Source organism: Salmo salar, chromosome 21 (assembly GCF_965601325.2).
Source record: "Salmo salar chromosome 21, fSalSal1, whole genome shotgun sequence".
Taxonomy (NCBI): Eukaryota; Metazoa; Chordata; class Actinopteri; order Salmoniformes; family Salmonidae; genus Salmo; species Salmo salar.
In genome coordinates this window covers 23,982,489-24,232,500 of record NC_138311.1, presented here as the reverse complement: position 1 = coordinate 24,232,500, position 250,012 = coordinate 23,982,489, and the positions used below count along the sequence as shown (strand labels likewise).

At 42.8% G+C, this 250,012-nt stretch overlaps 8 protein-coding genes, 2 long non-coding RNA genes and 1 other non-coding gene across 21 annotated transcripts; 7 read left to right on the top strand and 4 right to left on the bottom strand.

Annotated features, from left to right (window-relative positions):
* Positions 1–7,630: 7,630 nt before the first annotated feature.
* Positions 7,631–35,321, top strand: me3 (malic enzyme 3, NADP(+)-dependent, mitochondrial). Of its 2 annotated transcripts, none has more exons than XM_014164545.3 (15): positions 7,631–7,932; positions 8,911–9,131; positions 15,545–15,675; positions 16,287–16,436; positions 16,532–16,607; positions 16,743–16,904; positions 20,047–20,150; positions 20,244–20,353; positions 20,605–20,702; positions 23,005–23,118; positions 23,414–23,519; positions 23,717–23,859; positions 24,067–24,240; positions 32,565–32,663; positions 32,806–35,321. In XM_014164545.3, exons 2-15 carry the CDS (start codon positions 8,916–8,918, stop codon positions 32,965–32,967), a joined length of 1,845 nt encoding a protein of 614 aa, XP_014020020.1. In that variant the 5' UTR covers positions 7,631–7,932; positions 8,911–8,915; the 3' UTR covers positions 32,968–35,321. The 2 variants fall into 2 exon arrangements, with proteins under 2 accessions (XP_014020020.1, XP_014020021.1); XM_014164546.3 differs by having other exon boundaries at positions 7,700–7,918.
* Positions 35,322–36,861, bottom strand: LOC123729557 (uncharacterized). The gene is made up of 4 exons (XR_014382018.1): positions 36,736–36,861; positions 36,490–36,654; positions 36,179–36,390; positions 35,322–35,951 (listed from the first exon to the last, which is right to left on the bottom strand). It is a non-coding gene; the product is annotated as an uncharacterized LOC123729557 (long non-coding RNA).
* Positions 36,862–37,946: 1,085 nt separating this feature from the next.
* On the bottom strand, positions 37,947–41,940 carry LOC145862565 (uncharacterized). The gene is made up of 3 exons (XR_014382017.1): positions 39,941–41,940; positions 39,596–39,776; positions 37,947–38,888 (listed from the first exon to the last, which is right to left on the bottom strand). It is a non-coding gene; the product is annotated as an uncharacterized LOC145862565 (long non-coding RNA).
* Positions 41,941–43,107: 1,167 nt separating this feature from the next.
* cep97 (centrosomal protein 97) lies at positions 43,108–52,407 on the bottom strand. 3 transcript variants are annotated; one of them, XR_014382016.1, is made up of 12 exons: positions 51,678–51,999; positions 51,249–51,391; positions 50,696–50,854; positions 50,502–50,603; positions 50,258–50,371; positions 49,970–50,136; positions 49,402–49,566; positions 48,908–49,068; positions 48,088–48,784; positions 45,113–45,188; positions 44,158–45,029; positions 43,108–43,592 (listed from the first exon to the last, which is right to left on the bottom strand). XR_014382016.1 is itself a non-coding variant. In XM_082967043.1 (11 exons), exons 1-11 carry the CDS (start codon positions 52,113–52,115, stop codon positions 44,571–44,573), a joined length of 2,277 nt encoding a protein of 758 aa, XP_082823169.1. In that variant the 5' UTR covers positions 52,116–52,407; the 3' UTR covers positions 43,108–44,570. The 3 variants fall into 3 exon arrangements, 2 of the variants coding, with proteins under 2 accessions (XP_082823169.1, XP_082823168.1); XM_082967043.1 differs by lacking the exon at positions 51,678–51,999 and adding an exon at positions 52,082–52,407 and having other exon boundaries at positions 43,108–45,029; XM_082967042.1 differs by having other exon boundaries at positions 43,108–45,029.
* Positions 52,408–53,072: 665 nt separating this feature from the next.
* LOC106581959 (large ribosomal subunit protein eL24) lies at positions 53,073–58,404 on the top strand. Its single transcript, XM_014164543.3, has 6 exons — positions 53,073–53,189; positions 53,313–53,388; positions 53,836–53,946; positions 54,492–54,628; positions 54,980–55,043; positions 58,278–58,404. Exons 1-6 carry the CDS (start codon positions 53,185–53,187, stop codon positions 58,356–58,358), a joined length of 474 nt encoding a protein of 157 aa, XP_014020018.3. The 5' UTR covers positions 53,073–53,184; the 3' UTR covers positions 58,359–58,404.
* On the top strand, positions 54,066–54,246 carry LOC123729615 (small nucleolar RNA SNORA23). Its single transcript, XR_006761262.2, has one exon. It is a non-coding gene; the product is annotated as a small nucleolar RNA SNORA23 (small nucleolar RNA).
* A 19,491-nt stretch (positions 58,405–77,895) lies between the features above and the next one.
* LOC106581957 (DDB1- and CUL4-associated factor 6) lies at positions 77,896–148,738 on the top strand. Of its 5 annotated transcripts, none has more exons than XM_014164533.3 (21): positions 77,896–78,330; positions 96,007–96,068; positions 102,844–102,936; positions 109,496–109,681; positions 109,874–109,987; positions 110,246–110,381; positions 111,890–112,101; positions 115,215–115,308; positions 116,012–116,134; positions 116,445–116,786; positions 117,139–117,312; positions 119,753–119,812; positions 125,515–125,740; positions 135,044–135,156; positions 135,400–135,799; positions 135,948–135,989; positions 138,307–138,445; positions 141,903–142,059; positions 147,183–147,271; positions 147,680–147,785; positions 148,227–148,738. In XM_014164533.3, the coding sequence occupies exons 1-21, from the start codon at positions 78,240–78,242 to the stop codon at positions 148,283–148,285; spliced, it is 3,018 nt and encodes a 1,005-aa protein (XP_014020008.1). In that variant the 5' UTR covers positions 77,896–78,239; the 3' UTR covers positions 148,286–148,738. The 5 variants fall into 5 exon arrangements, with proteins under 5 accessions (XP_014020008.1, XP_014020007.1, XP_014020012.1 ...); XM_014164532.3 differs by having other exon boundaries at positions 135,397–135,799; XM_014164537.3 differs by lacking the exon at positions 117,139–117,312 and having other exon boundaries at positions 135,397–135,799.
* A 2,076-nt stretch (positions 148,739–150,814) lies between these two features.
* On the bottom strand, positions 150,815–169,390 carry gpr161b (G protein-coupled receptor 161b). Of its 2 annotated transcripts, none has more exons than XM_014164528.3 (6): positions 169,000–169,390; positions 164,723–165,131; positions 162,059–162,789; positions 159,563–159,670; positions 158,667–158,786; positions 150,815–154,616 (listed from the first exon to the last, which is right to left on the bottom strand). In XM_014164528.3, the coding sequence occupies exons 2-6, from the start codon at positions 165,085–165,087 to the stop codon at positions 154,339–154,341; spliced, it is 1,602 nt and encodes a 533-aa protein (XP_014020003.1). In that variant the 5' UTR covers positions 165,088–165,131; positions 169,000–169,390; the 3' UTR covers positions 150,815–154,338. The 2 variants fall into 2 exon arrangements, with proteins under 2 accessions (XP_014020003.1, XP_014020004.1); XM_014164529.3 differs by lacking the exon at positions 169,000–169,390 and adding an exon at positions 168,865–168,993.
* A 37,419-nt stretch (positions 169,391–206,809) lies between these two features.
* On the top strand, positions 206,810–216,503 carry LOC106581954 (UDP-glucuronosyltransferase). The gene is made up of 5 exons (XM_014164527.3): positions 206,810–209,222; positions 210,621–210,752; positions 212,988–213,075; positions 213,255–213,474; positions 214,748–216,503. The coding sequence occupies exons 1-5, from the start codon at positions 208,302–208,304 to the stop codon at positions 215,034–215,036; spliced, it is 1,650 nt and encodes a 549-aa protein (XP_014020002.3). The 5' UTR covers positions 206,810–208,301; the 3' UTR covers positions 215,037–216,503.
* Positions 216,504–219,151: 2,648 nt separating this feature from the next.
* Positions 219,152–227,287, top strand: LOC106581876 (UDP-glucuronosyltransferase-like). Its single transcript, XM_045704887.2, has 5 exons — positions 219,152–220,003; positions 222,355–222,486; positions 224,713–224,800; positions 224,980–225,199; positions 226,458–227,287. Exons 1-5 carry the CDS (start codon positions 219,236–219,238, stop codon positions 226,747–226,749), a joined length of 1,500 nt encoding a protein of 499 aa, XP_045560843.2. The 5' UTR covers positions 219,152–219,235; the 3' UTR covers positions 226,750–227,287.
* Positions 227,288–232,589: 5,302 nt separating this feature from the next.
* Positions 232,590–242,319, top strand: prmt2 (protein arginine methyltransferase 2). Of its 3 annotated transcripts, XM_082967041.1 has the most exons (9): positions 232,593–232,920; positions 236,479–236,700; positions 236,943–237,104; positions 237,367–237,531; positions 237,811–237,986; positions 238,741–238,870; positions 239,506–239,642; positions 239,769–239,940; positions 241,948–242,319. In XM_082967041.1, the coding sequence occupies exons 1-9, from the start codon at positions 232,837–232,839 to the stop codon at positions 241,978–241,980; spliced, it is 1,281 nt and encodes a 426-aa protein (XP_082823167.1). In that variant the 5' UTR covers positions 232,593–232,836; the 3' UTR covers positions 241,981–242,319. The 3 variants fall into 3 exon arrangements, with proteins under 3 accessions (XP_045560512.2, XP_014020000.3, XP_082823167.1); XM_045704556.2 differs by lacking the exon at positions 241,948–242,319 and having other exon boundaries at positions 232,590–232,920; positions 239,509–239,642; positions 239,769–240,298; XM_014164525.3 differs by lacking the exon at positions 241,948–242,319 and having other exon boundaries at positions 232,592–232,920; positions 239,769–240,292.
* The last annotated feature ends 7,693 nt before the right edge of the window (positions 242,320–250,012 follow it).

Below are 250,012 nucleotides of genomic sequence, written 5' to 3'. Positions count from 1 at the left end.
ATGTCATACAGTGGAGGCACGCGTGAACACACAAATTCAAGTGAGCGGGACAAGGGGAAGGGGTCAGTTTGGGATTCAGCATCCTGCTCTATCCACCACAGTGGTATGTGACCCGTGACCTCTGATCTTTGTCCAGATTGGCTGATGGTGCTGTTCATCTTCGGGGCTTTGCTGCTCATCATGCTGTTCTGCATCGGGTGCTGCCCCCAGAAGTTCTGCTGCTACGTCCGCTGTCCCTGCTGCCCACAGGCCTGCTGCTGCCCAGAGAAAGGTACCACCCGCACACAGTGTATACACACACTTATTCACACCTCTCCTCTCTTCTAAGCGGTGATGCAGCACGAGATGATGCGAGAGGCCCAGAAAGCAATGGCCCCCTGGATGCACAGCCCACCCATCTACGCACCCATCAGCAATCACTCCTCCATGGGCAACCCACTCATGTACTCATGTCAGTCTTATAATAGTCTTGAAAACCAGACTCTATAAAACAACAGTGACTAGGGTCTGGGAATCATGACAGACTCACTTAGAAACTTCCATAAGGGGAAGAAAAGAAAATCATGAGGCAGACATTTGCAGTGGTTTTATGGAAGGTAGTTGATGTAAACTAGCCGCTTGGGAAAGGCACTCATTAAAAATAAACTCGGTGATCTCCATCTTTTTTTGTGACCAACTTTGTATTTATTTATTTTTTCAGAAGGGTGTTACAGGTATAAAAATCATATTAATTCAGATATATTCATACATTCAGTTTAATATTTGCATTTCATACTTTCCTTTATCTGTGAGCTGCCAATCGAAAGAAGACAAAAACTATCGAGAAATCAGAGAAAGAACAGCATCAACAGTTTTGTAATCTGTATGCAAGGAAATTAAACTAAAAAGGCTCCCCCTCCCCAACCCCCTCAGTCCCCACCCACCCACATCCTCTCTCCCCATCCGGAAACCATGTTTCCCACCCAGCCTATCCCCCCCTTCTGCATCTTCATCTGCCGCCCCCCACCCACATCCTCTCTCCCCATCCGGAAACGATGTTTCCCACCCAGCCTATCCCCCCCTTCTGCATCTTCATCTGCCGACTCCCACCCCCTCCTGTCCCAACCAGGAACTGAGGTTGTTTATCAGTTCCCGCTCACCCACCTATCCATCTTTGAGTCTCCCCTTAGTGCTTTCAGAAAGTATTCACTTTTTCCACATTTTGTTGTTACAAAGTGGGATTAAAATGGATTTAATTGATATTTTTGGTCAAGGATCTACTCAAAATACTCTGTCAAAGTGGAAGAAAAATAAAACACTAATATACCTTGATTAAATAAGTATCCACCCATGAGTCAATACATGTTAGAAACACCTTTGGCAGTCTTTCTGGGTAAGTCTCTAAGAGTTTTGCACACTGGGATTGTACACTATTTACCCATTATTCTTCAAGCTCTCAAGTTGGTTGTTGATCATTGCTAGAAAGATATTTTATTGGACTGGGTGTACTGTAACGGCATCCAAAGCCTAATTAATAACTTCACTATGCTCATCTACCAATCTAGCACATCTACCAATCTAGCTCATCTACCAATCGGTGCCCTTCTTTGTGAGGCATTGAAAAACCTTTTTTTTTTGGTGAATCTGCGCTTGAAATTCACTTCTCAATTACAATTATCTGTATGTGTGGCGTACAGAGATGGGGTAGTCATTAAAAAATCATGTTAACCACTATTGATTTCAGAATGAGTCATGCAACTTATGATTTGTTAAGCACATTTTTACTCCTGAACTTATTTAGGGGTTGAATACTTATTGACTCAAGACATTTCAGCTTTTCATTTATGTTTTATTTAGAACATTTTCTACAAACAAAATTCCACTGACATTATGGGTTATTGTCAGTGACACAATCTTAATTTTATCAATTTTAAATTCAGGCTGTAACACAAAATGTGGAAAAAGTCAAGGGGTGTGAATATTTCTGGAGGTACTGTACAAAACTCTTGTCCAGTCCACTTACTGGTCAGATTTTAATCACAGAGATAATTTCGTCTCATCTCGTTTTCGTCAGCCGAAATGAAATATCATTTTTGGTTAGTTATAGTTTTTTTCTGGGTCTATTCAGTCAGTTATCGTCTTGTCAATTGCCACTGAAAAATAGGTGTTTGATGAATATTTTCATCACTATTTTCATTGACAAAATGATCACTGCATGTTGTAAAACTATCTGTTGAACTCAGGTCAGTCTTATAATGGTGCTAATGCTGTGTCATCCATTATGCCTCTAGGCTCGTTCTCTGATGGGTACCCTACCAAGTCCACCTTCGCATGGCCCCGATTGGGCCCTCGCCCCTGTCCCTCCAGCAGCAGCCTCCCCCTATCCCCCAACACCACATGCCCCATCACCACCACGGTAATGGCAGCGTCCACAGGGGGAGCGTGCATTGCACCAACCAGATGTTGGACTTCCTGGAGAGACAGATGAGACGGATGGACGTGTACGGCCAGATGCCTTTCCCTCAACAGCACCTGCCACCCCAGGCCAACCAGCACCAGTCTCAGCCCCAGGGGGTCCCCTTCACACGCCCCCCCAAAGAATGCTGCCTGCCCTGGATGTGAGGGGTGGAGAGGAGAGTGATCACTTTGCCCCCCCATCTTCCAGCTGGTCCCCAGCTTCTTCTCTCGCAGGGGACTGGAGTGGGAGGAGGGACCAGGGGGTGCCCCAGAATATCCAGTCAATCCAGCGGTAGCTCCAACTGGACTGGCGGTGACGGGGGGTGGCTGCGGCAGTGGGCATTACTGTGACAACCTGTGTGACAACCGCCACCCCTCCACGGCGAGGCATTCTGCATAGCTACAGCGATGAGTCGGACTGGGACGACAGGAGAGGGGAGGGGAGGGAGGGGAGAGGTTCGGCCGGTAGGAGGACGGATGGGTCCGGGTCAGCACCACGGTCCCGTAGTCGTGACGACCTGATGGAGGAGCTGCATCGGTCGGCCCCCGCCAGGCGAGACAGGTGCTACTCACCTCCTCCCCTTCTACAAGGACCTTGAGCTCAGAGGAGGACAGCAGGAGAAGGGGAGGGAAAGGGGGAGGCAAGGGGAAGCTGTGGCCAGAGAAACCCCCCAGCTACTCATCTATATCCAGAAAGGCAAAAGGAGGAACTATGACCGCTACTCAGTAAGAAACACACACGAGTGCTGATGTATGACTCAATTTTATAAATAGATTTGCATTTTAATGAGGGAAATAAGTATTTTACCCCCACTCAACAGAAAGATTTCTGGCTCCCGGGTGTCTTTTATACAGGTAATGAGCTGAGATTAGGAGCACACTCTTAAAGGGAGTGCTCCTAACCGCAGCTTGTTACCGATAAAAAAGACACCTGTCCACAGAAGCAATCAATCAATCAGATTCCAAACTCTCCACCATGGCCAAGACCAAAGAGCTCTCCAAGGATGTCAGGGACAAGATTGTAGACCTACACAAGGTTGGAATGGCTACAAGATCATCGCCAAGCAGCTTGGTCAGAAGGTGACAACATTTGGTGTGATTATTAGCAAATGGAAGAAACACAAAAGAACTGTCAATATCCCTCGGCCTGGGGCTCCATGCAAGATGTCACCTCGTGGGGTTGTAATGATCATGAGAACGGTGAGGAATCAGCCCAGAACTACACGGGAGGATCTTGTCAATGATCTCAAGGCAGCTGGGACCATAGTCACCAAGAAAACAATTGGTAACACACTACGCCGTGAAGGACTGAAATCCTGCAGCGCCCGCAAGGTCCCCCTGCTCAAGAATACATATACATGCCCGTCTGAAGTTTGCCAATGAACATCTGAATGACTCAGAGGACAACTGGGTGAAAGTGTTGTGGTCAGATGAGACCAAAATGGAGCTCTTTGGCATCAACTCAACTCGCCGTGTTTGGAGGAGGAGGAATGCTGCCTATGACCCCAAGAACACCATCTCCACCGTCAAACATGGAGGTGGAAACATTATGCGTTGGGGGTGTTTTTCTGCTAAGGGGACAGGACAACTTCACCGCATCAAAGGGACGATGGATGGGGCCATGTACCGTCAAATCTTGGGTGAGAACATCCTTCCCTCAGCCAGGGCATTGAAAATGGTTCGTGGATGGGTATTCCAGCATGACAATGACCCAAAACACACGGCCAAGGCAACAAAGGAGTGGCTCAAGAAGAAGTACATTAAGGTCCTGGAGTGGCCTAGCCAGTCTTCAGACCTTAATCCCATAGAAAATCTGTGGAGGGAGCTGAAGGTTCGAGTTGCCAAACGTCAGCCTTGAAACCTTAATGACTTGGAGAAGATCTGCAAAGAGGAGTGGGACAAAATCCCTCCTGAGATGTGTGCAAACCTGGTGGCCAACTACAAGAAACGTCTGACCTCTGTGATTGCCAACAAGGGTTTTGCCACCAAGTACTAAGTCATGTTTTGCAGAGGGGTCAAATACTTATTTCCCTCATTAAAATGCAAATCATTTTATAACATTTTTGACATGTGTTTTTCTGGATTTTTTGTTGTTGTTATTCTGTCTCTCACAGTTCAAATAAACCTACCATTAAAATTATAGACTGATCATTTCTTTGTAAGTGAGCAAATGTACAAAATCAGCAGGGGATCAAATACTTTTTTCCCCCACTGTATAGCCTCATTATTGTGTTACTTTTTAATATTTTTTACTTTTGTTTATTTAGTAAATATTTTCTTAACTCTTCTTGAACTGCACTGTTGGTTAAGGGCTTATAAGTAAGCATTTCACAGTAAGGTCTACACTTGTTGTACACTTGTGGCTCAGCTGCCTTATACCTGTACAGACTTAGAGCTTTAACAGTACCTACACTCCCCTATGTATTTATTTGGACAGTGAAGCTATAACCTTTAATTTGGCTCTATACTCTAGCAGTTTGGATTTGAGATCAAATGTTTTATGAGGTGACATTACAGAATGTCACCTTTTATTTGAGGGTATTTACATAAATACCTGTATTTGTTTTACTGTTTCGAAATGAATGCCCTTAATGTATCTAGTCTCCCCATTTAAAGGTGTCATAAGTATTTGGACAAATTCACTTAGGGTATAAAATGTTGTCAAATGTTTGTATTTGATCCCATATTCCTACCACACAATGACTACATCAAGTTTGTGACTACACACTTGTTGGATGCATTTGGCAGTTTGTTTTGGTTATGTTTTTGGATTATGTTGTTTCTTAACAGTTCTACTGTTAGCATGATTACGGATAATCCTGAATGAATCGTGAATAATGATGAGTGAGAAAGTTACAGGTGCAAAAAGATCATGCCCCCAAAACATGCTAACCTCTCACCATTACCATTACATTAACAGGGGAGGTTAGCAATTTTTTATATTTATGCCTCTAACTTCCTCACCCATTATTATTCACGTTTTATTTATGATTATCCGAGGGCCTTCCGAGTGGGGCAGTGGTCTAGGGCACTGCATCGCAATGCTATAAGGGACATAGTACGTACGGGAGTTGCAGCGATGAGACAAGACTGCGACAAGACTACCAACTGAGACAAGACTACCAATTGGCTACCATGAAATTGGGGAGAAAAAGGGGTAAAGAATTAAAAAAAATAAAGATTATGGTTGCATCCAACTTAATGTAGAAGTCAGTAAAGAACAAATTCTTATTTACAATGACGGCCTACACCCGGACGACGCTGGGCCAATTGTGCACCGCCCTATGGGACTCCCAATCACGGCCGGTTGCGATACAGCCTGGTTTCCAACCAGGGTGTCTGTAGTGACGCCTCTAGCACTGAGATGCAGTGCCTTAGACCGCGGTGCCACTCGGGAGCCCCCATGGGCAAGGTCTATATGCAAAGACAGAGGGAGGGTGGCTAGAGGAAGAGCTTACAAGTTAGGGAAAGGGGGGTACCTAGTCAGTTGTCCAACTGAATGTATTCAACTGAAATGTGTCTTATGCATTTAACCCAATCCCTCTGATAAATACACTTTGATTTAGAATACTGAAACTGGAAGGCACATATTTTACCTGTTGAAATCATGTTTTTTTTACCCATATAATTTACCTGTAGGACAATGAAGAACTTATAGCACGTTTATCATCAGTTGAAGTTGATATATATATATATATATATATTTTTTACATTTTGTCAAGTGTGTTTCTCTCTTTTCTTACTTTATAGTTTTGTATAGTGTTTTGTTGTAGATTCTGTAGTGTGACTAGCTCTCTGTCTGTTTATACAGTTGTCTGGTGTATGGTGAAAGTGAAGTGAAATCATCATTGGCCATGCTTTGTGTGGCATGTTCGAGCGTACAGTGACAATTGTTATACGTCTATTACATGTCAAACCTGTGAAGTTTTTATAAAATATATTAGATGGAGATCCTTTAGTTAAACAAAGTGCTGTGTGTACATGTGTCTGTTTACTTCTGCCTATGTACAGTATATGTAGGTTTTGCATCAATTAAGTTAGAAAAATATTTTGTATTGGGAATATACTATAAATGTAACACTTATTAAATAAATTGGTAGAGAACTGAGGTGTGCCTTTTTTAAATTCTTAATACCAATGTTTTCATCTACACTGGTTCTCAGATGTTATTAATTAACAATAGCTTGAGACATGCATTAGATTAAAATGCTGATAGAGTGTTATTATATTGGTCCATTGACTTAATGCTGCAGTACAGAACAGTATGTAGTACAGTATGCTCCCGAGAGGCGCAGCGGTCTAAGGCACTGAATCGCAGTGCTAGAGGCGTCACTACAGACCCTGGTTAGATCCTGGGCTGTATCACAACCGGCCGTGATTGGGAGTCCCATAGGGCAGCGCACAATTGGCCCAGTGTCGTCCAGGTTAGGGGAGGGTTTGGCCAGGGTTGGCCATTATTGTAAAATAAGAATGTGTTCTTAACTGACTTGCCTAGTTAAATAAAAATAAATACTTCTCTGCATGGTGGCACACACCTCTGAACATCTGCACTTTTCCCAATGTTTCTGTGGGTATACAGTACATCTGAATCTGGAGGTTCTGGTTGTAACCATTAATAACATCTGGAAGTTGACTCAGCACTGCAGACCGGACAGAGCATCTTGTTTAATTCAGTTGCGTGGATATGACCAAAGACTCCAGCACTAGTACCAAAGATAGTTAATCTGTGTCGTTTACAGTGGGATCAAATTAAGCATAGCGGGTTGAACAAGCAAGGAGGTGGGCAAAGCCAAGCACGAGCTAGCGAGACCCTATTGCCGCGTTGTAGTATGCATATATATATTTGAGGGAAACGCCTCTATGGAGTGCACAAACAACGCTTTTTTTTCTACTTTGGCAAGCCGTCAAGTCTATAAAACTTACTGCACTGTGTTCGTAACAGATTTTACTTTTGGGAACAGAAAATGTATTGAGATCAGATGTTCCATCGATGAGAAAATTGGCAGAACCGGCCCAGTTTCACCTCGTTCCATTTCCCACTACCCGCGACTGGACTTCCTCTCACTACCATATTTGGTTGTGAGAACGTAAACGGATGCTTCAGTTTTATAGCCCCTTTGATGTGTCTGGGTTATCCCTTCTGCCTGTGCTAGTACTCTCTTTGATATCATACAGGAAGAGCTAGAAATTATAACAATGGAAAATACAGTACACAGAAACAGGAGGGGAGGAGCGTAGGCTGGGGGACATGAACCACATTTCGCTTTATCTGATTGGACGGTCTTGACGAAACGGGCGGTTCTTCTACAGATTCATTGGGAAGTGAAAGCCTCAATGTCAAAGAAGCTTGTATCAGCTGTTTCAGACTATTCACCGATAAAAACATCAGCGACGGAGAAAAACAGTCGTCTGCCACTAAACCCTATGAAGATTGACGGATTTTACGGATAGGAACTCAAGGGCAGCGTCAAGCGGTTTTCAGGTAGCGAGCTAAAGGTACTTAGTTTGTTTTGTAAATAACTCAATGTGTGTGCTGCTGCCTATATTTGGAGACCATATATAGCTCACAGTTGCACAACAAAATGCAAAATTAACTTGTCGATTAGGATGGATACTGAAAAACACCGTATTTACAATGCCATCATCATCGTGGCACCTGTTGTTTACCTACTGCGAGTGTTGAATTACTTGTTGAATTAAATGCTAAGCCATACGTGATAGATTCAGGGCCTAGCGTTGTTTAGGCTACTGTATGTGGAGGCCAACTGTATGCTGACATTGGATGGTATGCAGGTTGCGTGCATGAAATTCTAGGTCTTCTGGGTTTTTGAAATAGTATGTAACTGCAGCCCGCAATTCGGGGCATTCCTGCTTGTGCCCTCGGGCCTCCCATTGGTTACTGCATTAACCCCCCCGCTGTGTACAGGAGCCCCTCCTGGACTAGCTAGCTAAGCTAGCACACATTGTCATCGTTCCCGCTTACCAAACCCCAGCCGTCATCATATGAACTGCAGGAAAACAGTGCCCATATAGCTATGTTTTCTCTCTTGTTGTGATGTGTGTTTTGTCCTATATTTATATTGTATTTACTTTAAAAAATGTTATCCCAAGCCCCGTCCCCGCAGGAGGCATTTTGACTTTTGGTAGGCCTTCATTGTAAATCATAATTTGTTCTTAACTGACTTGCCTAGTTAAATAATTAAATAAAAGCTAGCAACTGTTGTTGCCCCCGCGTTTTCTTCTGTGGGGTTTATCAGTGGTTGGCATCCAACTTTGTGGTGCATTACCGCCACCTACTGTACTGAAATTCCCCTGCCTCCCGCCTATATACCAGAGTCATAGCTTAAAAATGGACCAATAGAAGTATTTAGAGGGAACGCCCCGAATTGCAGGCTGCAGTTGCACCCTTCTCTTTTTAAACTGAGGTGATTTAGGAAAAGTCAACACCACCTCTCGTGCCCTCTCTCTTCACAGGAAATATGAACTCCCTACCAGGCAGGAGTGTGTCGCTGTGCAGACGCATGACAGCGGGCGCTATGAGGGTCCTCGCGGGCACAACGGGCCATCCTGATACTGTGGCCCGTGCGACCTGCCTCGAGGCTGTCAGAGTGTGCCACTCAGGCTCGAGCCGCAAGGGCAGCGTCAGCACCAAGAAGCGTGGCTATGACATCACCAGAAACCCCCACCTGAACAAGGTAAATCCCTAGACCACCACAGACAGTGCAGTGCCATCAGATGAAAAGCCACTGCACCCATTTAGACAATTGAGATTATATGTTGCAAAGTTAGTGTGTGTGGCTAGATACTTTGGGATTTTGTAAATTAGGCCCTTTCTGTACTCCCCCAGTGTCAGATGAACTCGTGGATACCATTTTTATGTCTCTGTCTCCAGTATGAAGGAAGTTGGAGGTAGTCTTGCGAACCAATGCTAACCAACGTTCGTGCAATGACTGGATGTCTATGGGTATAGTCATTGCGCAAATGCTAGTTAGCATTGGCTCGCAAAACTACCTGTAAGTATCAGGTCAGTCAAAGTTCCCATTGAGAAGAGAGCTTTAGGTAAAGGGGGTGTGGCTGTCTGGTTTGGAACATTATAGTAACATAGATATAAAGGGTGAAGAGTGAAAGGCAAGTATGGTTCTGATACTGATATTGTTTGCCCCTGCAGATGTAGGTTCAATTGGGCCTTGGGATCTCTGTAGCCTCTCTATAGCCCAGTCCAAAACGGGCCATGTGACACACCTCTTCGGGTTATTCTAGGTCATCGTGTTGACGCCAATGAGACTAAACTGGACAGGAAGTGTCCATTGTTAGAACTGCTGTTCTGCACTTTCTATGTGAGGAAAACATGATTCAAAAACACTATAAAAAAAAATCATTTTTAGACTGCCTTTTTTGTACACCAGACATGTTCATATTATAGGGTATAGGTGTTTTTAGTCTGCTCTTTGCATTACCCAACTCTATCGATCTATGAAGGTGTAATTGCCGTGGCTAGTCAGCTGTGCTTCCTTGATGGGTTTACTTTAGGGCCTCTAACTGCTTATCTATCTCAGAGGTGTGTGTGTGTGTGTGTGTGTGTGTGTGTGTGTGTGTGTGTGTGTGTGTGTGTGTGTGTGTGTGTGTGTGTGTGTGTGTGTGTGTGTGTGTGTGTGTGTGTGTGTGTGTGTGTGTGTGTGTGTGTGTGTGTGTGTGTGTGTGTGTGTGTGTGTGTGTGTGTGTGTCAGATTATGTAAGTGTGCGAATAATGTATTTCCATCTTGTGGTTGAATTACTTATGTCTTTGTTTGCACTTAATTTAAATGTTTGACTGTTTTTTATTTCACCTTTATTTAACTAGGTAGGCCAGTTGAGAACAAGTTCTCATTTACAACTGTGACCTGGCCAAGATGAAGCAAAGCAGTGCGACACAAACAACAACACAGAGTTACACATGGAATAAATAAACATACAGTCAATAACACAATAGAAAAAGTATATATACAGTGTGTGCAAATGAGGTAAGATTAGGGAGGTAAGGCAATAAATAGGCCATAGTGGCGAAATAATTACAATATAGCAATTAAACACTGGAGTGATAGATGTGCAGAAGATGAATGTTAAAGTAGAGATACTGGGGTGCAAAGGGCTATTTACAGATGAGCTATGTACAGGTGCAGTGATCTGTGAGCTGCTCTGACAGCTGGTGCTTAAAGTTAGTGAAGGAGATATGAGTGTCCAGCTTCAGTGATTTTTGCAGTTCGTTCCAGTCATTGGCAGCAGAGAACTGGAAGGAAAGGCGGCCATAGGAGGAATTGGCTTTGGGGGTGACCAGTGAAATATACCTGCTGGAGCGCATGCTATGGGTGGGTGCTGCTATGGTGACCAGTGAGCTGAGATAAGGTGGGGCTTTACCTTGCGGAGACATGTAAGTTGTAGAAAGGGACCAATACATGACCTTTCATCCTCCAGACTACTGTTTCAAAGTCTGCTCTCAATTATGATCATTAATCTCTAACACAGTACAATTCACCCCTCAGCGTATTGAAGGACATTTTATATCACCAGTTATTAAAACATTTTAACAATCACACCATCAAACAGTTCTTAGGTTCTCACGAGTTCATCTGACTTGAGAAAAATCCCCTTTAACATCACATAGTATGAGAAAGCAGTGATTTTTTTTTTCTGCCATTAAAATCCTTGGGCAGGCCACCTAAGCATTTTTTGGGACGCCTAAATCCAAACAGTAAAAATAAAACAACACATAATGTATGTAGAAAAGATAATGGACCTACAGTGCATTCAGAAAGTATTCACACCCCTTGACTTTTTCCACATTTTGGTGTGTTAGTCTGAATTTAAAATGGAGTAAGCGTATATTTTATGTCACTGGCCTACACACAATGCCCAATTAATATCAAAGTGGAATTATGTTTTTCGAGCCTAAATAAGTTCAGGAGAAAAAATGTGCTTAAGAAGTCACATAATAAGTTGCATGGAGTCACTCTGTGCAATAATAATGTTTAACATGATTTTTGAATGACTACCTCATCTCTGTACCCCTCACATACAGATAATTGTAAGGTCCCTCAGTCGAGCAGTACATTTCAAACACAGATTCAACCACAAAGACCAGAGAGGGTTTCCAATGCCTTGCAAAGAAGGGCACCTATTGGTAAAAAAAAAAAAAAGCAGACAATGAATATCCCTTTGAGCATGTTGAAGTTATTAATTACACTTTGGTTGGTGTATCAATACACCCATTCACTACAAAGATACAGGTGTCCTTCCTAACTCAGTTGCCGGTAAGTTAGGAAACCGCAGGCAGAACAGTTGAAATTGGAGCAGCAGCACAACCATGTGGACTAGGGACAGCAAGGAGTCATCAGGCCAGATAGTCCTGAGGCATGGTCCTAGGGCTCAGGTCCTCCGAGAGAGAGAGAAAAAGAGAGAGAGCATACTTAAATTCACACAGGACAAAGGATAAGACGGGAGAAATACTCCAGATATAACAGACTGACCCTAGCTCCCCGACACAAACTATTGCAGCATAAATACTGGAGGCTGAGACGGGAGGGGTCGGGAGACACTGTGGCCCCGTCCGACGATACCCCCGGACAGGGCCAAACCAGGCAGGATATAACCCCACCCACTGCCATAGCACAGCCCTCACACCACTAGAGGGAGATCTTCAACCACTAACTTACCATCCTGAGACAAGACCGAGTATAGCCCATGAAGATCTCCCCCACGGCACAAACCCAAGGGGGGGCACCAACCCGGACAGGAAGATCACGTCAGTGACTCAACCCACTCAAGTGACGCACCCCTCCTAGGGACAGCATGGAAGAGCACCAGTAAGCCAGTGACTCAGCTCCTGTAATAGGGTTAGAGGCAGAGAATCCCAGTGGAGAGAGGGGGACCGGCCAGGCAGAGACGGCAAGGGTGGTTCGTTGCTCCAGTGCCTTTCCGTTCACATTCACACCCCTGGGCCAGACTACACTCAATCATGGGACCTACTGACGAGATGAGTCTTCAATAAAGACTTAAAGGTCGAGACTGAGTCTGCGTCTCTCACATGGATAGGCAGACCATTCCATAAAAATTTAGCTCTATAGGAGAAAGCCCTGCCTCCAGCTGTTTGCTTAGAAATTCTAGGGACAATAAGGAGGCCTGCGTCTTGTGACCGTAGCGTACGTGTAGGTATGTACGGCAGGACCAAATCGGAAAGATAGGTAGGAGCAAGCCCATGTAATGCTTTGTAGGTTAGCAGTAAAACCTTGAAATCAGCCCTAGCCTTAACAGGAAGCCAGTGTAGAGAGACTAGCACTGGAGTAATATGATACAACTTTTTTGTTCTAGTCAAGATTCTAGCATCCGTGTTTAGCACTAACTGAAGTTTATTTAGTGCTTTATCCAGGTAGCCGGAAAGTAGAGCATTGCAGTAGTCTAACCTAGAAGTGACAAGCATGGATACATTTTTCTGCATTTTTGGACAGAAAGTTTCTGATTTTTGCAATGTTATGTAGATGGAAAAAAGCTGTCCTTGAAACAGTCTTGATATGTTCGACAAAAGAGAGATCAGGGTCCAGAGAAATGGAGAGGTCCTTCAGTTTTATTTGAGACGACTGTACATCCATCAAGATTAATTGTCAGATTCAACAGAAGATCTTTGTTTCTTGGGATCTAGAACTAGCATCTCTGTTTTGTCCGAGTTTAAAAGTAGAACATTTGCCACCATCCACTTCCTTACGTCTGAAACACAGGTTTCCAGGGAGGGCAATTTTGGGGCTTCACCATGTTTCATTGAAATGTACAGCTGTGTGTCATCTGCATAGCAGTGAAAGTTAACATTATGTTTCTGAATGACATCAAGAGGTAAAATTTAACAATAGTGGTCCTAAAACGGAGCCTTGAGGAACACCAACATTTACAGTTGATTTGCCAGAGGACAAACCATCCACAGAGACAAACTGATATCTTTCCGACAATGGCTGTGATAGGATAAAACTGAGGATTGTTCAACAACATTGTACTGTAGTTACTCCAAAATACTAACCTAACCTAATTGACAGAGTGAAAAGATGGAAGCTTGAACAGAATACAAATATTCAAAACCATGCATCCTGTTTGCTGAAAGGCACTAAAGTAATACTGCAAAACATGGGGCAAAGCACAAGTAGCCTAGTGGTTAGAGCGTTGAACTTGTAACTGGAAGGTTGCAAGATCGAATCCCAGAGCTGACAAGGTAAAAATCTGTCGTTCTGCCTCTGAACAAGGCATAAGCCACTGTTCCTAGGCCGTCATTGAAAATAAGAATTAAATAAAGGTAAAATAAAAAAGTGTTGCGTTAAGGGCAAATCCAATACAACACATTGCTGAGTACCACTCTCCAGATTTTCAAGCATAGTGGTGTCTGCATCCATGTTATGTGTATGCTTGTAATTGCTAAGGACTGGGGAGTTTTTCAGGATAAGAAAAGGAATGGAGCTAAGCACAGGCAAAATCCTAGAGGAAAACCTAGTTCAGTGTGCTTTCCACCAGACACTGGGAGATGAATTCACCTTTCAGAAGGACAATAACCAAAAACACATGGCCAAATCTACACTGGAGTTGCTTACCAAGAAGACGGTGAATGTTCCTGAGTGGTCGAGTTACAGTTTTGATTTAAATCTATAGTAAGACCTGAAAATGGTTGTCTTACAATGATCAACAACCAATTTGACAGAGCTTGAAGAATTTTGACAAGAATAATGTGCCAATGTTACACAATCCAGGTGTGGAAAGCTGCTAGAGACTTACACAGAAAGACTCACAGCTGTAATCGCTGCTGACGGTGTTTCTACAAAGTTTTGACTCGGGGGTGTGAATACTTATGCAAATGAAATATTTCCGCGTTTTCAATATATTAACAAAAATGTCTAAAACATATTTTCACTTTGTCATTATGGGGTATTGTGTGTAGATGGGTGAGGAAAATATATTTAATACATTTTAAATTAATGCTGTAACACAACAAAATGACGAATAAGTCAAGGGGTATGAATACTTTCTGAAGGCACTGTATATATTTTTTCAGAATATAATCTTTGAGTTCTAACAATCACCAAAATAAAAGCTAGACAGTCAGGGTGATTTGAAAATTCTAAAAAGAACACGCATTAGCCATTGCAAAATGCATGGAATTGCAGGAAATTAACTTTAGAACTACAACATTTTATCTCAGCTCCATGGCAGAATATGTAGACTAGCAGGACATTTGTTTTAAATTGCAACATTTTCTTTCAGCTCCATGTCAAAATGCATAGAATTACAGCAAACCTACTTTAAAACTGCAAAATATTATCTGAACTTTATGGATAAATTAGTAGAATGCATGAAATTGGCGTAAAGTCAACGTTTTCTCTACACCGCCAAGATGGGGGGGCCTCTAAAATGTTCTCTTAAATTCAGCCGCACCGATGGGCCGACCACACAGATTGCAACGCCACGCCCACCAACTAAGCCCCTTTTTGATCCAGAAACCCCTGAGTGTGTCACTGTGATTGACATTAACAGTTGTTTATTATTAATGGACCAAACCCCAGGTTTGGCAAAATGTACTACTATTGTGTTACATTAGACTATCACAACTTTACATAGTGACACTACAATAGTAGTACATTTACAGTAGTAAATTCCTGAAAATGTGATTTATTTCCATGACGAGCCTCTTGCTTTCTGAAGAATTCTTTCCATTTGAAGAAAGAAAGAAGAGCTAGAGCGAGTGTGTGAAAAAGTGGGAACACAAGAACACTGACGTGACAGAGTAGTGGCACTAAGCACAACCAGACCACAAAGTTGGGGTCCGGTCAGCCCAGTGAGCAGCTATATGAATTTCCCTACATGCAATAGGCCTAAAAAAAGGAATGCTCAAGACATGATCAGAACCACAACACAGCTAAAGCTCTAAAGCTTCTCTATTGAAGACAATACTTGTAAAAGCCTGATAACTGGGTGTTTATGTGAACAAGAGCTAGCTAGATCAATGCTAGCTAGACCAATGCTACAACATTGGATGGTGTCTGTTACACAGCGCTATCGTTGACCCTTTATGTTGGATGTGTGCGCCTCCACCCCCCTGCAGGGCATGGCCTTCACCCTGCAGGAGCGCCTGCAGCTGGGCATCCACGGCCTCCTGCCCCCCGTCTACCTCTCCCAGGACGTCCAGGTGCTCCGTATCATGAAGAGCTACGAGGGCCGCAACCCCCTCGACAAGTGAGCACATACACACACACACACACACACACACACACACACACATACTGTATGATGGCTAAAAATACACAGAAATACAGTAGCTTTCCTCCCCCTCGTATCACTTACTGGTCTCTGTTTCACCTTGTTCTGCACTCTCTCTCTCTCCCCCATTTCTCTCTTTCTCTCTCTATTTCTCTTTCCATTTCTCTCTTTCTCCCTTTCCATTTCTCTCAATTTCTCTCTCCATTTCGCTCGCTCTCCCCCATTTCTCTCTCCCCTTTTCTCTATCAATTTCTCTCTTCCCCATTTCTCTCTCATTACTCTCTCTTCCCCCATTTCTCTCTCTATTTCTCCCCCCATTTCTCTCTCCCCCCCATTTTTTTCCTCTTTCTCCCCATTTTTCTCTATTTCTCTCTCTCCATTTCTCTTTCTCCCCATTTTTTCTCTTTCGCTCTCTCCATTTCTCTCTCTCTCTCCATTTCTCTCTCTCCCCATTTCTCTCTTTCCATTTCTCCCCCATTTCTCTCTCTCCATTTCTCTCTCCCCATTTCTCTCTTTCTTTCTCTCTCCCTATATTTCTCTCTCTATTTCTCTCTTTCTCTGTCTCCCCATTTTTCTCTCTCTCTCAGGTACATCTTGCTGATGACTCTGCAGGACAGGAATGAGAAGTTGTTTTACCGCCTGCTGACGTCTGATGTAGAGGAGTTCATGCCCATTGTCTATACCCCCACTGTAGGGCTGGCCTGCCAACAGTACGGACTGGCCTTCAGGAGACCACGGTTGGCATGAAACACACAGATACACGCACACACACACACCCAGTGAATTGTTGTGTGATGATAGTGGTTCTGAAGTGTTAGCATGTATCCCACAGAGGTCTCTTCATCACCATCCATGATAAAGGCCACATCGCCACCATGCTCAACTCCTGGCCTGAGGAGAACATCAAGGTAAGGAGTGCCTAACACACACACACTTTACTCCATGGTACAGGATGTGGACTTAAGGGTGTAAACAGCATAAGGCTCCCATAGGTGGAGACTACAAGTTTCACCATGTGAACCAAACCGTGTGTGTATCCCCAGGCCATTGTGGTGACGGACGGAGAGCGTATCCTGGGTCTGGGCGACCTGGGCAGTTACGGCATGGGCATCCCAGTGGGTAAACTGGCCCTGTACACGGCCTGCGGAGGAGTGCCACCCCAGCAGTGTCTACCAGTGCTGCTGGACGTAGGCACCGACAACCAGGTACTTCTAACAGGACACTCCAAGAAGCGTCCCTTTTTCAGGACCCTGTCTTTCAAAGATAATTCATAAAAATCCAAATAACTTCACAGATCTTCATTGTAAAGGGTTTAACCTCTCTGGGCTAGGCGGGACGAATTCGTCCCACCTACGCAACAGCCAGTCTAATCCAGTGGCGCGATTTTCAAATACCTTAGAAATGCTATTACTTCAATTTCTCAAACATATGACTATTTTACAGCATTTTAAAGACAAGACTCTCGTTAATCTAACCACACTGTCCGATTTCAAAAAGGCTTTACAACGAAAGCAAAACATTTTTCAAGCTAGCATATAATGTCACAAAAACCCAGAAGACAGCTAAATGCAGCACTAACCTTTGATCTTCATCAGATGACAACCCTAGGACATTATGTTATACAATACATGCATGTTTTGTTCAATCAAGTTCATATTTATATCAAAAACCAGCTTTTTTACATTAGCATGTGACGTTCAGAACTAGCATACCCCCCGCAAATCTCCGGTGAATTTACTAAATTACTCACGATAAACGTTCACAAAAAACATACATTATTTTAAGAATTATAGATACAGAACTCCTCTATACACTCGATATGTCCGATTTTAAAATAGCTTTTCGGTGAAAGCACATTTTGCAATATTCTCAGTAGATAGCCCAGCCATCACGGCTAGCCATTTAGACACCGACCAAGTTTAGCCCTGACCAAACTCCGATTTACTATTACAAAAGTTTGATTACCTTTGTTGTCTTCGTCAGAATGCACTCCCAGGACTGCTACTTCAATAACAAATGTTGGTTTGGTCCAAAATAATCCATCGTTATATCCGAATAGCGGCGTTTTGTTCGTGCGTTCCAGACACTATCCGAAATGGTAAATCAGGGTCGCGAGCATGGCGCAATTCGTGACAAAAAAATTCTAAATATTCCATTACCGTACTTCGAAGCATGTCAACCGCTGTTTAAAATCCATTTTTATGCCATTTTTCTCGTAAAAAAGCGATAATATTCCGACCGGGAATCTCCTTTTAGGTAAACAGAGGAAAGAAAACAAAGCTTTCGGTCGACGCGGGCACGAGCCTGAGTCTCACAGTACTGTAACCAGCCACTACCCAAACACGCTACTTTGTTTCAGCCAGAGCCTGCAAAGCCACGATTCAGCTTTTTGCCGCCTTCTGAGAGCCCATGTGAGCCGTAGGAAGTGTCACGTAACAGCAGAGATCCTTTGTAATGGATAGAGATAATCAAGAAGGGGAAGAAATTGTCAGACATGCCACTTCCTGTACAGAATCTTCTCAGGTTTTGACCTGCCATTTGAGTTCTGTTATACTCACAGACACCATTCAAACAGTTTTAGAAACTTTGGAGTGTTTTCTATCCAAAGCCAATAATTATATGCATATTCTAGTTACTGGGCAGGAGTAGTAACCAGATTAAATCGGTTACGTTTTTTATCCAGCCGTGTCAATACTGCCCCCTAGCCCTAACAGGTTAAACACTGTTCCCCATGCTTGTTCAATGAACCATAAACAATTAATGAACTTGCACCTGTGGAATGGTTGTTAAGACATTAAAAGCTTACAGACGGTAGGCAATTAAGGTCACAGCTATGAAAACTTAGGACACTAAAGAGGCCTTTCTACTGACTCTGAAAAACACCAAAAGAAAGATGCCCAGGGTCCCTGCTCATCTGCGTGAACGTGCCTTAGGCATGTTGCAAGGAGGCATGAGGACTGCAGATGTGGCCAGGGCAATAAATTGCAATGTCCATACTGTGAGACGTCTAAGATAGCGAGACAGGAAGGACAGCTGATCGTCCTCGCAGTGGCAGAACACGTGTAACAACACCTGCACAGGATCGGTACATCTGAACATCACACCTGCGGGACAGGTACAGGATGGCAACAACAACTACTCGAGTTACACCAGGAACGCACAATCCCTCCATCAGTGCTCAGGCTGTCCGCAATAGGCTGAGAGAGGCTGGACTGCGGGCTTGTAGGCCTGTTGTCTGGTGAGGACCTGCCTTACATCACCGGCAACAATGTTGCCTATGTGCACAAACCCACCGTCGCTGTACCAGACAGGACAGGCAAAAAGTGCTCTTCACTGACGAGTCACAGTTTTGTCTCACCAGGGGTGATGGTTGGATTTGCGTTTATCAGCGAAGGAATGAGCGTTACACCGAGGCCTATACTCTGGAGCGGGATTGATTTGGAGGTGGTGGGTCCGTCATGGTCTGGGGCGGTGTGTCACAGCATCATCGGACTGAACTTTTTGTCATTGCAAGCAATTTCCGTGCTGTGCGTTACAGGGAAGACATCCTCCTCCCTCATGTGGTACCCTTCCTGCAGGCTCATCCTGACATGACAATGCCACCAGCCTGACAATGCCACCAGCCATACTGCTCGTTCTGTGCGTGAGTTCCTGCAAGACAGAAATGTCAGTGTTCTGCCATGGCCAGCGAAGAGCCCAGATCTCAATCCCATTGAGCATGTCTGGGACCTGTTGGATCAGAGGGTGAGGGCTAGGGACATTTCCCCCCCAGAAATGTCCGGGAACTTGCAGGTACCTTGGTGGAAGAGTGGGGCAACATCTCACAGCAGGAACGGGCAAATCTGGTGCAGTCCGTGAGGAGATGCACTGCGGTACTTAATGCAGCTGGTGGCCACACCAGATACCGACTGTTACTTTTGATTTTGACCCCGCCTTGTTCAGGGACACATTATTCAATTTCTGTTAGTCACATGTCTGTGGAACTTGTTCACTTTGTCTCAGTTGTTGAATCTTGTTATCTTCTTACAGATATTAACACATGTTAAGTTTGCTGAGTTTATATCTTACCTAGTGAACTAAATATGCTGCTGGTAGTTGTATGGCAGTGAGATCTAAGTAGGGTTAAGGTAAGAATACAATAATTTTGGGATTCACCAAGATTGCATAACAGTGTTGTTCAATTCCAAATGGACCCCTAGCCCCTCCCCCCTCTTGTAGCTCTGAAGGGGTTGGACAGGTGCTAGATGTTGTTTTGGAATTCAGGGCTCCACTATCACTTAGTTACTTCCCTTATTTCCTGGAGGCCCTCGTCATAGAGCTTGAGGGTGAAATGTTATTTTTGATCAGGCACTCCTGGAAGACCCCCTGTACATCGGCCTGAAGCATAAGAGGATCAGAGGAAAGGAGTACGATGACCTCATCGATGAGTTCATGCAGGCAGTTACTGACAAGTGGGTAGTGTGTGTGTGTGTGTGTGTGTGTGTGTGTGTGTGTGTGTGTGTGTGTGTGGTTTGACTGACTGTTCACTGCTCCACGGAATGCAGGTATGGAATGAACTGTCTGATCCAGTTTGAGGACTTTGCCAACTCCAACGCCTTCCGCCTCCTCAACAAATACCGCAACCGCTACTGCACCTTCAACGACGACATCCAAGGTAACTCTCTCTTTTTCCCTGTCAAATCTACTCGCACTCCATACACCTTATTTGCTGTGTGGATGACTGAAGCCCTCCTGTGGTATTAGTCAGAGACACATAGAGTTTTGTGTACTGTTGAAGAATGGATGTGCAAAACCATTCTGATTTCTGAGAACAACCGTATAACCCATCCCTTGTGTTTCTCACCCTCTCTCTTATTTCTCCTGTGCTCGTCTCTTTCTCTCCCTGTCTCACTCACTCTCTCCCAGGCACAGCCTCAGTAGCAGTAGCTGGGGTGTTGGCTGCTCTGAAAATCACCAAGAACAAACTGTCAGACCACACCTTTGTGTTCCAGGGGGCCGGGGAGGTAAGAGGACAAACGTGCTGATCTGTGTTCATTATAAACTCCAAAACATGTTGATTTTTGGAAACCTCACTCTCTTTAATCGAGCCTTGAAAGATAACACAAGAATGCAGATGAAATGGCTTGAAAATCATCATGTTGCATGGCAGTGATTGGGTAGATTGCTTAGTAGCAGGATGCATCATGGAACTGTCTTTTTTACAATGATGTCATATTTGAGTAAAAGTAAAGATGCCTTAATAGAAAATGACTCAAAAGTAAATGTAATTGCAAAAATATTTTTGCAAGTATCAAAAGTATGTTATTTCAGATTCCTTAGGTTAAGCAGACCAGATGGCATAATTTTTACAAAAATATTTTTTTTACTAATAGCCAGGGGCACACTCCAACACTCAGACATCATGTACAAACGAAGCGTGTGTTTAGTGAGTCTGCCAGATCAGAGGCTGACCAGGGATTTCTCTTGATAAGTGTGTGAATTTGACAATTTTTTATGTCCTGTTAAGTAGTACAAATGTAAGAAGTACAGTGCCTTGCGAAAGTATTCGGCCCCCTTGAACTTTGACCTTTTGCCACATTTCAGGCTTCAAACATAAAGATATAAAACTGTAATTTTTTGTGAAGAATCAACAACAAGTGGGACACAATTATGAAGTGGAACGAAATTTATTGGATATTTCAAACTTTTTTAACAAATAAAAAGACTGAAAAATTGGCCGTGCACAATTATTCAGCCCCTTTACTTTGTGCAGCAAACTCTCTCCAGAAGTTCAATGAGGATCTCTGAATGATCCAATGTTGACCTAAATGACTAATAGAATCCACCTGTTTGTAATCAAGTCTCCGTATAAATGCACCTGCTCTGTGATAGTCTCAGAGGTCCGTTTAAAGCGCAGAGAGCATTATGAAGAACAAGGAACACACCAGGCAGGTCCGAGATACTGTTGTGGTGAAGTTTAAAGCCGGATTTGGATACAAAAAAAAATCCCAAGCTTTAAACATCCCAAGGAGCACTGTGCAAGCGATAATATTGAAATGGAAGGAGTATCAGACCACTGCAAATCTACGAAGACCCGGCCGTCCCTCTAAACTTTCAGCTCATACAAGGAGAAGACTGATCAGAGATGCAGCCAAGAGGCCCATGATCACTCTGGATGAACTGCAGAGATCTACAGCTGAGGTGGGAGACTCTGTCCATAGGACAACAATCAGTCGTATACTGCACAAATCTGGCCTTTATGGAAGAGTGGCAAGAAGAAAGCCATTTCTTAAAGATATCCATAAAAAGTGTTGTTTAAAGTTTGCCACTAGCCACCTGGGAGACACACCAAACATGTGGAAGAAGGTGCTCTGGTCAGATGAAACCAAAATCGAACTTTTTGGCAACAATGCAAAACGTTATGTTTGGCGTAAAAGCAACACAGCTCATCACCCTGAACACACCATCCCCACTGTCAAACATGGTGGTGGCAGCATCATGGTTTGGGCCTGCTTTTCTTCAGCAGGGGCAGGGAAGATGGTTAAAATTGATGGGAAGATGGATGGAGCCAAATACAGGACCATTCTGGAAGAAACCCTGATGGAGTCTGCAAAAGACCTGAGACTGGGACGGAGATTTGTCTTCCAACAAGACAATGATCCAAAACATAAAGCAAAATCTACAATGGAATGGTTCACAAATAAACATATCCAGGTGTTAGAATGGCCAAGTCAAAGTCCAGACCTGAATCCAATCGAGAATCTGTGGAAAGAACTGAAAACTGCTGTTCACAAACGCTCTCCATCCAACCTCACTGAGCTCGAGCTGTTTTGCAAGGAGGAATGGGCAAAAATTTCAGTCTCTCGATGTGCAAAACTGAGAGACATACCCCAAGCGACTTACAGCTGTAATCGCAGCAAAAGGTGGCGCTACAAAGTATTAACTTAAGGGGGCTGAATAATTTTGCACGCCCAATTTTTCAGTTTATTTGTTCAAAAAGTTTTAAATATCCAATAAATTTCGTTCCACTTCATGATTGTGTCCAACTTGTTGTTGATTCTTCACAAAAAATTACAGTTTTATATCTTTATGTTTGAAGCCTGAAATGTGGCAAAAGTTCAAAGTTCAAGGGGGCCGAATACTTTCGCAAGGCACTGTACTTTTGGGTATCAGGGAAAATGTATGGAGTTAAAAGGACATTATTTTCTTTAGGAATGTAGTGAAGTAAAAGTTGTCAAATATAAATACCCCCAAAATCGACTTAAGGAGAAGTTAAGTATTTTTTATTTAAGGACTTTACCACTGCTTTTTTTTTTTATTACCCAGGCTGCACTGGGCATTGCCCACTTGCTAATCATGGCCATGGCAAAGGAGGGGGTGTCGGCCACGGAAGCCGCAAAGAAGATCTGGATGGTCGACTCCAGGGGCCTCATCGTCAAGGTAACAGAAATACCATATTATCATAGCTAACGTCCTAATACACTTGAATAGCTTCAAAACGCTGATCTAATCAGCCTTCTGAGCTGTCCACCAAGACATTGGTCATGTTCAGTAGGATGCAATGTTACAGAACTTTCAGATAGAAAGATCATGTAGATCAGTTATGCTGCACTGTCATGTAGAATGGGGAATAATATCAGTCAGTTCTATGGGCAACGTTCAGAACGTTACGGCCTCCTGAACTGTATCCAGTTGTATGTCAGACTGACTGACGTTACCATGGTGTGACCCACAGGGCAGAGGAAACCTGAACCATGAGAAGGAGGAGTTTGCCCACGACCACGCCCACATCAAGACCCTGGAGGAGGTGGTGCACACCATCAAGCCCACTGCCCTCATCGGTCAGTCACCATGATCACGTATTGTCTCACCAGTGTAACTAAGGCTCATCTGTCATGTACAGAATGTTTCTTTAGAAACAGACCAGAAATGGACACTGGACAGAAACTCAACATTGCAGAGCATCTCAGGAAGATGTGTGTTTTGTTCTCACACTCAGTACTCTTATTTTTTATTTATTTTTATTTCCTGTGTGCAGGAGTGGCGGCCATCGGAGGGGCGTTTACTGAGAAGATCATCAAGGACATGGCGTCCTTCAACGAGAGGCCCATCATCTTCGCCCTGAGTAACCCCACCAGCAAGGCAGAGTGCACCGCTGAACAGTGCTACCAACTCACCAAGGTACTGAAACTCTGACCCTAACCTTGAGAATAGACATTCACTCACTGTTCCATTGTTTGAGTGCCAATCAATGTACGCTTACTAAATATCCTTGCTGTCATAGAAATGGAATGATCTGAAATAGTTAAGGCTCTCTCATGGTCTTTCTTTTGCTCTCTCTCTCACTTTCTCGCTCGCTCTCTTTCTCATTTTCTCCCTCTCTCCCAGGGGCGGAGCATCTTTGCCAGTGGCAGCCCCTTTAATAAGGTGACCCTGGCTGACGGGCGCTCCTTCATCCCTGGTCAGGGGAACAACGCCTACGTATTCCCTGGCGTGGCATTGGGGGTCATCGCCTGCGGGGTGCGCCAAATCTCTGACGACATCTTCCTCACCACAGCCGAGGTAACTGTTTGTCTTTTAATTTGACATTTTCAACGAAAGACGTACACACAATCTCAAACAGTAGAGGTAAGGAGTGCATGTAATGCTTATCAATCCAATGATCTAATACTATTGTTCAAGTTGAATAATATAATATTAGTTTCACTTTCAACATTTTTCTGTCCACTCGTAAAATAGAACATTTTTAACGGTTTCAATTTCTAATTTTTCTACCTTGTAAAATATATATATTTTATATTATTTTTCCAATTTACTTTGTGTCGTAGGAAAAATGAAAGTAGAAATATTTATGTGGTTACGAAAACTGGGTGATTTCTAAATATGTGGTTAAAGTGCACTATTACAGTGTGCAGGGAGACGCATCCAAAATGCTAAGTGAATGAGAAATCTCTCTTACACACACCACTGCAGACAGTGCAGCGGGTAAAGGCCAGTGCTGTGAGTCACAGACTGTGGCCCTTTGGAGACAAGGTTTGGCGCACATGCACATATAACCGGCGTCACTGTGCACATACACACACACCAAGTTTCCCCCTGGCTACTTCAAACTTATAGGCATATACTTTATTAAAATGGTCATGATGCGTTATGAGCACAACCAAATTAAGAAACTTTTGTCACTGACTGCGAAGAGACCTAGGACTCCCTGTCAATCTGCCCTCCGAATTCACTGCAACGTTCTGCTGCGTAGCCTAGGCGAATACCTTGTATAGCCTACAGTAGCTTAGAAAGTCTAACAGTGAGGCCTAAATGATGAAAGGGACATTCAGAATAGGGGGGAACAAAAATTTGGTGCGTAATTTCAACTAATGACCTTATCCATGGTGCTTAACTAACAGTAGTTCCCCCTCATGGCAACTAACGACTGCATGCTAATTATCTTGGGATCCTGGATCCTGGAGCTATGAGTGTGTTGAGCTGCCCTCCAAATTTGTACAACACCACTATTTTGCAGCCCATACTAAACTTTTAGCAGCCCACTAGATTTAGTAACCCATAACCTGTAGGTTACAGTGGGCAAGTGAAAGTAAATTAGACCATAGTATATTGGCATTATATGCCTATCCAGTGGCTGCGGGAGGAGTGAAGCAGGGATTTTATGGAAACGTGACTGTGGGAGGAAAGGCAACTCAAGGACCACTCCTGCAGCATATAGGCACTCTTTGAATATACAGTGCATTTGGAAAGTATTCAGACCCTTTTTCCATATTTTGTTACGTTACAGCCTTATTTGTCAATCTAAACACTGTCATGACTCTCCTGACAGTGGATCAAAGGACTCATCAGCTAGGCAAATGTCTGAAGATAGCCAGACACCCCTTCCCTCCCACAGAAGAGGGGGAGGGGGTCTGTGCCGGTCTTGACACCTTAACACTGAGTTGTAAATTTAAGCAGAAGGGAACTTTTCCGCTCTGCCTTTCGGTATCCACCAAAGGAATGCTTTGTCTAGAGAGAGTGTGGCCCGCCTAAAAACTGTTAACGTCAAAATATTCATTTCTGATGTCCAAATGTTAAGGTTGGGGGGGGGGGGGGTCTAAAGAATAATCCTGTCACATTGTTTATTATTTTGTGATGTCATTAAGGATGGTATATCAAGGTAACGGTAACTCTGAAAGTGTACACATCCTATGTATCAGGTTTACATCTAAATGTTGTAAATATTATATGATGAAATATGAGAATACTTTTGTGAAGATAGCATTGTGATTTTAGCCATCTAAATGAGAATTGTTTTTAATCTGAACTTGTGCCCAGTCAGTAGCCATTCCCCAGTGAGCTCAGAGTTCGTGCCAGCATGATGGAACGCCCCCTTTGGCTAGATTGCTTAAAAGGACTCGCTAAGAATTAACATACAGACCAGTGTGACAGACAGCATGAACTATATGTTACGAAATGGTTGGAACCTATGAAAACCAGACCAGAAAGTGTGGAGCGTTGGGTACACGTAGTAATGGTTAGAAACTTTATACTCAGACTAGGCAGCGTGGAGCGGTGGCTACGCGGCTGAGCGGCTGAAAAAGGTTTAAACTCTACAGACCAGCCGACGTACAGCGTGAGCGGAACGTTACGAAGTGGTTAGAAGCCCTGAAGCTCTCTATCTCTACAGAAGATGATGACCAGAAACGTTCACTGTCTGCAGCTGTGCATGTAAAAAGTGGTCCTAGAACTTAGACTAAAAGACACGAGGTGGGAAGGAAGACAATCCCCTCTGAGACAACTGTTGGTACGTCTGAAGTATCTATTCTAATGAACACTCCAAGACCTGAGAAGCTCTACAACTAAGAAAGACATTGTGACCTCTGGTGGACAACCAGAGCCTTACATCGAGCCACTACCCATAGACGGATTGATTGGTTTCAACAGAGACGACGACAGAGAGACAGCTACGCGTAAATATATATATTGCATTCCTAATCCGAATGAGCGGGTGTTAGGGTGCTAAGTAATCTGGTTACTGTGAGCGTAGTTTCCAAATGTATCTAGTAAGATGGCGCTGAAGAGGATGGCTGACGTTTTACATGCTCAAAACCAACTGTGCTATTTTGTTCGTTTTTTTGCGTTGTTTGTAACTTATTTTTTTTTACATATTTTGTACATAATGTTGCTGCTACCGTCTCTTATGACCGAAAATAACTTCTGGACATCAGAACAGCAATTACTCACCTCAAACTGGAAGAAGCTTTTTCCTTTAACGAGGTTATACTGCTTTCTCGGGAACAGGCCCAAATCCACATCATTTGCGTGAAGAAAAGACAGAGGAAAAGGGGGCGGAGGTCAGACTGCCTTCTGAGAATTCGTAGGCAAGCGAGTAAACTCCCACTTCAAACCATTTTATTGGCTAATGTGCAATCATTGGAAAATAAATTGATGACCTACGATTTAAGATTATCCTACCAACAGGGCATTCAAATCTGACCATAATTATATCCTCCTGATTCCTGCCTACCTTTACGCCCCCAGGTGGTAAGGCAACAACATATCTGCCACGCTGGTGTGTACTTAGTCCCTTCCTGTACTCCCTGTTCACCCACGACTGTGTGGCCAAATACAACTCCAACACCATTATTAAGTCTGCTGACGACACAACGATGAGACAGCCTATAGGGAGGAAGTCAGAACTGGCAGGGTGGTGCCAGGACAACAATCTCTCCCTCAATGTGAGCAAGACAAAGGAGCTGATCGTGGACTACAGGAAAAGGCAGGCCAAACAGGCCCCCATTAACGTCGACGGGGCTGTAGTGGAGCGGGTCGAGAGTTTCAAGTTCCTTGGTGTCCACATCACCAACGATCTATCATGGTCCAAACACACCAAACAGTCATGAAGAGGGCACGACAAAACCTTTTCCCCCTCAGGAGACTAAAAAGATTTGGCATAGGTCCTCAGATCCTCAAAAAGTTCTACAGCTGCACCATCAAGAGCATCCTGACCGGGTACATCACCGCATGGTATGGCAACTGCTCGGTATCTGACTGCAAGGCGCTACAGAGGGTAGTGCATACGGCCCAGTACATCACTGGGGCCAAGCTTCCTGCCATCCAGGACCTATATAATAGGCGGTGTCAGAGGAAAGCCCATAAAATTGTCAGAGACTCCAGTCACCCTAGTCATAGACTGTTCTACCTGCTACCGCACGGCGAGCGGTACCAGAGTGCCAAGTCTAGGTCCAAAAGGCTCCTTAACAGCTTCTATCCCCAAAACAATTAAACAAATGACCACCGGACTATTTACATTGACACCCCCCCTCCATTTGTTTTGTACATTGCTGCTACTCGCTGTTTATTATCTATGCATAGTCACTTCACCCCCTACCTACATGTACAAATTACCTCAAGTAGAGGTCGATCGATTTTATAATTTTTCAACGCCGATACCGATTAATCGTCCGATTTTTCTTATGACAATAATGACAATTACAACAATACCGAACAGTTTTATTTTAACCTAATATAATACATCAATAAAATCAATTTATGAAACATGTTCAATTTGGTTTAAATAATGCAAAAACAAAGTGTTGGAGAAGAGAGTAAAAGTGCAATATTTTCCATGTAAAAAAGCTAACGTTTAAGTTCCTTGCTGAGAACATGAGAAAGCTGGTGGTTGCTTTTAACATGAGTCTTCAATATTCCCAAGTAAGAAGTTTTAGGTTGTAGTTATTATAGTAATTATAGGACTATTTCTCTCTATACCATTTGTATTTCATATACCTTTGACTATTGGATGTTCTTATAGGCACTTTAGTATTGCCAGCCTAATCTCGGGAGATGATAGGCTTGAAGTCATAAACAGCACAATGCTTGAAGCACAGCGAAGAGCTGCTGGCAAATGCAGGAAAGTGCGGTTTGAATGAATGCTTACGAGCCTGATACTGCCTACCACCGCCCAGTCAGACTGCTCTATCAAATCATAGACTTAATTATAATATAATAACACACAGAAATACTAGCCTTAGTTTCTGGATTTGACCATATTAATGACCTATCATTTCTAAAACAAAATGTTTATTCTTTCAGTGAAATACGGAACCGTTCCGTATTTTATCTAACGGGTGGCATCCCTAAGTCTAAATATTGCTGTTACATTGCACAACCTTCAATGTTATGTCATAATTATGTACAATTCTGGCAAATTAATTATGGTCTTTGTTAGGAAGAAATGGTCTTCACACAGTTCGCAACGAGCCAGGCAGCCCAAACTGCTGCAATACCCTGACTCTGCTTGCACAGAACGCAAGAGATGTGACACAATTTCCCTAGCTAAAAGAAATTCATGTTAGCAGGCAATATTAACTAAATATGCAGGTTTTAAAAAATATATACTTGAGTAATGATTTTATGAAAGGCATTGATGTTTATGGTTAGGTACACATTGGTGCAACGACAGTGCTTTTTTCATGAATGCGCTCGTTAAATCATCACCCGTTTGGCGAAGTAGGCTGTGATTCGATGATAAATTAACAGGCACCGCATCGATTATATGCAACGCAGGACAAGCTAGATAAACAAGTAATATTATCAACCATGTGTAGCTAACTAGTGATTATGTTAAGATTGATTTGTTTTTTATAAGATAAGTTCAATGCTAGCTAGCAACTTACCTTGGCTCCTTGCTGCACACGCGTAATAGGTAGTTAGCCTGCCACGCAGTCTCCTCGTGGAGTGCAATGTAATCGGCCATAATCGGTGTCAAAAAATGCCGATTACCGATAGTTATGAAAACTCGAAATCGGCCCTAATCGGCCATTCCGATTAATCGGTCGACCTCTAACCTCAACTAATCTGTACCACCGCACACTAACTCGGAACCGGTATAGCCTCATTATTGATATTTTTATTGTTACTTTTTATTATTTTTTACTTTAGTTTATTTGGTAAATATTTTAACTCTTCTTGAACTGCACTGTTGGTTAAGGGCTTGTAAGTATGCATTTCACGGTAAGGTCTACACTTGTTGTATTCGGGGCATGTGACATGTACGATAAGTTGACTCTTTGTCTCTCCCCCTCTATCTTTCCCCACCCCCTTTCCATTATGTAACAAGATGTCATATCATGTCAATCCACTATGGACTTTAATCTCATGTAAGTGTGTGTGTATTCTGTTATTATTTAGTCAGTTAGTAAATAAATAATTAAGCCAATTTGTGTATTGCTGATTCATCAATAAGGGCTAGGGTTCTTGGAGATAAACGAGTATGCGACGTTCAGAATGAGACTGAGGTCTTAATAATTGACTCTTATTGATGTAAGAGATATCTTTAGAGTTTAAGTCGGGAGATGGTTCCAAACTTTTACTAAGAAATACTTCCTAGAGCTGGCCACCCGACCAAACTGAGCAATCGGGGGAAAAGGGCCTTGGTCAGGGAGGTGAGCAAGAACATTACATTACATTTTACATTTAAGTCATTTAGCAGACGCTCTTATCCAGAGCGACTTACAAAATGGTGCATTCACCTTATGATATCCAGTGGAACAACCACTTTACAATAGTGCATCTAAATATTTTAAGGGGGGGGGGTTTAGAAGGATTACTTTATCCTATCCTAGGTATTCCTTAAAGAGGTGGGGTTTCAGGTGTCTCCGGAAGGTGGTGATTGACTCCGCTGTCCTGGCGGAGCTTGTTCCACCATTGGGGTGCCAGAGCAGCGAACAGTTTTGACTGGGCTGAGCGGGAACTGTGCTTCCTCAGAGGTAGGGGGGCCAGCAGGCCAGTGGTGGATGAACGCAGTGCCCTTGTTTGGGTGTAGGGCCTGATCAGAGCCTGAAGGTATGGAGGTGCCGTTCCCTTCACAGCTCCGTAGGCAATCACCATGGTCTTGTAGCGGATGCGAGCTTCAACTGGAAGCCAGTGGAGAGAGCGGAGGAGCGGGGTGACGTGAGAGAACTTGGGAAGGTTGAACACCAGACGGGCTGCGGCGTTCTGGATGAGTTGTAGGGGTTTAATGGCACAGGCAGGGAGCCCAGCCAACAGCGAGTTGCAGTAATCCAGACGGGAGATGACAAGTGCCTGGATTAGGACATGCGCCGCTTCCTGTGTGAGGCAGGGTCGTACTCTGCGAATGTTGTAGAGCATGAACCTACAGGATCGGGTCATCGCCTTGATGTTAGTGGAGAACGACAGGGTGTTGTCCAGGATCACGCCAAGGTTCTTAGCACTCTGGGAGGAGGACACAAGGGAGTTGTCAACCGTGATGGCGAGATCATGGAACGGGCAGTCCTTCCCCGGGAGGAAGAGCAGCTCCGTCTTGCCGAGGTTCAGCTTGAGCTGGTGATCCGTCATCCACACTGATATGTCTGACAGACATGTAGAGATGCGATTCGCCGCCTGGTTATCAGAAGGGGGAAAGGAGAAGATTAATTGTGTGTCGTCTGCATAGCAATGATAGGAGAGACCATGTGAGGATATGACAGAGCCAAGTGACTTGGTGTATAGCGAGAATAGGAGAGGGCCTAGAACAGAGCCCTGGGGGACACCAGTGGTGAGAGCGCATGGTGCGGAGACAGATTCTCGCCACGCCACCTGGTAGGAGCGACCTGTCAGGTAGGACGCAATCCAAGCGTGGGCCGCGCCGGAGATGCCCAACTCGGAGAGGGTGGAGAGGAGGATCTGATGGTTCACAGTATTAAAGGCAGCAGATAGGTCTAGAAGTATGAGAGCAGAGGAGAGAGAGTTAGCTTTAGCAGTGTGGAGAGCCTCCGTGACACAGAGAAGAGCAGTCTCAGTTGAATGCCCAGTCTTGAAACCTGACTGATTAGGATCAAGAAGGTCATTCTGAGAGAGATAGCAGGAGAGCTGGCCAAGGACGGCACGTTCAAGAGTTTTGGAGAGAAAAGAAAGAAGGGATACTGGTCTGTAGTTGTTGACATCGGAGGGATCGAGTGTAGGTTTTTTCAGAAGGGGTGCAACTCTTGCTCTCTTGAAGACGGAAGGGACGTAGCCAGCGGTCAAGGATGAGTTGATGAGCGAGGTGAACCCGATGGTCACTCTGACAGAGCTCCAGAGTTCCTCTGTGGAGATGGGAGAAACTTCCAGAAGGACAACCATCTCTGCAGCACTCCACCAATCAGGTCTTGATGGTAGAGTGGCCTGACGGAAGCTCCTCCTCAGTAAAAGGCACTCGACAACCCGCTTGGAGTTTGCCAAAAGGCAAAAAAGGACTCTTAGACCATGAGAAGCAAGATTCTACTAAAGTACACCAATTAGAAGAAGAGTCTTTCTTGGGCCAAGAAACACAAGCAATGGAGAAACCTCAGATTGGGGCAATGGTTCACCTTCCAACAGGACAACGAACCTGTTTTTGCTTTGTCATTATGGGGTATTGTGTGTAGATTGATGAGTGGGAAAAAATACATCAATTTTAGAATAAGACGTAACTTAACAAATTCTTTGCGCAATAGAAATGAATGGTAAATGTTGGAGTCACTTTTATTGTAAATAAGAATGTAATATGTTTCTAAACACTTCTACATTAATGTGGATGCTACGGTGATTACGAATTATTCTGAATGAATCGTGAATAATGATGAATGAGTTGGAGGCATAAATATCATACCCCCCCCCCAAAATGCGAACCTCCCCTGTTATTGTAATGGAAAGAAGTTAGCATCTTGGGGGCATGATATGTGTGTCTAACTTTCTCACTCATGATTATTCATGATTCATTCAGGATTATCCATAATCATGGTAGCATCCACATTAATGTAGAAGTGTTTAGAAACAGTCTGCACTTTAACCTCAGTCATTGTATAATTTCAAATCCAAAGTATTAGAGCATAGAGCCCTCCATTTCTTTACTTCTCTTTTTCATTTCCTGTTTCTCTCAGGCGATAGCTGACATGGTAACAGAGGAGCACCTGGCCGAGGGAAGACTCTACCCTCCACTCAACAGCATCAGAGAAGTGTCCTTTAAGATCGCAGTTAAGGTTAGAGACTGACACCACCCCACAAAACCATCAATACCAGCATTACATCCACACAGATTTGTTACTGCAGAGAAAGACACTTTCTCCATGTCAATACATCAGTGCTCTGTGTAACTAATTGATATTTCTACCCATCTCTCAGGTGGTTGACTATGCGTACAGACACAAAATTGCCTCCCTTTACCCGGAGCCCAAGGACAAGGAGGCGTTTGTGCTCTCCCATGTCTACAGCCCCGACTACGACTCCTTCGTCCAGGACACCTACGACTGGCCCCAGGACGCCATGAAAGTCCAGGATGTGTGAACTCCATCTCCCATCAGCCACCTCTTTCTATCCCCATGTTCGATCCCTCAGTACAGCACAAGGGAGCTACACATATCAGACATGCGCTGCCGCCTCTCCTCTCCAGATTTCGCATTATTTCACCAATCATCACTCAACAGTCGCGTTCCCCAGCTCAGACGTTGCATGCATCAACCAATGGTTCCATTCCACGGCATCGACAGTGCCTTCCGGCACCAGATTGCTATAACATATGAGGTTAACTCATACATAAAATACCTATCCAGGCGTTGTAAGATCTGGCATGTGTCCGCAACGCCTGGGCAGAGGAACGCGCCCAACGCCTTCTGTAGTTAGACACTCCTTTGCCTCTAGACACTCCCCAGTACCCATAGAATGTAATACATAGGATGTACATCTGTAGGAGATTACAAATGGTTAACCAGCAAAAATATAATTTAAGGGGTATTTTTTGAAGGTTCAGTCATTTCATTTGATGTCCCCCTTGACTTTTGTAATTGCTTTGTTTACCATATCTCTATATGCGTCCATATAATCGAATTGCCAGGTTAGTGCCACAACGTTTCATGTGTAACTTGAGGGAACCCTATCTGTTCTATACATTCTATTTCTATGTTTCTATATTCTATTTTGAGATTATTTATTTGTGATTGATACAGAATCTGGAGACAGACTGTTCTGTGTCACCAAACCCCTAATAACACACTCCGTTGAGCATGTTTGGACTAGCTTTAAGAACTTATAGGCTAACTTGGGAAGAAATGGCATATTCCCGAAAGGTCTCTGTCATCTATTGTAGGCATCTCAATAGTTTTACCTTGCTTCCTTCACTTGGAAAAGTGGATGGGTGAATCCCATATCGCCTTTACCTGTCCATTGTTTAAATTAGTCTAGATAAAAGGACATAAAGGCAAACCCTCATAGTGCCGGCCTCTGTTTGACCTCCTGACCTCACATGTAATATCCTGCAGATTCTAGTCTTTAGTTGGAGGATTCTATCAGATATTAGCAAAGAATGATATGTACAAGCTGGTTCACACTGCAGTATCATTGATTTTAAAGCACAACTCAAATATTATTAACTGACAACTTCTTGCTCCCTGTTGTCACTTCATACTTTAGGCTACGCTCCTGCCAAAGCCTGGGTTACAAGAGGACCAGTTCGATAACCTATAGAATTTGCTCATCTTGTATTTTTATTCTAGACTTTGTCACAGATTCCCTGTTGATGCGTGTCAGATTTTTAACGCGATGACTAGCTACATTTTTATCACTGACATCATTACCATTAGGAACGGACTTTTACATTTGAGTAATTTCGCAGACACTCTTATCCAGAGCGACTTACAGTAGTGAGTGCAATTTTATATTTTCTTCGTACTCGTCGGAATTGAACCCACGACCCTAGCGTTGCAAGCGCCGGGCTCTACCAACTGAGCCTCAAGGGACTTCAGGTTTGTGAGGTGCCCGACGTTTGTGTACAGAGGAAGCTTTAATAAGCACTAGTCTATCACTAGCCCATTCATAGATGCTAACTACCTTTAGCATTTATTCATGACGGTAACTTCTGGCCGGGGGAGTTTTGTTAAGAGCTTGTTCTGAACGTTAACACAAATCGCTTGCGGTATGATTTTGGAAACATAAGGAAAGTAGCTTTCATATCAGCAAAAATGTTTTTCTAAAACCAAAAGGTTAAATTACTACGTACCTTTTATAGGGTTGGTGTTCCCACACGGCCATATCTCCATGTTGCAGCGCTTGTTTACAGAAGACTGAGGCGACCTGTGCTTATTAGCTATCTATTGTGCTCGAACACCTGTGTAAGCATAACTGGAGAGGTGTAATTCGTCAACTGTAGTCATACAGTTGTATGGATGTCTGCAACCCTGCTCAGTAAGTTAATGTTTTATTTGAGCGATTCTTACTCGCTAATATGAAAGATAAGTTCCATATGTTTCAAAAACCGTATCGCAACGCTGATTATTGATGTTTCTAAACATTAAAACATAGTTCACATGATCCCACCAATAAGCAGTGCTTATAGCTGAGAATGCCTTGGATTCTCGAGAGCAAGTGTAGCTCCATAATAATTACATATGTGATTGACTCTTTGGGTATGCTTTTTTAATAATGGAGGGGTTGCATCTTATGTGTGTAGTTTTGTATAAAGCGTTGCCTGTTTCTGTTTAGGTGTTTTTGCTAAAGGTAATGACAGATATGGTAAATGTTCTATTTTATTTTCCCCCAGAGAATATTATGCTCTGCTTAAGTGTGATGCACCACAGAAGGAATTCTATTTGGGGTTTTCAAGGAAAAATGTGTTTTTGAAGGGAATAAAAAAGGCACTAAGTGAATATTGTTAGCAAAACTACTGTTTTATTGATGATTAACACATTGTGGACACACTGCTGATGAAGCGAGTCTCCTTCCACATGTTGGTTTCTCCACTGTAGCATCTCTTAAACTGCAGACAGTGCTGCAGCCCCGAGCACTGGTCTATCAGCAGGCAACAGCCAGCCCTGGAACAAGAGGAACAACACTATATAGGCCGTATTCATTGAGAGACAGGAACAGTAACTAGAAGGGCAACTCTTTACATTTATATAGGCCTTATTATTCTAAGATCACTTGAATAACCGTGGCTAAGGGCTGTTCTTACGCGCAATGCAGAGTGCCTGGATACAGCCCTTGGAATACAGCCGTGGAATATTGGCCATATAGCACAAACCCCCGAGGTGCTTTATTGCTATTATAAAACTGGTTACCGATGTAATTAGAGCAGTAAAAAGAAATGTTTTGTCATACCTCTGGTTTACCACTGCTATCAGCATTCAGGGCTTGAACCACCCAGTTTATAATACACATTATATTGCATATATCCTGTTCTGAGTCTCTTCGCTTCCATGCTCTGCCCCCACGCCTCCTCTAGCCCCACCCTCATCATTCTTTGCCTATCTTGGCGAAGGATCCGGCCAGTTATCATCCTAGGGGAGAGAAACAATCATTGGTGCCGCTCTCCATCAACCATAACCATTCTTTAGTATATTGCTATGTCATTCATCTCCAGATCTTGCGTGTGCTTGCCACCTACTCGATTTGGTTCTGGGTTCTGATATTTTCAAAACTGCGTTGAATGGAAGTAGCAGACAAGTACCACCCCCTCTCAAAGCCTCTACCAAAGCCTGTTCCCTTCCCTCCCTCTTTCTCTCACTTTCTGTTGATCCTGTCCGTCTCTCTCCTGTGCTCGGCGGCCCGGTGGAGCTGTGCCTCCCTCCTCCTCTGGTTGGTGCTGTGGAGCTGGTGCAGATACAGCTCCCTGGCCCTCTGCTCCGCCATCGCCTTGGGGGCACAGTCGTACAGGACAAACGGGGTACCCTCCGAGGCCAGCTGCCTGCCAGGTGCTTTCCTACTGAGCTCCTCCAGCTGCAAAGCAAAGAGGATATATAGGCCCTTGCTGAATTCCCTTTCTTTACACCTCTCTCTGAAATTGTGCACTTGCTCCCCCTCACCCACTACACTTACACACACTCACTCGGCTGCTAGCTGGACCTGTCCCAGGCGGTCTATGAGGTCCTGTATCTGTCTGCTCCATCTGCTGTCAGCCTGCTCCAGAAGCTCCTGCAGGTACTGCCTCTGCTTGGGCAGCCGCGGGGTCATCAGCGGGCGGCCCCAGAAGATGAACAAGCCCTGGGGAGGAGGGCGTGAAGTTACTCTAGATCTCAGTGGAGAAACACATCAAATTAAATAGAAGTATTCACGGGGACTCACATAGAACCTGCTGGGTCTTGAGGCAGACCTTTCCCTTGTGGCCTCAGCAACACCCAGGTTAAATGCTGCCACCCTCTGTTCTCCCGGATCAGCTACTGCTCAGCCTGAGAGAGAGCGAGAGAGAAAGAAGGTTCATCACTTGTTCCTGTCCCTCTGTGACTTCCTCAGCTTCCTCACTACTTGACTCAGTAGCTAAAAATAGGGTGAAAAACATCTGTCTATTCTGAACTCTGGAGGTGGTCCCTTTGGGTAATTATTCTACCAGTAATCATGGTTTTGTATTATTGTATTTCTATAATTGTTGAGGACGTGTGTGTGTGTGTGTGTGAGCTTGCCTGTTCCCTCTGCAGGTTTAGCTGATCTCTCCTCTGCTCGTTGTGCAGTAGGATGTTTTCCTCCTGCTCCTCTCTCAGTATCTCCACCCATGTACACAGGTACATTCTGCTGAGCATGGTGCTTGCACGGAAAACACGACTCCTACAGAACACACAACAGCAGTAATGTAACAAGCTTCCCCAAGGATTAGTAACATATTTCAAAGGTAACAGCTGTGCCAGATGACTCTCTCACTCTTCTAGCTCATCTGTTGGACACTGTGGTCCTCGCAGAGTTGATGTCCCTCTACCTGCTCCTCTCTCTCCACATCTTTTCTCAGTGTCCTCTAGTGGTGGTAGGAACACTTTGACCTGGAACAGGTAGTATGTTTATTTTACGCACTTTTAGTTCTAATGGGCACATTAAGCCAGTGTTTCCCCAACTCCAGTCCTTGAGTACCCCCAACAGCACACATGTTTGTTGTAGCCCCAGACAAACATACCTAATTCAACTTGTCAACAAAAATGTGTGCTGTTGGGGGTACTCAAGGACAATTCTGATCTTTTGCCACTAATTGGTCTTTTGACTAATTAGATCAGATCTTTGGCTAATAATTGGGCAAAATATCAGGACTGGGCTGCCTGTGTAAACACAGCCATAGTACCAGGAGTTTTTCCTGATCAGGTCACATCAGCACCTGTCCACAGGTATGGTTGGGATCTCCAGCTCCTCTATAAAGCAGATTCCACTGACTGGCAGGTGTTGGAACGCAGAGAATTCAGGGTATCTGTGGCCCAGGTGGAGGATGCATGATGAAATACAGTTCAACAGTCAGTACTACTTGCCTATCCCTGAAAGACGGATGGGCAACTTTAATGGGAGGGGGGGGGGGGGGGGGGGGGGGCTTGTGGGTCCACACCCACCTTGCAAGCAAAACATGTTAGCGGCCCCCTTCTTGACAGCGTTTAAAAAAATGTTTTGTTAATTTCCTGCAATTCTACACATTGTGCCATGGGACAGAGAGAATATTTTGCAATTGTATGACTAATGTCATGCAATTCTACTAATTCTGATATGGGGCGGAGAGAAATTTGCAGTTTCACAGCTAATTTCCTGCAATTCTACACATTTTACCAAATGGTGGAGAGAGATGTTTTCATTTGCATGTTTTTAATATCATATCTGGGTGAGTGACTAACAAAATCAATGGGGGCCCCTGGTCAGTAATTCGACCATGATTACTACAAGTTTAGATTGGTAAATTAGTCTAGCCAGCAATCTAAAAATGTTTAGCTGACATGGGCTAATTGAGTGATTGTCAGTGACAGACATAACAAGACAACTGCTGATGCACAACCACATTTAGAAATTGCACCGTGTATTCTACTATTCTAACTCTCAACAGGAAGTTGAGACCACGACTGAGTTCCGGAAAAAAATTATAATATAAAAAATGTTGCCCATCCCTGATATAGACTGTACAATGTAGAAAAGCAAAACTTTTACTAAAGTGGGACCCACTTGGTCATCGTCTCATCTGCAAGGCCTTTTTCAAGACAATTCTCATTACTATTCTCAGAATGGCCACAAATACAGAAACAAATAGTGTATCTAGAAAGTTATTATGCAAAAAATCTATTGCTTCAGCAAAGGTTTGAAGCCATTCAATGGTCCTGATGAATGCAGCCCATCCTCTTCAGTTACCTCTCAACTCCTCTGCCACCCTCCCCTGCCACCCCCCCCCCTCCTCTGGTGGGGTTGCTAGGCAACAGAAGGGCCTGTTCTGGCTTGTGTCTCTGCTGGCTGGCAGACACCAGACATTTACTGATGCCCAGCCCCTGGAACCACAAACACACACATTGACACAGATCAGAACATATACACGCCCACCCCCACACATACAGATGCTGAAGGTGCACCAGAAGTTTGCACACAGCGCTCATCTCATAGAATCTTTTACAAGATAAAAAACACATACAATCTCCAAAGTTCTCTCTTATGATATCTGAACCTCTCTAAGGTCGTCTACTGATGTCGCATGACCAGTTGTGTAGTAGTGTTACAACCAACCAGTTACAAAAGGGGTTTATAAGGAGTAAGTAAAGTTACACACATTGGAGAGAGTCCAGAGCACCCTGCATGAGCCATCCATGGCAGTGACAAAGTTCCTTTAGAACTTCATCCTGACCATGGTGATGAGACAAAGACGTTACATTTTCAGATGAACTCTGGACCTCAAACAAATTAAAATCTCTCTCTTCACTTTCAAACTTAACCCATTGCTATAGTCTTGTTGACACCTATACCGCGTCAGTAACTTAGTCTGTGCAGTGTAGTAGACACAAACGCTACTTCAACGAGATCCCAATGGGGATCAAAACATTCCACGCCTTGTGCGTCTCACTAAATAATCACTGTTTTGGGAGCATATCAGAATTGTGGACATCTACTTTTTCCATATGATTTTTGTTTTGCTATCCGGCATCTGAAACAATGGTCCCAAATGTCTATACTGTATAATTTCTAGACTATACCATTAGCCCACCTGGGGTGTTGGAAGGAGAGGAGGCCAATGTTGTGGAAGGAAAAGAGGATGGAGCACTGGGTGGAGATGGCCCGGCGCAAGAGGAGCAGTGTCTCCCTCACATACCCCTCCACCTGGTCGCGGTCAAACGGGCTCTCCAACGATAAGGACGTGTAGTTCAGTTAGACCACCGGAACCTCACCTGTGCAAATAGGACACCCACTCTTCCTTTTATGTTTACACACACACACACACACACACAGTATGTTCCATAAAACACTCTCTCACACACAGGACAGCGGGGAGTTAAGGAAATACATGAGGTGGGGCCAAACAGCATACAGTAGGTGTGAACAACAGACAGACCTGCTGGAAGGGCTTTGGCCTGCTTAAGGCTGTGGGAGTAGGCCAGTCTCTCTGACAGCAGGAAGACGGGTCTCTGGATCAGGATGTGTTTGACCATTTTCTGCTGGGAGAATGTGAAGGTGCCCAGCACAGACTCATGGACCCACTAAATAACACACACACACACACACACACACACACACACACACACTTATTTTCTGATGTGTACTTTGAAAAGATCACTTAAAATAGTCTAGTGTTCACTCTTTATAATACATTTATATTATTGCAAAAAGTGTCAGAACCTATTGACAAATGTTGCAAACTTTTACTGAAACTATTGTAATTTGTTCATCTAGCCCTAATATCATGACACAATCATTAGATTATTACAGGATGTGACCTACTGGAATCAAACAAGGTTCAGAATGTCCACTGACTACCCTTCTATATTGCACACTCTTTGGTTTGTCCATTTTCATCTCAGTCGCTCCGTCACTATCCTTTCGCCACCGTTGGAAGTTTGTTGTGCGGCCCATCTCGGGGGCTTTTGTGCGTGGTCTCGCAAGGAGCTGCGTGCGGGGGTTCATCGGGGTGGTGTCCGATGGCGGACCGGTGAGTGGTTGGGTCCGGCGTGCTGGGCCCTTCTCGCGGATCTCCCCAGCTATGGCGCTCGCCGGCCCCGTTTACGCGGGGTCTCCGGCGGGTTGCCTCGGCCGGCGCCTAGCAGCTGACTTAAAACTGGTGTGGACCAGGGGAATCCGACTGTTTAATTAAAACAAAGCATCGCGAAGGCCCGAGGTGGATGTTGACACGATGTGATTTCTGCCTAGTGCTCAATGTCAAAGTGAAGAAATTCAATGAAGTGCAGGTAAGCGGCGGGAGTAACAATGACTCTCTTAAGTAGTCCTTAGCCTTAGTAAGGGAGATAACGAGGTAGCCCTCTAGCAGGGCTCTTCCAATCCCTCCCTGTATGTCACCTGTTTTCAGTGTCACTAACGATGCAAACCTCGGTACTAGTCCGTACGCAAAGAGAGTCCTGCAGATGGTGACGGCTGTTGATCGTTACCCGAAGGCGGCAATCGGTCCTGGAATATGGGGCTTTCGGTCAAGCATGAAAATGTGAGGGCGGTTCCACCAGACTCAATGATTTGCTGCGGAGCTATTGTAAACGAATCCTGACCTTGACAGGAAGCCAATCAGAGAATGAACACATCCCTGGCTTTGGCTGGAAGGGGGGAGTTAAGTCCTGGGAGACGGCTGATGAAAATGTACTAATGGCATCAGTCTGATCACAGAGCGGCTGTGGTGAAACATTTAAACACGCATCCCCCGTATACTTAGCTAACTCTAAACCGCGAAGGTTTGAATCGAATGCTGGCTTCGGCTGGACCCGCTAACAGTGGAGCACTAAATGGAGATGGAATGTGCTTAGCGGTTATGGACACTGCCAAGTCGCAGGTCCGCCTGGGTGCGGGACTCTACACATTTTATGTGGGAGCTGTCCTCCACACTCCTTGGAGCATGTAGTGGAGATGGCATGTGCCTTACCATTACCTGACACTACCAGGCCTCAGGCTTGCCTGAGTGCGGGACACCACACATTGTAGGTGGGGAGGTCTAGTGAGCGTAGAGGAGACTCGAGGAGGATACTAAACCCATTGGCCCCGCAGTGAAAGGGCATTGCATGGTTCTGGATCATGCCCTACGAAGTGGGGAGAGGTATCTCCAGTTTGTCTGGGGAGGGAGGCCTACATCTGATGTGGGTAGTACCATCGACACCCATTGATTTGGTGCGGACGGATGAAGCCTAGGTTCCCACTGGGCACGGATCACTAAATGTCAACTTGATGAATTTCAAAGGAGCATACCCACCTGTCGCAGTCGCACTCAAATCACCCAAGCACATTTGGTGTATGTGCTTGGCTGAGGAGCCAATGGTGCGAGGCTACCATCTGTGGAATTATGACTGAAGTCAAAATCCCCCCTAAATGTAACGATGCCATGGATCTTCGGTTGTCACGGGATAGCCTGCCTCTTTTGGCAGGTGAGTAGAGCCGTTCGTGATGGGGTTGGGGTGCGGCCGCATGAGTTGTCGCCCCTCTCCTGATGCGCACCGCATGTTTGTGGGGAACCTGCTGCTAAATCACTCGTAGCAGACCTAATTCTGGGTCAGGGTTTCGTATATAGCAGAGCAGCTCACTCGCTGTGATCTATTGAAAGTCAGCCCTCGATCCAAGCTTTTGTCGGGGACGGAAGGCGTCATCCTCCACCATCCTCCTCCTTTACTTACAGGCCAGAGGCCAGACACAGAGTGTGATAGAGCCCAGGCAGGCGGGTAGAAGGCGTAAGACATTGACATGGGGCTCTGGATAGGTAGGGGTCTAGGTGGTGGTTGCCCATCCGCCCGGGCCGTGGTGGTTGCCCATCCGCCCGGGCCGTCCTCTAGTGGGACTGTGTGTCAGGTTTGGACTCACTGTGGAAGCCAAAGGTGCACGAGGAGACCTCCAAGGCGGGGTGCACTCAGAGTCCGAGCAGGGGCAGCCGGACGCGGGGGCCATGGAGGTTGGAGTTGGGACTTTAAATATTAAACATTTTTTTGTAACCTTTTTAACTAGGCAAGTCAGTTAAGAACAAATTCTTATTTACAATGACGGCTCCGGCGCCCAATCACAGCCAGAGGTGATGCAGCCTGGATTTCGAACTAGGTACTGCAGTGACGCCTCTTGCACTGAGATGCAGTGTCTTAGACCGATGCGCCACTGGGAAGCCCCTCGGGAACCCCACTCAGAGACTAAAAAAGTGGGCTGGTCACCAGGTGCACATAGCCTGTTTCAGGTTACCAGGTGCACGTGGTTCCTGACAGTGGAAATATTGACATCTTAGTGGGGTGCTTAAGTGTGGTTGCCCCGGTTCGACCGGTGGGCAAGGTTATGGAGATGGCTGAGCCCTGGCCAGGATGTGGTGATGCGCAGTGAGAGGGGTGTTGACCGGGTAGGGAGAGTAGGTGTGGAGACCTGGAGGTCTGTAGTTCCAGGGAGTTAGCTATACACTGCGCTAAAATTACTAAAAGTGAACTGATAAACACTGACAGCTCTATAAATTATGTATAACGTTACTGACTGCTGGGTTACACTGCCACTGTGTGTTAACGGTGAGAATGCATAATGAACGCCAGAAAGCGAGGGTCCCGTTTTGATATTTATTCATACAGAAAAGGCAGCAAGGAAGGTTTGATGGAGTTTGGGTAATTAAGGTTAAGGATTTGGTGGTTAAGGGGTTTGGAATTGGCTTTAGGAGGGTTGTGGTCTGTGAAAGGGAGAACAAGACATAAGGAAGGACATAACAAATACCATTATGTGATGGATAAATAAATAGGGATAAATACAGGTAACATAAGTACTTTACACCTCTATACTCTTTATATTTTTTACAACTTTACTTCACTGCATTCCTAAAGAAAGTTATGTACATTTTACTCCATACATTTTCCTTGACACCCAAAAGTACTCGTTATATTTTGAATGCTTAGCAGGACAGGAAAATGGTCTAACTCACACACTTATCAAGAGAACATCCCTGGTCATCTCTACAGCCTCTGATCTGGCGGACTCACAAAACACATGCTTCGTTTGTAAAGGATGTCTAAGTGTTGGAGCGTGCCCCTGGCTATCTGTAAAGAGAAAATAAAATGTGGTCTGGTTTGCTTAATATAAGGAATTTGAAATTATTTATACTTGTACTTTTGATACTTAAGTATATTTAAAACCAAATACTTATAGACTTTTACTCAATTAGAATTTTACTCGGCGACTTTCACTTCAGTCATTTTCTATAAAAAGGTATCTACTTTTACTCCAGTATGACAACTGGGTACTTTTTCCACCACTGCATGAGCATGACAGACGGGGAAGTTGCAGATGACTAAAGTTGGAGGGTAGATGGACTTAATACTTAAACTTAAAGGAAGTGTAGATTCAACCAACAGAACAAAAACTTAGGCACAGGGGTCGAAATAAATTAAGGTTAGGTTTAGAAAAGAGGCTTAGGTTAAGGTTATGTATAGTTTCAGTGAGGTCAAGGAAAGGGTTACTGAGTACCGTGGGATGCCTTTCTATCCGATTGTCCTGGAGAATCTTGTCACCGGACGTGCTATCACTTAATGTTGGGGCATGTCATGGATTAACATTTTTAGCACCGGTCTAAATTGCATGTCTGCCGTGTTCGGAAAAACTCACCGATGTGTCGGAAGCTGGGACTATCGTTCCTATGTCTCCCGAATGTAAATCAAGCATTAGCCTAATTGTCCTTGGACTGACAAATCATGGCAACCAACAAAGCATTATTGAATGCAGGAACAGTCAGGTCTCCAGGCTAGCAGCAGTCCAAGAGATTTAAAGTCAAAATGAGAAAAGTCATCCAGGCTATATGAACGTATTCGTGAGTCCACTCGCTATATGGATGTTAGTCAGTAAGTTCTATGAGGCACTGTTAGAGCCAAAAATAACATTCATCAGCACAGATGGACTGAGTTTATGGGTAGTCTCTTAGCCAATCCCAGAAGACTAGGAGCGGGACAGGCACTTCAGATTGGACTTTCCAGTGTGTGTTGCTGCTCTGTGTCTTTGTCTCCTGTGTTCTGAGCGGGGAGTCAGGCTGTGCTGTTTCGGCAGATGAGGGCGGATGAGGGGGGCTGTGGTGTGCCTGTTCTGTCGCTGGCACCCCCCTCTGCCTCCTCCTCTCTCTGTTGCACGGAGGACAGGTACTGCTCCAGCAGACTGCAGTCCTGACTGTTCCCCCCACCACAAGGAGCCAGGGACCTCCCCACGACCAGCGCCCGCACAGTCTCCAGAGAGTCGCCCGTCCCAAAGCTCAGGAAATTGTCTTCCTGCCCCACCTGCAGTTCATCTGTTGACTGGAAGCCCGAGTCTGGGAAGGAAAGGACTGCACAGGCCGGGTTTGCAGTGCTGGAGGCCAGAGGTAGAGGGAGTCGAAGAGCTGGGGGGTCACAGAGCCCGGAGGTCGGGGCTGGAGCAGGAGATGACCCAGCCTGAGTCACGCTGGCCAGCTGCCCCTCTACAGAACGCTGCCACTGCTGCATGGACTGAAGCTGCAGAGAGATGGGGAGAAGGAGTGAGAAAGGGTGTCTGTATGTGCATCTACATTTGATGCATGAGCTTGTTTATCACTGACCTGTCTCCATAGAAACCTCACAGCCTCCTCCTGTACCAGTCTCTGCAACCTCTCCTCTTCATGCTGCTGCCTCACTCTGTACACACAAACAACAAAGTATTCTTTGGAAGAATGACATATTTGCCTGATATGTGATCTTCAACAGAAACAGCTAGATAGCGTCATCCTTTAGACCTATCTGGCTGTACCATCAGAAGTGTTGAAACATCAAGCTAGTTACAGTTGAAGTAGGACGTTTACATACACTTAGGTTGGAGTCATTAAAACTCGTTTTTCATCCACTCCACAAATGTCTTGTTAACAAACTATAGTTTTGGCAAGTCGGTTAGAACATCTACTTTGTGCATGACAAGTCATTTTTACAACAATTGTTTACAGACAGATTATTTCACTTATAATTCACTGTATCACAATTCCAGTGGGTCAGAAGTTTACATACACTAAGTTGACTGTGCCTTTAAACAGCTTGGAAAATTCCAGAAAATGTCATGGCTTTAGAAGTTTCTGATAGGCTAATTTACATAATTTGAGTCAATTGGAGGTGTACCTGTGGATGTATTTCAAGGCCTACCTTCAAACTCAGTGCCTCTTTGCTTGACATCATGGGAAAATTAAAAGAAATAAGCCAAGACCTCAGGAAAAAAATTGTAGACCTCCACAAGTCTGGTTAATCCTTGGGAGCAATTTCCAAACGCCTGAAGGTACCACGTTCATCTGTACAAACAAGAGTGCGCAAGTATAAGCACCATGGGACCACGCAGCCGTCATACCGCTCAGGAAGGAGACACGTTGTCTCTGTCTCCTAGAGATGAACGTACTTTGGTGCGAAAAGTGCAAATCAATCCCAGAACAACAGCAAAGGACCTTGTGAAGATGCTGGGGGAAACAGGAACAAAAGTATCTATATCCACAGTAAAACGAGTCCTATATAGACATGACCTGAAAGGCCGCTCAGCAAGGAAGAAGCCACTTCTCCAAAACCGCCATAAAAAAGCCAGACTACGGTTTGCAACTGCACATGGGGACAAAGATTGTACTTTTTGGAGAAATGTTCTCTGGTCTGATGAAATAGAACTGTTTGGCCATAATGACCATCGTTGTTTGGAGGAAAAAGGAGGCGGCTTGCAAGCCGAAGAACACCATCCCAACCGTGAAGCACGGGGGTGGCAGCATCATGTTGTGTTGGTGCTTTGCTGCAGGAGGGACTGTTGCACTTCACAAAATTGATGGCATCATGAGGGAGGGAAAATTATGTGGATATATTGAAGCAACATCTCAAGACATCAGTCAGGAAGTCAAAACTTGGTTGCAAATGGGTCTTCCAAATGGACAATGACTCCAAGCATACTTCCAAAGTTGTGGCAAAATGGCTTAAGGACAACAAAGTCAAGGTATTGGAGTGGCCATCACAAAGCCCTGACCTCAATCCCATTGAAAATTTGTGGGCAGAACTGAAAAAGCGTGTGCGAGCAAGGAGGCTTACAAACCTGACTCAGTTACACCAGCTCTGTCAAGAGGAATGTGCCAAAATTCACCCAACTTATTGTGGGAAGCTTGTGGAAGGCTACCCAAAACGTTTGACCCAAGTTAAACAATTTAAAGGCAATGCTACCAAATACTAATTGAGTGTATGTAAACTTCTGACCCACTGGGAATGTGATGAATGAAATAAACCTGAAATAAATCACTCTACTATTATTCTGACATTTCACATTCTTAAAATAAAGTGGTGAACCTAACTGACCTAAGACAGGGAATTTTTACGAGGATTAAATGTCAGGAATTGTGAAAAACTGAGTTTAAATGTATTTGGCTAAGGTGTATGTAAACTTCCGACTTCAACTGTACATAAAAAATGTCACTCTGTTGCAGGAGAACAAGGCTTCCAACATACCAATGGCTATAGCTATATTCTGGAGCATGGCCAAAGATAACGCTTTGTGCACTCCTAACAAAAAGCTAAATGGCTGCTATTTTTAATGGGAATTTAAGTTTTGTAAGGAGATATTCTTGCAAGTTTCTAATCTAGCTCACCACCAAGTATATAAACAAATGTGTGACCATGCCTTTTAGGCAACAACACCCAGACATAGTAATGAACCATGCCTTTTAGGCAACAACACCCAGACATAGTAATGAACCATGCCTTTTAGGCAACAACACCCAGACATAGTAATGAACCATGCCTTTTAGGCAACAACACCCAGACATAGTAATGAACCATGCCTTTTAGGCAACAACACCCAGACATAGTAATGAACCATGCCTTTTAGGCAACAACACCCAGACATAGTAATGAACCATGCCTTTTAGGCAACAACACCCAGACATAGTAATGAACCATGCCTTTTAGGCAACAACACCCAGACATAGTAATGAACCATGCCTTTTAGGCAACAACACCCAGACATAGTAATGAACCATGCCTTTTAGGCAACAACACCCAGACATAGTAATGAACCATGCCTTTTAGGCAACAACACCCAGACATAGTAATGAACCATGCACATATGACATTGGTAATACCTCATGCACAATCACCACTTGTCTGGTTGTGTTCAAGCCCAGTGCCAACAGACATGATCCAACTAATTGAGGGCTTGATAACTAGTAGCAGTTTATCTTTAATTCTGAGCTGTGAGATTTGTTTTGTAATTAAAATCAATTTACAAATGTAATACATTATCATTATTACTAGTGGACTGATTGAAACTGGTGAAGTCTGCACACTTTGTGGACCAGGACTGGAGAACAGTGTCTACACTCCAATTCTCTACCCTTCTCCTTAAGTGTGCACTCGTACACTGCCCCTCATGAATTTGAAAGGAATGGACTGGTGAGAGGAATATGGTGGAAACTCCCATCAGCAATCCAATGCTTTTTAATGCATGAGGGGGAGTGAATGAGTTCACCCTTCTGGAAAAGAGTAGAGAATAGGAACGCAGCCCTTGGATTTCTTGGGGTCTGTTCCGTACCTCTCAAACTCTCCAGAAAGGAAGACTATGTGCTCCTGCATCCTGCGCAGGCGGATCTCACACCGCACCTCTTTGGCCAGCGGGTTGCAGCGCCGAGTCCACATTCCCCTCCACCATGCCTGGATCCTGACGGCTGCCCTGTCCGTCTCACAGCGGCCCAGCCTATCACATCTCACCACTGCTTTATCTTCCTGCTTAGACCCCGCCCTCACCTCTACAGCATTGCAGTTTGAGTGTGCTCCCTGGAGCAGAGCGCTGTCATTGGTCTGTGATTGGTTATCTCCCATCATAGGTAGACCAGCAGTTGAGGTTAAGGTGCATGTGAGGTGGCCGTCACCTGACATCCTTTCTCTCTCCATCTCCCTCTCTCTCTCCTTCTGGCTCTCACTCCCTCTCCCCAAGGGTGCCTGTAGGGTCTTTTCAGCAAGGTTTTTTTTGGGATGTTCGGGCACCAGCGAGTCGTGCTCAAACGTCTCTGTCTCATCCTCGCTGTCGGAGCGGGGGGGTTCAGAGGTGACTAGGAGGAAGGTGGACTCGGAGGAGAGCAGGCTGCCGTTGAGTTTGTCCTCATCTGTCTGGCTCTGGACGTCCTCCAGGTAGAGGCGCTCCTCCACACCCCTGAGGCCACGGAGAGGAGGTGCGGCCGCCTGGAAGGGGTCGCAGCCTAGCCAGGTGTTCACCTGCACCGTCGCCAGCTCTGAACACATGCACACACAAAGAAGAGAGGAAGAGATTAGATTTATACACCAGACACACACTGGGATTGATGGGAGTTACAGAATTGAGAGAAACACAAACAGGTAGAGTTCATGTCCTCTACCTGTCTGTCTGGCTGATGGAGCAGTCACAGGCATCGTGGTTCTGTCTTCCTCTATTAGAGGCACATGGCGGGGGCTTTGAGTCTCCACATTCAGTTGGGTGGGGCGGGGAGGGCTGGGGAAGCCCCCCTGGGTCTGCTGCAGGAGCTGCCTCTGGTGGAACCTGTATATATACACACAGGTCCCCTGGTTAACTAATGTGACACAAAGGAGAGAGTAATTAAACAGTTATTTCAATGATTGTGCAAGCTGTCTCATCTGCTTCATATTTCTCATCTGGTTAAAAGATACATTGCGGTACCTTGAAGTTAAATGACCAAAACTAAGCAGAAAAGCCACAGATGGATCCAGTTTAATGTCAAATGGATTCTAACAATGGGTAGGATTTATATTTGGCTCTTTTTCCATGTGATCACAGGGAGAACACATCCACTACCTGTCTGATAGTTTGAACAGCTGTTGGCATCACAGTCCAGTTGTGAATGCATTCTCCTACCTCTGCTTGCTGAGGATCTTCTCCAGCTTGGCATCCTCCGCGGTCTCCAGGGCTGGCGTGGAGGTCAAAGGGCACACGGTGGCCAAGTACTGGACCAGCTGCACGTGCTGACCTGGCCGGTATAATCGACCTTTGCCCTGGCTGTACAGCCACTCTGCCTTCAACCTGAGATCACAGACGTTAGAGACATTAAACACCAGCAATAAGAGTGATCATCACTCAACACTTCGATGGTATAACTGGATAATAGTCCATTTTCCTACTAAGGGATTGACATTATGGTCTGAAAGGCTCTCGCCCTTTGGGCAAGTCAGGAGTATTTTTTGATTGCCCAAAGATTATGATAACTTGCACGAACATTTTAAGTAGCTATTTGCACCTACAAAACAGGGGAGGAACCAGAAAGACCAGACTACTGGAATTCTTTGCATTTTGGTTGTTATCTCAGAGCAGGCTCAAGTCACTTCCTCGGGCAATAGGGAAACCCTTAATCTCAATCCCTGCCTACCCCCCTTCCCATGCCTAGCTGGCATTTGTAACTTCAATGGAGTTCTGGAACTAGTCTCACCCTTCTTTCTGAGACACCACATATCCATCCAGGATCTTGAGCTTCAGACACCAGCTCATGATGTATGGCCGGTAGTCATATCCAGGCAACGAGGGGGTTACCATGACACAGGGGTTAGTCATAATGGTGAGCTGTTCCAGGTCATGGAGGGGTGCCAGGTAGGAGACCTGTGGGAGACAGAGAGAGAGAGAAAGAAAGAGACAAGCAGGTGAGAGAGAAGTAGGAGAGAGATTGTTGTAAAAGCAGAGCGGGTGAGAGTGCAAAGGAACACAAAGGAAGGGTCTTTACCTCATTGAGGTCTCTAATTTCATTCTCTGCCAGGGAGAGGATGGACAGATGGATGGGCAAATGAGCGGGAACGGTCTGCAGCGTCGTAATGCTATTTCCATGGAGGAGAAGGGTCTGCAAGAGAAATGGCAGCCAGTCAATCAACACCACAACCAATCACTTAAAAACTCTCCTACTTACTGCTCCAGAATTCTATCTGAATCCCCATAACTCTGAAAAGCCATGAGGCAAGACCTCTTCTCACCTTTAAGGCTAACAGCTTGGTAACATCACCAATGTTGGAGATGTTGTTATCAGACAGGTCCAAGTGTTGGAGAGCCACACAGTTGTTGAGCTGCTCAATGACCTGAGAGAAATGTGGACATCCAGATCGCATGATCAGGAGACAAAATGTACACAAATATGGAGGGAGTACCTTGTCTACTTTTTTCACCTCACCTTGATGTTGTTGCCTGACAGGTTGAGCCACTTCAGGTGTGGTAGGTCTCTCAGCCCTTCAATATAGCCAATACTGTTATTGGGCAGGTTCAGAACTCTCAGCTCGGTTAGACGACACACACCCATCATCCGCACCAGGCGGTTTCCAACAACAGATAGCTGCACAGCAAAGAAAACAGGAAAGAGATAGGCAGGATGAGACGGCAGAACAATATAGAGGGAACTAATCCAACCCAATGTGGTACATTGCAAGTTTGCAACAACATATAGAAGTAGTAAATTCCCATTTTACAAATTAGATAAGGAATTCAACCATGTTCAACAGTTAAGTTGAACATATTCCATACCACTAAGTGCCTTAGCCAATCCATACTACATACACTGTGTGGTGCTGTTCCGTGCCTGTGCATCTTCAGCATTATTAAACCCCCTCAACTGGAATCTTACCTGTCTGTCATCTGTGTCTTTACCTTCACACGGGAGCAAACACATAAAGTAAAACCTGACCTAAAGAATATACAGACCACCGAGACCTCACTTACAAAGAACCTACCTGTTGGAGGCCTGGGCTTCTCTCCAAATGGTCTAGTTTCATGATGTGGTTCCGGTCCAGGATGAGCGTGTGTGTTTCATCAGAGCAGGTGAAACTGGGCTCCAGCTTCTGCAGACCCTGGGCTGACAAGTCCACCACAGGACCTGAAGGGGAAACCGGGAGAACCATAAACATGGGAGTGGATGGATGTATAACCTATTATGAACATGCTAGTAGTATCACCATGAACATCAACAATATCAGCCTCTCAACAGCAACTAGGGAGGCAAGCCTATAAATCTACTATGCACATGGACACACCTTTAAGCAAGATACAGACAGGGAGCCAACTGAAACAAGCAAGCAGTCTTGGGGAACTTCTGTTGATCACTATTATGCAGTACATTCATACTGGGTCTACTATACTCTGAGGGATGATGATTCATTCACCTTCACTCTGTTGATTGAGTAGCTGATAAAGCAGTGGGATTGGAGACATGATGGTTGTGAAAATCCTGCATGATATTGGGAATCTTGTAAAGACAATGAAAATATATTTTTTCAAATATCCAATGCAGCATAGCTCTACTGAAAACACTAATCACTTAGGCCATTGTGATCTGTTGGCTCTACATTAGTCCTCCAGTCCTGTAAGCATGACTATGGACTATGAGATGACCACATTAGCTGGAATGAGGACAGGATGAGTAGCTACAGACAGTAAGTAGCTCCAGCTAGTTAGCTAGCTAACGTAGGATAGAGCCAATCATTTTGAAAGAACCGTTATAGCTATGTTCGCTAAATCGTTGACCTACAAAGTCGAACATCACACAAGGGAGCTGTCATGCACTCACCAGCTGTGTCAAATGTTACATCTGATATTCCCATTCTGCGAAGAATATACGATAATGAACAAAATTCGCTAGCCTGGTTCCCAGCGCACAACTGTCTTGTCAGTCAGTACAACAGAAAAAACGATTAAGAATTTACCGGAATATGTAGTAAAAAAAAATCCGTTCGCCATAAAGGACCACGATGCCTGGTTTCAAAAAGACTACAAATGGCTTTACCGCAGCGCGCCACTGTTGTCGATTCTCCGGGGGAAATAGACTTCAATTGATTTACAGTTGATAGCAATATGAAAGGACTGAAATCAAGATGCTATTTTCAAAGTGTATACTGATCAAATATATCTCTTCAACTTTAAAATACCTTCATTTTGTTCAGTTTTTGATTGGTTCCTTTGGTTAGCCTTTCTATCAAGGCCATACTTCAAGGGCTAGAGAAACTTACAAATGGCTTTTCTTTTTGTTTTTGATAGTCCAAGATTCTCCCTTAACGAAAAGTATGTGATACACTTGATTATAATTCTTGCTAAATATCACATCCATAAAATGTAATTTCTAAGGAAAAAAACATGGTATTAAATATTTTTTAAATATATAATTACTTTGACACATTAAATGGTATGCTCTGTAAGAATAAGAAGTTACTGAAATCAATTGAAACTCTTAATTAAGCTTTCTCATTTCTTTGAACGTAAAACCCTGTAACGTTATGTGCTTTTGTGTTTATCTGTTTGTGACGTTTTATGTAAAACATTTTTAAGAAGGATTTTTGTATTTGTATCCTTCAAAATGTATGGAATTTCAATAAAACAAACAAAAAATAATAATGCAAATAAAGAAATCAAGGCCATACATCCCGCTTGTGTCAACGCCAATCAACCGATCGAGTTTCTTATTGGTCAACTACTTTGCATGAACAACATTTTCAAATATGTTGTTATATTTGAAAATCCAAATAATGCTTCTGAATGAAATGTAAGGGATAAAATACATGCAGTGTAGAAAAAATACCTGGGGAAAAAAATATAAAGAATGAAGAAATCTTACCTATAACTTCGTTTCCGTTTCCGACATCTCTCTTTCCGGTTTTGTGTCCCCCCTCCACCATCATGAAGTGAGTTTACCGAATAATATCTATTGCCATCAAAGCTTTAAAATAACAGTTTTAGTGCTAAAAACGCGCTATTATACAGAATGACACGTTTATCTTCTAATGGTTTATATTATTCCGCTACAGGGTCGAGCTGTGCAGTTTCAGTGGGTACAAAATATACCCCGGTCATGGTGTCCGATACGCCAGAATAGATGGGAAGGTACGGCACCCTAGGTCTACTCTTTTCCTTCCTCTAATGCCACTTAGTTACGTTTGTTTTATCATGGTTGATTGCAATAAGCCGTGTCTGACATTGTATTGAAATTGTTACAGTAGAACTGTTCATTGAGTGTTTACTTGGTTATTGGCCTGTCGCTTGGACAGAAGCTGCTATGCAATGTATTCATTGTTGTGACAAGGAGTAAAACTACGACCGGAAGTGACCTTTCGTAGTAGGTTGAGTGCATTTTAGGTAACCGTTTTCCTAACGTTAACTTAATTCTCATAACTTACTACGAAAAAGTCACTTCTGGTCGTAGTTGTATACCACCTAGTCAAAACCTTTCTCCACTGCAGTTATAACAATATTACAACTAGTCATGGACATGTCAACATGCCAAATAACTGTCAAATATCTCACTCATGTATAGTTTACGCCCCCACCCAGGTTTTCCAGTTCCTGAATGCTAAGTGTGAGTCTGCCTTCCTGGCCAAGAGGAACCCCAGACAGATCAACTGGACTGTGCTGTACAGGCGCAAGCACAAGAAGGGCCAGTCTGTAAGTACCTCGTGTGCATCATTTCCCCTCAAATGCTGACAAGCAGTGGCTACTGTGAGTGTTTACCTTGTGAAGTCTTGACAAGGTGTGTTTTGGTGTGCCTTTGTTTTTGGCTGCGGGTGGGACGGTGTGCGTGGTTGCCATCTGCGTTATGTGCTGTTGCCAGGCTGTGTCCTACAGCTTGGACGGCAGTGCTCACTCCACATACCTGCGGCCATAGACTCACTGGAGATCATAGTACTGGCTCTGTGATGTCTCTGACTCCTTACCACTGGCCAGCCTCCATACTCTCCTACAAACTTTACAAACCTTATGTGAGAAAGATGTTAGGGGTTTGCAGTAATGCAGTACACCTGCGTGGTTGTTACTGTTTCTTTGGCACAAAACTATAGTGTTGATGAGCATTCTTATTGGACTAGTTCAGCTACATGAGTGCAACTTAAAATGCAATGTTTTCTCCTGTGTTGTGCCTGCTAATAACCTAACACTATCAAACTGCCCATACTGGATCCTGAATATGGCCATGCTGTTTCCTGTCCCAACAGGAAGAGGTGACAAAGAAGCGCACACGCCGTGCCGTGAAGTTCCAGAGGGCCATCACCGGTGCCTCCCTGGCTGAGATCATGGCCAAGAGGAACCAGAAGCCTGAGGTCCGCAAGGCCCAGCGTGAGCAGGCCATCAGGTGAGGACCTCCCAAAACCATGCTTTACCAGAAACTTGGCTTTAGATGTAAAATGTCAATAGCTGACATTTTGGTGCCAAGGAAAGTAAATTATTTAGTGTTGTCAGAGTTGGCTCTGTGAAGAACACACTGTGACACTGATTTTCCTGTGGTACTGCAGTTATTGTATTTGTAAAAATTCAACAGTGAATTGTCAGTCTTGTTTTTTTTAGCCGTGTTAATGCATATGCAATAATGGTGTTTTATTACTCTAGTCAGTTGCGGTGTTATTTCTGCAGTCTGTGGACTCCTGTCTTGTGTTGTTTTTGGGATGTGTGGCATTGGCCTAATTTCTATCATTCTTGTCACTAGAGCTGCCAAGGAGGCCAAGAAGGCAAAGCAGACGACCAAGAAACCCTCTGCTGCCGGTGCTAAGGTAAGATTTCTATAGCCATGTGCAAATTTGATTGGTCAGAAAGTAAAACATTTATGACCTGCGTCTATAAAACACAGTAAGGTATTAATGTGGAAATCTAAATTTTCACACAGATAAAGGTAGACTCAAAGTAAAAATTGGCCGTTTTGGGCCGACTTCAGCAAGCGGTATCCTCAGCAGTTGTCATTCATTCAGCTATAATTTTGCAGGAGAATGACGGGACCACTCACAATTGCATCCTCTTGGATCGCTCTGCAATATCTTTGGTTTACATTGCTGCTCTTAGTCACCTCAGCCTCTGGCAGAAATGTCTCACATGGTTTATTTATGCTTGGAATTGTAATGGCACCAAGTGGTTTATCAAGAGCTGTAAAGAAAAAAACTAGCACTGTGGTAAGGAACTACATTAGATTCCTATTGGCGAGTCCAAAGGTGTGTTACATTCCTTTCATATAGACCGAAATCTCACTATTTTACCATGCCTGCATTTTTATACCATTTTGTTTTATCTAAAAGCAATAGGGGGTAGAGATGTCGGTCGGGTCGATTTATTTTTGGCCGATATTAGCCTTTCCTAGTGTATCGGCCCTTGAGTGTCGGCTTTTCCCCTTAATAGCAAGTGTACTTGCCTCGTGTGAAATTCCTGCAAGCTGACGCCACTCATTATTAGTTAGCCTGTTCTCGAGGAACCCCTGAGCTGCTTGCTGCATATAAATGTAGCACACTAATAATGCCACACGGAATGCAGAAAGAGTTAATTTAATTTCTACAAAACAATGTCCGTACAGGCTGCAGGGCTTAATAAGGCAACATACTGGTAGCTTGCTAGCTAAACACCATTCATAGAGCTAGCTGTGAAGATAACGCCAGGTCACTACCCTAGAACTTTATTTGTGATGGCTAATATGCAATCAATAATGCAAAATATGCTCATTTCAAAGTTGATTGTCACCAAATGTTGGCGAAATCACTTGTCTTTCCATTACCAGAACCTCAAAAATGCTATAACTTCAATTTCTCAAACATATGACTATTTTACACCATTTTAACGACAAGACTCTCGTTAATCTAACCACATTGTCCGATTTCCAAAAGGCTTTACAGCGAAAGCAAAACATTAGATTATGTCAGGAGAGTACCCTGCCAAAAATAATCACACAGCCATTTTCAAAGCAAGCATATATGTCACAAATAACCAAAACCACAGCTAAATGCAGCACTAACCTTTGATGGTCTTCATCAGATGACACTCCTAGGGCATTATGTTATACAATACATGCATGTTTTGTTCAATCAAGTTCATATTTATATCAAAAACCAGCTTTTAACATTAGCATGTGATGTTCAGAACTAGTATACCCATCAAACTTCCGGTGAATTTACTAAATTACTCACGATAAACGTTCACAAAATACATAACAATTATTTTAAGATTTATAGATACAGAACTCCTTTATGCAATCGCTATGTCCGATTTTTAAAATAGCTTTTCGGCGAAAGCACATTTTGCAATATTCTGAGTACATAGCCCGGCCATCACGGCTAGCTATTTTGACACCCACCAAGTTTGGGACAACCTAAACTCAGAATTACTATTAGAAAAATTGGATTACCTTTGCTGTTCTTTGTCAGAATGCACTCCCAGGACTTCTACTTCAACAACAAATGCTGTTTTGGTTCCAAATATTCCATAGTTGTATTCAAATGGCTCCGTTTTGTTGGTGCGTTTTGTTGGTGCGTTAGGTCACTATCCGAATGCGCGTTAGGTCACTATCCGAATGCGAGTGCATTTCGTGACAAAAAAATTCAAAATATTCTATTACCGTACTTCGAAGCATGTCAAACGCTGTTTAAAATTCATTTTTATGCTAATTTTCTCAAAATAGCGATAATATTCCAACCGGGCGATGTTGTATTCATTCAAAGGCTGAAAGAAAAAAATTGATAATTCTCGTGAACGCGCCCCTGTCTCACTGTCCCCAGGCTGACCACTCACAAATTCTCCTGCTGTTCTTCGCCCAGAGACAGCAGACACCCCATTCCACTTTCTGGCGCCTTCTGAGAGCCAATGGAAGCCTTAGAAAATGTCACGTTACAGCACAGATGCTGTATTTTCGATAGAGATGCAACAGAAGGACAACAAATTGTCAGACAGGGCACTTCCTGTATGGAATCTTCTCAGGTTTTGGCCTGCCATATGAGTTCTGTTATACTCAGACACCATTCAAACAGTTTTAGAAACTTTATAGTGTTTTCTATCCAAATCTACTAATTATATGCATATTCTAGTTTCTGGGCAGGAGTAGTAACCAGATTAAATCGGGTACGTTTTTTATCCAGCCGTGAAAATACTGCCCCCTATCCCAAACAGGTTAAAGAGATGGTGCACATTTTTATAAAAGAAAATGGGCTATTTCTATTATTTTTTTTAAATGATAAGTAGGCGTCATGGTCCCAAATTAAAGGGAAACATTTAGTCATCTTTAGTCCCATAAATTAATGAAATCAGCCAAAAATTTGCTCAGTAACTCAATGCATTCAAAGTCCTATTGAATATGAATTCACCTGTATTGTGAGGTCTATGCCAAAATTATTACTGTTTATTAAAAGTCAAATTGATTGTATGGTTGTGTAATTGATTTAATGCATACATAGCGATTTCAGAAAATGTCTCATCAAAATGTTCAAATGTAATAGCCTCCTTGACCCAATTGACATTGGCACTTAAAACCCATGTCGTTCTCTAGTAGGGAGTAAAAAAACAAGGTACATTAAAAGCCACCTAAAGACCTAATGATTCCTGCATTTTCAGACCCTGTAACCAAAATAGTTTAGTTTATTTGGATCCCTATTAGCTGTTGCATAAGCCGCATCTATACATTAAAGCAAAACATAAGACTACAAAGGAAAATAAATACATTAAAATCCAAAACCCAACTATATAATACCTGTAACCAAAATACAGATATCGGGTCTGAATGTTTCTGCTTTTTCAGATAAATTCATTAACACTTCCTTTTGTGTAATAAATTTGAAGTGCAAATAGCCCCCATGGTTTAACACCACTCCTCCAAATTTGCCAGTAACCCAGTATATATAAGGGGTGTACCTGCAAGAAGTGATAAAGGCGGTCATCAACATTACCTTATAGTTTTTACAGGTAATAAATATACCACATCTGTTTTTAAAAGGGTTATAAGTACTTTGTCTAACCTGTACTTTGTCTCCCTCTAGGCCCCTGCCAAGGCTGCACCCAAACCCAAGGTGGCAAAGCAAATGAAGGTCAATGCTCCTCGCGTTGGTGGCAAACGCTAAAGCTTTTGGCTTTGTTGATTGTGAATAAACCTTCTTGGTAATCAAATATGTTTGGTGTTTGTCAGTGCTTTTGTTTTCTGGATTTGTGTAATTGACAATTGTCTGACCTGATTTGGTCATGCACCCTAAACTGTCCTTCCTTGCTAGTGGTCAACAGTCTGGTTAGTTGCTCATAGGACTCCAATCTTTCACCTGGTACAACCAGAAGATGGGCCTTCCCTTGGATTCTGGTTTCTTCCACCTAGGGATTTTTTCCCTTGCCACTGCTTCTACTTGCTCTTTATGGGTCTAGGATGGGTTATTGTAAAGCACGTTGACTTGAATAAAAATGTAGTGTGTGCATACGAAGGTGGACCAATCAATGAAGATTGTGTCAAAACAGTAATTTATTCAGAGGCATGGCCATTTGTTTGTTCCACCCTTGTGCCAAGTTGCACTATCCAAACCTCAATAGTCAATGCCAAGATGGGTCAAAACCATGTTTTGAAATCTGAGCCTGCATACTCCCCCTCCAAGCAATCACCTATTTTAACAATCATATACTATCTGCGCAAGAATAACACTGCAGAATATGCCAAGATTGAATTCAAAAGCATACCAGTTCATGTTCAATATTACAGGTTGTGTGCATTATGGACAATGTAGTCTGCCAGTTATTGCTTAGTCCGAGGATAACTATTTCCAACGTGTAGGATTGATAAAATGTGTTCTCGTCTACACTAGTTACATTTAACACATTATGCATCTCCCAATTACTGAGAACTAACCAATAGGAGACAAGGACCAATAGTGCCTATAGAAAGTCGACACCCCATTGAACATTTTCACAGTTTGTCACAGTGGGCTTGAAATGGCCTTAATTGTAATTTTGTAATTGATCTACACAATACTCATGTCAAAGTGAAAATGAAATTCTACACTTTTTATTAAATATAACATGTTGCATAAGTGTTCAACCCCCTCGAGTTTTAAAGCAGATTACACCAGGGAGCTTTTTGAAAGCCTCAAAGGGCAGTGATTGGTAACAAATCAGACATTGAATATATCTTTAAGCATGGTTGCAGTAAGTTAATTGGGCTGTGGATGATGTCCTCCTGAACTGAGCTGCAGGACACGAAGGAAACTGCTTAGGGGAGCCATTGGTGATTTTAAAAAGGCTGGAGTTCAATGGCTGTGATGGGAGAATGGGTCAACATTGTAGGTGACTCCACAATTACCCTAACATAGCAAAAATACAAATATTCTTAAACATGCATATGTATGCAACAAGGCATTCAAGTAATACTGAAGAAAAACTGCAAAGGAATACACTTTGGCCTAAATGCAAAGCCTTACGTTTGGGGCAAATCCAACATCACTGAGTAACTGCCTCATTATGAAGCATGGTGGTGGCTGCATCATGGTATGCTTGACAGCAAAGACAAGTTTTTCAGGATGAAAACAAACAGGATGAGCTAAGCACAGGCAAAACCGGTTTGCTTTACACCAGACACTGGGAGAGAAATCCACCTTTCAGCAGGACAACCTACAACACAAAGCCAAATCTATACTAGAGTTGCTTACCAAGAAGGTAGTGAATGTTCCAGAGTAGCCATGCCAGTTTTGACTTAAATCTACTTATATCTATGGCAAGACTTGAACATTGCTGTCTAGCCATGATCTCCAACACCTTGACAGAGCTTGAAGAATTTTGAAAAGAATAATGGGCAAATACACAATCCAGGTGTGCAAAGGTCTTAGAGACTTACCCAAGAAGACTCACAGCTGTAATCGCTGCCAAAGGTGATTCTAACATGTATTGACTCAGGGATGAATACTTATCTAATCAAGGTATGTTTTATTTTTCATTCATCTTTAATTGTATGAATTTTTCTTCCACTGTGACATTAGATTGTGTTGATCATTGTCAAAAAAATGACAATTCAATCCATTTGATTGCCATTTTGTAACACAAAATGTGAAGAAATCCTAGGGGAATGTAGACGTTCTATATGCATTGTATCCCTAAAGTTTTCCTTATTGTCTCCAGGTACCACACTAGATTCAGCCCCAAGGACCGCAACACCTAACATTACCCAACGATCAGGGAAAAAAGCTGGTGATTTCATGTTTCTATTGGCAATAAGCAGGGTGCCAATTACACTAGATCTACAGTTAAAAGCTACTATATAGCAGTTACAACACATGGAAGGAACAGTCAGCCACATGGCATGAATGTATGGTTTAATCATCCTTCAGGTACGACTATAGAAATAGTTACCAAAATGATTTAATAAATATTGGAGACATTCCTTTTAACCACATTCAAACACAGATTTAAGATCATCCTTAGGAAACCACACCATGAGGTATGATGACAAAAAAAAGTTCAGAAAAAAGCAACACTTCCAAAAAAATGCATGATAAATATTAATTTAAGAATATACAATTAAACAACTTGTTTCATGAAGTAAAACGTAAAAATAAAACATTGTGCGCAGATGACACCATTTGAGTGTGTTTTGGTAAGGGTTAATATGCCATTATAAACCTGAAGAAATCCAGGTAAATTAAATGATCTCCCAGCATTTTTTGACTGTAAAATGGAGCAAGGGTGGAAGCGGAATGGAGGGGCTGGGTTTCTGCTGGTGATGAGGCTCCCTTTCGGTCCAGGGAGTTGGATTGGTGAAACTCAACACTCAAGACTCTGCAGGGGCAGCCTCCTTTGCTAGTGCTCATATATAGTGTGGGATAAGGCAAAAAGACAAAAATAAAAATGTAGGTTTATGTAAACTTAGTCTTAGCCTTTGGCCGCTTTTCCTTCCAGTTCTCTGCTGCCAATGGCTGGAACGAATTGCAAAAATCACTGAAGCTGGAGACTTACATCTCCCTCTCTAACTTTAAGCATCAGCTGTCAGAACAACCTACCGATCACTGTACCTGTACACAGCCCATCTGTAAATAGCACACCCAACTACCTCATCCCCATAGTGTTATCTTTTTGCACCCCAGTATCTCTACTTGCACATCACCATCTGCACATCTATCACTCCAGTGTTAATGCTAAATTGTAATTATTTCGCCACTATGGCCTATTTATTGCCTTACCTCCCTAATCTTCTACATTTGCACACACTGTAAATAGATTTTTCTATGGTGTTATTGACTGTACGTTTGTTTATTTGTAACTCTGCGTTGTTTATGTCGCACTGCTTTGCTTTATCTTGGCCAGGTCGCAGTTGTAAATGGGAACTTGTTCTCAACTGGCCTACCTGGTCAAATAAATGAGAAATAAAAAAATTAAATAGTCTAATACATTTCCTGTCATAATTCCAAGGAAATAAAGCTAAATATTAAGAAACTAAGAAACTAAAACACAGAACTTTAGTTACAACAGTTTGAGCCTACAGAATGATTCCTAAAGAATAATTTACTGGGGCTGTTTATGGCAATGCCCAATCCGTAGGTCTTCATTCCCTGTGCTCTAAGATAGGTTCACTTACTAGAAGATCCTGTAGAGCTGGGATCTTCCAGCACTACCCACAAATAAGTTGACAAAGAAGTTCCAGTTCTTTGGAATGATGACCAAAGAGTACCTGGACCAGGTCAGACCTGAGAAAGTGGGAAATGGGATTAGTCAAGGAGTGAAGTTGTTTATTTGACTGAAAAATACAGAATTCATTTAAACTGTACCTGTTACTCACTGAAGAATATAGGACCTCCACTATACCTGTGGCTGTCAGTACACCAGACTGGTTGACTCCTATCTGTCAGACCAGCCCCTATAGAGATGAAGATGCATCTGACCTGGAGTTAGTTTCATTAGACAATACCTTCCTACATGTTTACTTTTAGATAAATGCAATAGCTCAAGCTTAGCAAATGCAGCCCTTACCGATTTGAACATTGGGGCCCAGAAGAAAAACAATCCTTGGACCTGGAATGAGAGAAAAGACAATCCATGAAAAAAAATGTTACAGAACAGACAAAATCAGACAATTCTTTGCAACAAAAAAAGTTACTTTGTTGTGACAACAGCTATCACATACTATAATCTTCCATGAAGCACTCTTTTACCACTACCATAGACTTGTTTAAAAGGACAATTCCGCCACTTTTCAACCTCAGCTCTATACCAAATGTTATTGGTCACATACATATTTAGCAGATGTTATTGCGAGTGTAGTGAAATGCTTGGGATACCAGTGTCTACATTTGTGAAAACTGCACGTTTCTATGATCTGTGGTTAAAAAGAAGAATGGTCCCAAAACATTATTCTCTGTGACACACAGGGTAGGATTAAAAGTAAGAAAAACAGTGATTTTCTACATTTGCCACGAGTTTCTAGCCAGAGGGAGGGTATTTTCTTGCTCCCCAAGTCACCGCGAATATCAGTGTTTTAAAAATGTTTAATCTTTTGATGTGGTCGTCGGGCATAATTTTTAAAACTTTATATTTGTTTATACAAAACGTAAAACTGTGCCATTTTCACAAATGAAGACACTGGTATTGTGGCGGAGATCATTAAAATGAGGTTGAAAAGTGGTGGAATTACTCTGACATAACCCCAGTACTTACATCCTGATTAAGAGGTCAGTAAGTGCTCTGTCAGAGGCACACTAAATGAAACATTATTGCACTGACCATTCCTCTGACTTAGTTCAGGGCAGGGAAATCTTAGACACCTAATACTTCATATGATTGATGGTTGTGGATTGGTAGGCTTAGCTATTTTCATTGTTCTGCTATAACCAAAGTAGGCTGAATGACCTCTCCTAAGAAACGTCTCACACTGCATGAATAAGATGCTACATCAGGCCATGGTCATGCCAGGCTGCCAGAATAAGGTCCTGATAATGAGAAATTAATTGAAAATGTATCTATGCAAGGTTTCCCCCTCCGATATACGAAAAGTAGCGTTGCCAGAATGCAACTCTAGTGATAACCACAACAGAGCAGCATGCTGTTCAGCAAAAGATACACAGCAGATACCATCTTATGTAGGACTTTGCAACAGGTTAGACCAGTGTTACCTCTTTGTCCCTTCACAATATTTGTCTGCCGAAAGACACATTCAGGAAACTGACAAAATAGTGGAAACACCAACATAAAATGTCTTAATAGGGTGCTGGGCCACCACAAGCCAGAACAGCTTCAATACGCCTGACATAGATTCTAGTGTCTGGAACTCTATTGGAGGGATGCGACACCATTCTTCCAAGAGAAATTCTATAATTTGGTGTTTTGTTGATGGTGCTGGAAACCGCCGTCTCAGCCAGAATCTCCCATAAGTGTTCGATTGGGTTGAGATCTGGTGACAGATCGCCACGGCATATGGTTTACATCGTTTTCATGCTCATAAAACCATTCATTGACCACTCGTGCCCTGTGGATGGGTACATTGTCATCCACTCCCATCAGGATATAAATTATTTAAATAAACTGAAGGTATTGTATTTATTGGCATTTACCTTGCCCTTGAACATATACCAGATTGTATCACCTGTGCACAATGGTGAGTCTGTCCTCTCCCAAGATATGCACAGGTTATAGAAAGGATATCAGATTTTTTTAAGGACAAAGGTTAGTAACAGCTGTAGCTAAATATATTGGTGTAGGTGAGTGTTCAAAGACTGCTAATGTTGACAAGGAGTTTGCGCTCAACTTTCTTTGTCCTTGAAGGTAGTCACATTGATTTCCTCAAAACATGCAATCACTCATTCTGTGAGGAACCATGACAATTCTGAAAATGAAATTGCTACTCTTGGCAACCAATCTCTTTGGTATTGGGCAATTCCACAGTAACACAGTAACATATTGATGCGGAGACTCAGATATTTTACTTTAAAATGCATTTCAAACAAAAAACAATAACTGCCAAGTTCAACAAACCATACAGCTCTATGCACAAGGACTATAGATTCTAGAAAAACATATACTTGAAAAACACCTGCAAATTCAGTGGAAATTGTTAAAGTAGTCTTTGCATATAGTTGTACGGTTTGTTTAACTTTGTAATCATTGTTTTTTGTTTGACATACATTTTAAAGTGCAACATTTGAGTCTCAGCATCACTCTGTCATAGTGCAGTTGCCCTATTGGATTCCAAAAATCCATCTCACACACACACACAAAGCTCCACGTGACCTGCAACCAACGTCCATGTCTGCACTGCAACCCCACTCATGCAGCCAGCTACTGTGTACCATAGTCTGTGCACACTGGGATAACAAATCTGCAAAACAGTTGGCTGGTGCTACCTAGCTCTATTCAGATTTAGAGGTGCCAAATCTGTATTTTGCCATTTGTTTGGGTTTAAAACACTAAGATAAGCAAGAGTGGCGAGATTAGATAGTAGCTATTGGTTGCATACATCAAAAGATTTAGCAAAGGTTTTTGACTAAGGCCACTTCAGCAACAACCGCGGTCATCAGTGTATACTAGTCTCTCTAGACATCCGTGTTGCCTCCCACAATTTTAAAATATTCTGGCCTAGGGTCTGGTTTCAAAGACTATGGAGGCTACTCAGAGGAGGAGCGGGAGAACAATCCAACTTCGTGAATTTCAGCAAATTACTCATTTATAAACATTAAATATTTAACATTTTTTTTAAATACCTGATTGAAACACTTTTGCAGTGAAGGTCTACAGTAGTCTCAACAGCACCCTCTAGGGTAGCGTCATGGTTTTGCCGGATTAAAGCTATTTTCCGAGACTTAAAAAAAAAAAAAATTATATACGAGGCTCGTGCTTCTCATCCCCTTCCATAAACCCTATTCGATAATATTTACTGGGGGAGTTCAGGTAATATAATCATGTACACGAGCACAAATCGCCACATCCATAATTTGAGTCCTGTCAGATTCTGCCATGTCAGTAATTTTTACTTGGCAGGAAGGTTATTATCCCGGCCCTAAAAACCTACTGTTCTTCAGCAAACTCCCAGGTCCCCTGATAACACTTATCCTGTGCGAATCGCTATCCCTGTGTATTGAGGGATATTACAGCGTTTAAAAACAGGTGCTGCACCCAGTTTGGGTAAGAACATGGAAACAAATTGATGCCTAAAATAATGTGCTATGCACATCGCCTACAGATGAATTAACCGTTTTGTCAAACTTTCCTAATGCCGTTCTTCTCTTTTAAAAAGTGTAAGTGGACAATACTGTGCCAATAAATTGACAGATTGCCAAATACATCAGCTAATTAAATGTCTGCATAGGTTACCGTTCATGGTTCTTATTGATATGCATTATTAAGACTCTTTGAACTGAAGGCCATTAGACCAATATTAGGCTGGACATTTGAAAAATCTTCACACATTGAAGAGCCTACAGGCTTCCGTCATAACAGTACATTTTGAAAGAGGATTAATTTTTTTACAGGGGCAGTTTGGTAAAACTAAATCGTCCACCGTAAATACTGGGGTAATAATTACATAACCGACGTTCTATAGTAATACTAGTCCCATGTGAATAAAGCTATAGACCTACATGGTAATTATGACAACTTCCGGAGGACATCCTCCATCCAATCAAAGCTTTTGCAGTATGAACAGACATGTTGTCCATCCAATCAAAGTGGGCATGTGTGATTTAGAAGCTTGGTGAGTTGGTAAGATTGTTGGATAGATAAAGATTCAGATACTTTAGCATTTTTAGGATTTTATTACTTTCGTCAAACTACAGGAGACAGAGGTAGATTATATTGTTTTCTTGGTTTTAGAACTTTATTTCTGTTGAGTTAGTGCAATTTATTTCAATCCTCCCAACATGATTGGTTTAAAACGTTAATATAACAGTGTATAGAACATTAGGAATGTCTTTCTAATATTGAGTTTCACCCCAGAACAGCCTTCAACTCTACAAGGTGTCGAAAGCGGTTCACAGGGATGCTGGCCCATGTTGACTCCAATGCTTCCCACAGTTGTGTCAATTTGGCTGGATGTCCTTTGGGTGGTGGACCATTCTTGATTCACACAAGTGTCCTGTGTGTAAATCAAATCAAAGTTTGTCACGTGCGCCGAATACAACACGTGTAGACTTTATAGTAAAATGCTTACTTACAGGCTCTAACCAATAGTGCAAAAAAGGTGTTAGGTGAACCCCAGCAGCGTAGCAGCTCTTGACACAAACCTGTGTGCCTGGCACCTACTACTATAGCAAAGGCACTTAGTTAAAGTTTTTGTCTTGCCCATTCACCCTCTGAATGGCACACATACACAATCCATGGTAAGGTTTTGTACAGTGTATAGCTCATTGGTTAAGGTGTACTGGAGTCCGGGGGTTTATTTATTACACCAATTCTGTTTCAAAACATTAGCAAACAAAACGGGGAGGGACCTACCTGAATTGTCCAACTTCCATTTAGCAACTGTTTGGATTAATGAATACACTAGGGCCATGTTAAGTGCGAAAACATTATCGAACTTGGCAGATAGCGTAATAATGGAGCAGTGAGTCGGGAAGCAGGTGCAACGTTTAATAAAACAAAACGAGACAAATCCATGCAACGACAAGCCGGTACACAAGAACAATACCAAATGGTGAGTGAACATAAGCGAGTGACATAAAAAGGGGAGGAAATGAGGGTAATGAAGTCCAGGTGTGAATCATAATGATTAACAGGTGTGCGTAATGATGAATCCAGGACCGGTGGTTACTATTCCGGCGACGTCGCATGCCGGAGGGGAGGAGCAGGAAAAGATGTGACGGCACCCCACCTCTGACACGCGGCTCCAGCCGCAGGACAACACCGACCAGAGGGACAACACAGAGGAGCGGGTCAGTCCGGGCCGCGAAGGTATAAATCACAGATGTTGTTGGGGTCCAGAATGTCCTCCACCGAACCCAACACCGCTCCTCTGGACCATACCCCACCCAGTCCACCAGATACTGGAGCCAACCCCCACGATGTCGGAGTCCAGTAGGGATCTGACGGCGTATGCCAGACTCCCCTCACTGTCCGGGGGTGGGGTGGTGTCGTGGGGGACAGTATCAGCTAGGTGACCAGGAACCACCGGTCTGAGAAGAGACATGAAACGAGGGTGAAATACAATAGTGACTGGGTAGTTGTAACCTGTATGTCACCTCGTTGACCCTCTGGAGAACCTTGAACGGCCCCACAAACAGGGGGCTCAGTTTCTTGCAGGGCAGCTGGAGTGGGAGGTTCCTGGTAGAGAGCCAGATGCTGTCCCCAGGATGGAACATAGGGGTCTCACTGCAGTGGCAGTCTGCCTGTTCCTTCTGACGATGGACGGTGCGCTGGAGTCTCACGTGCGTGTAGCTCCACACCTCCGCCACACGATAGAACCACTCATCAACCCCAGGAGCCGCGCTCTGGCTTGGGGTCCACTGGGCCAGGGCCGGCAGGAAAACCCCAAACACACTGGAAGGGGGTCAACCCAGTGGAGGAATGACCTATGGGGGTTGTGGGCATACTCTGCCCAGGGAAGGAATCGTGCCCACTCACCCTGCCAGTCATGATAGTGACACCTCAGGAACCTCTACACCTGCCCATTGGACTGAGGCCGATACCCGGAATTGAGGCTGACCGTGACAAAGCTTCTCCAATAAGGCCCTCCAAACTCGTGATGTGAATTGGGGGCCACGGTCAGAGACTATGTCCTGCGAAAGGCAATAATGCCGGAAGAGTGCCTCAGCAACCTGGAGAGCAGTGGGGAGACCAGGAACTAAATCAACAGGACTTGGAAAATCTATCCACTACCACCAGAATGGGGGTGAAACCATCAGAGGGAGGAAGATTGACTAACCAATGGATAGATGTGACCAAAGTCCCTAAGGCACAGGAAGTGGCAGGAGCTTCCCTGATGGAGCATTCTGGGGGAATTTGGTTTGAGCACATACGGAACAGGAGTTGACATACCGTGTCACATCCTGCACCAAGGTGGGCCACCAGTACTTCTCAGCGATGGAGTGAATGGTGTGAAAAATACCTGGATGTCCAGCGATAACAGCTGTGTGTGCACAGGTCAGCAGCCGATCCATTATCCCTGTGGGCACGTAGATGTGCTCAGGAAGACAGTGCCGGGGTGCGGGCTCCCTCTAGAGCCTGGCAGATGTCCACATCTAGATCCCAAACCACTGGACCCACGACACGGGAAGATGGGATTATGGGTGCCCTCTGGACAGGAACCTCTCCCGAATTGTAGATACGGGACAGAGCATTGGCCTTTATGTTCTTAGAACCTGGGCGATAGGTCAGCGTGAAGTCAAACCTGGTGAAATAAAAAGTGCCCACCTGGCTTGGTGCGGATTCAGTCTCCTTGTTGTCTGTATGTACTCTAGGTTCCGATGGTCGAAGAGGATGACAAATGGTTCCTTGGCGCCCTCCAGCCAGTGTCTCCACTCCTCTAATACCAACTTCACCACCAGGAGCTACCGATCTACAACGTCATAATTCCTCTCTGCACAAGGATATAATTTCATTGGGTTACCCTGTCTTTGTGACAAAACTGCCCCCACACCCACCTCAGATGCATCTACCTCAACCACAGAAGGTAGCGTGGGATATAGGTGTTTTTTTTTAGCAAGGAGGAGGAGGTGAAATGCTTCTTGAGCAAAGCCTTGTCGGCTGCTGGAGATCACGCCAGCCTACGAGGCGCACACTTGAGGGAGGTGAGAGGGGTGGCGACGGCGCTGAAATTCATGATGAAGAGGCGGTAGAAGTTGTCAAACCCCCAAAACCGTTGTAACCCATTGGTGGTTGGGACTGGCCATGACTACCGCATCCACCTTCCCATCCTCCATCCTCACTCCCTGTGGGCTGATTTGGTAACCCAAGGATACCGCCCTCTGGTGGAATTGGCACTTCGCCTAGATGAACAGGTGATTGTTCAAGAGGCGTTGCAGGACTGCTCGTGGGTGAAGTGATCTTTCAGGTTGGTCGAGAAGATCAGGATGTTGTCGATGTATACAATCACCTGCCGTCTGAGCAGGTCCCTGAACACCTCGTTGACGAATGCCTGGAACACTGACGGAGCATTTGCTAAGCCAAAGGGCATAACCAAAGACTCATAGTGACCAGACATCGTGCTGAAGGCCATCTTCCACTCATCGCCCTCCCAGATGAGATTGTAGTTTGGTGAAGAGCTGGGCCCCGCGGAGCTGCTCAATGGCACCAACGGGAGAGGGTACCGATACTGCTTGGTGATGTCAAGTCCTCGGTAATCGATACACGGGCGTAATCCTCCCTATTTTTTGGCCATGAAGAAGAAACCAGCCGACGCAGGGGACATGGATGAAACCCTGTTGGAGAGCCTTTTGAATGTACACTACTGTTCAAAAGTTTGGGGTCACTTAGAAATGTCCTTGTTTGAAAGAAGAGCATTTTTTTACCATTAACATAAAAAGTGATCAGAAATACAGTGTAGACATTGTTAGTGATGTTGTAAGTGACTATTGTAGCTGGAAATGGCAGATTTGTTATGGAATATCTACATGGACGTACAGAGGCCCATTATAGCAACCATCACTCCTGTGTTCCAATGGCACGTTGTGTTAGCTAATCCAATTTTATCATTTTAAAAGGCTAATAGATCATTAGAAAACCCTTTTGCAATTATGTTAGCACAGCTGAAAATGGTTGTTGATTAAAGAAGCAATACAACTGGCCTTCTTTAGACAAGTTGAGTATCTGGAGCGTCAGCATTTGTAGGTTAGATTCCAGGCTCAAAATGGCTAGAAACAATTAACTTTCTTCTGAAACACAGTCTATTCTTGTTCTGAGAAATGAAGGCTATTCCATGTGAGAAATTGCCAAGAAACTGAACAGCTCATACAACGCTCTGTACTACTCCCGTCACAGAACAGCGCAAACGGGCTCTAACCAGAATGGAAAAGGGAGTGGGGAGGCCCCGGTACATAACTGAGCAAGAGGACAAGTACATTAGAGTGTCTAGTTTGAGAAAGACGCCTCACAAGTCCTCAACTGGCAGCTTCATTAAACAGTAACCGCAAAACACCCACTCCTCTTTCTATTCTGGTTAGAGCCAGTTTGCGCTGTTCTGTGTGACCCCAAACTTTTGAACGGTAGTGTAATCCTCCATGACCTGGGTCTCAGCCACAAACAGAGGGTAGGTGCGTCTAAGCGGAAGTGTAGCACCGAGAAAAAGAAAAAAAATTAATAAATATATAATTTTTTTCTCTCTCATATACATACATACATACATACATACATATAAATAAAACACACAGAGCTCAAAAAAATAAAGGGAACACTTAAACAACACAATGTAAGTCCAAGTCAATAACACTTCTGTGAAATCAAACTGTCCACTTAGGAAGCAACACTGATTGACAATACATTTCACATTCTGTTGTGCACTGGAATAGACAACAGGTGGAAATTATAGGCAATTAGCAAGACACCCCCAATAAAGGAGTGGTTCTGCAGGTGGTGACCACAGACCACTTCTCAGTTCTTATGCTTCCTGGCTGATGTTTTGGTCACTTTTGAATGCTGGCGGTACATCACTCTAGTGGTAGCATGAGACGGAGTCTACAACCCACACAAGTGGCTCAGGTAGTACAGCTCATCCAGGATGGCACATCAATGCGAGCTGTCGCAAAAAGGTTTGCTGTGTCTGTCAGCGTAGTGTCCAGAGCATGGAGGCGCTACCAGTAGACAGGCCAGTACATCAGGAGACGTGGAGGAGGCCGTAGGAGGGCAACAACCCAGCAGCAGGACCGCTACCTCTGCCTTTGTGCAAGGAGGAGCAGGAGGAGCACTGCCAGAGCCCTGCAAAATGACCTCCAGCAGGCCACAAATGTGCATGTGTCTGCTCAAACGGTCAGAAACAGACTCCATGAGGGTGGTATGAGGGCCTGACGTCCACAGGTGGGGGTTGTGCTTACAGCCCAACACCGTGCAGGACGTTTGGCATTTGCCAGAGAACACCAAGATTGGCAAATTCGCCACTGGCGCCCTGTGCTCTTCACAGATGAAAGCAGGTTCACACTGAGCACATGTGACAGAGTCTGGAGATGCCGTGGAGAACGTTCTGCCTGCAACATCCTCCAGCATGACCGGTTTGGCGGTGGGTCAGTCATGGTGTGGGGTGGCATTTCTTTGGGGGGCCGCACAGCCCTCCATGTGCTCGCCAGAGGTAGCCTGACTGCCATTAGGTACCGAGATGAGATCCTCAGACCCCTTGTGAGACCATATGCTGGTGCGGTTGGCCCTGGGTTCCTCCTAATGCAAGACAATGCTAGACCTCATGTGGTTGGAGTGTGTCAGCAGTTCCTGCAAGAAGAAGGCATTGATGCTATGGACTGGCCCGCCCGTTCCCCAGACCTGAATCCAATTGAGCACATCATGTCTCGCTACATCCACCAACGCCACGTTGCACCACAGACTGTCCAGGAGATGGCGGATGCTTTAGTCCAGGTCTGGGAGGAGATCCCTCAGGAGACCATCCGCCACCTCATCAGGAGCATGCCCAGGCGTTGTAGGGAGGTCATACAGGCACGTGGAGGCCACACACACACACTACTGAGCCTCATTTTGACTTGTTTTAAGGACATTACATCATAGTTGGATCAGCCTGTAGTGTGGTTTTCCGCTTTAATTTTGAGTGTGACTCCAAATCCAGACCTCCATGGGTTGATAAATTGGATTTCCATTGATTATTTGTGTGATTTTGTTGTCAGCACATTCAACTATGTAAAGAAAAAAGTATTTAATAAGATTATTTCATTCATTCAGATCTAGGATGTGTCATTTTAGTGTTCACTTTATGTTTTTGAGCAGTAATGTTTATTTATTTTTATTTTTTTTATTTTTTTTAAATAAGTCGATGGCACAGTCCCAGAGCCGATGAGGGAGACAAGTAGCGCGGGTCTTGGAGAATACCTCCATTAGGTCCTGGTATTCGTTCGGGATATTGGGCTGAAGGGCAACCATAGGACTCTCAACCAATGGGGAACAAGGAAGCAGGTCTTCCGGCATACAGGTGACCAGTCTGATTTTCATCCTCGCCCATGAGATGGTAGGGTTATGGCGTTGAAGCTAAGGGAGGCCGAGGATGATTTTGTGAACTGGTGCACTTGTGATGAAGGTGATGCTCTCCTGGTGATTGGATGCCACGTTGAGGGTGAGTGGTTGAGTGATGTATGTGATGGTCCCAGATCCTAGTGGCTGACAGTCAAGACCTTGAACCGGAAAAGGAGAGGAGTAGATGGTAATGTTGAGGGAGGAGGCAAGGGTCTGATCCATCAAGTTTCCCATGGCGCCGGAATCCACTAAAGCTGTAGACACAGTACGAGGGAAAGTCAGCCAGAGTGATGGACCTCAGAAACAGGAAGAGCTGAATCTTGAAAACTCACTCCTGGTCCAGGGGATGAAACATTATGTGACCGTCCCTCTGCTCTAGTGGATCCTGACGTACCGGACACCACTGGAGCCCTCCTTGCCCACAGCACAGACACAGCCCCAGCAGGATCCGTCTGCGTCATTCTGCCACGGAAAGGCGTGTGACCCCTACTTCCATGGGTTCAGGCTCTGATCCCAAGTACTCGCCAGGATGGCCATCGCAATGAGTGCGTCCAGGGTGAGGTTATCGTCCCGATAGGCCAGTTCCATCTGGACCTCCGCGCGCAGACCTCATCGAAATAGCCGGCACTTCGCACACTCATTCCATCCACTGGAAGCTGCTACTGTCCTGAAGGTGAGCGCACACTCAGCAGCTGTCTGATTCCCTTGCTGTAGCTGAAGCTCACCTCTTCCATGGCCATCCCCAGTTGAGCCAGCTGGTCATGATGTTGATGTAGAAGGTACTCTCGTTCGTCGACCGTCTGATATCTGATTTTCCTGCTGCTTCCATATTTTGAGTTAGTATTCTGTAATAATGGAGCGGTGAGTCAGGAAGCAGGTGCAATGTTTAATAAAACAAGACCGAGACAAAGCCATGTGGCTACAAGCCGGTAAACAAGAACAATACCAAATGGTGAGTGAACATAAGCAAGCGACATATAAAGGGGAGGACATGATGAAGGTAATGAAGTCCAGGTGTGAATCATAATGATGAACAGGTGCACGTAATGAGTGCCAGGTGTGATGGATCCCAAGACCAGTAGTTAGAATTCCGGCAACGTCGCACGCTGGAGGGGAGGAGCAGGAGAAGATGTGACAGATAAAAATACCACAAATAGAGCCGACGTGATTCTACATGTCAGAGATGCACGTTTGTTCTACATAGCTTATTTAAAATGACATTTACATTTTTTATTTTACCTTGGCAAGTGAGTTAAGAACAAATTCTTATTTTCAATGACGGCCTAGGAACAGTGGGTTAACTGCCTTGTTCAGGGGCAGAAGGACAGATATTTACCTTGTCAGCTCGGGGATTCAATCTTGCAACCTTTCGGTTACTAGTCCAACGCTCTAACCACTAGGCTACCTGCTAGACTATCTGGTCGCTTAGAAATATTTAGCAGATGATATCGCAGGTGCAGCGAAATGTTTATGTTTCTAGTTACAACAGTGTAGTAATACATAACAATACACACAAATAACCCCCCAAAAAATGTATACATTTCAGAACGAGCAATGTCAGTCATTAATACAGTTGAAGTCGGAAGTTTACATACACTTAGGTTGGAGTCATTAAAACTCATTTTTCAACCACTCTTGTTAAACTCTAGTTTTGACAATTTGGTTAGGACATCTACTTTGTGCATGACAAGTCATTTTTACAACAATTGTTTACAGACAGATTATTTCAATGTATCACAATTCCAGTGGGTCAGAAGTTTACATACACTAAGTTGACTGTGCCTTTAATTAAACAGCTTGTAAAATTCCAGAAAATGTCATGGCTTTAGAAGTTTCTGATAGGCTAATTGACATCATTTGAGTCAAAGAGGTGTCCCTGTGGATGGATTTCAAGGCCTACCTTCAAACTCAGTGCCTCTTTGCTTGACATGAGAAAATTTAAAGAAATCAGCCAAGAAATCTGAAAAAAAGATTGTAGACCTTCACAAGTCTGGTTCATCCTTGGGAGCAATTTCCAAACGCATCAAGGTGCCACGTTCATCTGTACAAACAATAGTACACAAGTATAAACACCATGGGACCACGCAGCCGTCATACCGCTCAGGAAGGAGACACGTTCTGTCTCCTAGAGATGAACGTACTTTGGTGCGAAAAGTGCAAATCAATCCCATAACAGCAAAGGACCTTGAAGATGCTGGAGGAAACAGGTACAAAAGTGTCTATATCCACAGTAAAGCGAGTCCTATATCGACATAACCTGAAAGGCCACTCAGCAAGGAAGAAGCCACTGCTCCAAAACCGTTTGCAACTACACATGGGGACAAAGATCGTACTTTTTGGAGAAATGTCCTCTGGTCTGATGAAATTAAAATAGAACTGTTTGGCCATAATGACCATCATTACGTTTGGAGGAAAAAGGGGGAGGCTTGCAAGCCAAAGAACACCATCCCAACTGTGAAGCACGGGGTTGGCAGCATCATGTTGTGTTGGCGCTTTGCTGCAGGAGGGACTGGTGCACTTCACGAAATAGATGGCATCATGAGGGAGGGAAAATGATGTGGATATATTGAAGCAACATCAATCAGGAAGTTAAAGCTTGGTCGCAAATGGGTCTTCCAAATGGACAATGACCCCAAGCATACTTCCAAAGTTGTGGCTTAAGGACTGGCTTAAGGACAACAAAGTCAAGGTATTGGAGTGGCCATCACAAAGCCCTGACCTCAAACCCATAGACATTTTTTGGGCATAACTGAAAAAGCATGTGCAAGCAAGGAGGCCTACAAACATGACAACTCAGTTACACCAGCTCTGTCAGGAGGAATGGGCCAAACTTCACCCAATTTATTGTGGGAAGCTTGTGGAAGGCTACACCAAACGTTTGACCCACGTTAAAGGCAATGCTACCAAATACTTAGTGTATGTAAACTTCTGACCCACTGGGAATGTGATGAAATAAAAGCTGAAATAAATCACTTATTATTCTGACGTTTCATATTCTTAAAATAAAGTGGTGATCCTAACTGACCTAAAACAGGGAATATTTACTAGGATTAAATGTCAGGAATTGTGAAAAACTGAGTTTACATGCACCTTAGCCGAATACATTTAAACTTCCGACTTCAACTGTATATACATACATACAGTTGAAGTTGGAAGTTTACATACACCTTAGCCATGTACATTTAAACTCAGTTGATCACAATTCCTGACACTTGCGTACTATTGTTTGTACAGATGAATGTGGTACCTTCAGGCGTTCGGAAATTGCTCCCAAGGATGAACCAGACTTGTGGAGGCCTACATTTTCTTTTTTCCTGAGGTCTTGGCTAATTTCTTTTGATTTTCCCATGATGTCAAACAAAGAGGCAATGAGTTTGAAGGTAGGCCTTGAAATACATCCACAGGTACACCTCCAATTGACTCAAATTATGTCAATTAGCCTATCAGAAACTTCTAAAGCCATGACATCATTTTCTGGAAGTTTCCAAGCTGTTTAAAGGCACAGTCAACTTAGTGTATGTAAACTTCTGACCCACTGGAATTGTGATTAAGTGAAATAATCTGTCTGTAAACAATTGTTGGAGAAATTACTTGTGTCATGCACAAAGTAGATGTCCTATCTGACTTGCCAAAACTATAGTTTATTAACAAGACATTTGTGGAGTGGTTGAAAAACAAGTTTTAATGACTCCAACATAAGTGTATGTAAACTTCCAACTTCAACTGTACTCCTCAGCACCCCCCAATTATATTGGCAAAGGAGAAATGCTCACTAATTGGGATGTAAACGAGTTTGTGCTGAAAATTTGAGAGAAATAAGATTTTTGTGTGAATGGAACATTTCTGGGAATTTTCTTATTTCAGCTCATGAAACATGGGACCAACACTTTACATTTTGCGTTTTATATTTTTGTTCAGTATACATATATAAAATGGTGTGTATAGACAGTAGGTGTAGTTAGCAGTAGGTAGGATGAGCCTTGACTAGAATATAGTATGTAAACATAATTAAAGTGACCAGTGTTCAATGACATATATATATATATATATAGGGCAGCAGTCTCTAAGTTGCAATGTAGAGTACCGGGTGGGAGCCGGCTAGTAACAGTGACTAAGTTCAGAGCAGGGTACTGGACGGAGGCTGGAGATAGAAGCTGTTTTTCAGTCTTTCGGTCCCAGCTTTGATGAACCTGTACTGTCTCCTCCTATAGTGAGCGCAAAAAGTATTGGGACAGTGACACATTTTTTGTTGTTTTGGCTCTGTACTCCAGCACTTTGGATTTGAAATTATACATAAATATCATACCTCCCAAAAGTGCTGACCTCCCCAGTTACGCTGACCTCCCCTGTTACGCTGACCTCCTCTGTTACGCTGACCTCCCCTGTTACGCTGACCTCCCCTGTTACGATGACCTCCCCTGTTACGATGACCTCCCCTGTTACGATGACCTCCCCTGTAATAGTGAGAAGTTAGCCTGTCTTGGGGGCATGATATTTGTGCATCTGTAACTTTCTCACTCATCATTAGTCAGGATTCATTTAGGATTATCCATAATCATGGTAGCATCCACATTAATGTAGAAGTGTTTTAGAAACATATTCTATTCTTATTTACAATGAAAGTTACTCCAAAATGACACAATACATTATTTACCATTAATTTCTATTGGCCACAAAATAATCTGAAACAACCAAAACAAACAGCAAATACATCCAACAAGTTTGTAGAGTAACACGCTTGATGTAATCATGTCATGTTAGGAATATGGAACTAAACTTTTGACTACTTTAATATACATAAGTGAATTTGTCCCAATACTTTTGGTCCCATAAAATGGGGGGATTATGAACAGAAAGTACTGTAATTCCTAAATGGTTCACCTGATATGGATAAAAACACCCTCAAATTAAAGCTGACAGTCTGCACTTACCTCATAGTCATTTTATAATTTCAAACCCAAAGTGCTGGAGTACAGAGCCAAAACAACAAAAAATGTGTCACTGTCCCAATAGTTTTGGAGCTCCCTGTAGATGGTAGCAGGGTGAACAGGCGGCTGGCTACCAGGTGCTATAGATGTCCTGGAGGGCAGGCAGAGTGCCCCCGACATGATGCTCTCAATGGTGCATCTGTAGAAGTTTGTGAGGGCCAAGACGAATTTCTTCAGCCTCCTGAGGTTGAAGAGGCACTGTTGCGCCTTCACCACACTGTGTATGGAAGGACAGTTCAATGATGTGTGCGCACCAAGGAACTTGACACTTTTCATCTGAATGCTCCAAAACGTTGTGTCCTGCTGAACAGTCCCCAGAGTCTACCATTTGTTAATCTACCTACACATCCAGTATTAATATGATAACACTTTACTACATAATCGCGCAATTATAACTATATTATATATAATGTCCTCAACTGGATTTTCAACTAATATTGTTAGAGACTAGGGTCTTCTCCTTGAGTGCTTCGTCATACGGCTGCAATGTTGACTGTCTCGATTAATGGTCTCGAACATAGAAATACAACGCATAGAACGGTTCACATACCACTGAGAACCTGCTTTATTGCGTTGTTTCAACCAGGGAGTTCATTGGTTGCATAGGCAGGGGTTGACACAACAAGACAGAGAAGTAGAGAGCCATCCAAATAACAAGCTTCAGAGGAATATAGCGACCAAAGAGAGGCTGCAAAGTGAAGAAGGGCGATAAGGATAAAAGCTTGATATAGCTAGAGTTAGCTTAGCGCCCATGCTGACGTTACTAGCTAGCTACTGTACGTCGCAACGGCCCCAACGACCCCGCAGAGAAAAAGCAAAACAAGATCCAAAGGCGATAGTCAGAAGGCAGGGCTTACAACTGTATTTCAATGCTATTTTTAAGTAAAAGGAGGTTCGAGCATGATGTCCTGCTCTGGTAACCTGGTTTGGGATGTTAACAAGCGCTCTATTGGATATAATGAACCGAATGCTGTCAGGATCAACTACTTAGGTAAGAGCTCTTGACTGGGTCCAAAATAATTTGCTACAGCTAGTGAACGTCGATCAGTTAACTAGCTAGCTAACTATATTTTCGATTAGCTTGCTGACACGTGAAATACAAACTTGCAACAACATTGTCGCTAATTTGTTTCCCAGTTTAGACAACATTAGCGTTGATACTTTGTTTCATTGCAACGATTGCTTGCCTTTCCGCTTGGGCAGCTGGCTATTTGTAACAATACCCCTTCGCTTGCCACATCTAGCTATGCCTTTTTAGGTAGCAACACCTAAGATACACCATTACTTATAGTTCTGTCAATTCCTGTGTTGATATTGATGTTTGATTAACCAATTATTTCCTCACAGAGGTTACACTAGTTGTAGATGGTGTCCAGGGATACATTTCTATATCCATCTGCAGTCTACCTTTTGTCCTTACAAAATAAATAATAATAATAATAATAATAATAATAATAATAATAATGCTGGTCATTTGAAGATTGTATTAAAACAGAATAGAGTATTTGGCTTAGTCATTGGGAATATTGATTATTGTAATTTGCCCAGTTGCTAATCAAATTAGTAACTATCATTATATTATACAGTACCAGTCAGAAGTTTGCACACACCTACTCATTCAAGGGGTTTTCTTAATTTTTTTAAACTATTTTCTACATTTTAGAATAATGGTGAAGAAATCAAAACTATGAAATAACACATGGAATCATGTAGTGACCAAAAAAGTGTTAAACAAATCAAAATATAATTTATATTTGAGATTCTTCAAAGTAGCCACCCTTTGCCTTGATGACAGCTTTGCACACTTGGCATTCTCTCAACCAGCTTCACCTGGAATGTTTTTCCAACAGTCTTGAAAGAGTTCCCACATATGCTGAGCACTTGTTGGCTGCTTTTCCTTCATTCTGCGGTCCAACTCATCTCAAACCATCTCAATTGGGTTGTGGTTGGGTGATTGTGGAGGCCATGTTATCTGACGCAGCACTCCCATCACTCTTTGTCAAATAGCCCTTACACAGCCTGGAGATGTGTTGAGTCATTGTCCTGTTGGAAAACAAATGATAGTCCCACTAAGCGCAAACCAGATGGGATGGCGTATCGCTGCAGATTGCTGTGTTAGCCATCCTGGTTAAGTGTGCCTTGAATTCTAAATAAATCACTGACAGTGTCACCAGCAAAGTACCCGCACAACATCACACCTCCTCCTCCATGCTTCACGGTGGGAACTACACATGCAGAGATCATCCGTTCACCTACTCTGCGTCTCACAAAGACACGGCGGTTGGAACCAAAAATCTCACATTTGGACTCATCAGACCAAAGGACAGATTTCCGCCGGTCTAATGTCCATTGCTCATGTTTCTTGTCCCTCTGCAGCAGAGGTAACTCTGGGTCTTCTTTTCCTGTGGCGGTCCTCATGAGAGCCAGTTTCATCATAGCACTTGATGGTTTTTGCAACAGCACTTTAAAGAAACTTTCAAAGTTCTTGACATTTTCCTTATTGACTGACCTTCATGTCTTAAAGTAATGATTGACTGTCATTTCTCTTTGCTTTTTTGAGCTGTTCTTGCCATAATATGGACTTGGTCTTTTACCAAATAGGGCTATCTTCTGTATACCACCCATTCCTTGTCACAACTCAACTGATTGGCTCAAACGCATGAAGAAGGAAAGAAATTCCACAAATTAACTTTTAACACAGCACACCTGTTAATTAAGATACATTCCAGGTGACTACCTCATCACGCTGGTTGCGAGAATGCCAAGAGTGTGCAAGGCTGTCATCAAGGCAAAGGGTGGCTACCTTTTGAAGAATCTCAAAAATAAAGTCTATTTGGATTTGTTAAACACTTTTTTGGTTATTAAATGATTCCATATGTGTATATTCATAGTTTTGATGTCTTCACTATTATTATAATGCAGAAAATAGTAAAAAAAATAAACCCAGGAATAAGTAGGTGTGTCCAAACTTTTCACTGGTACTGTACATTTTGAGACTGGACTATGAATTGTATCCTGATAGCCAGAAGGGGGAGCCATGGGAAGCATTGATCTACAGAAATTCAGCAGTGGCATTATGTTCATTTTGACAACAGATATTCTGCTGGTTAAAGCAACTGGGATATTATTCCATCTACGAAGGCCAGATTTAACTGATTTTGAGCATTTTGTTAGTTTGTGGCTATGGTTTTATATATATATATATATATATATATATATATATATATATATATATATATATAAAATGACAACTATTGGGGTTCCATAAGTAGAGATGGACTCCTCCATCGGGGTCTTGAGAGGCAGTAGGGATGATTTTGGTTAGGTAAATTCAGCTTAATCTCAAGCTATAAAATGTATCTACGGTCTTCAGTGCGTTTGGGAGCGATTGAGATACATTGTCTAAATATAGTAAAATATTGTCTGCGCATAACGAGATGAAGTGATCAGTAGATTTTAGAGAAGTGTTATTTTCTTCGATTGACGAATTGCTTAGGCCAGTGGTTACATGGATAATAAGAATAGAAAAGGCGAAATTGGATCGACTTGTCTACTGCTTTTAGTGATTCTGAACAGAGCAGAGCATATATGGCCTATTATAACTATGGCTGAGGGTTTGGCATATAGTATTTTAATCATATTAATGAAAATGGAGCCAATTCCCATATCTTACAAGGCAGATTAGAGATTTGACCATTCTAGTCTATCAAAAGCTTTTTCTGCATCGAGAGATGATACAGCCCAAGAAGCTTGTTTCTGATGAAGCATCTAAGATATGTTTATCTTGGCAAGTCAGTTAAGAACAAATTCTTATTTTACAAAGACGGCCTACCCCGGCCAAACCCTCCCCTAACCCGGACGACGCTAGGCCAATTGTGCGCCACCATATGGGACTCCTGGTCATGGCCGGTTGTGATACAGCCCGGGATCGAACCAGGGTCTGTAGTGAATCCTCTAGCACTGAGATGCAGTACTTTAGACTGCTGCGCCACTCGGGAGCCCCTCACAAAAATAAGCTGAACATGTAATAGTCGACAGAGGTTATCCAAGGATAACACTTTTTAACAAACCCGCTTTGGTCCGTGTGGACCAATTTGGGTAAATAAGTCTCAATGATTAAAAATTATGTTAAAAATGTACTCCGAATTAAGATTCAAAGATGTCTGCAGAAAGAATGGGGTATCATGATATACAGTGTCTTCAGAAAGTGTTCACACCCCTGTACCTTTTCAACATTTTGTTGTGTTTTTATTTTATTTATTTTTATTTAACCTTTATTTAACTAGCTAAGTCAGTTAAGAACAAATTCTTATTTACAATGACAGCCTACCAAAAGGCAAAAGGCCTTCTGCGTGGACGGGGGCCTGGAATAAAACATAAATATAGGACAAAAAACACATCACAACAAGAAACACAACACTACATAAAGAGAGACCTAAGACAACAACATAGCAAGGCAGCAACACATGACAACACAGCATGGTAGCAACACAACATGGTAGCAGCACAAAACATGGTACAAACATTATTGGGCACAGACAACAGCACAAAGGGCAAGAAGGTAGAGACAACAATAAATCACACAAAGCAGCCGCAACTGTCAGTAAGTGCCCGTGATTGAGTCTTTGAATGAAGAGATTGAGATAAACTGTTCAGTTTGAGTATTTGTTGCAGCTCGTTCCAGTCGCTAGCTGCAGTGAACTGAAAAGAGGAGCAATCCAGGGATGTGTGTGCTTTTGGGACCTTTAACAGAATGTGACTGGCAGAACGAGTGTTGTATGTGGAGGATGAGTGCTGCAGTAGATTTCTCAGATAGGGGGGAGTGAGGCCTAAGAGGGTTTTATAAATAAGCATCAACCAGTGGGTCTTGCGACAGGTATAGAGAGATGACCAGTTTACAGAGGAGTATAGAGTGCAGTGATGTGTCCTATAAGGAGCATTGGTGGCAAATCTGATGGCCGAATGGTAAAGGACATCTAGCAGCTTGAGAGCACCCTTACCTGCTGATCTATAAATTATGTCTCTGTAATCTAGCATGGGTAGGATGGTCATCTGAATCTGGGTTAGTTTGGCAGCTGGGGTGAAAGAGGAACGATTACGATAGAGGAAACCAAGTCTAGATTTAACTTTAGCCTGCAGCTTTGATATGTGCTGAGAGAAGGACAGTGCACCGTCTAGCCATACTTACAGCCTGAATTTTAAATTGATATTTTGTGCCACTGATCCACACACACTACCCATAATGTCAAAGTGAAATTTTGTTTGAAGACATTTTTCCAAATTAATAAAAAATGAAGAAATGAATTGTCTTGAGTCAAGTATTCAACCCTTTGTTATGGCAAGGCTAAATAAGTTTAACAAATCAAATCACATAAGTTCCATGGACTCATGCTGTGTTCAATAATAGGGGTTAACATGATTTTCAAATGACTACCCCATCTTTGTACCCCACACATATAAATATCTGTAAGGTCCCTCAATCAAGTAGTGAATTTCAAGCACAGATTAAACCACAAAGACCTGGAAGGTTTTTCAATGTCTCTCAAAAAAGGGCACCGATTGGTAGATGTGTTAAAAAAAAAAAAAAAACATGCTGAATATCCCTTTGAGTATGGTGGTTATTAATTTGTTTTTACGCCCAGTATCAATACAAAGATACAGGCGTCCTTCCTAACTCCGTTGCCGTAGAGGAAGGAAACTGCTCAAGAATTTCACCATGAGGCCAATGGTGATTTTAAAACAGTTACTGAGTTTAATGGTTGTGATATGAGACCTAAGGATGGATCAACAACATTGTAGTTACTTCACAATGTTAACCTAAATTACAGAGTGAAAAGAAGGAAGCCTGTACATGCATCCTGTTTGCATCAAGGCACTTAAGTAATGCTGTAAAAAATGTGACGAAGAAATTACCATTATGTCCTGAATACAAAACGTTATGTTTTGGGCAAATCCAACACATCACTGAGTTCCACTCTTCATATTTTCAAGCATGGTAGTGGTTGCATCATGTTATGGTTATTTTTGTCATTGGCAAGGACTAGGGTGTTTTTTAGGCTAAAAAGAAACCGAATACAGCTAAGCACAGGCAAAATCCTAGAGGAAAACCTGGTTCAGTCTGCTTTCCACCAGACACTGGGAAAGAAATTCACCTTTCAGCAGGACATTAACCTTAAACACAAGGCTAAATCTACACTGGAGTTGCTTACTAAGAAGACAGTGAATGTTCCTGAGTGGTCGAGTTAGTTTTGACCTAAATCGGCTTGGAAATCTATGGCAAGACTTGAAAATGTCTTTCTAGCAATGATCAACAACCAACTTCACAGAGCTTGAATAATTAAAAAAATAATAATGGCAAATATTGTACAATCCAGGTGTGCAAAGCTCTTACAGACTTACCTAAAAGGACTCACAGCTGTAATCGCTGCCAAAGGTGTTTCTAACATCAATCAATCAAATGTATTTATAAAGCCATTTTTACATTAGCCGATGTCACAAAGTGCTTTACAGAAACCCAGCCTAAAACCCCAAACAGCAAGCGATGCAGATGTAGAAGCATGGTGGCTAGGAAAAAAACCCTAGAAAGGCTGGAACCTAGGAAGAAACCAAGATAGGAACCAGGCTCTGAGGGGTGGCCAGTCCTCTTCTGGCTGTGCCGGGTGGAGATTGTAACAGTACATGACCAAGATGTTCAAACGTTCATAGATGACCAGCAGGGTCAAATAATAATAATCACAGTGGTTATAGAGGGTGCAACAGGTCAGCACCTCAGGAGTAAATGTCAGTTGGCTTTTCATAGCCGATCATTCAGAGTTAGATACAGCAGGTGCTGTAGAGAGAGAGAGAGAGAGAGTCGAAAACAGCAGGTCCGGGACAAGGTAGCATGTCCGGTGAACAGGTCAGGGTTCCATAGCCACAGGCAGAACAGTTGATACTGGAGCAGCAGCAGGTAGACTAGGGTGGACTGGGGACAGCAAGGAGTCATCAGGCCAGGTAGTCATGAGGCATGGTCCTAGGGTTCAGGTCCTCCGAGAGAAGAGAGAAAGGGAGAGAGTTAGAGGGAGCATACTTAAATGCACACAGGACACTGGATAAGACAGGAGAAATACTCCAGATATAACAGACTGATCCTAGCCCCCCAACACAAACTATTGCAGCATAAATACTGGAGGCTGAGACAGGAGGGATCGGGAGACACTGTGCCCCCGTCCGACGATACCCCCGGAGAGGGCCAATCAATCAATCAAATGTATTTATAAAGCCCTTCTTACATCAGCTGATGTCACAAAGTGCTGTACAGAAACCCAGCCTAAAACCCCAAACAGCAAGCAATGTAGGTGTAGAAGCATGGCCAACCCAGGCAGGATATAACCCCACCCACTTTGCCAAAGCACAGCCCCCACACCATTAGAGGGAGATCTTCAAATCACCAACTTACTACCCTGAGACAAGGCAGAGTATAGCCCACGAAGATCTCCCCCACGGCACGAACCCGAGGGGTGCGCCAACCCAGACAGGAAGATTACGTCAGTGACTCAACCCACTCAACTGATGCACCCTTCCTAGCGACGGCATGGAAGAGCCCCAGTAAGCCAGTGACTCAGCCCCTGTAATAGGGTTAGAGGCAGAAAATCCCAGTGGAGAGAGGGGAACCGGCCAGGCAGAGACAGCGTGGGCGGTTCGTCGCTCCAGTGCCTTTCCGTTCACCTTCACACCCCTGGGCCAGACTACACTCAAGCAAAGGCCCTACTGAAGAGATGAGTCTTCAATAAAGACTTAAAGGTTGAGACTGAGTCTGCGTCTCTCACATGGCTAGGCAGACCATTTCATAAAAATGGAGCTCTATAGGAGAAAGCCCTGCCTCCAGATGTTTGCTTAGAAATTCTAGGGACAATAAGGAGGCCTGCGTCTTGTGACCGTAGCGTACGTGTAGGTATGTACGGCAGGACCACATTGGAAAGATAGGTAGGAGCAAGCCCATGTAATGCTTTGTAGGTTAGCAGTAAAACCTTGAAATCAGCCCTAGCCTTAACAGGAAGCCAGTGTAGAGAGGCTAGCACTGGAGTAATATGATCACATTTTTTTGTTCTAGTCAAGATTCTAGCATCCGTGATTAGCACTAACTGAAGTTTATTTAGTGATTTATCCAGGTAGCCAGAAATTAGGGCATTGCAGTAGTCTAATCTAGAAGTGACAAAAGCATGGATACATTTTTGGACAGGAGGTTTCTGATTTTTGCAATGTTACGTAGATGGAAATAATCTGTCCTTGAAACAGTCTTGATATGTTCGTCAAAAGAGAGATCAGGGTCCATAGTAACGCTGAGGTCCTTCACAGTTTTATTTGAGACAACTGTACAACCATCAAGATTAATTGTCAGATCAAACAGAAGATCTCTTTGCTTCTTGGGACCTAGAACTAGCATCTCTGTTTTGTCCGAGTTTAAAAGTAACACATTTGCCGCCATCCACTTCCTTATGTCTGAAACACAGGCTTCCAGGGAGGGCAATTTTAGGTCTTCACCATGTTTCATCGAAATGTACAGCTGTGTATCGTCCGCTAAGCAGTGAAAGTTAACATTATGTTTCCGAAATGACATCATCGAGAGGTAAAATATATAGTGAAAACAATAGTGGTCCTAAAGCGGAAGCTTGAAGAACATTGAAATTTACAGTTGATTTGTCAAGAGGACAAACCATCCACAGAGACAAACTGATATCTTTCCGACAGATAAGATAAACCAGGCCAGAACTTGTCCGTGTAGACCAATTTGGGTTTCCAATCTCTCCAAAAGAATGTGGTGATCGATGGTATCAAAAGCAGCACTAAGGTCTAGGAGCACGAGGACAGATGCAGAGCTTTGGTATACGCCATTAAAAGGTCATTTACCACCTTTCCGAATGCAGTCTCGGTGCTATGATGAGGTCTAAAACCAGACTGAAGTGTTTTGTATAGATTGTTTGTCTTCAAGAAGGCAGTGAGTTGCATGTATTGTCTCAGGGGGGTGAATACTTATCTAATCAAAATATATTGGTCTTATTTTTCATAAATGTTAGAATTTTTCTTCCACTTTGACGTTAGAGTAAATTGTGTAGATCATTGACCAAAAATGAAAATTCCTTCAGTTTTAATCCCACTTTGTAACACAAGAAAATATAGAAAAAGTGAAGCGGTAACGCCTTCAGTTTGAAAAAAAATCTATTTTGGTTATTGAACTACAGTAAGTAATGCTGAGCGAATAGTGCTTTCTGAGGTCAGTTCAGTTTCCGTTCGATTATTATTTTTTTAAAGTATCTAAGAGAAGGATAGGCTAAGAGAAGGATAGGGTTGATTCAAGAAGGACACAAAGTTCCAAGAGATAATGGGATTAGCTCACTTTGTCTTGTTTGCCAGAAGGCAGTCAATTGTTTTAAGCAAGCAAACTTAGAGTGACATTTCCAGTCACACCATGCACATGTTGACAAAACGTATCCGCCAAAAAGCAACCTCAACAACAAAATAGCTCAACTCAAAGGACAGCTCAATGGATCTAGCACTGTTGCAGAGAAAATGACAGGGGCAACATTTGAGATTGCTTGAATACTCGCGAGAAACAAGAAGGCCTTCACAGACGTGGAGATTGTCAAAGAATGTTTTTTGGCCAAAATATTGTATGCTGATGTAACAAACAAGGAAGCTATTTTAAAGCAAATTAAGGGACTGCAACTCTCAGACTCGACATAACAAGACTCAACCCCAACTACAACATTTTCCTCTAAGATAGAACTGCCAATGGGGGCGGGGTCGCAGTCTACTGCAGAGAGCCTGCAGAGTTCTGTCATGCTATTCAGGTCTGTGCCCAAACAGTTTGAGCTTCTACTTCTAAAAATCCACTTTTCCAGAAATAAGTCTCTCACTGTTGCTGCTTGCTATAGGCCCCCTCAGCCCCCAGTTGTGTCCTGGACTCCATATGCGAATTGATTGCCCCTCATTTATCTTCAGAGTTCGTACTGTTAGGTGACATAAACTGGGATATGCTTAACACCCGGGCCGTCCTACAATTTAAGCAAGAGGCCCCCAATCTCACACAAATGATCAAGGAACCCGCCAGGTACAACCCCAAATCCGTAAACATGAGCACCCTCATAGATATCATCCTGACCAACCTGCCCTCTAAATACACCTCTGCTGTCTTCAACCAGGATCTCAGCGATCACTGCCTCATTGCCTGCATCCGTAATGGGTCCGCGATCAAACGACCACCCCTCATCACTGTCAAAAGCTCCCTAAAAATCTTCAGCGGGCAGGCCTTTCTAATCAATCTGGCCCGGGTATCCTGGAAGGATATTGACCTCATCGTGTCAGTAGAGGATGCCAGGTTATTCTTTTAAAAGTGCTTTCCTCACCATCTTAAATAAGCGTGCCCCATTCAAAAAATGTAGAACTAAGAACAGATATAGCCCCTGGTTCACTCCAGACTTGACTGCTTTTGACCAGCCCAAAAGAATCCTGTGGCGTAGTGCATTAGCATGGAATAGCCCCCGCGATATGCAACTTTTCAGGAAGTTAGGAACCAAAATACACAGTCAGTTAGGATAGCAAAGGCTAGCTTTTTCAAACAGAAATTTGCACCCTGTAGCACAAGTTCTAAAAGGTTTTGGGACACTGTAAAGTCCATGGAAAATAAGAGCACCTCCTTCCAGCTGGCCACTGCACTGAGGCTAGGAAACACTGTCACCACCGATAAATCCACGATAATCGAGAATTTCAATAAGCATTTTTCTACGGCTGGCCTTGCTTTCCACCTGGCTACCCCTACCCCGGCCAACAGCTCTGCACCCTCAACTTGCCCAAGCCCCCCCCCCCCTGCTTCTCCTTCACCCAAATCCAGACAGCTGATGTCCTGAAAGAGCTGTGAAATCTGGACCCCTACAAATCAGCTGGGCTAGACATTCTGGACCCTCTCTTTCTAAAATTATCAGCCACCATTGTTGCAACCCCTATTACTAGACTGTTCAACCTCTCTTTTGTATCGTCTGAGATCCCTAAAGATTAGAAAGCTGCCGCAGTCATCCCCCTCTTCTAGACTCTCTAGACCCAAACTGTTATAGACCTATATCCATCCTGCCCTGCCATTCCAAAGTCTTCGAAAGCCTAGTTAATAAACAGATTACAGATAATTTCGAATCCCACCGTACCTTCTCCGTATACATCAATGATGTCGCTCTTGCTGCTGGTGATTCTCTGATCCACCTCTATGTAGACGACACTATTCTTTATACTTCTGGCCCTTCTTTGGACACTGTGTTAACAAACCTCCAGTCAAGCTTCAATGCCATATAACACTCAATCTGTGGCCTCCAACTGCTCTTAAATGCAAGTAAAACTAAATGCATGCTCTTCTTTTTTTTACCCCCTTTTTCTCCCTAATTTCGTGGTATCCAATTGTTAGTAGTTACTGTCTTGTCTCATCGCTACAACTCCCGCACGGACTCGGGAGAGGCGAAGGTCGAGAGCCATGTGTCCTCCGAAACACAACCCAACCAAGCCGCACTGCTTCTTAACACAGGGCGCATCCAACTCGGAAGCCAGCCACACCAATGTGTCGGAGGAAACACCGTACACCTAGCGACCTGGTCAGCATGCACTGTGCCCGGCCCGCCACAGGAGTCGCTAGTGCGCGATGAGGCAAGGATATCCCTGCCGCCCAAACCCTCCCTAACCCAGACAACGCTAGGCCAATTGTGCGCCGCCCGTAAAAATCCTCGTAAAAATTCCCTGTCTTAGGTCAGTTAGGATCACCACTTTATTTTAAGAATGTGAAATGTCAGAATAATAGTAGAGTGATTTTTTTTCAGCTTTTATTTATTTCATCACATTCCCAGTGGGTCATAAGTTTAAATACTAATTGAGTGTATTTGGTAGCATTGCCTTTAAATTGTTTAACTCGGGTCGAACGTTTCGGGTAGCCTTCCACCACCTTCCCACAATAAGTTGGGTGAATTTTGGCCCATTCCTGCTGACAGAACTGGTGTAACTGAGTCAGGTTTGTAGGCCTCCTTGCTCGCACACGCTTTTTCAGTTCTGCCCACACATTTTTTTATAGGATTGAGGTCAGGGCTTTGTGATGGCCACTCCAATACCTTGATTTTGTTGTCCTTAAGCCATTTTGCCACAACTTTGGAAGTATGCTTGGGGTCATTGTCCATTTGGAAGACCCATTTGCGACCAAGTTTTAACTTCCTGACTGATGTCTTGAGATGTTGCTTCAATATATCCACATAATTTTCCCTTCTCATGATGCCATCTATTTTGTGAAGTGCACCAGTCCCTCCTGCAGCAAAGCATCCCCACAACATGATGCAGCCACCCCCGTGCTTCACGGTTGGGATGGTGTTCTTCGGCTTGCAAGCCTCCCCCTTTTTCCTCCAAACATAACGATGGTCATTATGGCCAAACAGTTCTATTTTTGTTTCATCAGACCAGAGGACATTTCTCCAAAAAGTACGATCTTTGTCCCCATGTGCAGTTGCGAACGGTTTTGGAGCAGTGGCTTCTTCCTTGCTGAGTGGCCTTTCAGGTTATGTCAATATAGGACTCGTTTTACTGTGGATATAGATACTTTTGTACCTGTTTCCTCCAGCATCTTCACAAGGTCCTTTGCTGTTGTTCTGGGATTTATTTTGACTTTTCGTACCAAAGTACGTTAATGTCTAGGAGACAGAACAGTCTATCACAGTGCCATCCGTTTTGTCACCAAAGCCCCATATACTACCCACCACTGTGACCTGTATGCTCTCATTGGCTGGCTCTCGCTTCATATTCGTCGCCAAACTCACTGGCTCCAGGTCATCTATAAGTCTTTGCTAGGTAAAGCCCCACCATATCTCAGCTCACTGGTCACCGTAGCAACACACACCTGTAGCACGCACTCCAGCAGGTATATTTCACTGGTCATCCTCAAAGCCAACTCCTCATTGGCTGCCTTTCCTTCCAGTTCTCTGCTGCCTGTGACTGGAACGAATTGCATAAATCACTGAAGCTGGAGACTCATATCTCCCTCACTAACTTTTAGCATCAGCTGTCAGCAGTTTACCGATCACTGCACCTGTACATAGCCCATCTGTAAATAGCCCACCCAACTACCTCATTCCTCAAATTGTTATTTATTTTTGCTCTTTTTGCACCCCAGTATCTCTACTTGCACATCATCATCTGCACATCAATCACTCCAGTGTTAATGCTAAATTGTAATTATTTCGCCACTGTGGCCTATTTATTGCCTTACCTCCCTAATCTTACTACATTTGCACACACTGTACATAGATATTTCTATTGTGTTATTGACTGTACGTTTGTTTATCCCATGTGTAACTCTGTGGTGTTGGTTTTGTCGCACTGCTTTGCTTTATCTTGGCCAGGTCGCAGTTGTAAATGACAACTTGTTCTCAACTGGCCTACCAGGTTAAATAAAGGTGAGGAGAAAAAACATTGGCGAGGACATCGGTAAGCAACTGATTACTGACACATCCGTGGCGCTGTGTAAGTGACATTGCCCAATTATGTGTTTGGGTCCGCTTCCCTCAAAACGAGTCGTTCAGAATGGAACTTTTATGTTTACTGCCCCTTCAGGGTCAAACACAAGGAGAGGATATTCTGAAAGCCCTTGTTTCATTTTTTGCTGGTAGTAATATTGACTGGTCAAATCTGGCATTTTTGTGCACTGACGGCACCCCAAACATGTGAGGGAAGGAGAAGGGACTCAACAATGAACATTTGACATTTTTGCTTATCCAACTACTGAGGTAACCCTTAATATGGGTCTTACACACATCAAATAGGCTACATCACATGTATATATTTGTGATGTGCTGTACATCAAATCAATTGTATGTGCTCTCTGAATTTGCTATCAATTGATAATTGATAATATTGGAAGAAAAAGTACAACAAATTTAAAGATTTGTGTGGCCCCCCGAATGATTGTCTCAACCTAAAGTGGCCACCTTACAAAACATTGTGAGTGATACTGATGTAGAGTGTGTGTGGGAGATGGGGCCAGGAGTTGAATAATTGATCATAATCCTTGACACCCTGCTGGGCTTCACAGAACGACAGCCCAAACAACATCATCGCTTCCTTCCGCCCAAACACAGGTCTCCATTAATTTCAGTTACTTTTCATGGGGGACAGTTTTAATTGGGACACGACATGAGCACAGATTGGAGGATTCATTTTTTTTAAAAGCCCACAAACAAAGCTTTAAAATCAGAGTACAGTAAGTGTTCAAAGCACTGGCATTAGTGTTTCTTTTCCTCGACACACAAGGAAAGAATCAGTCGATTTGGGGCAAATGGGCTACTCATAATATAACTCCGAGAGACACTGACAGGAATCTGCTTGAGTGGGAAATGCACTGGAATTGAAAGCCTCTCTCTGACCTGGGTCTTAATCTAAAGTCTATGGTCTAGAGAAGAAAGCCCACTTTTTCAACCGCTGCAGTGTCTGCAAGGAACAGAGTCCTATGCGTGTGCTACGCCAGACTACATGATCTTAGATGAAACAGTAGGCGTATGACAGAGGAGGCTACAGTTATGGGATCATCAATGCCAAAATGATCATAACAATCTCCTGTTTCTATAATGAGGACATGTATTGGTTTACTTAATCCTTCTTCCTGCTCATCTTTATTTACTGCCTGCAGCTCTGTAGTGGTTGTTTACTAACCTTCAGCTGTCCCTCCTACAAGCCACTCTTCCTGGGTTTGGCTCTCTAGTACACTGACTGGCATCCCAAGTGGGTGGACCAGGACAACACTGGTGTTTTCTCTCTGGTAGTGTGGGTACTGGGTATGTGCACTCATGTCAGGACCCTGACCTGAAACTGAACCAGGCTTTGCCTTGAGCACCATTCACAAAAATCGATGACGCTCTGATGAAAACACTACGTTTTTATATGCCTAGGCTATTTTCTCAATAGAAAATCATATCCAATGTTTTTGATTTGCTGTGTTATATTTGATTCCTATCTGTTGTGTTGCCCTCTGCTAACATGGATTTCAACAATGTTCTACCACTCCGTCCGTGCCTTTTTAGCCTGTTTCATTGTGTGGATGTTTCACTTGCTGGTGAAAAATAATGATCAAGCTCCATAGAATCATACTGTTATGTGTTGTTCACTTATCAAGAGGATTATGAAACACAGTGCTCATTTGATCCTTGGTGTTGCTATAAACCCAGGTACCACGTCATTTCTCAGGTTGGGTCATGTTGGCCAAACCTTTGTGGTTGACTGACATGTTGAGGAATCAGGGAGTTGTCCCTGTAAGGAATGCACTGCCTCCCTTCAATTACTAATGCTCACAGATTTGTTGATATTGCCTATTGAGACAAAGCTTAAGCTGATTTAGTATGTTACGATAAAAATGCGACTTCAGGCCTATAATAAAGCACTCCGTGCATCATCGCATTTGCAGACTTATTTAGGCTACTATTCCTAATGTGATGAGTGGATTGGATAGTAATAATTTAGGCAAATAATATAACTCAATCATTGTATGCAAACAAAGACTGTTCAATGCATGGCTGGCTATATCAAATTAGTTTCTCATTTTTTTGCAGGGGAAAAATGTTGCCTTTTTATAAATACATTTCATGAAATTCTACACATTATGACATCAGGTGAAACATTTTAATTTATTTTTTGACACAAATGACAGGATAAACTACTCTGCTGACACTGACAAACAGATCAATAAAAACAACGTTGTCTGATCCATATGTAACCTTTATTTAACCAGGCAAGTCAGTTAAGAACAAACTCTTATTTACAATGACTGCCTACCCCGGCCAAACCCGGACGACACTGGGCCAATTGTGCGCCGCCCAGGGACTGTAGTGACGCATCTTGTATTGAGATGCAGTTTCTTAGACCACTGCGCCACCCGGGAGCAATATAAAAGGCCTAAGAGAAGGGGAGACTCATACAATATGATGTCCATGTAACCTGGAGGAGGAAATGGTTGTCCAAAAACACATTTTCAAGTGGCACTGACCCAACAATGATAAAGAGTGAATATGAGCACTCATCAGGGATATGGCCGATGCTCTCCGCTGGTGTCAAAAAGGTAGGCCTAGGCTATACTGTTCGCTCAGTTCAGTTGAGAAGTTTGATAACTTAAAGACATATTAGAATCTTGTCTTCTCTTTACAGCAATAGCCATTTGCTTTCTAAACTGTTTTCCCACCATTGTATTTTAAAATATTGCGGTATGCCTGGCTGGGCCTCTACTTTTCACTGACAGCCTCAACTCAACAATCATCTACTTAGCATTTGCCGCTCGCGCTGCCCAAACTGCGGGCCCTTCCGACTGTAGACAATGTGATTTAAAGCAATCCACAGCTTCGTTTTTTAAAGAAGCTAATGATCCTCTGTGGCCAAATCATGCTTTCTGGTGTAGTAGCCTATTTTTATGTTATTTAATGGAGTAGGCTAATTAGGCTATATCATTTTGGCAATTTACTTTAGGGCAAGCTTAGTATATATATGTATGATTTCAGTGAATCAGTAGTGAGGAAGTGGCTTTGAGAGATGTGATCTTCTGCATGTTTCGCATTCTCTGTTTCCCAAAGATGAATAACAATTACAACATGCTTGAAAAGCTACAGTATCAACCACCGTACACAGTGTGTAGCAACAAAGCTATGGCCATGGCTATGTGATATTGAGTCAAAGACGCCTCTGTTCTCAAACTTTATGGAATTGCCAGACACTGTGTTAACCAGGCCATTCAGGATATCAACCATTTTCAGTCAGAGGCCCAGACAGTTTCAGTCACTGATGGATTGCAAATGTTGACACACATCTCCATCCATACCAGTGGTTTTAGTGTTATCTACCTCAAGATTGAGAAACACTGAAATGAAAGGGGTGTCTTTTTTTCCCCTATGGCTCCTTCAAGCAGAATCAGACCTCTTGGCACATGGTCAATTCACTTCTCTAGGGTTTGGTGACACTGGGATGTGGTGTCACTTTAGCTTGTATAGCATGATGCTATATGTGGCTATGCTGTCTGGAGCTACCTGTATACTAAATGTGTATTTTCTATCTGGGGCCAAGCTAACCTGTGATTGTTTTGAGTGGCGTTTGAGTGAGGATTAGCAGGCCCAGGGGTGGGGCAGGTGGCGTATGGATTTGCCTAGCGCTACATTTAGCTTGACTAGGCTGGCTGTGTTGCTAGAGCTGTCATTGTCAATGGACAGGTAATCATACCAGTTGGAGGCAAAATTTGGCACTGTAAAAGGGCGGCCGCCAGGGGGGCTAGCATAGCATTTGTGGAATCTAAATCCCAACAAAAAGCTAGAAAGATACTTGAAGGGATAGTTAGGCCTAGGCTAATCATAGAACATTTTTAAGGCTATATTTTGCCATGTCTTCCTCACCCATGAGATTTAGCAAGATCAAAGTAGCCTCCATAGTTTCAGCTAAATCAATCATCACGTTACTTTCTCATGACATCAATGCCTATCAGCAAATTAAAGAAGGGTTGGGACATGTTTATCTGGGTCTCATTGTCTTTTTGGGCATTTGACTTTAAATATCTGAAGGTTGAAAGAAAGGAGGGGATATGGAAACAATGGAGACAACACCGTTGTTACTGTTTGATTTAAACAGCAATGAACTAGAACCAAGCTGTAGGACAAAACCTGGCCTACTTTATTTATCACATGACCTATTTATTTACCTTTGCCTCTCTGTTATTGAATGGGACCTTCAAATTTCATCTGGCTAGGCGACAGTATACGTAGTGTCAGTGTTGGTTCGTTTTATATGAGCATTTCAGGACTGGCACGAGGCACGCAAGGTCACAAAGGCGGGCCATAGTGTTAATGACTGTCTGCTGTAATTCTACTTTATTGCCTTTGACATTGGCCTTGTACTGTCAATGCACAGTGGAGTCTGTCATAGTGGATTATGGAACTAAGGCCATCCTTTCCATGCCTTCTACGATTGCAGTATACAAGGAATGGTTTTTAGATTCGAGCCTGTCATCGCTTTACCTGATGGCATGAATTCTCGCCCAATGTTTTTTTTTCTCACTATTCTAAGGCAAGTTGAACAATTTGAGGTGATTTATTTTAAAACCTGAATCTTCTAGCCTGATACAGTGTAAGTTTAGAAGCAAGTTAATTCCTAAAATACTGCCAAACCTGAACCTTCATGACATAAGTCTATTTCACGACAGGATAGGCAGCCTGCTCATTTGGTTCTTCCTCTCCCTGTGATGGTGACAGCAGATGCGAGGGAGGCTTCCTCAAGATGAATAATACATTATAAGCCACAGAAAGACAGAATCATTGCAATCAATGTGACATGTTATGCATCTCCCTGCTCCCTCTGTAAATACTGAGAGCTGAGGCATGAAAACAAACCATGGCAAAAGAAAACAGAGCCTTACAAATGGGTTCCAACACTTCTGATATAGGGTATGGCCATTGCTTTGTCGTCTACCCTAGTCGATGATGGCCGTCTACCCTAGTCGATGATGGCCATCTACCCTAGTCGATGACTTGAATTCACCAGTTATTTTTTTATGCTGACTGAAGTAGTCCAAAAATAAATGAAAGTAACAAGTCGTGGCTAAACAATTGTGATTTGCTAAGAATGTCTTTCTTCTGTATTTGCACAGGCAGAAGAGAATTTGTCCAGCGGCTGAAACTCGAAGCGACACTGAATGTCCACGATGGCTGTGTAAGTACACGTTACCCACCCTTGTGTGTGTCTGTGGTGTACACTGTGCACATCTGTCCTTCCTCTCATCTTTAGAGCACTTCACCATTCACCCTCCCCTCTGTCTGTCTGTCAGTGTGTGAAACCTTGAGTCTGACCGACGGAGTGACGGACAGACAGACAGGGACTGACTGATGGACGAAAAGACAGGGACTGACGGACAGACAGGGACTGACTGACTGACGGACAGATAGGGACCGACGGACGGACAGGGACGAACGGGGACTGACGGACGGACAGAGACGGACAGCGACGGACGGGGACTGACGGACGGACAGACGGACGATAGACGGGGACTGATGGATGGACGGACAGACGGACGGGGACTGATGGACGGACGGGGACAGACGGGGACTGACGGGCGGACGGACGGACAGAAAGGGACTGGCGGACCGACTGACGGACGGACAGGGACTGGCGGACGGACGGAGGGGGACAGACGGACGGACATACAGGGACTGACGGACAGACAGACATACAGTGAGTGACGGACAGACCGACTGTACAATCCAGGTGTGCAAAGCTCTTAGAGACTTACCCAGAAAGACTCACAGCTGTAATCACTGTCAAAGGTGATTCTAAATGTATTGACTCAGGGGTGTGAATATTTATATAAATTAGATATTTCTGTATTTATTTTTCAATAAGAAATTGTCGATATGGGGTGTGTGTGTAGATGGGTGTGAAAAAGATCTATTGAATCCATTTTGAATTCAGGCTGTACCACAAGAAAATGTCAAGTCAATGGGTATGAATACTTTCTGAAGCTACTTTCATTAGGAATATATATACAGTTGAGTCGGAAATTTACGTACAGTTAGGTTGGAGTCATTAAAACTCGTTTTTCAACCACTCCATACATTTCTTGTTAGCAAACTATAGTTTTGGAAAGTCGGTTAGGACATCTACTTTGTACATGACACAAGTCAATTGTCAATTGTTTACAGACAGATTATTTCACTTATAATTCACTGTATCACAATTCCAGTGGGTACACTAAGTTGACTGTGCCTTTAAACTTTAAATTCCAGAAAATGAAATGATGGCTTTAGAAGCTTCTGATAGGCTAATTGACATCATTTGAGTCAATTGGAGGTGTACCCGTGGATGTATTTCAAGGCTTACCTTCAAACTCAGTGCTTCTTGCTTGACATCATGGGAAAATCTAAATAAATCAGCTAAGACCTCAGAAAAACAATTGTAGACCTCCACAAGTCTGGTTCATCCTTGGGAGCAATTTCCAAACGCCTGAAGGTACCACGTTCATCTGTACAAACAATAGTACGCAAGTATAAACATCATGGGACCACGCAGCCATCATACCGCTCAGGAAGGAGACATGTTCTGTCTCCTAGAGATGAACGTACTTTGGTGCGAAAAGTGCAAATCATTCCCAGAACAACAGCAAAGGACCTTGTGAAGATGCTGGAGGAAACGGGTACAAAAGTATCTATATCCACAGTAAATCGAGTCCTATATCGACATAACCTGAAAGGCCGCTCAGCAAGGAAGAAGCCACTGCTCCAAAACCGCCATAAAAAAGCCAGACTACGGTTTTCAAGTGCACATGGGGACAAAGATCGTACTTTTTGGAGAAATGTCCTCTGGTCTGATAGAACTGTTTGGCCATAATGACCATCATTAGGTTTGGAGGAAAAAGGGGGAGGCTTGCAAGCCGAAGAACACCATCCAAACCTTGAAGCACGGGGGTGGCAGCATCATGTTGTGGGGGTGCTTTGCTGCAGGAGGGACTGGTGCACTTCACAAAATAGATGGCATCATGAGGGAGGAAAATGATGTGGATATATTGAAGCAACATCTCAAGACATCAGTCAGGAAGTTGAAGCTTGGTCGCAAATGGGTCTTCCAAATGGACAATGACCCCAAGCATACTTCCAAAGTTGTGGCAAAATGGCTTAAGGACAACAAAGTCAAGGTATTGGAGTGGCCATCACAAAGCCCTGACCTCAATCGTATAGAACATTTGTGGGTAGAACTGAAAAAGCAACTTATTGTGGGACTTATTGTGGGAAGCTTGTGGAAGGCTACCCAAAACATTTGACCCAAGTTAAACAATTTAAAGGCAATGCTACCAAATACTAATTGAGTGTATGTAAACTTCTGACCCACTGGGAATGTGATGAAAGAAATAAAAGCTGAAATAAATCATTCTCTCTACTATTATTCTGACATTTCACATTCTTCAAATAAAGTGGTGATCCTAACTGACCTAAGACAGGGAATGTTTTACGAGGATTAAATGTCAGGAATTGTGAAAAACTGAGTTTAAATGTATTTGGCTAAGGTGTATGTAAACTTCCGACTTCAACTGTATCTTTTTTTTTTAATTAACCAGTTCTCAAGATTTGAAAATACGTTTTCAGTGAATAGCCTATTTATTACACAATCGTTGCCTACATTTGTACAATAATTTTCTGTAACATCAAATGTTGTGCTTTTCTAGGTTGATACCAGTTAACAGCAGTGTAGTATTTAGTAGCGTGGCTGTGTCTTGGCCACGGCTGTGAGTGTTGAGCTCTGAGCAGTCTGCTGATATTTTTGTGAAACCCAAGGCAGCCATACGGCCAGTCAGTCACACACGCTGTCACACTGTCAGCCTGCCAGTCACTCCCTCTACCACTGCACAACCACTGCAAACAGCCTGATGCTGGCTCGGATCAAGGATTCTGTCTTTCTAATCCTGTCCATTCAGTTGGTTGGAGTCTTCTGTTTGGAAAATAAAGAGATAAATCATTTATGAAACTTCTGCGTAGTACAAACAAAATCCTCTCGTACAATTTACTGCAATATTCCCGGATTGTAGGCTATATACACACACATAATTGCCCTAGCGAGTTCTGTCAAATTGGGTTAGCTCTATTCTCTCAAACCAGTAGCTTGGAGTTTATGGCATATCACACCCACCTGCTCAGTCCTTATCATATAAAAGAGGGACAAGAAGACGTAAGGAAGCCATTTTTAAATGTTGCTCCGCTTCCTGTATCACCAGCCCCTGTCTCTCCCTGAGCTCCTGTCTGTCACTAACGTCCTCTCTCTAATTTTGGAGACCTGAAGTCGTGGAAGTAATGGAGGAGGAAGTGCCCTCCAACATGTCACTTGTGCCATTCTATCTCACAACCCCTATTGTGCCTGTACGAGTCACAAGATGTTGTGTTTGGTGCTGGGGGCCATCACTTTTCAGTTTCTCGAATCCCAACACAACCTGTATTGCCAGATGTTGAAAAAGTACGATGGAAGAGATACATTTAGATCTACTCTGTAGATAACATACTGTACACAAGTACTGAATACTTATTTGACTAAAATACCAATTTCTTAAACAGCCCCTTGCCCTTGTTCCTACTCCTTGGTGTAGGCATATGCAGATCTGAATTTCTTAATGGGGTTTAGGGGAGCTTGTGCCGTATTGCTGCTTACACCTTTCTTCTTCCTATAGATCTACAACCTAGAAGGTACTGGGGCTAGGAGAAGAAACCACTGTAGGGTTTGGTTTCAGACTGATTCAGAATTAAGCTAGTCTGACTGAAGGACCAGAGGGGTATACTACAAAGCAGGATCAATGCGTTAGCCATTTAACTTGGATAAATAACCAAAAATAACTATTGGTTTTCTGGTTCATTTAAGAAAGCTAAACTTAGAAATGTGTTTTTGGTTGTTGAGTCAGTTAGACCATGCCTATTTCAAGTTTATCTTTCTAAAAAATAAAAAGTAATTTCAGAATATTTAGGCAAGTTAGCTGGCTAATTCATGGATCCTACTTTGTAGTATAACCCTCTGGTTGAGGCTGGGGAGTGGAGGGAGGTAGGGACCTGGGCAGCCAGGGGCATCTGGGCAGCAGAAGGTGGCACACTGAGGGGTCAGGGCTGACAGACACACTATATTCCTACAGAGTTTGATCAAGTAGTATCAGTATACAACACAACATGCAGAAGAATGTGTAATGCAAGTGATAGGATAGGCCTATATTAAGATCAAGCTACAGTCTGCTTCAACAAAAAAGATGGCTGTTGTGGCAGGGGTTGGAACCAAAATGATTTTCCCATTGTTCTGTTGTGAGCAGAACCCTATTTATTTTTTCTCCGTTCTGACAAGAAAATTAAGTTCTGAGCTGGTTCTAACCAAAGAAAAGTTAGTTCATATATTTCCTTTTCGTTCCTTTTTTAACCAGTGAAATCAACATTTTTATATTTAGCTCATTCATTTACTCCCCCAATTAGCGCCGATAGAGCAGCTTGCTGTGGATCTGGTAAGATCGTTATTTACATGTTTGATTGGTCAGATAAGTGCAGGGCTGAGATGCCACTGAAATTTCACGGGTGTGGGGAGAGCAAGAGAGAGGGGTGGACATGGAGAGTGCTTGGCTTGAAGTACTGAACGTCATTACATGACGCGAATTGGAATGTGTTTAGGCTATTACCAGCATTAGAACTTTACAGGATTACAGTGCCTTCAGAAATTATTCACACCCATTGACTTTTTCCACATTTTGTTGTGTTACAGCCTGAATTTAAATTTTGTGTCACTGGCCTACACACAATATCCCATAATGTCTAAGTGGAATGATATTTTTAGAAATGTTTACAAATTAATAAAAAATGAAAAGCTGGAATGTCAATAAGTTTTCAACCCCTTTGTTATTATGGCAAGTCTAAATAAGTTCAGGAGTAAAAACGTGCTTAACAAGTCACATAATAAGATGCTTGGACTCACTCTGTGTGCAGTAATAGTGTTTAACATGATTTTTTTATGACTACCTCATCTCTGTACCCCACACATAAAATTATCTGTAAGGTCCCTCAGTTGACCAGTGAATTTCAAATAGATTCAAGTACAAAGACCAGGGATGTTTTCCAATGCCTTTCAAAAAAGAAGGGCACCTGTTGGTAGATGGATTAAAAAAAAAAAGCAGACATTGATTATCCCTTTGCGCATGGTGCAGTTATTAATAACATTGTGGATGGTGTATCAGTACACCCAGTCACTACAAAGATGCAGGTGTCCTTCCTAACGTAGTTGCCGGAGAGGAAGGAAACCGCTGGGATTTCACCATGAGGTCAATGGTGACTTTAAATCAGTTACAGAGTTTAATGTCTGTGGTAGGAGAAACTGAGGATGGATCAACAACATTGCACTAAAGTAAAACTTCAAAAAATGTAAAGAAGAAGTTAACTTTATGTCCTGAATACAAATCCAACACATCACATCAGTCTTCATATTTTCAAGCAAGGTTGGTGGCTGCATCATGTAATGGGTATGCTTGTCATCGGCAAAATCCTAGAGGAAAACCAGGTTCAGTTTGCTTTCCAACGGATACTGGGAGATGAATTCACTTTTTAGCAGGAAAATAACCTAAAACACAAGGCCAAATCTACACTGGAGTTGCTTACCAAGACAACATTGAATGTTCCTGAGTGGCCTAGTTAGTTTTGACTTAAACTGGCTTAAATCTATTGCAAGGAATGGCTGTCTAGCAATGATGAACAACCAACTTGACAGAGATAAAATACTTTTAAAAAAGAATATTGTGCAAATATTGAACAATCCAGGTGTGCAAAGCTCTTAGAGACTTACCCAGAAAGACTCACAGCTGTAATCACTGTCAAAGGGGATTTTAACATGTATGACTCAGGGGTGTGAATATTCATATAAATTCGATATTTCTGCATTTAATTTTAAATAAATGTGCAAAAAAAAATGTCATTATGGGGTATTTGTGTGTGTGTGTGTAGATGGGTGTGAAAATGTGAATCCATTTTGAATTCAGGCTGTACCACAACAGGGGTACGAATACTTTCTGAAGCTACTTTAAATTATATATATATATATAATTATTTTTTAATTAACCAGTTCTCGATTTGAAAATAACAGTTTTCAATGAATTGCCTATTTATTACACAATCTAGGCCTACATTTGTACAATCATTTTCTGTAACATAAAATGTTGTGCTTTTCTAAGTTGCTTACAGCAGTGTAGTATTTAGTAGCGTGGCTGTATTGTGTTTTGGCCACCACTGACATACGGTGTTAGCGGAGTGGTGACAACAGGAAAACGTTCTTACCCCCTTTGGAGAGACTTTAGCGTTCTTTATCAGTGAAAGACTATCTGTCTGTTTCCAATGCATGCATGACATCGTCCCCCACATTTAGAATTTGCTCCCTTGTATGTCTGTATAGTGTTGTGTGTGTGTGTGTGTGTCTCTTTCTAATCTAAACCATCAACCATATATCTAGTTACAGCATACGTGGGTTATTTTAGCACATAACACACCACTCTTATTAAGATAATGTATTTTATCAGACAGTGATGTGAGCAGTTTCTCCGAAATTACAGCCGTTCTGTGAAAATGCAATAGCATTTAATGTGTTTTAAATCTGCTCGACAAGGGAGGGAAAATAAAACACGACAAGGGATTAAGTCACCCAGAAAGACTATTTGGGAATTGGGGGGGTGGATGGGGAGGAGGCGTGAAATAATGATCTAAGGACCGAAAGACACAACGCCTAGAGAAGGCGTTCACCGCCTTTAGTTCCATTCTAGTTCCATGTTTCTAATTTGGTGAGCGTTCACCTGGTTACCTATTTGATTTGAGGGACAGTGACACATTCAGATGTTACACCTTAGATTGGTATAGGAACATCCACAGTTGTAGACGTTGTAACAATATTGTTATGTGTGCAGGGAGTGAACTCGCACACTGTATTTTGTCCCAATCAGGTCAATACCATATCCTGGAACGATACAGGGGAGTACATCCTGTCAGGGTCAGACGATACCAACCTGGTCATCACAAACCCATACAACAGAAAGGTAAGGAGAGCTAGAGTCTGATGTACAGTATACCAGACCTGGGTTCAAAGAAGTGTATTTTGAAATAGAATTCGAACCCAGTTCTGTTGTATACAGAACAATCACCAACATCATGTAGCTAACTGTGTTATAACAACAGGATCATCCTGGGTTAAATGATAATGGATTTATAGAGAGAGTGCTTTACTGGTGCTCATTATATTGTGGCGGCAGATAGCCTAGTGGTTAGAGCGTTGGACTAGTAACCGAAAGGTTGCAAGATCGAATCCCCGAGCTGACAAGGTAAAAATCTGTCATTCTGCCCCTGAACAAGGCGGTTAACCCACTGTTCCTAGGCCGTCATTGAAAATAAGAACTTGTTCTTACGGATCAAATCCCTTTAGCGGGATCGATTTGACAAATTCAAAACAGCAAAAATCTCACAATTAAAATTCCTCAAACATACAAGTAATATACACCATTTTAAAGATAAGATTCTCATTAATCCCACCACAGTGTCTGATTTCAAAAAGGCTTTACGGCGAAAGCATAGCATTAGATTATGTTAGGACAGCACTTAGACAAGAAAAACCACACAGCCATTTTCCAAGCGAGGAGAGGCGTCACAAAAAACAGAAATACAGCTACAATTAATCACAAACCTTTGATGATCTTCATCAGATGGCACTCATAGGACTTCATGTTAAACAATACATGTATGTTTTGTTCGATAAAGTTCATATTGATATCCAAAATCTCAGTTTACATTGGCGCGTTATGTTCAGTAATGTTTTGCCTCCAAAACCTCCGGTGTCTTTGCAGAGAGTCACATCAATTTATAGAAATACTTATCATAAACTTTGATAAAATATACAAGTGTTATGCACAGAAAAGATACACTTCTCCTTAATGCAACCGCTGTGTCAGATTTCAAAAAAGCTTCACGGCGAAAGCACACTTTGCAATAATCTGAGTACAGTGCTCAGACACCAAAAGAAGCTATACAGATACCCGCCATGTTGTGCAGTCAACAGAAGCCAGAAAAAACGTTATAAATATACACTTACCTTTGATGATCTTCATCGGATTGCACTCCCAGGAATCCCAGTTCCACAGTAAATGTTCGTTTTGTTCGATAAAGTTCATCTTTATGTCCAAATACCTCCATTTTGTTCGCGCGTTAGGTTCACTATTCCAAATGCAAGGCACGCGCTTACTAAGTCCAGACGAAAAGTCAAAAAAGTTATACTACAGTTTGTAGAAACATGTCAAATGATGTATAGAATCAATCTTTAGGATGTTTTTATCATAAATCTTCAATAAAATTCCAACCGGACAATTCCTTTCTCTTTAGGAATGAAGATGAACTCAGCTTGCTCCCAAGGCTGCGCACGTTACTGAGCTCGTGCCTTTTTTTCAGATACCTAGTTCCATCAGCTCTTATTCTCTCCCCATTCACAGTAGAAGCCTGAAACAATGTTCTAAAGACTGTTGACATCTAGTGGAAGCCTTAGGAAGTGCAATATGACCCCACAGACACTGTATATTGGATAGGGAATCACTTGAAAAACTACACGCCTCAGATTTCCCACTTCCTGGTTGGATGTTTCTCAGATTTTCACCTGCCATATGAGTTCTGTTATACTCACAGACATCATTCAAACAGTTTTAGAAACTTCAGAGTGTTTTCTATCCAAATCTACTAATAATATGCATATCCTAGCTTCTCGTCCTGAATAGCAGGCAGTTTACTCTGGGCACGCTTTTCATCCGGACGTGAAAATACTGCCCCCTATCCATAAGAGCTTTTAACTAACTTGCCTAGGTAATAATCTATTATTATTATTTTTTAAATATGCCTGCTGAAAGATCTGTCTTGCCGATAAATATGGACAAAGAAAAAAGCAGACAGTGGTTAGATGTCTATAAACCTCCTATCACCCTAATCAACAGTCAAATTGGGTGTGGAGGGATTCTTAAAAATCAAAATCAGCGATGTCTGTCTCTTGTGTTGATATGAAACATGAGTAACCTTGGTCAATTAAGCGCTGGCATTTTATTCAGTGCCCGGCCGTGCATTAAGTATACCTTTGTCAGCCCTCTTATATTTTACAATTATTATCCAATCACTTAAAGGTGCAATATGCAGATACAGTGCTGTGAAAAAGTATTTGCCCCCTTCCTGATTTCTTATTTTTTTGCACATTTGTCACAATTAAATCAAACACTCACATCAAACAAATTTAAATTGTACACAAAGATAACCGAAGTAAACACAAAATGCAGTTTTTAATTGATAGTTTTTTCCCCTTAATAAATAAAATCATCTGAACCTTCATGGGCCTATGTGAAAAAGTAATTCCCCCTAAACCTAATAACTGGTTGTGCCACCCACAGCAGCAACAACTTCAATCAAGTGTTTGCGATAATTGGCAATGAGTCTTTCACATCGCTGTGGAGGAATTTTAGCCCACTCTTCTTTGCAGAATTGTTTTAATTCAGCCACATTGGAGGGTTTTGAACCGCCTTTTTAAGGTCACGCCACACATCTCATCTCACTCCAAATTGTTTTGTTTTTTAAGCCATTCAGAGGTGGACTTGCTGGTGTGTTTTGGATCATTGTCCTGCTGCAGAACCCAAGTGCGCTTCAGCTTAAGGTCACAAAGTTATGGCCGGACATTCTCCTTCAGGATTTTTTGGTAGAGAGCAGAATTCATGGTTCCATCAATCACAGCAAGTCATCCAGGTCCTGAAGCAGCAAAGTAGCCCCAGACCATCACACTACCACCACCATATTTGACTGTTGGTATGATGTTCTTTTTCTGGAATGCTGTGTTACTTTTACGCCAGATGTAACGGGACGCAGACCTTCCAAAAAGTCAACTTTTGTCTCGTCAGTCCACAGAATATTTCCCCAAAAGTCTTGGGGATCATCAAGATGTTTTTTTGCCAAAAGTGAGACGAGCCTTTATGTTCTTTTTGGTCAGCAGTGGTTTTTCGCCTTGGAACTCTGCCATGGATGCCATTTTTGCCCAGTCTCTTTCTTATGGTTGAGTCATGAACACTGACCTTAACTGAGTGAGGCCTGCAGTTCTTTAGATGTTGTTGTGGGTTCTTTTGTGACCTCTTGGATGAGTCGTCGCTGCGCTCTTGGGGTAATTTTGGTAGGCCGGCCACTCCTGGGAAGGTTCACCACTGTTCCAAATTTTCTCCATTTGTGGATAATGGCTCTCACCGTGGTTCACTGGAGTCCCAACGTTTTAGAAATGGCTTTGTAACCCTTTCCAGACTGATAGATGTCAATTACTTTGTTTCTCATCTGTTCCTGAATTTCTTTGGATCGCGGCATGTTGTCTTGCTTTTCGAGATCTTTTCGCCTACTTAATTTTGTCAGACAGGTTCTATTTAAGTGATTTCTTGTTTCAACAGGTCTGGCAGTAATCAGGCCTGGGTGTGGCTAATGAAATTGAACTTAACTTTCCAAAAAATGTGATTAACCACAGTAAATTCATGATTACCTTGTCACATAGGGCCATGAAGGTTCGGATAGCTTTTTTCCCTTAATAAATAAAATTATCGCTTAAAAACTGCATTTTGTGTTTACTTGGGTTATCTTTGTGTGATATTACAATTTGTTTGATGATCTGAAACATTTAAGTGTGACAAATGTGCAAAAAAATAAGAAATCAGGAAGGGGGCAAATACTTTTTCACAGCACTGTATCTCTCCTCCATTTCGTCAGTTTGTGACAAAACAAGTAAGTATAGAGTAGAGCATGGGTATTCAATTCTTACCCTACGAGGTCCGGAGCTTGCTGGTTTTCTGTTCTATCTGATAGTTAATTGTAGAGAATCATTGTACCATCTACACTGCTGTGAAATACCTTTTCAATAACCCAAAATATAGTGTTTTCAGCTGTTTGAAGCTGGTGTACAAAACCGAAAGTAAAAGATGCAAAAACTTAAGAACCAGAAGCATAGAAATAGCGCACATAGAACATATCTACCGCTTCTTAGACTTGCTTTCAATTAGAATGATAGATCTATAGCTCACATTTCTAGGTGAATTTGGTCGCCTCGCCCAAAAAGTTACATCTTAAAGCTTTACATTTTATAAGCATCTTAGTCGAGCACAATTCAACTGACCAGAATGTTTTTTGCATGATTGAGTTGACTTCAGTTGATGAAGCATGGGAGAGATATCATCAAGGTTTGCCTTTGAGTCAGAAGACATAGGGAGCAACTCATCCCAGTGGTCTTCAATGGAGATGAAGAGGACACCAGGAGAGGGAGCCACTATTGAGACACTCATACACAGTAAAATTGCAGGAGTTAATCAAACTCCTATGGAGTCAAATGTAACACTATTTTGGGGGTTATATGGTCCCACCCCCACTACTCTGTAGCTCAGTTGGTAGAGCATGGTGTTTGCAACGCCAGGGTTGTGGGTTCGATTCCCACGGGGGGCCAGCAAAAAAAAAAAATGTATGAAATTGTATGAAATGTATGCATTCGCTACTGTAAGTCGCTCTGGATAAGAGCGTCTGCTAAATGACTAAAATGTAAAATGTAAAATGTACTCTGGTCATTGTGTGGATATTTTTTGAGTTAAAAATGACACTAAATGGAGTAAATATCCAACTCTCAGAATTGCTTAAATTTAACAGCCATTTTACTCTTTTCAGTGTTGTTTTTAATCAACTCCCTTGCCATTTTGCACATTTCTTTGTTGTTTTGAATTAACAATCATCTACAGCAGAGTGCATTTCTCCAGTTTAGTTCCTTTGAGTTATAAGTGTAAAGCCTTATTTGAATATTTCTTAATGTGTCACATTATGGTGGTTTGCAATGTCACATTTCTGTGGAAGTCATCTTGCAGGAAAATATCATTCACAACTTGCATATAAATTGCCTGTCAGAGTAGGGAAGAAAATACAATGCACTATATGTACAAAAGTACCCTTTCAAACTTAGTAGATTTGGCTACTTCAGCCACACCCGTTGCTGACAGGTGTATAGACAAACATTGGCAGTAGAATGGCCTTACTGAAGAGCTCAGTGACTTTCAACGTGGCACTGTCGTAGGATGCCACCTTTCCAACAAGTCAGTTCTTCAGATTTCTGACCTGCTAGAGCTGCCCTGGTCAGTTGTAATTGCTGTTATTGTGAAGTGGAAACGTCTAGGAGCAACAACGGCTCAGCCGCGAAGTGGTAGGCCACACAAGCTCACAGAACTTGTGAGTGCTGAAGCGCTTGCAACACTCACTACCAAGTTCCAAACTGCCTCTGGACGCAACGTCAGCACAAGAACTGTTCTTCGGGAGCTTCATGAAATGGGTTTCCATGGCTGAGCAGCCGCACACAAGCCTAAGATCACCATGCACAATGCCAAGCGTTGGCTGGAGTGGTGTAAAAATCGCCGCCATTGGACTCTGGAGCAGTGGAAACACCTTCTCTGGAGTGATGAATCACGCTTCACCATCTTGCAGTCCGACGGCAAATCTGGGTTTGGCGGATGCCAGGAGAATGCTACCTGCTCAAATGCATAGTGCCAAGTTTGTAAAGTTTGGTGGAGGAGGAACAATGGTTTGGGGCTGTTTTTCATGGTTCGGGCTAAGCCCCTTAGTTCCAGTGAAGGGAAATCTTAACGCTACATCATACAATGACATTCTAGACAATTCTGTGCTTCCAACTTTGGCAACAGTTTGGAGAAGTCCCTTTTCTGTTTCAACATTACAATGCCCCCGTGCACAAAGCGAGGTCCATACAGAAATGGTTTGTCGAGATCAGTGTGGAAGAACTTGACTGGCCTGCACAGAGCCCTGACCTTAACCCCATCTAACACCTTTTGGATGAATTAGGATGCCGACTGCAAGCCAGGCCTAATCGCCCAATATCAGTACCCAACTTCACTAATGCTCTTGTGGCTGAATGGAAGCAAGTCCCCACAGCAATGTTCCACATCTAATGGAAAGACTTCCCAGAAGAGTGGAGGCTGTTATAGCAGCAAAGGGGACCAACTTCATATTAATGCCCATGATTTTGGAATGAGATGTTCGACGAGTAGTTGTCCACATACTTTTGGTCAGGTAGGGTACATGAAGTCTACGTATACTCACTATCTCACTAACGGTTGCTATAAATCCAACCAATTACAGATTGGATTAGTTTTGAAAAATTTGTTTTTCTTGTCTTTGTGTAGCATAAGATGTAAAAAAAAATCTATGTACATGCGAAAACACAGATTTTGAAACAAACAATTAATAAAAATCTACCTGCAACAGAGCATGCTGGGAAATATGACAGAGGCCTCTCCCACATCTGTGAATAACTCCATAGATTTAACTCCGTCTCTGGTTACTCTTAATGGAGTTAAAAGTTCTCCGTCCCAATGAACTCCAGTTATCAACTCCAGGGAGTGTATAACTCTGCGTGATAAGATAACTCCCAGTAGAGTCAATTTAACTTAAAAATGTGTAACACCGATGTCATATATCCTTGATTTCCTATGTATACAACAGAGCCAACCACACACACAACTGCAACTTGCTACACACTCTTCTCTCTGAAACTCTCCTCAGGTTAAGGCAACCATACGGTCGGGTCACCGGGCGAACATCTTCAGTGCTAAGTTCATGCCCCAGACCAGTGACCAGCAGATCATCTCGTGCTCTGGGGATGGTATCATCTACTACACCCACACAGAGAAGAGCCCCGACATCAACAGGCAGTGCCAGTTCACCTGCCACTACGGCACAGCCTATGAGGTACTGTACACAAGGGTTTCTCAACTTGTTTTGTACCAGGAAGTTGGAACTAGGATGATTTTTTTGTGTGTGTGTGGCTAATTTAAAATGGGTTGAGGGAGCTATGCAAACATTGTTTATTTTTTCACCTTTCTCTCTCTCTCTCTTTCCCTCCACCTCTTGCTGTGCTCTCTCCTCCTGTTCTGCTGTTAGATTATGACGGTACCCAATGACCCCTACACGTTCCTGTCGTGTGGGGAGGACGGCACCGTGCGCTGGTTCGACTTGCGCATGAAGACCAGCTGCACTAAAGAGGACTGCAAAGACGTAAGGAAGGGAAAAAAATAAATGTGTATTGATTTTGAACATGAAAAAACAAACCAAGAACACCAACAATCAGCATTTATCTCTCGTTCCTTTTTGTTTTGTCTTTATTGGTCTATTATTTGGCCTCTTGTATTTGTCAGCATATCCTTCTTATTTTATCTTCTTATTTGTATATTATATCACACCTTTTTATCTTGCCGGTTTGGCTGATTTTAGCCAACTAGTCTGTTGTTGTTTACGTTCTATTCCTCTCACCAGGACATCTTGATAAACTGTCGGCGGGCGGCAACGTCTATCTCCATCTGTCCGCTAGTGCCCTATTACCTGGCGGTGGGCTGCTCCGACAGCTCAGTACGCATCTACGACAGACGCATGCTGGGCACCAGGGCTACGGGTAACAAACAACTCTGTCCTCTCATTTTAGTTCTATCCAAATGTATCTCTCTCGCTCTGCGTATGTCTGTCTGTCTTTCTTGTACATCTGTCTGACTGAATTTTTATCAGTAGATATTTCATGGACTGGAAGATCAGTTAGTCAACAATCCCTGTCATAATGTATTATTCTATCAGTGTATCTGTGGATATATCTATACTCCTATCCATTCTGCTGTTGGGACAGTGCAATCACCCATACTACTGGACCATAGAGACACCATCTCTCCAGCACCTGCTACTGCTTTTCACTTTGCCCTTATTCCAGAGTGCATCAGTACACTGTGGCAGCCAGGTCTTTGGGTTGACAGATGAGGGCAATGCACTAGAGGCTGTCTTGTCTGTCTGTGTCTGTCTCGGTGCTGCCATCGCCCTGTGGGCTAGAGAAAGATGAATGTCTGTTCCATTAGACGCACTCTAGTGTAGATGGCTGGGCTGTGTCGCTCTGGCATCCTTTGGGATGCGTCTCTGAATGCTCTGTCATTGTGCTAGACAGACAGGATCTAGGATCTAACCTTTAACCATTGGAGCCAACTTCATCGAACGAGTGAAATGCATGTTGTTTTCAAACTCTCGGTTCTCCAATCGAAGGTGTTCCTGCATATAAATACTTAGGCATTAGGATTGACATGGATTTGACGTTTAAAAAAACATAGATGAGCTGGTTAAGATTTAATGTTGGCTTCTTCTACAGAAACAGATTGTGCCTTTCTCTAAGCAGTAGGATGCAGATTATTCAGTGAACCTTTTGGTCTATTCTTGATTATGATGATATTATTTATCAAAGTGCAGCTGCTACTACTCTTAAACCTTTGGATGCCATCTCCCATAGTGCACTTCATTTTGTTACAAGGGCCAGTATTGATACTCATCACTGCATCCTGTATCAAAAGATAGGCTGGACTTCACTAAAGACCCGTAGATCTCGACATTACTCCCTAGTTGTTTACAAGGCCCTACTTCATAAACTTCCGTCTCTCCGTCTTATCTAACTTTGTTGTTGAAGTATAGATACCGGAGTTGCCTAATCCGTTCACAGGATTGGTTAACTCTTGAGGTTCCTACAGTCTCCACCAAGCTAGATAAATCTGCTTTTAGTTTTAATGCACCGTATTGCTGAAACAAAATTCTAAATACATTTCATATTGATGTTTGGGCAAATTAAATGATTGATTGGGGACTGTTTTCTGGGTGATTTGTGATATTTAATTTGTAGTTCCACTGACATTGATTTTGTATTTTAATGTGTATAGATAGATAGATAGATAGATAGATAGGGTCTAATGTGTATATACAGGGCACATTTGTAAAAGAGACCTCAATATGTCTTTCCTGTTAAAATAAAGGTTAAATAATAGAAACATTTGGAGTTACGCTACTACTGACTTCGTTTAGTTTAACTCTGCCCCATGTCGTTCCCCCCTACTTGCCTCTGACTGTCTCACTAAATTCTCCGCCCCCCTCTCTCAGGTAACTACATGGGCCGTGGAACGACGGGCATGTGTGTGCGCTTTGTCCCTGCCCACCTGTCCAACAAGTTATGTCGCGTGACGTCGCTCTGCTACAGCGGGGACGGACAGGAGGTGCTGGTCAGCTACTCTTCAGACTACATCTACCTGTTTGACCCCAAAAATGACCAGGCCCGAGAGCTGAAGGGCCCATCCGAGGAGAGGAGGGAGGAGGTGAGGAGAGGAGGGACGAGACACCACCATTTTAGTTTGTTAAATATGAAAGGTGTATACTTCTCTAAGCACAGTCAGGCTAGGATACACACACACTGTGTTTGCCCCTCTGTGAAAGTGTGTATACGTACTTCAGTATTTTTACATACACTCTCCTTCTGTGTGTTAAAAACATTAAAGAGCAATTACATGAGTCAGTGGAGGATTTTATCAAGGTACCACGTTGTTTATTGTCCATATGGGACTTTGCTGGGAGCATAAACACACACATGGCCAGACAAGACATAGGCTTCTAATGTAAGCAGGGTTGGGGAGTAATGGATTACATGTAAGGGATTACAAAAAAACAGGTAACTGTAATCTGTTATGTTACCAGCAAAAATATTGTAATCAGATTACACATACCTTTGAAAAACTAGATTACTTCGAGGATTACTTTTAAATTCAGAAAGGATGTTTGCGGGAGAAAAACTTTGACACGACATTCAAATCAGCATTAAGAAAAGGCACAAGTTTAAGTTTGTTCCACCTGAGCGAGAACAGAAGTCAGAGACCACTATGATGACACACCAAATGTGTTTGATGGATTGTGGGAAAAGAGCAGGAATATGCTTTGTAGGCTCCAGTCCAAGCTATGTCTTCCAATGGTGTGACTGCTGTCGGCATCCAAAGATGATCCAACTTGAATAAACGCTTGGAGGTAAGGATGACAGCAGTGGTGTAGTCTTCAGCGATACAGATATCACTTATTATTGATATCTAGATAGGGCATTGATGTGAATCAGATTGATGCTCACTCATTTAGCTATTTGCGCCTTACGGATTGTGGTTGTTGTGGATGGATCTTCACAAATCTAAATGTGTATTTGAACCCAATAATGGTTGAATTGAAGAAGTTTAAGCTGCCTATCAATCATTGTTTTTGAAACCAGTGGATAGCCAGTGAAAAATGCGCTCTTGCAACAGCTGCATAGCGCGGATCCCAACCTATGAGCAATAAAAGCCTCACTTTAATTCCAATCTAATATGGTATACACATGCTCAACCTTGCACACTTTTGATAGACTTAAAGGGGCAATCTGTAGTCGCTACATCCATATTTGGATTTATATATATCCATTGATTCTTGAAAAATCTAACTTATGAGCTTAGTTCAACTCACACTCCATGAGAACCCAAAATATAAGCTTGTATTTCGCAAATGTTTGTAGCCATTGTAAATGTAAACAAACACTGTATAGCCTCATAATATGGTTCAAACAATCATTTTGATATTATGGATGGTCAGTCCTTGCATCCATAGCTCTGTCTATTTATCTGAGAGTATTGTATTTCTCCAGGCCCATCCCTCAGCTTTTTACCAAAACAGAAGCAGGGTGACCGTTTTGTTATTGGTTCATCTGTGGATTTGCTCTTTAAACAGGTGAATATTATCAATATTTCAAAGTGTCACCAATAAAAAGGTAAACAATAGGCCTATAGCTAATGCAGCATATGGCATTCATTTTCACATGTAAATAGCACTTTTCAGTAGTGCTCAAAGCATGCCATTCCATGAGCACAGCATTTATTTTTCAACTAGAATCAATGATCCCAATCAGTCCTCCATGACAACAAAATCATTAACAACAGAGTAGGGCTGGCTAATAAATCCTGAGTTTTGGGGTTATGCTCAGGTAAAACAACATGGATAATCTATACTTCCATATTTCCAAGTCCTATTCTTGAAGATCAAGGGGTATAACATTTATTGGAATGACTTGAATTCTGATAGACTTTGGTTTTTAATGTAAAGATATATCATTTAATTGTATTATTATATGTAGTAGAAAGCGATCGGTTAGAAGAAGCCTACATAACCAACCCATAAAGTAAAATTGACCATCCATATATGGCCAGCTATGTAAACTTTAACATTGATTTATCCTGCAATAGATGTCGTTCAGGTGGTAGCATACATTTTTGTCTTCTAATGCCTGTTAAGGGGAATGTCATCTAAAAGTAGTGGAATATAATCAGATTACGGTACTGAGTTTGGGTAATCCAAAAGTTACGGTACTAATTACAATTTTGGACAGGTAACTGTAATGGATTACATTTAGAAAGTAACCTACCCAACTCTGAATGTAAGCTCCCCCTCCACTCTCAAACCAAGGGGATGTTGATTGTAAACAGACATAGCTGGCTTTGTGTTGAGTGACTGAAGTGCTCTCAGGGCATCTCCTGTTAATGTGTTGTGCGGTGGCAGCTGGTGCAATGAGAGGAACAAACAACCCCGACAGGCCTGAGGAAGGACATAAAGAGCCAGGAAGAGGGGAAGGAAGAAAGAGAGGGAACAGGAGGATTAAGAGGGAGAATAAAATTAAAAGAAGACCGAAGGAGCACACACTAGATTCCAGGGGGAAGGAAGACGAGAAAAGATTCTGCTTATAAACTCAGCGGCGCACACATACACTCCCACAAACAAACACAGCCTCTGTAAGGACGTGGGCCAAGTTAAGAGTAAGGGCTTGGGGGGGGGGGACCAGTTTTTCTGGATGTGCTAGATCACGGTGCCAGTCTCCTCAGCTGTCGCAACTGTCACCCGGCTCTGCTCCCGCATGCCTTTCTAAATACAGCTATCGACGCAGGCAATGTTCCACCACTCACCCCACCGAAATAGACCAGAACGGGGACTGTAGGGCCTGCCAAGGAATCTTTTTACCTCTCTCTAATGCTCTCTTCCTCCTCCACCCATAATCTTACTCCTGCAACCCTACTTGTGCAACTCTTTGTCACACCTTCAGCCCTCTCACTATCTCGCCTGTCTTTTTCTCCTCTCTCCTTAGCTCCCCTCAGCTCTTTACCTTCTCTCACCCCCTCTCTCTCGCTCCATTTATTTATCTCTCCACACAGTTGTGATTCTCTGTCTCTCCCACGTTCTCGCTCTCCCTTCATCTCTCTCCACTGAAGTTGGCTGTCCCTCTCTATCTGTCCCCAGGGGAGGAGTTAAGGCACCAGAGTTGGGTGACCAGGTCCCTGGCTCTAGGCCTGTTTTCCTGTGTGGGGGAGTGACTGGGACTGGGCCATGGCTATTTTTAACGATGCTTAATGTTTTGTGTGTGTGTCCACAGCTGCGGCAACCCCCAGTGAAGCGTCTTCGTCTACGAGGTGACTGGTCTGACACTGGACCCCGTGCTCGCCCTGAGAGCGAGAGAGAGCGGGACGGTAAGAGTGCACAATCACTCCCACAACAAACACACAGTCTCCCTCTCTCTCTTCTCTATTACCTCAGTCTCTCCGTTATTCTTAATTGGTATGACTGAACACAGACACACACATTCTACTCTTTCTCTCTCTCTCTCTTTCTCTCTCCCTGACACACACACACACACACACACACACACACACACACACACACACACACACACACACACACAGCCTGATAACTCTCCACGTCTCCTCCAGCTCCTCTGAGAGCCTGAGCTCTAATCTCTCACCCAGAGCCTCTACCTCTCATTGCTAATGAGGCTAACAGGGCCTATCTCTGTCTATGGGGATCTCGTTAGCTTTAGCTTTCACTGACTCACAACTTATTACGGGCCCAGCTGGGACTGTGATAAAGCTGCCTCTCGCTATCACAGACTTTTATAGATCTTAGGGTATTGTAGATGAAGGAGAAGCAAACTTTTTTTCCTAATTAGTCATTGTCTGGATGATGCAGTGGATTGGTACTCCGCTGTTGGCTATTGAGGGACTTATGCATTATAGTACAAGCTATACCCTGATACGAGGATTCCCTAGACCGATGGTGAAGGGGGCAACAACAACAATAACTTTGTGGGATTTCAAGAAAATGTTGTGCTGAGAAATGCTGACCAGTCATGTCCCATGCCAACTCGATCTCTGACCTTTGACCCCCCCCCCCCAGGAGAACAGAGCCAGAACGTATCGCTGATGCAGAGGATGTCAGACATGTTGTCCCGATGGTTTGAGGAGGCCAGCGAGGCCCAGAGCAGCCGGGGGACCACGCGCTCTCAGACACGCCCAAGAGGTGAGACACTGGGACGGTAGTGGTTGGTGGCCAGCTTAAATGGTACTTAGATCTGGTCCGTTGCCACAGATCTAGGATCAGACCTTAGTTGTTCGTTTGGGACACTAATTCTGGAGCTTAGTTTGCACCAGTGTTTTTTTTTTTAAGTGGAAAATAATTTAATACAAAATAATGAAATAGAATACAATATAATACAACTGTTTGAAGATGTAAATTCTACTTGAAGTAACACTGAAAAGACATGCTTCAGAAAAAACCCTCAGAAAATGTAGGACAAAAAAAAACCATCTGTTCCATTTGTCTCCTCCAGGCACTCTTCCCCGTATAGAGGGGACTCTTACAACACCCACCATCCCAACGCTCCCTACAATACCCCCTCCACAACAAGCCAGAGCCCCAGAGGGCTCCATGGAAACAGAGGCCCCAGCCGTCGCCTCTGTACCTGTACCCCTCCCCAAGTCCACCTCAGAGTCATCGTCAACAGTTACAGCACCTCCCGCGTCAACCGGCTCGTCCATGGAGGGCTCGGTGCTCCCCTCCTCCCTCCCCTCCTCCCTCACCTCCTCCCTAGACTTAGAACAGAGGAGTCAGGCAGACATGGCTGTGACCCCCACGCCAACACCCACACCCACCACAGAGACTGCACTGTCTGGTAAGAATTGCGTGGAGAGAACACACACACACTGCGTACTCCCATAAGAGGGGCGAGTCATCATATTTGATTTGAGGGGAGCTAACCGGTGACTCATAGTAGACTCCCACAAGCAGACCAAAACACGTGTGTGTGTGTGTGTGTGTGTGTGTGTGTGTGTGTGTGTGTGTGTGTGTGTGTACCGTGTATGGTGTGTGGGAGCCGTGCCACTCAAGCAGCAGCCTTACCCTCTCCTTTTTCAACCATACTATTTCCTTTTATTTCCCTTTGTCTCCTTTGTTTACTTCTCCTCCTTCTCTTGTCTTCTGCCTCCATTCACTCTATCCCTCTCGTCTCTCTACCTCTCTGTCAGAGTACGGCCCTAACCGGCTGCCGGTAAGTCTAGTGTGTAGGCGTTTGCAGCGGTTGCTCCTGTTGGCCGACCCCCCAGGACAGAGCCAAACCCTTTCCTCCACCGTAGCCACTGAGATCCAATCAAGGGGGGCTGCTGCTGTTGGCGCTGCCACCGAGACGCCCCCCCCTACAGGTTACTTGCCACTCCAACCCGTCTCCTTCCTGCTTCCACTTAATATCCCCATACTTTTGGTCGAACGTTGCCCGCACAGATCCAGGATCATCTTACCCTACTGAATCTGACCTTATATCTGTCTAGGGGTCGTCTTCATCCTACTCCAATCCCCACACCCATACACCCTTTTCTCTCTTCTCCCTAACTCACCACCCCCTCTACCCAAATTCCCTTTCCTAATGTTCATATACACCTCACCCAAACCCCTTCCCACCAAACATGCACAACCCCCCCCCCTCCCTTGCTGCTTGGGTAGTCCCGCCTGTAGCTCCCCTGTACGGTGTGGCATTTGGCACCCTCTGGCTGTGGAACACTGCTTCTGCACCCCCTCGGCATCAAAAGCAATATGAAGTGGTTGTACGCAGCTCCCCCGGGACTGCCATGCAGAATAAATATCAGCTCGCGCAGAGAAGCACGAGATTGAACTTCACTCAACTTTCTAGTTTTTCCCTTTAACAAATCATATTTTATTGGTCACATGCACATGATCAGCAGATGTTATTGCGGGTGTATATTGCCGGTGCGGTATAACCAATCAGAGCTGCAGTATCCCTATATGCAAATAGACCATTGCCATATATGGATCTGTGGCATTCACTTTGAACTGGACTGTGTTTACAGCATGAGTGGTTGATAGTAGATGCGCTTGTTTTGAGATCAAAGCTAGAGCTGCATGTAGCCACATGTGCACATTTGTTCATATTCTTTGCTTGTGGGTTATTAGCCCAGATATAGCTCATTTCTAGTCAGCAATGGGGCAGTGGTTTCTTCCTACAAAACGTGTGCATTTCTAGACATCTTTGAAAAGCAAGTCCAGTTAAGAGCATTTTTTCTGTCTTAAGGGGGCAGTGTTGTATTTTTAGACAGGCTTGAATAAGCTAGGTCTAGGCCTATATTGAACACCACACATTGGCTGCTACTGTAGGCTGAATGATAGAACAGCTATTTCAATGTAAAAAATTTATGGGATGCGTTTTCTCCATTGTGTTTGATGGTAGGCCACTCTGATAAGCATACATTATGATCAAACAGCCACAGTAGCCGACTTGGACACTGTTATAACTATAACTCAAAGCTGGTACAGCCTCAGTGTTCACAGTAAACACGCCAGAAGTTGCACAGAATTTTCACAACGTTCAAGTTTGTGCTCAGCAGACCTGACATCAGTGCCGAAAAATGTTGAGGGAACATTGACTACGACTATGGATGGTTAAGATTAAGATCAGATCTCTCTACAGCCTTTGTCTCAGATCTTCCAGGAGCTGATGTAACGATTGATGCATACACCCCCATGGTCTATTAATGTCATGTTGTACTAAGCTTCTTCACTCCGTCTGGTTCACATCACTTTCCAACTCACTTAACCCCATCCAGACACTCAAAGGGCCTTGGCTTGTGTTATGATTGTAGAATTCTTATAGTGTTGAAATATGAGAATACATACAGTATATAATGTAAGTGGCAACAATGATTTAGTTTTCTTTGTACTTAAACTAAATATGTCCACATTTGGACCTGAACATTTTAGCTTCAGTAATGGCGCAAGGCCTCGTCGGTGCTGTGAAATATCTGGGTTTACTGTAGACACTGATGAAGCTACTTTGTACACACCAATTGGTATTTTCATATTAAGGTGAAATAACATTGTTCATTCTCAATCCTCTACGATTTGCCTAATGCAACGCTGTAATATGTACGTACATAGCTTGAATTGCAGTGGAATGCACTGGCATCAGACCATGTGACATTGGGGTGGGAATCAATCAATATGTACTGGTAGCACATTTTTTGGTGAAGTCTATGAATCTAATTTGAGGTGGAGTTAAAGGTTTACCAATGATGAATCTCTGCATGATGCCTTTTTTGAGATGACTGGCTATTGCTCACGTAAGGTGACAGGTGTTTGGGCGTGACATGGGTTTTGGTCAGTGTGGTTTGACACTGGTATCCACTTAACAGGCATGGAGTGAGTGGATGTCAGTATTACTGTGAGGTCCATCAGACCATGACTTTGTTCTCACTCTGCCCTGTGAGAGTAACTTGAGATGCGTGAATAAGTTAAACTACTGTGTAAATCTTCCATTCAGCTCAAACCTTGAATCGCGCGTGTGATATATTTTTCAGCTCTGCACGTGTGGCACTCTACGGTCTCTGTTGAATCTCCCACAAGCTGTGTCTAGGGCAATTGCTGCTGTTTTATTCCCATATCAATATCAACTTGTCCTTCCTAACTCTTCCCAGCGTTGTTCATGTAGCCGTGTTTGTTAACTCTTCTTCCAGCTTGGCCTTGGTCCACTTTAAGCAGCATTTGAACTTTGACCTGAGCGTGACTATATGACCCCTGGTTTGACCTCCGACCTCTATGCCCGTTGTTTAGTGAGTCTTATTTGTGTTCCAGATTCTCCCTCATCTGTGGTTAACAAACAGCTGGGATCCATGACTCTGGATGAGCAGCAGGGTGCGTCTCCTCTCCTCTCTTTTCCTCCTATCTTTCTCTCGCTGACGCTCTCTCCCTCCCTCCTAAACTCTCTCCTTCTTTCCCTGTATCCCTGTAGTTTCTTCCTCTCTTTCTCTCCTTCTTTTGTATCTCTGTTTTCCTCTGTGCTTTCTGTCTCGTCTGTGTGACATTTAAAAAAATATATTCGCATGAGACTTCCGGCGTGCACCTTGCCCCTCCACCATCTTTACCTGAGAACATTTTCACTAGGCATGCATTCTAGTCACTTTTGGCCAACCCAGTCCCCAGGGCGGAGGCTGGTGTTGGCTATCTTCTCCAAGGCTCTCTTGTTGAACCTATAGCTTGAGATAATGTTTGGTCATTCGCCAGCCCTTGGGCTCCCGGTCTAAGGCACTGCATCTCAGTGCTAGAGGCGTCACTACAGACCCTGGTTTGATCCCGGGCTGTATCATAACCGGCTGTGATTGGGAGTCCCATAGGGCGGCGCACAATTGGCCCAGCGTCGTCTGGGTTAGGGTTTGGCCGGGGTAGGCCATCATTGTAAAATAAGAATTTGTTCTTAACTGACTTGCCTAGTTAAATAAAGGTTAAATTAAATAAAAATAAAGTATTGCTTTTATTTTGGACTCATAACACAATCTTGCTCCTCTTCTTCTGGCTTTTCACTCAGTCAAAGCCGTGCTGTAAATCATCTCACGCTCAGACCATTAACCTCTCAATGCAATCGTCCCTGTATTGGCTTATTTCACAGAACATTAACACAATATACCCGAGGATACAATGACATTCCAAGCCCCATTTTGTGATGAGCTATTGTGTGTGGTGGTAGTTTGAAAGGCTTGCGTTTTGACCCCTGTATATTTGTGTTGTTTCCTACTCACCTGTGTGATGTTGTGGTTCAGATCTGGGTCAAACACTGGCAAATGCTTGAGGTCCACTTGATTTAGCTTCACCGGCGTGCAGGGTGGTCGCTGTCCTATTGCTTCTATTGCTACCATTGTGATGGGCAAGTTAAATCAAGTGCACTTCACGTTTTTGAAAGTATATGATACATTGTATGTATTGCTCCTGTGGTTTGGGATGATTGAAACCATTCCACTCTTTCTCTGTGTATGGAATGCCTTGCACACTGTCAGTGTGAACTGTGTGTAGTAGACCTACACTAAAATGTTATTGTGTAACAAGACAGTCACTAGGAGGTGAGCGTACAGTGCAGCACAGAGGACTGAGTATGCACAGCAAATTTGAGATCAGAATTTTAACACAGTGTTAAATTCAGCACTTTCTTAGTGTGTATACAATAAAATCAAATTTTATGGGTCACATACAAATGGTTAGTTGATGTTAATGCGAGTGTAGCGAAATGCTTGTTCTTCTAGTTCTGACAGTGCAGTAATATCTAACAAGTAATTTAACAAATTCTCCAACAACTACCTAATACACACATCTAAAGGGGTGAATGAGAATGTGTACATATAAGTATGTGGATGAGCGATGACCGAGCGGCATCGTCAAGGTGCAATAGATGGTATAAAATACAGTATATACATGTGATATAAGTAATGTAAGATATGTAAACATTATTAAAGTGGCATTATTTAAAGTGACATTGTTTAAAGTGACTAGTGATCCATTTATTGAAGTGGCCAGTGATTGGGTCTCCATGTAAACAGCAGCCTCTGAGTTAGTGATGGCTGTTTAGCAGACTGATGGCCTTGAAATAGAAGCTGTTTATCAGTCTCTCGGTCCCAGCTTTGATGCACCTGTACTGACCTCGCCTTCTGGATGATAGTGGTGTGAACAGGCAGTGGCTCAGGTGGTTGTTGTCCTTGATGATCTTTATGGACTTCCTGTGACATCGGGTGCTGTAGGTGTCATGGAGGGCAGGTAGTTTGCCCCTGGTGATGCGTTGTGCAGACCGCACTACCCTCTGGAGAGCCTTGCGGTTGAGAGCGGTGCAGTTGCCGTACCAGGCTGTGATACAGCCCGACAGGATACTCTCGATTGTGCATCTGTAAATGCATTCGTATACCCCTTGACTTGACCCCTTGACTTTTCCCACATTTTGTTACATTACAGCCTTATTCTAAAATCTATTATATTAAACATTTTCCTCATCAATCTACACACAATAACCCATAATGACAAAGCGAACGGGGATTTTATGGAAAAGTGTTTGTGGGAGGAAAGGCAACTCAAGGACCACTCCTGCAGCATATAGGCGCTCTTTGAATATACAGTGCATTCAGAATGTATTCAGACCGTTTCCCCTTTTCCACATTTTGTTACAGTACAGCCTTATTCATCAATCTACACACAATACCCCATAATGACAAAGCAAAACAGAATAATTTTTTGATTTATTAAAAATATAAAACAGAAATACCTTATTTATATTAGTATTCAGACCCTTTTGGTATGAGACTTGAAATTGAGCTCAGGTGCATCCTCTTTCCATTGATCATCCTTGAGATGTTTCTACAACTTGATTGGAGTCCACCTGTGGTAAATTCAATTGATTGGACATGGTTTGGAAAGGCACACACCTGTCTGTATAAGGTCCCACAGTTGACAGTGCATGTCAGAGCAAAAACCATGCCATGAGGTCAAAGGAATTGTCTGTAGAGCTCCAACACAGGATTGAGTTGAGGCACAGACCTGGGGAAGGGTACCAAAACATTTCTGCAGCATTGAAGGTCCCTAAGATCACGGTGGCTTCCATCATTCTTAAATGGAAGAAGTTTAGAACCACTAAGACTCTTCCTAGAGCTGGCCACCCGGCCAAACTGAGCAATCGGGGGAGAAGTGCCTTCCAGAAACTTCCAGAAGGACTACCATCTGTGCAGCACTCCACCAATCATGCCTTTATAGTAGAGTGGCCAGACAGAAGCCACTCCTCAGTAAAATGCACATGACAGCCCGCTTGGAGTTTGACAGAAGGCACCTAAAGTATTCTCTGGTCAGATGAACCCAAGATTGAACTCTCTGGCCTGAATGCCTAGCGTCACGTCTGGAGGAAATCTGGCACCATCCCTACGGTGAAGCATGGTGGTGGCAGCATCATGCTGTGGGGATGTTTTTCAGCAGCAGGGACAGGGAGACTAGTCAGGATCGAGGCAAAGATGAATTGAGCAAAGTACAGAGAAATCCTTTTTATTGTATTTTTTTTGTGTGTTGCCCTTTTTCTCCCCAGTTTTGTGGTATCCAATTGGTAGTTAGTCTTGTCTCATCGCTGCAACTCCCGTACGAACTCGGGAGAGGCGAAGGTCGAGAGTCATGCGTCCTCCGAAACACAACGCAACCAAGCCGCACTGCTTCTTGACACAATGCCCACTTAACCCGGAAGCCAGCAGCACCAATGTGTCAGAGGAAACACCGTACAGCTGGTGACCGTGTCAGCGTGCACTCTGCCCGGCCCGCCACAGGAGTCGCTAGTGTGCGATGGGACAAGGATATCCCTGCCGGCCAAATCCTCCCCTAACCCAGACGACACTGGTTCAATTGTGCGCCGCCCCGTGGGTCTCCCAGTTGCGTCCGACTGTGACAGAGCCTGGACTCAAACCCAGACTCTCTAGTGGCACAGCTAGCGCTGCAATGCAGTGCCTTAGACCACTGCGCCACTCGGGAGGCCAGAGTGATCCTTGATGAAGACCTGCTCAGGACTTCAGACTGGGGAAAAGGTTCACCTTCCAACCGGACAACGACCTTGGGTACAGCCAAGACAACACAGGAGTGGCTTCAGGACAAGTCTCAATGTCCTTGAGTGGCCCAGCCAGAGCCCGGACTTGAACCCGATCGAACATCTCTGGAAAGATGTAAAAAATAGCTGTGCCGCGATGCTCCCCATCCAACCTGATAAAGCTTGAGAGGATCTGCAGAGAAGAACGGGAGAAACTCCCCAAATACAGTTGTGCCAAGCTTGTAGCGTCATACCCAAGAAGGCTTGAGGCTGTGATCACTGCCAAAGGTGCTTCAACAAAGTACTGTGTAAAGGTTCTGAATACTTATGTGAATGTGATATTTCAGTTTTAAAGTTTTTAATAAATGTGCTAACATTTCTAGAAACCTGTTTTTGGTTTGTCATTATGGGGTATTGTGTGTAGATTGATGAGGAAGAAAACAAATGTAATCAATTTTAGAATAAGGCTGAAGTGTAAGAAAATGTGGAAAAGTATAGGGGTCTGAATATGTTCCGAATGCACTGTATATGACCCACCGAAATAGTGTTAAACCAACACTTTTCTAAGTGTTGATAAACTAACAGCCCAAGAGTTTTTGGTCTCCTAACATTATGGGTGTTATGAATTCCGACTTAAATTAGCACTTTATTAGAGCTGATGCTGTTACACTTCCTCAGTGTTAGGGAATTAACACCTGTGGTGTTACATAACCATTTTTTTTGTGTTTTAAGACTGTGGGGTGTAAAGCCTTATTCACATATTTATTTCACAGGGTGCCTTTTGAGTGAATTTTTAAGTTACCAGTACCACCCATGTCTGTGTTTGCTATTGACAGAGACATGATTGTTGCATTCGATGGCATTGTCTTGTAGCCTTCAGCAAGTGAATGCCTAAGTGAATATTATATCATAAAAATACAATTCTTTATGACAATACATTACTTTTATCATAAGGAAATACTTTGACAGCCTAGTTTTACCCAAACACAGTGGTCTGAAACTTCTGGTTTGCAGGCAACACATTATGCTGGCTTGCAAAGTGTTATATAATTCCTATTGGAATCCACTCAGATCTAGGATATTAAACAAATGGAACTTTTAATCACCCGCAATATGCAGTTAGAACGTCTGTCAAGGTATAAATGAGACTACCTAAACCATATAAACTGGAACAACCACCTCAATAATGGGTGAAATAAGTCCAACCACTTACAGATTGAATTATTGAAGTAAAATGTGTTATTTATCTTTGTGTATTATAAGATCAATTAATCAATGTGCATGCGGAAACATAGATATTAAACAAACTATTCTAAAAAGCAACCTGCAACAAAGCATCCTGGGAGATATGATCATGAGGGCCCTCCCACGTCTTTTTCACTCAGAGTTGACGCAGCAGAGTAACGATTCCACTGTGATTCAACTAACACTTAATTTATTCACCGCATATGGCGTCAATTTTAATCCCACAGGTTAACCTCACTTGAACAACACTCCGATATAACACTAGCAACACTTTTTTTTTACCTCAACACCAAGATTTTAACACCAGCAAATTTGCTGTGGCTTTTTTTGCATTGCCATTGACCTACCTCAAATAACAATGCTACATGTTGTCATCATATTAAATTGTCCTATATAGTAAAAAACATCAAATATAATCTAGTTGACATGTTTTTAACCAATACAACTACAGACTACATTCTGCAAAGTGCTAACACTGAAATGGAATACAAAGTGGTTTTATCTATTTTCTAAAATATTTTTAGTCTACACACTAGTTCAAAAGCAACCAATGATTATTGTTTTATCACAGTCTCAAATGTACCCAATGTCTTACGATGAATAACTGGGTTGAAAATGTATGGAGGCTAGTAGTGATTTTTACTTTGGTAACCAGGAGCCACTCAAAGACAAAACTATTGTCATATATAAAGCTAATATATTCCACTTTATTAAATAATCTATATTTTTCTACTTCCCTTTCTTGCTCTCGCTCGCTCTCTCTGTCTCTGTCTCTCAGGAGCATCAGAAGCTGTGAGTGTGGAGCGAAGTGCTGGAGCGAGTTCAATCAAGGTGAAAACCCAGTCTGTATCTGCCAGTGTAGCTGGAACCTCGACCGGGGCACCCAGTAGCAGTACTGGACCAGGAGGTAGCCGAACCAGCACAGCAGAACCAGTCCTGAGTTTACACTACAGCACTGAGGGAACCACCACCAGCACCATCAAACTGGACTTCACTGACGAGTGGTGAGCAAGCGACTCTCTGACTCCACAGCTTAAAAGGCCAGAAGCACAACTTTACCCTATTCAAACTTTGAGCTGATTTCACAGACCCAGGTTAAGCCTACTGCTGGAATGAAAAGCACGCTCCATGGAGATGTTTTGTTGTTGTGACTTTGTTTTATTATTGTCATTTTTATAAGACCTTACAAACACAACACAAAAACAAACAAACAAAACGGCCACTATACCAAACATTCTTTAAAGTGATCAACATACACTACATGGCCAAATGTATGTGGACACCTGCTCGTCAAACATGTCATTCCAAAATCATGGGCATTAATATGGAGTTGGTCCCCCCTTTGCTGCTATAACAGCCTCCACTCTTCTGGGAAGGCTTTCCACTAGATGTTGGAACATTACTGCAGGGACTTGCTTTCATTCAGCCACAAGAACATTAGTGAGGTCGGGCACTGATGTTGGACGATTAGGTCTGGCTCGCAGTCGGTGTACAATTCATCTTAAAGGTGTTTGATGGAGTTGAGGTCAGGGCTCTGTGCAGGCCAGTCAAGTTCTTCCACATCGATCTCATCAAACCATTTCTGTATGGAACTCGCTTTTTCCACGGGGGCATTGTCATGCTGAAAAAGTTGGAAGCACAGAATCGTCTAGAATGTCATTGTAAAATACATTTTGATTGGTCACATACACATGGTCAGCAGATGTTATTGCGAGTGTAGCGAAATGCTTGTGCTTCTAGTTCCAACAGTACAGCAATATCTATCAATTAATATCTAACATGTAATCTAACAATTCCACAACAACTACCTAATACACACAAAACTAAGTAAGGGATGGAATAAGAATATATAAATATATAGATGAGCGATGACTGAGCGGCATAGGCAAGATGCAATTGATGGTATAAAATACAGTATATACATATGAGATGAGTAATGCAAGATATGTAAACATTATTAAAGTGGCATTATTAAAGTGACTAGTGATCCATTTATTAAAGTGGCCAATGATTTCAAGGCTGTATGTACAGTTGAAGTTGGAAGTTTACATACACTTAGGTTGGAGTCATTATAACTCGTTTTTCAATCACTCCACAAATTTCTTGTTAACAAACTATAGTTTTGCCAAGTCGGTTAGGACATCTACTTTGTGCATGACACAAGTAACTTTTTCCAACAAATATTTACAGACAGATTATTCCACTTATAATTCACTGTATCACAATTCCAGCGGGTCAGAAGTTTACATACACTAAGTTGACTGTGCCTTTAAACAGCTTGGGAAATTCCAGAAAATTATGTCATGGCTTTAGAAGCTTCTGATAGGCTAATTGACATAATTTGAGTCAATTGGAGGTGTATCTGTGGATGTATTTCAAGGCCTACCTTCAAACTCAGTACGTCTTTGTTTGACATCATGGGAACAACAAAAGAAATCAGCCAAGACCTCAGAAAAACAATTGTAGACCTCCACAAGTCTGGTTCATCCTTGGGAGCAATTTCCAAACACCTGAAGGTACCACGTTCATCTGTACAAACCGCTCAGGAAGGAGATGCGTTCTGTCTCCTAGAGATTGCGAAAAGGGCAAATCATTCCCAGAACAACAGCAAAGGACCTTGTGAAGATGCTGGAGGAAACAGGTAGAAAAGTATCTATATCCACAGTAAAACGAGTCCTATATCGACATAACCTGAAAGGCCGCTCAGCAAAGAAGAAGCCACTGCTCCAAAACCGCCATAAAAAAAACAGACTATGGTTTGCAAATGCACATCGGGACAAAGATTGTACTTTTTGGAGAAATGTCCTCTGGTCTGTTGAAACAAATATAGAACTGTTTGGCCATAATGACCATCATTATGTTTGGAGGAAAAAGGGGGATGCTTGCAAGCCGAAGAACACCATCCCAACCGTGAAGCACAGGGGTGGCAGCATCATGTTGTGGGTGTGCTTTGTTGCAGGAGGGACTGTTGCACTTCACAAAATAGATGGCATCATGAGGGAGGAAAATGATGTGGATATATTGAAGTAACATTTCAAGGCATCAGTCAGGAAGTTAAAGCTTGGTCGCAAATGGGTCTTCCAAATGGACAATGACCGCAAGCATACTTCCAAAGTTGTGGCAAAATGGCTTAAGGACAACAAAGTCAAGGTATTGGAGTGGCCATCACAAAGCCCTGAATCAATCCTATAGAACATTTGTGGGCAGAACTGAAAAACCGTGTGTGAGCAAGGAGGCCTACAAACCTGACTCAGTTACACCAGCTCTGTCAAGAGGAATGGGCCAAAATTCACCCAACTTATTGTGGGAAGTTTGTGGAAGGCTACCCGACATTTGACCCAAGTTAAACAATTTAAAGGCAATACTACCAAATACTAATTGAGTGAATGTAAACTTCTGACCCACTGGGAATGTGATGAAATAAATAAAAGCTTAAATAAATAATTCTCTCTACTATTATTCTGACATTTCACATTCTTAAAATAAAGTGGTGATCCTAACTGACCTAACACAGGGAATTTTTACTTGGATTACATGTCAGGATTTGTGAAAAACAGTTTAAATGTATTTGGCTAAGGTGTATGTAAACTTCCCGCCTTCAACTGTAGGTAGCAGCCTCTTTGTGTTAGTGATGGCTGTTTAACAGTCTAATGGCCTTGAGATAGAAGCTGTTTTTCAGTCTCTCGGTCCCAGTTTTGATGCACCTGTACTGACCTCGCCTTCTGGATGTATGCTGTGGCGTTAAGATTTCCCTTCACTGAAATGAAGAGGCCTAGCCCGAACCATGAAAAACAGCCCCAGACCATTATTCCTCCTCCACCAAACTTTACAGTTGGCACTATGCATTTTGGCAGGTAGCGTTCTACTGGCATTCGCCAAACCCAGATTCGTCCGTCGGACTGCCAGATGATGAAGCTTGATTCATCACTCCAAAGAATGTGTTTCCACTGCTCCAGAGTCTAATGGTGGAGAGCTTTATACCACTCCAGCTGACGCTTGTCATTGTGCATGGTGATCTTAGGCTTGTGTGCGGCTGCTCGGCCATGGAAATCCATTTCATGAAGCTCCCAACTAACAGTTCTTGTGCTGACGCTTCCAGAGGCAGTTTGGAACTCGGTAGTGAGTGATGCAACTGAGGACATACGATTTTCATGCGCTTCAGCACTCAGCTGTCTCGTTCTGTGAGCTTGTGTGGCCTACCACTTCACGGCTAAGCCGTTGTTGCTTCTAGACATTTCCACTTCACGATAACAGCACTTACAGTTGACCAGGGCAGCTCTAGCAGGGCAGTTATTTGGTGAACTGACTTGTTGGGAAGGTGGCATCCTGTGACAATGCCACGTTGAAAGTTACTTATCTCTTCAGTACGGGCCATTCTACTGCCAATGTTTGTGGCAGTGTGCTCGATTTTATACACCTGTCAGCAATGGGTGTAGCTGAAATAGCCAAATCCACTAATTTGAAGAGGTGTCCACATACTTTGGACCATGTAGTTTTTGTCTTCCAAATTCTATAAAATATTTCAGTTTTTTGTTTAACTTTATAATATACAAAATCTAAAGGGATGTAACTGTAGTGCCACGAAAAAGTATTTGGCCCCTTTCTAATTTTCTCTACTTTTGCATATTTTCAATGCTTAATGTTATCAGATCTTCAACCAAAGGGAACCTGAGTGAACAAATAACACAACAATTATATACTTATTTAATTTATTTCATTAACAGATTTATGCAACACCAATGCCCAAGTGAAAAGTAATTGCCCCCTTACACTCAATAACAGGTTGTGCCACCTTTATCTACAATGACTCCAACCAAACGCTTCCTGTAGTTGTTGATCAGTCTCTCACATTGCTGTGGAAGAATTTTGGCCCACTCTAGGTCTGCGCTAGTCAAAGTCCAGCCCTAATCCCAATTGAGATGTTGCGAAAGGACTTGAAACAAGCAGTTCATACTTGAAAACCCACAAATGTCGATGAGTTACAGCAGTTCTGCATGGAAGAGAGGGCCAAAATTCCTCCACAGCGACATGAGACTGATCAACAACGACAAATATAGTTGGAGAGCAGGCCATTTTATTTAAAAAGTTGGATGGAATAGAAACTGTCAGGGCCTGGAATAAATACGTCAACCTTGGTAATATATTCCTTTTGATTATGTTGACCCTAACCCGAGTGGCGCAGCGGTCTAAGGCACTGCATCTCAGTGCAAGAGGCGTCACTACATTCCCTGGTTCGAATCCAGGCTGTTTCACATCCGGCCGTGATTGGGAGTCCCATAGGGAGGAGCACAATTGGCTCAGTGTCGTCCAGGTTTCGCCGGGGTAGCCGTCATTGCAATTAAGAGTTTGTTCTTAACTGACTTGCCTAGTTAAATAAAATAAAAATACCTAACATATAGGGAGAGATCTCAATCTCTGAACATGGAATCCAATCTGTTAAAACAGTTGATTTTGTATGCCTCCTCCAGATTGCTTGGTGTCAGTACACACAGGTATTTCATGATTCTTTGTCCATTTCCCCTTAAATGTACTTTCTACGCTTGAGAAGTCATGATTAGAAATGGGCATTATTTTAGTTTTCCCCCAATTCCCTTTGAATCTGTATACAGAACCATATGTGTCCAATGGTAGTGAAAGAAATGACAGAGAATGTTCAGATGAATAAAGTGAAACGTCATCTGCGTACAATGATATCACATGTTGATCTCCACCAATCTATATGCCCCAGTTTGAGCCATGAGTTCTAATTATTGATGATGTGGCTGAAGAAAATAAATAACTAGACAAAGGGGATCCCTCCCTGGCTTGTCCCTCTTGATAACTTAAATTATTCAAAGATCAGTCCATTTGTTTGTATAGATGCTTTGGGGGGATTTGTACAATAGCTCAATCCAGGAAATAAATACCGGACCAAAACTACTATTTCTATGCGACAAGCCAATACTTTAGCAATGATTTTGTAATCCACATTCAAAAGTGATACTGGGCGGAAGGATCCTTATCTATCTTTTTAAGTAGGGGGATTGTAGCCAAACATAGTGACTGTTTTGCAAACATTTCTACAAACCTGTTTTCGCTTTGTCTTTATGGGGTATTGTGTGTAGATTGAGGATTTTTTATTCATTTAATCCATTTTAGAATAAGGCTGTAGGCTAACCATGTGGGTCTGAATACTTTCCAAATGCACTGTAGACCCATCTCTTTGTTGTTGTGGTTTAATACCTTAGACATATTAGGAAGAGGAGTTTAGTTGATGACTTGTCTAGAGTTGCATCCCGCACACAATTACCCCCCCCCCCCCCCCCCCCCCCAATATAATATTCCCATTACATTGAGGCAATAACAATTCAGTAAAAGTGTATTTTTCTTGTGCCAGATTTTCCTAGGTAGTTTTAAATGGGACTTTTTTTTCATCAATGAGAATTGATGCTCCTTTGGATCCTGAGGAGTAGGTTGAGGAGAATGCCAACCCATCCCAAACTCGTCCAAACCTTTAACTTTCTATTTCTGATATGTGAGTTTCTTGTAAAAAAAAAAACCCTGATGTTTGGCTGGCTGCACAATTCCATTGACATTCCATGTCACACATGTTAATGTATTCATATCTAAAGTATTATCCACAACACGGGATGTTGAGATGAGTCTTTACATATTTTCTGTCTCATTGACTGTACATTATGTAAGGTGTTGATACACTACCGTAATTTCCGGTCTATTGAGAGCACCTCAATATAAGCCGCACCCACTGAATTTAGAAAAAATTATTATTTTGAACATAAATAAGCTGCACATGTCTATAAGCCGCAGGTGCCTACCGGTACATTGAAACAAATGAACTTTACACAGGCTTTAACGAAACACGGCTTGTAATAAAAATAAATAGGCTTTAACGAAACACGGCTTGTAACAAAAATAAATAGGCTTTAACGAAACACGGCTTGTAACAAAAAATAAAAAATTTGCAGTAAACAGTAGCCTACCAAGAAAGTCATTGGTCACTATCTTCCTCCTCCTGTGCACTGAAACCACTGAAGTCATCTCCTTTCAAAAAAAATTTAAAGCGGGAAAAATCCATATATTAACCGCGTCATTGTTTAAGCCGCGAGGTTCAAAGCGTGGGAAAAAAGTTGCGGCTTATAGTCCGGAAATTACGGTACATAAACAGCTACAATAAAAATGGTGTTGATCAATCCTCAAGCTTCTTAGTGGGCATGTATTCACAATACATACAAATCTTAACAAAACAATCAATCCCTCGTGTTCCTAGTTACCCTCTTTCCCTTTGATGCTTCCTACATAAATCTGTCCTGTACTGTTGCACAGGTGAGAAAGCAACCTTTTTGGTGCCTCCGTAGGCAATACAAAGAAATATATATATATATATATATATATATAGTCTTGGCCAGACTTACTTGCTCTATAGTCAGCCACAAATGTCCTATTTTAAGTACGGTGAGTTATGAAGGAGAGAGAAAAAAAAGAATAAATATACAGTTGAAGTCGGAGGTTTACATACACCTCAGCCAAGTACATTTAAACTCCGTTTTTCACAATTCCTGACATTTCATCCTAGTAAAAATTCCCTGTCTTAGGTCAGTTCGGATCACCACTTTTTTTAAAGAATGTGAAATGTCAGAATAATAGTAGAGAGAATGATTTATTTCAGCTTTTATTTCTTTCATCACATTCCCAGTGGGTCAGAAGTTTACATGCACTCAATCAGTATTTGGTAGCATTGCCTTTAAATTGCTTAACTTAGGTCAAATGTTTCGGGTAGCCTTCCACAAGCTTCCCACAATAAGTTGGGGGAATTTTGGCCCATTCCTGCTGACAGAACTGGTGTAACTGAGTCAGGTTTGTAGGCCTCCTTGCTCGCACATGCTTTTTCAGTTCTGCCCACAAATTTTCTATAGGATTGAGGTCAGGGCTTTGTGATGGCCACTCCAATACCTTGACTTTGTTGTCCTTAAGCCATTTTGCCACAACTTTGGAAGTATGCTTGGGGTCATTGTCCATTTGGAAGACCCATTTGCCACCAAGATTTAACTTCCTGACTGATGTCTTCAATATATCCACATAATTTTCCCTTCTCATGATGCCATCTATTTTGTGAAGTGCACCAGTCCCTCCTGCAGCAAAGCACCCCCACAACATGATGCTGCCACCCCCGTGCTTCAAGGTTGGGATGGTATTCTTCGGCTTGCGAGCCTCCCCCTTTTTCCTCCAAACCTAATGATGGTCATTATGGCCAAACAGTTCTATTTTTGTTTCATCAGACCAGAAGACTTTTCTCCAAAAAGTACGATCTTTGTTCCCAGGTGCAGTTGCAAACCGTAGTCTGGCTTTTTTATGGCGGTTTTGGAGCAGTGGCTTCTTCCTTGCTGAGCGGCCTTTCAGGTTATGTAGATATAGGACTCGTTTTACTGTGGATATAGATACTTTTGTACCTGTTTCCTCCAGCATCTACACAAGGTCCTTTGCTGTTGTTCTGGGATTGATTTGCACTTTTCGCACCAAAGTACGTTCATCTCTAGGAGACAGAACGCGTCTCCTTCCTGAGCGGTATGACGGCTGCGTGGTCCCATGGTGTTTATAATTGCGTACTATTGTTTGTACAGATGAACGTGGTACCTTCAGGCGTTTGGAAATTGTTCCCAAGGATGAATCAGACTTGTGGAGGTCTACAATTGTTTTTCTGAGGTCTTGGCTGATTTATTTTGATGTTCCCATGATGTCAAGCAAAGAGGCACTGAGTTTGAAGGCAGGCCTTGAAATGCATCCACAGGTACATCTCTAATTGACTCAAATGATGTCAATTAGCCTATCAGAAGCTTTTCTTGAATTTTCCAAGCTGTTTAAAGGCACAGTCAACTTAGTGTATGTAAACGTCTGACCCACTAGAATTGTGATACAGTGAAATAATCTGTCTGTAAACAATTTTTGGAAAAATTACTTGTGTCATGCACAAAGTAGATGTCCTAACCGACTATAGTTTCTTAACAATCATTTTTTTTGTGGTTGAAAAATGAGTTTTAATGACTCCAACCTAAGTGTATGTGAACTTCTGACTTCAACTGTTTATATATATGTATGTATGTATGTATGTATGTATGTATGTATGTATGTATGTATGTATGTGTGTGTGTGTGTGTGTGTGTGTGTGTGTGTGTGTTTATATATATATGTATGTGTGTTTATATATATATATATATATATATATATATATATATATATATATATATATATATATATATATTTTCTCTCCTTCATAACTATATGTAATAAATATACACTGAATAAAAATATGCAACAATTCAAAATATTTGACTGAGTTACAATTCATATAAGGAAATTAGTAATTTGAAATAAATTAATTAGGCCCTAATTTATGGATTTCACTTAACTGGGAAGGTGAGCATTTGCCCACTGCAGTCAGGTCAAGCACCTGGTCTAGACGACGACCATGCAGATGAGCTTCCTTGAGACGGTTTCTGACAGTTTTTGCAGAAATATTTTGGTTGTGCAAACCCACAGTTTCATCAGCTGGCCAGGTGGCTGGTCTCAGACGATCCCGCAGGTGAAGAAGCCGGATGTGGAGGTCCTGGGCTGGTTACACATGGTCTGCAGTTGTGAGGCCGGTTGGAAGTACTTCCAAATTCTCTAAAACGATGGATGCGGCTTATGGTAGAGAAATTAACATTCAATTCTCTGGCAACCGCTCTGGTGGACAGTCCTGCAGTCAGCATGCCAATTGCACGCTCCCTCAAAACATGTGTTGTGTGACAAAATTGCACATTTTAGTTGCCTTTTATTTTCCCCAGCACAAGGTGCACCTGTGTAATGATCATGTTGTTTAATCAGCTTCTTGATATGCTACACCTGTCAGGTGGATGTATTATCCTGGCAAAGGATGAATGCTCATTAACAGGAATGTAAACAAATTTGTGCACAAAATTTAAGAGAAATAAGCTTTTTGTGCGTATGGAAATTTTCAGGGATCTTTTATTTCAGCTCATGAAACATGGGACCAACACTTTACATGTTGCATTTTATATTTTTGTTCAGTGTGTGATTCCATTGCCCAACTAGGACTAAATTACACTTTATTTTATTAATTACAATTATTATTATTTTATATATACAATTCTTAATGAAATACCGAACATACCAAACATTGAGGGAAACTGACCCTTGATGTTCTGACTTTTTTTCTCATCAAATAAATCCACAATCTCATTTTGGTGACCATGTTTCTCAGGTGTTCTTTAAGAAAGACTCATCCCCCCCCCCCCCCACACACACTTTAGGAGCAGCAGAGCCTCCAGTTCCAGGGGCAGTGGAGGGCCCAAACAGTCAGTGGCAGCAGGGGCCATCCAGACCAGAGAGGGACCCTCGGCAGAGAGCTCTGCTTCAGCACAGGGTGAGGACTAGAGCGGCCTAGTGGCCATGATTGTTACTGTACTCTATGGGATGCCATGTGTAGCACTGATCTGGTGGGCATGACTTCATACATTGGAGGGTTTTATTCAGTTGGTCACACGAAAACGGCATTAGGTCCACTTAGTTTGTGACATTTTCCCCTGACCTAGACAACTGTTGAGTTATTGAGCCTCATAATGACCACATCTCTCTCCCTTTCTCTCTCCTCCTTCAATACCAGCAGCTGCGGCTGGTTTAGAGCCTTCAAGCCAGAGCAGGGTTGCTGCTCCCCACACAGACCCAGTGTGTGAGGCTGGGGGTGCCTCCGCTGCCTCTTCCAGCACCCAGGGATACATGCCCACCCAGGCCCCAGCACAAGTCTCCTCTGTGGGGGAGAGTTTGACTGCCTCGCCCCTGGAGAGGAACCAGGGTGTGGGTGCGGAGGACACCTCTGGGGGGTGCAGGAGAGAGCAGCCTGCTGGGGAGGGGGGGCATGTGGGTCCAACAGGACCAGGGGGGCAGGGGGTTCCAACAGGACCGGGTGGGCAGAGCCAACCATCCCGTAGCAACCAGGATTCAGACGACAGTGATGATGACCCAATTCTTATCCCCTCAGCGAGGTACAGAGGAGGACAGGGACAGAGGTACGACTACAGCACAGCAGTTCATATATATACACACACACATACACACACACACACTATTTTGATGTATATTTTCTCCTTGTTGTGAGGACTCATTTTCTCTTCTTCTGTGTGGTTTATTACGATGATGATTCTGCTATACACATAGATCAAATTTCAGAGGATCAGCAGTAGGCGATAGGATGATCAGGTAACATCTGTGTGTTGACAACTAAAACATCTAACCTGCAAGGAGTGCAGTGCTCACAGAAAAATGTGTAACTTCCAAAACTACAGCTACCATGAGTCCAAGCAACCCCCTGAGACTACTGTACGTCTATACCTAGAAGGCGTGGTGTTTGTAGTTTTCACCAGCATTATTAAGCCTTGTGTGTGTGAGGGCACTGTTGCGGAACACTAATCGTGTGAGCATGCATATGCATGTGTGTATCACCACCACCATTTGCTAAGAGGAGAGCTATTAGCTTCATCATCCCTGGCAGGTACCTAGTGATATCACCAGGGTAACAGGCAACACCAGTGATGCAACACTGAATGAATGAATGAAAGAAGCCCTACAATCCCTGGAGAATATGTTGATAATGCCTATTGGTGTAGTACTTAGCTTACTCATTGTTTGCACATAACAAGATTGATTGGATAAAGATGTGTACATACTGTGTATACAGTGCATTCGGAAAGTATTCAGACCCCTTGACTTTTCCCACATTTGTTACATTACAGCCTTATTCTAAAATTGTTGAACTAGTTTTTCCCCCACAATCTACACACAATACCCCATAATGACAAAGCAAAATTTTTTACAAATTTATAAAAAATGTATAAAATGGAAATATCACATTTACATAAGTATTCAGACCCTTTACTCAGTACTTTGTTGAAGCACCTTTGGCAGCGATTACAGCCTCTAGTCTTCTTGGGTATGACACTACAAGCTTAGCACACCTGTATTTGGAGAGTTTCTCCCGTTCTTCTGTGAAGATCCTCTCAAGCTCTGTCAGGTTGGATGGGGAGCGTCGCTGCTCAGCTATTTTCTGGTCTCTCCAGAGATGTTCTATCGGGTTCAAGTCCAGGTTCTGGCTGCGTTGTCTTGGCTGTGTGCTTAGGGTCATTGTCCTGTTGGAAGGTGAACCTTCACCCCAGTTGAGGTCCTGAGCGCTCTGGAGCAGGTTTTTATCAAGGATCTCGCTGTACTTTGCTCTGTTCATCTTTCCCTCGATCCTGACTAGTCTCCCAGTCACTGCCGCTGAAAAAACATCCACACAGCATGATGCTGCCACCACCATGCTTCACCGTAGGGATGGTGCCAGGTTTCCTCCAGACGTTACACTTTCTTCGACCTCATGGCTTGGTTTTTGCTCTGACATGCACTGTCAACTGTGGGACCTTATGTAGACAGGTGTGTACCTTTCCAAATCATGTCCACTCAAATGAATTTACCACAGGTGGACTCCAATCAAGTTGTAGAAACATCAAGGGTGATCAATGGAAACAGAATGCACCTGGGCTCAATTTCGAGTCTGTATTTCTGTTTTTTATTTTTAATTAATTTGCAAACATTTCTAAAAACCTGTTTTTGCTTTGTCAATATGGGGTATTGTGTGTAGATGAGGGGGGAAAAAAGATTTAATTAATTTTAAAATAAGGCTGTAACGTAACAAAATGTGGAAGAAGTCAAGGTGTCTGAATACTTTCTGAATGCATTGTACAAAACAATAAGAACACCTGTTCCTTCCATGACATAGACTGACCAGCTGAATCCAGGTGAAAGCTATGATTCCTTATTGATGCCACTTGGTAAATCCACTTCAATCAGTGTAGGTGAAGGGTAGGAGACCAGTTAAAGAAGGATTTTTAAGCCTTGAGACATGGATTGTGTATGTGTGCCATTCAAAGGGTGAATGGGCAAGGCAAAAGATTTAAGTGCCCTTGAACGGGGTATGGTAGAAGGTGCCAGGCACACTGGTTTGTGTCAAGAACTGCAATGCAGCTGTGTTTTTCACCCTCAACAGTTTTCTGTGTGTATCAAGAATGGTCCACCACCCAAAGGACATCCAGCCAACTTGACACAACAGTGGAACGCTTTCAACACCTTGTAGAGTCCATGCCCCCACGAATTGAAGCTGTTCTGAGAGCAAAAAGGGGGGTGGGGGTGCAACTCAATACTAGGAAGGTGTTCTTAATGTTTTGTACACTGTGTAGATAGATACATAGATAGGCTACAGTGAGAAGTCAAATAAGCACATTGCCCTTTCTACAGTAGGTGTAGGGTTGTATAAGACAGATGACGACGGTCAGTTAGCTTGGCATGTGGAGTATTTGCAGCTTGAAGCTGATTCTTTTCCCATGTGATGTTTTGGTCGCTTCAGTATCATCGAGGGGTGAATCAGCATGATGCTTAGTATTCACTTCCCTCTGCAGATATAGAGTGAAAGATATGAACTGTCAATACTGTATATAACTTGTGTGTGTCTCTTTGTGCCTCTGCGTCTGTCGGCGTGTCACAGACGCTCTGCTGCGGCCCGTATCCAGGAGTTGTTTCGTCGGAGGAAGGAGAGGAGAGAGATGGAGGAGAGCGAGACCCAGAGTATCAGGAGACCTTCAGTCAAAATGGTCTACAAGGGTCACCGCAACTCCAGGACTATGGTACGCTAATATTCACTTCCGACTTCGGTTACTTCTGGTCCCTCTTTTAGAGCTGATTCTAGATCAGCTCACTTCTACCTGAGCCCCTACTGAAAACATCATGCGAAGAGCACAAACTCACCATGGGCCAGATATAGAGAGAGATTCTATTAGGACTCTCTGAAGAACTGTGACAATTGTTGCTGAGTGAGTGTCGTCCTTGTTTAATACAGTAAGAAAGATATACACATAGGCATCAGAGGCCTGTTATCAGCAACCATCACTCCTGTGTTCCAATGGCACGTTGTGTTAGCTAATCCAAGTTTATAATTTTAAAAGGCTACTTGATCATTAGAAAACCCTTTTGCAATTATGTTAGACAGCTGAAAACTGTTGTTCTGATTAAAGAAGCAATAAAACTTCTTTAGACTAGTTGAGTATCTGGAGCATCAGCATTTGTGGGTTCGATTACAGACTCAAAATGGCCAGAAACAAAGAACTTTCTCCTGAAACTCGTCAGTCTATTCTTGTTCTGAGAAATGAAGGCTATTCCATGCGAGAAATTGCCAAGAAACTGAAGATCTCGTACAACGCTGTATACTACTCCTTTCACAGAACAGCGCAAACTGTCTCTAACCAGAATAGAAAGAGGAGTGGGAGGCCTCGGTGCACAACTGAGCAAGAGGACAAGTACTTTAGTGTCTAGTTTGAGAAACAACTGGCAGCTTCATTAAATAGTACCTGCAAAACACCAGTCTCAACGTCAACAGTGAAGAGGCGACCCCCGTGATGCTGGCCTTCTAGGCAGAATTTCAAAGAAAAAGCCATATCTCAGACTGGCCAATAAAAATTAAAGATTAAGATGGACAAAAGAACAGACACTGGACAGAGGAACTCTGCCTAGAAGGTCAGCATCCCGGAGTCGCCTACATTGTAGAATAATAATTGGCCCAGCATCGTTGGGTTTTGGCCAGGGTAGGCTGTCATTGTAAATAAGAACTTGTTCTTAACTGACTTGCTTGGTTAAATAAAAAAATGTAACACATGGAATCATGTCGTTACCAAAAAACTGTTAAACAAATCAAAATATATGTTATATTTGAGTTTCTTCAAAGTAGCCACCCTTTGCCTTGATGACAGATTTGCACACTCTTGGCATTCTCTCAACCAGCATCATGAGGTAGTCACCTGGAATGCATTTCAATTAACAGGTGTGCCTTGTTAAAAGGTAATTTGTGGAATTTCTTTCCTTAATGCGTTTGAGCCAATCAGTTGTGTTGTGACAAGGTAGGGGTGGTATACAGAAGATAGCCCTATTTCGTAAAAGACCAAGTCCATATTATGGCAAGAACAGCTCAAATAAGCAAAGAGAAACGACAGTCCACCGTTACTTTAAGACATGGTCAGTCAATGCGGAAAATGTCAATAACTTTGAAAGTTTCTTCAAGTGCAGTTGAAAAAACCATCAAGCGCTATGATGAAACTGGCTCTCATGAGGACCGCCACAGGAAAGGAAGACCCAGAGTTACCTCTGCTGCAGAGGATAAGTTCATTAGAGTTACCAGCCTCAGAAATTGCAGCCCAAATAAATGCTTCACAGAGTTCAAGTAACAGACACATCTCAACAGCAGCTGTTAGGAGAATGCGAGAATAAGGCCTTCATGGTCGAATTGCTGCAAAGAAACCACTACTAAAGGACACCAATAATAAGAAGAGACTTGTTAAGGCCAAGAAACATGAGCAATGGACATTAGACCAGTGGAATTCTGTCCTTTGGTCTGAGGGATCCAAATTAGAAATTTTGGATTCCAACCACTGTCTTTGTGAGTAGGTGAATGGATGATCTCCGCATGTGTGGTTCCCGCCGTGAAGCATGGAGGAGGAGGTGTGATGGTGCTTTGCTAGTGATACTACCAGTGATTCATTTACAATTCAAGGCACACTTAACCAGCATGGCTACCACAGCATTCTGCAGCGATACGCCGCCCCATCTGGTTTGCGCTTAGTGGGACTATCATTTGTTTTTCAACAGGACAATGGCCCAAAATACACCTCCAGGCTGTGTAAGGGCTATTTGACCAAGGAGAGTGATGGAGTGCTGCATTAGATGACCTGGCCTCCACAATCACCTGACTTCAACCCAATTGAGATGGTTTGGGATGAGTTGGACCGCAGAGTGAAGGAAAAGCAGCCAACAAGTGCTCAGCATATGTGGGAACTCTTTCAAGACTGTTGGAAAAGCATTTCTCATGCAGCTGGTTGAGAGAATGCCAAGAGTGTGCAAAGCTGTCCTGAAGGCATAGGGTGGCTACTTTGAAGAATCTCAAATCTCAAATATATTTTGATTTGTTTAACACTGTTTTTGGTTACTAAATGATTCCATATGTGTTATTTCATAGTTTTGAAGTCTTCAGTATTATTCTACAATGTAGAAAATTGTAAAAATAAGGAAACCCTTGAATGACTGGTACTGTGTATATATACAGTTCATTTGGAAAGTATTCAGACCCCTTGACTTCTTCCACATTTTGTTACGTTACAGCCTTATTCTGAAATGGATTAAATAAGTATTGTCCATCGTCAATATACACACAATACCCAACAATGACAAAGTGAAAACAGTCAGACCCTTTGCTATGAGACTCGAAATTAAGCTCAGGTGCCACCTGTTTTCATTGATCATCCTTGAGATGTTTCTACAACTTGATTGGATCCACCTGTGGTAAAATCAATTGATTGGACATGATTTGCAAAGGTACACACCTGTCTATATAAGGTCCCACAGTTGACAGGGCATGTCAGAGCAAAAACCATGTCATGAGGTTGAAGGAATTGTCCGTAGAGCTCCAACACAGGATTGTGTCGAGGCACAGGTACCCAAACATTTCTGCAGCATTGAAGGTCCCCGAGAACACAGTGGCCTCCATTATTCTCAAATGGAAGAAATTTGGAACCACCAAGACTCTTCCTAGAGCTGGCTGCCTGGCTAAACTGAGCAATCGGGAGAGAAGGGCCTCGATCAGGGAGGTGACCAAGAACCTGATGGTCATTCTGACAGAGCTCCAGAGTTCCACTGTGGAGATGGAAGAACCTCCCAGAAGGACAACCACCTCTGCAGCCACTCCTCAGTAAAATGCACATGACAGCCTGCTTGAAGTTTGCCAAGTCGCTGATTGTCCTTGAGTGGCCCAGCCAGAGCCTGGACTTGAACCCTTTCGAACATCTCTGGAGAAATCTGAAAATAGCTGTGCAGCGACGCTCCCCATCCAACCTGATAGAAAAAAATGCATCAATTTTAGAATAAGGCTGTAACTTAACAAAATGTGGAAAAAGGGGAAGGGGTCTGAATACTTTCTGAATGCATTGTGTATATATACATATACACACACAGACACACTATATATAAGTACGTTTCGAGATGCTTTGAAAGCGTTTAACATTCATTTATCTACGCTAATGATTTGTGTGTTCTCTGTAGATTAAGGAGTCGTGTTTCTGGGGAAACAACTTTGTGATGAGCGGTTCAGACTGCGGACACATCTTCATCTGGGACAGACACACGGGGGAGCACCTGATGCTACTGGAGGCCGACAATCACGTAGTCAACTGCCTCCAGCCACACCCCTACGACCCCAGTGAGTTGTATTTATTTTGTATTCCTTATTTTACCAGGTCCGTTGACTGAGAATACATTCTTATTTACAGCAATGGCCCAGGGAAAGTAACAAAACATAGTAAAAATAATAGTTAACATACACAATGTATAAGCATGCAAATGTTTTTTATAAAAACATAAGATCAAGCATAGAATCATAAGAAACAAACACATTCTCAGTGATTTCCACAACCAGTTGGAGTAGCCAGCCAATTAGTAAAAGTAGCCAACCATGCTTCCAGGGCCTGTGTTAAGAAATGTATGTCGAACAATCTCTATTTTGGTGGCCTCTGGTACATTCCAATGCTAGATTGTATTTTCAAACTGCAACTACCAGAAAATAACACTGATTAAATTGTTCACACTTTTACAGTGTTAGTTTTATCAGCTGTTGTACAATATGATATAAAACACAGGATAAACGTAATTTTGACTGCACTCGGCACTTAAATAATCCTTTAGAGTCTGCTGACTTCCACAGGCTTCAGGCTTGTTCAACACATTTCATATACTACATGCATACACACACACACGATAACATACACACTATACATACACATGGATTTAGTACTGTAGATGTGTGGTAGTGGTGGAGTCGGGGCCTGAGGGCATACAGTGTGTTGTGAATGTATTGTAATGTTTTTAAAATTGTATAAACTGCCTTAATTTTGCTGGACCCCAAGAAGAGTAGCTGCTGCCTTGGCAGCAAATGGGGATCCATAATAAATACAAATATTAAAGCTTGCTGTTTGTCAATCAAAGCACAGTAAATAGCCTATGCGCCGCCACTCCGTGGCTGCATATGAAACACGCCAGGGTCCAACGGTAACTTTTTTTCCTCAGTGGCCAGTTGGCCAAAAATCCACTGACCCGAACAGCATTTCTACTTTCCCAGACATGGTGTAATTCTTAAATGCATTGGGGTCATGTAGGGCCCATAGGTTGGTGGCTGGTCTCAGACGATCCTGCAGGTGATGAAGCCGGATGTGGAGGTCCTGGACTGGTGTGGTTACACGTGGTCTGCAGTTGTGAGGCCGGTTGGACGTACTGCCAAATTCTCTAAAACGACGTTGGAGGCGGCTTATATAGAGAATTTAACAATAAATTCTCTGGTAACAGCTCTGGTGGACATTCCTGCAGTCAGCATGCCAATTGCACGCTCCCTCAAAACTTGAGACAACTGTGGCATTGTGTTGTGTGACAAAACTGCACATTTTAGAGTGACCTTTTATTGTCCCCATCACAAGGTGCACCTGTGTAATGATCATGGTTTTTAATCAGCTTCTTGATATGCCACACCTGTCAGGTGGATGGATTATCTTGGCAAAGGAGAAATGCTCACTAACAGGAAATAAGCCTTTTGTGCGCATGGAAAATATATATTTTATTTCCAGTCATAAAACATGGGGCCAACACTTTACATTTTGCGTTTATATTTTTCTTCAATTTAGCTGGGTCGCCCTGTCCTGCCCCTAGGGGTCCACCGCCCTGCAGCGCCTCAACCCAACACACCCCACTCAGCTTTAGGATCTTACTGAGACATTCATTATTGGTTTCAGGTGTGTTAGGCCAAGGCCAGAGTGACTACCCACAGGACGCAAGACCCACAGGGCCAGGACTGAGCAGCCCAGCAGCTAGGGATTGCCTAAATAGGTATCTCCCCTGACGTGGACATATTTTCAATACAGACTCCTTTTGTCGTACTGTATTCCATATAAGGCATCCAGACTTTATGCGGATTTCCCAGCATACGACTTGACATTTCTGTTATCCGTTGTGACATTGTGGGAGGATAACCAACTTTCCAATTAATGGCAATGCATTGCTTAGTTGCTATAAATTCTATCTTACAGAGTTTCTTCTAATGTCTCCAGTATCAACAGGGCTGCAGGCGGTATCTCAGATTTGAAGGATTCTTTCCCGCTGATGAAAGATAAGGGCCATAGGTTTCAAAAGCCGTATCACAAGCGAGGATTATTGACATTTCTAAATGTTAAAACACAGCGATGGGATTGTAGTTCACATGTTGCTCCCAGCCTATAGACAGAAACTAAAACAGGAAACGCCGTGCTCAGGTCTGTTCAATGCTGGTCCGACCAATCGGATTCCACGCTTCAATATTGCTTCGATCACGTAGACTGGGATATGTTCCGGATAGCCTCAGACAACAACATTGATGTATACGCTGATTCGGTGAGCGAGTTTATTAGCAAGTGCATCGGTGATGTTGTACCCACGGTGACTATTAAAACCTTCTCTAACCAGAAACCATGAATTGATGGCAGCATTTGCGCAAAACTGAAAGTGCGAACCACTGCTTTTAGTCATGGCGAGGTGACTGGAAACAAGCAGTGCAGCTATTCCCTCCGCAAGGCAATCAAACAAGCTAAGCGTCAGTATAGAGACAAAGTAGAGTCGCAATTCAACGGCTCAAACACAAGACGTATGTGGCAGGGTCTACAGTCAATCACGGATTACAAAAAGAAAACCAGCCCCGTCACGGACATCAACGTCTTGCTCCCAGACAAATTAAACAACTTCCTTGCTCACTTTGAGGACAATACAGGGCCACTGACACGGCCCGCTACCAAAACCTGCGGGCTCTCCCTCACTGCGGCCAACTTGAGTAAAACATTTAAACGCGTTAACCCTTGCAAGGCTGCCGGCCCAGACGGCATCCCTAGCCGCGTCCTCAGAGCATGCGCAGACCAGCTGGCTGGTGTGTTTACGGACATATTCAATCAATCCCTATCCCAGTCTGCTGTTCCCACATGCTTGAAGATGGCCACCATTGTTCCTGTTCCGAAGAAAGCTAAGGTAACTGAGCTAAACAACTATCACCCCGTAGCACTCATTTCTGTCATCATGAAGTGCTTTGAGAGACTAGTCAAGGATCATATCACCTCCACCCTAGACCCACTCCAATTTGCTTACCGCCCCAATAGGTCCACAGACGACACAATCGCAATCACACTGCCCTAACCCATCTGGACAAGAGGAATACCTATGTAAGAATGCTATTCATCGATTACAGCTTAGCATTTAACACCATAGTACCCTCCAAACTCGTCATTAAGCTCGAGACCCCGGGTCTCGACCCCGCCCTGTGCAACTGGGTCCTGGACTTTCTGATGGGCCGCCCCCAGGTGGTGAGGGTAGGAAACAAAAACTGTGGTGCGTTCTCAGCCCTCTCCTGTACTCCCTGTTCACCCATGACTGCGTGGCCATGCATGCCTCCAACTCAATCATCAAGTTTGCAGACGACACTACAGTGGTAGGCTTGATTACCAACAATGATGAGACGGCCTACAGGGAGGAGGTGAGGGCCCTCGGAGTGTGGTGTCAGGAAAATAACCTCACACTCAACGTCAACAAAACAAAGGAGATGATCGTGGACTTCAGGAAACAGCAGAGGGAGCACCCCCCTATCCTCGGTGTACACATCACGGACAAACTGAAATGGTCCACCCACACAGACAGCGTGGTGAAGAAGGTGCAACAGCGCCTCTTCAACCGCAGGAGGCTGAAAAAATGTGGCTTGTCACCGAAAACACTCACAAACTTTTACAGATGCACAATCGAGAGCATCCTGTCGGCTGTATCACTGCCTGGTACGGCAACTGCTCCGCCCACAACCGTAAGGCTCTCCAGAGGGTAGTGAGGTCTGCACAACGCATCACCAGGGGCAAACTACCTGCCCTCCAGGACACCTACACCACCCGATGTCACAGGAAGGCCAAAAAGATCATCAAGGACAACAACCACCTGAGCCACTGCCTGTTCACCCCGCTATCATCCAGAAGGCGAGGTCAGGACAGGTGCATCAAAGCTGGGACCGAGAGACTGAAAAACAGCTTCTATATCAAGGCCATCAGACTGTTATACAGCCATCACTAACATTGAGTGGCTGCTGCCAACATACTGACTCAAATATCTAGCCCCTTTAATAATATAAAATTGGATGTAATAAATGTATCACTAGTCAATTTAAACAATGCTACTTTATATAATGTTTACATACCCTACGTTACTCATCTCATATGTATATACTGTACTCTATACCATCTACTGCATCTTGCCTATGCCGCACGGCCATCGCTCATCCATATATTTATATGTACATATTCTTATTCATTTCTTTACACTTGTGTGTATAAGGTAGTTGTTGTGAAATTGTTAGATTACTTGTTAGATATTACTGCACGGTCGGAACTAGAAGTACAAGCATTTCTCTACACTTGCATTAACATCTGCTAACTGTGTATGTGACCAATAAAATTTGATTTGAGGTAGTTGTGGGCGACGCAAATTGCTTAAAACTGTAGGGAGAAGGCAGAATGCCACCTAGAGTTTGAGAGCTAGCTAGAGGCTAGAGCTGAACTGCCTGTGGTAGCTACTAGCTAGCTAATTCATTCACTTCAGTCGAGAGGGGGTGAAACATTAGCTAACGTTACTTATCTGTTACACTACTAGCTCAGCACTGGGAATAAACACTAGGTTTTTTTTATTTATCTTCTGTTAAGTCAAACAGCAGTTACTTTGCCAGCTACATCAGTCAACTAAAGAGTAGCCAGTTTCTGCTTTGCTTGTTTTTACAACTTGGAGAAAGCGCGCAACACATACACACTGACAGTCTCTGTTCAACTCTCCCCCTTGCCAGTCTTAAGGCAGCCTTTCGGCAGCGTTGCCTTCACACAGCCTGTCCGCAAGCTCTGGTGGCGTCCACCCTGTCCTAAATATCAGCCTACCCAACCACTCTTAGGCAATAACGGTGTGAGTAACACACACCTACCCTAGTCTTACCCCTACATCTAGTCTTACAAATACACCTCAACCACACCCCTGCGACCCCAGAAACACACACACCTACCCTTGTCTCACCACTACAACCACACCCCTACGATCCAAGTGAGTTTTTTTAGCTACATCTTCAGCCTTGTGTAGAGCCAATAACATCGCACACCCTACCTGATTCAGAGGGGTTGGGGTAAATGCGTAAGACACATTTCAGTTGAATGCATTCAGTTGTACAACTGACTAGGTATCCCCCTTTAACTGTATCGTACCCTATTGCCAATAGTTTGCGTCTCCTGTCTGTTCCAGTTCTTGCCTCGTCAGGGATCGACTACGACATCAAGATCTGGTCACCTCTGGAGGTGTCGCCATCGTTTAACAGAGTCCTAGCTGACGAGGTATGTTTGGTAAATTATTTAATCAATCTTAATGGCAGACGAGCAAGTAGACTGGGGTGCACTTCTGTCATCCAGTAGAGGGAGTGGATTCCCCACTGTGTGGGACTTCCCCTCTTCTCCATGAGCTGCTGACTGGAGACGCCTTGCCCCAGGAGGCTTACCTATCCCTCTGTTCTCTTTTCTCTATTCTCCCTCCTCCTCCTCCCCATGCCCTCCTCTTTCTCCTTCGTCACCCCTTCTCCCTCTCTCACCAGTCCCACTCCCAACTCGTCAGTGATAGAAACCACATTCTCTTTGATGCTTCTGACACAACAGAGATGATGAATTCAGAGATCAACTACAATGATCACTGGTATATTTCACTTTCTTTCACCCTCTCTCTTTCTCTCACACTTATTCTCTCTGTAGGTGATCACGCGTAACGAGTTGATGCTAGAGGAAACCAGGAACACCATCACAGTCCCTGCATCCTTCATGCTGCGAATGCTGGCCTCCCTTAATCACATAAGAACGGGTACACATGCTCCTTCACTCAGTTACATTTTGCTCGTAGTTTAGTGATATTAACTATATTTTGGGGCTTTTGCGAATTGGTTAAAATGGTGGTTTGAAAAGCAGTTGGCCAATGAATCAATAGAAAGTGCATGTGGAAGTATTTATGTTCTTATCGGTGTACTTTGGGACCCTTGAGCCTGGGCTGAGTAAACCGCTTACCACCAGGAGATTAACTGGTTAATTCACTCAATTACCAGCACCCAGTTATGACGCTTCCACTACAGACCCCACAAGCTTGGTACAGTAGGAAATGGGATCTAGGTTGCGTTCATTAAACACAAAATGGAAGAAAACCGTCTGAAATAGGGTAGAATTACCTGGACATTTTAGTTTTCCGTGTGCCTTAATGAACATAACCCAGGGGTTTATTACACACTTTGTTTTTCCTTCCTTTCCTCAGATCGCTTGGAGGGCGACCGCTCAGAAGGTTCTGGACAGGAGAACGAGGATGAGCAGTAGCTGCTCAGATGCCATTTTCTTTGAAAAATAAAACAAAAACACTTTTCTTTTGCTCTAAAAAAGCACTTGAAGATCTTGAGATTTGTACAAGTATTATGTAGAATATTTCCTTTTCTGAGCGTTAGTTACATTTGTAGCCCTCTTCTTTTTTAAGATGACTTTCTTACTGGTGTGTCTGTATGAGAACTGCATTGAGAAAAATAACTGTGTGAATGCAAGCGCAAGGCCAGGCAATATATATAGAGGGGAATATTATTTCGATGACTGGTGCGTGAGGATGTTTAAAGTGCAATATTATTTTTGTCAGGAGCAAATGAGCTTTGATCAGTGTTACGGTGTGACATGTCTTATTTGTAGTGCAAGGCTGAGAACTCATGTTTATATACTGTACTTGCAGTTGTGCATGTAAACATAAGAATTATGCTTTAAATAAACCATGTTGTTGTTGAAAAATGTCTACGTATGCCTGTCTCAAAGGTATAAGTATGTCTTGTGATTCTGTCCTGTAACAGTTATTACACAGGACAACTGAACTCTCCTCTCGGCGTTGTTGAAGGATCCACACAACAGTTTAGGGATCCTGAATGTCGCCCAGGTTACAGGACAGGTGGCTGTTGGCTGAAGCACGAACACAGTATGGCCCATTTACTCCATAATGTATCATTCATTTTAAAAGAGAGGACTCTATATACTGGAATAGAGAAAGTGACTGGTAGCAGGATTAATAATCGTGCAAACAAGGCTGAAAAGTGACTGGTAGCAGGAATATAGAAATACTTATGGTAATATACAGTGTACAAAACATTAGGAACACCTTCCTAATATTGAGTTGCACCCCTTTTTGCCCTCAGGACAGCTTTAATTCGTTGGCATGGACTACAAGGTGTCGAAAGTGTTCCACAGGGATGCTGTCCCATGTTGACTCCAATGCTTCCCACAGTTATCAATTTGGCTAGATGTCCTTTGGGTGGTGGATCATTATTGATACCCAGCAGCGTTGCAGTTATTGACACTCAAACCGGTGCGCCTGGCACCTACTACCATACCCCATTCAAAGGCACTTAAATATTTTCTCTTGCCAATTCACCCTCTGAATGGCACACATACACAATCCATGTCTCAAGGCTTAAAACTTATTTAACCTGTCTCCTCCCCTTCATCTACACTGATTTGAAGTGGACTTAACAGGTAACATCGATAAGGGATCATAGCTTTCCACCTTGCACAGTCTGTCATGGAAAGAGCAGGTGTTCTTAATGTTTTGTACACTATATACATGGAAATAGAAGTGACCGGTAGCAGGATAACAGATGGATATTAATATATACAGGTGAACAGGAGTAATAGGAATCAGAAGCAGGATAACATGGATATGTACTAATGGCAATCAATGAAAAGCAGTGTAGTGGTAGTAATACATCTAATCAATAATCATTTTAGCAGAGGCGTAGGTGTGTTGGCCAGGGGATGGAAGCTGTTGAGTCTGTTGGTCTGAGCCTTGATGCACCAGTACCGTCTGAGAGCATGGAGAACAGTCCATGTCTCAGGTGGCTGGAGTCTTTGGAAATTTTTCGGGCCTCTCTAAGACTACCTTGCATGTACGTCCTGGGTGGCTGGGAGCTCTACCCCAGTGATGCGCTGGGCAGTCCGCACCACCCTCTGTAGGGCCTTCCGGTCAAGGGGCGGCGCAGTTGCCATGCCAGATGGGGATACAACCAGTCAGGATGCTCTCGCTGGAGCAGCTGTAAAAGTTCCTATGGATCTGTGCTAAATCGTTTCAGCCTCCTGAGGGAGAAGAGGCACTGCTGTGCCTTCATGACTGTGCTGGAGTGAGAGGACCAGTCATCAGTGACGTGGACACCAAGGAACTTGAAGCTCTTGACGCTCTCCACTGCAGCCCCGATGTTGATGGGGGTGTGCACCCGCTCCTGTTTCCTGACATTCTAGGTGGGAGAGGGCATAGTTAAGAATTAAGATTGCGTTGTCTGTAGATCTGTTGGGGTGGTATGCAAATTGGAGTTGGTCCAGGGTATCTGGGATGATGGAGTTGATGTGTGCCATGACCAGCCTTTCAAAGCACTTCATTAGTACAGATGTGAGTGCTACAGGGTGGTAGTCATTGTGGCAGGATGCCTTAAGAGTTTTTGGGGACAGGAATGATGGTAATCAGCTCGAAACGTGGGGATTACAGACTGGGACACGGAGGTTGAAAATGTCTGCCAGCCTGCCAGCTGGACTCCCTGGAATACTGTCTGGGCCTGCGGCCTTACGAGTGTTGACCCGTTTAAAAACCTTACGTCAGCCTCGGAGAGAGATCACCTAAATCCTCCAGATTTGACCCTCATGCAGGGCTCTGTTGTTTTTGTCTAAGCGTGCATAAAAAGGACTTTGTGATTCAATGTATTTGGTTACAGAGTATTGCAAGACATTGGCAAGATTAAACTGAATCTGGGAGTCATGGCAGTGAGCAAAATGATAGAAATCTTGAAATATTGTTTCCCAGCCAACTAAAACACAGAAAGCTTCTGCTATATATAAAACAACTTTAATACAACAGTACAAAATGTCTTAGGGCGGGATTCAGTCCAAATCACGGAAGATCGGCTTTAAAATGTAAAGGTAATTTCCGATTGAGCAAACATACGCATCGTTTACCATGTATGCAGTCTCTGCGAACGCGGGAACACTGCCTTTAAATTTAAATCACGCTATAAATGCGGATCTTTTACGATATGGAATGAATTCAGCCCTTAGTGGAAATCAAAAGTGTACAATACCTTACGTTCTGGAGTATTGCTGTAACAATGCAGTACCATACTGGGACAGTGACACACAGATAAATACAGATATACACCGATGGCCAGTTTATTAGGTACAACACCCTTTTCATAAATGGTTCACTTCTACTGACAGTGAGTCACGTGTCCGTGGCTTGCTATATAAAGCAGACAGACAGGCATTGAGAAATTCAGATACTGTTTGATTGAACGTTCAAATGGGCAAAACAAGTGACCTAAGCGACTTTGAGCGTGGTATGATCGTTGGTGATTATGCGCGCCGGTTCCAGTATCTCAGAAATGGCCGGCTTTCTGGGTTTTTCACGCACGACAGTGTCTAGGGTCTACCTAGAATGGTGCGACCCAACAACAACAAAAATTCAGTCAGCAGCAGTCCTGTGGGAGAAAACAGCTCGATGATGAGAGGTCGAATGGCAAGAATCATGCAAGCTAACAGGCAGGCCACAAACAGGCAAATGACAGCGCAGTACAACAGCGGTGTGCAGAACGGCATCTTGGAAAGCACAACTCGTCAGTTCTTGTCACGGATATTGAAGAATATGACCACACCAGGTTCCACTCCTATCAGCTAAAAACAAAAAGAAGCAGCTCCTGTGGGAACGCGATCAACACTGGACAATTGAATGGAAAAACGTTGCCTGGTCCGAAGAATCCCGGTTCCTGTTGAGTCATGCCGATGGCAGAGTCAGGATTTGGTGTCAGCAGCATGAGTCCATGGTCCCATCCTGCCTGGTGTCCACGGTACAGGCTGGTGGCAGTGGTGTAATGGTGTGGGGATTTCTTTCCTGGCTAACGTTAGATCCCTCGATACCAATTGAACAATGCTTCTATACCCCAAAGAATTCAGGCTGTTCTGGAAGCAAAAGGTGGGTCCCGACCCGGTACTAGATGCATGCACCTAATAAACTGGCCGCTGAGTGGAACACTCAGTTCTGAGGTAAACACCCCAAATTGCTAATAGGATCGACAGTGATTCTCTCAGGGTGAGAAATGGTGCTCTAGTGAAGTGATTCAGAATGTATAACATGTTAGATATGTGATGATAACTATAGTGTTTGAACAAGGGATGGTAACCTTAGCCTGGCTTCAGATCAGTATGTGCTTGAAAGCACAGTCAGAGGCGTTGACTAAAGCAGCACTTACAGATCTGGGACCAGGCTAGGTGTCCCTCGCTACAGGGACATAGAGAGCCCACATGACATGTACCAGAAATCCTAACCAACAGAGTAAAATTTTTGAAAAATACAGTAAGTGGCTTCATGGTGTCCTATTATGTGCTTGACTTTGTCAGTCTGATAAAATACCACAGTCCTGCAAAGCCTGCAGCTCACCCACACTAGGACCACTGTAGAGTAATACTGACAGGAGAGATACACTACATGACCAAAAGTATGTGGACACCTGCTCCTCAAAAATCTAATTCCAAAATCATGGCCATTAAAATGGAGTTGGTCCCCCTTTGGTGCTACAACAGCCTCCCATGTTCTGGGAAGGCTTTCCACTAGACATTGGAACATTGCTACTGGGACTTGCTTCCAATCAGCCACAAGAGCATTAGTGAGGTCGGGCACTGGTGTTGGGCGATTAGGCCTGGCTCGCAGACAGCATTCCAATTCATCCCAAAGGTGTTTGATGGGGTTGAGGTCAGGGCTCTGTGCAGACCAGTCAAGTTCTTCCACACCGATCTTGACAAACCATTTCTGTGTGGACCTCGCTTTGTGCACGGTGGCATTGTCATGCTGAAACAGGCAAGGGCCTTCCCCAAACTGTTGGCACAAAGTTGGAAGCACAGAATTGTCTAGAATGTCATTGTATGCTATAGCGTTAAGATTTCCCTTCACTGGAACTAAGGGGCCTAACCCGAACCATGAAAAACAGCCCAAGACCATTATTCCTCCTCCACCAAACTTTACAGTTGGCACTACGCATTGGGGCAGGTAGCGTTCTCCTGGAATCCTATGACGGAGCCACGTTGAAAGTCACTGAGCTCTTCAGTAAGGCCATTCAACTGCCAATGTTTGTCTATGAAGATTGCACGGTTGTGTGCTCGATTTTATACACCTGTCAGCAACGGGTTTGGCTGAAATAGCCGAATCCACTAATTTGAAGGGGCCATTCTACTGCCAATGTTTGGCTATGGACATTGCACGGCTATGTGCTCGATTTTATACACCTGTCAGCAATGGGTTTGGCTGAAATAGCCGAATCCACTCATTTGAAGGGGCCATTCTACTGCCAATGTTTGGCTATGGACATTGCGCGGCTGTGTGCTCGATTTTATACACCTGTCAGCAATGGGTTTGGCTGAAATAGCCGAATCCACTAATTTGAAGGGGTGTCCACATACTTTTGTGTGTGTGTGTATATATATATATAGTGTACTTGATAAGTCACGGCTTTCCAAAACAACATACAAATCAGAAGGGGACGGATTCATACTCTGGGTACTGCATTATTCAAGTGCATTCAAATGTACATTATCTTCTAGGGCATGTTTTCACATGTCATACTGTGAAATGTTGAAGTATACAGGAAGTTGGTCCTCTGCTCCAAAAGCATTACAGCTACTGAGAACCAGGAAGTTCTCCTCCCGGGAATACCTGGCCACGTTCAGTTGGCAAATGTTGTAGATAGAAATGTCATGAATAGAACTGACATGATCCCTTACTTGACATGTCATTGAGGCATGTTTGTTCTACATAACACATTTCTATATAAACGTTCCACAACGTTGTTCCCTGCTGAACGCACCCCCCGTCTAATACTACACAACAGACTTATCTGTTCACACCAGCAAGAGGCAGTCTTTAAGCATGGAAAGAAAATGAGGAATAAGTGGCTTAAGATATTATCATAGGCATAAACAAAAGCTTTCCAATGAAAATACAAACATTGAACCGTCAAGATACAGTAGTTGAGGCTTCCTATTTAACAGAGGTGTATATATAGTACAACTAGCAAGGCACTCAATATATGGCACGCATTTGGTCCAAAAATGTCCTTAGTGTGTCTATTGCTATTTAAGATTTCAACGTATGAAAATTGGTCATTGGGCCCACTTGTTGATGTGAAGTATCTATTCACATGAGAATAGATACAGAGGCATGCACTGTAATTGGCAGAAACCTTGCATTGTTATAAATGTCTATTTTAAATATATACACTGTGCGTACTGAGTTCAAAGATTATAAAGTATGCAATGCCCAATGTACCATAAACTCTTAGGTACCTAAAAGAAGAAAAGGGATATTTGTTCTATGCATTCTCCCTCTCTTGGTCTTCTCTGTCGTCTTTGACGATCCCTTCATCGATGCTCTCCAGCCTCAGTCTCTGACCGTCAAGGTAACGGGGCCTCTGTGCCCCCCTCGCCGCAGCCGCAAACAACACCCCAGATAGGGGTGTGTCCTCGCCAAAGAGGGTGAGCTTAGCGTCGCTTTCGATGGCCCTGGCCAGGCAGGAGGCGAAGGTGTCCAGAGATTTGTGTATCTCTACTTGGACCTGGACAGTAGAGGGAATGGTGGTGCTCTCTGCAGCTGAGAGGAAAAGGAACAGAAATTGAGTTATCGGGTCGTCCTTGCATTAAATAGTTACAGCACTATTACAATGAATGGTGATGAAGACCTGATGCGAAATTGCTCCAATAAATATTGAACACATTTACACAGAAGTCTGTTTGCTCAAATGCCTAAGTGGAACGGATGTACAAGTGACAGGAAGTTTGAGTCTTTTTACTGGCTCAAATCTTTTAGACTCATTTCATTAATTAATTTTCATAATTTTTCATTTCATAAATTCTGTAACCATAAAAGTCTTGGTTTCATGCATGTTAACATCAGAAGCCTCCTCCCTAAGTTTGTTTTATTCACTGCTTTAGCACACTCTGCCAACCCTGATGTCTGAATCCTGGCTTAGGAAGGTCACCAAAAATTCTGAAATTTCCATCCAACTACAACATTTTCCTCCAAGATAGAACTGCCAAAGGGGGCCAAAGTTGCAATCTACTGCAGAGATAGCCTGCCAGAGTTCTGTCATGCTATCCAGTTCTGTGCCCAAACAGTTTGAGCTTCTACTTTTAAAAATCCACCTTTCCAGAAATAAGTCTCTCACTGTTGCTGCTTGTTATAGACCCTCCTCTAGGGCACGGCTGTGCCCTAGACACCATATGTGAATGAATTGCCCCCCATTTATCTTCAGAGTACTGTTAGGTAACCTAAACTGGGATATGCTTAACACCCCGGCCATCCGACAATCAAAAGATATATGCCCTCAAATCTCACACATATTATCAAGGAACCTACCAGGTACAACCCTAAATCTGTAACACAGGCACCCTAATAGATATCATCCTGACCAACCTGCCCTCCAAATACACCTCTGCTGTCTTCAACCAGGATCTCAGCAATCACTGCCTCACGCCCTGCGTCCGTAATGGGTCCGCGGTCAAACGACCACCCCTCATCACTGTCAAACGCTTCCTAAAACACTTCAGCGAGCAGGCCTTTCTAATCGACCTGGCCCTGGTATCCTGGAAGGATATTGACCCCATTCCGTCAGTAGAGGATACCTGGTTGTTCTTTAAAAGTGCTTTCCTCACCATCTTAAATAAGCGTGCCCCATTCAAAAAATGTTGAACTAAGAACAGATATAGCCCTTAGTTCACTCCAGACCTGACTGCCCTTGACCAGCACAAAAACATCCTGTGGCGTACTACATTAGCATCGAATAGCCCCCGCGATATGCAACTTTTCAGGGAAGTTAGGAACCAATATACACAGGCAGTTAGGAAAGCAAAGACTAGCTCTTTCAAACAGATATTTGCATCCTGCAGCACAAACTCCAAAAAATTCTGGGACACTGTAAAGTCAGTCCATGGAGATTAAGAGCACCTCCTCCCAGCTGCCCACTGCACTGAGGCTAGGAAACACTGTCACCACCGATACCTACGATAATCGAGAATGTCAATAAGCATTTTTCTACGGCTGGCCATGCTTTCCACCTGGCTACCCCTACCCCGGTCAACAGCACTGCATCCCCCACAGCAACTTGCCCAAGCCTCCCCCATTTCTCCTTCACCCAAATCCAGACAGCTGATGTTCTGAAAGAGCTGCAAAATATGGACCCCTACAAATCAGCTGGGCTAGACAATCTGGACCCTCTCTTTCTAAAATTATCCGCCGCAATTGTTGCAACCTCTATTACTAGCCTGTTCAACCTCTCTTTTGTATCGTCTGAGATCCTAAAGATTGGAAAGCTGCTGCGGTCATCCCCCTCTTCAAAGGGGGAGACACTCTAGACCCAAACTGTTATAGACCTATATCCATCCTACCCTGCCTTTCTAAGGTCTTCGAAAGCCAAGTTAACAAACAGATCACCAACCATTTCGAATCCCACCATACCTTTTCCGCTATGCAATCTGGTTTCTGAGCTGGTCTCCGAGCTGGTCATGGGTGCACCTCAGCCACGCTCAAGGTCCTAAACGATATCATAACCGCCATCGATAAAAGACAATGCTGTGCAGCCGTATTCATCGACCTGGCCAAGGCTGTCAATCACCGCATTCTTATCAGCAGACTCAACAGCCTTGGTTTCTCAAATGACTGCCTCGCCTGATTCACCAACTACTTCTCAGAGTTTAGTGTATCAAATTGGAGGGCCTGTTGTCTGGACCTCTAACAGTCTATGGAGGTGCCACAGGGTTCAATTCTCGGGCCGACTCTTTTTCTCTGTATACATCAATGATGTCGCTCTTGCTGCTGGTGATTCTCTGATCCACCTCTACGCAGACGACACCATTCTCTATACTTTTGGCCCTTCTTTGGACACTGCCTCTAGACAAACCTCCAGACAAGCTTCAATGCCATACAACACTCCTTCCGTAGCCTCGAACTGCTCTTAAATGCAAGCAAAACTAAATGCATGCTCTTCAACCGATCGCTGCCCGCCCGTCTAGCATCACTACTCTGGACGGTTCTGACTTAGACTATGTGAACATCTACAAATACCTAGGTGTCTGGTTAGACTGTAAACTCTCCTTCCAGACTCACACTAAGCATCTCCAATCCAAAATTAAATCTAGAATCGGCTTCCTATTTTGCAACAAAGCATCCTTCACTCATGCTGCCAAACATACCCTCGTAAAACTGACTATCCTACCGATCCTTGACTTCGGCGATGTCATTTACAAAATAGCCTCCAACACTCTACTCAGCAAATTGGATGTAGTCTATCACAGTGCCATCCGTTTTGTCACCAAAGCCCCATATACTACCCACCACTGCGACCTGTAAGCTCTCGTTGGCTGGCCCTCGCTTCATATTCGTCGCCAAACCCACTGGCTCCAGGTCATCTATAAGTATCTGCTAGGTAAAGCCCCGCCTTATCTTAGCTCACTGGTCACCATAGCGGCACCCACCCGTAGCACACGCTCCAGCAGGTATATTTCACTGGTCACCCCCAAAGCCAACTCTTCCTTCGGCCGCCTTTCCTTCCAGTTCTCTGCTGCCAATGACTGGAATGAATTGCAAAAATCACTGAAGCTGGAGACTCATATCTCCCTCACTAAATTTAAGCATCAGCTGTCAGAGCAGCTTACCGATCATTGCACCTGTACATAGCCCATCTGAAAATAGCCCACCCAACTTATTTTTTGCACCCCAGTATCTCTACTTGCACATTCATCTTCTGCACATCTATCACTCCAGTGTTAAATTGCTAAATTGTAATTATTTCGCCACTATGGCCTATTTATTGCCTTACTACATTTGCACACACTGTATATAGACTTTTCTATTGTGTTATTGATTGTATGTTTGTTTATCCCATGTGTAACTCTGTGTTGTTTGTGTCGCACTGCTTTGCTCTATCTTGGCCAGGTCACAGTTGTAAATTAGAACTTGTTCTCAACTGGCCTACCTGGTTAAATAACGGTGAAATAAATACATTTAAAAAAAATTGATTCAGTAATGCCCAAAGCACACAGGATCCCCTACCAGCGACCTAAAAACTTGAAAGAATCATGATTCTACAAGCCTCTCGTTCACCATAGGGGCCTTATTGGCATCTTCCCTGTGGCTCAGTTGGTAGAGCATGGTGTTTGCAACGCCAGGGTTGTGGGTTCGATTCCCACAGGGGGACAGTATGTAGAAGGAAAAAAAATGCATGAAATGAAATGTATGCATTCACTACTGTAAGTCGCTCTGGATAAGAGCGTCTGCTAAAATGACTAAAATGTAAATTGGAGCTGTCCCTTTAAGCCTATTTTTGTGAACTCAATTAACGCTTAATTTTTTGCGCAGTGTGAACACTCCAAAGGAACTCAGACCCCTCAAAAGAGCCCCCAAAGCGAATCGAACTGAGAACATCTAGAGAGGTGGTCCCTTGTTTAGGACAATGCGAACGCAAAGCTCCCCATAAAATTATTTATTGATAGCTTTGAATCGAGGTCTAGATGCGACCGCCACCGTACTACTTTGACTCTTGGCGGAATACAATTGCTTGACTGCCGCGAGGGAAATAAGCACAATATTGTTCGAACTGCAGCAACCCCCCAAACATTTCATTCTCGAGTGAAAACGGACAGGTACCTTTGGAATTCTGCTGTTGTTCGTCTTCAAAGGTGACCGAGCTCCGCCTCTTTACGGCCACGCTTCCAATGTGGGAAGAGCCATCTGTGGAGAAGGTGTCAAGCAGCATGACGTCTGTACCTGTATGGGGAACGGGGGGGGGGATTTCAGCAGAGATTAAGGAACCAAAAGATGCACAGCAGACAGACACTAAAGAAAATAAATCCTATTGTACTTACAATGTGCGTCTTCTCTAAATGAATCCGAACGACTCAAAATAGTATTAAATCAGGTAACTCAGTTGGTAGAACATGGCGGTTCGATTCCCAAGGGGGACCAGTATAAGGAAAAAAGTATGAAAATAATAAGACCGCCTCTATAAGAGTGTCTGCTAAATGACAAAAAATGTAAAATGTGAGAAAAAAAAAGTGTGTGAATGCCTGTGATGACGCCTGTTGAGTCTGCACCAATGAGGAGCATCACACACACGACAGATGATTACACATGATAATACAGTACACACCCTACCATCTACCCTCTGCAAAGACATGAGCCACAAACTAGGAATCTGGGCTGATCAGAACACAGCTGAGGGATGATGATGATGATGATACAACAGAACAGAGAATATTTATCAGCAATGAAGCCCTATGGGGGCAGTTTTAAAAGGTCCTGGAAGACCAGGGGCGTATTCATTATGTTTCAAAACATTTATTCAATGGAAGCAAATGAAAAAGGGAGGGACCCCGTTTGGTTCTTAAACGGTAAACCGTTTCCACAATGAATATGCCCCAGCTATATCTGTACTGTTCAGTACGTTCAGACACTGCATTTCGACTAGGACTTAAAGGCCTTGTTTGAATCGTCTTATGGAAACAGTGTCGTGTCTTTGCCATCTTCCTGTGTGCGCCACTCACATGAGTCCTGAGTGAAACTGAAGCCAGTGTCTCCAGTGCTGCTGCCGGGGGCCAGAAGCTGCCCTCCTCCCACCAACATGGCCGTCAGGTGAGGGGACATGCCCAGGTCTGCAGGAAGAAACACAACAGCAGGGTCAAATATACAACGCCATACAATTAGGGCTGGAACAATTATGTATAATCGTATAACCAACGGTTACGGATGAAGACAGTGATGAAAATAAAATAACCGTCATAGGTGTTTGTTCCACAATTGGTTGAGTGAAGACGGGACAGACGCCCATTCATGCATTAGTGTCACTTTCTGCGGTAACATGGAATCTTACCAACGTGATTCAACATTTTTTTTCTCCTTACTGAAATAAGCAAGGAGTTTTCGGTTGCCTAGGCAAAGCCCCTTCCCTGCAGCAGCACACATAGAAATATAATGAATAGAACGGCTTGGAACCTCTAGCCCTGGCCATTTGACTGGTAGTTTACCCTCACAATGGCTGCCTGGTATTGCGACGCAATAATTTCCATGGTAATGCAGAATGTTAATTCAAATGATGTTCAGTTGAATCAACAAATCACAGCACATACAGTGGGGCAAAAAAGTATTTAGTCAGCCACCAATTGTGCAAGTTCTCCCACTTAAAAAGATGAGAGAGGCCTGTAATTTTCATCATAGGTACACTTTAACTATGACAGACAAAATGAGGAAAGAAAATCCAGAAAATCACATTGTAGGATCTTTTATGAATTTATTTACAAATTATGGTTGAAAATAAGTATTTGGTCAATAACAAAAGTTGATCTCAATACTTTGTTATATACCCTTTGTTGGCAATGACACAGGTCAAACGTTTTCTGTAAGTCTTCACAAGGTTTTCATACACTGTTGCTGGTATTTTGGCCCATTCCTCCATGTAGATCTCCTCTAGAGCAGTGATGTTTTGGGGCTGTCGCTGGGCAACACGGACTTTCAACTCCCTCCAAAGATTTTCTATGGGGTTGAGATCTGGAGACTGGCTAGGCCACTCCAGGACCTTGAAATGCTTCTTACGAAGCCACTCCTTCGTTGCCCGGGCGGTGTGTTTGGGATCATTGTCATGCTGAAAGACCCAGCCACGTTTCATCTTCAATGCCCTTGCTGATGGAAGGAGGTTTTCACTGAAAATCTCACGATACATGGCCCCATTCATTCTTTCCTTTACACGTATCAGTCGTCCTGGTCCCTTTGCAGAAAAACAGCCCCAAAGCATGATGTTTCCACCCCCATGCTTCACAGTAGGTATGGTGTTCTTTGGATGCAACTCAGCATTCTTTGTCCTCCAAACACGACGAGTTGAGTTTTTACCAAAAAGTTATATTTTGGTTTCATCTGACCATATGACATTCTCCCAATCCTCTTCTGGATCATCCAAATGCTCTCTAGCAAACTTCAGACGGGCCTGGACATGTACTGGCTTAAGCAGGGGGACACGTCTGGCACTGCAGGATTTGAGTCCCTGGCGGCGTAGTGTGTTACTGATGGTAGGCTTTGTTACTTTGGTCCCAGCTCTCTGCAGGTCATTCACTAGGTCCCCCTGTGTGGTTCTGGGATTTTTGCTCACTGTTCTTGTGATCATTTTGACCCCACGGGGTGAGATCTTGCGTGGAGCCCCAGAACGAGGGAGATTATCAGTGGTCTTGTATGTCTTCCATTTCCTAATAATTGCTCCCACAGTTGATTTCTTCAAACCAAGCTGCTTACCTATTGCAGATTCAGTCTTCCCAGCCTGGTGCAGGTCTACAATTTTGTTTCTGGTGTCCTTTGACAGCTCTTTGGTCTTGGCCATAGTGGAGTTTGGAGTGTGACTGTTTGAGGTTGTGGACAGGTGTCTTTTATACTGATAACAAGTTCAAACAGGTGCCATTAATACAGGTAACGAGTGGAGGACAGAGGAGCCTCTTAAAGAAGAAGTTACAGGTCTGTGAGAGCCAGAAATCTTGCTTGTTTGTAGGTGACCAAATACTTATTTTCCACCATAATTTGCAAATAAATTCATTAATAATCCTACAATGTGATTTTCTGGATTTTTTTTCTAATTTTGTTTGTCATAGTTGACGTGTACCTATGATGAAAATTACAGGTCTCTCTCATCTTTTTAAGTGGGAGAACTTGCACAATTGGTGGCTGACTAAATACTTTTTTGCCCCACTGTATTGATGGGTATACTTCCTGCTTTACTCTTATCGGTACACTCGCAATAGCAGCCAGTCCACCCATTATGCCATCATTGACTTGAATGGGAATGCCCATACGTAATGACCGTCACAGCCCTACATACAACACAATGTAACACAGTCAACTTAACTATTAACACAACAGCAGGGTCAGCCATACAACACAACAGAACAAGATTTTATGTTGCACCAGTAAGGTTGTGCTGATTTTCAGCACACAAAGCTAGTTCAAAACCTCATCCATCCTCAGCCTCAATCTAACAGCTACAGCCCCCTCCCCGTGCTCACCTGTGATGCGGTTGGAGATGCTGAAGAGGCGTGACGTGCGGTGGCGTGTGGCGAACGACTCCACGCGGTAGTAGCGATCCCCGAAGCACATGCCCAGCAGTTCCTTGCGCACAGTCTTGTTCCACAGGCCGTAGATGAGCGGGTGGCAGACGGCGCTGCAGAAGGACAGCCAGGCCACCAGGGTCTCCAGGCCCTGGGACACGCTGCCCTGACCCCACAGGGCCTCTGTACACACCACCCCCACGTAGGGGCCCCAGGTCACCAGGAAGGTCCCGATCACCACCATAATGGTGACGAAAGCCTTGCACTGGCTCCCAGCATACACTAAACTCCACCGGCTTCCGTTGGACGACGTGGACGTAGATGAGTTTTTACGCTGGTCGTTCCTCTGAGCACCCGATGACGTTTCCTCTGAAGACGCGACCGTCGTCCCACAATGCACCTTGCGGGCTTTGAGGCGTGCCACGCGGAAGATTACGCCGTAGCAGGCCAACATGGCGAGCAGCGGCGGCAGGCTGCACCAGGTGACCCAGAAGGCGGTGTAGGCAGGGGTGCGGTGCCAGGCCGCCACGCATGTCCACTTGAAGCGGTCGAACTCGAAGGAGGACCAGCCGAAGAGGGGTGGCAGGCAGCCCACCAGGGAGTGCAGCCACACATAGGCGATTGCCACCACCGCCCGGTTGCCTGTGATCTTCATGGGGTAGATCATGGGGTACAGTACCGCATAGTACCTGTGGGCACAATGATAATGTCATTATCAAATCCATCAGTGTAACAAAATATCAAAAAATGATTGCACACAATATGATAGATCGTGAGGCAATGGAGAAAAAAAACATTGGAGTTAGGGAATCCTACATACATTTTTACGTGCAAGGAATTTCCACCCAAAAAGTATGTCCCTGGAATGAGCAGCATAACAACCACCCAGACAGGAAGTGACAGGGATTTTTAGGCTACGGTCACAGAGCCTCCATGTATGGCAAAAGTTAGGAGACGCTTAATGGAAGATGGAATTAAAATAGAATTAAAAGTTAAGGGAGAAAGATGGGCTACAACAACCAAGAGCCAACAGGTAGGCCTCTACTTAATTTTCTGAATGGAGTTGTTGTTACAATGAGAAAGCGCATGACTGCAGCCTCAACTAGCCTTGCTAGCTAATATTAACTAGCTCCTCCTGGTTTGATGCAGTCAAGACAGGTACTACGTATTGGATGTTAAATAACCTATACTGAACAAAAATATAAACGCAACATGCAACAATTTCATGACTAGGAATACAGATACAAATATGTTGGTCACAGATACCTTACAAAAAAGGTAGGGGCATGGATTAGAATCTGGTGTGATCACCATTTGCCTCATGCAGTGCGACATCTCTCGCATAGAGTTGATCAGGCTGTTGATTGTGGCCTGTGCAATGTTGTCCCACTCCTCTTCAATGGCTGTGCGAAGTTGCTGGAAATTGAACATGCTGTCGTACACGGAGATCCAGAGCATCCCAAACTTGCTCAATGAGTGACATGTCTGGCGAGTATGCAGCCCATGGACATTTTCAGCTTCCGTGTATTGTGTACAGATCCTTCCGACATTGGGCCGTGCATCATCAGGCTGAAACATGAGGTGATGGCGCCAGATGAATGGCACAACAATGGGCCTCAGGATCTCATCACTGTATCTCTGTGCATTCTAATTGGCATCGATAAAATTATAATTGTGTGTTCGTTGTCCGTAGCTTATGCCAGCACATACCATAACCCCACTGCCACCATGGGGCACTGTTCACAACGTTGACATCAGCAAACCACTCGCCAACACAACGCCATACACGTGGTCTGCGGTTGGTAGGCCGGTTGGACATACTGCCAAATTCTAAAAAATTACCTTGAAGGCGGCTTATGGTCGAGAAATTAACATTCAATTCTCTGGCAACAGCTCTGGTGGACATTCCAGCAGTCAGCATACCAATTGCACACTCCCTCAAAACTTGAGACATCTGTGTTAGAGTGGCCTTTTATTGTCCCCAGCACAATATGCACCAGTGTAATGATCATGGTGTTTAATCAGCTTCTTGATATGCCACACCTGTTAGGTGGATGGATTATTTTGGTAAAGGAGAAATGCTCACTAACAGAGATGTAAATACATTTGTGCACAAAATGTGAAAGAAATACACTTTTTGTGCATATGGAAAATTTCAGGGATCTTTTATTTCAGCTCATGAAACATGGGACCAACACTTTACATGTTGCGTTTATATTCTTGTTCAGTGTAGATATGGCAACTATTATTCTACTATAGTGCGAGTCAGCTTGTTGGATGGTTGCCGTCTCTCGTCTCTCCCTCCTTCCTGTATCACTCGCTGACAGTATGGCCCCTCCCCCGCCTGCTAGAGCAGCACCGCTCCCTCCTCTCGTGCTTTATCTGCTGCTTCCCTCACTTGGCTTGGATCGGGCCAGGTCTGGATCTGATCAGGTATATACAGAACGGGTCTCTATATTTAAAACATGTATTTATGCATATCGGATCCGGGTGGGAAAACCACAGGTCCATTTCGGAACGGGTACAACTTTTTGGACCTGTGAACACCTCCAGCACAACATCCCCAACAAACATACTGTACCTTGCAAGCAGCCATCCTAGTGTAGGGGTACTATCACTGACCTGTCAATGGCGATGGCCCCCAGGGTGAGCATACTGGCCGAGCTGATGAGCAGGTAGATCAGGGCGGTAAAGTTGCACCACACCACACCAAACACCCACTCCCGCCGCGCTGAGCTCACTGCCACAAAGGGCAACACCAGCACTGACAGCAGCAGGTTGGACAGGGTCAGGCTGAACACAAACTTGTTGCTGGGTGTGAGGAGGTAGGGCCTGCGGTACAGGGTGGCCACGATGAGGAAGTTGCCCAGGCAGGCCAGGAGGGCGATGGTGACGATGAACACTGACTCCAGCACCACCGGGCCCCCGCCAGCGTCCCACGCAGCTGTGGCGTTTCCCACAGTGGAGACATTCCCGCTAGCATTCATGGTGAGAGACTGGGCTGCCGGAGGAGACAGGGCATACCAGGGGACTAGAGGGAGGGGAGAGGATAGGGTTAGAATGAACAACCACAGGCTTGGAGTTGAGGTTAGTCGGGGTTGAAGCCTCGAGGGTTCAAATGTAGTTTTCCCAGACACTGACCCAAGGTCAGTTTTGCATTTTATCAAAGTTTTATTGTCACGTGCACAGCTTACAGCAGGTGTAAAACAGTGAAATGCTTAGCCTGACGACTCACACTAAATTATTCAGCTGCTCTGTCGTCCGCTACATACTTTAGTCTGAAACTGCCATCATTGAAGTCATTTGTGGTGACGAGGGGCGTTGTACAATTGTAAGTCATCAGCGATTGGATTGTCTCTAACCAATCAGAGTATCAAAGCCAATGAAACATTTTCAAACCACCACTTTACCCACACCTGTTCTGCTCTCGCCCAACCCATCGGATTCTGGACCAATCAGACGGCCCGGAATGTGTTTAAATTTGATGAAGGGTCGTGCAGGTATTTAGATCCAGACTCATTGCAGAGAAGAAACGAATGTCTGTGGCTAGCATTTGGCCAGAGAAAGGAGTCTGGACAGTCAGGCAATAAAATGCTTACTTGCGAGCTCATCCCAACAGAGCAGTAATACATGAAAAAAAACACACAAGAAATACAAAAAAATTGTGAGAATGCAGTTATATACAGGTCAGTGCCAGTACCATTATTAGAATGTGCAGGGGTAATGGACTGATTGAGGTAGTTATGTACATGTAAACAGGGGTAAAAAGTGATTGGTAGCAAGATAACTATGAATGATAGTAATAATCAATATAGCAGCACCATAAGTGGTGAGTGGATGTGTGCATGGTGATGAGTGTGTGTGTACACTGAGTTTACAAAACATTAAAGATACCTGCTCTTTCCATGACATAGACTGACCAGGTGGCAGCTATGATCCCTTATTGATGTCACTTGTTAAATCCACTTCAATCAGTGTAGATGAAGGGAAGGAGACAGGTTAAAGAAGGAATTAAAGCCTTGAGACATGGATTGTGTATGTGACATGACAGGGTGAATGGGCAAGATAAAATATCTAAACGCCTTTGAACTGGGTATGGCAACGTAGAAATAGTTGTTGAATCCTCTAATTTTCCCCATTTCATAGTTATCCTTTCGCTACAAATTTCAAGTCTGCCAGTTCTCGGTTTCAATGGCATCCTCCACTAGCCTCCACCCCCTTCTCAGTCTGTGGGTGATCTGTTATGGGTGTTCGTTTTTATGCAAGACAGTTGCATTTGCTTTCACATTCAACATTGATACAAATAGCCTACGTCGACGAGTGAAACAAGAAGTTTGTTGCTGTAATAAAAAAAAATAGGCTAACTAGCACATAAGGCAATTTCTACACATTTGGTTAGTTTCGTTAATGTTCAAAATATTGCACACAAACTATTTTAATGTCTACACTGAGTTTACAAAACATTAAGGATACCTACTCTTTCCATGACTGACCAGGTGAAAGCTATGATCCTTATTGATGTCATTTCAATCAGTATAGAAGGGGAGGAGACAGGTTAAAGACGAATTTCTAAGCCTTGAGACATGATTGTGTGATTCAGAGGGTGAATGGGCAAGATAAAAGATCTAAGTGCCTTTGAACTGGGTATGGTTGTAGGTGCCAGAGGCACCGGTTTGTGTCAAGAACTGCAACGCTGCTGGGTTTTTCACAAACAACAGTTTCCCGTGTGTATCAAGAATGTTCTACCACTCAAAGGACATGCAGCCAACTTGACAACTTTGGGAAGCATTGGAGTCAACATGGCCAGCATCCCTGTGGAACGCTTTCGACACCTTGTAGAGTTCTGGGGGGACACTCAATATTAGGAAGGTGTTCCTAATGTTTGGTATACTAAGTGTCAGTGTAGGTGTGTGTCTGCGTGGGTAAATCCCTGTGTATGAACATTGAGTCAGTGCTGATGGTCTGTGGGTGAGGGAGGCAGTAGTTGTTAGCTATTCAACAGTCATTAGCAATTTTGGGATGGCTGGGAGCTCGCCCCCAGTGATGCTATCGGGCCGTGGTTTCTTACATTAATGGAATAATATGGCATAGCAACACAGCCAGACAGCAAAGACAACAAGATAAGGATTTGATCCCTTGAGTCCAGACCAGAGATCCAGACTTGCGCAGCTGGAATGCAGAATAAACTTACACACCCTGTGGAATGGATGAAACTGTTTTCCTTCAATCCGTGACCTATAAATAATACCTAGTTATCAAATTGTATGGCTATATACAGGGAGTGCCAGCAGGAGTCGATGTAGTTAGATGTATAGCTAACTATATTGCGCTTTTACTGTCTGAATTCTTAAGTTATGTTACTTTTGTATGTGTTGCATTAGCTAGGCTTACAATTTACAGTAAGCTACAGCCTAATAATGGACTAAAGGAGACTAACGTTGCTCCTTATAGTCCAAGGACCTTACATGTTCTGTTCTGAGGCGAATTGGCTCTGGCAGCCAAATACTCCATCTAAACATGAATCTATTGTCAATTGCGGTACAGTTCTAGAAACATAAAGCCCTCTACTTCGATATCACATCAAAATAATTCCACAAATGCAAATTATACAATTAACCGGTTAACACTGTTGAAGTCGACTGTGTTTTTCAGTGACAACACGTCTGTGGCATTCGTCTTCCATTTACACACAGGTGTTCGGAGACAGATGGGTAATAAACACAGGTAGTTGATTCTGTCTTCCGTAAACAAACGAGGTAAAATGGAAACATGTCGTGTGGGAACCCTAACCCTATTAAAAAGTGTGTAGTAATTTAACCTTTTGTTTTTTGAAAATGATTTATCGCTGATATACCATACGTTCATTATGTTTCCAAAACCGTACCGAGCGCCGAGGCTATTAACAAAACTCACATGGCCCGAAGATACTATCACAGATCGAACAATGAGCCAGATGTTTCACCCAATGTATAAATCTGAAGTATGGAGATATCTGAAACATCCGGTTGGCGATTCCACTCACCACCATATATGGTGATGAGAGGAAGCCCAGTGGCTGGCAGTGGGAGAAAATGGAGCGAGAGATTTTGGCAGACATTCTGCTCATCAATGAAACGTTTGAGACCAGACAACTGTATTGAAATCAAAAATAGAGAATCTGTTACGCACAGAGTCGCCTACCTTTTGTAGACTTTACCCTTTGCCATTTTTTTTTTTTAGGAACGCAAGGGCGAATCGAGTTACTGCAGATGTGCACTTCAGAGTAGGTGTTCCCTAACGGAAATACATGCTAGAACGCACCAATAGGATCTCGCCCACCTCCTTGCTTGTTCTTCCCACTGACTCATTTGCTCCCATTGGAAAAGACAGGCTACGGTCCATCTTGGGTTAGTTATAAAAAATCTTTGATACTACTGGCAATCGGCAGTAAAGATAATTAGCGTCTATGAATTAGATAGCTGCAGCCTAGTTATTTACTGTCAACAAAACTCTGACAAACAGCTCAGGTCACCCCTTCAAAATATTAAACCCCAAACTTTCCAGATGTACTACTTTAACTACATTTGCTGTCAAGAAAGGGTTGATCGGTTGATTTTGGAGTTTGTAAAATAATTATTTATACAGACAGCACTGGGGGAGGGGTTAACGCAGACAAAAAAAAAACGAGTTTCGCATGATTGACACAGACACCGTTCACTCACTGTGTTACAAATGACAACATACATACGCTTCAATAACCTATAAAGGCCTAGGTGGCTACTTACATCATTTCTGATATTTAAAGGTTTTGAATACCGTCGTCACCCTGTAACCCTGTTTCTAGCTAGCTTCTACTAACTCGCTAGCTAAAACTTTCTCCATTGTCCTGGCAGAATCCCCACCTCCACTACTATTCTCACCTCTAGAACAGCGTTGAGGACCGTCATCTCCTACGAACTGGCAACGAAAGTTGTGTTCCTTGGCACTACAACTTTAATTCAACGTAGAAATAGTTGTTGAATTTTCCCCATTTCATAGTTATCCTTTCGCTACAAATTTCAACTCTGTCAGTTCTCGGTTTCAATGGCGTCCTCCACTAGCCTCCACTGACTGAACTCAAGTCTTCTCTGTCCTTGCTGGCGGGTCCCCCTTCTCAGTCTGTGGGTGGTCTGTTATGGGTGTTACTTGAGTTAGTTCGTTCTTAGATAGTTTTTATGCAAGACAGTTGCATTTGCGTTCACGTTGAACATTGATACAACTAGCCTACGTCGACGAATGAAACAATACGTTTGTTGCTGTAATAAAAAAATAGGCTAACTAGCGCATAAGGCTATGTCCACACATTTGGTTAGTTTCGTTAACGTTCATATCTGTAGGAATAACATTTGTGCAGTAAGTAGGCCTAATACATTATCACAGCATATTGGCTACAGTGCATTCGGAATGCATTCAGACCCCTTGACTTTTTACAAAATGTGTTACATTACATCCTTATTCTAAAATTGATTAAATAGTTTTTCCGCCTCATCAATCTACACACTACCCAATACTGGCAAAGCAAAATAAAGTTTTTAGACATTTTTGCAAATGTATTAAAAATAAAACACTGAAATATCACATTTGTATTTACTATGGAACCCCATTGGCTGCTGCAAAGGCAGCAGCTACTCTATCTGGGGTCTGGTAGAATTAAAGAAGTTATACAAATACATTACAATACATTCATTACAGAATTCACAACACACTAAGTGTGTGCCCTCAGGCCCATACTCAACTACCACATAGCTACAACACAAAATCCATGTGTGTGTATGTTATCATGTGTGTGTATGCATGTGTCTCTGGATATGTTTGTATTACTTCACAGTCCAAGCTGTTCCATAAGGTGTATTTTTACCTGATTTTTAAATCTGATTCTACTCCTTGCATCAGTTACCTGATGTGGAATAGAGTTCCATGTGCGCCTCCCATAGTCTGTTCTGGACTTGGGGACTGTGAAGAGACCTCTGGTGGCATGTCTTGTGGGGTATGCATAAGTGTCCGAGTTGTGTGTTAGTATTTAAACAGACAGCTCTGTACCTTCAGCTTGTCAACACCTCTTACGAAAACAAGTAATGATGATGTCAATCTCTCTTCCACTTTGAGCCATGAGAGATTGACATGCATGTCATTCATGTTAGCTCTCCCGGGGACTTTTAAGGGCCAGCCGTGCTGCCCTGTTCTGAGGCAACTGCAATTTTCCCAAGTCCCTCTTTGTGGCACCTGACCACACTACTGAACATTAGTCCAGGTGCGACAAAACCAGGTCCTGTAGGACATGCCTTGTTGATAGTGTTGTTAAGAATGCAGAATAGCACTTTATTATGGACAGACTTCTCCCCATCTTAGCTACTGTTGTATCAATATGTTTTGACCATGAGAGTTTACAATCCAGGGTAACTCCAAGCAGTTTAGTCACCTCAACTTGCTCAATTTCCACATTATTCATTACGAGATGTAGTTGAGGTTTAGGGTTTAGTGAATGATTTGTCCCAAATACAATGAATTATGTTTGAGAGGCTTCCATTAAAGAACACCCTCTGTGTTCTGTTAGACAAGTAACTCTTTATCCACATTATAGCAGGGGGTGTAAAGCCATAACACATCAGTTTTTCCAGCAGCAGACTATCATCGATAATGTCAAAAGCTGCACTGAAGTCTAACAAGACAGCCCCCACAATCATTTTATCATACATTTTTCTCAGCCAATCATCATTCATTTGTGTAAGAGCTGTGCTTGTTGAGTGTCCTTCTCTATATGCATACTGAAAGTCTGTTGTCAATTTGTTTACTGTGAAATAGCATTGTATCTGGTCAAACACAATTTTTTCCAGACGTTTACTAAGGGTTGGTAACAGGCTGATTGGTTGGCTATTTGAGCCAGTAAAGGGGGCTTTACTATTCTTGGTTAGCGGAATTACTTTAGCTTCCCTCCAGGCCTGAGGGCACACACTTTCTAGTAGGCTTAAATTGAAGATGTGGCAAATAGGAGTGGCAATTTCGTCCGCTATTACCCACATACAGTATCAGTCAAAAGTTTGGACACACCTACTCATTCAAGGGTTTTTCTTTATTTGACCTATTTTCTACATTGTAGAATAATAGTGAATACATAAAAACTATGAAATAACACGTATGGAATCATGTAGTAACCAAATAAGTGTTAAACAAATAAAACATGTATTTTAGATTCTTCAAAGTAGCCACCCTTTGCCTTGATGACAGCTTTGCACACTCTTGGCCTTCTCTCAACTAGCTTTACCTTTAATGCTTTTCCAACAGTCTTGAAGGAGTTCCCACATATGCTGAGCACTTGATAGCTGCTTTTCCTTCACTCTGCAGGCCAACTCATCCCAAACCATCTCAATTGGGATGGTCATCTGATGCCAGGTCATCTGATGCAGCACTCTAATACTCTCTGTCTTGGTCAAATAGCCTTTACACAGCCTGGAGGTGTGTTTTGGGTCATTGTCCTGTTGAAAAACAAATGATAGTCCCACTAAACGCAAACCAGATGGGATGGTGTATCACTGCAGAATGCTGTGGTAGCCATGCTGGTTAAGTGTGCCTTGAATTCTAAATAAATCACAGACCGTGTCACCAGAAAAGCACCCCCACACCATCACACCTCCTCTTCGATGCTTCATGGTTGAAACAACACATGCAGAGATCATCCGTTCACCTACTCTACATCTCACAAAGACTCAGCGGTTGGAATCAAAAATCTGACCAAAGGACAGATTTCAACCGGTCTAATGTCCATTGCTCGTGTTTCTTGGTTCAAGCAAGTCTCTTCTTCTTATTGGTGTCCTTTAGTAGAATCTTGTTTCTCATGGTCTAAGAGTATTTTAGGTGCCTTTTGGCAAACACCAAGCGGGCTATAATGTGCCTTTTACTGAGGAGTAACTTCTGTCTGGCCACTCTACCATAAAGGCCTGATTGGTTTAGTGCTACAGGGATGGTTGTCCTTCTGGAAGGTTCTCCCATCTCTACAGAGGAACTCTGGAACTCTGTCAGAGTGACCATTGGGTTCTTGGTCACCTCCCTGACCAAGGCCCTTCTCTCCCGATTAATCAGTTTGGCCTGGCGGACAGCTCCAGGAAGAGTCTTGATGGTTCCAAACTTCTTTCATTTAAGAATGATGGAGGCCACTGTGTACTTGGGGACCTTCAATGCTGCAGAAATGTTTGGGTACCTGTGCTCCGACACAATCCTGTGTTGGAGCTCTACGGACAATTCCTTCTACCTCATGTCTTGGTTTTTGCTCTGACATGCACTGTCAACTGTGGGACCTTATATAGGCAGGTGTGTGCCTTTCCAAATCATGTCTAATCAACTGAATTTACCACAGGTGGACTCCAATCAAGTTGTAGAAACATCTCAAGGATGATCAATGGAAACAGGATGCACCTGCATCCGTAAAGTATTCAGACCCATTGACTTTTCCACATTTTGTTATGTTACAGCTTTATTCTAAAATTGATTAAATCATTTTTTCCCCCGCATCAATCTACAGTAAACACAATACCCCATAATGACAGGTTTTTAGACATTTGTGCAAATTTATAAAAACAAAAACCAGGAATACCTTATTTACACTACCAGTCAAAAGTTTTAGAACACCTAATCATTCAAGGGTTTCTCTTTATTTCTACTATTTTCTACACTGTAGATTAATAGTGCAGACATCAAAACTATGAAATAACACATATGGAATCATGTAGTAACCAAAAAGTGTTAAACAAATCAAAATATATTTTATATTTGAGTTCCTACAAATAGCCATGCTTTGCCTTGATGACAGCGTTGCACAATCTTGGCATTCTCCCAACCAGCTTCATGAGGTAGTCACCTAGAATGCATTTCAATTTACAGGTGTGCCTTCTTAAAAGTTCATTTGTGGAATTTCTTTCCTTCTTAATGCGTTTGAGCCAATCAGTTGTGTTGTGACAAGGTGTGTGTGTGTGGGGGGGGGGGGGGGTACAGAAGACAGCCCGATTTGGTAAAAGACCAAGTCCACATTATGGCAAGAACAGCTCAAATAAGCAAAGAGAAATGAGAGTCCATCGTTACTTTAAGACATGAAGGTCAGTCAATACGGAACATTTCAAGAACTTTTAAAGTTTCTTCAAGTGCAGTGATGAAACTGGCTCTTATGAGGACCGCCACAGGAATGGAAGACCCAAAGTTACCTCTGCTGCAGAGAATAAGTTCATTAGAGTTACCAGTCTCAGAAATTGCAGCCCAAATAAATGCTTCACAGAGTTCAAGTAACAGACACATCTCAACTGTAACGCCCTGGCCATAGAGAGGGTTTTTTTGTTCTCTATTTTGGTTAGGCCAGGGTGTTACATGGGTGGGCATTCTATGTTTATTTTTCTATGTTGGTTTGTTTCTTTGGTTTGGCCATGTGTGGCTCTCAATCAGGAACAGCTGTAGATCGTTGTTGCTGATTGAGAGTCATACATAGGCAGCCTGTTTTTCCTTTGGGGTTTGTGGGTGATTATTTTCTGTCTAGGTTTTTGTTAATCCTGACAGAACTGTTGGCTGTCGTTTCTTTTCATGTTTTGTTTGTAGTGTTCATTCGTTGATTAAAATCCGTTATGATGAACACATCCTCCGCTGCACCTTGGTCTCTTTCTGACGACGGCCGTTACATCAACATCAACTGTTCAGAGGAGACTGTGTGAATCAGGCCTTCATGGTTGAATTGCTGCAAAGAAACCACTACTAAAGGACACCAATAATAATAAGAGTCTTGCTTGGACCAAGAAACACATTGACATTTACATTTTAGTCATTTAGCAGACGCTCTTATCCAGAGCGACTTACAGTAGTGAATGCATACATTTCATAAAAAAAAATTCTGTGCTGGCCCCCCGTGGGAATCAAGCCCACAACCCTGGCGTTGCAAACACCATGCTCTACCAACTGAGCTACAGGGAAGAACAATGGGAAAGGGGGATACCTAGTAAGTTGTCCAACTGAATGTATTCAACTGAAATGTGTCTTCTGCATTTAACCCAACCACTCTTAATCAGAGAGATGCAAGGGGCTGCCTTAATCGACATCCACAATGGACATTAGACCGTTGGAAATTTGTCCTTTGGTCTGGAGTCCAAATTTGAGATTTTTGGTTCCAACCGACGTGTCTTTGTGAGACGCGATGTGGGTAAACGGATGATCTCCGCATGTGTATTTCCCACCGTAAAGCATGGAGGAGGAGGTTTGGGATGAGTCAGACCGCAGAGTGAAGGAAAAGCACACAAGTGCTCAGCATATGTGGGAACTCCTTCAAGATGGTTGGAAAAGCATTCCAGGTGAAGCTGGTTGAGAGAATGCCAAGAGTGTGCAAAGCTGTCATCAAGGCAAAGGGTGGCTACTTTGAAGAATCTCAAATCTAAAATATATTTTGATTTGTTTAACACTTTTTTTTGGTTACTACATGATTCCATATGTGTTATTTCATAGTTTTGATGTGTTGATGTTTTGATGTGAATCTCAAATAGAAAATATTGATTGGCTCAAACACATTCAGAAGGAAAGAAATTCCACCAGAGAGGCGGTACTTGCAGCGCGGGAAGCGTCACAAATAGAACCAAGGTCTATTTTAGCGCCTGGCTACGCAAATGTTGAAAAAGTGAAGGGGTCTAAATACTTTACGAATGCACTGTATATCAGTGTGAATGCTATTGAAGCCATGCAATTACTTAGAACAATGTGGACTGCAAATGGGTTCAAGTTAACATATTTAGCAAAGACAGGTCTACATTTCGTTATTTTGTTTCTGTAAGCATAGCGAAATGTAGACCTATCTTTGCTAAATATGTTAACTTGAACCCATTTTCAGTCCACATTGTTCTATAACGGAATAACATTGGAATTGGAGTTGATTACAAGGCAATACTTAAAAGACCCTAAATACACAACATGAAGCAACCACGTTTCACCATTGGATCACACTCTAATTGGTGAGGGGCCAAGCCAGTGAGGGATACACCCACAACTTTTTTATTCATCAAAACCCAGCCCTTTCGCACCAACGCCAGCAAGTGTGACAATAATTTTAATAGTGAAAATAGCTAAAATATTTCTGACACAGGCCTGAACCTATAGCGCTAGCGCCTACCCTTAGATTTACCATTGCGTTAGGTTTGTTAATATAGAGCCCCTAAACTCTAAGTCCTCCTGACTTCAGAGTATGGAAAGGCTGTTTTGATGTTGTCAGCACGATGCATTGATAATGAAGGTGGTTGTGTTTTTAATGGTTGGTTCTCCTCGTCTCTCACTTAAACACTCACAGGCACAGCCACACACAGCCCCCGAATGCCGCCCCCTTCCATTACAACTGTTGGATTTTCAAATCCAAACAACGAGAGGTCTCAACCCCCAGAAAAATAAATACATTTGAAAAGAACCAATCAATGAGTCTGCACAATTTCTGAACAAATACTGCATTAACAAACTGCCTCCTGCCCAGACCAGTGAGTTGCAACTCTGCCTCGTTGTGTGGTCATGTGGGTCGCGTCAGCCAGGCTACGAACCTACAGGCAGAACCAACAAAGAAAAGACCGGGTTCACTTACACATAAAGGTAATGGATGATGTAGGCATGCATTCTCAATGCCTGAGGAGGACAGATGAAGATCATGACCAGGTCTCCCTTCTCAATACAATATGGTAAAAGCAAAACTGATCCTTTATCTGCTTTTTGAAGATCATTAAAGAAGGCTGTGTGGTCAATGATGAGAGCGTGTGTGTGTTTTCATCATTTTGTGTGTGTGTTTTCATCATTTTTGGATGGACGTGAATTGCACTAGAAAATTAATATTATAATTGAGTCATGTGGCAGACACTCTTATTCAGAGCGATTTAAGGGGGAGCAATTAGAGTTACGTGCCTTGTTCAAGGACACATCAACAGATTTTTTTTCATCTAATCAGGTTGGGTTTTGAACAAGCAACCTTTCGGTTACTGGCCCAACGCTCTTAACTGCTAGGCTACTTGCAGCCCCTAGTTACTTGAAACCACACTTTACATGATATTATACCACTGCAGTGGTAGTTTTATTGCTGTTTTAAGGCTGCTATTGTGGATACACTGAGTTGGAACACCATCCTAATATTGAGTTGCACCCCCTTTTGCCCTCAGAACAGCCTCAATTCGTTGGGGGCATGGACTACAAGGTGTCAAAAGCGTTCCACAGGGATGCTGGCCCATGTTGACTCCAATGCTTCCCACAGTTGTGTCATTTTGGCCGGATGTCCTTTGGGTGGTGGACCATTCTTGATACACACGGGAATGTTGAGCGTGAAAAACCCTGCAGCGTTGCAGTTCTTGATACACCCAAACCAGTTCGCCTTGCACTTACTACCATAACCCATTCAAAAGCACTTAAATATTTTGTCTTAAACAATCCATGGCTCAATTATCCCAAGGCTTAAAAATCCTTCTTTAACCTGTCTCCTCCCCTTCATCTACACTGATTGAAGTAGATGTAACAGGTGACATCAATAAGGGATCATAGCTTTCACCTGGTCAGTCTATGTCATGGAAAGAGCAGGTGGTCCTAATATTTTTTACACTCAGTGTCTATTTTCTAGTAGCCAAGATAACATGTAGAATGTGCAACTCAATGCATTCCAGCCTGATCTTTTGATTTCAAGTGTATCTCCACAAACAATAGTGGGCAGACTAGGCCACACAAAGAGCAAGAGATAATCAGACACCAGTGGATGATTGAAGTACCCAAAAAGGCCACTAGATATCATACTAACAGAGTTTACAAAAAAAGTAGATAGTACAAGTCGTATTTTGGGGAATATTCAGACGTGGAAACTTCCGTGGGAATTAACGGGAATATATGGGAATTAACGGAAATATATGCAAATTGGTATTAATACCATTTAAATGTAGATGCTTTTTGCAATGGATACATTTTCCAAACTTTATGGAGACAGAAACATAAACATTTTACCTTATCTGCAGCGATCGGCAAGCTGCTCAGATAGCTGATGCTTAAAGTTAGTGAGGGAGATATATATCTCCAACTTCAGCGATTTTTGCAATTCGTTCCAGTCATTGGCAGCAGAGAACTGGAAGGAAAGGTGGCCAAATGAGGTGTTGGCTTTGGGGATGACCAGTGAGATATACCTGCTGGAGCGTGTGCTATGGGTGGGTGTTGCTATGGTGACCAGTGAACTGAGATAAGGCGGAGCTTTACCTTGCAAAGACTTATAGATGACCTGGAGCCAGTGGGTTTGGCGACAAATATGTAGCGAGGGCCAGCCAACGAGAGCATACAGGTTGCAGTGGTGGGTGGTATATGGGGCTTTGGTGACAAAACAGATGGCACTGTGATAGACTGCATCCAGTTTGCTGAGTAGAGTGTTGGAGGCTATTTTGTAAATGACATCGCTGAAGTCGATGATCGGTAGGATAGTCAGTTTTACGAGGGTATGTTTGGCAGCGTGAGTGAAGGAGGCTTTGTTGCGAAATAGGAAGCCGATTCTAGATTTAATTTTGGATTGGAGATGCTTAATGTGAGTCTGGAAGGAGAGTTTACAGTCTAGCCAGACACCTAGGTATTTGTAGTTGTCCACATATTCTAAGTCAGAACTGTCCAGAGTAGTGATGCTAGTCGGGCGGGGGGGTGTGGGCAGCGATCGGTTGAAGAGCATGCATTTAGTTTTACTAGCGTTGAAGAGCAGTTGGAGGCCACGGAAGGAGTGTTGTATGGCATTGAAGCTCATTTGGAGGTTTGTTAACACAGTGTCCAAAGAAGGGCCATATGTAAACAGAAGGGTGTCGTCTACGTAGAGGTGGACCAAGGAATCACTCGCAGCAAGAGCGACATAGTTGATGTATACAGAGAAAAGAGTTGGCCCGAGAATTGAACCCTGTGGCACCCCCATAGAGACTGCCAGAGGTCCGGACAACAGGCCCTCCGATTTGACACACTGAACTCTATCTGAGAAGTAGTTGGTGAACCAGGCGAGGCAGTCATTTGAGATACCAAGGCTGTTAAGTCTGCCGATAAGAATGCGGTGATTGACAGAGTCGAAAGCCTTGGTGAGGTCGATGAAGACGGCTGCACAGTATTATCTTTTATCGATGGCGGTTATGATATTGTTTAGGACCTTGGGCGTGGCTGAGGTGCACCCATGACCAGCTCGGAAACTGGATTGCACAGCAGAGAAGGTACGGTGGGATTCGAAATGGTCAGTGATCTGTTTGTTAACTTGGCTTTCGAAGACTTTAGAATGGCAGGGCAGGATGGATATAGGTCTGTAACAGTTTGGGTCTAGAGTGTCACCCCCTTTGAAGAGGGGGATGACCGCAGCAGCTTTCCAATCTTTAGGAATCTCAGACAATACGAAAGAGAGGTTGAACAGACTAGTAATAGGGGTTGCAACAATGGCGGTGAATAATTTTAGAAAGAGAGGGTCCAGATTGTCTAGCCCAGCTGATTTGTACGGGTCCAGGGTTTGCAGCTCTTTCATAACATCTGCTATCTGGATTTGGGTGAAGGAGAAGCTGGGGAGGCTTGGGCAAGTAGCTGCGGGGGGTGTGGAGCTGTTGGCCGGGGTTGGGGTAGCCAGGAGGAAAGCATGGCCAGCCATAGAGAAATGCTTATTGAAATTCTCGATTATCGTGTATTTATCGGTGGTGACAGTGTTTCCTTGCCTCAGTGCAATGGGCAGCTATGAGGAGGTGCTCTTATTCTCCATGGACTTTACAGTGTCCCAAAGCCTTTTGGAGTTAGAGCTACAGGATGCACATTTCTGTTTGAAAAAGCTAGCCTTTGCTTTCCTAACTGACTGTGTGTATTGGTTCCTGACTTCCCTGAAAAGTTGCAAATCGACTATTCGATGCTAGTGCTGTATGCCACAGGGTGTTTTTGTGCGGGTCGAGGGCAGTCAGGTCTGGAGTGAACCAAGGGATATATCTGTTCTTAGTTCTACATTTTTTTAAAGGGGAATGCTTATTTAAGATGGTGAGGAAACTACTTTTAAAGAACAACCAGGCATCCTCTACTGACGGGATGAGGTCAATATCCTTCCAGGATACCCGGGCCAGGTCGATTTAGAAAGGCCTGCTCGCAGAAGTGTTTTAGGGAGCGTTTGACAGTGGTCGTTTGACCGCGGACCCATAATGGATGCAAGCAATGAGGCAGTGATCGCTGAGATCCTGATTGAAAACAGCAGAGGTGTATTTGGAGGGCAAGTTGGTCAGGATAATATCTATGAGGGTGCTCATGTTTACGGATTTAGGGTTGTGCCTGGCGGATTCCTTGATAATTTGTGTGAGATTGAGGGCATCTAGTTTAGATTGTATGACAGCCGGGGTGTTAAGCATATCCCAGTTTAGGTCACCTAACAGAACAAACTCTGAAGATAGATGGGGGGCAATCAATTCACATATGGTGTCCAGTGCACAGCTGGGAGCTGAGGGGGGTCTATAACAGGCGGTAACAGTGAGAGACTTATTTCTGGAGAGATTAATTTTTTTAATTAGAAGCTCGAAATGTTTGGGCATAGACCTGGAAAGTATGACAGAACTTTGCAGGCTATCTCTGCAGAAGATTGCAACTCCTCCCCCTTTGGCAGTTCTATCTTGACGGAAAATGATGGGATGGAAATCTCAGAATTTTTGGTGGCCTTCCTAAGCCAGGATTCAGACACGACAAGGACATCAAGGTTGGCGGAGTGTGCTAAAGCAGTGAGTAAAACAAACTTAGGGAGGAGGCTTCTGATGTTAACATGCATGAAACCAAGGCTTTTACGGTTACAGAAGTCAACAAATGTGAGCGCCTGGGGACACACAGGGCCTGGGTTAACCTCTACATCACCCGAGGAACAGAGGAGGAGTAGGATGAGGGTACGGCTAAAGGCTATGAAAACTGGTCGTCCAGTGCGTTGGGGACAGAGAATTAAAGGAGCAGATTTCTGGGCGTGTTAGGATAGATTCAGGGCATAATGTACAGACAGGGGTATGGTAGGGTGCGGGTACAGTGGAGGTAAACCTAGTCATTGAGTGACGATAAGAGAGGTTGCATCTCTGGAGGCACTAGTTATGCTAGGTGAGGTCACCGCATGTGTGGGAGGTGGGAAAAATAGCTATCTGAGGCATGTTGAGTGGGACTAGGGGCTCCGCAATAAAATAAAACAATGATAATTACCCTAAACAACAGTATACAAGTCATATTGACATTAGAGAGAGACATAATGCGAGGCATAAAGCAATCACAGGTGTTGATTGGGAGAGCTAGCTAAGACAACAACAGGTAAGACAACAGCTAATCAGCTTAAGACAACAACAACAGGTAAAATGGCGATGAATGGGCAGAAAGGGTCAGTTAACTACACACAGGGCCTAAGTTCGAGGCTGGGGCCGACAGATAAACAAAATAAACAAAATGGAGTAGCGTGATTAATGAACAGTCCAGCAGGCATCAGCTATGTAGCCAAGTGATCATAGGGTCCCAGCGAACAGCAATAGATGAAACAGGGAAGCCGTTAGGTAGTCGTTACTACGCTAGCAAGCGGGAGACACGGTGTTCATAAAGTTAGCAGGCCGGGGCTAGCAGAAGCGTCTTCACCGATGTCCGGCAACGGCTGGTTGAGGGCACATCGGACGGAATTACGTCAGCAGACCAGTCGTGATCAAATCAAATCAAATCTAATTTATTTATATAGCCCTTCGTACATCAGCTGATATCTCAAAGTGCTGTACAGAAACCCAGCCTAAAACACCAAACAGCAAGCAATGCATGTGAAAGAAGCACGGTGGCTAGGAAAAACTCCCTAGGAAAAACTCCCTAGAAAGGCCAAAAACCTAGGAAGAAACCTAGAGAGGAACCAGGCTATGAGGGGTGGCCAGTCCTCTTCTGGCTGTGCCGGGTGGATATTATAACAGAACATGGTCAAGATGTTAAAATGTTCATAAATGACCAGCATGGTCAAATAATAATAATCATAGTAGTTGTCGAGGGTGCAACAAGCACGTCCGGTGAACAGGTCAGGGTTCCATAGCCGCAGGCAGAACAGTTGAAACTGGAGCAGCAGCACGGCCAGGTGGACTGGGGACAGCAAGGAGTCATCATGCCAGGTAGTCCTGAGGCATGGTCCTAGGGCTCAGGTCCTCCGAGAGAAAGAAAGAAAGAGAGAAAGAGAGAATTAGAGAGAGCATATTTAAATTCACACAGGACACCGGATAAGACAAGAGAAATACTCCAGATGTAACAGACTGACCCTAGCACCCCGACACATAAACTACTGCAGCATAAATACTGGATCGGCGGGGCTCTGTGTCGACAAAGGGTCCAGGCCAATTGTAGCTGGAGTAATTTTGTTTTCTAGCCGGGAGATGTGCCTGGCTCGAGTCTAACTGGTGCTAGCTTCGGGACAAGTGCGTTAGCCACTATAGCCACTTGGTAGCAGCTAGCTAGCTGCGATGATCTGATGTAAAGGTCCAGAGCTTACTTCAGGAATCCGCTGATGTTGTGGCTTCTAGTCGTGTTAGTGAAGAATCCGGGAGGCATCAGCTGTGTAGCCGAGTGGAGAAAAGCAGTCCGATATGCTCAGGGTTGATATCGCGCTGTGCAGACTGGCAGGTATTATCCAGGTTAAAAGCGGCTGGAATCTGAGCTAAAGGTAAAGGCTGCTAGCAGTGGCTAACAATGACTCAATAGCTAGTAGCTAATTAGCTGGTTAGCTTCTGATGGCTAGCTTCTGATGTAGGTTCTAGCTTTAAGGTCTAAAAATAGCAGATCAGTATCACATTGGGTGAGGCGGGTTGCCGGAAGGTATATTTAATTTAAAAATGGAAAAAGAGATTGAAATATATACAAAAAAAGACAGAAAAAATATAAAATTTACACGGGACAACGACAAACACGTCCGCACTGCTACGCCATCTTGGAATCTAGTTAGCAGGCTCAAGCAAGCTAAAACCCACATGGTAGCAACAACTAACTAGCAGAAATTGTTAAAAAGTTAGAAATTATTTAAACACACTTTTCTGTAGGCTACTATTTACTAGTTAACAAAAAATCATGTATGTCATATAAAATATATTCACCCCACCCAGTATTGTAATCAAAACTTACCAGAAAGCATGTAGTCCTTGGCTCATACAGTGTAGTAGTGTGGGCTCAATAGCATCTCATTAGTGTGCAAGATCTTGATAATCAGCTGTACATGTGATGGAAGAGTGCACTGTGCATGCAGAGGGTTACAATTCCATACATGAAGGGAACATTTCGGCATTTGCTGTATGATTAGTGAGAAAGTCCATATTGCAAATGTACGGTCCCTTACTAGACGTCCGCGAACGTTTGTAAATCTCACGGACGGCGTTGGGCCGTGCACCGGGGCCGGATCTTCAGGGAAGTCATCGAACGGAGTCTCTCTGACATTCGGTTTCCGTTTTGTAACATTTTCAAATTTTGGTCATTTCTCACCTGTCCCGGATTATACCACAGGAGGGCGAATGGAATCATATTGCAAATGTAACAAACATCACCAATCACGACGTGGCCTTTTCTCCTAAACGGAAAAGACTTTCGAAGACGAAACTTGGTGAGCATTGGTTTGGCATAATGGGCAGTTGGCCCCGAACAAGATGGAGTCGAGGCCTCAACGCTTTTTGAGTTAAGGCCATTTTTCTGGGATTAAAAGTCAAAAATTAAAATAGAACGCTAATTTGACCGCTTCACGTCAAAGTACATGAGCTTACGGTGTCAGGAAAAAAAGAACCAGACATTTATCTATCGTCATTTAAAAGAAATCGTACAATGTCAAATTGGTGATATTCAAAGAAATGTGGCTTTTTTTCAAAAAAGTTACAGATCCAGTTGCAGCGTGTTCAGATGAATCCGTTAAGGCGGGTTTGAAATTTCTGTGATTTTCTGAAACAACACACACTCGTTCAACCCTCTGTACATAAGTCAGTTCTTAACGTAAAGACTTAAAACTCAATATTCTATAAGAGCCTAACCCAAGGAGGATATGTGTTCACTTTCAGCTTCCTGTGTCAACCAGAAGTGCCTTAAAATGGTGTCATAGGGGCTGTTTCAAAGGGTTAAAAAGGTCAGATCTTTCCACAACTTCATATGTGTGATTTGGCAACCCTCATGAACTGTAAATCAGGCATTTCTCCAAACAGATGTCAAAGAAAAGCTCTCACACACACACACACACACACACACACACACACACACACACACACACACACACACACACACACACACACACACACACACACACACACACACACACACACACACAGCAAGGATGGAGTGACAGAGTGCGGTGCTTAAAGACACACAGAGCCTGCAATGGCATTACCATTATCTCTAGGCTGTGCCGGGTTCAACGAGATGCCCCGCTTGACCGTAGCTCGCTCGGTCCAAGCGCAGCGACCGTGAGAAAAGGTAGGCCCAAAATGAAGCCTGGCCCTAAATTTCAAGTGCTTTTGGGTGACAGCAAGAGAACCGTTAGGGTTAGAAGCATAATCCCGATCTGTGCAAACCTAACCTTGACCATGTGGAATTAACCCTTAATAGTGAAAAGAAGGTGTTTACATCAAACAGTTTTCAATGACTTCTCTCCCCATAGGAATACATTGCCTATTCACCTTAATTCAACCTGAAGCCTATGTGGGTTATGAATGCCTTATGAACCTGTCTTTGATGACATACCATCAGGCCACTATGAGGTCTACCTGTGTCGATTCTAAGCTTCCTGGAGCAACCGGAAGTGGTTAAAAACACCCAAAAAGTGTTTTTCTTTAACCAGCCTGCAGATTGTGAAAATCACTGCATTCAACCCTATGTAGATCAGTCAATTCTTAACGTAAAGACTTACAACTGTAATAGCATACCCCAATCAGGATATGTGTTTACTTATAGCTTCCTGTGCCAACCGGAAGTGCCTTAAATATGGGTCACAGGGACTGTTTCGAAGGGTTTAAAAATTCACATCTTTCCAAAACGTCATATGTGTGACTAGGTAACCCTCATGAACTGTAAATCAGTCATTTATCCCATCAGATTTTCAAAACAAACTAACACACACACAGCTAGGCCATAGTGACACAGTGTGGGGCTTAGAGACATACAGTGCCTGCAATAGTTACCTTCGTTCGAACGATCAAAGAACCGTCAGACCTAGAGCTCTGAAACTTTAGAAACCTGTTCTAGAGCTCAAGTCGATAGTGCACGGTGAGTTATGTGGCTCTAGAAGGTTCTCAGACCGAGAAATAGCCTCGTACATTTGCAATATGTTCAATTCATTTTGACCATCACGAAAATGGCAACATTTAGAAATGTCCCAGAGTCACAAGACTAGGTGCATTGAAACCGCCTCGGCCCATAGAGACGGACCCCAACGTTTCTGTCTGATAGCTCATTCAAGGACCCCGTAGCAATGCCCTGAAAAAGTGGATTTTCAGCACCAATTAAGGTCGTTGCTCGGGCACCGAATGACCTATCGAGCCGAAACTTGGGATTCCGGGTCGCCTCACATAGGCCTACACATAATGTCAGAGCGGGACCCGCAGCTAGAACGTAACTATGTGTTTTATGTTTTTTTATGGTTTAAACTGAAGGCGCTGTGAATTATGGGCCTGCTCTGATATATGTGATAGTTGGCTTCTAAACGAGTTGGAAAAAGTGGATTTGGTGTCAGATGGTATCAGTTTGCTGTCAGAATAACATCTAATTGACTGATGGACGCTGACTTGCTGGGTGACAAGCGATGGAGAGGAACCAGAGTCACTGCCCGGCCATCTCGAGTTCATTGGGCCAGTCAATTATGCATTTCTGCAGTATTTTTGAGCATGTCAAATTTGTGATGGTAAATGCCCATTGAAAAATATTGCAACAAATTGCAACATATTGTACATTTGCAATATGATTCAATAGTGAAAAACATCACTAAATGGACATGATGAAAACATCACAACGAGTGATGGAGAGGAACCACAGTCACTGCCCGGCCATCCTGAGTTCATCAGGCCAGTCAATTTAGCATTTCTGCAGTATTTTTGAGCATGTCAAATTCGTGATGGTAATGGTCATTTTGGACGTTTTTCAAAAAGTCCCACTTCTCCCTCATCATACATGACAAATAGACCATCTAGGTTGATTCATGGCTTAACATAGGGCTATATATAATTTGGGCAGTATAAATGCCATTTGGACATGGTTCACTGACTTTTGGGTTTGGAAACTGACTTCCTATGATCGTACATGGCAAATGGACAAACATCCTGACTTGGCACATTCAATACTTTCATACATGTATAATTGACAAAAAAATTATTGGACATTTCATTTGGACATTTCTTATGGCATTTGGCAAAAAAAAGAAAAAATTATGTCACTTTTGACTTCCTATGAAATTGCAACTGGACAAAACATATGCCTTATGTACAAGCAAAAACAACCCAAAAAATTCTGTCAATAAAATATGTCAAAAGTATGTTCATACAGCTCTTATACTGTTGTAATTGACAAAAAAATCGAATGAATTTTTTTAAAAAACGGTCCAGAAAGCACTTTTTTAAGGGGGTGATAAGTTTTCGGGGAAAAAAATCATTTTTTCAAAATGTGACTCTTGGGTCTTGACTTGTGTTACATTTGCAATAAGAAAATTCACTGTGGAGAGCACTCGCCATCTATTGGATATTTGCTGTGATTTGGCACATTCAATACTTTCATACATGTATAATTGACAAAAAAATAATTGGACATTTCATTTGGACATTTCTAATGGCATTTGGCAATAAAAAAGAGAAAGAAAAGTCACTTTTGACTTCCTATGAAATCATATTCCAAATGCACAAAACATATGCCTTATGCACAAGCAAAAACAACCCAAAAAATTCTGTCAATAAAATATGTCAAAAGTATGTTCATGCAGCTCTTATACATGTGTAATTGACAAAACATTCGAAAAACGGTCCTTGAAAGCACTTTTTTAAGGGGGTGATAAGTTTGCAATTTTTTCTCATTTTTTCTAAATTTGACTCTTGGGGGTTGACTTCTGTTACATTTGCAATAAGAAAATCCACGGTGGAGCGCGCTCGCCATCTATAGGATTTTTGGGGTTCGACACTTGGCATTTGCCATATGAAATTTGCAATATGATTTGGATTAATGTGGACCAAATTGGGTGGTATTGGCATTAGGGTGTATGATTTGTGCGGTGCCAATATGTCCCCATTCATTTTTGTCCATTTTATGGGGGTCTTCCCTTACATTGAATTGGGGATAGTTAAACCAAAATATGCCACAAGACCTAGAATTGCATTATGTGTATCCCACAATAAAGGTTCCCTGTTAAAAGCTAATTGTTTTGATGAATTTAAGCATATTTCAAAAAATTCCCAGGCTTAACTTCCCAATGGAACATTTCTGGAAAAATCCTGGAAATTTACCGGAAGGTTTCTGACCCTTTGCCACCCTAGTCGTATTATAAATGTATCTCTACTAGAACACATGTTAAATGTAGTGTTAGTACAAGGAACCTATACACTCAAGAACTGAGCAAAACAACCGTAAAATGACAAAAAAACCCTCCCAAAAGATAGAATTTGTAGATAATTGGCCCTCTTTCTGGGACTCACCCACAAACAGGACCAAGCCTGGCCTGTTGAGGAGTGACGGACTCCATCCTAGCTGGAGGGGTGCTCTCATCTTATCTACGAACATAGACAGGGCTCTAACTCCTCTAGCTCCACAATGAAATAGGGTGCAGGCCAGGCAGCAGGCTGTTAGCCAGCCTGCCAGCTTAGTGGAGTATGCCACTAGCACAGTCAGCGTAGTCAGCTCAGCTTTCCCCATTGAGACCGTGTCTGTGCCTCGATCTAGGTTGGGCAAAATTAAAAATGGCGGTGTTCGCTTTAGCAATCTCACTAGTATAAAGACCTCCTCCATTCCTGCCATCATTGAAAGAGATTGTGATACCTCACATCTCAAAATTGGGTTACTTAATGTTAGATCCCTCACTTCCAAGGCAGTTATAGTCAATGAACTAATCACTGATAATAATCTTGATGTGATTGGCCTGACTGAAACATGGCTTAAGCCTGATGAATTTACTGTGTTAAATGAGGCCTCACCCCCTGGTTACACTAGTGACCATACCCCCCGTGCATCCGGCAAAGGCGGAGGTGTTGTTAACATTTACGATAGCAAATTTCAATTTGCAAAAAAAATAACTATGACGTTTTCGTCTTTTGAGCTTCTAGTCATGAAATCTATGCAGCCTACTCAATCACTTTTTATAGCTACTGTTTATAGGCCTCCTGGGCCATATGCAGTGTTCCTCACTGAGTTCCCTGAATTCCTATCGGATCTTGTAGTCATAGCAGATAATATTCTAATTTTTGGTGACTTTAACATTCACATGGAAAAGTCCACAGACCCACTCCAAAAGGCTTTCGGAGCCATCATCGACTCAGTGGGTTTTGTCCAACATGTCTCTGGACCTACTCACTGCCACAGTCATACTCTGGACCTAGTTTTGTCCCATGGAATAAATGTTGTGGATCTAAATGTTTTTCCTCATAATCCTGGACTATCGGACCACCATTTTATTACGTTTGCAATTGCAACAAATAATCTGCTCAGACCCCAACCAAGGAGCATTAAAAGTCGTGCTATAAATTCTCAGACAACCCAAAGATTCCTTGATGCCCTTCCAGACTGCCTCTGCCTACCCAAGGACGTCAGAGGACAAAAATCAGTTAACCACCTAACCGAGGAACTCAATTTAACCTTGCGCAATACCCTAGATGCAGTTGCACCCCATAAAACTAAAAACATCTGTCATAAGAAACTAGCTCCCTGGTATACAGAAAATACACAAGCTCTGAAGCAAGCTTCCAGAAAATTGGAACGGAAATGGCGCCACACCAAACTGGAAGTCTTCCGACTAGCTTGGAAAGACAGTACCGTGCAGTATCGAAGAGCCCTTACTGCTGCTCGATCATCCTATTTTTCCAACTTAATTGAGGAAAATAAGAACAATCCAACATTTCTTTTTGATACTGTCGCAAAGCTAACTAAAAAGCAGCCTTCGCAAATGGAGGATGGCTTTCACTTCAGCAGTAATAAATTTATGAACTTCTTTGAGGAAAAGATCATGATCATTAGAAAGCAAATTACAGACTCCTCTTTAAATCTGGGTATTCCTCCAAAGCTCCATTGTCCTGAGTCTACACAACTCTGCCAGGACCTAGGATCAAGGGAGATACTAAAGTCTTTTAGTACTATATCTCTTGACGCAATGATGAACATAATCATGGCCTCCAAACCCTCAAGCTGCATAATAGACCCTATTCCAACTAAACTACTGAAAGAGCTGCTTCCTGTGCTTGGCCCTCCTATGTTGAACATAATAAACGGCTCTCTATCCACCGGATGTGTACCAAGCTCACTAAAAGTGGCAGTAATAAAGCCTCTCTTGAAAAAGCCGAATCTTGATCCAGAAATTATAAAAAACTATCGGCCTATATCGAATCTTCCATTCCTCTCCAAAATTTTAGAAAAAGCTGTTGCACAGCAACTCACTGCCTTCCTGAAGACAAACAATGTATACGAAACGCTTCAGTCTGGTTTTAGACCCCATCATAGCACTGAGACTGCACTTGTGAAGGTGGTAAATGACCTTTTAATGACGTCAGACCGAGGCTCTGCATCTGTCCTCGTGCTCCTAGATCTTAGTGCCGCTTTTGATACCATCGATCACCACATTCTTTTGGAGAGATTGGAAACCCAAATTGGTCTACATGGACAAGTTCTGGCCTGGTTTAGATCTTATCTGTCGGAAAGATATCAGTTTGTCTCTGTGAATGGTTTGTCCTCTGACAAATCAATTGTAAATTTCGGTGTTCCTCAAGGTTCCGTTTTAGGACCACTATTGTTTTCACTATATATTTTACCTCTTGGGGATGTCATTCGAAAACATAATGTTAAATTTCACTGCTATGCGGACGACACACAGCTGTACATTTCAATGAAACATGGTGAAGCCCCAAAATTGCCCTCGCTAGAAGCCTGTGTTTCAGACATAAAGAAGTGGATGGCTGCAAACTTTCTACTTTTAAACTCGGACAAAACAGAGATGCTTGTTCTAGGTCCCAAGAAACAAAGAGATCTTCTGTTGAATCTGACAATTAATCTGGATGGTTGTACAGTCGTCTCAAATAAAACTGTGAAGGACCTCGGCGTTACTCTGGACCCTGATCTCTCTTTTGAAGAACATATCAAGACTGTTTCAAGGACAGCTTTTTTCCATCTACGTAATATTGCAAAAATCAGAAATTTTCTGTCCAAAAATGACGCAGAAAAATTAATCCATGCTTTTGTTACTTCTAGGCTGGACTACTGCAATGCTCTACTTTCCGGCTACCCGGATAAAGCACTAAATAAACTTCAGTTAGTGCTAAATACGGCTGCTAGAATCCTGACTAGAACCAAAAAATTTGATCATATTACTCCAGTGCTAGCCTCCCTACACTGGCTTCCTGTTAAGGCAAGGGCTGATTTCAAGGTTTTACTGCTAACCTACAAAGCATTACATGGGCTTGCTCCTACCTATCTTTCCGATTTGGTCCTGCCGTACATACCTACACGTACGCTACGGTCACAAGACGCAGGCCTCCTAATTGTCCCTAGAATTTCTAAGCAAACGGCTGGAGGTAGGGCTTTCTCCTATAGAGCTCCATTTTTATGGAATGGTCTGCCTACCAATGTGAGAGACGCAGACTCAGTCTCAACCTTTAAGTCTTTACTGAAGACTTATCTCTTCAGTAGGTCCTATGATTAAGTATAGTCTGGCCCAGGAGTGTGAAGGTGAACGGAAAGGCTGGAGCAACGAACCGCCCTTGCTGTCTCTGCCTTGCCGGTTCCCCTCTTTCCACTGGGATTCTCTGCCTCTAACCCTTTTACAGGGGCTGAGTCACTGGCCTACTGGTGTTCTTCCATGCCGTCCATGGGAGGGGTGCGTCACTCGAGTGGGTTGAGTCACTGACGTGGTCTTCCTGTCTGGGTTGGCGCCCCCCCCCTTGGGTTGTGCCATGGCGGAGATCGTTGTGGGCTATACTCGGCCTTGTCTTAGGACGGTAAGTTGGTGGTTGGAGACATCCCTCTAGTGGTGTGGGGGCTGTGCTTTGGCAAAGTGGGTGGGGTTATATCCTGCCTGTTTGGTCCTGTCCGGGGGTATCATCGGATGGGGCCACAGTGTCTTCTGATCCCTCCTGTCTCAGCCTCCAGTATTTATGCTGCAGTAGTTTATGTGTCGGGGGGCTAGGGTCAGTCTGTTACATCTGGAGTATTTCTCTTGTCTTATCCGGTGTCCTGTGTGTATTTAAATATGCTCTCTCTAATTCTCTCTTTCTCTCTTTCTGTCTTTCTCTCGGAGGACCTGAGCCCTAGGACCATGCCTCAGGACTACCTGGTATGATGACTCCTTGCTGTCCCCAGTCCACCTGGCCGTGCTGCTGCTCCAGTTTCAACTGTTCTGCCTGCGGCTATGGAACCCTGACCTGTTCACCGGACACTCGACAACTACTATGATTATTATTATTTGACCATGCTGGTCATTTATGAACATTTTAACATTTTAACATCTTGACCATGTTCTGTTATAATATCCACCCTGCACAGCCAGAAGAGGACTGGCCACCCCTCATAGCCTGGTTCCTCTCTAGGTTTCTTCCTAGGTTTTTGGCCTTTCTAGGGAGTTTTTCCTAGGGAGTTTTTCCTAGCCACCGTGCTTCTTTCACATGCTTTGCTTGCTGTTTGGGGTTTTAGGCTGGGTTTCTGTACAGCACTTTGAGAATATCAGCTGATGTACAAAGGGCTATATAAAAATAAATTTGATTTGATTTGATTTGAAATTTGATTATACTGGCCAGGACGTGACAACGTTTTAAACTTCTTCCACTACCACAAAAATACTTTCAGAAAGCTGAAGCAAGTCACACAACGTGAAAAATTACCTTATTATTATTGTTATTCTTTAGCACGCTGCCTACTCCTGTTAAACTGTTTAAGCTTGACTTTAAAACGTTTAAATGTGTAGACTGATCTGGATTAAGTTGCTTGCCTACAACTTTTTGATACTACTTATACTTCTTAAACTATTAAACTTTTATTAAACTTATTCAAGTTAATCCACTTTCGTGGGATGTCTTCAACATTCTAAAGGTCCTATTTTTACATCATGACTTCTAACATTCTATTCACTGTAAACAATGTAACTTTGACGTATCAGCTACTTTGCCCACTCACTCTTTGCCTTAGAACATTACATTGTATGTCCAGACTATTACACATCAGAGTAAATGGACCAACACGTTACTGTTTCATTCACATTCACCACAAAAACCAAGGTATGAATACTGTCATGTGCATATTTTGTTAATCATCTGTATAATGACAATTTTTGGGATTCACAGACTTCACCCTCCCTACACCTCTGATGAATAAAACAGGAAACCTGTTCAATCACCATCACTGCAAAATCATTCTGGCTATGGATACAGAGAACATCAATACATTAACATTACCACACCAGAGGATATACCCATTGGACTTGGGACTCTGCTGGGAGTTTACCTCATATTTTGATTTTTTAATTCTGCTTTGCCACTAAAATCCTAATAAACACTGAGAACTAAAATATTGTTTTATTGTTGTTATTGTTATGCATATTATTGTCATTAATAAAAATAATAACGGGGGGCAGTTCAAAAATGAACCCCAAAAGGTTCTTTGAGGATCCATTAAAAGGGGTTCTTTGAAGAAGAAAAGGGTTCTTCTAAGAACTTATAGGGGTTCCTATAGGGGTTCCTTTAGGGGTTCTTCAAATTGAAGAACCCTTAAAGGATACTCAAGGAACCTTTTATTTTTAGAGTGTATGAACCATTGAGCTCCTCAGTGGTGCAGCGGTCTAAGGCACTGCATCTCAGTGCTAGAGGCGTCACTACAGACCCTGGTTTGATTCCAGGCTGTATCAAAACCGCCCGTGATTGGGAGTCTCATAGGGCGGCACACAATTGGCCCAGTGTCGTCCGGGTTAGGATTTGGCCGGGGTAGGCCGTCATTGTAAATAAGAATTTGTTCTTAACTAACATGCCTAGTTAAATAAAGGTTCAATAATTTAAAAAAATGGAGATATAGCCATGATCAAACTAGATCTGGGTGTGTCTTCAATACCACCATGTGGTTTCATAAAATGTGTCCTGCTCTCAGGGGCGGCTTTTAAAAAATGTCCCTATATAATATTGTATGCAAAATAATTGATGCATTTGTCTCACCTGTTTTTAATATTTATTGCACACCTATATTACTTGTATTCATGGTTTATCCATATGTCTATGTCTGTAATATTTATTGTGACGTTAATATATCGTATGTATTCAATTGACCCAATGTATTCAATTGACCCAATGTAAATGCCTCGATGTTATTTAAGTGGGTGTGTTTCACAGTGGTGTTTGACCTGACAAAGAGCCAACTCGGATCGAATGGTTGTCTTTTTTGTGTGTCTTATTAAATCACATTGGGAGCATACCAGTTGCGGGCATTCCTTTTTTCTTTGATACGTTCTTCAGTCCTGCTCCTGATAAGTTGGATGTGCATATTTTTAAATTTTTTCATATCTCTCATATATTTGTGCGTCAATGTACAATTCCACCAATAGAGGGCATGGTAAGCTCTCAAAGAGTCTGGTGTTGGAATGTTAGGAAGGAAATATGAAGGAAGAAGAGGGGTATCTTATATACAGTGGCAAGAAAAAGTATGTGAACCCTTTGGAAATACCTGGATTTCTGCATAAATTGGTCATAAAATTTGATCTGATCTTTATCTAGGTCACAACAATAGACAAACACAGTCTGCTTAAACTAAAAACACAAATAATTATACGTGTTTGTGTCTTTACTGAATACACCGTGTAAACATTCACAGTGGAGGGTGGAAAAAGTATGTGAACCCCTGGATTTAAAAACGAAATGTTTTCTGTAGTTGTGGATCAGACCTGCATAACGGTCAGGAGGAATTTTGGACCATTCCTCTTTACAAAACTGTTTCAGTTCAGCAATATTCTTGGGATGTCTGGTGTGAACTGCTCTCGAGGTCATGCCACAGCATCTCAATTGGGTTGAGGTCAGGACTCTGATTGGGCCACTCTAGAAGGCGTATTTTCTTCTGTTGAAGCCATTCTGTTGTTGATTTACTTCTGTTTTTTGGGTCATTGTCCTGTTGCATCACCCAACTTCTGTTGAGCTTCAATTGGCGGACAGATAGCCTAACATTCTCCTGTAAAATGTCTTGATAAACCTGGGAATACATTTTTTCCATCGTTGATAGCAAGCTGTCCAAGCCCTGACGCAGCAAAGCAGTCCCAAACCATGATGCCCTCTCCACCATACTTTACAATTGGGATGTGGTTTTGATGTTGGTGTGCTGTGCTGTGCCTTTTCTTCTACACACATAGTATTGTGTGTTCCTTCCAAACAATGCAACTGTAGTTTCATCTGTCCACAGAATATTTTGCCAGTAGCGCTGTGGAACATCCAGGTGCACTTTTGCAAACTTCAGACGTGCAGCAATGTTTTTTTGGGACAGCAGTGGCTTCTTCCGTGGTGTCCTCCTATGAACACCATTCTTGTTTAGTGTTTTACGTATCATAGACTTGTCAACAGAGATGTTAGCATGTTCCAGAGATTTCTGTAAGTCTTTAGCTGACACTCTAGGATTCTTCTTAACCTCATTGAGCATTCTGCGATGTGCTCTTGCAGTCATCTTTTCAGGACGGCCACTCCTAGGGAGAGTAGCAACAGTGCTGAACTTTCTCCATTTATAGACAATGTGTCTTACCGTGGACTGATGAACATCAAGGCTTTTAGAGATACTTTTGTAACCCTTTCCAGCTTTATGCAAGTCAACAATTCTTAATCTTAGGTCTTCTGAGATCTCTTTTGTTCAAGGCACGGTTCACATCAGGCAATGCTTGTTGTGAATAGCAAACTCAAATTTTGTGAGTGTTTTTTTATAGGGCAAGGCATCTCTAACCAACATCTCAAATCTCCAAGTGTTGTGGGTAGTTTCAGGGGAAAGGGGTACATTTGACCTCCATCATCTAGGACGTGACAATGGTTAAGAAAATCTCCCCATTTCTGCCCATTTTTTTGCACAGTCTTGCAGGGCTTCTCATACAGCTGCAACTGTATATGCATTCGTAAATCAAGACCTTTCTTGAGTTGGACTCTGGGATGGTGCAACTGTTGAGAATGTGAGCCTATGGTTGTGTGGGGAAAGGGTTGAGTGTATGAGTGTGTGGGTGTATGTGTGTATCCCACAACTGTTGCAAGGGAGTAAAAGATGTTGGACAATATAGGATGATTCACAATAATTGTTTTCTAATATAATAATTGCTTGCAATAATGTAATTGTGGTAATGGCGAGACTGGTGAGAGGTAAAGTCCTTTGCATAAATTGCCTACATTATTACATATACTGCTCCAAAAAATAAAGGGAACACTTAAACAACACATCCTAGATCTGAATGAAAGAAATAATCTTATTAAATACTTTTTTCTTTACATAGTTGAATGTGCTGACAACAAAATCACACAAAAATAATCAATGGAAATCCAATTTATCAACCCATGGAGGTCTGGATTTGGAGTCACACTCAAAATTAAAGTGGAAAACCACACTACAGGCTGATCCAACTTTGATGTAATGTCCTTAAAACAAGTCAAAATGAGGCTCAGTAGTGTGTGTGGCCTCCACGTGCCTGTATGACCTCCCTACAACGCCTGGGCATGCTCCTGATGAGGTGGCGGATGGTCTCCTGAGGGATCTCCTCCCAGACCTGGACTAAAGCATCCGCCAACTCCTGGACAGTCTGTGGTGCAACGTGGCGTTGGTGGATGGAGCGAGACATGATGTGCTCAATTGGATTCAGGTCTGGGGAACGGGCGGTCCATAGCATCAATGCCTTCCTCTTGCAGGAACTGCTGACACACTCCAGCCACATGAGGTCTAGCATTGTCTTGCATTAGGAGGAACCCAGGGCCAACTGCACCAGCATATGGTCTCACAAGGGGTCTGAGGATCTCATCTCGGTACCTAATGGCAGTCAGACTACCTCTGGTGAGCACATGGAGGGCTGTGCGGCCCCCCAAAGAAATGCCACCCCACACCATGACTGACCCATCGCCAAACCGGTCATGCTGGAGGATGTTGCAGGCAGCAGAACGTTCTCCACGGCGTCTCCAGACTCTGTCACGTCTGTCACGTGCTCAGTGTGAACCTGCTTTCATCTGTGAAGAGCACAGGGCGCCAGTGGCGAATTTGCCAATCTTGGTGTTCTCTGGCAAATGCCAAACGTCCTGCACGGTGTTGGGCTGTAAGCACAACCCCCACCTGTGGACGTCGGGCCCTCATAACACCCTCATGGAGTCTGTTTCTGACTGTTTGAGCAGACACATACACATTTGTGGCCTGCTGGAGGTCATTTTGCAGGGCTCTGGCAGTGCTTCTCCTGCTCCTCCTTGCACAAAGGCGGAGGTAGCGGTCCTGCTGCTGGGTTGTTGCCCTCCTACGGCCTCCTCCACGTCTCCTGATGTACTGGCCTGTCTCCTGGTAGCGCCTCCATGCTCTGGACACTACGCTGACAGATACAGAAAACCTTCTTGCCACATTGATGTGCCATCCTGGATGAGCTGCACTACCTGAGCCACTTGTGTGGGTTGTAGACTCCGTCTCATTCTACCACTAGAGTGAAAGCACCGCCAGCATTCAAAAGTGACCAAAACATCAGCCAGGAAGCATAGGAACTGAGAAGTGGTCTGTGGTTACCACCTGCAGAACCACTCCTTTATTGGGGGTGTCTTGCTAATTGCCTATAATTTCCACCTGTTGTCTATTCCATTTGTACAACAGCATGTGAAATGTATTGTCAATCAGTGTTGCTTCCTAAGTGGACAGTTTGATTTCACAGAAGTGTGATTGACTTGGAGTTACATTGTGTTGTTTAAGTGTTCCCTTTATTTTTTGAGCAGTGTATATTAATAGCTAATTATGGAAAATAAGAAACAGGGTTTTTAAAATATATATATAAATATTTTGATGGCTATATATAATACAAATCAAGGTGAGGGCGATGGAAATGCAGTTGATCTACTTCTGTGCTATAAATGGCACTGTGTGCTCTTTTCGGAGGATGGATCCCAGTCTCTTCAGGGCTATGGGATACGGGGGGTCGGGGGTGGTCTGCCGGGCATTGGGATGACAACCCAACTCAGGATGAGGAGGGCTTTTAGCGGGTGGAATAGTGTGGCCCAATTGGAGGTTTACTTAGTGGCAATGTAAATATCATGGTACAGCTATATAGACACTCAATCATCATGTTACTTTTTAATGGTATGTTTACAAACATATATTTTGATAAATAGAATTGAAAGTTGTGTCTCATTATGGTAAGTGGTGAAATAAGTATAGCCAGTTACAATTGTAATGGCTTAGCAGATAATAAGAAAATAAGTTTACCTGGCTAAAAGAGAAGGAATAAAATATCTATTGTTTACAGGAAACTCATTCAGCAATTTTAGATGAAGTTTTGTGGAAAAAGGACTGGGGGGGCGAAATATATTTCTCCCATGGGCAAAGAAATTCAAAAGGGGTGATGGTATTAATTAACAGTAATTTTGATCAAAATGTGCAAATTGTCCAAACAGATCATCAAGTTAGATGGATTATTTTAAATATGTTATTGGACAATAAACAGATATGGCTTATTAACCTATACGGTCCAAATAATGGTGATCCAAGCTTCTTTGAAAATATATATAAGAATTTATCAACTCTACAAGCAACACTAGACTCTATTATTATGATGGGAGATTTTAATATGGTCTTAAATACCTCTATGGACCGGAAAGGAAATCACACTACAAACTATCACCCTCGGGCACTTAAGGAAATCATGAATGTCATGGATATATTGGAATTAGTGGATATATGGAGGCTTAAATACCCTGACCTAGTGAGATATACATGGTGGAGGCTTAATCAAGCTAGTTCTCTTGACTACTTTCTTATGCCATTCTCTCTGGCACCAAAAGATTAAAAAGTGTTGATAGGGGACAGAATGCGGTCGGATCATCACATAATTGGCATATATATTACTCTTACAGAATTTCCAAGTGGGTGAGGATATTGGAAATTTAATCAAAGCCTTCTAGATTATAAATGTTTAGAACTAGGACAGAAGAATTTACAACTGACTTTTTCAGACATAACATAGGTACAGCTGTCATGTCCTGACCAGTAAAAGAGGTTATTTGTTATTGTAGTTTGGTCAGGACGTGGCAGGGGTGTGTTTGTTTTGTGTTGTCGGGGTTTTTGGGTTGTGTTCTATGTTTTGTATTTCTATTTTCTATTTTTTCTATTTCTATGTCTAGTTTATTGTTTTGACCTTCAATTGGAGGCAGCTGTTCCTCGTTGCCTCAAATTGAAGGTCCTATTTAGTAGGGGTGTGTCAGTGGTTGCTAGGAGTGGTGGTAGGAGTCAGGCGCAGAGAGCAGAGGTGAGGAACTTTGTGTTTATTTAAATAAAAACACGATCGACGCCAACACAAACGGCGTGGAAAAAAGGCAAAGTGCCCAGAACAGGTGCACAGCATGCATACAATATTACAGCAGTAAATCGCCAGCACATCCAACTACAAAAAAACACAACCTGACGCTAAATAATCCCGCACAAAACTGGGCGGGCTAACCAGGCTTAAATAACCAAAATCAAAAGACCCAAATGAGGAACAGGTGCAAACAATAAGACATACCAAACGAAAAGGAAAAAGGGATCAGCGGCGGCTAGTAGGTCGGTGACGACGACCGCCGAGCGCCGCCCGAGCAGGCAGGGGAGCCACCTTCGGTGGGATTCGTGACAGGGTGTTTTTTCTATGGGATTTGTGGGTAGTTGTTTCCTGTTTAGTGTTTGTTGCACCTGACAGGACTGTTTCTCGTTGATGTTTGTTGTTTTGTTAAGTGTTTACGTTTTCCTTCATTAAAGAAGATGAGTATTCACATTCCCGCTGCGTTTTGGTCCAATTCATACGACACCCGTGACAACAGCAGATCCCCTTAATGTATGGGACACTTTTACATGTGCCTTTAGAGGCCATGCAATTCACTACTCATCTATAAAACAAAAGCAATTTAGATCAAAAGAGTCCATATTAACAAAGGAAATTGAAGGACTAACAGTTCAGTTAGATAGCAATAAAAACTGTACCATAGAGGCACAGAATAAGTTAGAGGAAAAACAAAAAGAAATGGAGGAACTTATTCAAGAAAGATCCAGTGTAATATATTATAAAAATAACGCGAACTGGATGGAATATGGGGAAAAATGCACCAAATTCTTTTTCAATCTTCAATATAGAAGTGTTACCAAAAGAAAATGTATTCAACCTTGTTACAAATTATGGAGTCACGCATGATTCACCGAATGATATTTTGAAAGAGGAAGTAAAGTACTTCAAGAATATGTTTTCGTTTCAGTCTCCTCCATCTCCACTAACCGAAGCTAATTGTATGTATTTTTTCCCTAATAATAATGTAAAATTAACATCTGTACAGAAAGACTCATGTGAAGGCCAAATTACAGAGGAGGAACTTCTTGATGCAATTAAAGCCTTTAAGGCTGGGAAAACTCCAGGGCTGGATGGCATACCAGTGGAAATACACCAAACTTTTTGATATACTCAGAGGACCATTATTAGCATGTTTTAACCACTCCTATATAAATGGTAGATTATCGGACACGCAACAAGAAGGTCTGATATCATTATTACTGACACAGGACCCAAGTGGTATATATAAAGATCCAGTCCATTTAAAAAATTGGAGGCCTCTTACACTTCAGTGTTGTGATGCAAAAATCCTAGCAAAATGCTTGGCGCATAGAATTAAAAAAGTATTATCAGATATTATTCATCCTAATCAGACAGATGTTTTACATGGACGATACATTGGGGATAATATAAGACAAGTACTGGAAACAATAGAATACTATGAAATATCGGGGACACCAGGCCTGGTTTCCATAGCTGATTTTGAAAAGGCTTTTGATAAAGTACGACTGGAGTTTATATATAAATGCCTGGGATATTTCAATTTTGGGCAATCTCTTATAAAATGGGTTAAAGTTATGTATAGTAACCCTAGGTGTAAAATAGTAAATAATGGCTACATCTCAGAAAGTGTTAAACTATGTAGAGGAGTAAAACAAGGATGTCCACTATCGGCATATCTATTTATTACTGCCATCGAAATGTTAGCTGTTAAAATTAGATCCAACAATAATATTAAGGGATTAGAAATCCGTGGCTTAAAAACTAAAGTGTCATTGTATGCTGATGATTCATGTTTTCTTTTAAAACCACAATTAGAATCCCTCCACGGCCTCATAGAGGATCTAGATACTTTTGCTAACCTCTCTGGATTAAAAGCAAATTATGATTTTACGTATTGGATCACTAATAAAATGCAAATTTTACATTACCGTGTAGTTTACCAATTAAATGGTCTGACGGAGATGTGGACATACTCGGTATACAAATCCCAAAATAAAGAAATTATCTCACTCTAATAAATGCTTATAGAAAGTTAGCAAAAATAGATAAGATCTTGCTACCATGGAAAGGAAAATACCTGTCTATTTGTGGAAAAATCACCCTGATTAACTCTTTAATCATATCACAGTTTACCTATTTGCTTAGGGTTTTGCCTACACCTAGTGACCTGCTTTTTAAATTATATGAACAAAAAAGATTCAATTTTATTTAGAATGGCAAGCCAGACAAAATTAAAAGGGCCTATTTATATAACGAATATGTAACGATTGCAGTAGTGGGTGTGGAGTCAGGCGCAGGAAACAGGAGTAGTTGCTAACGGGCTTTTAATGAATTGCACCGTAAAAGAAAAGTACACCCACGAAAACACAACTGGGTGTGATCCAACAAACACAATGATCCAATAACACGTACCACTGCATAAACAACAGTCGACAACAGAAAGTAAGCCCGCACACAGAACAGGTGGGGAAACGGGCTTAAATACTCAACTAAACACTAATCATATACAGGTGCAAACAATCAAGACAAAACCAACAGAAAAGGGAAAAAGGGATCGGTGGCAGCTAGTAGGCCGGTGACGATGACCGCCGAGCGCCACCCGAACAGGGAGAGGAGTCACCCTCGGCAGGAGTCGTGACAGAATATGAATTCGGGGGGCAGAAATTATTAAATATTAAAGCATTAGACCTCTCACTAAAGGCATCAGTCATACAAAAGTTATACTTAAATCCAAACTGGTTCTCTAGTAAATTGGTAGGAATGTCTCACCCCATGTTCAAGAATGGCCTTTCTCCCTTTATTCAGATTACAACTGCTCACTTTCGGTTGTTTGTAAAGGAAATAATCTCCAAAATATCATTATTTTTTAAACAAGCCTTAGAAAGTTTGTTGCAATTTCAGTTTAATCCACCTGAAAAGACAGAACAAATAATACAACAAATATTGTGGTTAAACTCAAATATACTAATTGATAACAAAAAAACGTATTTTTAGAATACATTTTTTAAAAAGGTATAATTTTAGTGAATGATATCATAAATAGGACTGGTGGAGTTATGTCACACATGCAGCTAACACAGACATATGGAAATGTCTGCTCTACCCAAAACTACAACCAACTAATTACAGAATTACCACAAAAATGGAAGAGGCAAGTAGAAGGGGAAAAAAGTAAGAAACTTGTATGCCGGCCCTGCATTAAAGAACATAAATGGTTAAAGAAAAGTGTGATAAATAAAAACATATACCAATTTCATTTGAGGACCAAAAAACTGACAGCTGTGCCATATAAATTGCAAAATAGTTGGGAAGAGATTTTTGATGTACCCATTCCATGGCACATGGTTAATGAATTGATACGCAAAGCAACGCCAGATTCAAAACTTCGAATTTTTCAATTTAAATTAGTGTATATATATAACTGTTATATACAGTTGAAGTTGGAAGTTTACATACGCCTTAGCGAAATACATTTAAACTCAGTTTTTCACAATTCCTGACATTTAATCCTTGTAAAAATGTCTTAGGTCAGTTAGGATCACCACTTTATTTTAAGAATGTGAAATGTCAGAATAATAGTAGAGAGAATGATTTATTTCAGCTTTTATTTCTTTCATCACATTTCCAGTGGGTCAGAAGATTACATACACTCAATTAGTATTTGGTAGCATTGCCTTTAAATTGTTTAACTTGGGTCAAACGTTTCGGGTAGCCTTCCACAAGCTTCCCACAATAAGTTGGGTGAATGTTGGCCCATTCGTCCTGACAGAGCTGGTGTAACTGAGTCAGGTTTGTAGGCCTCCTTGCTCGCACACGCTTTTACAGTTCTGCCCACAAATGTTCTATAGGATTGAGGTCAGGGCTTTGTGATGGCTACTTCAATACCTTGACTTTGTTGTCCTTAAGCCTTTTTGCCACAACTTTGGAAGTATGCTTGGGGTCATTGTCCATTTGGAAGACCCATTTGCGACACAGTTTTAACTTCCAGACTGATGTCTTGAGATGTTGCTTCAATATATCCACATCATTTTCCTCCCTCATGATGCCATCTATTTTGTGAAGTGCACCAGTCCCTCTTGCAGCAAAGCACCCCCACAACATGCTGCTGCCACCGTGCTTCACGGTTGTGATGGTGTTCTTTGGCTTGCAAGTCTCCCCCTTTGTCCTCCAAACATAATGATGGTCATTATGGCCAAACAGTTCTATTTTTGTTTCATCAGACCAGAGGACATTTCTCCAAAAAGTAAGATCTTTGTCCCCATGTGCAGTTGCAAACCGTATTCCGGCTTTTTTTATGGCGGTTTTGGAGCAGTGGCTTCTTCCTTGCTGAGCGGCCTTTCAGGTTATGTCGATATAGGACTCGTTTTACTGTGGATATAGATACTTTTGTACCTGTTTCATCTAACATCTTCACAAGGTCCTTTGCTGTTGTTCTGGGATTGATTTGCACTTTTCGCACCAAAGTACTTTCATACTCTAGGAGACAGAACGCATCTCCTTCCTGAGCGGTCTGATGGCTGCGTGGTCCCATGGTGTTTATACTTGCATACTATTGTTTATACGGATGAACGTGGTACCTTCAGGCGTTTGGAAATTGCTCCCAAGGATGAACCAGACTTGTGGATGTCTACAATTTTTTTTCTGAGGTCTTGACTAATTTCTTTTGATTTTCCCATGATGTCAAGCAAAGAGGCACTGAGTTTAAAGGTAGGCCTTGAAATACATCCACAGGTACACCTCCAATTGACTCAAATGATGTCAATTAGCCTATCAAAAGCTTCTAAAGCCATGACATAATTTCTGGAATTTTCCAAGCTGTTTAAAGGCCCGGTTTACTTAGTGTATGTAAACTTTTGACCCACTGGAATTGTGATACAGTGAATTATAAGTGAAATAATCTGTCTGTAAACAAAAACAAACTGAATCAAATATTTCTCAGATATACTTGTAAATTCAATTAGACTTTATTACAAAAGTAACAGAAGCCACACAATTCCATGGAAGAACTGATTTCTCCAGTCTCAGTTCTCAGCTTTTATACCTTTCCACACTTGCATAACATACATAGTCACTCATCTCTATGTAAATGATTAACACCCCTTGGCCTTGCGCCACCATTATCTTTCTGTCTCAATTCTTGCTTTATTAACGCCCACATCTGACTTATCTTGCTCAAGTTTAGATTATATTGGTGGCGACACCACAGTTCTAATACAAAAAATAATAATTTATTGCATATATATGTTCCTAGTATAAGTGCATTTCTAATAGTACTTGATTAATATAAACATATCTTTCCAGTATGTAACATGTCTCCCCAATACATATACATGACTTGTGGTTCTAGTATTGATTAACTAAGGTACACAGTCACTGGCCTTCATAAGTTCAGGCCTATATTGCCTATGAATGATTAACCCATATTCGTGTCCAGTAGCCTTTACAAGATCAGACATAGCCCAGGACGGTAAGGTCTATGTTGTTCCAGCTTGGCACATTCACATAGATTCTGCTTACATTCTGTTTATACATGTCTAACAGTTAGCCTTATATTGGTCCAGCTTTATACATTAACATGGATCCAGCCTACGTTATGCTTACACATGTCTAATGATTAACCCCATAGTAGTTATGCTCCCTACTTCTAAGAAAACAATATAGATACTGGAAAATCCCCATGATGTCATGGAAATTCTCCTACAATCTGCTGTGAATCTGTTTGGATGGAGTCAAAATGTAAATATCTTACTTTGGCAAATCTTTGATTCTAATAGATAGACCTTATGGTTCAAGAGAAAATTGCCTAATTCATGAAAAAAGCAACTAATCAACAATGGCATTATTTTCAATTAACTCTGCAACTCTTCTAACTATTTACTTTTTTCACAACTGATACCAGTTTGACAGCAAAACATTGACAACAAATACATATTGACACAGTAAAATAAATAAAAGTGTGTAATTTTTTTATAGGATATATACACTGCTCCAAAAAATAAAGGGAACACTAAAATAACACATCCTAGATCTGAATGAATGAAATAATCTTATTAAATACTTTTTTCTTTACATAGTTGAATGTGCTGACAACAAAATCACACAAAAATAATCAATGGAAATCCAATTTATCAACCCATGGAGGTCTGGATTTGGAGTCACACTCAAAATGAAAGTGGAAAACCACACTACAGGCTGATCCAACTTTGATGTAATGTCCTTAAAACAAGTCAAAATGAGGCTCAGTAGTGTGTGTGGCCTCCATGTGCCTGTATGACCTCCCTACAACGCCTGGGCATGCTCCTGATGAGGTGGCGGATGGTCTCCTGAGGGATCTCCTCACAGACCTGGACTAAAGCATCCGCCAACTCCTGGACAGTCTGTGGTGCAACGTGGCGTTGGTGGATGGAGCGAGACATGATGTCGCAGATGTGCTCAATTGGATTCAGGTCTGTGGAACGGGCGGGCCAGTCCATAGCATCAATGCCTTCCTCTTGCAGGAACTGCTGACACACTCCAACCACATGAGGTCTAGCATTGTCTTGCATTAGGAGGAACCCAGGGCCAACCGCACCAGCATATGGTCTCACAAGGGGTCTGAGGATCTCATCTCGGTACCTAATGGCAGTCAGGCTACCTCTGGCGAGCACATGGAGGGCTGTGCGGCCCCCCAAAGAAATGCCACCCCACACCATGACTGACCCACCGCCAAACCGGTCATGCTGGAGGATGTTGCAGGCAGCAGAACGTTCTCCACGGCGTCTCCAGACTCTGTCACGTCTGTCACATGTGCTCAGTGTGAACCTGCTTTCATCTGTGAAGAGCACAGGGAGCCAGTGGCGAATTTGCCAATCTTGGTGTTCTCTGGCAAATGCCAAACGTCCTGCACGGTGTTGGGCTGTAAGCACAACCCCCACCTGTGGACGTCGGGCCCTCATACCACCCTCATGGAGTCTGATTCTGACCGTTTGAGCAGACACATGCACATTTGTGGCCTGCTGGAGGTCATTTTGCAGGGCTCTGGCAGTGCTCCTCCTGCTCCTCCTTGCACAAAGGCGGAGGTAGCGGTCCTGCTGCTGGGTTGTTGACCTCCTACGGCCTCCTCCACGTTTCCTGATGTACTGGCCTGTCTCCTGGTAGCGCCTCCATGCTCTGGACACTACGCTGACAGACACAGCAATCCTTCTTGCCACAGCTCGCATTGATGTGCCATCCTGGATGAGCTGCACTACCTGAGCCACTTGTGTGGGTTGTAGACTCCGTCTCATGCTACCACTAGAGTGAAAGCACCGCCAGCATTCAAAAGTGACCAAAACATCAGCCAGGAAGCATAGGAACTGAGAAGTGGTCTGTGGTCACCACCTGCAGAACCACTCCTTTATTGGGGGTGTCTTGCTAATTGCCTATAATTCCACCTGTTGTCTATTCCATTTGTACAACAGCATGTGAAATGTATTGTCAATCAGTGTTGCTTCCTAAGTGGACAGTTTGATGTCACAGAAGTGTGATTGACTTGGAGTTACATTGTGTTTTTTAAGTGTTCCCTTTATTTTTTTGAGCAGTATATATTTCATGCTGAGACCCTCATATTAAACACCAATGGTATTCACTAAGTTTATAGGTTATGTTTAGGATAAAGTTAAGCTTTATGGAGGTCCTGGGATGTCGGATGTGGAGGTCCTGGGATGGCGTGGTTACACGTGGTCTGCAGTTGTGATGGACGTACTGCCAGATTCTCTAAAATGATGTTGAAGGCGGCTTATGGTAGAGAAATTAATATTCAATTATCTGGTGGACATTCCTGCAGTCAGCATGCCAATTGCACACTCCCTCAAAACTTCAGACATCTGTGGCATTGTGTTGTGTGACAAAACAGCACATTTTAGAGTGGCCTTTTATTGTCCCCCAGCACAAGGTGCACCTGTGTAATGATCATGCTGTTTAACCCAGATTATTGATATGCCACACCAGTCAAGTGGATGGATTATCTTGGCAAAGGAGAAATGCTCACTAACAGGAATGTCAACAAATTTGTCCACAGAATTTGAGAGAAATAAGCTTTTTTGTATATGGAACATTTCTGGGATCTTTTATTTCAGCTTATGAAATATGGGACCAACACTTTACATGTTGCGTTCATATTTTTGTTCAGTGAAGATGGGAAAACAAACATGGCAACAACAAACAGAAAACTGTCCGATCACTGGAAGTACAGTAACTTCATATTTAGTTTCTTTTATCAGAAACCTTCACTGTGAGTTGATCACCTCAACAGTTTCTGTTGAGTAGAGAGTAAATAGGAGGTGGTGTAGAAAGGCTCTCTGTGGGTGAGACTGTATTCAGGATTACATTGTTGTTGTTGATCACGTAATTTCACCTCCAAATCTTTAGCACTGTTTACTGCATTGTAATTTGTGATTGAAAGTGTTGATTGCGTAAAACGTAGTGTTATTTCAATGCAGATGTATTCTTTCTGTAAAACGTAGTGTTATTTCAATGCAGATTTATTATTTCCGTAGAATGGAATGTTCAAGGATATCTAATATTATATTCTTCATTACCATAGTGTTGGACAAATGTAACGTATTTGTGTCACTCTGCTGAAGGTGTTTTATAAACCGTGGTGCCAATAACCGTAGGTGAAATTCATCTCTATATATGATATGTTTGATGTTATCTTCCCCGGACTGGAGGTGTGGATGTCTGTTTTCCAAGGCAGCTTGCTTCGCACGCCACTGGTGTTTTAGAAGTGTGTGTTTGTGTATCAGTGTGTGAACGTCTGTGCATAAACAGTGCTGGCGAAAGTATGTCTACATGCAGGTTGGCGTGCCACTGAGAGTTTAAGATTGTGTGTCAGTGTTTTGGGTGGGAGGAGTTGAAGGGGTAATGGTCTGGATTCCTCACGAAACATGAGGTAATACTTTGAGATTTAGGGTATAGCTCAATGGTTAGAATACCATCATGACTCCTTCCAGAGCCGGGTTATTGGGGTAAGGGTTAACTATGACTTGCATTTTGCGTGCTCTGTAATGACCTTTCCCGTTACTTTTGTTTTTCATTAACAATTGACCCAGGATTAATTCAACAAAAGAATAGTCGCACAAAATGTGTAATGGAAACGGCAGCGATAGGATCCATTTCCTATCCATTCGACGGGTGTATTTTTATTTTGTCTAACTTCTTTATTGCGACAAATGATAATGGAAACGTTTTCTTTTTACAATAAATTATGATTTCCTAATCATTTTGAAGGTACACGGGGCACGTGATGTACCAGTAACTACAACGCGTCACTCCACATTTCATTCTAAATGTATGCTACATGCTAAATAAAAAATGTCAACTATAAAAATTATGTTTCTGTGCAGGACAAGGATTGTCCTGACTTTCCAGAATGCCTAAATTGCTCCCCATGCTTTTCTGGTTGGCTGGCAAGTTTCGACATCCAATTATTTCAGATCTACAAGAGTGCACGTTTCACCATGGCATGGACCTTGGCGATACGTTTGCACATGATAATTGTTAAAATATGGCACATATGAGTACATTATTGCATTCTATAGCCTACATGCTGGCTTTCGCGGGTCCTACCTGAGACGAAACAGATAGGTGGGAGGGCATACAGGCTGTCGCCAATTTATTAATGCGCAATTTGCCTAAATGGGTAATGAAAACAACCATTACGTTATTATTCAACACTGTAGGTTTTTGCGTGTTTTTTTTAATTTGTAGGTGTGACGCCATTATGTCCAGTTGTTTTTATCGACACAAGGTAGTTAAATGGAAAAGCACCTTAGCAGGCAATTGTCACATCTATTTTCGATGCGAACTTTCTACATGTAGACAAAAAAATCACTGGACAAGTTATTGTAAACATAGCTAGTGTCATGCTACTCGATTTATGCTACTCAATTTATGAATAACAGACAACAGTTTATGTTGTAGAACTGAGAAAACCATCAATTCAACAATAGGAATATGAGGACTAATGGAAAAAAAAGTATAATGCTGTATTATTAATGAGTGTTGTGTTAAATAGCATATTTTTTTTACAGAGCCCATTTAAATGAGTGATGCTTACTTTTCTGGTTTCAGTACTTGTTAAACAATGTTTTACTGATCATAAGTATAACTGTTATACTTTTGCAAAAATAAACGAGTACATTATAAGTCACTAGTCAATAGGCAGCTAATGTCTGCACCCAGAACAAACTTGGCTACGCTATATGTTAAGGCTGTCACATTGAAATGACTGGCGAGCTAATCCTCTCCATGTCCACAATAGTCTGAACCATTCAGCCTGCTGATAGACGTTAGTCAACAGGAAGGACTGACTGGGGTTATATAACAGCCTGCCTGCAAAGGCAGACCCAGACATAGCAGGGAGACACACACTCCCACTCACACACACAGTTTAGTCTGAGGTCCAGCCCCCTCTCAGTAGCATTCAGTGCCAGACTTCAGGGAGGTAGTTTCCTTCTCACAAACAGCTTGTGTAACTGAGCAGAGAGGAAGAGAGGCATGGGCTGGCGGAAGGGTGTTCTTGTACTGAGGCCGGGGCTGAGGCTGGGGCCAGGGTTGGGAATGAGGCAGGGGCTTAGGCTGGGACTGCTGGTTCTGCTGTGCTGCCTTGCCCTGTGTCCAGCACCTCTCCAGGGGGACAAGGTCCTGGTGATGCCTGTAGACGGGAGCCACTGGCTGAGCATGAAGCTACTGGTGAAGGAGCTGGCGGCCAGAGGCCATGAGATGGTTGTGCTGGTTCCTGACACATCCATCCTCATCCAGGGCTCTGACTACTACAGGACTGAGACCTTTAGGGTCCCCTACAGCAAGGCACAGCTGGACGAGAACGTCAACAAACTGAAGGACGCTGCGTTCCTCAAGGCCCCGGATATAATGGACATATTCGTGAACGTGCAGCACCTGATTCACTTCACCACCATGCAGGTGAAAGGTTGTGAGGGTCTGCTGTATGACGAGCCCCTGATGCAGCGACTGAGAGGAGAAGGGTTCAAGATGATGCTGACCGACCCCTTCCTACCCTGTGGATCCATCATCGCTGAGTCCTTCAACATCCCAGCGGTGTACTTCTCGAGGGGGATCCCCTGTGGGCTGGATGAGAAGGCTGCCCAGTGCCCCACTCCCCCATCCTACGTACCACGCTTATTCTCCGGCAACACTGACCACATGGACTTCCTAGGGAGGGTTAAGAACATGCTCATGTATAGTCTGGAGAGCTACCTGTGTACGGTAATGTTTGCCAGCTTTGACGAGCTGACCAGTAGGTACCTGGATAAGGACATGACGTACAGGGAACTGCTGGGTCACGGGGCGATCTGGCTGCTGAGGTATGACTACTCCTTTGAGTATCCCAAACCCAGGATGCCCAACATGGTCAACATTGGAGGCATCAACTGTGGTAAAAGAGCTCCACTTCCAGCGGTGAGTCTCATAAGAATATGTTTTAGACCAAACAACTTCAACTGTGTTTAGCTGTGCAGCCTATATGGATCCAGGTCCAGAAACCTCAAGGGATCGATTCACTACTGTGGCAATTATACCCCCCACTATAATCTAACAGAGGAACTGAGGGGCCCTTATAGTTCCTACCCTACAAACCACAGGAAGATAAACTACTCTGCAGGGATTGTTCTGTGGGGTAAGGGTTGGGGTTAGCTGTGATTTGTTATAGGGTTTATTATGCCTTTATCTTCTATACATACAGGTTGTGTTATCAAAGCATGGTATCCTTTCACAACTTCACCCTTCCTCCTTCAGTTAATGTTTTGCTAACCAGACCAAAGACTGTTCTAATACTGATGTATGGAATTTAAACATACATTTTTAATGTGAATTAAATAATTTGATGCCTTGTCTGTTTATTGTTCAATGTGAAATATTGATGACCACCATGAGGTAAGGTTTCACACAACAGTTGCTGTTTGTTTTCTGCCTGTATGTACATACAATTCTATTGCATAGTGAAGGACCACACTTCATTGTGTGTTTGGTTCATCGTGTGTGTGGTTCTGCGCATATTTCGGAGAAACGTGTACTTGCAATAACCGCGATATGTGGTTGTTTTTTCTTACTTCTTAGAAGTTGATTAAACAGCATGATCATTCCACAGGTGCACCTTCAAATCAAATTTTATTAATCACATGCATCGAATACAATAGGTGTAGACCTTACAGTGAAGTGCTTACCTACAAGCCCCTAATCAAGAATAAGGAAGAAAAGAAAAGGAACAGGTAATTGTGCTGGGGACAATAAAAGACCACTCCGAAGTGTAAAGTTTTGTCACACAGTACAATGTCACAGATGTCTGAAGTTTTGAGAGAGCGTGCAATTGGCATGCTGACTGCAGAAATGTCCACCAGAGCTGTTGCCAGAGAAATGAACGTATATTTCTCTACCATAAGCCGCCTCCAACATCGTTTTAGAGAATTTGGCAGTACATCCAACCGGCCTCACAACCACAGACCACGTGTAACCATGCCAGCCCAGGACCTCCACATCCGGCTTCATCACCTGCGGGATCGTCTGAGACCAGCCACCCGGAGAGCTGATGAAACTTAGGCGTATTTATGTCTGTAATAAATCCCTTTTGTGGGGAAAAACTCATTCTGATTGGCTGGGCCTGGCTCCCCAGTGGCTCCCACCCATGGCTGCGCCCCCGCCCAGTAACATGAAATCCATAGATTAGAGCTTAATTTATTTATTTAAGTTGACTGATTTCCTCATAAAATCATTTAAATTGTTGCATGTTGCGTTTATATTTTTGTTTAGTATGAATGTAAAATGTTTTTGTAAACTTATTCTTCCCCTGTGCCTCAACAGGACCTGCAGGAGTTTGTGGATGAGTCAGGAGAGGATGGCTTCGTGGTCTTCACCCTGGGCTCTATGATCTCTCAGATGCCTGAGGAGAAAGCCAAGCAGTTCTTTGATGCCTTCAGCAGGATCCCTCAGAGGGTAAGGACTCCTCGGTGGTGTCCCAAATGGCACCCTATTCCAAATATTGCACTACTTTTGACAACAGTTGGTCAAAAGTAGTGCACTATATAGGGAAATATGGTGTTATTTGGAACGCATCCACCATCTGTCTGTTACATAATGTTTCCCAAAGAGTACCATTTTTGACCAACACAATCTTTAAGTATAGTCTCTACATCTTCTGTAGACATCAACAACTGACAACATATTTCCTGAGCTTTCTTACATCTCCTAGATATAGGACAGACACTTTAAAACCTTATTCCTTATGATTGATTTTTTTACTGTCTTTTTTGCTATTTATGAATGAATGCGTTTCTATGGGCTGTAGTAGTAAAGGCCAAATTCAATATTTTATCAAATAACATTTTTTATATATATTTTTAATATCAAATGGGGTCCTAAAATTCAAAATCAAATAGCTAAATGATCAATAGTATGACCATCTTAAAACAATTCCATATGTTAGCTTAGTCATGCACTGCAATGACACAATTGACTGATGATTGGTTGAAATAAATTCAGAAGAAGAAGATTGTGGGAGCTATACTGTTAGATTTCAGCATATGTGTCCATGTATACTGTGACTCAACCCTATACGCGTCAGCAACCACAGCTAGTGAAATCAGTGCAACCCTAAACAAAGAGTTGCAGTCAGTTTTAGAATGGGTGGCCAGTACTAAACTGGTCCTGAACATCTCTAAAACTAAGACCATTGTATTTAGTACAAATCATTCTTTAAGATCTAGACCTCAGCTGAATCTGGTAATGAATGGTGTGGCTGTTGAACAAGTTGAGGAGACTAAATTACTTGGTGTTACCTTAGATTCTAAACTGTCATGGTCAAAAAATATTGAATGGTTGTAAGCCTGTCTGGGATTAAGAGATGCTCTGCTTTTTTGACACCACACTACACAAAGCAAGTCCTGCAGGCTCTAGTTTTATCTTATCTTGATTATTGTCCAGTCGTGTGGTCAAGTGCAGCAAAGGACCTAGTTAAGCTGCAGCTGGCCCAGAACAGAGCGCCACATTTTGCTCTTCATTGTAGTCAGAGGGCTAATATGCAGTCAGTCTCTCTGGCTAAGAGTTGAGGAGACTGACTGCATCGCTTCTTATTTTTATAAGAATCAAATTGTTTGCATAGTCAACTTACATACAACACTGACAAACACACTTACCCCACCAGACATGCCAGCAGGGGTCTTTTCACAGTCCCCAGGTCGGGAACAAATTCAAGAAAACATACAGTATTATACAGAGCCATGATTGCAGGGAACTCCCTTCCATATCAAAAAACAAATAAAGCCACACCTCCAGGCACAAGGCCTCTCCCCCATATGACCTACTTGTTGTGTGTTGTGTGTATGTACTGACATGTATGTGGAACTGATAGACACACACACACACACACACACACACACTACATGTTAATGTACAGTATGTCAATTGTAAAAAAAATTGTCTGTAATGTATTTTTCGTTATGTGTCAGACCCCAGTAAGACTAGCTGTCGCCATTGGTGTCAGGTAATGGGGATCCTAATAAAACAAAATCAATATAGCCTAATTGTATAATTATCTGTTGAAGAAAGCAATGGGTTAGAAGAAGCCTACATAACCAACCTGTAATGTAAGATGCAACATCCATTTATGGCCAGCTATGTAAACTCTTACATTGATTTATCCTGCAATAGATGTAATTCAATTGGTAATATTCATTTTTGTCTTCTTCTAATGCCTCTTAAGGGGAAAGTAACCTAAAAGTAACTGAAAGTAATTAGATTACGTTACTGAGTTTGGGTAATCTAAAAGTTACGTTAGTGATTACTATTTTGGACAGGTAACTGTAACAGATTACATTTAGAAAATTTGTTCCCAACGCTGCATATAGGCCTAATCTCCAATCCACCATTAATCTAAACTAAGAACAAGTCCTTTGTCCCCCGTTGTACTTAACTCTGAGGAATGCTGACATTACATGGAGTTTCAATGACATTTGCATATTCTCCATTCTTCATATACTACATCGAGGGTCATGGCAAGCTGCTGTTCTATGTTGTTCAGTTTGTGTGGCGTACACTGGAGCTATGCCTTAAAACTCTCCAGACACACGTTTATATTCCACTACAAAGTGGTGTACCTTCACCACTATATCCAGAATTGGCAGATGATTCTATATGACTTGATTAGCTAAGTAAAGTGTTCTCTGTTTTCAGGTCGTGTGGAGGTACACAGGAGTGGTGCCTGAGAACGCTCCAGACAACGTCAGACTGATGAAGTGGCTTCCTCAGAATGATCTGCTGGGTTGGTTTCTTCTCTCATCATCAGAGATAATGTTACAATGATATAGTTATAATGAAAACCACCTGGCTTACAGAAGTTACAGAGGGGTACTCTTCTCAGTAAACACATGCTACTGTTGTTGCCATTTTGCAAGAGAAACAATACATCTTCTTCTTCGTGGTGAATGTTCCATGTTCTAGGCCACCCCAAGGTCAAGGCCTTCATGACCCACGGAGGAACCCACGGTATCTACGAGGGGATCTGTAACAGTGTTCCCATGGTGATGCTTCCGTTGTTCGGTGACCAGAGTGACAACGTACACCGCATGACGGTGAGGGGTGTCGGGGAGGTGCTCACTTTGTTCGATATCACCTCAGACAAACTGGTGGAGGCCCTCAACAAGGTCATCAACGACAAGAGGTCAGACATCATGTTAACGTAATGCAAGGAAGTATACTGAACAAAAATATAAACGCAACATGCAACAATTTCTACGATTTTACTGAGTTACAGTTCATATGAGGAAATCAGTCAATTGAAATAAATGAATTAGGCCCTAATCTATGGATTTCACATGACTGGGTATACAGATATGCATCTGTTGGTCACAGATAACTTTAAAAAAAAATGGACCTCACAATGGGCCTCAGCATCACGTCACCGTATTTTTGTACATTCAATTTGCCAATCGATAAAATGGAATTGTGTTCGTTGTCCGTAGCTTATGCCTGACCATAGCATAACCCCACCGCCACCATGGGGCACTCTGTTCACAACATTTGACATCAGCAACCACTCACCCACACAACGCCGTACGCATGGTCTGTGGTTGTGAGGCCAGTTGGACGTACTGCCACATTTTCTAAAACAACGTTGGAGGCGGCTTATGGTAGAGAAATGAACATTAAATTAGCTTGCAACAGCTCTGGTGGACATTCCTACAGTCAGCATGCCAATTGCACGCTCCCTCAAAACTTCAGACATCTGAGGCATTGTGTTATGGCAAAACTGCACATTTTAGAGTGTCCCTAGCTCAAGGTACACCTGTATAATGATCATGCTGTTTAATCAGCTTCTTGATATGCCACACCTGTCAAGTGGATGGATTATCTTGGCAAAGACAAAATGTTCACTAACAGGGATGTAAACAAATTTGTTCACAAAATTTGAGAGAAAAAAGCTTTTTGTGCATATGGAACATTTCTGGGACCAACATTTTACATGTTGCGTTTATATTTTTGCTCAGTACAATATTGTTACAAGGACATGTTATACACCGAATATACAAACTATTAACCTCTTATGATGAAACTACATGGAATCTAAAATGGAATCGATGTAATCCCTGAAATTCATTTTTATCATGAGAGGACCATCAACAATAACTAGTAATGCTGCATTCTTCAAGATAGGTTAAAATCTCACCTTTCTGGTAAAAATAGTTATAAATTGTTGAGGTGTAGACACGTTTTAGTACACAAGCTCCAATAAACAGGACAAGTAGGATATAAATATAGCAGTGCAAACAGTACAGGGACCAAATCCTAACTTGAGATTTACATATTGAGTTTCAGTGCAAATATAATATTGTCAACAATGCATGATTTACATGAACGTCTGAGTTCCTCATTAGAATTCATCCCCAGTCTATGAGGAGATTGTAAACCCTGTTGCATCTGTCCTTCCTCCCCAGTTACAAGGAGAAGATGCTGAAGCTGTCAGCGGTACATAAGGACCGTCCCATCGAGCCCCTGGACCTGGCTGTGTTCTGGTCAGAGTTTGTGATGCGCCACGGCGGAGCGGAACACCTGAGACCCGCGGCTCACGACCTCAACTGGATCCAGTACCACAGTCTGGACGTGTTCACTCTGCTACTCACTATAGTTCTCATTGTTGTCATGGTCACCGTTAAATGCTGCAAAGTCTGCTTCCGCAAGTGTTGTGGAAAGAAGAAAACTATGAAGAAGAAGAAGAGTGAGTGAATGTCCTTCCTGTGGCCTAGGCCGGGATTCAATCCAAGGCTCGTTGTAGAGAGCTGTTGACAATAATGTGCCTTTTAAAGGCAATGTTCCTGTGTTTGCTGAGATCACATTCACAATAAACGCTGCAGATGTTGGCTCAATCAGAAAATACCTTCAAATGTCAAGCGCGCTACAATGCGCTACAGATTGAATCCCAGCCCAAGCCACCAGGCCCTAGAGTCCAGAGTAACTATACTGCCCACTCTAGGCCCTGTGTATAACAGGGAGTGAATAGGCTACTGTAGCTTGAAGGAAAGAAAGGCCTGACAGAGATTTGCCATTTTTATGTTTGTTTGATTTGATATCTCAGGATAATGTCAGAGTAACTTCATGTGTCTGTTGTAGATAAGGCCTGATGCCTGCCACCAGCAAGACAGTCTCATTCCACCACAGGAGGTTGGTGGCACCTTAACTGCTGGTAATGGCTGGAGCGGAATGAGTGGAATGGTATCAAATACATCAAACACGTAGTTTCCATGTGTTTGATGCCATTTCATTCGCTCCATTACAGCCATTATTATGAGCCGTCCTCCCCTCAGCAGCCTCCTATGTATTCCACAGTCAGCCACTGTGCCTTGGGAGGAGTGTGACTCCAAAACTGTTAGCCTGTCTAGCATCTGTGATGCTAATTCAAGATCCTGTTTAGTAAAAAGCATGAGCTGACGCACACCCACATTGTATTGTAGAGGTGCTAACCAACGAAGATTAAACTGTATAAAAATAAAGTCACACAGTCAGAGTTGCCGAAACGTTGGTTATTAGGTTTACTTAATCAATTGTTTGGAGTATATATACGAGTGTACAACTTTGTTTTTATACAATTTATGATCCTGGTAACACAACCAATATATGTCATGCTGGTATAAATCATTTTGGAGACAGGCGCAGGGTATACCACCTATATACACTATAGGGGTTTTTAATACACCCAAAACAAACACATACAAAAACACTGGGCTGTACCCAAACAAAAGCGCGAGGGTAAACATTGTTGAACACCACGGGACGATACCCAAGGGCACACTTATACAAGTACTAATCAGTGGGAATAGGGGACAGGTGTGCGTAATGAATGTTCCGGAGGGATCTGTGACAATAGACTGGCAAGAGAGAATTTCTCTTTGTCTTTGAAAGGCATTTTGACAGTAAAAAGCTATGGCAGGTGTGTCATTTTGCCTGGGCCTCATTCGGTCTTCATCAAGGTCCAGAGAGCACCACTGACATTTTTTTCCTCGCCGTCAAAATTTGCTAAATGTAGTCCTTTATCCATCGTTTTTTGGAATTTCTGATGCTTCCTGACTGTCTAGCTTTCATTTCAGTAATTATTGTTTTTTGTTGTACAGTACTTTTTCATTATGTTTGTAATAATATTTCAAGTGAAAAAAAACATTTTGTGAAAATCTACAAATAAATTGTAATACAAAGTTGCATCTTTGTCCCTTTTCATTGCAGTTAGAGGTAAAGGAAATGGGCTGGGGCTGTGTAAGTGACCGGGGCTGTGTAAGTTTGGTTATTTTGATTTCCAAGTCAAAAAAAGACAGTAAAAAGAAACAGAAAATGGCTCAATATTCATTTTTTGTTTCTGAATTTGAAAAATGCCTTGTGTCATTTATTGTATCAAAATTAGACATGGAATAACAGGAAACAAATAATCACTTTTATTCAATTTTTGTATTTTGGTTTTGTTCATACCTGGAAGGACACAACTCCTCATAGAACATTGACAGGACTTAGTGGCGGTGTTAACACCCTAGGTTGGCTGCCCAAAGAAAGGATTAGACTGTGTGAGTGTGATTGGAAGATAAAAATACTAATGTTAGCTAAGCTGCAGAACTTATTCGGAAGTTTACATACCAACAGAATAAACTGAACAACAACTGAACAAAGCTGGCTTTCACTAGCTGGCTACTGACTATACTCATGTTAGATAGTAGTAGCTAGCGGAAGTAAGTTAGTCCCTGAACCTGCTATAAGATGAAGCTGCCTGACCAGAGCTACCTGCTGCAGAAAGGTCAAATTTCTCCATTACTTTCTGTAGCTACTTAGCTAGATCTTCAGTCGGCTGATGGTGTTTATTTACTGAGTAATAATGAACAGCAATTACTGTAAATGGTCTATCTGGTACTTTATATAGCTAACTTAGGTATTGCTTACACATACAAAAATATCCAATTAAGCTATAGTGAAAGGCAGACGAAGGCTATACTCTTCAGTTGTGAACATGACTACTGCTACAACAATTGGCTTAAGATCTTAATTTGATCAGCCTGTTTTGTTGCAGGAAATTTCCTGCACAGCAGGGAATGCAAACTTGTACTGTATTCAAGGTTTAAAAAGGCTTCTAAAATGTGTACCGTAATTTCCGGACTATTGAGCGCACCTGAATATAAGCCGCACCCACTGAATTAAAAAAATATATATATTTTGAACATAAATAAGCCACACATGTCTATAAGCCGCAACACCTCGGCCGTCTGCTCTCTGTGTTGACCCAGTCTTCGAGCTCATTTTCTAGTTCAGGCCATCTGCTTTTCTTCCCTCCGAAAGGTTTAGTTGTCTTTTTGCGCTGAGTCAATTCCTCACGCTGCTGTTTCCAACGTCTTATCATCGACTCATTAAGACCAAGCTCCCGTGCAGCAGCTCTATTTCCTTTTCCAACAGCCAGATCAATCGCCTTCAACTTGAAAGCTGCATCATATGCATTTCTCTGTGTCTTTGCCATGATGAGGGTGACAAAATGACTACCGTAATCAATTTGATCGAAACAGTAAACAAAAAAGTTGTTTGACCTTAACCCATTCGGCAATTTCATTGGTCTAATGAAAGCTTCAAGCCGCCAAAAAACTGAGCATGTCACAGAATGTGTTTTTTTGGAGAAAAAAATTTGAAAGTGGAAAAAATCCATATATTAGCCACGTCATTGTTTAAGCCGCGAGGTTCAAAGCGTGGGAAAAAAGTTGCCGCTTATAGTCTGGAAATTACGGTACTTTACACTTTAAAATGTCAGACTTGATTTGCCCTAAAATGTATCAACCTTTACAAAAATATCAATTAATTATAATCCATACAATAATTCTCATTTCCTGTTGCTGCAGGATTATTTTCCTGCTGTGAGAAAATGGTCAAATTAATATCCTACATCTATACAGTGCCTTTGGAAAGTATTCAGACCCATTGACTTTTTCCACATTTCGTTACGTTACAGCCTTATTCTAAAATGGATGTAAAAAAAAAAAAATCCTCAGCAATCTACACACAATACCCCATAATGACAAATTGAAAACAGGTTTGTAGAAATACCTTTTTACATAAGTATTCAGACCCTTTGCTATGAGACTAAAAATTGAGCTCAGGTGCGTCCTGTTTCCATTGATCATCCTTGAGATGATTCTACAACTTGATTCGAGTCCCCCTGTGGTAAATTCAATTGAGTGGACATGATTTGGAAAGGCACACACCTGTCCATATAAGGTCCCACAGTTGACAATGCATGTCAGAGCAAAAACCAAGCCATGAGGTCGAAGGAATTGTCCGTAGAGTTCCGAGACAGGATTGTGTCGAGGCACAGATCTGGGGAAGGGTACCAAAACATTTCTGCAGCATTGAAGGTCCCACAGTGGCCTCCATCATTCTTAAACGGAAGAAGTTTGGAACCACCAAGACCTTCCTAGAGCTGGCCGCCCGGCCAAACGGAGCAATCGGGGGAGAAGGGCCTTAGTCAGGGAGGTGACAAAGAATCCGCTGGTCCCTCTGACAGAGCTCTAGAGTTCCTCTGTTGAGATGGTAGAACCTTCCAGAAGGACAACCACCTCTGCAGCATTCCACCAATCAGGCCTTTATGGCAGAGTGGCCAGACGGAAGTCACTCCTCAGTAAAAGGCACACTATATCCTGCTTGGAGTTTGCCAAAAGGCACCTAAAGACTCTCAGACCATGAGAAACAAGATTCTCTGGTCTGATAAAACCAAGATTGAACTCTTTGGCCTGAATGCCAAGCGTCACGTCTGGAGGAAACCTGGCACCATCCCTACGGTGAAGCATGGTGGTGGCAGCATCATGGGTGGAGGCAGCATCATGCAGGGGCTTAGGCTGGGACTGCTGGTTCTGCTGTGCTGCCTTGCCCTGTGTCCAGCACCTGTCCAAGGAGACAAGGTCCTGGTGATGCCTGTAGACGGGAGCCACTGGCTGAGCATGAAGCTACTTGTGAAGGAGCTGGCGGCCAGAGGCCATGAGATGATTGTGCTGGTCCCTGACACATCCATCCTCATCCAGGGCTCTGATTACTACAGGACTGAGACCTTTAGGGTCCCCTACAGCAAGGCACAGGTGGACGAGAACGTCAACAAACTGAAGGACGCTGCGTTCCTCAAGGCCCCTGATATAATGGACATATTCGTGAACGTGCAGCACCTGGTTCACTTCACCACCATGCAGATGAACGGTTGTGAGGGTCTGCTGTATGACGAGCCCCTGATGCAGCGACTGAGAGGAGAAGGGTTCAAGATGATGCTGACCGACCCCTTCCTACCCTGTGGATCCATCATCGCTGAGTCCTTCAACATCCCAGCGGTGTACTTCTCGAGGGGGATCCCCTGTGGGCTGGATGAGAAGGCTGCCCAGTACCCCACTCCCCCATCCTACGTACCACGCTTATTCTCCGGCAACACTGACCACATGGACTTCCTAGGGAGGGTTAAGACCATACTCATGTACAGTCTGGAGAGCTACCTGTGTACGGTAATGTTTGCCAGCTTTGACAAGCTGACCAGTAGGTACCTGGATAAGGACATGACGTACAGGGAACTGCTGGGTCACGGGGCGATCTGGCTGCTGGGGTATGACTACTCCTTTGAGTATCCCAAACCCAGGATGCCCAACATGGTCAACATTGGAGACATCAACTGTGGTAAAAGAGCTCCACTTCCAGCGGTGAGTCTCTTCTGATCCCTCCTGTCTCAGCCTCCAGTATTTATGCTGCAGTAGTTTATGTGTCGGGGTGCTAGGGTCAGTCTGTTACATCTGGAGTATTTCTCTTGTCTTATCCGGTGTCCTGTGTGAATTTAAATATGCTCTCTCTAATTCTCTCTTTCTCTCTTTCTGTCTTTCTCTCGGAGGACCTGAGCCCTAGGACCATGCCTCAGGACTACCTGGTATGATGACTCCTTGCTGTCCCCAGTCCACCTGGCCGTGCTGCTGCTCCAGTTTCAACTGTGCTGCCTGCGGCTATGGAACCCTGACCTGTTCACCGGACGTGTTTGTTGCACCCTCGACAACTACTATGATTATTATTATTTGACCATGCTGGTCATTTATGAACATTTTAACATCTTGACCATGTTCTGTTATAATATCCACCCTGCACAGCCAGAAGAGGACTGGCCACCCCTCATAGCCTGATTCCTCTCTAGGTTTCTTCCTAGGTTTTTGGCCTTTCTAGGGAGTTTTTCCTAGGGAGTTTTTCCTAGCCACCGTGCTTCTTTCACATGCATTGCTTGCTGTTTGGGGTTTTAGGCTGGGTTTCTGTACAGCACTTTGAGATATCAGCTGATGTACGAAGGGCTATATAAATAAATTTGATTTGATAAGAATATGTTTTAGACCAAACAACTTCAACTGTGCTTAGCTGTGCAGCCTATATGGATCCAGGTCCAGAAACCTCAAGGGATAGATTCACTACTGTGGCAATTATACTGCCACCGCCCACACCCCAAAAAATACAAAGAAAAAACATTCAAATAGAGTTTCTGCTCAACATTCACTTTGGGAGAGCGTCCCTCCCTGTACTACCCTCCATGCTCTCTCTTTTCTAAACACTGTGTTCTGCCAGTGAAACCTGAGCCAGGAACAGCATTGTTGTGTCCCAAATGGTACCCTATTCCTTATATAGTGAACTACTTTTGACCAGAACCCTATGGGCCCTGGTCAAAAGTAGTTGACTATTTGGGTAATAGGGTGCCATTTAGGACACACAACAGTTATTTCTTCCTGGAATGTGGCCACTATAATCTAGCAGAGGAACTGAGGGGCCCTTCTAGTTCCTACCCTACAAACCACAGGAAGATAAACTTCTCTGCAGGGATTGTTCTGTGGGGTAAGGGTTGGGGTTAGCTGTGATTGTTATAGGGTTTATTATACCTTTATCTTCTATACATACAGGTTGTGTTATCAAAGCATGGTATCCTTTCACAACTTCACCCTTCCTCCTTCAGTTAATGTTTTGCTAACCAGACCAAAGACTGTTCTAATGCTGATGTATGGAATTTAAACATACATTTTTAATGTGAATTAAATAATTTGATGCCTTGTCTGTTTATTGTTCAATGTGAAATATTGATGACCACCATGAGGTAAGGTTTCACACAACAGTTGCTGTTTGTTTTCTGCCTGTATGTACATACAATTCGCATAGTGAAGGACCACAATTCATTGTGTGTTTGGTTCATCGTGTGTGTGGTTCTGCGCATATTTCGGAGAAACGTGTACTTGCAATAACCGCGATATGTGGTTGTTTTTTCTTACTTCTTAGAAGTTGATTAAACAGCATGATCATTCCACAGGTGCACCTTCAAATCAAATTTTATTAATCACATGCATCGAATACAATAGGTGTAGACCTTACAGTGAAGTGCTTACCTACAAGCCCCTAATCAAGAATAGAATAAGGAAGAAAAGAAAAGGAACAGGTAATTGTGCTGGGGACAATAAAAGGCCACTCCAAAGTGTAACGTTTGGTCACAGTACAATGCCACAGATGTCTGAAGTTTTGAGAGAGCGTGCAATTGGCATGCTGACTGCAGAAATGTCCACCAGAGCTGTTGCCAGAGAAATGAACGTATATTTCTCTACCATAAGCCGCCTCCAACATCGTTTTAGAGAATTTGGCAGTACATCCAACCGGCCTCACAACCACAGACCACGTGTAACCATGCCAGCCCAGGACCTCCACATCCGGCTTCATCACCTGCGGGATCGTCTGAGCCCAGCCACCCGGAGAGCTGATGAAACTTAGGCGTATTTATGTCTGTAATAAATCCCTTTTGTGGGGAAAAACTCATTCTGATTGGCTGGGCCTGGCTCCCCAGTGGATGGGCGTGGCTCCCACCCATGGCTGCGCCCCCGCCCAGTAACATGAAATCCATAGATTAGAGCTTAATTTATTTATTTAAGTTGACTGATTTCCTCATAAAATCATTTAAATTGTTGCATGTTGCGTTTATATTTTTGTTTAGTATGAATGTAAAATGTTTTTGTAAACTTATTCTTCCCCTGTGCCTCAACAGGACCTGCAGGAGTTTGTGGATGAGTCAGGAGAGGATGGCTTCGTGGTCTTCACCCTGGGCTCTATGATCTCTCAGATGCCTGAGGAGAAAGCCAAGCAGTTCTTTGATGCCTTCAGCAGGATCCCTCAGAGGGTAAGGACTCCTCGGTGGTGTCCCAAATGGCACCCTATTCCAAATATTGCACTACTTTTGACAACAGTTGGTCAAAAGTAGTGCACTATATAGGGAAATATGGTGTTATTTGGAACGCATCCACCATCTGTCTGTTACATAATGTTTCCCAAAGAGTACCATTTTTGACCAACACAATCTTTAAGTATAGTCTCTACATCTTCTGTAGACATCAACAACTGACAACATATTTCCTGAGCTTTCTTACATCTCCTAGATATAGGACAGACACTTTAAAACCTTATTCCTTATGATTGATTTTTTTACTGTCTTTTTTGCTATTTATGAATGAATGCGTTTCTATGGGCTGTAGTAGTAAAGGCCAAATTCAATATTTTATCAAATAACATTTTTTATATATATTTTTAATATCAAATGGGGTCCTAAAATTCAAAATCAAATAGCTAAATGATCAATAGTATGACCATCTTAAAACAATTCCATATGTTAGCTTAGTCATGCACTGCAATGACACAATTGACTGATGATTGGTTGAAATAAATTCAGAAGAAGAAGATTGTGGGAGCTATACTGTTAGATTTCAGCATATGTGTCCATGTATACTGTGACTCAACCCTATACGCGTCAGCAACCACAGCTAGTGAAATCAGTGCAACCCTAAACAAAGAGTTGCAGTCAGTTTTAGAATGGGTGGCCAGTACTAAACTGGTCCTGAACATCTCTAAAACTAAGACCATTGTATTTAGTACAAATCATTCTTTAAGATCTAGACCTCAGCTGAATCTGGTAATGAATGGTGTGGCTGTTGAACAAGTTGAGGAGACTAAATTACTTGGTGTTACCTTAGATTCTAAACTGTCATGGTCAAAAAATATTGAATGGTTGTAAGTCTGTCTGGGATTAAGAGATGCTCTGCTTTTTTGACACCACACTACACAAAGCAAGTCCTGCAGGCTCTAGTTTTATCTTATCTTGATTATTGTCCAGTCGTGTGGTCAAGTGCAGCAAAGGACCTAGTTAAGCTGCAGCTGGCCCAGAACAGAGCGCCACATTTTGCTCTTCATTGTAGTCAGAGGGCTAATATGCAGTCAGTCTCTCTGGCTAAGAGTTGAGGAGACTGACTGCATCGCTTCTTATTTTTATAAGAAACAAATTGTTTGCATAGTCAACTTACATACGACACTGACAAACACACTTACCCCACCAGACATGCCAGCAGGGGTCTTTTCACAGTCCCCAGGTCGGGAACAAATTCAAGAAAACATACAGTATTATACAGAGCCATGATTGCAGGGAACTCCCTTCCATATCAAAAAACACATAAAGCCACACCTCCAGGCACAAGGCCTCCAGGCACCTCCCCCATATGACCTACTTGTTGTGTGTATGTACTGACATGTATGTGGAACTGATAGATGCACACACACACACACACACACACACACACACACACACACACACACACACACACACACACACACACACACACACACACACTCACACACACACACACACACACACACACACACACACACACACACACACACACACACACACACACACACTACATGTTAATGTACAGTATGTCAATTGTAAAATCTTTTGTCTGTAATGTATTTTTCGTTATGTGTCAGTCAGACCCCAGTAAGACTAGCTGTCACCATTGGCGTCAGGTAATGTAAAATGCAACATCCATTTATGGCCAGCTATGTAAACTCTAACATTGATTTATCCTGCAATAGATTTTTGTCTTCTTCTAATGCCTCTTAAGGGGAAAGTAATCTAAAAGTAACTGAAAGTAATTAGATTACGTTACTGAGTTTGGGTAATCTAAAAGTTACGTTAGACAGGTAACTGTATCAGATTACATTTAGAAAATTAGTTCCCAACGCTGCATATAGGCCTAATCTCCAATCCACCATTAATCTAAACTAAGAACATGTCCTTTGTCCCCCGTTGTACTTAACTCTGAGGAATGCTGACATTACATGGAGTTTCAATGACATTTGCATATTCTCCATTCTTCATATACTACATCGAGGGTCATGGCAAACTGCTGTTCTATGTTGTTCAGTTTGTGTGGCGTACACTGGAGCTATGCCTTAAAACTCTCCAGACACACGTTTATATTCCACTACAAAGTGGTGTACCTTCACCACTATATCCAGAATTGGCAGATGATTCTATATGACTTGATTAGCTAAGTAAAGTGTTCTCTGTTTTCAGGTGGTGTGGAGGTACACAGGAGTGGTGCCTGAGAACGCTCCAGACAACGTCAGACTGATGAAGTGGCTTCCTCAGAATGATCTGCTGGGTTGGTTTCTTCTCTCATCATCAGAGATAATGTTACAATGATATAGTTATAATGAAAACCACCTGGGTTACAGAAGTTACAGAGGGGTACTCTTCTCAGTAAACACATGCTACTGTTGTTGCCATTTTGCAAGAGAAACAATACATCTTCTTCTTCGTGGTGAATGTTCCATGTTCTAGGCCACCCCAAGGTCAAGGCCTTCATCACCCACGGAGGAACCCACGGTATCTACGAGGGGATCTGTAACAGTGTTCCCATGGTGATGCTTCCGTTGTTCGGTGACCAGAGTGACAACGTACACCGCATGACGGTGAGGGGTGTCGGGGAGGTGCTCACTTTGTTCGATATCACCTCAGACAAACTGGTGGAGGCCCTCAACAAGGTCATCAACGACAAGAGGTCAGACATCATGTTAACGTAATGCAAGGAAGTATACTGAACAAAAATATAAACGCAACATGCAACAATTTCTACGATTTTACTGAGTTACAGTTCATATGAGGAAATCAGTCAATTGAAATAAATTAATTAGGCCCTAATCTATGGATTTCACATGACTGGGTATACAGATGTGCATCTGTTAGTCACAGATACCTTTAAAAAAAAATGGACCTCACAATGGGCCTCAGCATCACGTCACCATATTTTTGTACATTCAATTTGCCAATCGATAAAAAGGAATTGTGTTCGTTGTCCATAGCTTATGCCTGACCATAGCATAACCCCACCGCCACCATGGGGCACTCTGTTCACAACATTTGACATCAGCAAACCGCTCACCCACACAACGCCATACGCATGGTCTGTGGTTGTGAGGCCAGTTGGACGTACTGCCAAATTTTCTAAAACGATGTTGGAGGCGGCTTATGGTAGAGAAATGAACATTAAATTAGCTTGCAACAGCTCTGGTGGACATTCCTACAGTCAGCATGCCAATTGCACGCTCCCTGAAAATTCAGACATCTGAGGCATTGTGTTGTGACAAAACTGCACATTTTAGAGTGTCCCTAGCTCAAGGTACACCTGTATAATGATCATGCTGTTTAATCAGCTTCTTGATATGCCACACCTGTCAAGTGGATGGATTATCTTGGCAAAAACAAAATGTTCACTAACAGGGATGTAAACAAATTTGTGCACAAAATTTGAGAGAAAAAAGCTTTTTGTGCAAATGGAACATTTCTGGTACCAACATTTTACATGTTGCGTTTATATTTTTGCTCAGTACAATAATGTTACAAGGACATGTTATACACCGAATATACAAACTATTAACCTCTTAAATGAAACTACATGGAATCTAAAATGGAATCGATGTAATCCCTGAAAGTCATTTTTATCATGAGAGGACCATCAACAATAACTAGTAATGCTGCATTCTTCAAGATAGGTTAAAATCTCACCTTTCTGGTAAAAATAGTTATAAATTGTTGAGGTGTAGACACGTTCCAATAAACAGGACAAGTAGGATATAAATATAGCAGTGCAAACAGTACAGGGACCAAATCCTAACTTGAGATTTACATATTGAGTTTCAGTGCAAATATAATATTGTCAACAATGCATGATTTACATGAACATCTGAGTTCCTCATTAGAATTCATCCCCAGTCTATGAGGAGATTGTAAACCCTGTTGCATCTGTCCTTCCTCCCCAGTTACAAGGAGAAGATGCTGAAGCTGTCAGCGGTACATAAGGACCGTCCCATCGAGCCCCTGGACCTGGCTGTGTTCTGGTCAGAGTTTGTGATGCGCCACGGCGGAGCGGAACACCTGAGACCCGCCGCTCACGACCTCAACTGGATCCAGTACCACAGTCTGGATGTGTTCACTCTGCTACTCACTATAGTTCTCACTGTCGTCATGGTCACCGTTAAATGCTGCAAAGTCTGCTTCCGCAAGTGTTGTGGAACGAAGAGGACTATGAAGAAGAAGAAGAAGAGTGAGTGAATGTCCTTCCTGTGGCCTAGGCCGGGATTCAATCCAAGGCTCGTTGTAGAGCGCTGTCGACAATAATGTGCCTTTTAAAGGCAATGTTCCTGTGTTTGCTGAGATCACATTCACAGTAAACGCTGCAGATGTTGGCTCAATCAGAAAATACCTTCAAATGTCAAGCTCGCTACAATGCGCTACAGATTGAATCCCAGCCCAAGCCACCAGGCCCTAGAGTCCAGAGTAACTATACTGCCCACTCTAGGCCCTGTGTATAACAGGGAGTGGGCTACTGTAGCTTGAAGGAAAGAAATGCCTGACAGAGATTTGACATTTTTATGTTTGTTTGATACATCAAACACGTAGTTTCCATGTGTTTGATGCCATTTCATTCGCTCCATTACAGTCTTTACTATGAGCCGTCCTCCCCTCAGCAGCCTCCTATGTATTCCACAGTCAGCCACTGTGCCTTGGGAGGAGTGTGACTCCAAAACTGTTAGCCTTCATCTGTGACGCTAATTAAAGATCATGTTTAGTAAAAAGCATGAGCTGATGCACACCCACATTGTTTTGTAGAGGTACTAACTAACAAAGATTAAACGATATAAAAAATAAGTCAAGTCGCACAGTCAGAGTTGGCGAAATGTTGGTTATTAGGTTTAATTAATCAATTGTTTGGAGTATATATATTGAGTGTACAACTTTTTCTTTTTATACAATTTAAGATCCTGGTAACACAACCAATATATGTCATGCTGGTATAAAGGATTTTGGAGACAGGTGCAGGAATACACTATAGGGGTTTTTAATACACCCAAAACAAACACATACAAAAACACTGGGCTGTACCCAAACAAAAGAGCAAGGGGTAAACATTGTTGCACGCCACGATACCCATAATACACTATATATATATATATATATATATTATATATATAGCACGCAGCATAACAGCTGCACCAACGCATAGGTACTCACACCACCAATGGACATGGGAACAATAATCGACAGCCCAATCTAAACCAAAGGGCACATACAAGTACTAATCAGTGGGAATAGGGGACAGGTGTGCGTAATGAATGTTCCGGAGGGATCCGTGACAATATAGTGGCAAGAGAGAATTTCTTTGTCTTTGAAAGGCATTTTGACAGTAAAAAGCAATGGCAGCTGTGTCATTTTGCCTGGGACTCATTCGTTCTTCATCAAGGTCCAGAGAGCACCACAGAATTTTTTTAAATATTTCCTCGCCGTCAAAATTTGCTAAATGTAGTCCTTTATCCATCGTTTTTGGAATTTCCGATGCTCCCTGACTGTCTAGCTTTCATTTCAGTAATTATTGTTTTTTTGTTGTACAGTACTTTTTCATTATGTTTGTAATAATGTTTCAAGTGAAAAAAAACAATGTGAAAATCTAAAAAAAATTGTAATACAAAGTTGCATCTTTGTCCCTTTTCATTGCAGTTAGAGAGAAAGGAAATGGGCTGGGGATGTGTTAGTTAGATTATTTTGACTTTCAAGTAAAAAAATTAGAGTAAAAAAAAACATAACATTTTTCGATTCTGGATTTGAAAATTGCTTTTATTGTATCAAAATTGGACATGGCATATAGGAAAACAAAACCACTTTTATTCCATTTTTGTTTTGTTCATACCCGGAAGTACACACCTCCTCATAGAAAATTGACAGGACTTAGTGGTGGTGTTAACACCCTAGGTTGGCTGCCCAAAGAAAGGATTAGACTGTGTGAGTGTGACTGGAAGATAAAAATACTAATGTTAGCTAAGCTGCAGAACTTATTCGGAAGGTTAAATGCCAACAGAATAAACTGAACAACAACTGAACAAAGCTGGCTTTCACTAGCTGGCTACTGACTAGACTCATCTTAGATAGTAGTAGCTAGCGGAAGTAAGTTAATCCCTCAACCTGCTATAAAATGAAGCTGCCTGACCAGAGCTACCTGCTGCAGAAAGGTCAAATTTCTCCATTACTTTCTGTAGCTACTTAGCTAGATCTTCAGTCGGCTGATGGTGTTTATTTACTGAGTAATAATGAACAGCAATTACTGTAAATGGTCTATCTGGTACTTTATATAGCTAACTTAGGTATTGCTTACACATACAAAAATATCCAATTAAGCTATAGTGAAAGGCAGACGTAGGCTATACTCTTCAGTTGTGAACACGACTACTGCTACAACAATTGGCCTAGGATCTTAATTTGATCAGCCTGTTGTTGCAGGGAATGCAAACTTGTACTGTATTCAAGGTTTAAAAAGGCTTCTAAAAATGTGTAGTTTACACTTTAAAATGTCAGACTTGATTTGCCCTAAAATGTATCAACCTCTACAAAAATATCAATTAATTATAATCCATACAATAATTCTCATTTCCTGTTGCTGCAGGATTATTTTCCTGCTGTGAGAAAATGGTCAAATTAATATCCTTTGGAAAGTATTCAGACCCATTGACTTTTTCCACATTTCGTTACGTTACAGCCTTATTCTAAAATGGATGTAAAAAAAAAAAAATCCTCAGCAATCTACACACAATACCCCATAATGACAAATTGAAAACAGGTTTGTAGAAATACCTTTTTACATAAGAATTCAGACGCTTTGCTATGAGACTCAAAATTGAGCTCAGGTACGTCCTGTTTCCATTGATCATCCTTGAGATGATTCTACAACTTGATTCGAGTCCACCTGTGGTAAATTCAATTGAGTGGACATGATTTGGAAAGGCACACACCTGTCTATATAAGGTCCCACAGTTGACAGTGCATGTCAGAGCAAAAACCAAGCCATGAGGTCAAAGGAATTGTCCGTAGAGTTCCGAGACAGGATTGTGTCGAGGTACAGATCTGGCGAAGGGTACCAAAACATTTCTGCAGCATTAAAGGTCCCCAAAAACACAGTGGCCTCCATCATTCTTAAATGGAAGAAGTTCGGAACCACCAAGACTCTTCCTAGAGCTGGCCGCCTGACCAAACTGAGCAATCGAGGGAGAACGGGCTTGGTCAGGGAGGTGACAAAGAATCCGATGGTCCCTCTGACAGAGCTTTAGAGTTCTTCTGTTGAGATGGGAAAACCTTCCAGAAGGACAACCACCTCTGCAGCACTCCACCAATCAGGCCTTTATGGTAGAGTGGCCAGACAGAAGCCACTCTTCAGTAAGAGGCACACTATAGCCCGCTTGGAGTTTGCCAAAAGGCACCTAAAGACTCTCAGACCATGAGAAACAAGATTCTCTGGTCTGATAAAATCAAGATTGAACTCTTTGGCCTGAATGCCAAGCGTCACATCTGGAGGAAACCTGGCACCACCCCTACGGTGAAGCATGGTGGTGGCAGAATCATGCTGTGAGGATGTTTTTCAGCGGCAGGGACTGGGAGACTAGTCAGGATCGAGGCAAAGATGAATGGAGAAAAGTACAGAGAGATCCTTGATGAAAACCTGCAACAGAGCGGTCAGGGCGTTAGACTGGGAGGAAGGTTCACCTTCCAACTGGACAATGACCCTAACCACACAGCCAAGACAATGCAGGAGTGGCTTTGGGACAAGTCTCAATGTCCTGGAGTGGCGCAGCCAGAGCCCGGACTTGAACCCAATCTAACATCTCTGGAGATTCCTGAAAATAGCTGTGCAGTAACGCTCCCCATCCAACCCGACAGGGCTTGAGAGGATCTGCAGAGAAGAATGGGAGAAACTCCCCAAATACAGGTGTGCCAAGCTTGTAGCGTCATAACTAATTAGACGCTAGGCTGTAATCGCTGCCAAAGGTGCAACAACCAAGTACTGAGTAAAGGGTCTGAATACTTAAGTAAATGTGATTTTCAGTATAAAGTCGATCCATAGCATCCCAAACATGCTCAATGGGTGACATGTTTGGTGAGTATGCAGGCCATGGAAGAACTTGGACATTTTTAGTGTACAGATCCTTGCGACATGGGGCTGTGCATTATCATGCTGAAACATGAGGTGATGGCACAGGATCTCGCCACAGTATCTCTTTGCATTCAAAATGCCATCGATAAAATGCAAATGTGTTCGTTGTCCGTAGCTTATGCCTGCCCATTCCATAAACCCATTGCCACCATGGGGCACTCTGTTCACAACGTTGACATCAGCCAACTGCTCGCCCACACGACGGCATACAGTTGAAACTGGGATTCATCCGTGAAAAGCACACTTCTCCAGCGGGCCGGTGGCCATCGAAGGAGAGCATTTGCCCACTGAAGTTGGTTACGACCCTGGTGAGGACAACGAGCACGCATGAAAACATGGGACCAACACGTTGCATCTATATTTTTGTTCAGTATAGCTAAGTTAGCTACAGAAAGTAAGAGAAATCTGACCTTTTTGCAGCAGGTAGCTCTGGCCTGCTAGGTAGTCAGTAGCCAACTTTGTTCAGTTGTTATTCTGCATTTTAGCTAACATTAGTATTTTTTATCTTCCTGTCACTCACACAGTCTAATCCTTTCTTTGTGCTGCCAACCTAGGCTGTAAACACACCCCCTAAACTCTTTGAATATTCTATGAGGGGGGCGTGTACTTCTGGGTATGAACAAAACAAAAATCTAAACATTTAATAGATTTTAATGTTATTTGTTTTCTGTTATTTCATGTCAAATTGTGACCCAATAAATTAGAAAACAAATTGATTTCCGATTTCCAATAACAAAACGTACTGGGACCCCTATTCATTACGGAAACCTTTTACCATTTAAAAACCAAATACCCCTTTCTGTGTTTGCAAATATTGCCTCATGAGGGCAATGCACTCAAGTTGGTGGCAGAACAGGGGAGAGTTCTTATAGAAGCAAAAACACTATTTACATGTAGTTTATGAGTGCATTTCACACTACTTTGGATTAGAATTTTTTGCCCTTTTTCTCCCCAATTGGTAGTTACAGTCTTGTCCCATCACTGCAACTCCCCTACGGATTCGGGAGAGGCAAAGGTCGAGAGCCATGCGTCCTCCGAAACACGACCCTGCCAAGCCATACTGCTTCTTGATACACTCCTTGCTTAACCCGGAAGCCAGCCGCACAAATGTGTCGGAGGAAACACCGTCCAACTGACGACCAAAGTCAGCTTGCAGGTGCCAGGTCCGCCACAAGGAGTCCATAGGGACAAGGAAATCCCAGCCAGCCAAACCCTTCCCAAACACGGACGACGCTGGGCCAATTGTGTGCCGCCTCATGGGTCTTCCGGTCACGGCTGGCTGTAACACAGTCTGGAATCGAACCCGAGTCTGTAGTGACGCCTCAAGCACTGCAATGCAGTACCTTAGACCGCTGTGCCACTCTGGATAACTTTTGGATTATAATTTAATTTTAAGGCTTGTATTCATTTCCTGCTTTAAATAATATATTTGTATATATATATATATATATATATATATATTTTATTTTTTTCTTCCTTCATATAATGTTTGTGTCATCATCGCAAATCAACTTAATTTATTACACTTAAAAATACAAACTTATAACCAGTAAAATGGCTATTTGGCAAGCTACAGCCTATTTATCAATGAGCGTTAGCATTCTAGCTAAAAACTGCTGCATCCAAAATAGTTATTTTGCAAAGATAACAACCAGGCATAATATGAGCGACTGTTCAAGCAAGAATCAAAACATCATTGTAAACGTATGAGAACCCACCCACCCCCAAAAAACATGTTTAGTTTAGAAGTAAGAAAAACGTAAATCTGGGCGATGTCGAATTGGCGCCAGTGGCGATGGCTGTTACTGACAAGAGTCGCGCGCATCTGTACGTGACGTCGTGTGCGGTGTACAGGAAGAGAGGCCACGGACGTTTCAATTGGACAAATTCAGGTAGGTCCCTCCCATGTTTCCAACGGACACATACGTAGACATGAAAGCCTGAAACCGGAAATAAACACAGCTGGCTGTAGGCTACAGTAAATTAACATAAAATATGAAATATCATGCTGCTTTTTATTACCTTTAGGTCGCAATACCAGAATATCTCTGCCCGAGACTAGCAAATTAAATTAATGACTGACTATAGCCAAGTTATTAGAAGTTTGTGGACACAACCTCCAGCCTGAAGTTTTGATGTTTTAGAAAGTTGATTCTATCAGGATGCATCAGGAGGATGAAGATTACACCAATCCACCAGAGGAGTTTATAGGACTGTCTGATTTCACGAGCTGCGGCAGCGACCAGGTGGGTGACTGTCTGGAGATAAACTTTATTATCGATTTTATAAAGTAGTGTAGTAGAATAGTTATAACTTTAAGACACATCCCGTAGAAAATAAAAAACTAAGAAACAACAAAAAGATCTTGCTCTCATGTAAAGTCATTCCGTGAGAACTAGATGTATCATAGAAATCAAGTAGGCATGTGACAATGTATACTGAAGAAAAATATAAACGCAACATGTAAAGTGTTGGTCCCATGTTTCATGAGCTGAAATAAAAGATCCCAGAAATGTTCCATATGCACAAAAAGCGTATTTCTCTCAAATGTTGTGCACAAATTATTTACATCCCTGTTAGTGAGCATTTGGCTTTTGTCAAAATAATCCATCCACCTGACAGGTGTGGTTTATCAAGAAACGGATTAAACAGGGAGCGTGCAATTAATGTGCTGACTGCAGGAATGTCCACCAGAGCTGTTACCAGAGAATTGAATGTTCATTTCTCTACCATAAGCTGCCTCCAACGTTGTTTTAGAGAATTTGGCAGTACGTCCAACCAGCCTCACAACTGCAGACTACGTGTAACCACGCCAGCCACAGACCTCTACACCCGACTTCTTCACCTGTGGGATCGTCTGACACCAGCCACCCTGACAGCTGATGAAGCTGAGGAGTATTTCTGTCTGTACTATAGCCCTTTTATTGCTGACTAACTCATTCTGATTGGCTCCCCAGTAGGTGGGCCTATGCCCTCCCATGGCTGTGGCCCTGCCCAATCATTTGAAATCCATAGATTAGGGCCTAATGAATTTATTTCAATTGACTAATTTCCTTATATGAACTGTAACTCAGTAAAATCTTTGAAATTGTTGCGTTTATATTTTTGTTCAGTATAATTGGGATGCATACGCTCCATTGTTTTACATTTTTTGTAGATGGTCCACTTTTTAATGGTGTGGCTTTAAATGACCATACTAACTACACTAGAATGCCTGAGAAGTCCCCTCAGACATTGTATGTACGTCTATACTGTATGTTTATCTATATGTGTATACAGTGTTAGGTTCTAATTTTTCAGAGTAAATAACTCATGGATACTAGAGAAGCTTAACCAAGTTTAGTTCTTCCCAAAGGGTCGATACAGCTGTAATTCAGACAAACATGTTTCCACCACTACAAGTAAATATACTCCACTTTAGGCACTCCTCCTTCTCTCCAATCCTTACATCTTATGGTTCGACAGGAAGAGGGTAATAGGATAATAAACCATAATTTCTCCCTTCAGGGGATCTGACCTCAACCCCTCCTTCGTCTAATCCACAGATGTCCATGTGCTTCCCTTATAGCAATCCTGTGACCTCCTCCCGTCCACCCAACACATTCCAAAGCCATCTTTCTTTCCAGAGAACCATTAACCTCTGACATAAAAACCAGTCTCTTCCACTCCTTTATATACTATGCTTATAACAATGTTCAAAGTTTACCCCGAATCCAACAACAGTATGTACAGTGGCAAGAAAAAGTTTGTGAACCCTTTGGAATTACCTGGATTTCTGCATAAATGAGTCATACAATTTGATCTGATCTTCATCTAGGTCACAACAATAGACAAACAGTCTGCTTAAACTAATAACACACAAACAATTATACGTTTTCATGTATTTATTGAGCACATCATGTAAACATTCACAGTGCAGGGTGGGAAAAGTATGTGAACCCTTGGATTTAATAACTGCTTCAACCTCCTTTGACAGCAATCATCTCGACCAAAGTTTTCTGTAGTTGCGAATCAGACCTGCACAACGGTCAGGAGGAATTTTTGACCATTCCTCTTTACAAAACTGTTTCAGTTCAACAGTATTCTTGGGATGACTGGTGTGAACCGCTCTCTTGAGGTCATGCCACAGCATCTCAATCGGGTTGAGATCAGGACTCTGACTGGGCTACCCCAGGAAGGTGTATTTTCTTCTGTTGAAGCCATTATTTTGTTGATTTACTTCTGTGTTTTGAGTCGTTGTCCTGTTGCATCACCCAACCTTTGTTGAGCTTCAATTGGCGGACAGATAGCCTAACATTCGCCTGCAAAATGTCTTGATAAATATGGGAATTCATTTATCTGTCATTGATAGCATGCTGTCCAGGCCCTGAGGCAGCAAAGCAACCCCAAACCATGATGCTCCCTCCACCATACTTTACAGTTAGGATGAGGTTATCATGTTGGTGTGCTGTGCCTTTTTTCTCCACACATAGTATTGTGTGTTCCTTCCAAACAACTCAACTTTAGTTTCATCTGTCCACAGACTATTTTGCCAGTAGCGCTGTGGAACATCCAGGTGCTCTTTTGCGAACTTCAAACGTGCAGCAATGTTTTTTTTTTGACAGCAGTGGCTTCTTCCGTAGAGTCCTGCCATGAACACCATTCTTGTTTAGTGTTTTATGTATCTTAGACTCGTCAACAGAGATGTTAGCATGTTCCAGAGATTTCTGTAAGTCTTTAGCTGACACTCCTGGATTCTTCTTAACCTCATTGAGCATTCTGCGATGTGCTCTTGCAGTCATCTTTTCAGGACGGCCACTCCTAGGGAAAGTAGCAACAGTGCTGAACTTTCTCCATTTATAGACAATGTGTCTTACTGTGGACTGATGAACATCAAGGCTTTTAGAGATACTTTTGTAACCCTTTCCAGCTTTATGCAAGTGAACAATTCTTAAACTTAGGTCTTCTGAGATTTATTTTGTTTGAAGCATGGTTCACATCAGGAAATGCTTCTTGTGAATAGCAAACTCAAATTTTGTGAGTGTTTTTTATAGGGCAGGGCAGCTCTAACCAACATCTCCAATCTCGTCTGATTGATTGGACTCCAGGTTAGCTGACTCCTGACTCCAATTAGCTTTTGGAGAAGTCATTAGCCCAGGGGTTCACATACTTTTTCCAACCTACACTGTGAATGTTTAAATTATGTATTCAATATACACAAGAAAAATACAACAATTTGTGTGTTATTAGTTTAAGCACACTGTGTTTGTCTGTTGTTGTGACTTAGATGAAAATCAGATCAAATTTGATGACCAATTTATGCAGAAATCCAGGTAATTCCAAAGGGTTCACATACTTTTTCTTACAACTGTATGCACACTATCGTTCAAAAGTTTGGGGTCACTTAGAAATGTCCTTGTTTTTGAAGAAAAGCAAGTTTTTTGTCCATTAAAATAACATCAAATTTATCAGAAATACAGTGTACTATTGTATTACTATTGTAGCTAGAAACGGCATATTTTTGATGGAATATCTACATAGGCGTACAGAGGCCCATTATCAGCAACCATCACTCCTGTGTTCCAATGGCACGTTGTGTTAGCTAATCCAAGTAGATCATTTTAAAAGGCTAACTGATCATTAGAAAACCTTTTTGCAATTATGTTAGCAGAGCTGAAAACTGTTGTTCTGATTAAAGAAGCAATACAATTGGCCTTCTTTGGACTAGTATGTGTATGTCTGTCTCTGACCCCAGCTCTTTGTCTATGTGTGTATGTCTATCTCTGACCCCAGCTGACCTTAACCCTAACCCTCTCTGACCACAGCTGAGTTTCAGAGCTGGAGACAGGTTACTGGTCCACACCAAGACGTCAGCTGACTGGTGGTGGGCGGAGTTGGGAGGCCTCTGTGGCTACGTTCCATCTAGTTACCTGAAACAAGATGTGGAGGACAGTTACCTAAATCAAGGTGTGAAGGAGGACACCTCAGAGGACACCTCGGAGGACCCCTGGCAGGATGAAGAATACTTTGGCAGCTATGGAACACTGGTTTGGCTTCTTGTCTCTCTCTCTTCCTAATTAACAATACATTAATTTCTACACAGTGATATTTTTTGCGTCCCAAATGGCATCCTTTTAAATATATATTTTACTACTTTTGACCAGGGCCCAGATGTGTCACAAATGGCACCCTATTCCCTATAGTGCACTATATAGGGAAACGGGTGCCATTTGGGAGGTAATCTATGCAACATCAGTTAATATTGTTGTCTGTGTTTCTGCTGACCCAGAGGCTTCAACTGGAGATGCTGAGTGACCGAGCGAGGACGGAGGCGTACCGCCAGGTGATTCTGACCAACAGCGCCCCCCTCAAGGGGAAGGTGGTTATGGACCTGGGCTGTGGCACCGGCGTCATCAGCCTCTTCTGTGCCCGCCTGGCCCAGCCCAAAGCTGTAAGGATATCAAGATAATATATATATATATATATTATTATTATATCAGTAACTATTCATGTCGCGGATAAAAGTCTAACATATTTTATTAAATTAATGTTTAGTGCCAGATAGCAGTCAACTTTAATTTTGAGCCTTCATATTACGATGCCTATACCTCCATCTAGTGAACAATGTACATTCAAACAACATGCGTTTGTGTGTATGAAACTCCTGTTCTGTCCTGTACGTGTATTAAGTCCTGTGTTGTGTTGTTCTGTAGGTGTATGCGGTGGAGGCCAGCTCCATAGCAGAACACACTGAGACCCTGGTGAGGCAGAACGGCTGTGAGGAGGTTGTGACAGTCTTCCAGGGTCGGGCTGAGGAGCTGGAGCTACCAGGCACAGTAGACATCCTGATCTCAGAGTGGATGGGCAACTGTCTGCTGGTAGGGAACTGTATGCTGCTAGGACAGGAGTTATTGTTTTAACCTCAGAATCCACTAACACCATTGTTTCATAAAGACTTCTGTGATTGAGAACCTTCTTGATTCTCATCTCCTGATCTCCACCATAGCAAAGCATTTTGCAATGGAAAATGAAAACAAGCATTTCTTTTTGGATAAATTCAGGTAGTCCCTCACTGTTTTGGCCCATTTGCTTCCTAGTGAATACGAACCTATTCTGCCTCAGGTGTTTAAATAACAACTGTCTCTCCTCTCCTCTAGTTTGAGTTCATGGTGGAGTCAGTGTTGCAGGCGCGGGACCGCTGGCTGAGAGAGGGGGGGATGATGTGGCCCTCTGGGGCCTCTCTCTGCCTGGTCCCCTGTCAGGCCCTGGACTACTACACAGAGAGGATGGTCTTCTGGGAGCAGCCCTATGGACTGGACTTTACTGCCCTCCAGTAAGATCCAAAGCTGGGGTTCCGCCTCAGTGGTCACACCATAGAAATAGAATCACTAGAACAGGCCTGGAGCCTCTGACCATGGTGATTCTATTTCATTATTATTGTATTATGATAATTCTATTTCTATGGGTCTGACTGACCATGTCCATTTGAGTTCTCTAAATGTAATCCCTGATGTGATCAGTTAGTGGAGCTGTAGTTGTTATATAATTATTCTTAGTTTGTTTTTCATGACGCTTTTGCCTGTTTTTCATTTATTTTAAATGACATGAGTTGTCCTGAGGTGTTTGTCAAGTGTAAACCAGGAGTGTATATAACTGTTTGTTTATTTCCAATGTGGAGGGTTTCAGTAGTGAGACTGTCTGTCAGGTGTGATGTCACAGTGATGCAACTACAGTAGGGACAACACTATGGACAGTAAGTTTTAACTACAATACTTTTGGGGTCAGTTTCCCAGATATAGATGAAACCTATACAAATCCTGAACTAAGAAGCACTTGCTTTTTAGTCCAGGAGTAGGCTTAATCTGTTTCTGGCAAGCTGTCTCTCGGTGGCGAGGGTGTAGTTTGGTGAGAAGTGGGAAGCGTAACATCTATGGTAAAGTCAAACAACAAACTTAAAATTGCTGTGTCAGCTATGCTCCAGTCTTTACCGTGCAAATTAAACAACCAAACCAATCGGGTAAGTCTGTCATTAAACAATATTGAGTGGCTGTGAGTGGCTAGTTAATGTGACCGTCCCCACCCTCCAGATCCCTGGCCCAGTCAGAGTTCTTCTCCAGGCCCAGGTTCAGCCACCTCCTCAAGCCTGAAGACTGCCTGGCCACCCCCTGTGATGTCATCACTCTGGACATGCTCACACTGCATGTTACAGATCTAGAGGTACAGTACATCTGGTTCTCACAGATCTGGTACTGGATTATAAACAGAGTGTAAATGTAAGGGATAATCAACAAGGGGCTAAGCGTTCTCTGGAAAATAATGAACGAAGTGGAAGGTGTGTTCCACGACGCACTAGCAGAGTGGAACTGACCTTCCACTGAGTTGATTATCCTTTTTATATCATGGCTATAATTTAATACATTTGCCACTAGAAATGTGTTAATTTGACAGGATAATATGTTCAACATCCACTGAAGTAGCTAGCAAGTTTACTAGATAGCTACAGTACGTAGTTGCCGTTGTAACCAAACAAACAGATTTGCTAGTTTAGCTAACCAAACCATCAGACCTAGCTTGCTATTATGAAAATAGAATTCAACAATACCAATACTGTTTTCAATTCGACTTTTGCTGTCAAAAGCAGCTCCAACAAAACGTGTAAAAATGAACTATAGCCATTGAATTCTACCGTGCAAATATACTGTGCGCTATAGGAAAATAACGCACACTCTAGAATGCCCTTCAAGCCAATCAGAAAGGAGTACTCAACAATGCCATGGTGTAAAACAATATAATAACATGTAATTCACACACACACATACACACTCATGTAAGTAAACGTGTTCCCTGTCTAGAAGCTGAGGGGCCAGTTTACCTTCATCGTGGAAAAGGCCGGGACGTTCCACGGGTTCACTTCCTGGTTCAGAGTTCAGTTCCAGAGCCTGGAGAGAGACAAAACCACATTGGAGTTAGACACTGGGCCCTACTCTGAGTAAGTAGTGGAGGTAGACACTGGGCCCTACTCTGAGTAAGTAGTGGAGGTAGACACTGGGCCCTAGCAGCTTTCACAATCAGTACAGCCAATGCGATATCAGCCCCTCCCTCTTCCCTCCATCAGGCCAACCCACTGGAAGCAGACTCTGTTCATGCTGGACGGGCCGATCTTGCTGCTCGGTGGAGAGACGGTGTCTGGAATCATCCTTCTACACCGGAACCCCGTCTGGAGACGTCACATGACTGTTACCATCCAATGGAGCATCAGCAGCACAGAGGAAACAGGAAACTGCATGGCAAGTATCCTCTATCTTTTAGCGGTGAATCATAATTCCCACTTAACTCAAATGTTCACTTATACCCATTTCAGACAGCAGATGTGGTATGTTAACTGTAAAGAATGACCCCCTTTCAAACAGCCCCTTATATTTACCACTTATTTGCAGGTATACACCTTTTATACATATTAGTGGGTAACTGGAAAATTGGGTGGAGTGGGGGGTGTTGTTAAACATGGGGGCTGTTTGTTTACCTCAACTTTTCACTTAGTTTCCCATTGACAGTAATGCATGACTTAGTGAAAATTCAACTTACAGTACCAGTCAAAAGTTTGGACAAACCTACTCATTCAAGGGTTTTTTCTTTATTTTTACTATTTTCTACATTTTATAATAATAGTGAGACATCAAAACTATGAAATGATACATATGGAATCATGTAGTAACCAAACAAAGTGTTAAACAAATCAAAATACATTTGAGATTCTTCAAAGTAGCCACCCTTTGCCTTGATGACAGCTTTGCACACTCTTGCCATTCTCTCAACCAGCTTTACCTGGAATGCTTTTCCAACAGTCTTGAAGGAGTTCCCAAATTTGATGAGCACTTGTTGGCTGCTTTTCCTTCGCTCTGTGGTCCAACTCCTCCCAAACCATCTCAATTGGGTTGAGGTCGGTGGTTGTGGAGGCCAGGTCATCTGATGCAGCACTCCATCCCTCTCCTTCCTGGTCAAATAGCCCTTACACAGCCTGGAGGTGTGTTGGGTCATTTTCCTGTTGAAAAAACTAATTATAGTCCCACTAATCCCACAGATGAGATGGTGTATCGCTGTGGTAGCCATGCTGGTTAAGTGTGCCTTGAATTCTAAATAAAACACTGACAGTGTCACCCCCACACCATCACACCTCCTCTACATGCTTCACAGTGGGAACCACACATGCGGAGGTCATCGGTTCATCATCCGTTCCGTCCACTCTGCGTCTCACAAAGACACTGTGGTTGGAACCAAAAATCTCAAATTCAGACTCATCAGATCAAAGGACAGATTTCCACCAGCAAGTCTCTTCTTATTATTGGTGTCCTTTAGTAGTGGTTTCTTTGCAGAAATTCGACCATGAAGGACTGATTCACACAGTCTCCTCTGAATAGTTGATGTTGAGATGTGTCTGTTACTTGAATTCTGTGAAGCATTTCTTTGGGCTGCAATCTGAGGTGCAGTTAACTCTAATGAACGTATCCTCTGCAGCAGAGTTAACTCTGGGTCTTCCTTTCCTGTGGCAATCCTCATGAGAGCCTGTTTCATCATAGTGCTTGTTGGTTTTTGTGACTGCACTTGAAGAAACTCAAAGTTCTTGACATTTTCCAGATTGACTGACCTTCATGTCTTAAAGTAATGATGGACTGTCGTTTCTCTTTGCTTATTTGACCTATTCTTGCCATAATATGGACTTGGGTCTTTTACCAAATAGGGCTGTCTTCTTTATACCACCCCAACCTTGTCACAACCCAACTGATTGCCTCAAATGCATTAAGAAGGAAATAAATTCTACAAATGACCTTTTAACAAGACACACCTGTTAATTGAAATGCATTCCATGTGACTGCCTCATGAAGCTGGTTGAGAGATTGCCAAAAGTGTGCAAAGCTGTCATCAAGGCAAAGGGTAACTACTTTGAAGAAACTCAAATATAAAATATATTTTGTTTAACACTTTTTTTTGGTTACTACATGATTCCATATGTGTTATTTCATAGTGTTGATGTCTTCACTATTTTTCTACAATGTAGAAAAAAGTACAAAATAAAGAAAAACCCTTGAATGAGTAGGTGTGTCCAAACTTTTGACTGGTACTGTAAGTGGAAGTAAAGATTCACCCTGAAGTGTGTACAGTAACTGAATTACTAAGCATCCTTTCTCAGTCTTCTGACATTAATATAATGACGGATTCTACTGTGTTTTTGTAGATCTAGATATCTAAGAAGTTATAGACTTGTCACCTCACCTGTTGCTGTGTTCTCCCTGTAGGTCCAGACAAAGAGTTTCCCTATGTGGAGATGACATCACAGGCTAGCATTGAAGGATGTAGCAGCCAGACCTCTCTGATATTAGCCTAGTTCCAGATCCATTTGTGGCTTTGCCTACTCCATTGTCATTGTCAAGCCAAACATGACAATTCCATAAGGAGTGTTGTGGAAATTACCACCAGGGACTCCAAGTCAAACTTAAATTAATCATACTTTATTATCAGCAAGCTGGAGAGGTTCCAACAAACGTAATGCACCAAGAAGTACACGTCTGTCAGGAGCTCTGTCAGAGAAGTCCTGTTAGTTCTCTTACATACTGCTTTTGCAGACAAGTTATATTTGCATGATTTCCATAATTAAATATTTGAATTCATCATTGACGTTTGGCTCATGCATGTGACCGACCAATACCTCACGAGGCTTCTTCTCTCCAAGCTGAGACCTTGAAACTGATATATCCTTTTCGGTTCTCAAAACATTGTTCTGAGCGTACTGACAAATTGCTTATACTGATAGGGATCAATCAGTCACTTGTATGAACCCAGTCGAATTGGTTATTAGAAAAGCACAAACAAATATTTCCTTCACATTCTCTCCTCTTATATAAAAGTTAGCGTTACATTTTAAGGTATGCATGAGATTATAGCTTCTATCAAAAGGTTCTATACTTCTATTAAAGTAAGTGAAATCAACACATAAAACCAGATACTTCATCCTTTCAAACCCTTTATTCTGGGATGTACAATCTAAACAGTTACACATATGCTTCATTACACAATTTAATTTATGGATTCAGTCAATTACATTTCAGCTGGAGCTTTTGTCGCGAGTGGCATGTTCAATGCATTTTTTGTCTAAATTATTATACATTTTGCAGTGTGCAGACCTCCACAATCAACCCGATACCCCAAATAAACAATTTTGGACAAGCCTAAATTAATTACAGGCACAATTGACCACCCCCCCTCCTTCCCGGCACTCATTCTTCTGGCGTTTCTTCATTTTCTTCCTCGGATAGTGTTTCAGTTTGTCCTCCCAATGGCAAATGTTCAAAGTGGATGGCCCTTGATAATGTCCCGATTTCAATATCTGGGGAATAATTCTGATTTAAACCAAGCAGACGAATCTCTCACCTGAGCCACCACCATCCTTTACCGTCCATTACGTCTTGTCCATTTTCGGACCAGTACAACAGCAGCATGAGAGAAGTTTGGACAGGATCTCCCTCCATGCTCACTCCACGTGAACTCATGTTGCACTCCTGAGAGAAAAGGCATTAGATAAAAGGCAGTTGATAGCTTCGACTGGATGCTGTGCACAGGTTGCTGGCTCGGACTCAGGTTTCAGGTAGAAGTGATGAAGGACCATATTGAACGCCATTGTCACCATCACTTCAGTCGGTTAGAAGGGGTGAGGCTCACAATGTTCTCGGACAAATTATCCCTTCTATGCATCTACTGTAGATACCATCGGTTGTCACCTTCGCAATTACCTCGAGAGAGGATAGACCAGAACAACAGTTTAGTTTAGGGCATTTCTGATTAAGAAAATCCAGACAAACTATTCACTGTATGACAAATTATTACTTCTACCAAAATTCTTAATACAAATGTCTAAGACAAATGTCAAAAAGAATACAACACACAGTTGAAACCATTTTTGCAAATTGGCTTATACTCCCATATCATGTTGGTGATCTCACCGCAGAGTTACAGGGTCAGGGAGTTAGAGGGCTAATCCCTAGGGAGAAATCCCGACCATCCAGCAGACCCAATCTAGTGAGATTTGTAATGAAGCAAGACAAAAACAAACCATCAACAAACTTCTTCATATAAAACACCATATCCTTTACTCAATTGAGCTCTCTGTCTATAAGATTACCTGGTTCACATGGCATAGTCTCAGCACTATCTGGTAACAATCCACAAACCCAACAATCTGATACATTCTGTAGTACAGAGACATTACTAGCTATTTGTAAGAAAGTGTTTGACCCGGGGGAAAAAATTGAAATCCATTTGGAGTAACTGTCAACCGTTACCAAAATATATTTTTTCCTTTTACAGGCAGGCATGTGAACAAAAATCAATTTGCATATTTACCAAAGAGCCACAGGGGACTGGTAGTTCCCCCTTTGGACACATGACTTACATCGTGATTCATCCGTCCCAAAAACACAACAATGCAGGTTAAATAAAAAAGTAAACGAATTGGAATAACACATTAAATTAGAATTACAAATCTTGATGACTCCAAAAGGTATTAATTGTATCCCATAAGGTAATAGTAAAATAGACGAGAGACAGGTTTCCCTCATTCAGGGTCAGCGCTCGCTCTCTCTCTCTCTCTCTCTCTCTCTCTCTCTCTCTCTCTCTCTCTCTCTCTCTCTCTTTCTTTCTTTCTTTCTTTCTTTCTTGTGGTCCAAATCGCAATATGACTATTGATAAATTATAAACTTCTTCCTAATTATCAGTGTTTACATATTACATTTAAATCTCACCCAATATCTCTAGCCTTTCTAGTGAGGGTGATCAGGGCTCACCAGAAAGTCAGAACAGAGGTCAGAGGTCATTCAATCCCATTAAGTGAGTGTTTCTTTCCCTTTTCTTTCCCTGTACCTCAGACTCATTATTCAAAGACATTCCAAACATTTTGTGTACCAGGTTTACATTGGGTTATCAAGAGAATTTACGTGTGCAACCAAAACTCGGACAATAGATACTTCAGAAAATGTCATTTCTGTGCCCTTTAAGGTGCATCCTTAAACCCACTAAAATCGAAATAAAAAGACACGTACACAATAAATCAAACACGGTATTAACACCACTAATAAATATGAATAACAGGTGGGTTAAGTGTGGGTGCTGGCGTGTGTGGTAAAACATAGGGTAGAAACAAACAAAATGGCCAGGCCTTACTTAATTTGTGAGCTCCCATAACAACCGGATCCGGGTACCTTTATACTGTATAGTACACAGTCTCAATAACTTCTCTCCAAAGGCACCTGCCCCAGGAAGCCTTTCAAAGGGATAGATGCAGAATCATTGGTAAACATGTCAAAAAAACTTTGTAGCAAATATTCCATCAGTCCTGGAAGAAAGAAATTAAACATGTACGTAGTTTTAACTATGCTACATTTTAATCAGTCCAAAAAAGTATTCATCTTAATCGATCTTACTGCATTTTGGGCAGGAGCCTTGATAAAACCATGAGTTTCCAGAATCATACTTGAGACACAGTGTCCCATTTAAGCGGAATAGGCACCTTCTAAAGTAAACAATCCCAGAGCCCCTTTCTTGTAGTCTTATCATTTTGACCTGTGACATTGACATATGTTCTGTACTGACTGTCCCTGTGACATCAACTAGTCAAAATATTAAACCTGTTGTTTAACAAATCTCCCAGTCACTACTGCTAATATTCATGGATCACTCTGAAACAATGCTCTGCTTTTACCCTTATTGTAAGGTTTAAAAACAAAACAAGCATGATAACTTTCTCCGTATTGGAAGGCATTGTTTTCATTTTAGTCTACCCTAACAATGTTATATTTATTACCAATTTCTGTTGGATATTCACTTTATGCTTCAAACTTATTAAACGTCTATTATTTTAAAATTAACGTGTAATGCGTCAAATGTATGAAATACATTGGCCAATTCAGAAGGGAAGAAAAACTTTCTGTGATCAACATGCATTATAACTGGACTGGCATTGTCTATCAGTCCACTGTAGATCACTGTCTATCAGTCCACTGTAGATGGAGTGCTCTGTCTATAACAGGTCTGGCACCTGAGACAGGATAGACAGTTTCCAACTCCTTCTCGGGGAGTGGTTAAATTTTGTCTACTCACGAAAACTCCATCGGGAGTACAATAAATTGTAGCCTTAAGTTTAGTTAACAAGTCTCTACATGTTCAACATTTCATTGGTTCTATTTAACAGGGATGGGTTTTGTTTCAGAATGTATTACCGGGATGGAGGAAATCTCAAAAGCGTTTATAATTTTATTGGTTAGGGGTAAGTCAAGTCCCGTATCTTTACCAAAAGTGGATACGCGTCAATCTATAACTTGTCTATAACTTTATTTCCCAGACCCTTTAGACCAGGGGTGCACAATTAGAATTCAAAGAGGTCCAGTGACTAACATTTTCTCCCCCCAAAGGTCCAAACCATTAAAATGTCAAACGTGCACTATGATTTGGGGGCATATGTAGTTATTGTGTATGTATAGCTAATAAACAAAGTACTACACTTCAATAACATTTCAACAATATTTATTGTACATTTTCAATGCAGACACATTTAACATGAGGTAAAATAAATATGCAGCCTAATCATAAATAAAAGTAGGCCTATCACAAATGTTCTCATTTCAAGCAAAACAAGACTGCATCTTCACACAAAAAATAACAAAAGGCGTTTGGAAATTGCTCCCAAGGATGAACCAGACTTGTGGAGGTCTACAATTTTTTTTCTGAGGTCTTGGCTGATTTCTTTTGATTTTCCCTTGATGTCAAGCAAAGAGGCACTGAGTTTGAAGGTAGGCCTTGAAATACATCCACAGATACACTTCCAATTGACTCAAATGATGTCAATTAGCCTATCAGAAGCTTCTAAAGCCATGACATTTTCTGGAATTTTCCAAGCTGTTTAAAGGCACAGTCAACTTACAGCAATCTTTAAGTCATACCACGGGAAAAGCGTCCTCCATTTGCAGACCCGTTCACTTTTTCCACATTTTGTTATGTTACAGCCTTATTCTAAAATGTATTAAATAGTTTTTTTCTACACACAATACCCCCTAATGACAAAGTAAAAAAAAAAAAAGAATGTATTATAAATCAAATACAGAAATACCTTATTTACATAAGTATTCAGACCCTTTGCGATGAGGTGAATCCTGTTTCCATTGATCAACCTTGAGCTGTTTCTACAACTTGATTGGAGAACACCTGTGGTAAATTCAACACAGTGGCCTCCATCATTCTTAAATGGAAGAAGTTTGGCCGCCTGAGCGATCAGTGGAGAAGGGCCTTGGTCAGGGAGGTGACCAAGAACCTGATGGTCACTCTGACAGAGCTCCAGAGTTCCTCTGTACAGATGGGAGAACCTTCCAGAAGGACAACCGTCTCTGCAGCACTCCACGGAAGCCACTCCTCAGTAAAAGGAACATGACAGCCCGCTTTGAGTTTGCCACAAGGCACTTATAGGACTCTCAGACCATGAGAAACAAGATTCTCTGGTCTGATGAAACCAAGATTGAACTCTTTGGCCTGAATGCCAAGTGTTACGTCTGGAGGAAACCAGGCACCACTCATCACCCGGCCAATACCATCCCTACGTTAAAGCATGGTGGTGGCAGCATCATGCTGTGGGGATATTTTCCAGCGGCAGAGACTGGGAGACTAGTCAGGATCGAGGGAAAGATGAACAGAGCAAAGTACAGAGAGATCCTTGATGAAAACCTGTTCCAGATCTCTCAGGACCTCAGACTGGGGTGAAGGTTCACCTTCCAACAGGACTACGACCCTAAGCACACAGTCAAGACTCCGAATGTCCTTGAGTGGCCCAGCCAGAGCCCGGTGTTGAACCCGATCTAACATCTCTGGAGAGACCAGAAAATAGCTGAGCAGCGACGCTCCCCATCCAACCTGACAGAGCTTGAGAGGATCTGCAGAGAAGAATGGGAGAAACTCCCCAAATACAGGTGTGCCAAGCTTGTAGTGCCATCCCCAAGAAGACTCAAGGCTGTAATCGCTGCCAAATGTGCTTCAACAAAGTACTGAGTAAAGGGTCTGAATACTTATGTAAATGTAATATTTCTGTTTTTTATTTTTAATACATTAGATTTTTTTTTTTAACTGTTTTTGCTTTGTCATTATGGGGTATTGTGTGTAGATTGATGAGAGAAAGAAAAAAACAATTGAATCCATTTTAGAATAAGGCTGTAACGTAACAAAATGTGGAAAAAGTGAAGGGGTCGAAATACTTTCCGAATGCACAGTAGATAACATGCATTTTTTTCGCTGCCCCTGTTTCGAGACAGGTGCATGATAATGGTCCATTCGAAATCAAAACAAATTTCACACATATATTATTTAGTATATGTAAAGACAAGATTAAATCAAGAATAGTGTGATGCATGAAAATATTAGCCTAACACTTCTGCATGATATATTATCACTTGTGAATGATGCCCAGTTTAAGGCAAGAAACAGCATGTTTTTTTGCAACTATTTCAAATCATAGTTGCACACCTCATGTCGCCTAGCCTATAGGCTATACAGTATGTTTTGATAAGGTTTGTATCACAACTAAAGTGGCCAAATAACTTCTTAAAAGTAAGCACATTAATTGCTTCAAAATGGGTGTAGAGCCTAACTGGCATACTATACACAGAGGTTGGAGAAGATCATTTTCACCATAAAAATGCACTTTTATAATAAAAGCATTAGATGCATAATCACATTTATGGTCACTTTTGAGAATCTGTGTTTTCCTGCTAAATGGAACATTTGCGCTTATGGCCTACTGCAATGTGCACATTGCTGCGCTTATAATGTGAAGAAATAGCCTAATTTAACAACATTTTCATCTAAACATTCTCATCTGTTGCTTAAAACCGTTTTTTTTTATGCTAGTATTGATTTGGGATCTATCGCATCCCACAACTGTCCCAGACTGTGTTTGGAATATTTATTTCTTGCACAGAATAGAATAACTTTTGTACTATGGGAGGTGGTAGATTGACATAGGCTCGTGTTTTTGCTGTTCCTTAGGCCTACTCCTCTTGTTGGCTGACGGAAAGTAAATGTGGATAGTTCTTCTAATATCTTCCATATGCGCCTCCGAATTGGATAAGGACGCGCACAGTTGCGTCCCAGATGTCTCTGTCTTCACTTGTAGCCTGTGAGAAAGACATGATCACGTGACTGAGAGCCATGTGAGTGAGTGGTGCATCCAGCTGGGAGAAGGGAAATATAATTATTATATTCTGCCCAATGGCACAACGGCCACTGGCCACAAAAGGCATGGATTGTTTTAGGGGGCATTATGTCCACACAAAGGTGATGCAGCCAGGAAATTTGAGGCATTATCAAGTGCTTGTCAAATTGTGAATGAGAGACTGAGGAAGTGTGTACAGTTTGTGCAAATCATCATTAGTCACATCATGCAGCCTTAGAATGTATTAATAATCAAAACATATAGCCCAACAAGTTTCATTGTTTGAACCATAATTTAATTTGAACATGTATCACATTTTTTGTTTATATACTTATATAACAGATGTATGTGTTTTAAAAATTCAGAGATATAAGCCTGTAAATGTATACCAAAGGTATACCATGTGTTGCATGCATGGGTCATTGAGAAAACAGGTACTAATATCTTGCTACGTATCCAGATTTGTATGGATACGTAATACTTAAAAAAATGTAAAAATGAAAATGAAATGTTCTCGTTATTTGAAAGGGGCTCATTAATGTTATTGTACATCGGAGAGGCAAGCAGGATGACTGAGCAGATGCTGAAAAACATTTATTATACCCCCTCTAACCCAGGGTCTTTTGGGGGGGAAGGAGAGGCTCCAGAGAGCTATAGCTGAAGAAACAGGTAGCAGGTTAGGCAATGCTCAAGTGAATGATTGGGTAGCAGAGCAGGATGCTTACACTCTGCATAAACCTGTCCAGAAACAATTTCCACGAAATATAGTATTTTTCTACTCATCCCTTGTCCCAGTTTCAGGCGGATCTATGCGACATGCAGGTCCTTGCAGATAAAAATGATGGAAATTGATACATGCTAACGGTTACAGATATTTTCTCTAAAATAGCATTTATAAGGGTCTTAAAAAAATAAGAGTGGTGCAGAGGTGACCCAGGTCTTTGACTCTATCTTGGAGGAAGGAGGAGCACCCAGGAAAGTGCAGACTGATGGCGGTAAAGAATTCTTTAATAATACTTTTCAGAAACTCATGAAGAAGCACAATATCATACATTTTGCTACAGGTTCGGATTTGAAAGCTTCAGTTGTTGAACGCTTTAACAGGACTTTGAAAGAGA

What these genes read in the sequence shown, in the direction of transcription:
- me3 (XM_014164545.3), top strand. Translation starts at nt 8,916, where the DNA reads ATGAACTCCCTACCAGGCAGGAGTGTGTCGCTGTGCAGACGCATGACA. An exon ending in GAAACCCCCACCTGAACAAG is followed by an intron (nt 9,132 to 15,544) that starts GTAAATCCCTAG and finishes ACCCCCCTGCAG; the next exon opens with GGCATGGCCTTCACCCTGCA. An exon ending in ACGTAGGCACCGACAACCAG is followed by an intron (nt 16,905 to 20,046) that starts GTACTTCTAACA and finishes ATTTTTGATCAG; the next exon opens with GCACTCCTGGAAGACCCCCT.
- cep97 (XM_082967042.1), bottom strand. Translation starts at nt 51,726, where the DNA reads ATGTCTCCAATCCCACTGCTTTATCAGCTACTCAATCAACAGAGTGAA. An exon ending in GTGGTGTCTCAGAAAGAAGG is followed by an intron (nt 49,567 to 49,969) that starts GTGAGACTAGTT and finishes CTGTGATCTCAG; the next exon opens with GTTGAAGGCAGAGTGGCTGT. An exon ending in TCCATCAGCCAGACAGACAG is followed by an intron (nt 48,785 to 48,907) that starts GTAGAGGACATG and finishes GCATGTGTTCAG; the next exon opens with AGCTGGCGACGGTGCAGGTG.
- LOC106581959 (XM_014164543.3), top strand. An exon ending in AGCACAAGAAGGGCCAGTCT is followed by an intron (nt 53,947 to 54,491) that starts GTAAGTACCTCG and finishes CTGTCCCAACAG; the next exon opens with GAAGAGGTGACAAAGAAGCG. An exon ending in CCTCTGCTGCCGGTGCTAAG is followed by an intron (nt 55,044 to 58,277) that starts GTAAGATTTCTA and finishes GTCTCCCTCTAG; the next exon opens with GCCCCTGCCAAGGCTGCACC.
- LOC106581957 (XM_014164532.3), top strand. Translation starts at nt 78,240, where the DNA reads ATGATGTCCTGCTCTGGTAACCTGGTTTGGGATGTTAACAAGCGCTCT. An exon ending in CTAAAGAGGACTGCAAAGAC is followed by an intron (nt 109,988 to 110,245) that starts GTAAGGAAGGGA and finishes TCCTCTCACCAG; the next exon opens with GACATCTTGATAAACTGTCG. An exon ending in GCCACACCCCTACGACCCCA is followed by an intron (nt 142,060 to 147,182) that starts GTGAGTTGTATT and finishes TGTCTGTTCCAG; the next exon opens with TTCTTGCCTCGTCAGGGATC.
- gpr161b (XM_014164528.3), bottom strand. Translation starts at nt 165,087, where the DNA reads ATGAATGCTAGCGGGAATGTCTCCACTGTGGGAAACGCCACAGCTGCG. An exon ending in GGGGCCATCGCCATTGACAG is followed by an intron (nt 162,790 to 164,722) that starts GTCAGTGATAGT and finishes TTGTGCCCACAG; the next exon opens with GTACTATGCGGTACTGTACC. An exon ending in ACAACAGCAGAATTCCAAAG is followed by an intron (nt 154,617 to 158,666) that starts GTACCTGTCCGT and finishes TTTTCCTCTCAG; the next exon opens with CTGCAGAGAGCACCACCATT.
- LOC106581954 (XM_014164527.3), top strand. Translation starts at nt 208,302, where the DNA reads ATGGGCTGGCGGAAGGGTGTTCTTGTACTGAGGCCGGGGCTGAGGCTG. An exon ending in AAAGAGCTCCACTTCCAGCG is followed by an intron (nt 209,223 to 210,620) that starts GTGAGTCTCATA and finishes GTGCCTCAACAG; the next exon opens with GACCTGCAGGAGTTTGTGGA. An exon ending in AAGGTCATCAACGACAAGAG is followed by an intron (nt 213,475 to 214,747) that starts GTCAGACATCAT and finishes CTTCCTCCCCAG; the next exon opens with TTACAAGGAGAAGATGCTGA.
- LOC106581876 (XM_045704887.2), top strand. Translation starts at nt 219,236, where the DNA reads ATGCCTGTAGACGGGAGCCACTGGCTGAGCATGAAGCTACTTGTGAAG. An exon ending in TCAGCAGGATCCCTCAGAGG is followed by an intron (nt 222,487 to 224,712) that starts GTAAGGACTCCT and finishes CTCTGTTTTCAG; the next exon opens with GTGGTGTGGAGGTACACAGG. An exon ending in TCCTCAGAATGATCTGCTGG is followed by an intron (nt 224,801 to 224,979) that starts GTTGGTTTCTTC and finishes TCCATGTTCTAG; the next exon opens with GCCACCCCAAGGTCAAGGCC.
- prmt2 (XM_014164525.3), top strand. Translation starts at nt 232,837, where the DNA reads ATGCATCAGGAGGATGAAGATTACACCAATCCACCAGAGGAGTTTATA. An exon ending in CGAGCTGCGGCAGCGACCAG is followed by an intron (nt 232,921 to 236,478) that starts GTGGGTGACTGT and finishes CTCTGACCACAG; the next exon opens with CTGAGTTTCAGAGCTGGAGA. An exon ending in GGATGGGCAACTGTCTGCTG is followed by an intron (nt 237,532 to 237,810) that starts GTAGGGAACTGT and finishes CCTCTCCTCTAG; the next exon opens with TTTGAGTTCATGGTGGAGTC.